At 39.8% G+C, this 208835-nt stretch overlaps 29 protein-coding genes and 2 long non-coding RNA genes across 38 annotated transcripts; 19 read left to right on the plus strand and 12 right to left on the minus strand.

Moving 5' to 3' along the window:
- The first annotated feature begins 4237 nt into the window (after nt 1-4237).
- Nucleotides 4238-5643, plus strand: LOC135436420 (lactosylceramide 4-alpha-galactosyltransferase-like). The gene is made up of 2 exons (XM_064694017.1): nt 4238-4881; nt 4940-5643. Exons 1-2 carry the CDS (start codon nt 4391-4393, stop codon nt 5523-5525), a joined length of 1077 nt encoding a protein of 358 aa, XP_064550087.1. The 5' UTR covers nt 4238-4390; the 3' UTR covers nt 5526-5643.
- Nucleotides 5644-6985: 1342 nt separating this feature from the next.
- LOC135436808 (zinc finger protein 267-like) lies at nt 6986-8702 on the plus strand. The gene is made up of 3 exons (XM_064694528.1): nt 6986-7645; nt 7711-8295; nt 8358-8702. The coding sequence occupies exons 1-3, from the start codon at nt 7098-7100 to the stop codon at nt 8665-8667; spliced, it is 1443 nt and encodes a 480-aa protein (XP_064550598.1). The 5' UTR covers nt 6986-7097; the 3' UTR covers nt 8668-8702.
- A 619-nt stretch (nt 8703-9321) lies between these two features.
- On the plus strand, nt 9322-10442 carry mRpL19 (mitochondrial ribosomal protein L19). Its single transcript, XM_064694166.1, has 2 exons — nt 9322-9473; nt 9530-10442. The coding sequence occupies exons 1-2, from the start codon at nt 9410-9412 to the stop codon at nt 10369-10371; spliced, it is 906 nt and encodes a 301-aa protein (XP_064550236.1). The 5' UTR covers nt 9322-9409; the 3' UTR covers nt 10372-10442.
- Unc50 (Unc50 RNA binding protein) lies at nt 10431-11602 on the minus strand. Its single transcript, XM_064694167.1, has 3 exons — nt 11190-11602; nt 10772-11131; nt 10431-10706 (listed from the first exon to the last, which is right to left on the minus strand). Exons 1-3 carry the CDS (start codon nt 11518-11520, stop codon nt 10570-10572), a joined length of 828 nt encoding a protein of 275 aa, XP_064550237.1. The 5' UTR covers nt 11521-11602; the 3' UTR covers nt 10431-10569.
- Nucleotides 11603-28838: 17236 nt separating this feature from the next.
- Nucleotides 28839-36737, minus strand: hb (hunchback). Its single transcript, XM_064693778.1, has 2 exons — nt 36123-36737; nt 28839-31787 (listed from the first exon to the last, which is right to left on the minus strand). Exon 2 carries the CDS (start codon nt 31773-31775, stop codon nt 29319-29321), a length of 2457 nt encoding a protein of 818 aa, XP_064549848.1. The 5' UTR covers nt 31776-31787; nt 36123-36737; the 3' UTR covers nt 28839-29318.
- A 10039-nt stretch (nt 36738-46776) lies between these two features.
- Nucleotides 46777-48789, plus strand: LOC135436628 (fatty acyl-CoA reductase wat-like). Its single transcript, XM_064694288.1, has 5 exons — nt 46777-46930; nt 47055-47167; nt 47228-47738; nt 47801-48524; nt 48595-48789. Exons 1-5 carry the CDS (start codon nt 46855-46857, stop codon nt 48677-48679), a joined length of 1509 nt encoding a protein of 502 aa, XP_064550358.1. The 5' UTR covers nt 46777-46854; the 3' UTR covers nt 48680-48789.
- Nucleotides 48790-57680: 8891 nt separating this feature from the next.
- LOC135435957 (sterol O-acyltransferase 1) lies at nt 57681-59704 on the plus strand. Its single transcript, XM_064693249.1, has 2 exons — nt 57681-58530; nt 58593-59704. The coding sequence occupies exons 1-2, from the start codon at nt 57828-57830 to the stop codon at nt 59609-59611; spliced, it is 1722 nt and encodes a 573-aa protein (XP_064549319.1). The 5' UTR covers nt 57681-57827; the 3' UTR covers nt 59612-59704.
- Nucleotides 59641-60415, minus strand: Cks85A (Cyclin-dependent kinase subunit 85A). The gene is made up of 2 exons (XM_064693252.1): nt 60209-60415; nt 59641-60148 (listed from the first exon to the last, which is right to left on the minus strand). The coding sequence occupies exons 1-2, from the start codon at nt 60265-60267 to the stop codon at nt 59926-59928; spliced, it is 282 nt and encodes a 93-aa protein (XP_064549322.1). The 5' UTR covers nt 60268-60415; the 3' UTR covers nt 59641-59925.
- Nucleotides 60416-60867: 452 nt separating this feature from the next.
- On the plus strand, nt 60868-63794 carry TMEM216 (Transmembrane protein 216). The gene is made up of 2 exons (XM_064693251.1): nt 60868-61892; nt 63544-63794. Exons 1-2 carry the CDS (start codon nt 61676-61678, stop codon nt 63735-63737), a joined length of 411 nt encoding a protein of 136 aa, XP_064549321.1. The 5' UTR covers nt 60868-61675; the 3' UTR covers nt 63738-63794.
- Nucleotides 63795-65213: 1419 nt separating this feature from the next.
- On the plus strand, nt 65214-66108 carry LOC135435958 (uncharacterized). Its single transcript, XM_064693250.1, has 2 exons — nt 65214-65691; nt 65817-66108. The coding sequence occupies exons 1-2, from the start codon at nt 65436-65438 to the stop codon at nt 66008-66010; spliced, it is 450 nt and encodes a 149-aa protein (XP_064549320.1). The 5' UTR covers nt 65214-65435; the 3' UTR covers nt 66011-66108.
- A 1195-nt stretch (nt 66109-67303) lies between these two features.
- On the plus strand, nt 67304-68736 carry LOC135436024 (uncharacterized). Its single transcript, XM_064693395.1, has 2 exons — nt 67304-67466; nt 67528-68736. Exons 1-2 carry the CDS (start codon nt 67445-67447, stop codon nt 68610-68612), a joined length of 1107 nt encoding a protein of 368 aa, XP_064549465.1. The 5' UTR covers nt 67304-67444; the 3' UTR covers nt 68613-68736.
- Nucleotides 68737-68786: 50 nt separating this feature from the next.
- LOC135436025 (transcription factor Ouib-like) lies at nt 68787-70362 on the plus strand. 2 transcript variants are annotated; one of them, XM_064693396.1, is made up of 4 exons: nt 68916-69124; nt 69182-69774; nt 69845-70090; nt 70152-70362. In XM_064693396.1, exons 1-4 carry the CDS (start codon nt 68996-68998, stop codon nt 70276-70278), a joined length of 1095 nt encoding a protein of 364 aa, XP_064549466.1. In that variant the 5' UTR covers nt 68916-68995; the 3' UTR covers nt 70279-70362. The 2 variants fall into 2 exon arrangements, with proteins under 2 accessions (XP_064549467.1, XP_064549466.1); XM_064693397.1 differs by lacking the exon at nt 70152-70362 and having other exon boundaries at nt 68787-69124; nt 69825-70084.
- Nucleotides 70363-70444: 82 nt separating this feature from the next.
- Nucleotides 70445-75157, plus strand: LOC135436023 (transcription factor Ouib). The gene is made up of 4 exons (XM_064693394.1): nt 70445-70631; nt 70696-71258; nt 71323-71568; nt 74848-75157. The coding sequence occupies exons 1-4, from the start codon at nt 70512-70514 to the stop codon at nt 75056-75058; spliced, it is 1140 nt and encodes a 379-aa protein (XP_064549464.1). The 5' UTR covers nt 70445-70511; the 3' UTR covers nt 75059-75157.
- LOC135436026 (uncharacterized) lies at nt 71560-74020 on the minus strand. 4 transcript variants are annotated; one of them, XR_010437468.1, is made up of 5 exons: nt 73979-74014; nt 73220-73421; nt 73011-73134; nt 72391-72537; nt 71560-71813 (listed from the first exon to the last, which is right to left on the minus strand). XR_010437468.1 is itself a non-coding variant. In XM_064693398.1 (4 exons), exons 2-4 carry the CDS (start codon nt 73405-73407, stop codon nt 71727-71729), a joined length of 399 nt encoding a protein of 132 aa, XP_064549468.1. In that variant the 5' UTR covers nt 73408-73421; nt 73979-74020; the 3' UTR covers nt 71560-71726. The 4 variants fall into 4 exon arrangements, 3 of the variants coding, with proteins under 3 accessions (XP_064549468.1, XP_064549469.1, XP_064549470.1); XM_064693398.1 differs by lacking the exon at nt 72391-72537 and having other exon boundaries at nt 73979-74020; XM_064693400.1 differs by lacking the exon at nt 71560-71813 and having other exon boundaries at nt 72217-72537; nt 73979-74015.
- A 112-nt stretch (nt 75158-75269) lies between the features above and the next one.
- On the minus strand, nt 75270-78850 carry LOC135437053 (gastrula zinc finger protein xFG20-1-like). Its single transcript, XM_064694877.1, has 8 exons — nt 78674-78850; nt 77890-78599; nt 77585-77830; nt 77413-77525; nt 76703-76905; nt 75955-76637; nt 75641-75886; nt 75270-75580 (listed from the first exon to the last, which is right to left on the minus strand). The coding sequence occupies exons 1-8, from the start codon at nt 78785-78787 to the stop codon at nt 75463-75465; spliced, it is 2433 nt and encodes an 810-aa protein (XP_064550947.1). The 5' UTR covers nt 78788-78850; the 3' UTR covers nt 75270-75462.
- A 52-nt stretch (nt 78851-78902) lies between these two features.
- LOC135437079 (uncharacterized) lies at nt 78903-79426 on the plus strand. The gene is made up of 2 exons (XR_010437641.1): nt 78903-78969; nt 79029-79426. It is a non-coding gene; the product is annotated as an uncharacterized LOC135437079 (long non-coding RNA).
- Nucleotides 79121-80783, minus strand: LOC135437077 (transcription factor Ouib-like). Its single transcript, XM_064694912.1, has 4 exons — nt 80564-80783; nt 79754-80502; nt 79442-79687; nt 79121-79378 (listed from the first exon to the last, which is right to left on the minus strand). The coding sequence occupies exons 1-4, from the start codon at nt 80702-80704 to the stop codon at nt 79204-79206; spliced, it is 1311 nt and encodes a 436-aa protein (XP_064550982.1). The 5' UTR covers nt 80705-80783; the 3' UTR covers nt 79121-79203.
- Nucleotides 80784-80822: 39 nt separating this feature from the next.
- Nucleotides 80823-84648, plus strand: LOC135437074 (VPS35 endosomal protein sorting factor-like). The gene is made up of 12 exons (XM_064694909.1): nt 80823-80897; nt 80956-81052; nt 81109-81228; nt 81291-81453; nt 81516-82171; nt 82230-82396; nt 82455-82737; nt 82801-83111; nt 83176-83519; nt 83580-83888; nt 83945-84213; nt 84275-84648. Exons 1-12 carry the CDS (start codon nt 80881-80883, stop codon nt 84380-84382), a joined length of 2844 nt encoding a protein of 947 aa, XP_064550979.1. The 5' UTR covers nt 80823-80880; the 3' UTR covers nt 84383-84648.
- Nucleotides 84649-84819: 171 nt separating this feature from the next.
- On the minus strand, nt 84820-105829 carry LOC135437075 (PP2C-like domain-containing protein CG9801). The gene is made up of 4 exons (XM_064694910.1): nt 105346-105829; nt 91237-91531; nt 90339-91174; nt 84820-86359 (listed from the first exon to the last, which is right to left on the minus strand). The coding sequence occupies exons 2-4, from the start codon at nt 91371-91373 to the stop codon at nt 85089-85091; spliced, it is 2244 nt and encodes a 747-aa protein (XP_064550980.1). The 5' UTR covers nt 91374-91531; nt 105346-105829; the 3' UTR covers nt 84820-85088.
- On the plus strand, nt 87127-90153 carry LOC135437078 (uncharacterized). Its single transcript, XM_064694913.1, has 2 exons — nt 87127-87215; nt 88557-90153. Exon 2 carries the CDS (start codon nt 88557-88559, stop codon nt 89784-89786), a length of 1230 nt encoding a protein of 409 aa, XP_064550983.1. The 5' UTR covers nt 87127-87215; the 3' UTR covers nt 89787-90153.
- Nucleotides 105830-105964: 135 nt separating the features above from the next.
- Nasp (Nuclear autoantigenic sperm protein) lies at nt 105965-113501 on the plus strand. Its single transcript, XM_064694911.1, has 5 exons — nt 105965-106122; nt 111467-111791; nt 111854-112470; nt 112528-112805; nt 112869-113501. The coding sequence occupies exons 2-5, from the start codon at nt 111490-111492 to the stop codon at nt 113166-113168; spliced, it is 1497 nt and encodes a 498-aa protein (XP_064550981.1). The 5' UTR covers nt 105965-106122; nt 111467-111489; the 3' UTR covers nt 113169-113501.
- On the minus strand, nt 107069-115839 carry LOC135437058 (uncharacterized; the record flags this gene model as incomplete). Its single annotated transcript, XM_064694884.1, has 4 exons — nt 107069-108252; nt 108324-108461; nt 113594-113836; nt 114507-115839. Coding segments are annotated over 4 exons (1995 nt in total), but the record flags the coding sequence as incomplete, so codon positions are not given.
- Nucleotides 115840-140900: 25061 nt separating this feature from the next.
- Nucleotides 140901-142327, minus strand: LOC135436311 (phenoloxidase-activating factor 2). The gene is made up of 4 exons (XM_064693883.1): nt 142160-142327; nt 141896-142098; nt 141577-141833; nt 140901-141526 (listed from the first exon to the last, which is right to left on the minus strand). Exons 1-4 carry the CDS (start codon nt 142299-142301, stop codon nt 140938-140940), a joined length of 1191 nt encoding a protein of 396 aa, XP_064549953.1. The 5' UTR covers nt 142302-142327; the 3' UTR covers nt 140901-140937.
- Nucleotides 142328-145499: 3172 nt separating this feature from the next.
- LOC135436414 (uncharacterized) lies at nt 145500-145851 on the plus strand. The gene is made up of 2 exons (XM_064694010.1): nt 145500-145663; nt 145729-145851. Exons 1-2 carry the CDS (start codon nt 145520-145522, stop codon nt 145849-145851), a joined length of 267 nt encoding a protein of 88 aa, XP_064550080.1. The 5' UTR covers nt 145500-145519.
- Nucleotides 145852-146122: 271 nt separating this feature from the next.
- On the plus strand, nt 146123-147027 carry LOC135436413 (uncharacterized). Its single transcript, XM_064694009.1, has 4 exons — nt 146123-146139; nt 146353-146581; nt 146643-146780; nt 146846-147027. The coding sequence occupies exons 2-3, from the start codon at nt 146414-146416 to the stop codon at nt 146766-146768; spliced, it is 294 nt and encodes a 97-aa protein (XP_064550079.1). The 5' UTR covers nt 146123-146139; nt 146353-146413; the 3' UTR covers nt 146769-146780; nt 146846-147027.
- Nucleotides 147028-147515: 488 nt separating this feature from the next.
- On the plus strand, nt 147516-190355 carry LOC135436190 (uncharacterized). 3 transcript variants are annotated; one of them, XM_064693698.1, is made up of 5 exons: nt 147516-148485; nt 169662-169695; nt 187021-187966; nt 188030-188334; nt 188401-190355. In XM_064693698.1, exons 3-5 carry the CDS (start codon nt 187090-187092, stop codon nt 189853-189855), a joined length of 2637 nt encoding a protein of 878 aa, XP_064549768.1. In that variant the 5' UTR covers nt 147516-148485; nt 169662-169695; nt 187021-187089; the 3' UTR covers nt 189856-190355. The 3 variants fall into 3 exon arrangements, with proteins under 3 accessions (XP_064549768.1, XP_064549771.1, XP_064549769.1); XM_064693701.1 differs by having other exon boundaries at nt 188033-188334; XM_064693699.1 differs by lacking the exon at nt 169662-169695.
- LOC135436746 (uncharacterized) lies at nt 154206-154807 on the plus strand. The gene is made up of 2 exons (XR_010437585.1): nt 154206-154343; nt 154545-154807. It is a non-coding gene; the product is annotated as an uncharacterized LOC135436746 (long non-coding RNA).
- A 1726-nt stretch (nt 190356-192081) lies between the features above and the next one.
- LOC135436315 (GILT-like protein 1) lies at nt 192082-193188 on the minus strand. The gene is made up of 5 exons (XM_064693887.1): nt 192950-193188; nt 192761-192889; nt 192537-192698; nt 192319-192456; nt 192082-192253 (listed from the first exon to the last, which is right to left on the minus strand). The coding sequence occupies exons 1-5, from the start codon at nt 193040-193042 to the stop codon at nt 192149-192151; spliced, it is 627 nt and encodes a 208-aa protein (XP_064549957.1). The 5' UTR covers nt 193043-193188; the 3' UTR covers nt 192082-192148.
- A 986-nt stretch (nt 193189-194174) lies between these two features.
- On the minus strand, nt 194175-195138 carry LOC135436314 (GILT-like protein F37H8.5). The gene is made up of 4 exons (XM_064693886.1): nt 194978-195138; nt 194795-194926; nt 194442-194744; nt 194175-194385 (listed from the first exon to the last, which is right to left on the minus strand). Exons 1-4 carry the CDS (start codon nt 195089-195091, stop codon nt 194284-194286), a joined length of 651 nt encoding a protein of 216 aa, XP_064549956.1. The 5' UTR covers nt 195092-195138; the 3' UTR covers nt 194175-194283.
- Nucleotides 195139-195257: 119 nt separating this feature from the next.
- On the plus strand, nt 195258-196845 carry RagA-B (Ras-related GTP binding A/B). The gene is made up of 4 exons (XM_064693884.1): nt 195258-195412; nt 195483-195582; nt 195639-196023; nt 196091-196845. The coding sequence occupies exons 1-4, from the start codon at nt 195401-195403 to the stop codon at nt 196527-196529; spliced, it is 936 nt and encodes a 311-aa protein (XP_064549954.1). The 5' UTR covers nt 195258-195400; the 3' UTR covers nt 196530-196845.
- CAHbeta (carbonic anhydrase beta) lies at nt 196782-206679 on the minus strand. 2 transcript variants are annotated; one of them, XM_064693885.1, is made up of 5 exons: nt 206519-206678; nt 198670-199053; nt 197703-197787; nt 197443-197630; nt 196782-197389 (listed from the first exon to the last, which is right to left on the minus strand). In XM_064693885.1, exons 2-5 carry the CDS (start codon nt 198760-198762, stop codon nt 196988-196990), a joined length of 768 nt encoding a protein of 255 aa, XP_064549955.1. In that variant the 5' UTR covers nt 198763-199053; nt 206519-206678; the 3' UTR covers nt 196782-196987. The 2 variants fall into 2 exon arrangements, 1 of the variants encoding a protein (XP_064549955.1); XR_010437502.1 differs by having other exon boundaries at nt 197249-197389; nt 197699-197787; nt 206519-206679.
- Nucleotides 206680-208835: the final 2156 nt, after the last annotated feature.

Raw genomic sequence — 208835 nt, forward strand, 5'->3', positions numbered from 1 at the left:
AGCGGGTATAACCCGGCCTTGCCCGTGGCACGTATGCTATAAAATAAATGTTCTCAAAAAGGTTTGAAAATGATTTTGAAACTGATCGGACGGTAAACAAACAACTTTCATACAAATGTTTTCCGCGCATTTACCACTGTTGCGGGTGGAAATTCCCAAATCGCTTAAACACGTATTCATTAGGTTATTATGCAGAGCTTTGAAAATAAGTTGGAAGCAAATCGCACAAAACTTAAAAACACAAAAAAAAAAAATAAAGATGTGAAACACGCCTCAAATGATTTTTTATGGAGATCCTTGGAAATGAATTTGAGGGCAAAGCGTCAGCCATCAAATCTTTGACCACCATTTCCACAAAGGAGGAATGGATTTTCAAAAAAGTGCGAAACATTTATCAGATGAATTTTGACAAAGATCGGATGTTAAACAAAAAACGTTCATATAGCCGTTGTTCGCCAATTTACCACTGTTGCGGGTGGAATTTTCCAAACTGTGGTTATTTACCATCTGATCGCCGTCAAACTCATATTCGAAAATCTGTGTTCAAATTAATTTGAGGGGTGTTTCATACTTTTCGAAAAATACATTCCTCATTGGTGGAAATGGGGGTTAAAGATTAGGTGGGTGACATTTCGTGCTCAAATTTATTTACAAAGATCTATAAGAAGAATCGCTTGAGACGCTTTTCGCAGAATCCAAGCATGCTCGGTAGAAATTCGATTCGATTTTATACATATATAAAGCTTATTAGCTGGTTCGAGGCCCGGGCAGTACCTGGGCAACCTCGGTAACGTAAGTTTATGTGTTAATTTTATTTCTTGTTTGTTTTATCAGTCTGAGCTCGTGACACGTTCTGATAGTCGTGGTACATATGTTAGAGTTTTGCACATTATCTAAGGTTCTGTTGCCTTTTCTGCTCTGATTTTTTTTATTTCCTGCCTAATTTCTTTGTGGTATATTGTGCTCGGTATGTTATCATTCAGCTGAATGCTGCATTTATAATCATACTAATTGAGTTGCTTGAGATAAAGTTAAGTATTCATCTAGAGACATGGGTGTCCTATACCACTTAATTTTTAGTATGTTGTCAAGTCTGCTTACTTAAGAGAGTAAAAATAGAAATTTACCGTCATTTTTTAACTTAATTACGGCACGATAACCTAAATATTTCGTGTGTTGGATTAATTGTGAATTTATCAGTAATGTCGAAAAGTTCTTCCAATTTTATTTCTGCGATTACTGAGGAGGAATGTGACCTCATTGGCATTCCTTTCAATTGTGAATATAATTTGTCTTCGTATTTAAAATACCTATTGTCCTGAATACGAAATTTAACTATGTCCATAATTAATTGTTTGGGCATAGTTATGTGTTCTTCTAATTAGGTCCAATTTCGTCTAATTGGGTCCACTGCCAATCCCATTGGTATACTGGGAAACATGGGATACTTATGTTTCGCCTTTACTAATTAGGGAATTGTTGAGTCTGTCTATAACATTTATTTACTTATTTATTTATTTATTAAATGGTCGACAAAAACAAGTGCCTTACTAATTATTCAATATATCAAATTATAAAAATTAAGTGCTAAAGGCTTATGTTTATTTGCCCGTCCGGCCAGCTTTGCCCCTTTTCACAGATATATTTGTCAGTGACGCTATAAGAGCCTACGACTAAGAAGAAGGGTGTTAGTAGAGAAAATAATATTAATTAACTATATTATTTATGAAAATACAATAAATAGGAAAGAAGAAAGAAAGGAGTAGTTAATAAAGTAAAGAAAAGTATACTATATATTTAGAGTGTTACGTAGAAAGGGTTCGGAGATAGTAATGGATCATCACCGAGGGAAAATTTATAGCCTCTCCGGCAAGCTACGCACCAGCTCATAGCTGGGAATAGTCAGTGAGTTCCCGAATGTGCACGTAGGTAGGAATAAGGGGAGATAATTCCTAGTAGGTCTAGGCGGAACAGAGACTTGAAGCCGCCCTAACAGAAAAGGAGAATCTATTTCGCCAACAATTAACCTATGTAGGAAGACAACACCGAGAACTGAGAACCGAGAAGAAGCAGCCTGCTGGAGAAGGATGGCAACCGAAGATTGGGGTCCCAATTTAAACCTCGTAAGGCAAAAATCAGCAATTGCTTCTGAACAGATTCAACACGATCCTGGCTATTGTTATACTGCGGAGACCAGATGCCAGAGCAGTATTCAGAGGAGCAAGAGAGATGTACAGAAGTTTCGTTATAAAAGGATCGTTAAACTCTTTAGACCATCGTAAAATGAATCCAAGTACACCTTTTGCCTCATTAACGATGGAATCTATGTGAGGACTGAAGTAGAGTTTAGAATCAAAAAGAACGCCTCGATCCTTAACTGTTAGTAGACGTTGCAATGGAGTATTGCCAATTGTATAACTAACAAGATAGGTAGTAGAAGTAGTACGTAGTAGTAGTATTCGTACACAAACAAATTTTTTGGAGCCATTGAGTAATAAACAGATACAAAGATGAAAAGTCACTCCGAGCTTTTATTGCCGTTTTAAAACTGACGTAAGGTCGATAAGGTTGGTCTGCAAACGCAAGATCAAATACAAACAAGTAACAAGGTTCTAGTCGGGAGCTCCCGACTAGGAGATACCCTGAACCCTCTTATTTCAACCCCAAATGCAGCTCGCGCTACGCGATCGTTTGCTCAAGTAGTAATTAAAAACAAAAATAAGTTCCCTTGGCCGGGTTCAAACTCGTAACTGACCGCATTACTTAATGCCGCCTCTAATCAACAGTCACACCTGCCAAAAAAAACAAAAAAATAGTTTCCTCGATAGGGTTCGAAATCGCAACAGACCGCACTATTTACCGCCGCCTCTACTCTTCAACCACACCAATAATTGAGTCTTCATTAGAAAAGAACGAATTAAAATAGCAGCACAGAAAACAATACAATCGCAATTGCAATGCTGTTGATAGAATTCAATGATTGTGTGTGTGTACATGTATACAGAAATTCTTGGAATTTGCGCTAGCTGCTGCTAACACGTGCGCACATTACCTTTGTGTTTCTTAAGCGATCTTAATGAAATTTTCGACAGTACATCTTATTGTGCCATATAATATTTGTGTATTCTCAAAAAGTCAATTGCATATAAATTGATGTGCTATACAAGTTGGATTATTGACTTGATTTATAGCTTTTCAGTGGTAGCGGGGAGGTGGCGATAGGCATAAAACGAAAGATACTTGATATATCTGTACTATTCTAGAAGATACATGTCAAGTTTGGTGACTCCAGCTCTTATTATTTACCAAAATTGCTCAAAAAACAGGATTTCGATATCGATTTTTATCGATTACTTGGAAAAGGGGCAAGTTATCGAATGTCGGAAAGAAACTTGATCTGCGCGGGCATTAGGAGGACCTACAGCTAAAATTTCGAAAAAATATAGGTTCTGAGATCCTTGCGTTCATACATACGGACGGACGGACAGACAGGCGGACAGACAGACGGACATGGCTAGATCGACTCGGCTGTTGATGCTGATCAAGAATATATATACTTCATGGGGTCGGAGATGCATCCTCCTGCCTGTTACATACATTTGCACAAATACATAATACCCTTTTTACCCATTTTCAATGGGTTCACTGTATAAAAAGCAGGATTAAAGCGCAAAAATATATAAAAATCCTGGAGCACAAGTAAAACACGTCAATCACTCTAAACTGAGAACTCTCTCTGTTATTGGTTGTAGCAAAGACAATATAAACACAAATAAAGCATGCATTTCATGGATAAAGCAAAAGTACTTTGCGTCGATGAACTAACGAGTTCAAAACTTTTTTGCTCAATGTAGTTCGAAAACGGAGCGACGCAAACCATCATCGACCAGCTTTGCTGAAGGCAGGCTGGCGACTAACTTCGTTGCTCGTGTCAGCACGAGCGTTCGTCTGAACGAAAAGCCGTCGGCTTGTATGTCGTGAAGTGGGAAAAGCCAAATAAAAAGCCAGGCTAGAAATTTCGCGTCGCATTCAAATGTATGGGCGTGACTCATCTTAGAGTTTATATTGTCTTTGGTTGTACCGTATCTTTGCTGTAACGTATTTTAATTAGCGAGATAACCGATTTCGGCTAGGCCATTGTTGCTTTTAAACAACCTAAACTACCTTTCTTTATAACATTTCAGCTAAGTAAATGTAACGACCACGATAGTTCCCAAAAGACAGTTAGTATACACACACGTATCTTGGATCTTTAAGGTGTCTTGTTTGAAAGACTTTATAGGCCCATTCTGTTATGATGAATAACGCAGCTGTCGTATTGAAGAAAAAAGCCGTAAAAGAAGAATAATTTATTTAGAGTGTCGAACATACTCAGACGAGACTGAACATTATGTTGGTAATTCTGAAAAAATACGGACAATCGCGGAGTCTAATATTTCTGGCAGCTCTTTTGTCAGTGCTACTTATAACATACACATCACGGAACGTATCAAGTTTGTTTTATCAAAGTTACAATATCGCCAACCGATTCAGTTTAAATAATAATATTGTGGAGGATGTCTTACTGTCGAGCTCCAAGCCTCCGCCAGGACGCACTATATTCTTTATCGAGACAAGTTGTCATCGTTCAGATTCCCAGTACAATTTGAGTAATATAAAGGCGCATCAGGCCTGTCCTATTGAATCTGCCGCCTTGCATAATCCAAATATGCAAGTTTTTCTTCTGATTGCCTGCCCCACCCATCGTACCAAATCAATGCCCATCGTCGATGCCCTTCTAAGCTACAAGAATGTCCAGTTTCGGGAATTAAATCTAGAGCGGTATGCACAGGACACGCCTGTCGCAGACTGGATCACGAACGGCAAGCTATTTAGCTCAAGGTTAGAAATTCTTTTATCGTAATTCAGATGCTTTGGCTAACTTATATATACTACTTAGATTTCTGATGTATCACCTATCCGACCTACTACGTTTAATAACCCTTTATCGCTTTGGCGGCGTCTACCTGGACATGGACGTACTGAGTTTGCGAACCTTGGAGGATGTGCCACTAAATTATGCGGGTCGCGAGTCAATAAATAGCATTGGCAATAGTGTTATAAGTTTGGAGCCCAATGGCTTTGGCCATCAGCTTGGCGAGTTATTTCTGCAGAACTTCCAGGAGAACTATAACAGCGGCGCGTGGGCCCATAATGGGCCAATGGTCATAGTGCGTGTCCTGAGGGAGTTGTGTGGAACTCAAAATATTACCCTCATGGTGAATAATCGCGAACGCTGTCACGGCTTTCAGGTGTTCAATGTAAGCGATATTTACGAGATTCCATGGACGCAGTGGACTCTGTTTTTCGAGCCGAAGCACGCGAATCTAACGCTGGAACGCACCAAGGACTCGCGTATGGTGCATGTTTGGAATCACTTAGTAACAAAATGGCCCCTTAAGATTGATTCAAAGGCAGCTTATATGCATTGGGCGGCGCAGCATTGTCCCAGAGTCTTTGCGGCTACAGGAGAGCTATTTTATTAATTCAGAAAATATTGCTCACGTTTTGAGAATATTTATTATGTATACATTATTAGCTGATTCGAGGTCCGGGCTTAATTAATTAAAATAAAAAGGTGAAAATAAATTTGTTGTAATATATATTCTCCGATATATTTCGGCTGCACCTGGGCAACCTCGGTAACGTATTCGTAGATTTATGTGTTAATTTTATTTCTTGTTTGTTTTATCAGACTGAGCTCGTGAGACGTTCTGATAGTCGTGGCAGAGTTTTGCAAATTTTCATAGGTTCTGTTGGCTTTTCTGCTCTGATTTGTTTTTTATTTCGTGCCCAATTTCTTTGTGGCTTGATATGTTATTAATTTTCTCCGGCCGATGATCCCATTGGCCTCCCTTTCAATTGTGAATATAATTTGTCTTCCTATTTAAAATACCTACTGTCCTGAATACGTAATTAAACTATGTACATACATAATTAACTGTAATGTGTTTTTCTAATTTGGTCAAATTTCGTCTTATTGGGTCTAGTTGTATGCTGGGAAACAGGGATAGGACGTCAAACGATACTTATGTTTCGTCTTCTCTAATGGGGGAATTGTTGTTGAGTATGTCTATAAAATGTAACGCATTTTAAATATTATATTTAGAGTCCATTGTTAAATTTTTTCATATTTCTATAATTTGTTTGGCTTGTCCGTATGATGGGGATCTGATAGATCCTTTTCCTTTTATTTTGGGCCATTATTAAATACAATTATAGGTACAAATATTTGCATAATCAGCAAATTCTCTGTTAAATAGCGAGCTAATATTTAAATCCACTCCTGTCTCATTTAAGAGCTTATATATTAATAAATAAATTAATAATTTGATTTGAAATTTGATTTTGCCTTAGTGCGCCAATTATTTAAAAGTCTGTTAATTGCTTTAATATATGCAAACCTCCTTCCCAGTGCTTTATAAAATTGTTCAACACTGAATGCAACCGGCGGTTCATTTGTCGTGTAAACTAACATTTCGATAGACCTTTATAATGAGCTACATGAGTTTGGTTGACAATTAATTATTATTCTAAAAAAAATCTGCTTAAAATTAATGCTTGCATTGTGGGCCATTATCCTTGCGATTTTATATGTTTAAATCGTGTATATATATCCACTATAATGGAACTAAACATCTAAATTTTTGAAATTTTTTAAATAACAAATTTTTTATTTTCTTAGAATTCAATTTTAGACTAGGATGGATTATGTGCTTAAAAGCATTAATAAAAACATCGCTAATTTGAGAAAACAAGTTCCAAGAATTGACGCTAATTGACCAACTCTAACTTGATGCACTCTAATTAAAGTAAAAGTCCCCATTCTACAATTAAGCATAATTATCGGCGCGTATTATAATTACAAAATCTCAAAAATACTAGATTACTTAATTTATAAGCAAAACAATCAGGGAAAATCAGCTTGAAATCGAAATCGGTTATCGGAATCGGATAGAAGTTCCGTGCTTACGCTAATATGTATATACATAATTTTTCGTCAATGGGGATTTGAATTTTTTTGGTAATGCTTTTAATGTAAAGCCTTCAATTCAGAGATGGACAAACTTTGCCGTGTTTGCATGGACAGTTCCGTTACGTTGGTCGACATATTCGCCGAGCGGCAACAACAATCGAATAAGGACCCCAGCCTGGCTGAAATGCTAAATGAATTCTGCGAGGTGAAACAGCAAGACATGCTGCCCCAGCACATATGCCTGTCCTGCGTGCTTGCTGCGCAAAATGCATATAAATTCAAACGCACCTGCGAGGAGAGCAACCGGAAACTGATCCAGCTGCTACATATTAAGGACAGGGAAAAGGCCAAATGCGCATTGCCCTTCGTGGAGGCAGTCTATCATAAGGAACTGCTGGGGGTCAACTTGAACTGCATTAAGGTAGAGCCGCAGTATCAAGACGAAGCCGTTGCCAACGAAAATAAGCTCTCCTTGATGGATGAGAAATCTGCAGAGCGGGTGCCCCAAAAGAGATACATGTCAAAAAGCCCGACCAGGCGCAGACCACAGAGCCATGGAGAAAGGCCCTACAAGTGCAAATTCTGCGAGAAAGGATTCGGACGATTGTACCTGTTGGGCCTGCACGAGAAGTGAGTGATGTGCAGCATACCATTTGTAGACAAAGTTAACCTTCAGTTTTTTATATGCCAACCAGGCGCCACACTGGTGAGAAAACGCATTTCTGTGGCACTTGTGGCAAGGGCTTTCTACGCGGTCACGATCTGACCATTCACACTCGTATTCACACTGGCGAACGTCCGTTCAAGTGTCCGCATTGCCCGCGATCTTTTATACAGAACCACATCCTTACGGCTCATATGCGACACCACCCTAGTAAGGACTTTCGCTGTGATCACTGTCCCGCTGTTTTTAAACTGCATTCTCAGCTAAGCCTGCACCAATCAGTGCCGCACGGTAAACCTAATAAATTGGCTAGGAAGCCTGCCGCAAAGCGAGTAGCGCCCAAGATCAAGAAACAGAATACAAAGTCTAGCGAGGGGCAAAAAAAACCAAGACCATTAAATATTCTCGAACGTGGATTACGAAATGGGTTAGCGCCAGTCTGCTACGAAGAGCTGGACATAGAATGTGAATTGGCAGCCATGGAGGCAAAGCCGACCATCGATCAGGCGCCGCTCAAGCTGAATTACAATCCAAAAACGTCCAAGAATCGTTCAGTACTTATCCAAGGGCGGCAGAAACACAGCAAGACCAAGAGCGGTAAAGCCGGCAGCGAAAAGTTAGTATTGTCTAATAACAATGTCTATGCACGAATAACAGTTCATTTTCTATGCTCTGCAGATCCCACCGAGGTGCCAAGACTCATTTCTGCGAGACCTGTGGCAAGGGATTCCCGCGGCGATATGGATTAATAACACACATTCGGGTTCATACTGGCGAACGTCCGTACAAATGCCAATCCTGCGGTTTCGCGTTTACTCAAGGGCAGGCTCTCAAGAGGCACATACGCAGAGTTCACAGCAGTGGCGTTCATAAGGAGTTGCGCAACGATTCCAAAGATTTGCTGGTGCCAGCATTAAAACGGGCGATCGTACGTGTGGCGCGAATTCAATTACCACCACACCTATTGACTGTTAAATGTGATGACTGATTAAAGCGCTGTTAAGAGGCGTTATTCCAACTGTATTCTTTATTGTTGCCTTTTTAATTATATATTATATCTATTATTTATTATTACTGGTATTTTTTAATCTGAATTTAAATGCAATATTTAGTTGTAAAGATCTAATATTGAAGTGGTGCAATTTATATATTACATTTTTTTAAACAGATTTTACAAAAATTATTGTTTAATTAACATTTTATGAAATTCATCAAGCACACGATTTAACTAATTTACATTGAACAAACTGGAAGCATTATCGAAATGTAAAGATCTGTAAAAAAAAACATTTTAATTGATAAAACTTATTTGTTTTGTACAAATCGTAGTGCATTGTAATATTAATAAAAGTTTTAAGCAGTTTGCAAGCAAAAAAGGGGTTTTTTCAATATTTGTTTTTTAAATGAGTCGATTTAGCCAGTTTGGTTAAGAAAGATGACTGTCACAAATTTTAATATTCCATTACTTATATATTATATAGGGTCTCAGTGAAGACTGCTTCATTTTGTAAATAAATCTAGTTTAAAATTATTGATTTTTATACGAATCGATAACATAAACATCCAACAGGTGTTCGTTTGAGCTGCGTATATCGATATAGTCACGCAACTGGGTATCGGTCACGCTTTAAATCACGAAGTTTTTCGATAGTCGATATTCAAAAAATTGTGTGAGTCGAAGTCTTTAGCCATCCCTAGGCCTGATTATCTAAACATTTTTTTATGTTAAAATGAACGTTAACGCTAGAATTTTAACTCGTAGATTGGCGCAGCAATGCACCTTCAAACGGATTGGTGAGTATACATGATAATTTGGTTAAAAATAAGCATTGATCAAGCAACAATTTCAGTCACATTTTCCACTAAGCCGACACAGCAGGCTGCAGCTGTCGCAGTGCCGCAACAGCAGGAAGCGTCTGGTCCGTCAGTTCGAAAACCCATTGTGCCTGCACACTATCGCTTTGTCTATCCTGAGTTTCTGCCCGATCCCAAAGTGGAATGGCGAAACTCAGTGCGCGAAAAGCTGGAACGTCTGGATATGCTAGACCGTCGGCGCCAAATCGAACTACCCGAGTTCTATGTGGGCTCCATTCTGGCCGTGACCAGCTCCGATCCCCATGCGGCTGGTAAGACCAGTCGATTCGTGGGCATTTGTATACACCGTGAACGCTGTGGACTTCGCGCACGGTTTATCCTTCGCAATGTCATCGATCACCAGGGCATAGAGGTAGTCTACGAGCTGTACGATCCCACCATACAAAAAGTCGAGGTATTGCGTCTAGAGAAGCGTCTAGATGATAGTCTATTCTATTTGCGCGATGCACTGCCGGAATATAGCACATTTGATGAGCATATGGAAGCGGAAACGTTGGAGGAAGGAACTCCAGTGCCTGTCAACGATATAAAAGTAGTGTTGCGTCCACGACCCTGGTTGGAGCGCTGGGAACGGCAGAACTTACTTGGCGTGGCAAACATTAATCAGTATCTGAAGGACAAGCATCGCAAGTCTGCCGAAAAAGTGCAAAAGCCGTGGGAAAAATACGACCTGATGAAGCAATATCGCTCCACCATTCCCGAAGAGGAGCAAAAGGAGATCTTCGCGGAAGTACACACTGAATTGCATACTTTGGAGCTGCAGCGTAAGCGCAACAAACGGAAACGAACCTTTGTGAAACCCAAGCAGCTGGCATAGATGCTCCAAGGCCCTGCATTTGTTATTCTAACTTGTAGTTAAATAAAACCAAAAACCAATTTACATTGAAAGTTGAACTTTTATGCATATATATATTAACATGGATTATGCTAGAGTAGTTAGTATTATAAGTCATTATTGTAGGGAGCGCCTAGCAGCTAAGAAGCAAAATAATTTACATTCCACGTCACTTAATCATCAATACACGCGATATTTATAGAAGTTTACAAACGAAATTGTTGCATTCCAGCCTATGATAGTAACGACAAGATACAAGAGAAAGATAATGGGCAGCGCAATGAGTATGAGGCGCGTATTCTTCAAATGTGGAATACCTGCAGTGGGAGTTGTACGGAGAAACAGATTAGTTTGGTCTCCGTTATTTATAGCTTCTACTCACAGTTGTAGCCCAGGAAAGTGATGTACACATAGTAGCCCATGCCCATCAGCCAAAAGGAGTTGCCCAGGAATCGTGATATGAACCAAGTCTGGCTTATAAGCCAATTGTAAAAGAACAACTGTATGAAATGCAATAACATCAGCGGCGGAAAGAAAGCGTTCAAATGGACATCAAATGCATAGCCCCACTCAATGTCCGGCTCCAGATTATTTGTGCGCAAGTAGCGGTTCGAAACCACCCAAAAGAACGATGCGATTATGATGCCAGCAAATATGCAATCGACAAAAACCACATAAAATATAAAGGAAATGCTTTGCCAAATGGACAGGCCCAGTACATATGCAAAGCCCAGAGAGGTAACTGAAATCATATTGGGAATATTACTCTTTGAAAATACGACTTGCTTCCAACAACTTACCACATAGACAAATGACTAGCAGCACCAGAAATGCGGGATCGTCGCGGGCAAATTGAGATTTGGTTTGCTTCCTGTAATTAAAATTTCTATACACCTTCTGTGGCGCTATAAACAAGTAGATCATTTGCCAGAATGCAAATTCAAAGTCCATTTGATTAAATTTGAGCAACCGCCGCAGATATTTGTAGCTCTTTGATGTTGCCGAGAGGCAATCCTTGCGATATCCAATAGGCGGCGGCAAAGGCGAATGCAGACGCGATGCGCTCGAATAGCCAGACACCACGGATGGCGTTGGCGATGTCGTGTACTTAATGTTACTGTATTGGCTCATTTTTTGTGTTTTTAAAAACTAAATATGTAAACGTAAACGTCTTGCATTTTTGTCTGCAAGAACAGCTGGTTTGAGGTCGGATAGGGATGAGATAAAAAAATTATCAAAATGAGATACTATCGCATTGTATTCACAATTAAAAATATCGATGATGAGATCGATACGATTATTGAAACAACCAGTGTGACCGAATTTATTGAAAAATAAGTGCGCCAAAATATTTATTTTAAATAATTTTATGAAAAAAACAAAACACTCCAAATAAATAATTTAAATTAATCATATATATTATTTGTTCGGCGTTTCTAATGCTCCTGGCCGAGACTGTTGGGACTGGCTGATGCACAAGGTAAGGATGAAGTTGGAGGCTGGAGACCAGCTTGTTTGCTCCACTTTTCGTCCTGTTTACTGTGGCCAAAGTTTTGGGGTAACAATCAACGACACGGCAATCCCGAGTCGTTAATAATCTCCCCTAGGAACTACTACTATATGCAATTGGTGTATTTGTTTAAAAAGTCTACAATGCAAACAATTCATGTTTACACTAAGGAAAAATAACGTTTATTTTCCAAAAGCCGATTATCTTGTTTTCTAAAAATACACATCGACATGCGATTTACTTGGCGTAAGAATCTCAAAAGTAAGAAAATGCAATTCAAACGAAACGTGAGTAGTTTACAAAGGGTCATTAACACGTGATCCAAGTTCGGAATTCTTTTGAACCATTTAAAAACTAATTTGGACATACTGCTTAGGCTTAGAGAGCAACGCCAGCAGCAGGAATATAGAAATCAAACGTAAGGACGAAAAACAAATTATATACGTCTATAAGATAGTTTTCGATTAAGAATTTAAAAGCTTGTGAGTCTCAAGTGGAAAATATTGAACATACCAAGCACAATTAAATGCCCCTTCTGGAAAACACACGCTAAACTCCCACAATTGCTGAGATAGTTCTATGGAAATGGAAAGTTTCAGCTGCCGTTGATGCGACTGTGCCACAATTAAGGCATCATTGAATGCATTTTTCAACGCTATGCGACACCAACGGAGCGGTCAACGGTCAACGGTCACCGATCAGCCGGCTACGGGCAATTTATGGCACAAACTCTGGGCGAAAAAAGAAAAAAAACAATAAGCAATCTTTATCACATTTAATGCAATGCCCTTTGGCATTGACAACGGGCCAGGATCAAAACGCAAGCATAAGACAAAGGCAAGCGGGTGCCAAGGGAAATCAAGGGAGAAGGAGAATCAGAAAAGGTCAAACAATGCACAAAAGGAGCAGCAAGCGAGCGAGCGCGCGCGCTCAGACAGAACACATCTTGAGGTCGTCTTAGAGGTCAACTTTGGACCTACTTAGGCATGTCGCAGCCACATTAACGCAGGAGAGAGGGATGCGATCTTGAGCTGAAACTGCAATCAGCTCTCGGCTGCTGCATTTAATGAGTTTTCACTCCAAATAGGGGTTGAGATTTGAACACATGTATGCATTTTCCGTCTCTCTCTCTCTCTCGCTCTCTCTTTGAGTTGAGTTTCTCCGCTTCCCACTTGGGCGATCTATCTTGTCCGCGCAGCACAGGACATTTCCGGATTGCATTCAATTGTCCTGTTGCAACAATTGCGCTTTTTATTCCTGCTGTTTGTTTGTCACCTTTTCTTTTGCGAATGGTTATTGGTTTTTTAGATCATGTTACGTTTTTTGTTTGCTCAATATCAATACAAGGATCCATGTCAGGCGGATCCTGGCAACAAGACAAATGGCCAAATTTGCCAGACAACGAACGATTGCTCCCAATATACTTAAACAGCAGCCGTCTCTGCGCTTGGCGCCCATAAAAATTAAATGAAAATTAAGCGTAAACACGAGAATTCTGTCACATAAATCCCCCGGGGCAGATCACCACAGCCTCGCCCGGCACCTTGCCAGCAACTATTTTTAGTCCTTGGGAATGGGAGCCGCAGCTGTTTACTCGTTCGCTTCCTTACTTGCATACTGTACATCTGCAGTCTGCAGTTGAGTTATGCGCCGCTGAGCCTGCTACTTGATTAACACATGTCCTGCCGGGTAGCCAATGTCGCCGCCACGCCATGCAGGCGTATCCCCGACACGTAGTCCGCCAAGCGTCACAAGAGCTGCTGGGCTGCAGGCGCAGAAGTCGCCCGATATGTTAATGTTTAGTTTGTTGATGCTCTTAACTCATTCATTATGAATTGGAGGTGTTAAGTGTGCCACATGTGTGGCAGCAGCAGGACCAGCACAATCCTTGCCACAACCAACCGCAGCAGCAGTCGCTCAACTTTGTCGCTGCAATATTTTTGTGCGAATGGATTCTTGTACTTTTTCACAAACTGAAAGGAGTATGGTTTTTTTTGCGGAGTATATTATTTAATCGCGTCGGATAAAGATGCTTGGTAAATAAGAAAATATATATCTTGAAGATTGATAATCTCATTTAAAGATATATCGGAAGAATCAATATCTCTTAATTAAATTAGCTATTATCTTGTTTAGAGCTGTTCTGGGAATGCCAAAATGGTTAAAAAGGGTATACTGCGTCGGTGTAAATGTATGCTCCAGGCAGAAGGAAGCACCTCCGACCCCATAAGGTATCGATATAGCCATGTACGTCAATTTTTCCGTCTGTCCGTATGAACGCGTCTAACTTTGAACCTACAAGAGCTAGGGACTAGAAATTTTGAACATAAGTGCCCGCGTAGTATTAGCTACTTTCAAATTATCGATAACTTGCCCCGATTCCCAGCAATCGATAAAAATCGATATCGATATTTCGTTTTTTAGCATATCTCTAGAGCGTATATGAATCTAGAGTATATATGGGTCAAGTACAATCGATGAACATCAAAATCGATATTTGGGTTTCAAGTATATATCTAGAGCGTATATGGATGAAGTACAATCGATAAGAATCGGTATCGATATTTGGGGTTTAAGCATATTTCTAGAGCGTATATAAATCTAGAGTATATATGGATCAAGTACAATTGATAAACATCAATATCGATATTTGGTTTTTAAGCATATCTCTAGAGGGGATCTATAGTATATATGGATCAATTACATATCTTCGCTAAAGCTTCAGGAAGCGAGAGCATAGCGCGAGCTGATTTTTGTAGAAGAAGTTTCAGGATACTTGCTAGTCGGGCAGTCCTGAGACTTACCTGCTTTCTTTTATAATAATAATTGAATCCTTGGGCTTTCTTTTATGTGCGAAACAAAACAACAAAACACAATATATGCAAAACTTTATATATACATATGCAATAACAAATACAATAGAAAGAAAGTAAAAATTAAACATCAAAGTAAACACATAATTTTTGTAAGGATATTTTAAATAAAGATTCTTACCAGTTAAACGAACTGTACAAAATTAATTCTACGAATACGAACTGAATTCGAATGTCTTCAATCAGTTTTGCATTATGTATAAACACGAACTTTTTATTTCTAAATAACTATCAACCGCAAATCTGTTATTTCTCTGCTCCCTCTCTAAGTACTTTTCATGCTCTATAGAGAATGCCACAAGATTATGATCATGAATATGAAAAATCGTCAAAATACAATAAATACAAAAACTACATAGACTCGAGAATAAAGCATTCAATCAATCATAAGACGCAAATCCAGAAGGAAATCAAACAATGACGCCACGAGCTCGAGGGAGGATCGCGCCGAGGCTAAGACCCGAGGTTCGGGGTGAGGCAATGTTGCGCGTGCGCAGCGCACGCTCCCATTAAATGTTTACGCTATTACGCTCGCCAAGGAGCAGGCAGCCAGTCAGCCAAGGAATTTAAAGGACCCAGGCAGCGACCCCGACTCCGTCTTCGACTCGCTCCGGAAACACACAAATCTTGCGCGCCAATGTCGCGACCCTTGATGGCATTTGGCTGCTGCTGCTGCCCTCAGCACACGCTCAAGATCCATAGATCCATGACCCTGGGTTGAAGTTCAAATATGCATTCACTTTTGGCTTGCCTTACAAATGATATTCTTATGCCCGGTCCCTTGGGGATTTGTTTGTGTTTCTGCAGAAGTGACATTTAAATGAGCGCGGGGGTTAAGTCAAATCCTGGCACGCCGCCTGCGATCCCGCTTGCCATCTGTCCAAACTGGAGTTATGAAGTTATGCACTAATTTCTGGTAGTTTTTTGTAATTTCTCAGCCATGTCAATTGGTTGCCCCATCTCTTAAGAGATGTGTTTTAAAATGTGCGAGTATGTGTGTGTTCCTCAGTTCTGATTTAACACTCAGCATAATGCTTAAGTGTTTCTTATTCCAATCATTAGATAGATATTCTGCTGATATTGGTAAATAATCAAAATTGTATCAGAGTTTGAAACACCAAAAAAGACTATTTTTAGCCCCTATATGAGCTATATAACATATTAATCGGATTGAGTATGGGTTTTCAGATTTGGTAATGCGATGTTGATCAAATTCTGCTTATAAGTAAGAAGAACGACAAAACTCTTAAATCCTAACTTTCATCAAGGTATCTTTAACAATAAAAAACTTATTTATATCTTTAATATCGATAATCGATCCTATGGCAGCTATATTAAATAGTGTACCGATCCGGTCGATTTCGTCATATGTTCTGCCTGCAAAAGGGCAAAAGACAGAGAGAAAGAGAAGTTTGAATAGAAATAGACGGGCGGACATTATACATACGGATCCATATAATTTACGGGTTCGAGAACTTCTCTTTCTATGCCTTTCACATTTCATAACAAAATTTAAATACACTTAACGAGGGCTATAACCGAAGAAGATTTGATAGCAACGAAAAAGAAAGACTTATTTTAGACATATAAATCGTATTTGTATCCACTAGACAACACCTTTTCTTATCTCCCAGTTAAACCAGCTTTCGTTAGCCAATTGATATGTTTTTCTATATTTCTAAGTTGAAACGTTTCATATCATTCCTTATGAATAACATAATATAATATGATCTACATTACTTTTTAGATTCCAGAAGAATATGCTTCGGTTCACGATTCGAGCCAAATCTCTGCCCTTAGTTTCGGCTCGTGAACTACATTCAAGAGCTTAAGTTTTGGTTAAATCCTTGAGGTTTTCAACATAGCAATAATTTTCCGATAAGTAGAAGGAATTAAAAGGGACCCATTGATCGTGTTCTTAGCTTCCCCCCTAAAAGATCCACAAAAAAAAAAAATGAATGCATTTTCAAAATAGTTGCATTTTTTGTTAGACATATTAACGACTCGATGTCAGCTCAAATTTAACGGCAATTGCACGCTAATAAAAACTAAAGATTATGGATATATCTAAGGATATCGCAACTGCCCCATCGAGAGCGGATTCCAATTTCACGGCCATCCGCTTGCATTTTGATAGAATAGATCGGACCTATGTGACGATCGGCCCAATTAGCGCAGGACAATCGATGGCTCGCAAAAAAGAAAGAAAGAGAGATAAAAAACTTCACTTCAACTAATCCCGTCAGTGTGTGATTGGCGTGCTGCGGCTCAGCTAGGATCTTCCTGGGAGATTTCAATCGTCGGCAGTTGCATGAATGGAACTCGAATTCAGATCGCCAACAATATGAAAATGTCACGCTTATCGGTGCAAACTGGGGACTGGGAACGGAGACGGGGAAAAGGAGGAAGGAGATCGGGCAGCAGGCCGGCAGTTGCCTTTGGCTTATGTTGTGGTTTTAACTCAAAAGGAAGTCGAGACCGCTGGCTCACCCAGGGGCCCAGTTTGAGTGTCCTTTGCTCTATTTGTTTTTGTAGCCGCCGCCTGCTGCCTGCTGCCTGCCAGCCGAAAGGAACGGAACGCCAACGCACATGAAACCGGATGAAACATGAAAATAATAACAATATTCGTTCGTATCCTGTGCCAGGATATTGGCGCGCTGTCACATTGAAATCGTATTCACAGATTTGCGCCGAAATGAGATGCAGGCGTTCCTGCTGCTGCTGCTGCTGCTGCTGCTGCTGCCTGTGTCCTGTGTCCCGTGGCTTCTATTCTCGTAGTTCGGGCCGGCTCTGGCCGCGTGCCCGTCCATTTAGCAGCGTCATTGTGCTGGCGGCCGTTATTTGAATGACATTTGAATTTGTGCACGGACCTGAACAGCCATTCAGGCTTCATTGTTAGCTCCTGCATGGGCGGCAATTTGTTTGCACGACCCAGCGAGGATCTATTCGATCAGCGTTTTATACGATGAGTTCATTATGCACTCCGAGCCAAAGTAGATGCAGATGTTGCTGCACGAACACGCCTAACGAACCATAATTAAAACTTGAGAATTTAGCGGAACGATTCACGAATTCATTCGATGATCAGCTTTTATTCAAGCTAACTTCACGTTTTCAGTGCTGCAAAGCCCACAAAAAATTTGTCTGCGGTTCGGTTCACATTGCGAACCAGTTAACCAGCCATTTGCTTTTAGGTTCGCTTCGTGAACCACAAATATGAACTAATGTTTAATTGTTGAACTGGTTTCTCATTAGATTTCTTTCAAATTTTGATTGAAATAATTCTATCAATATTTTCAAAATTTTTTTTTTTATCAAAAATTGATATCTAGCATATATAGTTGAATTAATGCAACGTTGGATAAGTCCAAATTATTAATGCTTTAGAGCTAGGTCTGCCAGTAAAAAAAATAATATGGTACGTTTCGGCTTTTGCTTTGGTTTCGGCTTCGGCTTCGGCTTCTTGGCCAAGAGTAAAATACATTGGAATATCAGTTTCAGCCGGCTTACAAAAAATGCTTTTTATAGCCTAATTTTATTTTATTTAATTAATATTAATCTAATTTCAATATTCTCGTAGTTGCATAAGCTTGTGAATAGGGCAAAATACATGCTTGTTAAACGGATCGTTGCCTATACTCAAATTCTATTATAATCATTTTGCGTCAATCAAAAGATTTGCGTAATATTCGCAAACGAAGCCACCGTAAAAAATCACAAAAACTAAACCACGCCCAGCTCAAGCACCCTTAAAAAAGATATTGTACACTCCGCAACAAAGGTTAACAGCATAATGAGTACTCGCAGAGAACATGATATCTACAGCAATTACCATGTCAATTTTTGTTAACCCCCCAAAAAAAAAAACCAAAAAAAAGAAAAAGTACAACAAAAAACACCCTATAAATAATAAAAAGTGCGCGATAAGTGGCGCTAAAAATCACATTAGGGATGATTACGTGACTCCTCGATTACAACATCATTTAAAAAACAACATGGAAGCGGCAAGGGGAGGAAGCAACAAGCAACAGGCAACAGGCATTGCACAAAGGATCAAAAAACGGAAAAAAAGAGAAGCGGAAGTCCTTTTTTTTATGAAGTGCCTTTTTATTGGTGGTTAATTTGAGTGTGCACTCGATATGATGAGGGTAACTCGATGTCGATGAGGATTGAGCATTGAGCATGCTGATGATGCAACAAGTTAGGTGCTGGGGCAGGGGCAGGGGCAGGGCTCGAGAAAAGATCAAGGAAGGGTTCCCATGCGGCTTTGGCTATTTATAAAGACGTGCGACAGTCGGAAGGGTTGCTCGCAGCACGATTTCTTGATTGCCCAACGTGTTGAAAGGGTAAGCTGCTGCTGTTGTAGTTGTTGCCTCTCTATTGTTGTTGTTGTTGGGCACGTTTCGGGCCGTTTTTCAAGTTCAATGCCGGGGATCTTGCGGTGCCACGCGCCCAAAGACGCCGCCTGATGCTCTGCGTAATCCCCGCGCGTTGATTGGCCCGCCATTAAATCTACTTAGGTGCTGTTAAACAATGCGAGGGGCTGTCTAAAAATAAAAGCAAATAATTTCAACTCTTTTCGGGGGCAAGACATATTAATGTTGTTTTTCCTTGTGCGCGCCCTTAATATGGAGTTCTTTGTACCCTTCGATGGCGGCATTAAATCTATTCTCAGGGATAAAAGGGGAACGGGGCGGGGCGGTGAGAAGTGGTTTCGACACTTTTAAAAATATAAAACTTTTATTATGTGTGGGTGAAAAAAATGGGCACATGCATCGTTGAGAGGGTTGGCTCTACGCTGACAAAAATGGCGGCTTGGTAAATATATATGAAAATATTATTACAATAATATTTCGTTTGGATTATCAAAGATGTATTTCCAATTTTCTGAAGCAATTGCCACTTTTTTAATGTAATAAGTGCATTTTTTATTAATCAAGCAATTGTGCAGCCGAAATATATCTGAAAAATATATATTTGTTATTCATTACAATTTTTAATTATTTTTAACAGATACAAATTTAAATTATCTTTAAATTTTAATTAAATAAAATAGATAATTTTCTTGTCGAATATAAACTAATTCGATTCCCCAAATTCTTGACGAAATTAAATGTATTATATTTAACAAATTCTTGCTGAAATTAAGTCTTTTGGAATTATATTTTTAAGTCTCTTTCTCTTTAAGTTTCTAGCTGAAATTTTTAACCTTTTTTTCAAAATTTTTATATAGATTAAACTAAATTATTTTTTTGAATTATTAGTATAATTTAAATACCTTTTGATGTCAGTAAAAAAATAATTTGGCAAAACAATGTAAAGCTTTCAATTTTTAAGATTTAAATTTCAATATCAAAGAAGAAGCTAAATTTATTATTACGATTTTCACGCTTTTCCTGTGCGTTTTTTTAAATTCTAGAAAAATATGTAAATTTTTAGAGAATTAATTAAAAAAGTTACCTTTTTATTAATGTCCTATTGTGATCAGATTTAATTATAAGCGTGCTATAGCTTTTTTATAATATTGAATAAAATGTGTTATTGAAAGCCAAAAAGAGAGCTTTAAGTATTCTACTATCATCCCAAATATATCAAAAGTGTGCCTAGATTAAATAAAAAATATGTGCTGATAATTTAACTTGATTTTTAATTTGACTAAATCACTTGCCAGCTTAAAAAGCCTCAGCATTTCTCTACTCGGGAATGACTTTAATTAAAGTATGTACGCAATTCGTATGACTAATTGATCTCGACGTGAGATGATTGTCAGCCGAAACGGCCTTTTAGCCAAAACGTAAGCAGCTGTTTCGGTTGACAGCATTTGGCAACAAGAAGCCACCACCGAAAATGTTTGTGATTTTTACAAAATGTTGTGAGAAGAGAGAGGAGAGAAAAAAAAGGGGTTAAAATGCCTCAAAATAACACCTTATTGGAAGGGTACGCAAAATGTTCGGCTTTGCGGATGAAGGGCAAACAAAATGATTTTTCGTTGCGCTGCGCTGATATGGCAAAAATAAATGCCACATGGAAATGTGGCAATGGCAATGGCAATGTGGCAAGCCGAGCTGTTGCCCCCTTTTCGACCAGCCACAATTCAATCGAATTAGTGACCAGCTGGAAAATGTGCTGAGACCCGGACAATTGAATGGATGCAAGCAAAATATGGGCAGCATAATGGATGCACTTCACATAGAACAAATATGCGCGCAGGCGACAGTTCTGATGGATGCGGTCGCAGTTGGAATAGCACCTGGCTGGGCGTAGAGTAAAAGGCTTGATTTCCCTGCTCAAAGCCGTGGAGGGAAGTGGAGGGGAGGGGAGGGGCTACACGTTCTCCGACTTCAGCTAGGCAGTAACCGAAAACCGACATCCGCCCATCAAATGCCTAACGTCTTGATATGTGAGTTGCAGTGACAAGATGCCAGGATTTGTGGGTCCTGCGAGGAGACAGTATCATTTAACACCTGTAAGTTGTTCTCGGCCCGATAATGATAGCTCGACAGGGCATATCCAATTGCTCACATTACAGAACTCCAGCTGACATTTGCACTTCTCGGCGCACAAAGACCAATAAGTCGATTTCGGGACTAGGCCAAAGACTGCAGATACCGCATCTATTCAGACACAGCGCACACAGCACATGTTGCTCAAGCAAAAAGTATCTGTTACTGAAAGATACAAAAAACAACAGCAACAACAATGCCAACTACCTGTTTTTTATTCACATGCCACAAAACAAAAAAAGAGACGAAAAAAAACTAGCAAAAAAAAATATCGATCTATTCGACATTCGGCATTGTCGAATGGTTTCTATGGATTTTGCAACCCTCCCCGAGGGGTGGTTTCCCTTACCCACCCTATTTGCGGCATTTGCAGTTTTTCGGGCACATTTCGTACCATTTTTTGACTGCGTTTTGGGTTGCTTTTTGGGTACTTTTTTGCTGGGTTTGTGTCGTTTTTTTTTTCTTTCTATATTTTTATTGGTCGTAATCGCGTTTTTTATGTGCAAAGCGTGAAACTGTTCGCTTTTGATTGTGTAATAGGCGTTTTTTGACTTTGCGGCTTGAGCTGCAAACATTTTGATTGGTTATTCCGGGGCTGACAAAGGGGATGAGGTATACGAAAAAACGGATGTACATAGGTAAAGTTAAAGTTGGAATATTTATCCACTGCAAGGATTGGCAGAAATATGACATAATGATATAATATGTACATATAATGTGTATATAGATAGATGAATATATCAGCTTTTTAGCTGTCAAGTGGGATGAGGCTTACGAAGAAAACGGAAGTGCAAAGGTAACATTAAAGTTGGTATATTAAGTAGAATAGAGGGATTAAGTATTCTTCTTCTTCAGGGGCCTCGAAGGGTATGAGGTATACGAAATACAGAAGTATATAGGTAACATTAAAGCTGGATTATTTGAAGACCTGAAGATATGAAATAATGATATTTTATGTACATATACATATATAACGCGTATATAGTTCCTTAAGTATTCTTCTTGCTCTTCAGGGACTCTCTAAGGGGACGAGGTATACAAAAAAAGAAAGTATTTAAGTAAAAATAATTAGTAGACTATTGGGAAAGGCAGATATCTTATATACTCTATACTCAAGTATAATGCCATAGGTAAGCATATCAGCTTTAAAAGTATTCTTCCAGTTTTTTATGGGCTATCTAAGGGGATGAGGTATACAATAATAATAAAGTGCATAAGTAAATATAGAGTTACAACAATTAGTAGTTTCGTGAATATCCAGATATAATGTATATATAGCAACAAATATCTCTAAATAAATGGCAGAACATGTGCATACATATACATGCTATCTTTATAAGTTTATCAACTTTTTATGTACTCTTCTTAGTGCAGACTCCAACCATGGATGCCCTCTCCCAGGCATCTACGATTACTCTGTTGACTCGCCGACATCTGCGTCGCCGGCCTAGCGCAAATAGTGTCTAAGGAAAGGCTACAAAAAAAAAACACATTTATACACATACCGTATATATGTATGTATATATTTATAGAAAAAGAGAGAATCGAACTCAATCGAGTAACCCACACAAATTTTTATTGTTTGTGCGCGGCAAATGTAGCGAACTGTCCAAACGAAGGAAGCCAACGGCTGTCCCAGTCCGCAGGACTCGCCACCGACTGACCGTCCGTCTGTCTGTCCAGTGCAAACAGTTGAGGCGGACAACGCCACAGCGGGCCGAGCAGGACGCGTGTGCAACCCCCACAAACGCACAGCACACACACAAACACACATATAAGTACACATATACACGCACAGACTGAGGCACACGCTGTCGTCGTTTATTTCAACTTCCTCTTTCTCCATAACGGATGCTGGACATTATCGATGGCACAGCCAGTCAACAACAACAACAACAACAACAACAACAATGCGATTTTTTTTTGTCGTTTCCATGCCGCATGCATACGCACATATGCATACCTATATGTATATGTGTATATGCCTATGTATATTTTTAACCATTGTTATTTTTCGTTAACTAAAGTGCCATCAGGGGCAGATGTTTTTTTTCTATCTCTCAAAATGTTCAGCATGTAGGCGATTCTTCCTTTCTATCCCACTTATACCCAAAAAAAAAAAATAGAAGAAAATATATACATTCGCAGCATTCCAATTTACATGCAAAGTGTGGACATTGTGGAACAGTTTTTTTTGCGTTTACTTTCTTTTTTTGCCAGCCTTATTTGATTTAATGGGTATCTTTGAGTGGTGCTACCCCTTAGCATATATTATACAAAATGTTAATCGTGTAGGCGATTCTTCCTTTCCATCCTTATCACTTATTCAAAAAAGTAAAAATACATGTATACATTCCCAGGATTCCAATTAACATGCAAAGTGTGGATATTTTGGAACTATAAACGGTTTTTTTGCATTTCCTTTTTTTTTAATGGGTATCTTTGAGTGTTGCTAGCCCTTAGCATATATTATGCACATATTTATCATACATGCACATTATTCTGCACCCGCCTGCGTTTTGTGTGCAGTTTTGCATATTTAACATCAAATGTGTTGCAATTAGTTTTGGCTTTGCACTTGAATTGATTTGGAATTTGGAATTTGAATGGCGCACGCATAGACGATACAGGACACAGGACACAGGACACGGGACATGGAGGTAGAAAGGTTTGAACTACAATGCAGACACTTTCTGCACCCTCGAAATGATTGAAAATTCGGATTCAAGCGACTGAAAAAATTAGTCTAATGATTTTAGCTGATTATCTACGTATGTATATATCTCGTCTGCGCATACAACCCGTAGAAAAAAAACTTTTATTTTTTGCAGTCGAAACAGCTTTAATTCTATGAATTCTATAAATGATATATGTTCTTAATCAGCATGAACAGTCGACCCGATCTGCCGTCTGTCTGTTTTTGGCATTCGAATAAGTAAATATTGTATGTACTCTTCTTTTTTCCGCAATAAGTAGATATTTCATAATAGATTGATTAAATTTAAATATACTAGCTAAAATAGCTCCTCAGCATCCGCAGCAGACTTTCCTCGTTACTTTACTTACACTTACAGATCTGAGGCTTGGCTGCTCCATCCAATCGAAGAGTCCAATTTCTATAAAATCACGACTCTGTTAGGTTGGCAGGAGCTCCATACTACAGCGTTCCTCACAAAGACCTAAAGATCCCCTGGATCTCATCAGGAGACTAAGGAGAACAATTTTGGCCCAGATACCCAAATATCCCCAATACTAAGAACCATGCCCAGCCGCCTAACTGATGCATAAACTACACAAAATACGTAAGCCGAATAAAACCGAATAATATCTAATTTAATGATATTTTCTAGTAAACATGATGATATATGGTATTTAATAGTCTGCCTAAAAAATGTGTCTTTATGATGAACATAAGTTAGCTCATGCCAAAACACTCACCTGGCTGCCGTGTGGTCATCGCGAGCGTGGCTTGTTAACAGCGGCTACTTAAAGATTCGTTCCACCTACCGCAAAGGAATAGTCGACGGACCTTGGTCAGCTGTTGGACTGGGGACTAGGGACTAGGGTTGAAGAAAGGCAAAGTTGTTGGCGAAGCGAGCGCAATTCCAGTGAAAATTGTTTACAGAAATAAATTATCGGCCATTCAGCCAAATCCTTGCATGAATAGGGATATTATTGTTAGGTGCCGATAGCCAGGGCAGCACGCTCAAAGGATCGGGCCCAGAGACCATAATTGGCTACAGATGCTGGTCGATGGCAATTCTGTGATGATAATGCGTAAACCTGAACAAAATGTGGGCGCCGTCTCTGCGAAATGGCAATCAACAGCTCAACGGCAACGGCTGTTTGATAAGGGCCGAAGGACTCAAAGGACTCGCAGCACACGCAGCGTGTGTTGCCCATGATCCATGGCCCATGGTTTGTGTATCGCTTGCATTTAACGGCACCCTCGCGTGTGTTAATCAACTAAACACCCACACAACATGTACACACACCGAACCTTCTCCCCCCTCCCCCTTCCCCCTTCCCGCCAAGCATTAACCCCCGCGCAGCCCGGTTTTGGCATAGTGAAAAACCTTGTAACACTTTTCGACCCAACTTCGGAACTCCCTCGAATTATTTTGGAATTGTTATTTGGCTTATTTTTAGCTGTTGAGCGTCAGACGCGTCTAAAAATGGCTACCCACGCCCAGTCCGGGCACCAGCCCAACCCCAAATCCCAGTCCCAATCCCAGTCCCAACCGACTCAACCGACTATATTCAATATGGCGTGGATTTTTTTGTAGCCTTTATTGTTGCTGTTGTTAGTTCCGGGGGTGGTTCTGCTGTAAATACCTAGTTTATGTTTGGCCCTGTGGGAGATTTTTTCTTTTTTCGTGGCATTAATAATACTTTCGTGTTTAGCATTGTGTGCTGGCTGCGGTTCTTATGTAGATTGTAGGATAAGCCAGACGAAATATGGAGGGCCGCAACAAAATGGATGCATTCAATTGAAAATTGGGAGTTGGGGCAAGTGCGCAGAGACTTTAATGCTGAATTTCAGTAATTACGTCTTTCAATCTCGAAACTCATGCTTAGTTTAGATAAAAGCATTATGCTTTAATTATTTTAACTACGGTTAGTAAGAACTCTTCTTCTGAGTGAGTTTTATGATCCATTATAACTATCTTCAGCTAGTTCTATGGTTTAATCAACAGCTTAAATTTAACTTAAACGAAGTAAATAATAATAATTTATTCTGACAAATAGTCTTACAAATAGAATAAACAAAAATATGTTGTTTATATGAACCAATCTGAGAGATTGATTGGATGAAACCTTCGTAATCTATTCCGCAATCAGACTCCTCTAATTCTAAGTATCTTCAAGTCGATTGGGATGATTTCCAATCCGCGTGATATAATTCGCAGCCTGTATGTTTTTTACGTCCCCGACTTTGCCTAGACTTTTCCTAATCGGACATTCGCATGTACCAGCAAGACCCTGATCTTCGCAAGTCGAGATTTGGTAGGAATCCCGGACACTTGGATTTCATTTTCATTTGTCCGCCTTTCAGTCTCTTGTTTCATGCAGCCTGGGCATTTACTTTGCACTTGATACCTAAATATATCTTTCTTTTTATTTCAATGTGAGCTCAGTTTCTGATACTAGCTAAAGTATATTCCTTTCTATTTATTCCAATGTAATGACTTAGCACTTTTTTATCGCGTAATTTAAAAATAAGCTAAACTCAAATTCAAAAATTAGAATGCTTGAACAGGGTTGAAGGAGAAAGTCTCTTTTTTTCAGCTTTTTCAGGATCTTTTTTTGGATAAGATCGTTGAGGATTAGACTTTTCAACCATGTCGTTAGCTCGACGAAAGAAGCTGGATCCGAGCTGAATGGCAGATCTCTTTTTACATAATGAATCTTTGAAAGACAATAAGGCGTTGTAAAATGACAAGACTCTGAAGAAAAATATCCTTTGCTAAAAACATACTACATACATACAAACTATCCTAAAAAAAATCTTTGAGATGCTAAGCAAAAGATTTATATATATTAGATGCCAAATAATTAAAAAATTAATTAAAAAATGAAGTTATTCCTAAAAACAGAACTTCAAATAATATTATTGAAATAATTGCAGTATTGAAACCTTTTTTTACTCACTAAACAGTGTAAAAATCGTGAAGCCTATTCCTCTAGTAGAAATAACCTGGAATACGAAACCTTACGTTAGGTCAAAGAAAAATCGCAGAAAGAATTTTTATAGCAAAAGGTGCAAAATGAGCAACAGCTGCCAGCAGAGGGAGCAAAAGAATCCGAATGGAAACCGGAAAAATGGCGCATGCGCAACATCAAGAACCAAAATTACACCTTTCAAATGGTCAGTCGGTCAACTACTATTTGAGGCCGTAGGATATCCTAAGTGACCCCGGCTAGTTTCGCTTAGCGGAGATTCCTTTTGTGTTGAGTTGTGTTTTTTGTCTGTGAGCTGAACAAAGGTCGCAGGGCTGCAACAATACCACAAGCCGAGATAAGAGCTGGCAAACACGACCAGAGCGAGGATCGACGGGCAGCACAATGTGGCTAGGGTCCTGTGCGGAAGATAAACATCTTTGAACTGGCTTGCGACTGCCACAAGCCAAGGCTGTAGGTCCATTGGGTTATTGGCAACTCAAGTGCGCTCAAATGGACAAGAATCTGGCCGACTAAAGGGATATGCAAAATCTTATTTCAGATTAGATCTATGGATTTTGACTAAGTCTCGGTCGGAGGACCACCATCAAATATTTACATCAATTGCCAAACAACATTTCATTTCATTTCCATCCACTCACATAAATATCAATTATGGCTTTGGGTGCACAAGTTTAATGAGGAAAAACGGAAAATAGAAAATTAAAAATATTGTAAAATGCTTAATGAACGAATATTCAAAGTATGTCGCCTCAAATAGTATTCAACCAATCAGAAGAGGGCTGGAAATACTATTTATAGAAGGTCCAAAGAAAAACACAAATTTCCACTCGAGAGCACGCGACATTTGTGTGTGAAAAGCGTGCTCGGCGCCTGCGCGCCGATCCGAGTGAACCTTCCCGAAGCGATCCTCACGATCGATGCAAGAAGATCCCCTTCCTGCTGCGTCATGTGAAAGGCGTTGCCCAAAGCGCGTGCTCATGAGTTTTTCATTATTATACAATTTCTCCCCCCCCCCACCTCGCCGCCTCTAATATGTGTGTTTTCACGCAAAATATTCCGACGATGATGGATCAAGGGAAATTCTAAGACGATCCTCGGAATTATTGTTATTATTTTGGTGTTTGGGCCAATTTGCTTGGGTCGCCCGCACAGTTTTTTCACTTAATGCGCGGCCATTTAGCACATGATGGAGCAGTTTTTCAATTAACAATTGCAGCACATTGTGTGGTTCTTATGTAGGCGAAATTATCATAAATCATTTTCCGAATAGAGCGCTGACATCTGGCACCGATCACAGAGAGAGGGAGAGAGGGAGAGGAACTCTAGGGAATCAGGAATTTAGTCGGATCATTTCTTTACATCATATATTGTTCCTTTTATTACATATTACATAAAAACATTTGGGAAACTTTTTTGTCTACTTTAATATACAATTGTTGCTTGAAAACAAGTTTTTTCGCACTGGGCTAGTAATAAGTCTCGAGTTCGATTTGACTTTGGTTTACATTTCACAACTAGAAGCTAGGTAAACTATAATTTTGATCCATTTGCTCAGTTGGCAATCAATATTTTGTAAATATTCGTTTATACAATACTTATGGCTAATTATTTTGTAATTTGTATTATTATTATTAAATTTAAAAATGTTGTGGGCTTTTACATTTATTTGAGGATTCGTTATAAAATCTCTAGATTTGTACTTCTTTTTGATCGATATCAAAAATATTGTCATTATGCCGAAAGAGTTTCAGAAGAAATAAGGCAAAGCAGAAATAAATCAAAATCTTCTTGATTATAGTTCATTTATTCACTCGATATCGAGGCTTAACTTAAAACAAAATACTGAAATATTTAAAAGAAAATTATATTCGCATGTTGTTGTTGTTTTTTTGTTTTTTGTTTTATATTAAAAACTAAACATTTATTTTGATGAAAAAATAAAAGAATACACTAATTGCTGCTGTGTAATTTGACTTTGGACTCTTTGCTGGCTAGGCTTACAAATTATTTTAAGTTAATGTCGACTTAAAGTAAGAATTTTTTAAACCTTTTTCAGGGTTTTTGTTCGGTTAGCGACGCTCTTGTGCGTTCCCATTCGCTGGAAACCAAAAAGATACAGAAAAGGAAAGCTGATAGAAAGTGGGGAAAGTTTCTACATAGAGCTACAGTTAGAGTTAGACACGGATCTATTGGCTGTGGGCCTAGGCTTAGGTCTAGAGTTAGTTGGTAGCGTTTTTTGTGCGTTTTTGGCTTATGTACAATTCTCGACAACAAAATCAAACTTAAACTACGAGTATTTACAATTCTGGACAACGAAATATGTTAATAATAATTAAAAAAATAATATCTAATAACAAATTAGGAGTGCGCATTGCGGGCCATGTGCACGAAGAGGCCGACAGGTCCGTCGCACTTCTCGCCGCACATGTTGCACTTGAAGACGTCGTCGCAGCTGTGGTAGCCCATGTGGATGGTGTACAGCACGGCGTCCTTGAAGTAAATATCACAATACTTGCACTCGTAGATCGCCGGCGCGCTGCTGTTGCTTGTCGTCGTCGTCGTCGTTGAGGCTGAGGATGAGCTGGACACGGTGCCAGGGGTGGCAACGGTGGCAGCCGCAGTCGGATTGCTGCTGGTGCTGCTGCTGGCATTCGAACTGTTGCCGGAACTGGAGGCCGTGGAGCTGGCGCTGATGTTGACCTGTGGCACACGACCCGTTTCCATGGACTCATCCGCCGAGCTGGCGCCCGAGCAGGGATCATCCGCCAGCTGCTTGTTGGCGCTGCTGCCGGCAATCGGCGACGAGGCAGTCGGCAGCACACTGGACGGCAGCTTGAGCTGTTGTTCCGGCGACGACATGGCGGCCGATTTCAGCTGCAGCAGCGTGTCCAGCTTGAGGACACGACCCTTGCGTCGGGAGGCGCTGCTGCTGCTTATCAACGGCGTGTCCTCGTCCTTGAGCTTCAGGTTCATGGCCATGTTGTTGCTGTGCGGCAACTGTTGCTGCTGTTGCTGCGGCTCCTCCTTGACGGGCGTGCCCTGTGAGAGATCCATGGCCGAGTCCACGGACTTGCGCTCAAAGTCATCTTCCTGCTCCTCCTCCTCCTCCTCATCCTCCTCGTTTTCGCTGTGAGCTGGCAGCTGCTGCTGCTGTTGTTGCTGTTGCTGATGTTTCTGTTGCTGCTGTTGTTGCTGTTGCTGCAACTGGTCACGCATGCGCGGCGACAACTGGGCAAGGACTGCCGCCTGCTGCTGGGCTGCGAGCATTTGCAGATTGAGATTCCAGTAGGGGAAGAAGGCCATGTTGCGGTTCTGTTGCAGCAGGCTGGCCAACGGCGGCAGCAGGGCGCTGGGCAGGCTTGGCGCCTGCTCCACGCTGGCCACACTCTTCGCCGGCGATGGCGGGGAAACGGGCGCCACAGCTGCTGGTGCTGCGGCTGCTGCTCCGGCTGCTGCTGTTGGCATGGGAAATCCTTGGAGTGCTGCTGATAACTGCGATGTTGCGACTGGCTGCAGTACAGGCTGCTGTTGCTGCTGGGAGGCAGCAGCGGATGCGTTGCTGCGCTTGCTGGTGGAGCTGCAGCTGGAGCCGCTGCCGGAGAAGGACTTGCTCTTGGGTCCACGCCGCGTGCCATAGACATCGATGACCAGCGAGGGATTGGGCGTGCCATCCTCGTCCAGCACCATGCCGGGCTTGTGGCCATATTTGCGCAGATGCAGCTTGAAGCTGTGGCAGTATTTGGTGGCATAGTCGCAGTCGGCGCAGCGATACTGATAGACGGAGCTGTGCGACTTGCGGTGCGAGTTCAACATGGACTTGTTGACGCAGGTGTAGCTGCACTTGTCGCACTGGAAGGGCTTCTGGTTCTTGTGCTTGCGTATGTGGTACTCGAGATGGTGCTTGAACTCGGTGACAAACGGACACTTGGCGCACTGCAGTATCTTGTCGGGCTTCATGTGGGTGCGCGTGTGTGCCCAGAAGTCCACCTTGGTGATGGCCACGACGCCACACGTCTTGCACTTGTAGTTCTTCATCTTGCCGTGCGAATTATAGATGGGCATGCGTATGTTGCTGTCGTCGTCCTCGGACTCGGCCATGTACTTCATGTCCTCGCTCGAGTTCGACATGAGATCGTGCTCCTTCTCTGGCTCCGCGCTCGACTGCTGCGACTTGGCCGGCGACTTTGGCGGCGTCACATCCATTGGCGGCGTCAGCGCTTGCAGCTTGTCGCCGGTCTGTATGGCCGCTGCCACCGCAGCTGGCGCTGCTGTCGGCGTCGGCTGCGGGCTGGGGCGCATGTTGCCGCCGTAATAGTGCTGCATGGGATTGGGCAGACCCGGCGGCGTCAGCGGATTGAAGCCGCCCAGTGCCAGGTGATGATGCTGCTGCTGCTGCTGCTGCTGTTGATGCTGCGCAGCCTGAAAGTGTTGCTGGTATTGCTGCTGCTGCAACAGTTGCTGCTGCAGCGTGGCATCAAAGTGCTGCAGGCTGTTCTGATCGTTGTTGCTCGGCGACGGCGTCATCGCAGCCGCGCACAGTGTATCCATGGGCTGCTGCTGCTGCTGTTGTTGCTGTTGCTTGAGATACTGCTCCAGCTGGGTGCTGGGCGGATTCGGTGACGGCAGCGGGGATTGCCGCGGACTGCTCGCCCCACTGTTGCTGTTGCTGTGGTTATCGTGATGCTGCTGGGCATGATGATGATGATGATGATGCGACATGGGCTCCTGCTTGATGTTGGCTGCAAACATGCTGCTGTACCAGGCATTGTGCTGCTCATAGCTGGGCGCCGCTGTGCTCGTCTCCCAGTTCGGCATGTTGCTGGTGTGCTGTAATTGTTGAGAACAAAAAAAAGAGAGAAGACGGTTGCGATTGTTAGTTGAATGTTTGCTCAATGCGCCTGCGTCGAGTTTTTTATGCTTTTTGCCTCATTTTTTGTTTCTTTTTCGTTCTATTTTTATTTTTGCCACCCCTAAGCGTGCCACCCCAACCTCAGGAGTCGAGAGGGGTGGCCAGCTTGAGTGAGTTTCGCTTTGTACAAAATGGCTGGCGAGGGGTGGGCAGCGGAGGGGAGGGAGTACGGGCTATCCTTGTTTACACGGGGTCTCACCTAGCGCTGCTCGTGCTGCTTAATATATTCGTCAAATGTATTCCAATAATTGTGTGCTGCGAGTGTTCGCTGGAGTGGATGCTGTGCGTCTGCTCGCTGGATAAACAAACGTGTGACTGACTGGCGAATTGCAAATGGTTGTGGCTTATATATGGGCCAGGTAGACGTTGCACGCGTCAAGGGATTAGATGTGGAAAAGGTGACCGAAAGTCAGGTATCGGGTCGCGAAGTCGCGAGTTGCGAGTTGCGAGTCGCGAGTCGCGCGCTCACCCAGCTTCTTGATCCATTCAAACTGGATTAGAGCAACAACGAGGACAACAGCAACAACAACAACAAAAAGAATAAAAATTACGCGCATTGGATTTGGATGATCCGGGCCACGAAGCTTAAGCTATGCAGATTAGAACACAACGCAAACGCGTCGAGTTTTCCCCTCGCAAAATGGTCTCGCAGTGGATTAAAGTTAATCAGCGAGCAGCCAGGAGCGAATATGGATTTGGTCTTAGAAGGCGCAGCCTGCAACACTCGCAAATTTCGCGTTTAATAATAAAAAGCAAAAGGATTTAACTTAATTGTCGACACTACATGGAACTGGCCAGCAAGTGTGAGCGAGATAGCCGCATGCCTAGCTACATATATCTAGATAAGTAGACAGATTTATCCTGCGAACCATCCACAGCTGAAGCATTTGTCACAACAGTTGATTATCTCGAATTTGTTATCACTCGAAGCGCATAAATTAGTTGAAATTATTGTTTTTATAAATATATTTTAATGCGCTGTGCGCTGCATTTCTATTAAAAGTCGGAAAAGGCGATCATAGAACGCAAATAGATGTGCCGAAGGCAATGAAAAACTTGCAAACAAAAAAATGTGCACAATGCTTTTATATAGGTTAAGGGCATTCCACTCAATAACGGTACTCCTTTTTAAAATGTAATTTTTTAAGATCAATATTAAAGAAAAACAACATTTACAATATTCATAAAAAACTAGTAAAGTATTTCTTAAAAATAAAAAATACTTCTAAATATGTACATATTTCTACTAGAAGGCAAAAATAATTGATCTCTAAAAAATGGCCCATAACCATAACACCGTTTACTAAAAATTGATCAATTAAAAAAAAATTAACAAGATATATATATATATTTGTAATAAAATGTTTGCTAATAATATTAAAAATTTCGTATCCAGAAAACCATTTTGGCTAACATGATATATTAAATTTGATTTAATGGACTAACAACTTTTTATAAAAGTATCTAATCTTTTATATATTTGTTATTTAGAAACCAAGTTGAATTGTGTGCTCCACGAATAAATGGTATATAGAATATATATATATATATATATATACCTATACAACACTGATGTACACATATTTCCTAGCTGCTGCTGCTGTACTTTTTGCAGTGCCTTGTTAAGAGTTCTCTGCTTACTGCATTTTTTTTCTGCCCTCACTTTGATTTGCGTAGTTTTCAAATGTATTCATTAATTTTTCGATATTTTTTTCGTTTTTCCTATTGCAATTTCAGTGCAGTTGCCGCATTTTTGGCCAATTGTTTGTGCTTTTAAGTAAATATTATTAAAAACGCAAAACGTCAGCAACAGTCGGTCTTTGGGGAATGGGAACAGGGGAGAGGGGGTGACGATATGGTAATTGGGATTGGGGTTGGGGTTGGGGTAGGGGTTGGGGTTGGAGGTAAAGCGACGACTGGTAGCAGAAAATACTCGCAATACTTATGCATAATTGATGGTACAGGAAATTTTTGGCGCTGCAAAAGTTTTCTAACAAAACAACAACAACGAGAACAAGAACAAGAACAACAATAAAATTTGTTCGTTGCAGAATGTGCTTAGCATATTTATTTAATTTAGCTAGTGATATTTTTAAGAACCCAAATTAATTGGCTTGTCAGTGCAACAACAAAGAGAGCGAAAAGCTTGCGGGTTGTCTACTTTTTTGCGCACCCAACAACAGCAAGAAGAAGAAGAAGAGAACGAGCAACAATAGCAACAACATTAACAAAGGCAAAAACTAAAGGCCAAGTGTAAAATGAATATTACGCCAGCCACATATGTATGCCAGGATGAGGATGAACGGGCGGCAGGAGGTGCCTTCTGGCCAGAAGGGGATCGGGGCGGAGAAACGAGTGCGAATGCAACGCAACCGAAACTGCAAAGTAAACTAAACATGTGCTAGTCGTTTGGCCGACCCCCCCCCCCCCCTTTAACACAGTGCCGCTTCCCGCAACCCGCACCCCGCCTCCGCATACACAGACCACAACCACAGCTGCCACCGCCCCCTTGTAAAAATAAAACGGCAAAAATGGAAAATTCAGACGCAGAAAATGCGCCACAAAAAATGTTTTTGTTGTAAAATTGCAAACGGCATCAGAGAGGTTGGCAGGAGGAGGGGGGGGGGGTCAGGGGAGAGGGGCGCTGCAGCGTACATATGTGGATGAATGTGCATTATAAAAAATTATTTATATTTAGTTGTTGAAAACGTTGTTTTTTTTTTGTTTTGCTATTTTTTTTTCATTTCATTTTTTTTGTTTACTTTTTTTCTTTTATTTTTGTATTTTTTTTTTATGGATCGCGCGTGTTTTGGGTAAGAAACTGCATGGAATTCGATAGGAATTGGGTTTTCAATGCCAAAAAGATATTCATCTATTTGCTTATATTGTCGGAAAACATTAAAAATATCCTAAAACAGCTGACAATCATTTTAGCAACAGTTGCCAAAACATACAATAGTTAATAAGAAAAAAGGAAAGAAAACGAATGCAAGCAACAAAAAGAATTTAATTTCTGTGATTATTTCGAAATGCACTTTTGACAGTCGCCAACGAAATAGACATAAAAAATTGCAGCGTTGACTTTGAATTATAGTCGGGTGTCTAAAATTAAATATTAAAAAAAAAGAAAAAAACAGAAGCAAATCAAAAGAAATTGCTAAAAAGCCAGAGGACGGCGAGAAAGAAAGGCGGGCAAAAAATACAACATGCAGTCGGACATGTAAACAAATAAAATTAGCTGCCAGGCAACGAGCGAGCGAACAGGAGGGGGGGGGGGGGGGGGCGAGCGGCTTGTTAAACGGAGGGGCAGAGGCGGCGAATGCCGGGGGTCGCTGTGGGGCGGCGGGGTCTGGCAAACTGCACGGGCAAAAAACAAGTTCGCTAGATCGGCTAAAAGCCAGACAGATTTTGAAATATTGTTTTAGAATTTTTGCTCTTGCATTTTTAGCAAATGATATGTATGAGTGTGTGTGAGTGTGCATGTGTGTGTGTGTGTGTGTGTTTGTCTTTAAGGTTAGACACAAAAAGAAGCACTCGATAACAACAACAGGGAAGGGGGAAGAAAAGAATGGATGGGTGATTCCGATACTGTGAAGATCCAACGTAATATAGAAAATTCGAAAACTGAAGAGAACCAAATAAAAAATCAAGTTTCTAAGATATTCAGTGTGGCAAAATAAGTAAAAGTTGGGCAAATGTATCTTCAGCAACGCAGCTGAGAGTACTTTGGTATTAGTTATTTTTAGAATCTAAAACTAGAAAATATTTAAATATAATTGAGATCTATTAAGCAAAAATATGGTAGACAAAAAGTAAAATAAACAACCAAAAATACAAAGCTAAAACCTAGTTGACTATTGGCCATAGTATTTGTTTATTTTCGGACTTTACCAAATACTGTTATACAATGGATCTATAATTGTTTTTATTATTTTCCCCAAAATATTCCCTAACGTTTTTCAACACCCACCACAACTATTAAATCGCGATTTATGTTTATCGGCATGCCTCAACATTTTGTTATTTGCGCTGTTCCACCGAAATTTGAATCAAAACGTTCGGTTGTTGTTTCGTTTGTTTGTTTATGTGCTGCACCACGGTTGCTGTCAGCCCCAGAAATATGGAGTGCACTTTCCTCTAACTGTAAATCTATTACTATTACTTTTTGTTTGTGTGCCGCCCAGAGAGCTCCCAACATGCTGAAGGTTAAATGCACCATAAAGCTGTTGTTAAATAAAGTGATGTTTACGTACCTGAAGCGACTCTGAGCAAATCTCAAAAAGTTTTGTTCCGAAACGGAAAACGGGAAACGGGAATCGGGAACAGGAGCGGCAGCTGCTGCAATGAAAGCTCTCGCGCTCTCTACACTTGACCGCGGCACCGTTAAATTAAACAAAACTGCGATAAACGTGCGTGCGAAACTAAAAACGCGCACAACGTACAAGCACACACACTCGAACACACGCACACGTATTCTCGTAGGTGCGTTGGTGTGTGGTGGCTGCTCCTTTTTGGTCGTTTTTATCAATTTTTTTTGCCTTTGCTTTTTCGTTTTTTTGTGCGGAGTTCGCGCATGTGCAAAAAAACTCTTTTTGAAGGCTGCTCAATAATTTGTAAATCGTTTTCTAATGTTTAATACTTTTTTGTAGCAAGATTTAACACATTCACTGGCAGTTAGTTTGTTATGTAGTTTTTTAATGTGTGTGTGTGTGTTATTTGTTTTTTGTTAGAGCTACTGTGTTTTTGGTTTCGCTTTCGTTTTGCTTGAAGAACTCGTCGTCCTTTCTGAGATTGCTGATGGTTGCTCCTGAACGACGTTCGGCTTATGCGAGGCACTGAGCACGACTGACGCGAATTCGTGCTCAACTAACACTAGTCATAGCTGAAAAATCTCCGCATAGTGCAGAGCTCTGGTCCAAAATCAACTCAAATGCAAAGAAACAAATGTCAAAAATGCATGAACAAAAGCAAAAACACAAAAATACTCACGCACACACACACACACAAAACGCACGCACAGCAGCCGTGCCGAGAGCCAGAGAGCAGAATATGCTCATTTCGCACAGTTACAACGTCAAAAACATTGCACTCAAATCGGCTGCTTGCTGTAACTGACTCAAAAGCAATGAGTGGAATGCACCCCATCCCCAAAAATCGGCGCGCAGTGACTGGTCGCTGCCTCCCCAAGCTCTCTCGCTCACTCTATCTCTCACTCACCCACTCCCTCTCTCTTTGTTTCTCCACAGAGCACATTCTCTTCGTCCTGGTGTGTGCGTCTAATATGCATCCTTTGGCTACGCGCTGCATTTGCTGCACTTCACAATTGCAGCTGTCGTTATTTTTGTTTTTTTGCCAAAATTTGCTTCATTATTGATTATTGATTTTTGGTCCACTTCGTCTGCCTTTGGCCTCTGCCCACTGCCGGCTCCATGGAGTCCTTCTCTTGGTTGTGTTGGGGCGTGGTAGGCTGCTGCATTCGGTAATTATTTTCTGTGCTGCAACTTAAAGCCCGCAATTTGGGGCAATGCTTGAATCGCACAGGACAATTTTGATAGAGCGTAACTTGGAATAATGAACGAAGAGATTGATGCACCATGTTTCTGGGGCAGTTGCATGTTCATAACGGCTTTGTGCTTCGCCTTTCAAATGATATGTTTATGCAATTAACAGAGAATGTTGTGACATTGAGGTTATGATTGAATGCATATTAAGAGACTAAAAACTTTTTGGTGTATATATTTTTTAGTAAGGGCTCTAGACCGAACATAACATGGACATAAACAAAACCTTAAGCCGGATTAGTTAGATAAAAGATAAAATAACCTAAAACAGATATTTAAAAATAATAATTTTTCGTCTAAAACCGATTTCTTTATAAATTTAAAAAACGTTATGATTAATAGGAAAATCAACCAGTGATAATTTCAGTATGCCGCATATGCAAAATTAAAATAATCAATTTAATTGTTTTATTTGAAATTTTGAACAAACGTAAGATTGGAACCAAAGCCTTGGTTCATGTTGGTTCCAACTAAACCAATAAAAACATTTGATCCGTTTAAATCAATGATTTATAGTTATATTTGTAACTGGCTATATGCGAATTTGCAAGTCAATTTTTACGTAATTTTGTAAAAAACAGTTAGTTTAATACGATAAAAACAATTAAATAGCAGTTAATTAATTTATTTATTTATTTTTAATATATACTTTGCTTCAGGTATGTACAATTCTTATGCATATATCAATTTTATAAAGATTCTAAAAAATACATGATTAACATTTGTCAAATTCGCATTTAAAGATACATTTTTCTTAGCACACTTATTTTTAAATGTTTTGAAAATTTAATAATGGTAGTTTAATATTTAACAAGGAGAAAATCAGAGCCAAAAAGTGGATATATTTTTATGTCAAAGATACGATTTAAAAGATATTTCAATAATTTTGAATGACGTTAATAACAAAGTAAACTTTTTGAAAATAAATTAAAAAAACTGTATTCTTTATGGATACGTAATCAGATTTAATGTGGAATGTACTTAGTAATATATTTATATTTTAATTATTATATTTTTTAGATAATGGAATCATCGTCCGGTTTATATTTTGGGTTTCTGCCGTTTTTTTCCCATGCTTTTAATGCATAATGATTTTAGCTAAATTTTAATGAACATAAACAAGCAAAACGCGAAATTTTAAGGCAAATATTTGCAAAACAACCGTTGGCCCAAAACGCAAACAAAACTCCGACAATATGCAAATACACGCAAAGGACACTCGCTGCGAAGCTGGCTGAACAGGTAGCCGGACAGGAGCCAAAGGCAGAGCCGTAGCCGGAGCCGGAGAATTGCAGGCAGGCGCGCATCATTGACGTCGTCAACCGGATTAGAAGAAGTGCAACCGGACTTTGCAGCGGATTTGCGAGTGCTGAAGAAAGGATTAAAGAGACGACTACCTGGCAGTGGGCGGACTTGCGACGGCGTTCATTAATCCCGCATCCGCGAACAAAACCGCCGACGTAGCCGCGGCTGCCGGGAAACTAGAGCAGCAGCAGGGAGTGCCAGAGCCAGAGCCAGAGACAGAGATTTAAAAGTGATTTAAATTTTGGCTAGGCGACTGCATAATCCAACATTACGCGGCATGCTGGAGGATCAAGGATCAGCGACTCTGATCCTGATCCAGTGTTGATCATGTGATTAGCGCTGCTTAAGGCGGGCGCGGGCGTGCGTGGAGCCGCCCAAGTTATGTAAAGTTGTCGCAAAGCCAAAACAAATGTTCCTTAAGCCGCGCAGCCGCTGTCCGCTCGCTGGCTCAAATCCACCAGTCCGCCAGTCCGCAAGTTCGCACATGTCCAGGCGCGTCTCGCTTGACCTTTTAATTGCTGATCGTGATAACAACTGTCATCTAATTTGCTCCGAGTACAGAGTTCAAGTGTTGTATGGAAATGATATGCTGGCTTTGCATCAGCCTTTGTTCGGGCAATGTCAACAGAGATCCTCAAGATCTAGAGTCCTTAGCCTTAGTCCTTGTTGTGAACGGCACGCTTTGTCCTCCGGTGGTGTTTTTTTTTTCTTTTCGAGATCAAGATCTCATATGCAAATGCGAATCTTGCGGTTGACCGAATTTCAATTGATGAGCCCATATCCAAATCCGCACCCCAAACATTTTTCGATCTCAATTAGTTTTGTTTGTATTTGGCGCACTTTTCTGCTGACCTCTCTCCCTTGAATATCACCTTGAGTTTTTAAGCTGATTTCATGCTAAGGATGATGTGGCATTTTCTTTGGGTTTTCTTTTTTGAGTGTGCGTGTATGTGGTTTTTTTTCTCTCTCTTTGATCTTAATTAGTTTTCCAGCTTGTTTTTTAAAGGCTACTGTGCAGCCTAATTGAGATCTGATTCTGCGGTAAATTGAATTGTGTTGTACAGCAGAAAAGCCTATCTAAGGAAATGTCTTTCAATATTTGCCTCTAATATATGCCAGACCCTTGCAGAAAGTTATATGTCCAAAATTTGCATCTTAATAAATCAAATGGCATGTTGTTCGCTGAGATACGCCCACTCGGGCAAGAGATGCGGGCATAGTTTCGCAGAAATATTATGCTAAACAGCGAGCAGGACACATCCGTAAATCCTTTTTTAGCATGAAAAACCGAAGGATTAAAAAAGGAAACTAGAGCAACAACGCGACCCAGACACAAGCCCAACAACAGCGACAACAGATACAGATACAGATACAGATACATGAGCCTGGCAAAATAGTTGCTCTAATTTTGATTGTTTTGCTTAATGGTTACGCCGTAAAACTGGCTGAAAAGCAACAAAAGCGTGAAGGACAACGCGCATTACGGCAGGACAATTGCCCGTTTCGGTGGCTTCGCGGCCTGGCCGTACGGTATTTATGATCTACGTGTATGTATAGATAGATAGATATTTTGCATGTCCAGGTAATGAGTTCTGGCCCGTTGGCCCAACAATGAAAATTACTGGAAAATCACGAGAAACTTCCTTAACACGAGCAGACGTCAACGCCTCAAATGCTTAGCTACAACTCGAGCAGCTCGTCAATGCTCATTAGACTGCTCTAGTTACGATTGTCCAAGGACTCGACTGCGACAGGCTGAGCCACAGCCACAGCCACAGCTATAGCCAAGAGGCCAAAAACTCACTTCCGCGTAATATGCCGTTTTTTAGAGCTGCCCAAAAACCATAAAACATTCAGTTTTTTATGGCCCAGGCGACGCAGGTAGGACTCTGGCTGAGGCGGATGCGGCTGCTGTTTTTTGTACCTTAACCCTTTCACCATTAAGAAAAAAAAAGAAGAAACACCGCCTCGTCCTGTTGCTTTCTCTTTCTCGTTGTCCTTGCCGAATTCCGGCGAAACTGGCTTACGCTCCGTGTGTGTGTTTTTTTTTGTTTCCAGCTAATGTCGCAGGCTTTGTGTTCTTTATGATCTATCGGTTGTGTTTTTTATGACGCCCATTGTTCCTCACCTTGCACGGCGAATAGTTGCACTTCCTTAACCCTTTGGCGAAAGTTCTTGGCCCGTTTGCCCGAACGGGTTAAATGCTGGCCTGTGCATTCTTTATGAGGGCTTTCAAACATTCTTGAACTCGAACTCGCTTCCAGGAATTGAGTATCTGCTCATTAGCCATGCCAAAGGGTTAAGTTTTGTTGGGTTTGCTTTTATGGATGCCGTTAAAACGATCGGAAAAATGGGTTAAGTTGCAATGAAAAAATTAAAAAATATGAATTTATGTTTGAGTATGCATATATTGGAGGAATACTAGAAAGAATCGTTTGCAGAAAACTAAACTAGGGAAAAGGATTACAAATTATTTAAAATATTTATTTAAGAATTATTAAAATGGTAAATTATTTAAATGCGTGCTAAAAAATGATCTTTTTTTATATTGTATATTGTCATGTTCTTCATATTGTCCAAATTCATTACCCTGGTTTTTGGTGCGAGGCTTGGCTTATTTATAATATCCGTTTGTTAAATATCTCTCCAATATACTTACATATAGTTAGCCTTTTGGACTTGTACTGAAACTTATTTTCAAAGATCTTTGCTCAAATTTGCTCAAATATATTTGAGGAGTTCTCGCACTTTTCGGGATATCCATTCCTTCTTGGTGGAAACGGTTCTCTAAGATTTGTGGGTGATGCTTCGGGTTCAAGTTCAAATCCAAGATAGAAAAAACGTATCAACGATGTTTTTGAATTAAGCTTCTAAGATCTTAATATGAAGTAAATAATACAAAGGTTTAATAAACTAAAGTTTATTTTGCGCCCTCAAGATTCTGTCCACAACTTTTGGTTTTTAATTTGATTGACTTTTGACTTTAAATGTATTTTCAAATATATCGAAATGAACCTGCTATGTATGTACACATGCACACATGTATGTAAGTATATAAGTACAAATGTATGCATGTTTGTATGTATGTATATATGTATGCATGTATGCATGCATATATGTATGTTGGTATATATATATGTCCGTATTTATGAATGTGTGTATATATGTATATACATATGTATGTATGTATGTATATATGTATGTGCAATATTAGTACGCTTGCATATAAATGTATGCGTGTGTATGAATGCGTGTATGTATATATCAGTGAAGGTATATATTTTTGTAGGCATGCATAAATGTTTGTATGCAGTACGCATGTACGAGATGTATATATGTATGTATGCAGATATGTATGAATGTATGTTTGTGTGTATGTACATATGTATGTGTGTATGCATGTGTATATGTATTGATGTGGGTACGTTTGTTTGTGCTATGTAGTATGAATGCATATATGTATGTACTTAAGTGCGTACGCATGTACATGTATGCGTGTATATGTATGTGTTTAATGCTTGTATATCTATCTCTATAAAAAAATGTTGCATGCAACTTTTTTGTTTACCAACTGAACGGCGAGAAACTCATATTCGAAATTATTTGTTCAAATCCATTTGAGGTGTGTCTTTCACTTTTTGGCTAATCCATTCTTCCTTTGTATAAATGGAGGTCAAAGATTCGGTTGGTGATATGAAAATTCATTTGATACGTGTTTCAAGTTTAAAGTTCCGATTGGGCTCAAACTCATTTTCAAAGCCCTTCATACATTTGTCAACGATTTTGGATATTCAATTCGCAACTGTGGTAAATTGGCGGATATTGGTTGATGAAAGTTATTTTCAAAGATCTGTGTACAAATTCATCTAATATGTGTTTCACACTTTTCGTAAAATCAACCGCTCTTGAATACAAAATGCGGGCCCAAGGTGAAACCAACGACTTTAAACTTTTAACTAAGTAAAATATAACTTTAGATATACATTTTCTACGGTCGGAATATGGGTGAAAAAGTTTATTCTAAAATTTGAAACTCAAAACTTGACACGGTCAACTTCATTAATAATAATGTCCCTAAGATTTCTATAATCAATACTTTAGATAGACACCAGGGTCAATGGATAAAATGTCAACAAAAAACCGGGAGACATTTTGTGATTATTCCGACACAATGTACTTACATATATATATTTAGACGCTTATACTATTCTCTGTTATAACCGCAAGTAGAAGTATTTTCAAGAAATAACTAGACAAGAGTTGAGGCTTCGTAAACCTTAGCATAGAATCTACTTCTTAGACTCGCATACGGCCATATGCATTATTATTATTTGGACACAAATCATTTGCGTTGCCTGTACCCCATTGGGTTACATTTGTAATGCGCCTGAAATGAATCCCACTAAGTCGCCGTTTTGGGTCGTTGTCGGCGCATTAAAATCGAAACGCATTTCCACAATGGCCAACACAATTGTTGACTGAATATGAATCCCAAATACGAATACGAATACGAATACGAATGCGAGTTCGAGTTCATTGTATAATGAGCATCGTCTGTGGCTGCGGCTGTTTCTGTACCAAATCCCAAGCTTAGGCAATTGGCAATTCGGAATAAGCGCCAAAAATGCCCAACGGTCTCACCCCGAGCATACTCGAGCACGGACCATCTAATCAGTCCGGCTGGCAGTTATACATTTTCACACTTTCGTGACCCCTGCGGTGCCGTGGCCGGGGCCGGGGTCGGGGGTTGGCCAATGGTCATTGGTTAAACAACGAGAGCGCACGTCGCCGGCGCTGACCCCTTGTCAGCGTCAGCAGAGGTTAAAATTAATGCGAATACTGTGAATGTGTCACAGGAATTGCGTGAATTCGGGGTCACGCATAAGACGCAGCGTCAAGGAGGCAGCATGCTGGCCCCGGGGTTCATAGGGGTGGCCACGGCCAGGGGCAGGGGCTGCAATTTTCAAATTTATTGCTGCACAAACAGAAATGCTCTAAATTGTAACAATTTCGATTCGCACACACACACACACACAGAGAATGGAAAACTAAAAAAGGATTTTTGCTTGTCGCATTTCCCATTGTTTTGCATGTTGAGAAATCGTTTCGAGGATCACAATCGGAATGGGTCCTGGGACGACCAATCGACCAATGGACGAATGGACGGCTGCGGCTGACCCCTCGCCCCTAGCTTGACCTTTTTTCGTCTTGATTCAAAATAGTTGGCACATTTAAATAATTATTCATTGCCCATGGCATTGAGTCCACAATGCTCATCGCCGATCTCAGTGTTGCCATCGCAAATGGCATTTAATTGTTGACCCCTGGATTAGAACAGACGAGTTTTATGACCAAAATGTAACGGATTTCGGCAACAGCAAACTCAAAACTGTAGCGAAAAACGCAGCTGCCCCTGGAAAATGTTGCCACATGCATTTCTATATAATATCTGCAGTTATGGATTTTAAATTCATTTTTACATCATTTTCTGCATAAAAAACAGCCTAACCCAAAACCCGAACCGATTCATATATTTGTGCTAAGAAACTTTCTGAGGCCCTGAAAAACTTGAGCCCCATCTGTTGTATTTATTTTATCATATTTAGTATACGACAATTTTGGGTAGATATTAAATGTAAATAAAAAGGTTAATATTAAATTAAAAAAAAAAACAAGAGAATATAATAGAGCATATTTAACATTTCGAATTTTGGAAATAGATAATAAAAGAGAAAGTCAGGATATTTCCGGCACGCGAAGATTTAATGCCCCTGTAGACATTTGCCTCACGGTTTTGTCGATAAATATGTGAGAATAGTAAAGCTGGTAAATTCTGAGTTTAATGAAAATATTTTGTCTAACTAAAACTAATTTTCCAACTCATTTTCCTTCCTATAGGGCTACATAATATATTGGTGCGATCTTGATAAGTTTTAGCTTATATGTATAAGAAGCATAGTTAATCTAGTAAGAACTGGGGTTAGTCAAGATATCTCGATAAACAAAAAAGTTCTTCATACAAGAGCCCACTTTTCGATCGATCTTTCTCCTATGAAAAGTATGTTATATATACGTCCGATCCGGCCGGGTCCGACATATGAACTGTTTCTAATATAAAGACTCACCTAAGCAAAGTATCACAACTTTAAAACTGGGACATAAGTTCGCATAGAAACAGACAGATGGATAGACGCACGGAACTGCTTATATCAATTTCGCTATTAATGCCGATATCATATAGAATATATATACCTTATGGGGTCAGAGATGTCTCCTTCTATGTGTTACACATTTCATAACAAAATTGTTATTTCAATATTATATAAGCCCCCTTCAACCTGGCAGAAGCGCCAAGTATCTTTGAATTGTACTGGATAAGAGGCATAGTTTTCAGGCGCACATCGACGGCCTTCTTAAGCAGTGCCGCTATAAGATGGCCAAGGCCAACTGGCTACTAAACCCCAACAGCCCATTGCCACTTCGCTGCAGAAATTCTACCTTGCACAGAGACCTCAAAATGGAGACCATAGACAGCCAAGTCGGAGCATTCGCCAACCGGTACAACGAACGCTTGCAGCGACACTGCAGCCGGGTAGCAAGAGACCTCGCTGGGAGGTGTGCAGTCAGGAGGCTCAAGAGAAGATCGTTCAAGGACCTCCTCCGACCACGACATAGGAGACGCAAATGGCAAAACGTATTTTGATACGTCATCTAGAAATAAAGATATGCATGCCCAAAAAACTCTTAGGATGGGAATATTGGGTGTACATACTTACTTTATCTCTAATTTAGATATATAAATATATATCTATATATACAACAGGCGATTGATTTGGTCTGCCTTAACTGAAGCAGAGCCGTTTTTTAGGACAGATAAATCCGCCATCTGCAGCATCAAGCTAAGTTTTTTAGAGATTTAATATTTGAGTTAATTATTCAGGAGTCGGGATGAAGGAGTAACCGTCTAAGCCGTCGAGAAACGCCCTTATCTGACTTTGCTGTTGCTGGGAAAGCCTTCTCAATAAAGTTTTCTTCTGTACGGCCGACTACAATTAGTCGCCCATGCCAAGGGTCAGCTTGCAGCCGTATTAATCGCATTACCAGACGGTGCAAATGCAATTGCACTGCACAGCTGGGTTTAGAATGCAAAGTATCAATTAATTATTTATATATAATTGTTTTGCTATGACCGCTCGGGCTGAACTCGATTAGAAACGTGACTGACGTTAAAGTATTTAAATAAATCGGAAATAAGTACGTAACATAAGCTTATATGCAGATTTATCGGTTACGTTGTTATACTCTTCTAGAGGTTATTGGAATTATTTTTATGAAGTGTGTTACGCATGGTGGGTTCCCTATAAAGTATATATATTCTAGATCAGCACGAACAACCTAGTTGATATAGCCGTAACCAAAAATGGCCTTGAAGCTATCCAATTATCCGTCTTCCTGTTACAGGCAGTACATATGATTACTATATCATAGTGCTGCGACCCCGACATTTATTAGTTAAGCTATGGTGCTTATATGTAAGCCAAATCCTCCTCCCCGCTACTTCTTCATAGCTATAAATCAAGTAAATAAATCTATTTATACTGCCCACCAATTAAAGCCACAATTTAAATGCAGTTGACTTTTTGAGAGCATACAAATATTCTATAGTACAATGAGATCTACTGTTGAAAATTTCATTAAGATCGGTTAAGAAACACAAAAGTTATTAAGGAAAGCGTGTTTTGGCTGGCCTTGTATCAGCGGCAGTTAGCGCAAATTGCAAGAATTTCTGTATACATGTACACAAACACATTCAACCGTGTCTTCGTTGAATTCTATCAACAGCATTGCACTTACGATTGTATTGTTTTCTGTATACTCACATATGTATCTGCAAAATCGTAAAGCAAATATCTACAAGGGTATTAAATCATCGGCGTGTCGAAGATATCCGCACCTTGTTTTAAGTTTATACAGTTTTAGTCGAAAGTACATTTTTCTATAAAAGGCATGAGCACGAAAAATGCACTTGAGTATTCGAGCTATTGCCTCGATTAGAAAGCTTCGGCTACAACTTGAGCGGATTATTAAGAGTTTATCCTTAGCGATATCTAAGCATAAAATGGATTCAAATATTACTGAATTTTATAAAAATAAGACCATTTTCTTAACCGGTGGCAGCGGATTCCTGGGAAAATGTAGGTAAACCTTTATATTACAAGGAATATGCCGGACACAGTTTATCGAGTGCAACACGATTACGTTTAGTGTGTGATACCTAATTAAGTTACAAACTGTGATTTGTTTTCTTATTCAATTTAGTGATCATTGAAAAACTGTTGCGGACAACGGAGGTGGAACGTATCTATATGCTAATACGGCCCAAACGTGGCGAGCAAATCCAGAGTCGCATGGCTGCTTTTCGCAGCAATTTTGTAAGTAAGCCCATGATCCGAAGAAATAATTGAACTCTCACGCAATGCTCCTGGAAATAGATGTTCAGCGAACTGCTTAAATTGAAGGCCAACTCCCTGGAGAGGGTATTACCCATAGCTGGGGACTGTGCACTGCCGGACTTGGGATTGAGCGAGGCAGACAGGCAGGTGCTCATCAAGGAGGTGCAAGTGGTGGTGCACGGTGCAGCCACGGTGAACTTTGTGGAGCCGCTTAGCATCGCGTTGAGAATCAACACGCGTGCAACTCGTCTACTTGTGCAGCTAGCCAAGCAGATGGGCCGCCTGGAGGCATATGTCCATGTGTCGACGGCGTTCTCGAATTGCCCGGTCGAGCACATCGGCGAGTGCTTCTATCCCGAGCTATTGAGCTGCACGGCTGACAAGGTTTTGGCGCTGCAGGATCAGCTGAGCGACGATCTGATTGACCAAATGACACCGGCCCTGCTTGGCAAGTTTCCCAATACCTACACCTACACAAAGGCGCTGGCGGAGCAGGTGGTGCAAAGGGAGGCTGCCGATCTACCGATATGCATATTTCGGCCAGCCATGAGTATGTGAGGATCGATAGCCAAGCTTCATTTTGATAGTATTTTTGTCTCTCTTCGGTTTAAGTTCTTCCCAGCTTAAAGGAGCCCTTCCAAGGATGCATTGACAACCTCTATGGACCCATTGCCCTGTCATATGGCTGTGCCGCTGGCGTTGTACGCGTCGTGACCTTAAAGAAAGAATCCCGATCCAATGTTGTGCCAGTCGACTATTGTGTCAATTTAGTCCTGTCCTGCGCCTGGCAAACAGCTGTGGCAACCCAGCTCAACGCCCAGCGCCGAATACCTGCACCAGATCCAACTATTTACAACTTTGCTCCTGCCGCTCGAAACCCGATAACATGGGGGCAATACGCGGTAACGTACGAAAAGAATAGGCATATTTATCCAGTAAATCAAATGATATGGTTCCCGTTCGCCATTTTAACCAACAATTTGTGGCTCTTCAAGCTGTTGACAGTGCTCTATCACCATCTGCCCGGCTTTCTCATCGATATGGGTTTGCGTCTAAAGGGCCAGAAGCCGCGAATGAAAAGAATCTATAGTAAAGTACACGAGGGCCTCAAAATATTACTCCCATTTGCTTTCCCTAATTGGACGTTCGAGATGGGCAATTCTGATCGGCTCTTACAGTGCATGTCACCACAGGATCGGTTAAAATTTGACTTCGATATGAATATTCTAGATTGGAAGCAATATATGGTCGTTGCCCTCATGGGAATGCGTGCATATCTGTTCAAAGAAGAGTTAACCAAGGAATCCCTTCAATCCGCAAAGAAGCTATATAAACGGTAGGTTGAGAGTGTCAATCTTTGTTTTAGACCAAGACTTAACACATTTACCGTTCGTTGTCTCTTATAGATTTTTAATACTCAATTATGTTGTACATTTTATTGCCTGCTGCATTCCTGCTGCCCTTTTGTGGTGGGTCTATATGAAGTTCTAAGGTGGAATCTCAGTCTTATAGATATATAATTTCGCTTACAATAAAGGGTAAATTGTTTTTATTTTACATTGTTTGCCCACTAAATAAATCAAACGCAAAGTTCACTATAATTCACTTATTGTATTCTAATTGGAACCGATTAATATTCCATTCCATTAAGTCCACGTGCTGCTTGGAAATCTTAATTGCGGACACAATTATTCAAATGCGATTCTTTTGCCAGTATCTGATGGATTAGGTATAGATATAGGTTGGTTTTTTACACCGTGTACCCAATCAAAATTGCGAAAAAAGTTGTGGATTTGGATTTGTAAAAGTACGTTACAAGCGGACCTCATAAAGTATATACATATATGCTTGATCAAGACGACGATCTGAGTCAACCATGTCTGCCTAGAGCTTGAGCTATGAAGATATAGAGAAATATTAGATATATATTCCCATATACCCTACGCAAAAGAACCTATTCATTTTTCGTCGATATCACATTCACTTTCCATTTCGTTTTTTAGCTATAACTCAAAAACTATTAGATCCAAATGCACAAATTTGGTATTAGTAGACACAAATGATAAATATTTCAATTTTTAGATACCTCCTCATATTCCCCACAAAACTACAAAAAAATTAGATCGTAATTGTCGTTGCTTTATTTTGATTATCTTTATATATAAAGTTCTTTGTTCTGACTGACTGACGGATAGATGCTCAATGTACAGCTCAAACCGCAATAGCTATAATATTCTCTATAATATACTTAAACGAGATACCCCTTGGTTTTCATTACTTTGCTGTTGCGGGACGGACTGCAACCGGATGATCATAAAGATTAGCTAAATGGCCAGCCAGCTGCTTCAGCTCCTTCTCCTCCAAAGGCTTTAACAATATGTCGCTAATGGGCAGCCATTTTGTACCGAAGACTAAGCCGGAACAGACAGCCCGAGCGAGAATAAAAAATTGAACTGCTTACGAAAAGTAGACGAGCCTATTAGACGCAGTCCAAGGCACGGTTACTGGGGTAGGAGAAAAAGCCTATGCCAAAAGTTGAATTAGATATATTCCTCCCTAGTTCGCTAGGGGAATAGAACAAAGGTATAAAACGTAGGCAAAACAAAGACAGCATATTTTATTTTCTAATGTAAGCCATGACAGATATAAAACACTTGCCAGCCAATGGGCAGCACAGACAGTTGGATACCCTACATGAGTGAAAAGTAACTTAAATAAATTTAATTTACTTTTACTTTTAACTTTATTTGGTGTAAATTTTTCTCTATATATAAAACTGTTTATTGTGGACTGACTGAGTGACTGACTGCCTGATTGACTGACTGACTGATTGACTAATTAACCGGTTGACTGACTGAATGATTGACAGACTGATTGACAGACTGATTGTCTGACTGATTGACTGACTGACTGATTGACTGACTGCTAGAGTGAGTGACTGACTGACTGATTAACAGACTGATTGACAGACTGATTGTCTGACTGATTGACAGACTGATTGACAGACTGAATGACCGACTTTTTAACCCCAAGCAGTTATTCAAAAACTGTTTATTGTTAGCTCTTTTTTTACCATTCTATCAACCTCAAAGTTTTTTTCAAGGGTTTCTGTAAGCGTTTATTTGAGATGTATTTTCCAAAGATGAAAATACATTTAAAACGTGTTTCACGTTTTTCCACCTGCTGTGGGTTTAATTTTCAGTTTGAAGCTTATTTTCGAATATTGATATATTTTATTTATTTACTTACAGAACCTGACATTTTCCCATTTTTGGCTTGTCAATCTTGATGTATTTCCTTTGATTATTTTGAAGGACATTGCTTTGCTTCAAATACCCTATCTATTAGGCAATATGCACACAGACACTCTCGCATTTGGAATTAACCCAGCGCCATATTTAGCTTGCCCTTCCTCTTGCCCCCCGCTTGGAGTCGGAACTGCCCGTAATACTATGAGTATAAACACCACTGTCATTTATTTTCGTATTATCATAATGAGTACTCGTATATTTTTATGTGAATTTCTTGCTTTTTGCACCAAGCACAAGCCCTCCTTCGTGTGTGTCACAGCAAGTGTGTGTGTGTAAAAAAGAAGAGAGACGAAAATAAGCGACAAAAATAAAAGTAAAATACAAAAACAGCATTCGCATTCGTATTCGCATTCGTTTGTTGTTAAATTATCACCCAAGACAGCAGCCACCCTCTCAGCCCGCGTCTGGCTATTTATGCGGCCAGCAACCACCCCCACACACGCACACACTCGCACACACACACACACACTCGCACACACAAACAGGGAATCTTACATAGAACATTTGAATCGTTGGCAGCACATTAATTTTTTTCTCTCCAATAGTCCATTATGGGTTTTCTTTGTGGATGTCAAAACAGGGTAGAAAAGTCTACTAAAAATTGCCTTCTCTCTGACCTCAAACTTTGCACAAAGCTGAGCTTTTGCCCAGCATCAGCTATAGCTTACTTGGAAAATATATAGTACAACAGTTTTTCCATACTCTTGAGCACAATTATCTGTGGCATCCCCCGACCCTAGAGCATAGCTTATCTGGGCTTATTTTTAAAATTCTCCTATTGACATCAAACTATTCAAATAGAGTCCAGTTTGCCAATGCTTATGCTAAGTAAATAAGTCGTGATGACATTTATTAAAAAATATTTGAATTGTGGAAATGTTTTGTTTGACTCACTGATAAAAACTTTGTCTTTTGTATTCGATCACGTTGCGGTCATTGTACTTTTTGTAAATTTGGAACCAATGGAAATTTTTTTGGGTAAATACAAAAAAGAAAGTCAACACACATGAGTTGAGATTGTGGTTTGTTTTATAACTAATTACAGCAGCTAGAGATAGAGAATATATGCCGGTTATACGTGTATAAATATTAATATGTACCTTTGCTCTGCAAGCAGAATTATACTTGATACCTGAATATTACCCGGCTTTGATCGGATCAAGTGTGTTTCTCTCAAGTAGAAAAACTAAAATAGACCCGTGCTAGCTTGACCCCCATTTCCAACAGTTTTCAATACGAAATTGACGAAAAACAAATTATTAAACAATTTAAATAAACAATCTTTGAAATTATATTGAAATAATTTGTTATACCCTTGTAGATGGTATTATAATTTTGTCATGAGATGTGACACGCGTAAAAGGAGACATCAACGAACCACCATATCGTATAGCTCGTATAGTATTCATAGGAACGATCAATTCAAAAGTAGGTTCTTAAAAATTTTTGTTATATATACCCCCTATATGTATGCCAAATCATTTCAATATCAGACTACTATACAAAATTGATTCTGATTTTAAAACCTTTTTTGTTTTATTTGGATAGCTTGACCAAATAAGGGATTTTTTAATACCATCCTTAAAATGCCTTACTTTCTCGTTTAAATATTTAATTTAATTAAGGTAACATTGATTAACACTTCAAATAAAGAAGTTCTATCAGAATAAAATATCATAGTTAGTGCAGTAATCATGGTAATAATAAATTAAATATAACAAAAACTGAAGCAATTCGAAGACATAATAGTTCACTAAAATATAAATATATAAATACATCAAGTATTAACTGCTTTTAGAGTGCTGCCTTTTTGTACATATTTACTAAATGTTTTACCTTTTGGATTAAAATTAATTTATTTAAGTAAATATAAATTCTTTTATTCCTTTTAAGTCTTAGCTTCAAGCACAGTAAACTAATTGCTTTACATTTTTTATCTAATTTATTGTTAATTTATGTTTAATAACTATTATTATTTCGGTTAAGAGTACTGCCTTATAAACTGGTTGCTCTCCTTTATTTTCTATAATATGGATAATACTTGGCCACATCAAAGCCCATCAACCATTCCTCACATTCACATTTACTAACAGCAGCCAATAACATTTTATGGCGCACGCCATTGCTATGTGCCACACACTCAAACACACACACACACACACACACAAGCTCACACACACAGACGGGCAAAGCGATCAACGAGTGCAAAAAGAGAAAATCCAGCAGAAAAACTAATTCCACATAATGGCCAATCTACATAAAAAAAGCGCTCGACATGAAAACCGAAAATCGATGAGCGGAATGGAAGTGGAGTAGCAACAACAACAAGAGCAACAACAAACGACTGAGTCACAAAAATGCCACCCCGCATAAATTTGCAAATAATGAAATGGTAAAAAAAAATCCACATACAAACAAAAACACATGCACACAAACACACAGAGACACACACACAGAGACACACACACGTTTACGGCTTGGCAAGGGGCGACTGGCGAATAAAGTTCCAAATCATGAAGCATACAAAATGAAAATCCACCCTCGAAAAAAGTTGCCACGTTTTTTCCTCTTTTTCATTTTGGGGCAAAAAACAAGAAGAAAAAGAAAGCAAAAAGTATTGCGTGTGTGTGTGTGGGTGTGTCTGTGAGTGGGTGGTTGGTTACTTGGTCGCTTGTTTCGCTTTCGCTTTGTTTGCAAAACAATCAAAAGCGAACGATTCGTCTGCGACAGCCGCAGTCGCAGCCGCAGCCACTCTGCTCTAGCTGCTCGCTTGCGCCGTTCCAGCTTTTGGCTGTACTCCTGTTCGGTGGAGCGTGGTCCTTGGAGCACATGGCCTGCGCCTGCCGCGACATTTGCCGTTGCTGTTGTCGTTGGCGACATTAAATGTAACTAAGAGTTTTTGTGTTGTATACCCTGTAATATGTTAACTAGAAGTGTCCCATTGACAGAACTTCAATTTTGTTAAGCTCGAAATGTCATCAGCCTTACAATTAGTCATGGCTTTTAGTAAATTAGACTAGAATAATTAGAATACATGTTAATTAATATATAGTCACATGTGCGTCTACTCGGCAGGGTAGCGCACATTCGCCCATGCCTAAACACATTTGAAGCGTATTTTTTCGGGCTTTTCGTTTGTTTTCCTCGCATGGCAAACCAATTTCAAGCATATTTTTATGAGCACACTGTGCAGCATTGCGACGTTGCCGACAAGGACGACGATGAGGGCGAGGACGAAGTCGCTTGGCAGGCGCAGCAGCTTTATTTTATTTTTTAAACGTGCCCCAAGACCCGCCTCCGCACATACCCACGCCCCCTTTAATGGCACTGACTTGGCCATGTGCTAGACGCTAATAACGTTTGCCAAAATGGAGAAGCAGCGCGTCCTGCCAAACCTTCCAATTTCTGCTTAGAATGTGTGCGTATTGTGGTAGCTCACGCTGAGAAAAATTTTCGCATTCGTGCACTTAGAATTTGATAGACTTTGCTTCCCATTACTTTAGTTGAGAAAGCTTGACAGTTATCTTGCATAGATAACTCAATTAATGGATATAGTTATCGATATCGATAAGGATATGAATATTTTTCCGGCCAATCTCTATGTTTTATTTTAAGACTGGTTCCCAAGCTGAAACTTTTGAAATTTTGAATATATATTCCTGCATATACGGGTCAAAGTGTTAAAAAGATTTGGAGCCACGCCCATCAAGAGTCGGGTAAACAGCGAAAATTTTGAGTCAAGCTTTAAGCTATTATTGGACTGAGAACGTGTATTACGCAGTTGGTTGCACCTGACGGCAACATTCTTACTAGTTGTCAGTTTTATTTACTTATTATTTATTTATTTTTTAACGATTTCACAGCTAAGTTTGTGACTTTTTTAGAATCTATATCTAAAAAGGAATATGTTAGTCGAAAGTGGATATTGTTAAGTAAAAATTAAAAATAATCATTATGTGCTTTAATAATGTAGAAAATATAATGAATTTAACGAAAGAGTAAAAGTTATTATAAGGAGTGAAGAAATAGGATATAGAATATCAAGCAGATTGGGTAAAGAGATATTTATCGATATCCGGTGGGAACCCGATGGACTACATTTTTAGCCTGTCTCTGGCAAGTTAGGCCCTACTCACAGCTACTTTTAAAAACCTTTTATTTCTCCATTGCTTAGCTCTTAAAAGATCTAAATAGAAACAAATATGTTGCGCTGTTTTTAGAACGACTTGGGAAGAGCTGAGTATCACATTTCAGTAATTGCAATAATTAAATAACGCACATGAATTCCGATTGAAATACAAAAAAAAAAAGCAGAAGAGACCTGATATAACATAACTTAAAGCTTTTGAGCACCTATTGATTATACTTTCCATAAAACTCATATAAATACTGTCGTATATATATGACTTAATAGTCTATCAGGCCAAAGTTAAAGGCAAAACAATTTTTTTGGAATATGCTTAAGTAATGTATGGATACGTTAGCGAATTAATTTTATATTAAATTCCCATTAAATGCATAGTTATAGCTCTTTGTGTGATTGTATAAATAGAGCGACTTTTCTTTCTCCAACTAACGCTGTTGCTGTTTTTTCTAAATAATAGCATAGCTTTCTCACCGTGCAGTGTCTCGTTATATGCGCATTATTTGTGGCTCACATTGCGCTGGCATTTCGACTGCCAGTACGACTGCTTTTTATGTGCCTTTTTAGCAAATTACAAAACTGCGCCATTTTTTCTTACATTCTCCAAACACACGGGACACAAAGCTGTGCGCCTATAAAGCAACAACACAGCGAAAATGGCGCACACACAAGCACACAGTAAGAGAAAGAGAGAGAGAGAGCAATGGGACAATTTTCAACGCTGCCTCCTGAAAATATGCAACATTTTTTATATGTTTCTGCTTCACAAAGTTTGCGTCATAAAATTTTTTCTGCTGTGGCTGTCACTTTTGTTGTTGTAGTTGTTGCTGTTGTTGCTGCTGTTCGACTGTGGTCAGGCTTTTATTTCGCTCCAAGTGTGTGTGCGTGTGTGAGTGTGTGTGTGTGTGTGTGTGTGTGTGTGTGGTGTGTGTGTGTGTGTGTGTGTGTGTGTGTGTGTGTGCATGCTTTTTATGACCCAATATGGCCGCCAAGCGCGGCGTACGTGTTTGCTTCAGTCTCTGTGTGTCTGTGTGTGTTTATGAATTATATAGATTTTTATACGGTCGCATATTATTTTTGTTGCTATTTTTGTTTTTTTTTTTTTGCTTTTTTTTTGTGTCTTTCTCTTATTATCCTTGCCAGCATGCCGTTCTTTTTTGGAGCAATAAAATGGTCTTTTTATATGTATTGCTATCTGGCGGATCTGCCTGCATAATGTAATCCCGTTTTTGCTGCTCTTTATGAATATTTGTTGGGCCTGAGTTTGACTTTTATGTTTTACTGGGCAGCCGGCATTCATTATTTCTATACTAGCGCACTTTGTGGATTTCGACTATTCTGCTTTTGCGCGCTGCTTTTGTCATTTTTGCATTAATTTCATATTTTGTTTGGGCATACGTGTGTGTGTGTGTGTGTGTGTGTTGTTGTTGTTGCCACTGCTGTTTATTCCGCATAAATAATAAATATTTTTGGTTATTGCGTCTGCACAGCATTAATATTATTTTCCATACAAGTACATGCACACGCACACGTCCACACACACACAAACACACACACACACACACACACACACACACACACACACATGCACATTAACATGTATCCTGCTCGGCATGGCCGTGAGCTTTAATTTTGGCTCATTTTTCGTTATCAAAACATGGGGCATATGCGCGTGTATTTGTTGTTTTAGTTTTTATTTTACTCATACATAAATATTTGCAATTAAATATGCCAAGCACAAACACACACACAAACAAGCACACATATACATATATAAAACGAAAGCTTCATACAGCACCAAAGTTGGCCTATTTTGGGCGCCGAAAAATATCAAAATTGCCAACACTTTTTTTAAAAAATGTTAATTAAAAATAGAAAAGTGTTTAACAAATTTGTGAACATTCATTAGAGATTTGTATACGTAATTAAAATAAAATAGTTCCCTGCGTTGGGAGTTATGAATTGAAAAATTCCTTTTTAAATGTTTAAACTGATTGCTTTCAGCCTTAAACCAATGGAATAGGCTAAGCATATGCCAATATATATTAATATATTTGAGTTAAACGTTTCAATACTTAGCAAATCGATTTATATTATTTGTATTTCAATTTATAACAACAAATAGTTAATTAAACTAGTCCTTAATCGCCTTTCAATAATGTTCAAAATAATTAAGTATCTTTTGGTTATCAAAAGGCACTCTCAGCAGTATTTTTTTATAAAAACTCATAAACTAATTTCTTTTCAAAAACCAAGAACGTAAATTGTTTAACCGAACCAAATATTTGAAGGGACATTTTTCCATTGATACTTGATTTCAAAATATCCCTCTTGGGAAATTCGTTACATGTCCTAGTTAAGACAACAACCTTCTTATCAGATGCGCAAATATGGTGCATTGGCAAATAAGGCATTGAAAACATTCACAATATATCTTATCTTAATAAACGTATGAATTAATTTTTTCCTTATGTGTAAATACCTGCACTGCAATGACCTTGCAATATTAAGCAATCCGGTATGAAAATCTCAGTGCAAAGATACAGATATTGAGTAGTGACCAAATATGTATGAGCATGCATGTTAAAATAATCAAGTATGTACATATGTATACATATGTATAAGTATATATATATTTTTGTTTGGTTGGGCGTGCGATGGCGAGTGCAAGTGTACTGGGGTACATCAGGCCAATGAACATTGGCCTTATCAGTAACATAGACCCACATATGTTTCTCGTAAGACGGCCGATTGATTAAGATTCAAGTGCCGCTGACAGCTAATCGGATCGTTAAGCCGCGAGCAATCTAATTTGTTCCTCAATTGTATTGTACTTAGCTAAACTATTAGAGCAGCAACAACACCAACGACGCACTTTGTACAACGCGAAAGAGAGAAAGAGACAAAGAGAGCGCGCGTGTGACTTGATTTGTTTGAGGGCAGAGGCGTAGCAAATGAGTTGCGTGTCGCCCAGAGCAGTAGAGCCCCCTACAACTGCGCCGCTGACTTTGAGCAAAAGCGCCGTTATCACTTCGTGGATTTGACAACAGCCAGAAGCAAATAAGACGCAGACCTCTCGATACATTGTTAAAATAGACGTCCAAGCGAATGGTCTGCCTTAAAATTGATCAACGCGATTATAAACTGATAAGCTGCAAGGTGCTAAATAATAAAAGATTTTGCCATGGCCGAGGAGTCCAGGACAGTTGGGGCAGAGTCCTGCAACGCACCTGCAGTTGAGCAAATGCAATTCTTGCGCGACAAGCTGCAAAAGTTTCAGAGCAAAATGCTGTGCGACTTCGAGCAGCGACTATCCTGCATGATAGAGGATGTGCTGCAGGACTTGCGACAGCAGGAGCTGCGTGCGCACGAGTTCCGCCAGTTCGAAGGTTCCAGGGGCAGGGTGACCAACCCCGGCGCCACTTGGCACAATCGTCGGCAGCAAACTTCTCCGAAATTGACGGAACGTGACGTCAGCGACAGTCCAAATTGGCGGGCAGATGCCCAAAATGAGGCGACGCCAAAACAACAGCAGCAACAGCAGCAGCGACGAGAACAACAGGAACCGCAACAAAGAACGCGACGTCAACTGCCCGACAAGGTGTTTTTAACGCGCGAATCGTACCTGACGGCGCTGCTGCAGGTGGAGCACATGCGCACCATCTATCACATATTCTCAATAATTCTGGTCATGTTTTTGCTGAACGCCATTTGCTATGACTACTTTGTGGAGGGCCATATCAATCTAGGACTGAGCACGTTTCGTGGCGGCCTCAGGCGCCTACACTGGGTGCTGGGCGTTTGGCTGCTGGAGCATGTCTTCGTCCTGGCGTTGTACTTTGCATTCCAGGGCTGGGCGCTGGTACGTGCCAAGCTGCAATCTCACCGTAAGTCCAATAATAACAAAAACTATTCTGTATCTGACGCTGTTTCTTCTCTCCGACTGCAGGATCGCTTCAGAGGTTTTGGTCGCACAGCTGCCTGATCATGTACATAAGCGCCCAGCTGGTCTTTGGCTATGTATCCACCTCGCTGTGCCTCAAGTTCCAGCTGCCCTTTGTCAGTGCCTGCATATTGCTGCTGGAGAGCACTCGTTTGCTGATGAAAATGCACGCGTTTGTGCGTTACAATGCGGCAAGGGTGTTGCAGGGCAAGCAGAAGGCGGATGACGATGTCGCATTTGCCCGTCCCTATGTACCGCCCCTGCATTGCTATGTCTATTTTCTGTTTGCACCCACCTTAATCTACCGAGACAGCTACCCACGCACGGCGCACATTCGCTGGAAGTTTGCGCTCTGTCGCCTAATGGAAATGGTCGCCGTTGCCTTCCTCTATGCCTTCATACACGAGCGTCATATAAGAGAGAATTTTGGCAACTTTGGCAAGGAGGCTCTGGGGGCATCCCAGATAATTGTTAAGCTCTTTGGCATGATGCTGCCGAGTGCTGTGATATTTTTATGTGGCTTTTATATGATCCTCCACTCGTGGCTGAACTTTACGTCGGAGATGCTGCGCTTCGGGGATCGCATGTTCTACAAGGACTGGTGGACATCGCACACCTACGATAGCTACTATCGCAACTGGAATGTGGTCGTGCACGATTGGCTGTACGAGTACGTCTATAGGGATGTGTATAAGTACATTTTTAAGGGCTCTAAGCTGGCCGCGTCGCTGTTGGTGTTTATGATATCGGCGCTAGTGCATGAACAGGTGCTGGGATTTGCGCTTCAAGTATTTTTCCCCGTCATGTTTGTGTTCTTTGGTGTTGTGGGCGTGTCATTGGTGTTCCTAATGCGTAGCGCGCCCAAAACGCTAGGCAACATATTCCTTTGGTTCTCGCTCATCTTCGGCAATGGCATGCTGATCTCATTATATGCCATGGAGTATTATGCGAAACGCAACTGTGAGCTGACCTACGAGCGCTGGGCGGACTATTTAACGCCTGCGGTTTGGCGTTGCTATCATTAGCAGAATATTGAATCGAATTTTAGTCTTACTACTTGTAACTTGTACACATGGCGTACGTTTTGTATTTTAGGTAAATAAACTTAATGAAAAATTCGTTGAAATGTTTCGAAATGCAAATGGGTGTACACCCACAGGGGACTTAATGGCTATAATTGTATCAATGTATCAAAGTGTGTCCTTAAGCTACTGCAAACTTATTTTACATCAAGGTGACTGATGATAAGCTCCAATCTTATTGAATACTGTCTAACATAAAAACTGTCCGCTGCCATCTCTACTAGCCTCTTGCCAGCGTCTTGAACCATGTTGTCAAACTATGCGCAAATATTAACGTTGTTGGTGGCCGCTGGTTGCGATGCAGAAGTTTCCTCCTCCACATGCTTGCGACGAAATAGAATAACATGCGGCTCCGGCGCATGCATCATGTAGTGCACCCAACCCGGACTCTGCTGAACGCCAAGGTTACGCCATTCCGTCTCAGTCATTAAGTGTGATTTGGGGACATGCTTCGCCAAGTCGGCCGGCAGAATAACGTGCCTGCAAGCATAAACGAAAAGGTAAATAAGTGTTCATGCTTTCGAGATAAGAGATAATTACCTGTATTCAAATTTGTCATCAAAATACTTCTCGGAGTATTGAATTTGATCAGCGGGCATAGTTATTGTTATTTATTTATTATTTGCGACTGTAGATTTCTTTGGTTGTGGCGGTCGGACGATAAGTTTTGTACGATAGCTAAAGTTTTGGAAATTGAAATTTCACATTTAAAAAGAACCGCTCCTCTCTTAACAGCTATCGATCTCATTCAACATTGCTTTAACATCCCTGTAAATAGTGAAAAGTATCCTTTTTGAAAATATACATTGCTTATTCCTTGTTAAATTAAATAGGACATTAACGTTTGTTTACATATTTTATGCTAAGCGATTTTCCAATATGTACTCATTCATGTACAATTCAGAATCAATATACCGCCAAACTGTAATATATTCTTCAAATTCGTAGCTGATACAAAAATCGACATCTCTATTAAAACAAATAATGATTAAAATGCGATTGTGTTTGCGTTTTTTTTTCTTAATATTTTATTTGTTGTCAAATTTATGAAACACACTTAAATATCCAAACATTCCTTATAGAAACTTGTTTGACAGAGCACAGGAACGAATGAGTAAAGGAACTACTGTGAAATAGAACTGTTAAAAAGAACAAGCTCATTAACCCAGTTCAGTGAACAACTCTTATGTTCACTCATGAACAATCCAAATATACTCCACATGTGCAGCCAAAGTACAACAGCACCATAAAAGCCAAAAATTTGTAATTTATTTACGTGAAAAGCCAAAAAGGCCTGCAAAAGAAAGCCACTTTGTTTGTATGGCGTGTCAAACCTTTGGCAGTGGGCTGTATTCGTATGCGTGTCAGAAAGTTACGCGGCATTGTTGTTGTGTGCGTGTGCAAGAGCGGAGCAGCAATTGCTAAATTGGTTTTTATATAAGCGCCGTCGTTGTTTTTTAACAATTTTCACGCATATACTAAATAGTAACACACACACCCACATGTACAAACGTACTTCACGTTACTGTGTTACCAGCGCAACGAGGAGATTTCCATGACAACGACAAACAACAACAGCAGCAGCAGTAACAACAACAAGAAAAGCAAACGATAAGGCGATAAAATAAATATGCATATGGGCAGACACAATTAAAAATACACCAAGAGCGGAGCGCCGTCAAGTCAAGGCAAAACAGTTCCAGTTCCCCGCCCAGTGCCACGCACACACACGCACTTCCACACAATTACATATATGTCAGCATGTGTGTGTGCGTATGAGCCACCTGCTGCTGCTGCTGCTGCCTGGACCACTTGTCTACATAAACTACAAAAACAACTTTAAATCGAACATCTCTTCATACATCAGCAGCGCTGCTGCTGCTTCAAGCTGCCCCGGTGACAGCGGGCAACGAAGGGCAGTGTCTGCCCTAGGTTGACGGCAACAAGAACAACAACAGCAACAATAGAAGCGGCAGCGGCAGCAGCAACAGCCACAACAACAGCAAGATGAACGCCAGCCTCATATATGAGATACTCATGTATTTGAACTCGTTCTATTTTGGCATGTATGCCGCCTTCGAGGTGGGCGTGGGCGTGCTAAAGGCAATCAATCTGAATTATGGCGAAAACGTTCTGTCACGTGAGGCGACCATTCTTCTCTCGCTGTGCATCATCGAAACGCTGCGCATTGTCTTTGGCCGCAAGAGTAGCCTCAGCGATCGTGGTGAGTAATCCAAAGAAGGGCGAAGTCGAATACGCCTCCTCTTCGACACACATAAACACACACACACACACACGCACATACGGTACATACGTGTATACTTAAATACATGGGTAGCGCTCCTTTTATGTTTACCACTCGTATTTGTTTACTTAATGAGCTGTGCGGTGCGGACAACTCAACAGTTGACTGACGAGCTGGAGCTGGAGGCTGTTGGGGGTGGTGGATGTGGCTGCTATGATGACATGTTCGAATTATTTGTTGCGGTCTTCATGGCGCGACAAGCGTCATCATTGCTTTGTATTCCCACCCCCTCCTTACTCCCGTTCCCGGGGCCTCACCCCTCTCCACTACTCAGAAACGTGTTCACACGCAACATGGCGTATGCGTAATTTTGCTCATATCTTTAGATGAAGCTAAGGGATGCGAACCGGCTTTCAATCGAACTGAAAAATTTTTTATTGTCTGAAAATTGTGAACGAAACTCTACAAACCGGTTGGATTTAAGAAATTATATTTCTGTTTTTATTTGGAGTCCTCCTCCCCTTAGTCCTAAAATGGGCAAACCTTCTGTATCTAGTCTTAACAGTTAAACATTGGGAACCTTACCCACCTATTTCCTAAGGAATACATTTTCGAAAACCAGTTATAATCCAGATAAAATTAAAAAAATGTTATAAAGAGATGTAATTAAATAGTAAAGCTATATGTAAAATGCAGAAGAAGACATTTATGATCCCATAATGAACTGGACCAGGAATATAGTAAATGTTATAGTCAAATATATCGACTACCGTAGCTTAACGCCGTTCTATTAAATTTATATTAACCCAAAACAGTTTACCTTTCAGGCATTTGAAGAGCTAGAAACTTTAAGTTTGTGCGTGTGCGTGTACAAAAGATTTAATTGCAAATCATCTATATTTCGCCCCGTTCCTGCTTTTAAGCAATATTTTAGAGTATATGAGAGCTAGAGACGAGATCCAGACTATTTCAGTTTGGGATATCTCCTACCGTTTCCTCTTAACATATTTGGTTCTATTGTCTTTTGTATTTAAACATAGTCGGATGTCAGTAAGCTTCATATAGATCCGACGTTAAACAGCGAACATATTTAAGAAAGCATTTCCTACAGAGTTGATCTGAAAGATAAGGAAGCTCAGTCACTTCAGGGTATTCCCTAGTCGGGCATTGCTAAACAGAACCCTCTTGCTTGTTTTGTTTACAAACAAAGCAGAGCTGATCGAATTCAGATACAGAAATAAGGCTTAGTATAATTGCTTATCAATTTAGCTACGTCTATTATTGGTAAGCTAATTAATTGATTAATGTTTGTCGTGGAGGCAGCTTAATTTGTATATCAAAACCTTCAGGATAACTTCTTTCGATAATGAGTTTTTCCAGTTTTTATCTTCACAAACCAAGCTCAATTGAGGTTTTCCAATGAGCTTGTCTTCATAATAAGTAACTCTTAGTTTTTGTACAAAATACTAAAACTCAACTATCATTGAATAGAACGCACTTTTTTGCTTCGTCTATAATTATTTTTAAGAACCCTTGATATTATAGGGCATCTATTTAATTACTTGCCTGTCTAAAGGCATTTCAACAGTTTTACTAATTGCTCTCATTTCTTATTTTTGTGATCCCACAGGCTGGCAAGCGACCGCATCCGTAATATTAACACTGCCCAGTCTTGCTATTGTTATCTATTTGTGTTGTTTTCAAACTTATGTTCTCAAACTCGAAATTATTCTGAGTGCCTTAATGATCACCCTACAAGGTGCTGAACTAGTCTATGCCAGCATATTCATTTGTACAATGTGTCGACCCGTTACATACACCTAGCAGTTGGTCAACGTTGCCACGTCGATGTCCATGGCCAAGCCAACGGCAGCATTGCTTGACCCAGGTGCGGGACTAGCACCTGCAGCTGGAGCTGGAGCTGGAGATGGAACAGAACGACGACGACAACGCATCATTTGGTATAATTATGTGAAGCAGTTTACGTTTACGTTGAGCGATTTGGATGTAGGATGTAAGCCACTAAAGCACACACGCACACACACCAACGACTTTAAGGATCAACACTTCATATAGAAGAGGTCTATGGAAGACAAGATATTATAATTGAACAAACCACAAATACGCTGGCGTATTCCTGCAGTCAGTTCTCGCAGCACCAAGAACCGAACAAAGAAACAATGCCAACCACATAATACCGATAAGGAACCGAGCAAACGCTTTACTAACGAGGTTTGTATAAAAAACATATATATCTTATATAAGGTTTATTACGTGTTGGGCAACATATCGCGACGCAACGCAACGCGACTCGACTCGTCCGTTTCGATCAAAAGCGGCATTTGATTTGAATTCGGAGCGCATTCTTTTGTCCGGCCTTTGTCGCCTGGCGCATTGACTCGGACTCGCTCGTTGTTGGTGTATTTTTATACGCTTATAATGATCTAAAATTATATACTTATACGAGTGCACTCTCCACATAAGTAGTCGTCTCTGGCACAGTCGCAGCGCCGGCTGGCATCGTTGTCGCTGCTCATTATAGGTGCAATACACACTTCTAATTCAAGTGTAATAGTATATACGAAGCCAACCGGGAGACGGCTACTTAGATTAGGCCAGCTAGACTCGATAGATGCGATCAATCTCCAAAAGAACTTTCTACAGAAATATTTACATTTCATTTCATTAATTATAACATGTAATAACACAAATGGAAAGTATAGAGTGAATGTAGACTTAAACGAATTAAATGCAGAATTATAGAATATGTTTTAATTCATCGAATTCCCAAACAGAGATTTGAAAATTATATTACAGAAGATGCATTAACTACAAGTTACTAAAAGTTATATTTAGACACGAACTTATTTCGCTAAAAGAATGCCATTTACAATATTCAGTATAATTATCTTTAAATCTGTTAATTAGAATTTCATTATGTACATATATGAACAATATCTATAATGTAGCCAGTATTTTACCAACAACAAGAGTTAAGAGAGAGAGAGGACTACTTAAAGTCGAGTATAAAATAGAATTTAATAAGAATTTCTCCACAGCCAAATTGGCGACCTAATATCTGTTTTCTTATTTGAAGAATATTAATTGTAATTAATTGTTTTTTAAGCTTTAAGTTACTTTTTACATTTGATTTGTTTTAGTTTGCTATTTGTGTCATCTGGGGGCAGGTCATTCATTGGGCAGCCCTGGCCAAAATGCAGCTAAACACAACTAAGAAACAGATTTTAAGTGCCCAAAGGCGACAACGACCAACACATAATAATTCAAATAAATAACAACAAAATGAGCGGCGACAACAGCAGCAAACGGCAACAACTGAGCCAATGGCCGACACATCAGGTCTACATTATTATTATGTTCAGTCTAAAAATATAGCGCCCAACGTGAGCAACGTAGAGCGCGTCGACGCGATCGCTGCCGGGATCACAGCGAAACAGTGAATTCAGTGGATACGTGGTAGCGCGTGGGAGGGCGAGGGTCAGCGTAAGCTAGTTAGTTAAAATGCCGCCAAAGCGACCGCCGCCGCTGGTGCCAAAGAAGCCGAATCCCAGCATGAACTACGAGGTGCTAATCTACTTGAACAGCTTCTACTTTGGCATGTTCGCCTGCTGCGAAATGGCCATGGGATTGCTGAAGGCAATCAATCTGAGCTATACGGGTCACACGCTAGCTCAGGACTCGGCGGTGATGATAAGCTTTATAGTTGTGGAGACGTTTCGTTTAATAATGGGGCGCAAGGGGACGCTGGCCGAGCGAGGTAGGCGTCATTGGCGGCCGTTCAGATTGGCATAGTTTTTTTTTTTCAATTTGGCACATTGTCTATTTATAGTTGTTATCAATGTTGTTTTTGTTTGGACTAATGTTTTGCTTTTTTATCTGCAGGCTGGTCTGCCATACTGTCGGTCTTTCTGACCGCCCCCTGCTTTCTGGGCGTCTCGTATCTGCTGCTGCTGCAGACCTACAGGCTGCGTCTGGAATACTGCCTTTGTACGCTGCAGATCGCACTCTACCTGACCGAGGTGTGGTACGCCATAGTCTTCGTATTTTCAATGTGTCGTCCAGTAACTTATGATTAGTAACATAAAAGCAACAGCCGCAAGACGAGACATTTACACTGTACTGCATATATATGTATATATACGTATGTACTCAAAAAAAAAAAACAAAATAATAACAGAGATTAGCAATATACAAACAGATGAATTGAATAATGAGACATGAGAAATGAGATGGTCCGCAAGCCAACATATATACATATACATATATAACATATAGCATATAGTATATACATCTCTACTTGTGTATTGTAAGGTTGATGATAGCATACATACATATATGTGTATATATATACATATACATTTACTTAAAACGGTTTTATATACGAGAATAATTGTTAACATTTAAGCATCAATTGGAACCAATACAACAAGACAGCCAAAAAGCTCGAACTTGATTCATTTTCACATTTGTAAGACAAACAATTTTTTGTACACATAAGAAATGTGCAACCCACGCCCAGGAGAATTCAAACTTAATATGTAAAAATAACATAAATTAACAAACTCGAGCCCTTAGGCATATTAGTACATAATTAAAACAACCAAAATACCAATGGAAAACATGTTATTGCCTAGTCAAGAAAATAAAATAAGAAAACCCAACAATAATGCAAAGAATAGTTAATACTTAAAGTAAAACCGTAACAAATACAATTAAAATAGAAAATTTCAAAACTGGCCGACGACAAGTTCAAAAGGCAATGTGTGTACTTTAAAGAACTACTTTATATAAATCTAGTGAAAACCATTGTAAATCAATGTATAAGTAGATGCGAATTGAAACATAGATGAGACACTTAACACATTTACAAAATGTTTCCCCACCCTCGAAATCCATTTCAACTCATTGCATCTCATAAAAGTCTGCACACCAAATGCTAGTCAATCTGTTTCTTAAGATCGTTGGGTCAACTTTGTGGTTGCTTCTCGATGAACTTCTTCTAGTCAGACCAAAATCTCATGCTATTTATTGGTGCAACGCGAACCCATTAAATCAAAAACATTTAAAAGAAGTAAGACACACCTAAACTAATCCTATGTTGGCAACTTAAATTGTATAATACTTATATATATATAATTTCTGTTAAAATGCAAAATGTTAACACAATTTTTAAAATGCGATAATCGAACAACCAATGGATATAACAAAATTTAGTTATAACGAATGAAAATTAAAAAAAAAACACACATTTTATGACAAATTATATACACTTGATAAAAAATACCAATTAAAGAACAAGAAAACAAATGTTTATGGTTTTTAGTTAATCCCAAATGCATGGATGTATAGTAGGCTCTGTTAATGTAATACTTGTTTTTTTTTTGGCGAATATTGAGTTTACTCAATCAAGACTTAATTCAGTTTTCTAAAAAAAACACTATACACATACATTTGTTTCAGATTTTCAGGGGCTCTCATTTCAACCCAACATCAAGTAGCACAAGTTCGCTATGGATAAAAATCAGAAGTCTGGTAAGCGCTGAGTTCTGTAGATTTTTCTCAGATGAGCAATTTTCGTTTAAACACCGTCTAGTGGAGAATGTTGGGCCAACGCAGTCCCAGTCGAGCAGCAGCCGTCGCGTGATGTGGAAGGTATGCGACGGAGAGGAGGAAGTCTACGATTCCGTTGTAAACTATAGAAGCTTGTCACCGGCCCATCAGTCTAAGAACCCGTCTAGCTCTAATTCCGAGCACGACCTGCCGAGTACTAGCAAGTCACAAACCTTGGCTTCTTCCGATGGTAAATATCTGCTCATAATAAACGACCAAAAAACTTTGAAGGAGGCGGCAACCAGATCATCAACTAGTCTGGCCTTGCGCTACAAGCCTTCGCACGAATCAATCCAGGAGCTGGCCAGCACAAAGAGAGCTCGCGCAATTGGATGCTGGCATCATCTGTTTGATCGGATACGTAACAGGAAGCTCGACATCGAGGCATCAGCTTCCCTGGCGATGCGCTACAAGCCATCGCACGAATCTCTAAAGAATCGACGCAGCAAGGATCTAATCGTGGACTCGCGGTCGACACCTAGATCGACAAACTCGCCTAAGCCCAAGCTCGCTACTGCAGACCTGAAATTGGAGACGTGCTTCTTTCCGCCCTATCAGACGGCTGTAGTGCGCGAGGTTGCGCCCAAGTTTGCCAACCGCATGTGTGTACCCGATGACAGCGACTCGTGTTGCTCTGGCTCCATAGAGTTGCGGATTCCTCTGCTGAAATCGTCGAAATCCTGCAAAATAGCCACTTCTATGCACATGGCAGCTCTGCCCGCAAGCACGTCATTTTTCAGTCATACCGACACCAATAACTGCAACTTAAAGACCAAGCGTCGTACCAAAACAGCAGCGACTTCTGGTGGAGGCAATACGAAGGGAAATGGGAGCAAGACCACATCCAGTGGAAGCACCAACAGCACTTTGCCAACATTACGACAGAGACAACTAGAGCTGCATCGTGTTCGTGTGCAGATCGAGAAACGCCGTTTGGAGTTGTTAGATTTAAAGATTGTGCGTGAACGGGCGGATGCTTTGCGCCATGAGATACTATTCCACAAGGACTTACAGTTGAAACATAATCAAATCAAATCGTACGAGGACAACAACAGCTCCCAGGCATAAGTGAACCACAATCTGTTCCCCAACCAAATTTCTAGTCATATTTCCCAAAATTTAAATTGTCTTTCAAGCAGTGCATTAAAAACAAACTCAAATATACACACGATACCGGTGTTCTATGCAGTCAGTAAGACTCTTTTTCTTTATATTATTTTATTTACATACAATTTTTAGTGTTTTTGATTTTTAAACTTTCTCACACAAGCAACCAACTATACAAAATATTGGCGGTAAAAATTTGAATTCAAAAGAATAACCGTTATAAACGTTAGGGACCAACTGTTTGTGTGTGGGAGTGTCGGCGCTTATGTGTGACTGTCAACGCAGCTGACATTTTTATATGCAAATGCATTTCTTTAAATTCACATTACAACAAAGTGTAATGCATGCTCAGCATGTTGGTGAAAATGTGCCGCGTCTGCGGAAAAAGCAATTCAAGCGAAAAAAGCTTGAATCTTTTCGAAACAAAAAACCGAAAGTTAGTGCGGCATATTCAAATGCTAACTGGATTATGGGTAAGTCAATTTGAAGGGATGAACTTTATTTAAATAATCCTCGGCAATCAAATGTAGCTACGGGATTCGCAAGATGCTCCGGTGTCAATATGTTTTTGCTGTCAATCGGATCTCAAGCAGGCCATGTCGTTTCGGCGGCTTTGCATTAAGACCCAAAAGAAATGGCAGCCGCATGTCGAAGTCAGCGATAACTCCAACCTAAGTGAGCCCTTAGAAAGCCCAAGTCCTGGGCCACCGATTCGCCAGAGCGACTGTACGGTCGTCAGTACATATATAGATAGCGAATCGGAGGAAGAGCCACAGCAAACAGTACAAGTTATGCTTAAAGAATGTAAATCTACCAACAATTTGGGCTCCACAGATGTAGCTGAGGAGCATGATCATTTGGACCTTAACTTCATCATGAAGGCCAGCACAGACATCGATACTGACGACAGTGAGCATATCAGAAGTGAAGTAAATGACATTAGCGATAAATACGAACTTCCCAAGCCATCAATAAATTTCACAAATGGCTGTAAAAAACTTTTAAAAGCCAAGCAAGAAGTTGCCATCTACATCTGCGAGCTATGTGGAACGCATGTAAATAGCAAGGTATCATTTGATCGCCACATACGGAAGCATACGGGGGAGCGTCCCTTTGGCTGCGAGTAAGATTTCGAATTTGTGAATATCTGCATATCATTGCATAAATTTCAAGTATTCAATTACATTTTGTAGAGAGTGCTCGGCGCGATTTTTATCTGCTGCTGAGCTACGCGCCCATGGCCTCACACACACAGGAGAGCGACCGTTTCCATGCCGATACTGTGATCGCCGATATGTGAGTTATACGGGGAGGCTTAAGCATGAGCGTATACATACCAATGATCGGCCGTTTGTATGCGCGGAGTGCGGCAAGGCGTTTACCAATGCTTATATACTAAAGAACCATATGCTGGTACATACGGGCGAGCGCATGTTTAGGCAAGTAATTGAGTCCATTGTATCATAATGCTAAAATCTAATTTTCTAATTGAATCATCAGATGTGATATCTGTCAACGGTCATTTCAGCGTAAGACTCATCTTAGAACGCACTTCCGCTCAAATATGCATAAGCAGAACGTAGAGAAGCACGAAGACGCACAGGCAGAATCAGCTGAATACTTATAAACCGAATTTTCTGTATACTTTTATTCTGGGCTAGGGAAAGGCAAGAAAATATAATTACATATAGAATAGTGGGAATACCTACAATTTGAAGTTTTACTTTGGTGCCAGTGCTGTATTACGACAACAACCTGTTGACGCTTCCGGGTGAATGGCTAGCGGTATTGTGGGTGTGGGACAGCTGCTTTGTTTACATTTGCTATTGATTGAGGCACAATTAAAGTTTTCTGCGAGATATGCTGCAAAATATTTGCCGCATCTGTGCAGTCGACACTGATGCCACTAAGGCAATAAATCTATTTGAGAAGAGCGCACGTCAGCTTTTGCGACAAATAAAGCTACTTACCGGCGTTTTTGTAAGTCAATGCAAAGTCTAATCACTGATCAAATTATAAACAATTTGTTAAACCAACTGTGAAGTTGGAGGTCAAACCCGATTTGCCAGAGGTTATATGCAAAATCTGTCAGAATGATTTGGACTGTGCCATAGAGTTTCGCAAGCGTTGCCTGCGCAGCCAGAAGAGATGGACGCAAAAGTACAATGGAACCCCCGATCCTGAAACAACTGGTCCGCCGTCCACTCATGTCATTTGTGTACGTCGAAGTGCACGGACCCGTGTACGTTGTGCAACCGAAAACGAGGATGAGGAAGCGCCATTGAGTCCCATTGAAGTGCTCATAAAAGTGGAACAGCCAAATAATGAAGCTGATGAAGATGACGGTATCGATCATTTGGACACGGAAACCTGCAATGGCAACGATGACACAACAAATGTTTCCTCGCTGGAAGATGAGAACTATGTGTCACCAATGGAAACAAAACGTCGGCGAAAATTGGCCAAATGTACCGTTTCAAAGCAGCCGCGCGGAAAGCAAAAGCTACCGGTGTTCTTCTGTGATCAGTGCGGCAACAACGTCACGGGCAAGTCCGCCTTTGACCGACATCTGCGCAAACATAGTGGCATAAGGCCCTTCCAGTGCGAGTAAGATGGTCAAGTTAAGCGAAAATTACAGTCTTGCTTATGAGAAATCGTGTCTTGTTTGCAGGCAGTGCTCTGCGCGATTTCTGTCCGCCGGCGAGCTGAAGGGCCATCAAGTAATGCACACTGGAGACAGGAAATTTCCATGCCGCTTCTGTGAGCGAGCTTACGTCAACTACAGCGGTCGACTGCGTCACGAGCGGACCCACACCAATGAACGGCCCTTCGTCTGTTCGCACTGCGGCAAGGCGTTCACCAACTCCTATATATTAAAAAACCATAATCTGGTGCATACAGGCGAGCGTTTGTTTAGGCAAGTATATAAAAGCCAATCTTTATTATCTAACCGGTTCACTTAAATTATAATTATAATTTTCTTTCTGTTAGTTAATCGTTCGATATTTAAACCAGCTTAGAATCAGGTCCCAAAATGAATAGTGTTCTCTCACATATGCATATAATACCGTCGGTTTAGATGAGTTCCTTGTTATAAGTCATGAATCGCTTTAAACGGGCACCGTTGAACGGCTCTTCGCTGCCCGGGGGAAATTTACGCATCTGAATAGGCACATAAAATCGAAATGAAAACATTTAGATTATTCAAGTCAAATACGGTGCTTCTCTTTCTTGTTAGGTGCTTATAAAGGTGCTCAAAGGTTATTTACTTACACAATATATATTTGTAAAGCGAATAACTCAAATAGCCCAAACCAAGTTTCTATTTAAAATACCACGAAGACATGATAAAAATAAATAATATGGGTCTTATAACAATAGAAATATAAAGTTTTGTAAAACCAAATCAGATTTTTAGCATGTCGTTCCGTTCCGTTCTTACTTACTACTAAAATTAAATAAAATATATCGCCAGTCAAAAAATATTCAAAAACGTATCTACTATAGCTAATTTTATAGGTCGACATCAAGAATTATTTTTAATATATTAGTAATTTAGAAAAAAATTTCGCCGCGATTGTATTGAACTATAGGATTGATAAAGCAACTGACTAACAGTATTTAGATATTAACTCGCATTTGAATCATCGTTAAAGTTTTCTTATTTGTATGGGGCATGTGTTATTTCGCAAATGTGTTTATAAGTAGTGTATCTATAGGTATATATGCATGTAAGTACAGCAAAACAAAACTGTGATATTTAGCCGTGTTATCCAGTTACTCAAAGCTGCCAGCGTATGGTGCAATGATAATGTACAATAAGCTGTTAAAATTTGTTGTGTTGTTTGTGATTATTGTATTAGGGTTCGTCTTTGGCGAATCGTTTCTGTAATTAAACAAAACTCAGTATTAGAATGTCTTATTTGGTATAAATTAATCAACAATTAAATGTACAACTGCTACGTGAACAATACACATGATATTGGGATACATAGCATAAATATGAACACTTAAATTAAATATATTCGTAAATTATATAAACTAAATAAATGGGCATGGTGTAAAGTGCAAAATGTGAATAACTCTAGTTATAATTACAAACGAGTCACTTGTCAAATAATATGATTAAATATTAGGATTTTGTCCCAAATGTCAGCACATATAATCAAATTTAATATTAACAAATTTAAGCCTGGATGAGGTTACATTATAAAATCTTAAACATCAGCAAGGAACATAATGGTTGACCGTCCCGAATATCATGTTTCCTATTTATTTTTCTATTCATCCGCTGTTTGTTATATTTTGTAAGCATCGGGAATTCGATCATAGAGTCTACTTAATTGGATAACTGCTTACCATAATTCTATATTTCTCCTTGCATGCATAATCCGATTCATCAATATCCATGTAACAGTCAGATTTATATTCAGCTGGCAATGGGTTGCCTTCGTATTCGCACAATTTGTGTAGGGGCCGTGCTCTAATCATGTTAGAATTTATAATCGTAAATATATATTTATATTAGTAAATCCGATTGGCCAAGTAGGAATATCAATGCTATTTACGTGACAATAATTTTGTTCATCGAAGACGGCTTCTGCATTGGACAATAAAACACATCTGGTGTCTTTTTGTCAAATACAATTTTTCTCATCATATCCTTTTCCTTGAGAACTGCCTTCCCACCAAGCGTAGCCCACGTGCTACACACGAGTGTGGCAAGAACAAAGATGGCAAGTAAATTGCTCTTCATTATAAAAGCAGAATCTGTAGGAAAAAAGATTTATTAAAATTAAAGTTAAAGAAATACAACATATTAACTTTTTTGTGCCCTAAACCCTGCCTTTAGTTGTAGAATAGCCGTGATATATGTAAGTAGGTCTTTCACCTACAGCTGCTCACAAATTTGTAATGATATCATCGATATGGAAACCTGACTAAGCACTTTGAGTATCGCCCACACAAAAAATGTCAGCTTTGCATGTTATTCCCTATTAGGAATCAAAAGTACTCTATTATACCCAATTAGGATTTGAACTTTAAATAAAGAGTCACACAATTCATTGTTGCGAGGTGAACTATTCGAAAAGTACGCCTGCAACCTTGAATGGATTCAGTGTCTCTATACCATGAGCAACAAGTATTAACGTCGCGCGATTAAGTCGTGTATTTACGCACAATTAGAAAACTCTCTAGTTTAAATACAAGTTTTTCTTGTATGTATAACTGTATCTTTTAACACACTTGGTTTTGCTTAAATATAGCAAATATTTGTCGCAGATTTAAAATGTGCATTAAAACAAAAAGAAATCGTGCCGCCTCACCTGAAAGCTAACTCAAACTGTTGCTTTTTGAAACTCGTACAAGTCGAACAGACTCAGACTAAACTCTAGGCACTGAAAAAGCTCTTTTCGGCTTGTCGAGAGTCTACACATACATTCATAAATACATATGCATGTTGTTGTTAAGAACCGGTTTCTTCGCCATTCAAAAGAAATAAGTACATACCTTACCCACATACATATCTATCTATGTATGAAGAAAGGTAATATGTTGTGTGTGACCAACCGAGCGAGCAGGCATGGCTGCCTCTAATTTAAACTCTAAAGTTATTGCCTGCATTTCGAAAACTTATTTTAGTAATGAGCAGAAAATCGGTGTTGATTGTATTTAATAGTTAATCTAACGAGCTGTCGCAAAAATATACATATTTTCTTAAGTATAAACCAATTCATAAAGTCGGCTCAGCTTGTGTTTAAAAACATTTCAAAGCCCGCATATGTAATCTCTGTCAGTTCAGTTTAAATATCAGATCCTGCATTATATGATGATTGGCGACCTTTTTAATTTTTTATAGTATTTTCTAAGTATACTACAACTCATAAAGTCGGATGAGCTTGTTTTTAAAAACATTTCAAATCCCGCATATGTAATCTCTGTCAATTCAGTATAATTTTCAGAGCCAGCATTATATGATGATTGGCGAACTTTTTAATTTTAAGTTGAACGCTTAGCCGGTTCGAGATCTGGGTTTTGGAGTCAATAAACCGAACAAGCTCCTTTTGTCAATATATTAAATTGTTATCTTCAGAGCATACTACAAATTAATTAATTCTCTCAATTCATATGTATATTAATTTTTTATTGTTTATTAATGTGACCTTGTTTCAAGTCATATGCTTATTTTTCACAGGTGCGATTTGTGCGAACGCTCTTTTTCAAGGCCAACTCATCTAAAGACTCACTATCGCTCCAATACTCACAAACAGAATGTGGAAAAGTCATGTGTGGCACAACAGAAGGCGAATGAGTTACACCCGGTGGATGCAATCATCTTGCCCCAATCTACCAGCGGGTCGCAGGGCGTGGTATTAGTTACAGTTGAACTGCCTTTGGAGCATTAGCTGCTGTTAAATCATTCACAATACTTTCAACAATTGTTGGAATACTGAACAAATAATAAGTGCAAATTCAAATTTAATTAAATAAATAGTTAACTTGCATCACCAAACAGAACATTAATGGAACAGAATGGTGGATTCTGCAGAAAGGCCCCAAAATTGCTAACGACAAGGATAAGATGCGGTCGCAACGAATTAAGCAAAGCCAACTTCGTTTATATACTCAAAAAATATCATATATTTTATTGTTGTTTTCCTAAAAAACATGCAATGCAATGAGTCGTATGTCTGCTCAGCTTCTGGTATGCTGTTTTAGCAATGAACAGTTTCCTTGTTCTTTTGGCTTAAATTTAGTGTCAATCGAATTTTCTTAATTAATTTACGTACTTAAAACATCATATTATTAATTAAGTTGTATTCTTTATTTCCTTGTTTTGACGCTCTCGTTTACGCTTGTGGGCGCTGGACCGAAAATGTGTAACTAGATGAGTATGTCTTCTAAAGGTTTTGTTGCAAGGCTCGCAGCTGTAATTGGAGGGCAAATAATTAAGCTGCTACGTGACATACAGTTAATCGAAGCCTCACCTGAAGGCACGCTCGCCGGAATGAATGAGCATGTGATTCTTGAGTATGTAGGGAGCGGTAAAGGCTTTACCACAGATTGTGCACGCATACGGGCGTTCATTGGTATGTGTACGCTGATGCTTTATCCGGGAACTGTTGTCCGCGAAGCAGCGCTCACAGTATTGACAGGCAAAGGGACGTTCACCGGTGTGCCTCCGCATGTGACTCTTCAACTCGGAGCTTGTGCAAAAGCGATCCTGGCAAATTCTGGCAGAAAGGCAAAACGTTTTACATCAATTTTCTATTCGCTGCTTATTCGTATTTTGTATACTTACTCGCAAGGGAACTGCTTGTCTCCACGATGCCGTCTGCAGTGTAGTTCAAAGGACATGCGTCCAGATATGTGAATGCCACATTCCTCACAAACGAATATTATATTTCCGAGGCCTTTTCGTGCTCGTTTTTTCTTGACTTCAACTTTTGGTGCTGCAATCTCTTCGTGCGACTCCCTGCTCAATACCACACACTCTCCATTCCACTCCTTATCAGTCAGGATATAATCTTCGTTAGTTGCAATATCACCGGCTTCGTTGGCAATTGCACATTGGGGCTCATCGGTGAGATTTTCTATGGCCTCCAAAGCTCGGACCTCTTGTGCTTCAGCCTCCTGGATGACTGCCTCATCATCTATTATAATATCGTACTCCAATAACTCATCCTGTCTGCGATGTTCCTCTATATTCACTTCGTCTGCTTCTGGTTGCGGTTTTAACTCCTTCTCTGACTCTGATTGTGTTCCCGAGTTGCTTATGTTGATTGATTTTTCGCAACTGTTGCTAGCTAGTTCCATCACGGCTATCCTATACTCCTCGGATACATTCTTCAGCTCATCCTCGGCTAACGCTGTCAGAAGTTGCTGCTGTGCTGCAATTACCCTATCGCTGAAGCCAATCGCTTCGCGCAATTCAGTCTGGCAGCAAATACATATTAGGTCCGGCAAACATTTAGCATTTTCCAACTGCGTTGCCGTAAATGATATATAATAAACAATGTCTGCTGATAAACATTTAGTATATTACTTACAGTCAAGCCCGTAAGGACTTGAATGCTCCAAAGCACATCTTTATTATCAAAAATTCTTAACGATTCTTTGAAAGCGGCATATCTGCCACAAACTCTGCACATGTTTTTAAGCATTGTGCGCTTGTATAAATACAATTCAAACAAAACAACAAATTGGTTGAGCGCCACAAATAATAAGTAAACAATTTTGTTTGAAGCAACAGCTGTTTATATTGAGTTTACCATTCACATGTGTGCGGAATGCAATAGCTGCAACCTTTTTATGATTAGTGCTGTAAAACGAATTATTGGCTTTTTAAAAAGATCGCACAAAAATTTGAACAATATGTTTTAGCATATAAATCTATCTATACTATTCCTCTTACTTATAATGAAGCTGCGAATGTTTTGTTTTGACACCAGTTAACTCACATTTCAGGACTTTAATGAAACTTTTTAGTAAATGTAGTCATATAGTATAGTAATAAGTACTGGATAAACTTCAGATTTTACCACACGATCATATGATATCCGAAATGTTAGTTGCAAGTGTTACACTTAGATGCAAAGACGTTTAATACTTGAGAAACCTTTTTCACTGTTAAGCTTGTATTGTATAATAATTTAAAAGTTTAATTTATTGTTTAATTATACCCTACACATACAAAAGCAGATACATGTTAAAAAGTTTGGGCTTATTATATTTGAATACAACTGTGAAATCAATTAACTTGTAACTTTTATTCCCTGGTTTTGCTGCTCTAGATTACGCCTGTGGGCGCTGGACCGAAAATGAGTTGCCAAATGTGTTTGGCGTATAAACGTTTTATTGCACAGCTCGCAACTGTAAGCGAAAAATATAATATAAGCGATTGCAAGTTTCATAATAAAAGGGAACCCCACCTGAAAGCTCGCTCGCCGGAATGAATGAGCATGTGATTCTTGAGTATGTAGGCGGTGGTGAAGGCCTTTCCACAGCTTGTGCACACATACGGGCGCTCATTGGTATGTGTCCTCTCGTGTTTCAGCCGCGTGCTATAGTCCGTGAAGCAGCGTCCACAGTATTGGCATGCAAAGGGACGTTCCCCGGTGTGCCTCCGCATATGTCGTTTAAGTTCGGAGCTGGTGCAAAAACGATCCTGGCATATGCTGACAGAAATAAGACGTGCATTACGTCAATGTAATATATTTTTTTTTGGCATGCTTACTCGCATTGGAATTGCTTGTCTCCACGATGTCGCCTGCAGTGCAGTTCAAAGGCCATGCGTCCAGATATATGATTGCCACATTCATCACAAACAAATATGAGACTTCCCACGCGCTTTCGTCCTCGTTTTTTCCTTCCTACACTTTGCATGGCAATCTCGTCGTTTAACACTCTGTCCAAAACTGCACACTCCTCATCTGAATCCTTATCAGGCAGGATATAGTCTTCGGTAGCTGAGTTTTCTTCGTTGGCATCGCTGACTAATGCACTTGGGTGCTCAAGTGGATTTTCTATTGTTTCCAAGGCGCCGGCATTCTGTGCTTCATCCTCCTGTCTAATTAAACCATCATCAAGGTTTATGTCGTACTCTATGAGGTCTCCATGCTGGCTGTGTTCCTCTATAATTATCTCGTCATCTTCCTGTTGCACTTTAATTATCAACTCTTCATCTGGCTCAGGCTCACTTATAGCCGCGGCATCTGATTGTGACTCAAGGTTCCTTGCATTGATTAATTTTTGGCTACTGTTGCCAGCATATTCCATTACGGCTACCCTGTACTCCTCGGATACATCTTTCAGCTCTTCCTCGCTTAAAGCAGTCAGGAGCTGCTGCTGTGCTGCAACGACTCTATCGCAAAATCTGATTGCCTCGCGTAATTCTGTCTGGCAGCAAATGCATATTAGGTTCGGCAAGCATTTTGCATTTTCTAACTGCATAACAATATTGTTAATTTCATTTACATATTTGTGTCAGCTGACAACTCAAAAACAAATAATATACTTACAATTAAACCCGTAAGGACTTGAATGCGCCAAAGTATGTTTTGATCCTCAAAGATTCTTATCGAATTCTTGTAGGCTGCATATCTGCCACACACTCTGCACATATTCTTGAGCATTGCGTGTACTAATAAAAACAAATATTTTTTGAGCTCAATAAATATATATGTATGTAAACAGCGTCGTTTGATGGTACAGCTGTTTTTGTTATTTTTTGCCATTCGCGTGTGTGCGGAATATCGCTTGCACTGTGTTGACTGTGGCTAGGCGTTTGATTAATAGCTGTTAACCAATTATATTCGTAAATAAAGAACAATTTCCAGTTTATATTCCTGAATTAGTTATTTGCTTTATTTATAGATAAATTCAATACAATTTACATAAGCTATCGCTATGGTTTCGAAAAGGATGGGTTGCAAGCAAATATTCTTAAAGTATATAAAATGTAGGCATTAATTATATTCTTTTATTTTATCTAATATAGAATAGGTTTTTTGTGATCTTATTTGACGGTGATAATTAAACAAGTATTTTATTAATCCTGCATATGCAAACTCTCCTCATCCATTTCCAATTTGAGCTGAAGGGCGGGGTCGTGCTGCATTTGCTGCTTCAACTGATACTTTTCCAAAGTACGCTTGTGTACCCCGGTTCGCCTATGTGTGCTGAGATGAGTGGGAAGCATGAAAGATTTATCGCAGAGCTCGCATCTGAAAGCAGAAGAAATTTCTTTTAAATAAAGTCTTTTATGCGATTTAGCTGCTGCGTTTTACCTATAAGAGCGCAAGCCGGAATGTGTTAACATATGGTTTTTCAGAATGTAGCCCGTGGTGAAAGCCTTGCCGCAGGTGCCACACACGTAGGGGCGCTCGTTGGTGTGGGTGCGTTCGTGCTTGACGCGCGTCGTGTAGTCGGAGAAGCAGCGTCCACAGTACTGGCAGGCAAAGGGGCGCTCTCCGGTGTGCTTACGCATGTGGCGCTTAAGCTCTGAAGTGGTGCAAAAGCATTTGTCACAGATTCTAAAAAAAAAAATTTAATTTATTTATATTTGTTTGTGTGAGACATGATTTAGTAGAGCCACTCACTCGCACTGGAAATCCTTCTCGCCGCGATGCCGACGGCAATGCAACTCGAATGCCATGCGTCCCTTTATGTGATTGCCGCATTGCTCGCAAATGTAAACACCGCCTGCCCCCCTGCGACGAGGATCTTCGGGTTTAATCTTTGGCTTTGGCGGCAGGCTGCTCTTTTTCACAGCATTCTCATGCTCATATTCATCATCGAGTACATTGTCCAGAACGGCCACCTCGTCGTCAGAGTCATACAGATAGACCTCCGTGGGATCGGGCACAATGAGTTGATTCGACATGTTCTCAATTTTCACTATATTCCCATCATCGTCTGCCATGAGGCATTCGTATTGCGTCTCCTCCACCAACGACTCATTGTCATCCTCGTCAGCCTCAATAAAATCCGTCATGTCAGGGCCAATTTCATATTTTACTTTCGTAACAGTTCCACTACTTTCCGGTAGCAATTTGACCAGGTCATCATCGTCCGCATGCTGGTAATCAGGCTCGATTTCTCGCTCCATTTCGGTTTCAGGTTCTGAGTCACCTTCGGTTTCTTGATCATCTGCTGACGGCGTTAATGTTTCATTTCCCATTATAAGTGCCTTGTATTTCTCGGGTATGCCCTCCTGCTGCTGTTTGGTGAGTCCCGCTAGTAATTCACGCTGTGCGCTGATGCAGCGGTCCCGGAACCTGACGGCACTTGTTAATTCAATGTTGCAGCACTCACACATCAGCTCGGGCAAGCATAGATAGCTTTCCAGCTGCAAATAAACAAATGAGATGCATAAGTTAATTGCCAAAGCAGAGTCTTATCCCGCTTACCCGTAGGCCCGTGAGCGTTTCTATATTGCCTAGCAGCTTTTTATTGGCTTTATCAAATATTTTGAAAGATTTCTTGAAACTGGCGTATTTGCCGCACACTCGGCATGTGTTCTTTAGCCATTTGTTCGGTACTTTTGCCATATTTTTCTAAGCAAAACAATTTTTTTATGGATAAATGGTGGAAAAAGATGCGCGGATGTGTCTCGCGTTGCCAACTAATTTTCATATATATTGTTTTGCCATTCACTGGGAATGTCAACAATCGAATGTTACATTAACAGAGTTACACCGCACTTAACAGAGTCGAAAAGCACGACATGGCGACTTTGGAATGGTAAGTTTATCTCGAAAATAAACAATTATTTGTTTATAATAAACACGTTTGCATACAGGTCTTGCGCACCACGCTGCTATCATGTTGTTAAAAACCATTTACATAGAAAAGTTACGGAGGAACATCCGCTTAAGCAGCAGACAGTCAATGTCACGGTAAGACAGCTGCAAAACTCCGCCCCTTGTAAACATAAAACAAATTTACTTATCAGGTCGCGGACACGAATCCTCTCAGCTTGGCGTTGGCACTGGAAGGCACCGATCCGCTTTCAAAATTTGCGCGCCAGGAGCAGGAACTAAATGATCCGTTGACGCAGATGGCGAGCGAATTTGTAAGTAAACTGCGATGACTTCATCTAATAACAAAATATGATTCAACATTTCCCTATCGCAGACGCTCAAATCTAAGCGTGGACATACAAGCGAACTGGAGGATAACGCGCTTAATTGGAGCACACGCCGCCTGGGCATATTGAATCGCTTTACGACCAATGAAAAGCTGTCGCTATCCACCAGCTTTCTATGCACCAGCAGCACGGAAAGTGGGGGTGAAAACTGTAAGACTTGCTTCCAGGAGTAAACTAAGGTGTTGTATTTACTAATAATGCTATCATTATAGTCAAGGCCCAGACTGTGGTGGCCGACAAGGTGAAGTATCGGCTAGAGCAGCTGGATAATTTCGATGCTTGTAGCATGCGTCACATGATGGACCTAACACAGCAGGAGTACATACAGCGGTTCGATCAGCTAAAACAGGAACTGATCCAGTCCTGGCACAACGATCAGCGCGTCAAGGCTCTGAAGATAGCCATACAGTGCGCCAAGATGCTGTCGGACACTAGAGTGTTGCAGTTCTATCCCAGCCAGTATGTTCTTATCACGGACATTTTGGACGTCTTTGGCAAGCTAGTTTACGAGCGCTTGCGTGCCAAGGCAGCGGGTGCACCAGGCGCATCGGCTGTGGTTCTACAAAGAGAGCGCGAAGCTGCACGCGATACCTGTCAGAATTGGTTCTATAAAGTCGCCTCTATCCGTGAGCTGCTGCCACGTCTTTATCTGGAAATGGCTATATTTAAGTGTTACGGGTTTCTGACCACCTCGCAGCAAGAAACGGAGCAATCGCTGTTACGACTCACAAGTCAGCTACGTGGCATTGCTGATCCGCTGGTGTCCAGCTATGCGCGCTGTTACCTGGTGCGCGTTGGAGTTCCGGTTACGTCCAGCAAGGTCTACATACGCGACAACTTTACAGATTTTTTCATAATTTATCCGCAGGTTAGTGAATCATGTTCGAATTTGACCTCAATTTAATTTTCTTTTATACTGTATACAGATCTTTCGCCTGGTGGCCCGCTACAACTTGCATCCGGAGATAATCACGGCCAGCGCATATTTACAGCTGTATGCACCAGCTCTGGATTTTATGCTGCAGTGTCTGATGCATAAAAGTGAAGTTTCCGCACAGGAAATGCTTAACGAGTGTAAGCAGCTAAAAAACAAGTAAGTTGTCTGTAATTCTGCCAATAACTCCGTCCGTATTCACCAAATTTTTCTCTAGCGGGGCAGTACTTTTGTCTATTCTTAACTCCTCGAAGGGAGAGTTCATAGCGGCACATGCTCAGGAGTTTTTGGAACTGATTAATAACTGCGACACACCTGGCATTTCGAAGTCTCAATTACTGCGACCACTGGGCAGCTGTGTCAGCAGTTGCGCACCGTTGCAGGAGCAGCGCGTGCCCTTTCTGAACGCTGCCTTTCAAACTATTAACACGCTCACGGATCCGAACGAATACATTAACTGTGTGGAAACCTGGGCGCCTTTCGTGGCACAATACTTTACGGTTAGTTCGATAAATCATTGAATAAACAGTTATTTAATTTATCATACTAATTTTCTCTTCCAGATACACGAGGTGAATCGTCTGCTGGGTGAACTGAATTCTCGAATGTGTCTAGGCAAGGCCTATGAGAAGCATTACGGCCAGCTGCAAAGCATTCTAACTAGGATAATGCAAAACTATCGAAGCATTGAGCTGCTGCTTATTCAACCGCATTTTCTGCCCTATTTGGATCTGTTCCATAAAGAGTCTGTGCGTGTGGAGATGTGCAAGTCCATTCTGAGCCACTACAGGCAAAACAGCGAGGAACGAACCTACGATGCTGTAGTTACCAATGCACTAATGTATCTCGGCAAGATACTTAACGACTCGGTCAAGTAAGTGAACGCAGTATCCATTTAAATAAGTCATATACTACATATATATAATATATTTTTGCAGTGCACTTACTGTGGAGGACGAACGCCGTCAGATTTCGCAGCTCATCAATGGTTTCATAAATAAAGTTCACTTTGGAAAAGATCTGGAGCAGCAACTCAGCTTCTATGTGGAGGCACGCGGTACTTTTAGCAACCTGGATGCAGTGTATGTAACCCTTGTGTACGCCGCCTGCAAGCTTACGATGCGGTCATCCAATCGACAAGGCGCCAAGTCGTCGGGTTTTGTTAAGGCCTGCATTGCCTATTGTTTTATAACCATTCCCAGTATTAGTTCTGTTCAGCAAAAAATGGATTTATATCTACTGTGCGGACAACTGGCCCTGAGACATCTATGTCTTGGGCAAGGTATGGCTTATTTCCAACAATTTTAAACTAAGTGCACACTAAACCTTACGTTTCTATTAGCGGACGCTTGCTTTGAGGCTGCGCTGCAGCTGGTTAACGAACTGCCCGCTGCCACCGTTGACTTTGAAGGCAAGCCGCGTTGCCTGGAGCGCTATCTCGTCGCGTATCTATGCAATATGCTGGCCGCACTAATCGTAGTCCCAGATAGCCCCGAACAGGGAGTTTTATACTTTCTGCGACTGTTGCTTGACATCGTGGGCAGGCGATCATTTAAGACGTATAGTACTGCGCCAGCTATCATCTATCTGCATGTCTTGGACATGCTCTACGTGCAAAGCCTGGACCAATTTCCCTATCACATCGAAGGCGGTAAAAAGCGCAGGCACAACTTAACTCAATATTTTACATAATTGACTTTCTTATAGTTGTTTCTAATGATGCGCTCTATGGTCACGATCCCAAATTCCTAGTAGAGGTGAATAATCTGTGTGCACAGGTTGTGGATTGCATTCTGTTGCAGTTGAAGTCTCTGGGCGCGGCCCATCAGCAGCGCACCCAAGCACAGCTAGCCATGGAGCTTTTTATGCGCATAGTGCGCTATGCAGATCTAGAAAGGGAACCGCTCTGTCAGCTGGCAGTAAAGCTGTGGCTACTCGCTAACAAAGCACAGGCGCAGCTGGACAGCGAAACTATTGTGCGTATACAACCTATCCATATCAAAGTATCCGTAATCATATTTGTATCTTGTCTTGCAGCCACAAATGCTGTGCAGCGTGGAGCATTTCTATAAATTAGTCAAGGATTCGTCACCGTCGCGAGCCCAAACAATTGCCAAGCTACTGATACGCATGCGCGACAGTTGAAATAGCTGCCAGCGATAGCCACTCATTGAGATTATCTATTCATATGCGGAGTGCATAAGGCGAAAATTGGTGATTTGTCGCTTAAAACGACATCAAATTTGTTGTGCAATCAAATGGCTGAATTAAGACTTAAATATTTATATAGGTTGTAGGTTGTCTCTACTTGTGAATTGCTTTTGACTGAGTTATTGCCTTAAGAATTTAAATGAAACTTAGTTTGTGCTGGCTTTCAATAATCAGACAGTTTTGTATGCAGGCAAAACAAACATATTTGTTTTTTTATTGCGTTTATTGAATTTACGATTGCTTCAGGCCCGTTTTTTGCACAGCCCCTATTGCATTCAAGCTGTGCGTCACGATCTTTATACGCAGCGGCCTATCTTTTTTTTTTAATCTACAAATTGCATATTTTAATGTATGAAGGTGTAAAAATATGATTTACATTGCTGCATTTGTGTATTTTTTTTTTTTTTTTTAGATAGTTTAAAACATTTGAGGCAATTTGTCGTTTTGCGTTTGCATTACACGTGTGCATTTCAAAAATGGCTAGATCCTATGGCTGACAAACTCGAAAAAATAAATCAACAACTTAAACGAAAGCTTCATGAATACCAAGTAAATAATATATGTTTGCATAAGACTACGTTTTTAATGGGTTATGTATATTTATATATGCTGAATACGTGTTTGTGTGAGTGTGGGCAGCTCAGAAAGTTGTCTCCTTAAACTCCTTGGATTGCAACACTGGCGCCGCGTTCCCATTGCCGCCACCGCCGCCGCCCCCATCCCCGTCACCACTATCAGCTTCATCAGCATCAGATGGATCTGAAGCTGCACCACCAACGGTGTAGGCGAGTACAGTGGCATGATCCAGTTTTCCGGGCAACGCACCAAAGGCACTGCTGTCGACGACACGTTTGCGGGCAGCTCTGTGTTGCATGCGATTCAGCTGCACCTCTCGCTTGACCCCATCTGGGCCTGTGGACAGCTTGTAGAAGAGCTCACGCTGCTCGAGGGTCTTGCGACGTGCCGAGGTGATCATTCGCACAAAGTCTATCAACAGATGGCACAGTCGCCGCGCCGAGGCGCACGGTGAGAAAGTTCCGTTGATGCCGTAACTAAGTAGATCCTCCAGACGATAGAGCGTCAGCGCATGACGCTGTGGTCCAGTGACAAGCGGAAGGCCCAACACCGATTTGGGAATGCGCTGGATTGGTGGCGTTGGTGCAACTGGTGTGCCGGCGCCGGCGCCAACGCCATGACGCGCTTCGATCAGCGTCTGGGAGCGCATATATTTGGGACGACTGGGCATATTGCTAGGTGGGCTGCCTGCTTTCGGCTGGCGTGTTCGACTGGGGGGCGTGGCCGACGGCGGATGCAGGCGGGCGTAGATCGCTGATGCGCTCTTGTTCTGGCGCTTGGGCGCCAGTTTCGCTGACTGCAAATGCTGGAGCTTTACGTCCGGGGTCCAGGCCTCGGCGAACTTGCCAACGACCGGATCAAAGTTGTCGCTGATGCCGTCGGAGGTGAGAAATACAATGTCGCCGCGCTCGATACAGCTCATGGAGAATGTGAGATTGCTTAGTTCTGGCTTGTTGCCATCGGCGGGTCCCAGAGCTCCCAACGCGTCACGCATGTCTCGCATGGAGCTGATGTCATGAGAGGCCTGCGTCAATTCGCGCACGCCGTGCTTCTTGGAGTACACATAGCCCAAAGAATCACCCACGTTGCAGGCGCACACCACATATTTGCCAGGTGCACCGTCCAGCGGCAGCACCACAGCAATCGTCAGCGTCGACAGCGCCCCACCCACCTCCAATATGCAGCCGTGTCCTTCCCACAGGCTGCGCAACAGGCTCACAAACAGCTCCTGTGTGGTGGTCGCCCGGCACTCGTGCGCTTGCCCAAACACCGCACGGTCCAGATAGTCCAGGCAGCCGTGCACAGCGGATCTCGCGGCCAAGCGAGCTCCATCACCTGCGCATACAAAGAAAGGCAGAGTATTCAACAGTCAGTAATTGAAAAGTCGTCATTGATATTAATAAAAGAGACTTCAGTTGGGATGCATCCAATGATGTCTTAAGATCATAAATGCAAATAGATTAATGAGGTCGCTAGGTTAAGTGATCAAGGAGGAGGGGGAACTCTCGTCTCGGAAATATGCATTTTTTATGACTTTTTGTTACTGAAATGAAACTGAAGTGGATGAGAGCTGAGGTTAATTGGTATGAAAATTAAGAGTTTTTCCTATTAAATTATTTTGATTCAAGAAAGAAAGAAATGCTAAGCGGAACGGTTTCCGCAGATTACCCCTACAGACATATGGTATTCTAGGTATAACACGGCTTTGTTCGTTATCAACTCCTCACACATTTACTTATATTTCAAATTAAATTTACGCCTTTTATTCTTAGTCCCCACGACCCCACAGACATTTTACATATATCTTGGGAAATAGGTTTTAAGTCACAACAGCCATTAGATTTATATGTCTGATTATTATTAGTCTGCAAGCATAGAATATAAGCATTATTGTATAACTAATAAGAATAGGTAAGGCAAGGAGCCGAATAATTAAAAATAATCAAGGGCAAGAATCCACAGGCACAATTTAAGTTTGAATGTAACCGCCAGCCGCCGCTGCAACCGTGCGTAGCTGATCGGTTGCTCAACAACGTCCTCGAGAGCGAAACTTCACCTCGACAACGAAGTTGCGAAAGCTTGCGGCGAAGTTGCGAGAGCTCGCTGCGAAGTTGAGCGGCCGCCACTTTTTGGCGAGCGATCGAAACGAACAGACGTGCTGTTCAGAGGCAAAGAGGAAGCGTGGATAATCGTAAGTGTGCAGCGGAGCGCTAGGGCTCCAGGCAGTGCGGCAGGGCCTTTGTAGTGAATAACGTAACTAGAGTAACGTTTTATAATAATAGTAAACTCGAAGTCTAAAGTGAAGACAACCTATTTTATTTCCCATTAATACTTATCTCGGACATCGACGCAAGCCGACGTTCAACATAATCTTCTAACTAACCTAAAGTGGGGTGTCTAATTGTACGAGGCTTAGTCCCGTCGCTGTGAGAACAATCCCGGCATTTACCACATTTTAAACAGTGTGAAACATCCCCTCCCCCCCTTCCTCACCGCCCTGGTGAAACTAAGATCTGTACCCTGGTCGGTAGCTGCTTTACAATTAACGCCCGAGCAGGGACCTGGGGGCGTGGCATGTATGTGGCTTAAAGCTCCGAAGGTATGCCCAATTAAGTGTTTCAAAAAAATATATATATACATATGTTAGCCTAGGATATTTATAGTAAAATAGAAACTTGGGGTATTAGGCAGTCGGGCATACCCAAGGCTAATATATTCCATGCCCCGTGCAAGTTGTCAAGAAGTGAACACCTGCAAGATTTAGGCAACGAAAATGTGTGCGGAATCGAACGCCCAAAACGGGCTAGAGGAGAAGTAACGGTCGGTCGAAAAGTACAGCGCGTGCGTCACACGGGCGACGAACGAGATCACGCTAGCATGCGGTTGCACAGATGCGCGCCGCAGTCGACGTCGGCGTGCTTTTAAGGCGTCGTGGCAGCAGCTGTACAGTGGGACGAATTCAGCTCGCGTGCGGTGAAAAGTTAAATCGTCAGGACAGTGTTTAAAAACTGTGACAACGGATTTTTTTTTTGGGTTGAGAGACAAATGAACAACGAAGTGAACAATGATACAACAAACAATAGAAAACAAACAAATAAGGGAATAAATAATAATAAAAAAAGGAAAATGAACGAGTAATAATAAAAAACGAATAAAAATAAAAATAATAATATAAAATAATAAAATGAAGTAATAAAATAATTTATATCCCCCAACATAGTGCGTCCTGTGTAGCACAGCGAACGCAAGAAAAGGGTGGCAAATATCGCGCAGTTAAAGCCTTTCTTTTAGGAGACGATCGGCGATGACGAGGGAAGGCAAGGACTGCCCAAGAGTAGGCGAAGAGTAAGAGCGACGTTCGTCGCAAGCCATAACCACCTAACACCTTATCGTAATTTTCATGTAGTAATCGCATATTAAGCTAATCTAAGTAGAATAGAACGAGTACATTTCATGATTGTTAACCGCACTGCGAGAACTTGGTATTTTTGGTTAAGTAACGGATATGTTAACAAATAAGTTGAATCCACAGATGGACCCCGAAGTAATCGTTATTTTATCTGACGAAGATGCCAGTGGAAACCCCCATAATGTACGCGCTTATTATAGACGACGACAGGAGGAGGAGCCGGAGTACGCACCGCCGGAGGGAGTGGTCACCGACGCTGTATCCGCCGCCGAGGATTGTCGGCGCTACTATGACCCTGACCCATTCGAGGAAGGGGACCAGCCAGCATCGAAACACACGGCGATATATGAGCCAGTGACAGACGACGAAGGCGAAGGACCTCTATTCCGCCGCCGCTTTCCTACCCACAGGCCGGCGGTCGACCCGGACAGCCAATTCCAACGGGTGAGCCTCCGATACTTGCCAAAGATCCCCGAGGAGGGTAGTGGAATCCACTCCGGCCCACCGAAATGTGGGTGGACAGATGCAGGGGAAGGCCCCGACGGCAAACGCCGGAGGAAACGCCGCAGAAACCGCCACCGGGGTGGTTGTCAACAGAATTCCAGCATCGAAGGGACGGCGGTGAATCCGAAAAAAATTCGTCCGGAGTGTACGATACCGGGAGGACAGCAGCTTAACGTGCCGAGTTTGCCGCGCGAACGCCTAAAGGGTCCTTTCCAGTTCAGGAAGGATAACCGCAACTGCGGATCGATAGCAACTGCCCGAGGAGGATGCTACGAGGCAGTTGTTGTGGAAGAAGCGCGGACCGAGGAGGAAGATGTAATGCCGCCGCTGGTGCCGGCTACGCCAAGCGAGACTCTCGAAACGCCCTTGGAAGGTGCCACCGCCACAGATAGCGAGCTGTGGGAGAATATATTGGATCTATACGACGGAATCGATGGGTGGGACACCAATCTGGAGTCGGTGCTCAATGAGAAGGCAGACCTTAACCCAGTAGCAGCCTCGCGGGATTCCGTCCCGGAAGCAGCACCGAGGAACCCCTCTTCAGCAACGATCTCGAGGAACCCCGCTTCTGCAATAATCTCGGGGAATCCCGTCCCGGAAGCAGCACCGAGGAACCCCACTTCAGCAATGATCTCGAGTAACCCCGTCCCGTACTGTACTCCCAGGGCATGGAGGGTGTTCCTCCACGGAGCGCCCCTTTCATCGGGCGTAGTAGAACTCATCGAGGCCGAGATGAGGTTCCGCCGTGGCCGATCTCGGCGATTTCGGTTCCATGTAACCGAAGGCGATAAAGTATACGGCGTCACTTTGAACGCCAAAGGCAGCGTCACCGTCACCTCTTCAAAGTAAGGGGGAGGGGGGGTTTGTGTGTGTGTGTGTGTGAGGCGGCTACCTGGAGCAGCAAGGAGCCATTCGATTTATATTTTTGATTATTATTATTAGTCTGTAAGCATAGAGTATAAGCATTATTGTAGGGCATTATTAATCACGGGCAAGTATCCACAGTCACAATTCAAGTTTAAATTTAACGGCCAGCCGCCGCTGTAACCGTGCGTAGCTGATGATCGGTTGGTCAACACCGTCCTCGAATGAGACTCTTGAATGAATTCTGTATTGTAGCACAGTTTAACCCGTTTGAAATAATCCCCTCCCGTTCCCCATCCCTTCAACGTCCTAGCAAAATGACAAATGTCTTGTAATTTGCTGGCCCTGGTAAGACTGAGATCTGTACGCCGGCCAGTAGCTCATTTACACTAGATCGACTTTATCCAAATATTATATAGAAATAAATGAAGAATTTTAAATGTCGGAGTCTAGCTCTTCACGCAAAGAATGTTCAAACGTTGATCAATTTGCAGGATTTACTCTATTTGTTTCTGTTAGCCTCATTGGCAGACTCACCCCAGTTGACGCCATCGGCCATGGCCATGGCGGCGGCATCGCCACGCACAACGCAGCCATAGCAGTCGGCAATGGGATTGCCCATGGGCTCCTTGGTCAGCATGTTGTTCTCGTAGAGCGACACTGAGATGCCGTAGGCAAAGTCGCAATCCATTTGCCAGTTTTGGACGCCGGCCACCGGCGTTGCGTGTGCGATGGGGTTGGGTGCGACGTTCTGATTGCTGACCGCTTCGCGGAGCAGCCGTTCGCGCTCCGAGTTGCCGTGTCCGGCAGCCGTGGCGGCCTCAGTCTTAGCATTTAGAAGATTCTTGTTGTTCTGATCCTGGGCGGGACAATTGCTGCTGCTGACCATGCTGACCACTATGGTGGTGGCCTTGCCGCCGCTCTCGCTAGCTGCAGCCGACACGGCGGATAAGCTGCTCTTGGAATTTTTCCTGGATCGCATGCCTGCGGCAGCTGTTGCTCCTGTAGCTGCCGTTCCTGTTGTGGCCTGGTCCGCATTGCTCTGGCGCCTGGAGCCCGTGGGCCGTGCAAACTTGTTGCTCAGCCGCGTCGACGGGCCAAGCGCCGGCGCAGCTGGCGTACTCTTGCGCACACCATACGCATCCTCGTTCTCCTGCTGTGTGTCGATGAAGTCAATGTCATCCGCATAGCTGGCACTTAAATGCAACTTGGAGCGTTTGATGCCTGTTAGGCCCTCGTCTGGACCAGTGCAGGCGGCAGTGATGGTTTCCGGGCCGGTGGCGTAGCAGCCCAGCTTCAGCACGGGCATATCTGTGGGATTCAGGCCATTGTAGATCTCCGGTCCGCCGGGCATAAACTCACGTTCCATGCGACTGTAAAATAGATTAAAAAAACTGTTAGTTGCTTTACTTAATTAAGGTCAAAGGTCACTTACCCCTCTAGATATTTGGTTATAAAGCTACCATCGTCCTCCTCCGCGTTGCCGTTGACGCGCCTCCGGCCATCGCGCGGCTCCGCTATGAAACTCAATTGTCGAAAGTACGTGGTGACCTTTTGCCGCAGCGACGGCATCTTGTCGAGATGCTGCTGGCGCTGGCCCTGGCTCTGGCTCTGCCTCTGAACTCTCCAATTAGAGCTGTGTCTTAATTGCAATTGCGGTGCGGGGAATTTACCGCCTCCAGTTGCAGTGCATTCACCTCATCGGCGTCAATTGTTGTGGGAGTGCCTGCCTGAAGCGGACCAGAAAGACAGATGGAAAGAATTTCAAATTTAATTATCAATAAATTATGCCATGAAATGAGGCGTCGTCTAGAGTGCGGCTCCTGCTAATGGCAGGATGTGCATTTGGCGGCCGCGGGGCATGCACACAAGCACAGGGAAGGATTGCCACCAGACAACAGCTGCCCAGATGCTGAGCATAATACAGGGGCATCTGCCCCTTGTGGAGTAGGTAAAACTTGAATGGGCTTTCAACTCGCGCTCATTTCGAATGCACAGAGTTGGGCAGATGGGACGAGGGAGAGAAGAGCGTTTGTGGCTTCCAGTTTCAAATGACGCAGCTTCTGGGAGCTTCATATGATTAATGAACTGACAGTTGCTGCTACAGTTGCCAAATGCCAGACATAAAATGCCATTTTCTAAATTTATTATGCCCTCACAGTGGATCTCATAACTTAATCAAGAAAAATGTAACCCATAAAGAACACATCACCTAAAGCAAGTTGTGTGTATAATCTAGAACTGAGATGTTATAGTCGTGGCTCGCCTCTCGGTTTGTCTTTTTAATTGATGAATTTTGGAAAAGGTATTTTATCTTACAGACAGTATTGTATCCCGGACAAACTAAAAATTTGTATCTAACCAATTACAAGCTGCATTATATTGATAGTTGAATAATATGCATAATGTATTTACCATAATACATATGGAAACAAGTAAGAGGTTCTAGTCGGGAGCTCCCGACTAGGGGATACCCTGAACTCTCTTATTCCAACAGGCGATAGGTATAAAATGAAAGATACTTGATATATACATATATACTATTCTAGAAGCTACATGTCAAGTTTGGTGGCTCTAGCTCATATTATTTGCCGAAATTGCTCAAAAAACAGGATTTCGATATCGATTTTTATCGATTACTTGGAAACGGGGCAAGTTATCGAATATCGGAAATAAACTCGATCTGCGCGGGGACTAGGAGGACCTACAGCTAAAATTTCTCTAGCTCTTATAGGTTCTGATATCCTTGCGTTCATACATACGGACGGACGGACAGACAGACAGACGGACATGGCTATTGATGCTGATCAAGAATATATATACTTAATGGGGTCGGAGATGCTTCTTCTTCTGCCTGTTACATACCCATTTTTAATGGGTTCAGGGTATAAAAAACGAATGTTGCTAAGTTTTTTCTTACATATATCTTGATCATGCCAACTAAAATGTTATCGATATGGAAATTCTATACCATAAAGCTAGCTACTATATAGCAATGCACGATCAGGGGAGAATAAATATAGTTTGTACATTTGTCGACCGATCGGTAGAGATATTAAATCATCAGCAACCCGATATTAATTGTTCTTTGTTAGGTTTTTAGTGGAAGTATCAAATAGCAGTCAAGTCTGTCATTTCTGCATCTGTTAAATTGAAATTAAAGCTTGCTGCATTACAAGCTTTCCTTGTGCCCCACTCGCTGCATCGCAATTATGAGATTCCTACAAATTTGTCTGTCTTTTGAATGATGATCATGAGCTGTGACTGCGACTGTGCTTTTTTAAGCGCTTAACTAAAAAGTTCTCTGCTTGACAGCCAGTTGCATAAGCAGAATGGTTGCTTTTCACGACAACATAAGCCACAAACACAAGATTGTTTTGGTCAGAAGTGACGGCTAGTAGATACCCTGTATGCACGCTATTCTCCGATTTTAGTGTGCCTTTAGCTAGTACAAGGCTTTAACTTCTTTTCGATCTCAGAGATAATAAGAGCAAGATACATGAAACTTTGAACATAGGTTCTCATATGGCATCAAATCGAAATCGAAAACTTTTCCTTTGCGGAGGTACGTTGCAAAATTCAAGCCTAGCAGACAGACGAACATGGTTAGTTCTACTTTTCAATCATTTCACGTATATATAAATATATCCATAATTTGGGTTAAGCCTCCTTCAGACTGTAACACACAAATGTATAAGACAATTAGACCCCTTTTACCCATCTTCAAAGAGTACAGGGTATACCAGAAAAGTTAAGATCAACTACTGAAACTAGCGCTTATCTTAAGTAAGCAATAGGGGAAACAGACTGCAAAGATGCTCTGCTGTGAACGATGCGCTCGGGCCGATTTATATAATAGATCAACAAAGAACAATAAAAATAATTGCTGCCAGCTTGTGTTCATCAAAAGGCAATTGTTTACGTTTGTTGTTGTTTTTAACGATCAAGCGCTTTAATTAATGACACTTCACTGAACACTTCAACTGACAAATGAATTATTCATATATTGGCAATTTGCGCCTCTCTCGGAGATTCTCAAAAGTTGTAGGTGAACAAATCATGATATTTAAGGAAATCAACTTAGTTTGGCTTAAAGGTTTAAGGTTTTAAAAGTAAGTTTTTAAAAAAAAAATCTTGATAATAAAGTAATTAAAACCGACTGTGTGGCATGACTCTACCTAACCCAGATCTATTTCCATTTGACTAGGCAATCAAATCGGTACAAAGACCCACTGATGTGTGGCTTACATCAGAGCCAATGTGGTTACTCAATACTTGTTGTCCATTAGGCACGTGTCACAGCTTGGACAATGGGTCAAATATTATACATATGGCATCCACGTGACGAATTGTAGAGAGCTGAGATTTTATGAACCCACAATGATCATCGTCAGCAGCATGAATAAATTTAAACAAGTCAGATTCAGCTGCCACATGCAGCACTTCAAGCGCCTTTTGTGTGTCAAGTGAACAAGATGATGCTTCTGATTGACATAGAAAATGTGGGAGGAGAAGGCATGAAGCATGCCACCTGGTAGCTTTATACCCACACAAGCAAATGCAAAATGGAGCACAGCGAACGAGAGAATTGCAAATTGCTTGGCTTCGAGGCGGATGCTGCTCTGTGGGTATTGAGTTGGGCGCGGTCAGCTTTTGTGGTCTGTAATCTCTTTGACGGCACATTTAATCGCAGATTATTGTTGCTGCTAAATTGAATTGTTTGCAACACTGGAGTGCTGCATTTCAATCAGTCTGATTGATTCCGCACGCGGAGGAGCTGGTGGAGACGTAAACGTGTGCTGCCAATGCGCTTGGATGCACTTCAATGCATCGCTTGAAACAGCTCCAAGGGGGACACGCACATCCATCTGGGCATGTGTGAATGCTTCAAAATGCTAACCGAATGTGGGTTAATTTGATTTCAACAAAAACAAAAGAAACACTTGGAATGTGGGCGTGGCGCCGCCTGGCATGCAAACTACGCAGTAGACTCTTCCCCACTGTAGCCCCTAGAGATTGCGTTTGTGGCCGCACAGCCCTGAGAATATAATTGAATTACTCTTCCCGCTGATATATTTTGCCATGATTGATGCGCGATCTGTCGCGAAGTTCAAGTCAATTGCCTTCAGCCGACCAAGGTTGCCCTGGCCTCGTCTAAGCACACACTACACTGTTATTATTTAAAGCAGCGATTGCAAGATCAATGCGTGGATCGAAAAAATAGTCAAGGTATATTTTACTTGTAGAAATTCGATATTTAGCGCAAAAATATCTTCAAATAAAAATTTAAATATCTAGTAATTACAATTCCTTTAAAGTTAAAAAAATCATTTAAAAAATTTAAATTTGATTTATTTTAACATAAACTGTTCCCTATTTGTATAGAAAAACATAAATATAGAATGGAACATTGTCAATTTGGAATTAGTCGTGAAATATGCCTCTAGAATTAAGAGTTCTTTCCACTTTATTTTTGTGTATTGTGCAACAGTTCCTCCCATCAATGTCAGAAAATAGACATTAATGTAATACGCTTTAATAAACATACCCTGGCTATTTCTTTTATTTTCCCCCATCGATCAAGTCTTACCTAACACAGTCCTAAATTTCATTCAAGTTACAGATAAAGAAGGGAATTTACGACACACCCTTAAGCTAAGAAGAAAATAATAAAGAACGAAGATTAAATACGCTTGTATGTGGCTCATGGTTTTGCGAATATGTGAGGAAAATTGTAAAGCTCAAATTTGCGGGGTAAAAAAAGATATCTGAACAAAAACATAAAACTTTCCATATAACAAATCATTTTTTAACCAATTATTACTATGGAGCTTTATATAGTCATACTTTAATAAGATTTGGTTAATGTGTGAAGAGCTTGGTACTCGTAAATGAGAGTTTGGCTAAGATATATTGAAAAGCAAAAAAAAGTATAAATTAGAAAAGTCTTTTTCAACGATCCTACCTATGGCAGCTATAAGATATGGTGGCCTGATCCGGTCGATTCTGATAGAAGAACTGCCTGCAACAGAAAGTTGAACTTCTGATACTTTCATGGCGATAGAAACTTTATATAAACAGAAAGACGGGTATTTTGTGTTGATACTGATCACGAATATATATACTTTATACTGCGTTACACATTTCATGAAAAAAGTTGTATACACTCAACAAGAGTGTAATGATCAACAAGCGACTGTTGACACGCCTCACCGAATTCCCTCACCCTGCATTCAACAGTCACCAAAACGAAAAATAAAAGATTTCCAAGGCGTGTGCCACATAATCAATCGACACTTTCGGAGCAGTTCGGGGCATATGCAAGCCATCAACATTTTCAACACCCGCAGCTAATCAGGCGTGAAAATGGGGAAATTGTGCAAGAATCATATGGGGGGGGGAAGCGTGTTGAAATAAATGTACATAAATATTATACAATGTGGTATGGTAAAAATAAAAGAGTTCTAAGATTGGAATATTAAATGCGATTTATGTGATTATTTTTTTGGTTCACTTTTACAAATCCATTGCATCCTCTCCGCGGCTGCACGAGCTATAAATATTCATATGATTTTTTTTCATTTATCTTTTCGTATTTATAGCAGCATATGGCACAAATGAAAGTTCATTTAGAATCGTGCCGGGCGGGCCGCAAACTTCCATATGTCTGTCTGTGATTTGTTTTGAATTTTAAGATTCGCAAATACGATTGAAAGATTTATTTGGTTTATATTTGGTTTTGTTATTGTATTAACCGCATTTCCTCGCGCGATTATAAATAATTGATTGAGTAAGCCCAAAGAAAGATTTACACTAGCCTCGTTAATTGTTTGCCTCTCAACTAATTAGACGAGGCCATAGAGCAACGACTGGTGCACTGTGGGCAGATCGGATAAAGGGGCACTGAGTAAGCTGCAACTAGTTGCACCGCCAGAGGCAGCTGCTCATATATCATTTCTAAAGAGACGACAGCCTTGTGGCAGGCAGCAGGCAGCAGGTTCCTTTATGTGCGCTGCCGTTGCTGCTGCTGTTGCATATTCAAAAGGTGTTGATTTAATGCCGCCCAGCGAGAGACGTGCTAAAGAAGAGTAAACACAGATACCACGAGGGGTTGGCTGGGCGGTGGGTGGGTCACATTCATACGTATGACAGTTAATAGCTGGCGGCTTGAAGCATTTCTCCACAAAAACAAATGCGACGACAACTTGCTGAAAGATTATGATGTTGTGTGTGGCATCTCAAGGTGGCAGTTGCATTCATTTGGGGGTCTTGCCATAAGTCAAGTGCAGCTCGCTGCGAATTGTTTTTGCGAATTTGTTGCTAGACAAAAGCTGTAAGCAAACATACAAGAAAGTGAAATTTGTGACTTTTTGTCTGTTTTGATCAACTTGAGTTTTGTCTGCTCCAAGCGAAAGCTGAAGGCCGCAAATGCTGCGAGAATTGCAACATGTAAATAGATACTGTGCATATGTGTACTAAAGATATTACCCGGCGTCGCTCGGCTCAAATAAATAATTATAACTTTACTTTTTTAAATTGAACACAAAAATGTTTGACTTTCCTTCTTCAAAGGGGTTCGATCTCTCAGCTAGGTGCGAAGTTTGGGCCTTCGAAATATATTTGTATATAACAGAACTATTCAAATTTTAAATGGTTTTATTCACATCAACTAATCTTCGATTTCTTTGGTTTTGTTTAGCAGTTGAACCGGTGATCTCCCTTTTGTTGGTTCGACGCTCACACACTCAGTTGATGTAACGTTTGCAAAGCACACAGATATGGCTCCTTTATTTACTCATTATTTATTTTTTATTTCAGTCTAGACCATGAATATATACACGTATCATATATTTTGGAATAAGAATTAATAACCGACAATACTCAAGCTGAGCACATTCGACCATGTTTCAGGCCATTATATTCTGGCTTATTTCCTTAATATACATAAGCTTATAAAAAATTATATTTTTGTTTTCCAGACCTTGCACAATCATACAAATGCCTGATCTGCATACTAAGTAAGTTCTCGCTAGCGCTGACGCCCATTGATATTGGCGTCCAGTTCGACCACAATTAACATTTATCTGCAACACAAACAACTTTATATTTCTATCGTACATAAACTAGAGATTTGTATAATCGTATAAAATGGCACATAAGCTGTCACTTCCTATTGCAAAACTAAGTCTAGTATATGCGGAGAGTAATCATAAAGTATATTTAATATATTAACTTCTGATGTAAATTGCTATTTTATTGACATTAGTTAGCCTATATTTATGGGTTTTTTAATGTGACACCCGAGTAGAGACCCGACCCTTCATACGCTAATAGACCTTCAGGCTATATTTAAGGCTGCTGGTCAAAGCATAGGTAAATATTTAATCAGGTGCTAGGACTCCAAAATTGACCACAAAAGCCGTCGGCTGCATAAATTAATCCTTGAGGCCACATATTCCGGCAGGCCGTTGGCTTTGTTGGTTCTATTTGTAGAGTCCAGTCGGGGCCGAAAAGCGCTTAGGGTCGCATTAAAATCGGTCTAATTAAAATTGCATGTGATGAAAAGCACACACTTAGGAGCACACCATAACACACACACACACAGACTGGGCTACATATGCAATGGAGTTCCTTCACCTCGTTGGCGTGTCTGCTGGGGAGCAGCCCCGCCTCCCCTTTGGGACCCCTCACTTTGGGGCATGGTACCAGTCTCGGGCGTTGCTTAAATTGCCAGCTAATTGGCTTTTGAGTGTTTGTTGCGTGGTGCGTTCATTTCCTGTTGCAGCTGCACGCAGAAAACAATTTGCATTAATGTAAACGGAGGCAAGCCTCCCCCCCCCCACATATGCTACCCCAACCGGCATCATCCATGCTCCGTCCATTAATCTCAACACTTGCCACAACTGCAGTCGCAGTTCATGAATTGTACGTGCCGAAACCGAAAGTGCAACACAAATCCATAAAACAAAAGGCGCTTCGGATTTTCTAAATGTGTTTTCTACATGTGCAATGCCCCGTCTCAGGGTTGCTTCTGGGGCTCTTGTGGGCTCCATGGAAGGGGAGGGGGTGTTCCCTGCGATGCCATCTCACTGTGTCAAAAGTGCACTTTCACATGCAATGGGCGCCACAAAGACGTCGATGCCATTGTTTCATCGCATGCAATAATGACGCATACATTCCCCTCTGCAGCCCCCAAACTAGGGGTGTTGCCACCCCTAAAAGTCCTAGTTGAGCCTTGTGTGTTTGCGAGTCTCTTATCGCTCATTTCCGTTTGCATGTTTCTGTTATGTGCTTTTGGGGTCGCCTCTCTTGGCCCTGTTTCTTAAGGGAGCCCCCAAAAATCTTGCGAGTACTTGTTAGGCATAGTAAATACTCGAAAGAAAAATTCTAGATATGGGGCAAGGCGGCATTGGGTTAAGCTAAAAAGTGTATATTTACTTTTTGTTGGACTTCAATTGTGTTTTTGGGTATCGTGTTTTGGGGTATAGTAAATGAGGTAAACATTAGCTATAAATCGCAAATAAAGTTATCGAATGGACGAAGTAAACGAAACAAGCCAGATCTCCTACATTTACAATAATATCAATTAGGCGTTTCAAGTTTTTTTCTGATTTGGCAAGATACTTTATAAACATTCGAACTTTCTTCTAAACATATATATGTTTTAACAAAAACACAATTACTAACAAGCACGCATATGCTTCTTTTCCTTTTCTTAGCCTCACAAATGCATTACTTTATAACTTCGGTGTTTATAGTCCGATCGTTTCTGCGCTCGAATATAGCCTATTAAAATTAGTACATACTGTCAAAGCGCGACATTATAATTATTAATCTTTATTCATGTTTTTTTTTTTAGTTTTGGGGAAACCTACACACAAAGTTTTACGAGCTGCAAGATATGTTCTAAAAATATAATCTGAAAAATAATTTTTATAGATTTCGTGGAAACAAGATAGGTTATGGAATATTAGAAAAGTTTTCAATTTGTTGCGGGCAAACGTCTTCGAGTCTTCGAGATCGATTATACAGACGGACAGATAGATAGATGGACATGATTCGTTCGACTCGATCATTGTTGCTGAACATATATAAGGGATATATAAAGTCAAAGGTAACTTCTTCTGCCTATAAACCATTTAAAATGGATTCAATGTCACTTATTTACTGTTTTGTGTTTTAGAAGAAAAACAAAACGTGAAGTAAAACTATCATCTTAATTCGAATAGTTTTTTATTGCGCCACCTTTTGTTTCAGCTTAAGCATTTTTTTGACAGATCGATTGGATAACTTTCTCAGTATCCGATTTTACCAAAACATTTGAAAAGGTATTCTGACTCATAAGATTTTGTATCTCACAAAAACGAACATAAAGGTAAATAAATATGATTCAACCAGGTAACGTAATTGCAAGTAATAAACAAAAATTTGGTATTTAATGTGCTTATTATTTATAATTATTTAATTCTGCACATGTAATTGCATGTATTTTAAATTTTCTGCCTTGTTTTAAATTCAATTTATGTACATTAAAAGCAAACAGCTTTATTAACGAACTTTTAAATAAATGTTGTATATACAATTTAATGAAAACAAATGCAAGGTAAAATAGTAAAGACCTAACTTTAAACATAATTTCTGTTTTATGGGTTTCAGCAACAATTTAATAATTGTTTTTGTTCTGTAAAATCAACTGAAGCAATTTTCCTGTTCATCGTATCAAATTTGTAGTCGAGTGCGAGCTCGATAGGCAGGTAAATAGCCGCAGCTGTCGCGGATATGCGAGCCGTGTAGGACTTATAAACGAACCACAATCTTCACATGAATAAATTAGTCATGGGTTCGGCTAGGGGCTTGTCAGGCATACAAATAAGTCTAATAAGTGGCCTCATGCAAATCAGAAAGCCCGTCGGTCGAGTGGGTGTCCGTATAAAAAACGGAGCGCCAAGCCGGTGTCAAACGGCCGAGTAAAATATGAAATTAAATCTTAATGGCAGCGTATCAAATGCAAAGAAGTCAAGGCCCGGCCAAAGAACCTCGACAAACAAAGCCAATGCAAATGCAATTGAGTAATCCTCGCTCCCTGCCCCTCTGCAGCTCCAAGTCGCTCTACACTGTCCACTGTCGTCTGGCGCTGGTGTCAAATGGCTGCCCACAGACGTTGGCCGGACAGTTCAGTGCCAGGTGCTGTGGTCTGCAGGCGGGTTAACTGACCGCTGTGCCCACACTTCCAGCTCACCTGCCCTCCTTACGCCTTCTCCGGCCCTGTCTAGCTCTAATTTGAGCTTCATTGGCGGGCTTAGTCATCGTATTACTTGGCTGACTAATCATTGGAGACGGCGCGTGCTTAGAGAACGAGATAGAGAGAGAGAATTGGCGAATTGGGCAGCTGGAGAAACCTCGAGTTCCTTCCTCCCCCGATTTAACCGCACGAATTTAATGAACTTTTTACTGAGCTCTGCAACAGTTTTCTTTTTCTTTTTGTTTGCTGTTCATTCAATTTAAAATTGGCAAAATATTTATTTGGTCGAGGCTCTGTTTGTGCTGCTTTGAGTCGTGCGTTGCTCCATGGAAACTTTTAAAACTTATTTCCTTCTATTTTATACCGATGCGGAGGGTATTATGGAAGGAGACATATCCTATTTAAATATAAATACTCTTGATCAAATCTCAGCTTTGAAGATAACCTCAGTATTTGCAATTTATACGTCGGAACCAAATCGTATTGTATTGTATCATATAGCTTCTATGCCTCGCACATGATTAATATCTTATCAAAATCCGACTACATTATCATACAGCTTTAAAGAAACACACATTAGGAAATTAAGTTTCTCTATTGGAGTCTTCTACAAGGGTATTTCATCTTCGTCTTATGGTTTTTTCTATGTTTGAATTGGCTTTAAAGATCAAGAACATATGCGCAGCTGTGTGAAATTAATTGGGATTCGGCTTGAAAGCTAGCTAAATGTTGAATGGGCTGTAATTAAAATAACAACTCGGTTCGCCAATATTGTGGGAGAATCTAAGCAGAGCGAAAATAAAAGGTTATTGCCAGATGCTTTTGTTACAATTCTTTGAAACAAACGAACATAACAATTATTTATGACAGCAACAATTCCGTTACTAAGCCTGTTCTCTTACGATAAAATATGCGGAAAATTGTAAAATTAAACAAATAAATCAAGTAACTTAAACAAATTAATCAGGTAAACTTAGACAAATAAATCATGTTAAATTAAATAAGATTAATTTCATAACTGGCAATGTAAAACAAATTTGTTTTTTAAAACTGGAATGATAAGCAATTATTAGGCGATAAGAATGCATACAAATATTACCATATACAAAACTCTAATTATATATTTGTAAAAAGTATTAGAAATTTCATTATTGCTGTAGGTGCATAAGTTTTGGTTCTAAGATATTACAAAGCAGTAAAATGTTCATTAGGCGATTTTTCTAAGCTCCCAAAAGTTATTTCAACTTTGCCACGGAATTGTTAAAAGGCATCTCCGATCCCACAAGGTATATATATTTTTGATAATTATTAACAGCAGAGTGGATTTAGACATGTTCGTCTATGCAAAAAAAGTCTGTCAATTTTAAGGAGAGTCGAAATCGGCAGGATTAAATTGATAAAAATTAAAATGGATGTACTAGTTTTGGTAAAAGCAGTTTGTGAAAGAAACTTTCTGGTTACTTAAAACACCTTAAGTAAACCCACAAATTGTGAGTGTTGTTCTTATGGAAAAACTTGAAAAAAATATATATATATATATATCTTTAATTGTTTATCTCCTATATCATATATAGCTAGCATCCATATGAACTATCGGTCGAAAAGCAAGTGTTTTTACAATGCTTTTTACAGTTAAATACTAAGCATTATTTATGGCTTCGAATTACTATATCATTAGGAACAATCTGATTACAATTAGTATATGATAACCCGTCGCTTTTATGTGTCCTCACAAATAGCGAATAATGCTTTCAATATTTCTTAACTTAAAAAAGCAACTCCCAAAGAGGCATAAGTACATGCTAACTTTAACTTAGACTATCTGCTTTCTGAGAACAGTCCAGTAGAGGGCCATCTACTAGTTAACTCAGTTACTTAAACTCACTTAAGCACTTATTGAAATAGATAGCCCTACTCGCTAACTCAGTTCCCACTCACTGGCAATAAAATGTAGCAAATACAGAAATTTAATATCGCAACTGTCGTCGTTAAATTATGAGACATGGAAACTCTATATAAAAAGTTGGAGCGCAGCGCTAATGCATTACGAATGAACTTCTGGGCAACGGGCAAATAAAGCCAAGCCAAGCAAACGAAGCCCAGGAGGAGCAGAGCAAACTATGTGTATCATAAAATGCCATCGAGACAACAAAGAAGAAAGGAGCGACAGCTGGGCATGAGAACGCGCCAGTTGTGGATGGAGTCAGACAAACGGAGAACAGCATTATGCGGCATCCCCCGTCTGGGCCAACAGCAGCAGCCGGGCCAGATGACGCCGTGTGTCGACCGGGCGGGCAACCACCGACTCCCCAAATAAGCCATCGCATCGACCAAGGGGTGAGTGCATAGCAGAGTGCAAAAAAACCAGCAAAATTCTTGGCCAGCAAGCGAAAGTGATTGAATTCCAACAAGATTCGTGGCGCCACTCGAACTGCCGTGTCGGAAACGTTCTAAAAATTCTAGATGATGTGAAATACTTTCTCGTGCAGTTATGCAGCGCATAAACTTGGCTGATAAAGCTTTTGGATTACGCATTCAAAAGGTAAGTGTAAATTAAATGTGTAGAATAGAGTATTGAAATGGGTGAATAAAAAGTCTATCTAAAGATAAAACTGATAAATAATATGCATTTAAAACGTTAATTATATGTTGAATATAATATAATATAATATACATATCCAATTGTCTCGAGAATATGATTCAACTTTATACTTATTTGTACGTATCTCACCAATTTTGTAAATGGGTGAAAAGTTTTTCTCGCCCATTATTTCTGTTCTATCGGATTCATAATCATATTTTAAGATATATCTCTGAAATGATTCTTAAATTATACATGCCGATTCATATAGACAGACCCCATGGACATGCAGACATTTTTCATTTCAAGTGTTTTCCCATTTCTTTTTGGTGACGCATCCGTAAATGTTAAACTGTCCAGAACTTAAACTTAAAAAGACTTTAAAATTTCTTAAATAGTTGTAATTGGAATACGTTAGTTTTGTGCTTAACATATAAGATATCTTCATCTTAGATATATATCAACCAGTTCCCGTATCTTAAACTCTAGGTCTGAAAAATATGGGCAATCTTTAGCTTAAGGATAAGGCTTTTTGCAATTCGGTGCAAGCCACGCCCTCCAGCTTTCCTGAAGCTATTTGGCCACAGAGCGGCCACCATGTTGTGGCAGCACTGGGGACACTTTATTTACAATTCATTTCCTGTTGTTTTCCGCTTGACATTTGCCGCAGTTTACACCAGCCAGGTGCCCAGAAATCGGTGCTAGTACGGCGAGACAGGTCTGCCGCCCACACAAGCTATTCCCCCCTCCCATCGATTCGTAGCATGTCGCGCATTCACAAGTCCTTGGAGTGTTCAGGTCCCCCGTATCATCGTCCTAGTCTAGAAATGTCCGTGTGCCTGTCGTGTGGCCATCATGTGTCCCGGTGGTTGCAAAAAATGAATTGCCTGCCGCATATTGAAGTTGCCAAAAGTTCCGTTTTGCGCAGGAAACCAATCTAGGTGGGGGCGGGGGGGCTTGGAATGGGCTGGCAATGCAGTAGAATTCAGGAGGAAAGGGTGTAGAAGGGGAGCTTCAAAGTGCATGGCGGGCGAGGCCTTCGTTTGAAACGCCAAGTTTTCTTTTATTGGAAAAGGGCTAAAAATAATAATTCGAGTTCGAAAATAATAATACGAAAAAGTTAAACAACAACAAGAAGCATGAGAAGAAGCCGGACAAAAGGGAAACTGCCAAAAAATATGAAATAATTTGCAGCCCGCGGAGAAAATTGAATGCAATTAAAACTATTTGGCACTGGGGCCTCAATAAATTAGACGCAGTTAACGCCATGTGCAGTTGGACAATAATAAAAGTTAGCACAGTTTTCATAATGAAATCGGAAACCGGTTATTGCAACAACAATAAAAGCTTTGTCTTTGCTGTTGTTGTTGTTGCTGTGTGACGGCAGCAGCAGCAGCTGAGATTTTGCAGCTGCCCGTGGAGCAAAACAGCAGGTGAATCAGTTGGATGAAGAGAAGAGAAGAGAGAAAAGGCACATGAGACAGAAAACAACAGTAACAACAATGAAGGCATCGGCCAAGTTTAAAGACAAAAGCAACCAAAACACACACGCACACACCCCGCACACGACGCAAAGTGGAGCAAGACACAAAACAAAACACGACAAAAACAAAGGGCAAAAGTTGAGGGCCAAGCGAGAGCTACTAAAAATCAATAGAAATAGGAAGCGCACGCACAAAGGACAACATTACAAAAGCAACAGCATAAAAAAATATACTTACAATAATCGTTGTAGTTGCTGCTGCTGCTGTTCTTATCGTGCGCAGCGTTGAATGTTTTTACATACAGTTGGCGCCACACACACAATCGGTTCAAGGAAGGGGGCGCTGGTGGTGTGTATAAATATTCAACAAACAGAGGGTGGCCTATTTGGTATATCGCTGTGTCTTTGAGTAAATTGCACAATTGGAATTTGGTTCAACACACGTATGTTATTTACGTTGATTGCCGGTTTGTTTATTCAAATGTCAATTAACACTAACGTTTTTAATAAATTTAGGACAACGCACCGCATACATCTCCTCACGTTAAGCTCTGAAATGTAACTGCAATCTTCAACAAGACGGGCCGATAAACTGTAGTCTACAATTGAATGGCTGCCAACTTAATTTTTTTTAAATATGTGTGCATACACTGGCTGGTCGACTGCTTAACGTGCTGGCAGGTCTGCTCATATCGATACGCGAGTTTTTTCAATTTAAATTTAAATTTAATGTATAGGGACACATACACCTATACTTCCTAATTTGAGCGTATATTTTGTCACATTTGTTAGGGCTATTTTTTTTGTGCTATCGATAAGTGTGCAAGCGACTTGTTTGTTTCGGCAATATGACCATAAACATTGCCATACCTATCGATAGACAACCGATAGTTCCTCTGTCTTCTTTAGCATTTCGCGGTGCTAGCTCGTATATTTTTTGCAAATAAACGAAATTAAACTGCTAAAAAGTGTGCAGACCTTACAAATTATCAAAACAACGACACTCAACACACAGGTAAGTGTCAGTTAAATGCCAAAATACCTATGCAGCCACTTGAAATAGGAACACACGGATTCACGCATACATTTACATTCGGGCATGCGAATTTGCGAATCTCGTGTACAAAACGCCATTAATTGTCGCAATACCATTTACTCTCCGAATATGCGAATGGTTTTGTAGTTCTTGTGTTAAATAAATGTCCGTTAGCGTTACCGGTGTGTGTCTTTTTGCGCGGTTGCAGTGGCTGGCGGCGAATGGCGGGCTCACACACAAACGCACAGGCGCGTTGAGACGCGCGCACAAAAACACACAGACACGCACGCACTCACACAGGTGAATGAACTTTTTTGCGTTGTTTTGTAATCTCGATCTTTTTGCCGAACACACACATACCTATAGGAATGTATGTACACCATTCCGCATGCATGTACGTACATGCATACATATTTAATTGTTTACAGTGCGTGTTAATTAAACAACTCCAACCATTTTGTCTTTTGGGCTCATGCAACTCCTCTCCCCCGGCCTAAATCCAATGAAGATCCTCGAGCCGAGCGCCCGCTCACCCCCGCAGCTGCAATTCGCACTTTTATTGATCTTGGCGTTCTCTTTGTCGAAATTGTCGCACATGTTTTCTTCAATGTTTTGTAATTTTTTTTGCGAGTTCATTTGCATATTTGTTTAATTTGTTTCCACAGCAGCGGCTGCAGCAGCAGCAACTGCCAGGCACAGTGTTAATGAACCTGCGTTCGCGTTTTCCCTGATATTTTAACAATTTAATACATTTTTTCGCCCAACTCAGCAGATGTGTCGTCTGCAGGCGGTAAATGGTTATTAATAGATCGAACGCCCACGCGTTCCATTTTCCAAGCCCGAAAAAATAGAACAATTTATGGTTTTAAAAGAAACTGCATTTTTTTTTGTATTTAAATAATTTTAAATAATATAATTTGGTAAGTTTTTTTTGTTAAGGCGAAGCGTTTGCATAAAAATACACTTGTTGGTTTTATAAGAACATATTTCAGTTGATGCTCTTAATACACAAATACAATAAGTTTAGTAAACCATAGTTTATAGCACTCTATGAATAGTTTTGATAGTTGTATTGGTTTAACCCATTCTTTTTTGTATTATTTTGTTATTTTTTTAAGCAACAGTACCGCAGAACTACATTATTTTTCGGCCCATTAACTTGTGATAAGCTAGAAATTGCTATGCAAGCGATATTGTTACTAGATAAGAGCTTCGAAGCAAAAGCCGTGTTTGGGTATTTGTAAATAGATCCCGAACATTTTCAATTCTATATAACAAATGTTTTTATGGCCTGTATAATGTGTGGTGTGTAGAGTTCTTTCGTGTAAGAGTTGCTCAGTATTTAAATATAATGTATACAAAATTTGCATAGATACGGAGAGAGAGAGAGAGACAGAGAGAGTATCGTAAATTTGATTTACAATAAGTGTAAGATATAGTTTTATAAGTATAAGTTAATGTATAAGTATAAGTATACGGTATAATATAAGAACAAGGCAATTGATTCTGTTGCGGTTTCATATTTTTGGTACATTTTCCAACACTGATAACTGAGTAGAGGGCGCGCATTCAAAGTAATCGAAATCAACCGTTTAATATGCAGTGTGGAATTTCGAGAGAGACAGATCAGGGATTAGTTTTTAGTGGGAGAAGTGGAGATTCAAAGTATGTATTTGCCTTTGCCCCTATGCTCCGCTTGCCGCGTCGACGATGTGGCGCCCGCCAGCAGGAAACTGGCGCTGCCGCTGCTGCTGTTACTGTTGGTGCTGCCGTAGCTGCCATAGTAGCCGTCATAGCTGCCATAGCCGCTGAGCGGCAGGGCGTTTAGCTAAATCATGAGCGCCGAGAAGGGGTTATACCGCATGATCTTTGACAGCAGAATCCATAGCACCGACGTAATGGCGCACAACACAACGCCGCCCCAGCCCAGATCCAGACTCCACGAAGTTAAGAATACGCGAGCGCCCAGCAGCGGTTTGGCCATAATAGCGACTCCGCCCGGTCGCGCCACAATCCCATCGACGGTGCCATCGTAGTCGCTGTCCAACATCGGGCGTCCCTGCTGCCGCTTAAAGTGTATTATCATCAGCGTGAACAGCGCAAACAGAGCTGCGAACAGAGAGAACAGTAAGTTAGGATCAATTTATTTGATTGCGGGTTGGGCTTCCCCGGTTGCTTACCCGCCAGTAGATACATGACGCCCGTAATAAGGATGGCGCTTATTTGGCGCTGACAGACGCCAAAGGCGCCCACCAAAGCGGCGCTGCCCAGTATGATGAGGCAGACGAGTGAGCAGGATATGGACAGGTTTTGCATTCCTGTTCGATCAAAATCAAATTTTAATTCATTGCACATCATATTCGATATAAAGTTTAAACACAATATCCGCTTGGGGGCATTATTTACAAAGATTGAGGAAACATAAATGATGGAATGTCATGCAGAGCAAAAGCCAATAGCTGCTGTTGTGGATAAAAGCTCAGGGTTATATACAGATATGTGTCGATGGTGGTAGATGTTGTGCTTTGAAGCATGTTCCCTGAAGTAGATGAACAAGCCCGACCTTAGAGGGGATACTCTACTTATGTCATGAAATATGTAACGCATATAAGGAGGCATCTCCGAACCTAGAATGTATATTTATTTATTCTTGATCAGTATCAACCACCGAGTACCAGGTAGTACATACATACGTAGAACACGTTCGGATCGAACCACTGTCGGTCGAAATTTAGGCTTTTGTTTAAAATTCTTCTATCAATATAGATATCCTAACCAAACTTTATTAATTTTCCTGACTTGCTTACATTTGAGTATAATATTAATAAAATCCGACAACTATATCATATAGCTGCCATAAGAAGGATTGGTCACAAATTAAGTTATCTCTTTTTATTTTTTTTTAAAGATATATTATTCAAACTTTGCATTGACGTTTTCTGCCATACTGTACACATATGAGACAAATCCTTCTGACTATTTCTAGTTATATCATATAGCACTATAGAAATAATCTTTCGAAAATGTTCTGCTTTTCAAGATTGCTTTACCAAATTAGGCAATTACGTGAGCCGTATCATTTTCTGGACTAAATTCATAATTTTTTAGTCAACATTTATTCGATATTAAAGTTAAGCTTTACAGTTTAAATATTGCATGCAAAATTCTTCTAATGGGCATTCCTATTAGGCGAACATTTTCTCATATTATATGAACAATTTATAAAGCGGACTACCCCAATTAAAGAGGCACGCCTCTGAAGGTCTGCATTTGTTTCGGAATTACTCTAGTGAGCATTGAGCCAAGTGTTATCTGATGAATTTCATTCGATGTTCGCTTTTTTTTTGTATCTAACTTTTCTCCCGTATCGATGTTCATTTTTCTTTTACGTTGCTCATGGGCTTTTGAGACCTAAACCTCTCTATGCGCGTTTTATTTCAACTGTCGCATAATAGCCACAATCATGGCACTAGTAAAACCAATTACCCAATGCAATACACAGACTGTGCCAATTAAAATCCTACCACGCTGGGGGACAAAACAAACTCGCCTAAAAACCAAAGTGGCAATTGCGATTTACAGAGCTTCGTGGTTTACGGGGCGAGCAGCCGCTAGCCAAACCACATGATGACCTATTTTTTTGGATTTTTTATATTTTTTTTTTTTTGGGCTTTCTGCTGTCCGCTCGCACGAGCGAAGGGCGCCTGACATCGAGCTGGGAAGGGGCACACGTGTGCGCTTCGATATCGACTGTGGTTTGGCGCTTAACTTAGTTACCAACTGCTGGTAATTACTGTATGCATGTATTTGATGTCATTGTCTGAATGGTTACAAAGGTTTCACGGACGCTTTTTGTGTTGCACTTTTGGATGCTTTCCAATACCCTCTACCCGTTGCATGTGGGCTAAAGAAGGTTGTATGATTTTGTGTGCTTGTATGTTACAGGCAGAGAAACAGAAAAACAAGTAAATTTGACTCCATCTGTCTATCTAGAGACTAGAATTTTGGAAAGTAGGTCCTTCTTTTGCCCATGCAGATCTAATTTTTCAAATGATGCTCATGCCTTTTTCATAATTGATAAATTGATCGATTTTCAATTAGGAATGTTTTCAGAGAGACCACGAAATTTAAGAATATATATATAATATGACATCTCGGTGCTGGGTAATTGGGTGTCTTCTAGTCGAGCACGCCCGACTAAAGTACTTTTGCTTTTTTTCTGCTTAATGTACTCAAAGGATTTGGGGCAGATTCGGAATCTTTCCATTGGGGATTTGCGTTAATGACTTGTGAAATGTGCGGGCAGCGCGAGAGCAGGCGAACTTTTTAAGCCACTATGGATGAGGTGAATCAGTGAGCCAGATAAATGAATATATGGTATATGCTGTGAAAGTTGTGTCTGGGCAGTAAGCTGAGTGCGTTACGAATGCGAGAAATACGAATAAAGTGTATTATTTATTAGCGTTCTCGCCGGTCTCTCTACATACATCGAAGGTGACGTCTAGGGCACAATCTCTACATACGTTGTTAGGTTGTGTTGGGAGCAGGGAATTTATGTGTGGAATCAAAAGATTAAGCGCAAATCTATCATGTGTTAAGCTAATTAAACTTAATTGAGGTAGTCAAAAGTTAAAATAGGTATTTAAAAAATTGAAAAATGTAATTAACTCCTTATTTACACCTAAATACTATAAAAAGAAATAGTGCTCTAGATGGAAGTGTCTGACTACGGAATATCCTGCATCTGGTTGCCTCTATAGATACAAAAACGCAAATACAGACACACACTCTTTTGCTTCATATTGTAAGGCGTTTAAGTTGAGGGGAAAAAATCCTAGAGTGTGTGCGCAGATAGAAAGTACAATTTCCACAATTTGTCCCGACAACACAGACATTACGCACATTGATTTCTAGAAAGGGAATTGATTCTAACCATTTTCTGGCAAACATCCAAAATTGCAACAGCTGCTTCCAAAGTCATTCAGAACAAACATTCTCTGATATACATAAAGATAGTATGAAGTTTCTTATCCAGCATTTACTTAGTTGGCTGAATGGGCCGCAACATGAAAAATGGGGCCGTTGTACGTGTTGAGACACCTCGATGTGAAGAACGTAGATAAGTTATAGGTTGTATGACCGTTTTTGTAGTGGGAATCGATTGCATAGACGTATGAAGTCAGTTGTTGTGGCTTCCCATCTGTCCGCAGTTGGCGCGAACTACAGAAACAATTTGGGAGCCACTTGCATTCGCAATGTTATTAATTTGATCCCAGCAAATATATAGTAATATGCATAAATTAAGCATTCTCCCTCTTTACAGTTTACTTCGCAAGGAACGCCGAAATGTCCGCCGAAGCTGAAGCAATTGTCACAACGGCTGCTGCCGATGCAGCGCCAGAGAAGGCAGCCATCGAGCCCGTCGCTGCGGACACCACGCCCGACAAGGTGCCTTCAGATGTTGCTGTCAACCCGGAGCAAGTGCGTGCCGAGAAGATACTTAAGGGCAAGGAGCTGTTTAGTCAGGGATCACGCAACTTTCTGGTAAAGAGCTATGACGAGGCGGCCGATGAGCTGAGCCAGGTGTGCCAGCTATACGAGGAGGTGTATGGCGAGCTGGCCGATGAGCTGGGACAGCCACTATTGCTGTGAGTGGGTCGAGAATTCAGGGTTGTGACCGAAATAACTTGAAATTTGTTTCCCTTTGCAGCTATGCCAAATCGTTGATTGCGATGGCGCTGGATGAGAACAAAGTGATCGATGTACCCGACGAGGCAGCCGATGACGATGAAGAGGATGTGGACGAGGAAGACGATGAAGAGGGCGAGGGTGAGGGCGGGGCGAATGGAGATAAGCCAGTTGTGCCCAAAGCAAACGGAGCCACAAATGGTAAAAAGCTGGAAAGCATCAAGGAAGGTGATGCCGACGAGGCCGATTCCACGGGCGATGCCGGTCAGTCTAAGCCAGACGAGGCAGCCGGTAGCTCTAAGCCTCCCACGGGAGTGGATGAAGTGAGCAGCAGCAATGGGAACGCTGCCGCTTCAAACAACGAGGATGAGCGTCCCAGCACTTCTAATGGCGAGGTGACAGCCAGCACCAGCAACGGTGCACCAGCGGCAATGGATGTGGACCAGGCCGAGGAAGAAAACGAAGAGGGAGAAGGTGTTAGCGGCAGTCTTCAATTGGCCTGGGAGATACTCGAGGCGGCGGCCAAGATTTTTTCGCGCCAGGGTCTCAGCGGCTTGCCTTATCTGGCTGATGTGCAAACGGAGCTGGCCAACATCGAGTTCGAGAATGGTATTCTGGATGCGGCACGCGAGGATTACGGTAACAGATCAAAGCAATTGTAAATTAGAAGTCCATTCATTATTTAATTACTTGCAGAGAAAGCTTTGAAGATACATGCGGAGCTGCCCAATAAGAATCGTCGTGCGCTGGCCGAGCTGCACTACAAGATCGGGCTTACCTATCTGATGCAGCAGCTTAACAAGGAGGGCGCCGCAGCTCTGCGCAACTCTAGCGTGCTTATTGAAGAAGAAATTTCCGAGATCAAGAATAAGGAGAACCCAACCGAGCGGGAGAAGAACAATATGCTGGACTTGGAGGAGACCAGGCAAGAGATTCTGGTCAAGATTCAAGAGATCGAAGAAACACAAGCACAGGTAAGTGGCAAAGAAACTTGAATTGAAATGATGTTAATTTTAATGCATATCTAATCGTTGCAGACAATAGCAGAGGTGCGCGCTGCTTTGGACAGCTACATCAAGCCCATGAGCAGCAGCAGCAACAACGGTGGGGATGCAGCTGCCTCCTCATCGACAGCCCGTGCTGGTGATACTGTTGCCTCCAATGGAGCTGCGTCCAGTTCTTCATCGGCCACAGCGTCTGCTGCTTCCTCGTCGGCCATCAGCAGCAGTTCGAACAAACCCACAGACATCACGCATCTGATTAAACGTAAGAAGCCCGAAGAGCCCAGCTCGGAGGCCGAAGCTGTCTGTTCGCCTGCCAAGCGTGCTGCTGTTTAGGAGTCGCTCGAAGACTGCACATTCCAGTTAAATACACACAAAACACACACTCACACATGCACACCAACAACACCAATACATCAGCTACTTAAAACTCACACAAACATACTTATACACATGCTTATCCTTCCCCAATCTTCCTATTTAAGATTATGCTATTTGTTTTTGCTGTTTACTACAATCATTTTCTATAAGTCTGTAAAATTACAATCACAACTAGTGCTAAGTGCTTACATAAAATAATGTTTTTATACTATTTAAAAGAGAAAACGGTATCGAGAGCAATACGAATGAATCAATAATAATAAAAGCAAAATTGCCTCAAAACGAAAATTGTTAAACAAAGTGTGTCCAAACGAATATGTTGTGACTCAAGAGCTGGATTATAGATTTGGTTCGGGCAGGATTGCGCCCATAATACGTACTCAGATGCGGCTGCAGTGTGATGACCTGTGACTCACTGTGCTGCCAATCGTTGCGCTGCTCCTCGCCGCGCGCGTTCTCCATGGACCCGGCTAAGTAGTTGACACACGGCGGTGCACCGCGTGGAAACTTTGGATTGCGGCGCAGCTCCTGCAGCTGCTGAATGGGCAGATCGATGCACAGCGTCCAGATGCCGCCGTGCATTGGCACCAGAAAAACGGAATCGCGTCGAAAGCGATGATCAGCTATAAAGTAAAAAGTATAAAATGATATCAATGCAAATTTTAACAATGTCGAGTATTATGCAATCTTAAATTATAAAATTAATTCATTGAAACATCTTTAAATCCTTTCAGGGAATTCTAGTTTCTACAGCGAAATGTCGTAACACATTTAGGGAGACTTTGATCTTTGTTCAAATTAATTTGAGGGGTGTTTCCCAATATTCGCAAAATTCATTCTTCCTTGGTGGAAATGTGGGTCAAAGATTTGGTGGGTAATGTTTCGAGCTTAAATTTCTACCCATGGATAAAAATTAATTTAAGACGTGTTTCACATTTTCTGCGAATTCTGGAAGCTTGAACTTTATTGGGGAAGTCTTAAGTTTTGTCCGATTGGCTCAAAGCTCGAAAGTTTTTCGGATTTAAGATTTACGACCCAAGACTAACATTGTTAAAACCCGTTGATTCCGACTTTTGTTTCTTTGTTTTAAGGACCTTAAGACTTTATTTTTGAACTATCCATGTAAAATTTAGCTTTAGGCGTAGAGTTAAAGATAGTATAATGGGTGAAAAAGTTTAATCTAAAATTTGAAGTACACAATTTTGCACGGACCAGGCCGGGAAATACCCGCTAGTATATATAAATCACAATGAAAGTCGAGTAAAAAAATCGATAGATAAGCTGAGAACTTACCCCTTTTATCTGACTTAAGCATAGCCACCTGGTCATTCAGAAGCCATTCCAGATGCAGACCCGATCGATTCGAGTAACGATCCAGACTGTTGCGATCCCATGTTACGTGCTCCCAGTGATCAGTCATGATGGCGGCACATAACATGGCCGTGGCGCTGGTGGTCATTAGCAGCGTGACGAAGAGGAACAGGACGGGCGGTGGGCCCATGCAGCAGCTGGAGCAGCAGGCGCTACCACCAGTTCCACTGCCCATGCCCATGCCGTCCATTTGTGAGCTGAGCGATGTGGATGTCTCCAAGGCGACGGCGCCGGCGCTGCCGCTGCCCCTGCGCTGTATAACCTTGGCGCAGCTGTTCTGCCTGAGCAGGATGCTGTTGCTCCTTCTCAGACTCTCGACGGCGGCAGCTGCTGCCGCTGTGGTCGCTGCGTTGCCGGCCGCGTCAAACTGCAAGGAGCCGCCCACCACGGACGAGGGATGCTCATAAATGCTGTTGCGCCGACTGGGCGCAAAATAGTAACATGTGGTTTGTCGGGGCGTGACCTCCGTTAGCTCTGGTCCGCCCGGTAGCTCCTCATTGCTGCTGGAGTAGACAATCGATTGCTTGAACTGATTGGAATAACAGTTCTGCTTGAACGGCTGCGATAACGGCTGTGCCGGTGGCTGTTGCACGTAGAGCGCCTCGTAGTCACAGTGATGCGGATTCCGATAGATAACTGGCCAGGAGCGCGTCGTCTTCGAGTTGTGGCTGTAGCTATTGGTCGTCGGGTTGTGTATTGCGCCCGTTATTGTGGCAGCGGCGCAGCGCTCCTCCACCAGCGGTGTCAGCTCGTTGGGCGGCTCAATGTCGCCCAAAGACTGTTGCTGTTGCTGCTGCTGCTGCTGCTCCTGATCCTGCTCGTGCAGCTGCTGGCGCTGCTGCTCTTGCTCCTCTAGCTGCGTGGTTGTCGCCAGCTGACGCTGCAGCACATTCTTGTTGGCGCCGCTGCCACTGGCCGACCAAGTGACTGGCTCCGTTGACAGCAAGCTGAAGTCCTCCTCCTCGACCAGAGTGGCGCTGCCCGCGGCCAAGCCTAAGCCTGGCGAGAAAATGCTGTTAGCAGATGGCTGTGACCGGCTGCGCAGCAGCGTTATGTGTTTGTTCGGTGCTTCATGTTGTTCTTGTTGCAGTTGTAGTTGCTGCTGCTGTTGGCTGACGCTGGTGGGCGATGTGATGCTCACTTCTGGCACACAGCGAGCGGTCACCTTGTAGCGACTGCCGCTGCCAACGCTGACGCCGACACCGACGCCGAGGCCGACGCCAGCGCCGGAGCCGGCGCCCTTGGCCCGCACCAGTCATAAATCAGAGCTGTCGCGTTTCTTGATCTTGTTCAAGCTCATGTTGTTGTTCGTGGTGGTTGTGGCTTTTTGTGGCTTTTGGTGGCTTTTGGTGGCGTTTGGTGGTTGCTTGCTTGCTTGGGATGTTCTGATGATTGCTATTGAAGGTGTTGCTGTTGTTGTTGTCTGTTGTTTGTTGTTGTTGTTGCGTTTACTAAATTGTGTGCGGCGCCTAAAAGTCTACTATGCAAAATGTAACTTTGCTTGTGCCACAAAAGAAAACTACGAGCGGCGTTTGTTCTTGTTGTTCTTAGTTTCTTTGTTGTTTGTTGTTGCTTTTGTTTAACGCTAGTATATGTACCAATTTACAGTTATGTTTTTGATTTTTGAGTTTGATTTTGTTTATGTTATTTTGTTATAACTATTTTTGTTTTGTTTTCAGATGATTTCTCTTTTTACTACGTTTTGCAAATTGCTTGTCTTAGCTTGAAGCTATAAAAAAAAGAAAAGAAGTAGAGAAAACAAATGTACAACATGAGTTTTGAAAGAGTTGAGAGAGTTGAGTCTAATACAAATTTACACATAGATCAGCGATATAATCGCAGATAGAGAGATATATTAAGGTGGATGCTAAAATCAAAGCGCCTAAAATGCGTGCGAGGGAGATAGCGCTAATGAACATGCAACATGCAACATTGACTACATTGACTACATATATTCACACATAGAAATTATGATATACATATTGACGTATGAAATACAAATTATATTATAGTTACATATTAGACGAGGCTTAATTTCTATCAAATCTAATAAGATTCCAGTCTGTGGTCTTGTCGGTGGAAATGCTTTATAAAAGGAGATAAAGTATAAATAATAAAATGAAAAAAACAAGCGAAATTGCTGTTGTCAGGAATTCTCTTCTAGGTTTTACCTAGTACATCCAGATGTCGTTACAGGCATTCCAACTCCTTCTTATACAAACATCCGCTCTTCTTTCTCTTCTCTCATTTATTCCATATTATGGTTAATGCATATCTGAAGAAGTTTGTGTTTATTTGCCGATCTATATCAAATTTCCAGGGCTTAAAATACGAGCATCCAAGTGTGTTTGTATAACAAAGCCTTTAAGATGGGAGATTAGGAGGACGTGTCCAGTAAAATATTCCTAATCAATATAAATTATACCAGGACATTCATACAATATGGCGTTTGTAGCCATTTTATTAAATGAAAGAGGAAAGAGGAATTTCTGGGAACGGGAAGTCTTTAATTCTAATAGTCTCTAAGAATAGACATAGGTTAACGACTAGATCAACTTTATGGAGTCGTAAATGCCTCCTGCTGTCTGTCGCATACATTATTATTAAACCATTTTTACCAATTATACCAAATACCAAGTCTTATTCCTTTATATGTGATACATCCCCTTATTTTGTAGGGCATGACCCATTGTTACCCTTATAACAAATATATATATTTTATTCCTTAATATATGTTATATTCCCGTATTCTTATGTAATGCAGATTTAATAAGCATTCACCAAAAACATTTAAGAATCAATTCTGATATAAGGATGAAGCAGAGGGCAGAGGAAACTCAATTTTCGCAAAAGTTCTTGTTTACCAGCTTAAAAGCAAATCAATTTCATGTATTAAGGAATCACGTGAATCACAAGTGAATCATAAATCCCATCGTGCTTACATCAAAAATGCAGTTTTATTACATGCAAATTGGATTATCTTTTGGTTTTCTGAAGTGTCTACGCGAAGTGTAATAAGGAACTTAATTGCATTTGCAATTCCAAGCACAATGACCCGAAACTAATTCAATTTGATGGTGCCAAAAACTTTATTCGCGAAACTCGCGTAATTCAGAATTTCAATTATGTGCTCGGGCCCCAACAGACCGGGAGCCACCGTGTCCCGAATCCGGGGAATGTTTGTGTGCTGCATTTTGCCCGGGAGCCGCAGAACCTCAACGCTGTGCGGACATCCGGACTGCCTATGAGGTGGCCTTCCTTTCACCTTCCACCGAGGCCGCAGACCCCGGTTGCAATTTACATTTTGCCCAGATAAATGGATCAGGCTATATATATGTTATATTCGCTGGCTACTTAGCCACGTACCTTGATGGAGCAGGTGTAGAAGCATGTTTTGGGCCCCAACCATCTGTCATAGTTATATATGCCAGCAGTATCTGTATCTGTATCCGGAAGGCCATTCCCGTGCATTCCCGTATGTGTATGTTGGTCAACAACTGGAATCGCAATTGCGAGCGGAATGCCGCATATGTGGTTCGCCTTGCGTTTTTCGTTTAATGTAATAAAAGTATTTGCGGCAGCTCTGGTAAAACCAAATAGTTCTCGGTTTAATATATATTTTTTATTTGTCTTATAAATTTATTAACGCTTAAAACTTTTTCCACTTTAATATTCTCTGGTAGGGTTTTTTACGGCACAGCCCGGTGCTATACGGTCGAGAATAGAGAAATTTTAAGTTATTCGATTCTTTCCTAAATTAAGGATGTTTGGAATTTCTGAATCAGCTTTTAATGCATTACATTTTTCTACCAAAATATCTCTCTTAGTTTTTTTGGTTTTTTTAATAGTTATCGTCTGAATATCTAATAGCATTTTTTTAACTTGCTCTCTGTGTGCGAAATAAAGTTTTGCAGTACGGGGCTTTCATGCCACGGCCATGTCCATCTCTTTTGCCTGCCATAGAAGTTAAGCCGGGAATTAAAATATTATGGTAATACTTCCATGACAGCCAGATGGACGCATTTTAGATACTCAATTATACATTTAAATTCTGCCTTTAATATTTATTTCTTAAATAATTGTATAGGAAGTGAATGGTGAAATTTCGTTATCCTAATTATAGATCTTATTATACCCTGAGCTCATCGAAAGTGGGTAAACAGGGTATGCAACTTTGTTCAAGTAAAATCCAACCCATAAAGTATATACATTCGTAATCAGGACGACGAAGTGAGTCGATCTAGCCATGTTCGCCTGTTGGTCTCTTCATCTCTCTCCGCGTCCATCTGCACCGATTCAAAAATACATTCTCATATATTCTTGTATAATAAACTAAAAATATTTTTTCGATATGGTTTCCCATTTGTAAAATGTCGATAGATATCGATTTTGGATACGGCTATCGAAGCATAATTCGAAAATTATAATAGTTAAATACATTTAGGTCTAGGTTTTTGTATAGTATACATAGATTAAATTTATTAATCTTTTTGGATCAGCTCGCCATAATTAACCAAATTTAAAAAAAGGCGTAGCCTTGCGTTTTTGAATATACGCCATTTCTGTCCTTAATGCCATAAGGATCAGACTTTAAGCACCGAAGCTATTCATTGTATTGTATTTCCAATATTGCGGGAATGTGGATAGAAGAAGCACAGCCTCTGCGCATCAAGCAGCGTATGTGTGTGTGTGCATTTGTATTTGTGTGTGTGAGTCTATAAGAAAGCTAAAATGTTCGTAAAGGAAGCTCGTCACGGGGTTCAGGCTATCTTCTAGTAGGGCACTCCTGACTAGAGAACTCTAGTTCTTGGCCCAAGATTGATAGATTGTGTGGAAAACACGGCTCAGTTTTTCTTTATTATTTAGTTGGCAAGAAGTTGGATGCCTGTCGAGATATAACATTAACGGCAACCTGTAGGTAACAACTAATTAAAAAGTGGTTAATATACCACTGCTAATTGCTAGTTGCTGGTGGGGTCAATGTGGGGTCAATGCGACTGACATGCTGACATGCTAAAGGTTGCATCGCCCGCTGCACTGTCAGTTATCAAACGTGTTGCACTGCCTTGTAATCCGCACCGACGTTCGAGGTATTTGGTGGCAAGGGCTGCAAAGTTCTTCATTTTAGTTGGCTTAACATTTATGACACGGCTTCCTGTGGCAGCCGCATCTCAAAAGTTGCATGTGTCAGCTACGTAGCGGTAAAATTACTCCTCATCAATGGGCAGTAAAGTATCTCTCGGTAATTAACCAGTAAAGCGACTTTGGTTCAACTTTTATGTTGGCACCTTGATGGGATCTCAAAAGAAACAACTTGGTATATAAAGAGAAACAACCGGGCGTATGCACGTTATTGTTAAATAAAAATTAACTGTTATTTACACTAAAAAAGTTTGTAACTAGCAGAAGATAGCATTTTGAGACCTAAGAAGGTATACATATTCTTGATCAGGAAGAGGAACTAAGAAGTCTGCCACCGGCTAGAAAATTAAAATATTTATTATTTTATATGCTTTGCAAAATTAGCTTCTAATTTTTTTGTTAATACCTCAACCCATTTAAAAAATATCGATAAATATCGATTTTGATATAATTTATAAAGATCTAGATATACAAAATTTGGTAACATATGTATAAAGAGTTGGCTTATTTAACTTTTTGATACTTGCTCCCCTTCCAATAAAATTGTAAAGTTTTTAAGTGTACTTTAATTTTTAATTTTATATATTACCTGATCCATTTATATGGTCGTGTGTCAAAAAAGTAAAAAGTGTAAATGGCCAAAACATTTGTATAAGGATCGGTCTATAAACACCGAACTTATTCAAGATTTCATTTCCCAAAGCATGGGCCAAAGGAAAGATTTCAGTATGTGTAGTTTTGAGTGTGTAGGGATAGGGTATCACTCAGTCGGGCACTCCCACCTAAAGCACTTTCTTTTGTTTTGTCTGCTTATCGGCCAATCTGTCTGTCAAATGTAGCTAATCTTCCTGTTATATACATGATTAGATTATATTTATTTTCGCAATTATCCTCTCTGATTCCATAATCTTTTATAACTCGCGGCTGAAAGTATTCGAATGCAATATTCAAACTCGTATTTCCCGCATTTCTATCAATAATTTCAGTGTGCAGCAGCCCGAAAATGTGCTTTAAAGTATTATTTGCATCTCACGTGAGGGACATAGGTCCTGGCCTGTTAGCTGCCGAGTACGTGAGGTTGTCTCAAAGTGCCACAGCTCGTTCCAGGACACATCGCAACGAGCTATTCGCTCGTTCGCAGTTTGCTAAATTTTTAATGAAAACAATATAAAATGGCAGGCAAATCTGTTGCCTGTTTCCATAATTGATGGGCGAGTCACCTGTGCGTGACTCTGGTTGGCCAACAGGTAAGCCAGCCTTTGTCAGCATCATCATCATGCTCGAGGGCAGCTGGAATCTTGACGCAAATTAATTAACACGTGTGCACGCAGTTGCTCAAGGTTGCATGCTCTATGCACTTGGCTCCTGCTCTGCCGACAATAACTCGATTATGTCGACATTAACATGCTATCTGTCACCTGGCAGCCAAGTGAACCAACCAAGTCAGCAGCAGCAGCAGAGAAACTGCTCAAAGTCACAGAATTACGCAATGCAATTTGGAGCCACACACACACACACTCACACACACACATGCATACACAATAGCTGTGAGTGAGTTGCAAAAGTTTGCAGTTGCCTGGATACTCAAAAGAGGGCGAGAGAACTTTGTCCTGTTTCTGCTCCTGCTCCTGCTCCTGTTGCAGGAGTCGAGAACAATTTACAGTGTTTACGCTTCTAATGAGAAAACGGCATAGAAAGTTTTGGCGTAAACGAACCCGTAGATGCCCTCAACAAAAGCCTTTTCTGCTGTAAGCCGTAATGCGGATTAAAAGTTATATAACTGCGTTTCCAAATTTCCAATTTTCGACTATAAATTAAAGCCCCAACGCAACGAGCTGCAACAGCAAAAGAATGAATGGCCTAGAAGTGCTTTTATAAGTATTTAATTCCAGCTGATTGGCAGCTATATAATACAGTACTCCGATTGGATACAACAGAATGACGGACCAACGTTAAGTTTTCCGACTTCAAAGCATAGAAACAGACAGACGTTTATGACTATATCGAGTCTAGAGTTGATAATGTTCAAGAATTGCTGCTCTTAAAAGGGGTCGGAAAAATCTCTACAATAAAGCTAGCTGAACTGGAAAAAGAGATTCAGTAAACAATTTTTATTGAAATTTAAAAAAATACTTTTTCAATTAATTAGTTTAATTAATTTTCAAATTAAGCGAATGCTAATTGAAGTAACTTTGATGCTAAAATATATATTGTCTCATCTAATGATGATGATTGGCTAGAAGATATCCCAGGTATTTATTTAAAAGAAATTATGCATTTCTTCGGCACACGGAAGACTTAATAGCCTTATAGACATTTCCCTTGCGGGTAATAGAAATAAAAAATAAAAATATTTTACCATACAAAAACTAATTTTTCGAACGATTGTTTCTTTATAATATAGCTTTATAATAAAGTAGTGCAATCTTGATTAGATTTGGCTCGTATAAAAGCAAAATATATTAATATCAAGAGATCAAGATATCTCTATACATGAAACTGCTTTTCGATCTTTCGTTCCTATGGCAACTTTGTGATATAGAAGTTCGATCCGACCTGCCTCCAACACAAAGACGGGCCTGAGACTGGGATGCTTATCTAGAAAATTTATGTGTGGTCGAAGATGTCTCATTCTATGCGTTACAAATTTCATGACAACATTATAACACACGCTACAAGGGTATAAAAGGAGTACTTTAGTCGAGACGGCTCTCAACCCAGACACACCTTCTTATTTCCTTCTGTATATACATATACAAAAAGGAACACACACACACACACACACTCAAGCATGCAAGCTGCGCCTTATGTGGAGAGGCTGTGCTTATTCTTCCCTCAGTCTTACACTATGAGAAATGAATTCTTGTTTAACTTCGATGTTTCAAGTTCGATGCATTTTTGAAGAGCTTAAATATGCCAGTTAAGAAATATATGTCTATATATGCCAGCGATATTTTCAATTTTCTGTTGGAGGGAGACATTTAATTTAAGTGGAGTAATCTGAAATATCTGCAAATACCTATCTGATCAATGTACTTTGTCAGAACAAATAATAGAAGGACTTTCATTTAAAACTTCAAGTGTCTGGCTCTCTATACTTACAATCATACATATCGACAGAAAGACGACCATGGACCAGATCGACTCGGCTTCTGATGATTAACATATATATGTATGCCCTAGTCTGTTTGTTACAAACATAATGTTTTTAACTTATCCATATTCAATAGGTTCAGGCTATATATATAGACACAATTTGTAGTTTTTTTTTAGCACGTGCAGGGTTTTAACTAGACCAACTTTGTACAACATGTGCAACAATTGCTGGTAGACTTGTGGAAAAGTCAGTTTTCTCTTTTCGAGTACTGCGGCATTTTATGCATGTAATTAAAGTGGCACTTTATTACGCAAACACACACACAGACACACACACATGCTCACATACTATATGCACACTCATGCAAGTGACAGGCGAGCTGATTGCGCATTTGTTGTGTGTTGTTGTTGTTCTCGTTGTTGTCACTGTCGTGTTGTTGTTTTTGTTGTTGTTGCCTTGGCAACGCTTTATTCGCTGCTGTTGCCTTGACAATTAACGGCGGCCCAACATTTTTTTCTTTTGGTTCAGCTACCCTCCCTTCCCCCTCAAAAGGGGTCACCCCATGAATTAGCCGAGGCAGACAAAGTCACTAGTTAAGGGTCCCCATGTCACGTCGCCCCTCCCCTCCCCGCCCGCAGTCAACGTGCAGATGACGCAATGCAAATGGGAAATAATACGCGTACATACTTCAAGCGAAAATTCGTTGCCTACTTTCGGGCGTCGCCATGAAAAGTTGCTTTATAAGTTTTATTTATGCGGCCCCGCAGGCTCCTTGCACTTTCAATTTAAGCAAACTAGAGAGGAGATTTCGCAGCTGATTTTAGTTGGGAACGTGCTCTAGCCCAGGTTCCCGGGCCATTGCAATATTGTTGCCAAGTTATTTATTTGGTGTCTTGGCCGTATCCCAAGCATAAAACTGCACGCCTGCGAATTGCCAAGCTAATTAAAACTTATTTCGAGGAATTTGTAGTTAAGTATGAGCATAAGTCCGCCTGGGGGAGCTCTTATGGAAATGATACTGGAAATTTGTGGAAATAGTGCAAATAAATCTTTAAGAAATATAATAATACTCTTAATGTGTTTGTGTTCAGCTGCTTCAAGAGTTCTAACAAACCTACGAAACAAAGAAAACTTTTTTAAAGAAAGAATTCAAGAAACCAAAGACTGTTTATATTAAAATCGCCCTTTATGCAGCAGCTGGGCTTCTTCTTTCCGCAGGCCCGTGCTATGGGTAAAACATTCTTGGTTAACTTCCATGTTTATAGTGCGATTCTTTTTAATTTTTCAGGGCGTCAAAACGATGCACAACTGTGTGTATATTCCAGCGCCAATCTCTATCTTTAGAAATAATTTCTTTTCGATTGTGTGGGAATGAGATGTCTATCAAGGGAGTAAAATATTCCTAATTTGTGAATACTATACGAGAACCTACAAAACACATTTTGGCTATCTAGTTTTTATCATTTTTGAATTATGCCATGTCTCAAAATCGAAATATAAAACTGTTCTGGTCATGGTCTATTAGAATATATATAGAAAGTTTCAAGTATGACGGCCCAGATCGACTCAGTTCTCCGTGCTGATCAAGAATATCTACACTCTGGGGGATCAAACAAGTTTCCTTCTGCCTGTTGAACACATTTGCTCAAATCAATATCCATTTCGTATCTAAATTTCATATCCACATATATCTAAATGACTGCAGGGTTAATAATTACATTATCAGATGTGCTCCATAATCTAGCGAGGCGTATTATCATTAAGTAAATGGGATTTGCAGCAAATGCGCAATTTGGTGAAATTACACTAAGGCACATACTAAATCTAATGCTCTTGGCCTAAATAAATAGTTTGTCTCTTGAGCGATATGGCAAATACACACACACACGCACACACACACACACATTCATATGGAGAGTGTTTTCATGGCAATGGAAAAAGTAAACAGCGACAATAACTAGATAAAAGCAGTTAATTCTACGAACGCACGCACACACAGAGATAGATATTTCCCTTCGACAGTCTTGCACAGGCATTGGATTATAATTTCATTGGTGTGTGTTGCTTTGTGTGTGCCTGTGTGTGTGTGCGTGTGTGGGCGGTAAACTGTGTCAGAGTGCTGCAAAAGGCTGCCATTAAATTTAAGTGGCCAGTGGGAGCCACTGGAGCTTGGCTCGTGGTCCGCAACGAGATGTGACAACGCAAATTGCGAACTAATTGCAGGCTTAGAGAGCAACGGGATCTGACCGTATCCGGCCCGAGCAATTCTCGATTTGTTGCACACAAAACTTTCGCTCACATTGGCCCAGTTGCCGGACAGCTGCAAGCCCGGCTGCCTTGGCTGCCTTGGCCGCTTGCCCGGCATTGGATCACACTCGTGCAGTTGTTGGACCCAGTTCCGCCGACGAATTGTCGGGCAACGCGTCGTATGAGCAACGTGAAGTGAAATGAAATGAAATGAAAGTTACTTGCGTTCGCCAAAAATAAACGCATTCAAGGCCGCCATTTATGCACTTATTTCGGTTATTTATAACTAACTGGCGCCCCACATAAGAATTTATGCGATTTTTAACTATGGGCGCCTAGTTTTCCGATTCTCGTCTGCTTCCGCATCCGCAGAAGCCACCAAGTATCCCGCTTCAAGGCCAAAGCCAAAGCGAAAGTCGTTAAGTTTGCCAGAGTTTTGCTTAATGCGCAGCCAGCATGAACATTTCTTTTTTATGACGCCAAGTGCCCGAATTTTGAAGGAAAGGGGCGTGGCCGGCAACAGCCCTTGATAATCTCAGAGTACTTGAGGCCTTTAAATAGCGAATGCGGCGAATGACAGACAATGAAGCCGGAGACTGAAAAATTCATAAGCCTGCAGCACATACACACGTTACACTGTACAACATATTCCTTGCCTCCATAAAGTATTTAAGTGGAAAATAATTTGCAATTTTACAATTTTGGGAACACATTTAAGTGGTTTCCAAGACTGAATAAAAAGGTTTATCACTTGTGGGATCTCAGGCTTCGGTTTGATCCACATTTTTAAAATTTAACAATAGAGAATTTAGTTTAATGTTCATATTACTTGGTATATCTGTTTTTTTGTATACTCATTAATAAAGTTGAAGAGTATATTTTTGTTTAAAATAATTATTTTTATTTATATTCTTGTATATTTACGCGTCGGAGATAGCTCAAAATTTCCCACCCCCATATATCGGCCAAATCTCATCCGATTTTCACAAGGCTTGGCTCTTTGTTCATGGTTTGGTCGCTAGATCAATTTGGTATCTAAATCTGGCAACATTATTTTCGGTCTAAATTCATGTGAAAATTGTATCCTCAAATAGCCTATGCATAGGAAGAGACATTGTAGAGAAACATGTTTTTATTCAAATAAATAAATAATCTATCTTTTTGAGTTATTTTAATAAAATTTGTTTGAATATAACTTTTAAACTGTTTCCCTTTCAAGCTTATGGCATGACCTAACTTTTGATGTATTTTAATTAAACTTGATTGCAAATGAATATTAATGAATTTTTTTAAATTTTTAAACTGAGTGAAATTGCAATTCAAGAGGTTGCTAATTAACTGACCGGCATCGATAAGCGTACGAGAGCTAAGTGTGAAAATTTGAGAGCGTGTCAGACAGAGTATGTCAAGTGCAGAGCCAGGATTTAAAATCGGAATGCAGCTTGCTCTGTGCGGAAAACATGTTTGCCGGCAGCTGCCAACTTTGGTAGTGAATCACATACGTACTCTATAGCTTATAAAGTTATGTGGGCGGGCGGGTCTGGCGCTGATGTCAAAGCAACTGCTATGCGGGTCAATTTCAAAAATGTATATGGCCATCGCCAAGAGATGCCAAAGCACAAGCAATTTCCACAATTTCCAAGACCCGCCACTGACGGCATTGTCAGCAAATCCCCCAGGCAGCTGGCTGGCCAGCCAGCCCCAACCCCACAAACTCTTTGTCTTGTTTGGCAACACGAATCTTCACTCTGTGCGGGATTAGACGCTGCCATCCAGCTGGCTGCTTGGCTGCTTAGCCTGCACTCGCAATTTAAGAGCTCGAGGCCACTAAATGTCAAATTGAATATAAATATTTAAGCTTGTCGCCAAATGATGCAGCAAAATTTTTGACCTTCGCAAAAAGCTGTTGTTGTTGCAGTTTTAGTTGTTTTGGCTACTTTGTCGAGCAATCGATGGCAAAGCCAATTTCGCAGTTGACTTAGGACCTAATGCTAAGTATAAAATATGAATCATATTGTAAGCCACACACACACACGCAAACATAAGTATGCCGTCGCTCGCGAGTATGCAACAATTTTTGTTGCGCATATTGCGCATACGACACGTTGCCAGCCATCGAATTTTGTTATTTAAAGCGTAACTTTTCTATATGCAAATCGTCATGTGTATATATATATACATGAGTGTATGTGTGTGTGTCTGAGTAAATCGCACTGCATTTCATTGAACGAGCAACACATTAATATTTATATTCATGCGTGTATCGATGCATGTAAGCAGAAAATGATTTGTTTTCAGTTTTATTGTTTTCAGCAATTTTCACAATTTGCTAGAGTGGCAAACCGTTTTTATGTGCATTCAAGCTGAACTGATTGGCAGCGCATTTGGCTGTTATTTATGGGATTATTAAATTAAACAATATATCAAAAAAATTTGCATATTATTATGTAATTTTTTGTGCAATTTAAATAGAACTTTAACTTAATTTAATTAAACCAAATTGATGGATTTTTATTAAATGGTTTTAAAATGTTATAGATTAACAAGCATTTCGCAAAAGTTCTTTGCCTTTGCACAGCTGAACCCTCAACGGGTCACAGTTCAATTCGCCTGACGGTCCCATGCACAAATATCACGTATACGCTGTGTTGGCAAACCAAAAAGCCAATAACTTTAGCCTGCAACCAGCAGCAGAAGCTTAAATGGAGAACGTTTTTGTGCACCAAATGCCCGAGGGTTCGACTCTTGCAATCGATTATACGGAAACGCGATAAGCGACGCGACTGGAATTGGCTTTTGTTCCGATTGGAGACCCTGTTGGGGCTCATTGTCGGCCTTTGCATGCCGCACGCCCGTAAACCAAATTAAAGTTGCTACAGTGAGCTGCGAGCTGCAAGTGGCAGACAACAACAATCAGATTCGCCGGGCTGCATAATTATGCATAATTTCCGACTTTCTGGTCTAGAAGTCGGCGACAAGTCAAGTCGCAGCCATATGCCACAGCTGCGGCAGTCTGAAATTTACGGGCCCTCGAATCAATTTGCGAAATTGCGAAATTTTTGTACAGGGAGCGTTGCCTGGTTTCAACTGCGGTCACATTCCCCGTGGCTTTTGTCATATTCTATTTACAGTTTTGTGGCATTAGCCTGGATTTCATGTGTATATCAGGCAGTATTTCCTCACATTGCGTGTTGAATTGCGTTGCTGCAAGTGTCTATGTCGGTGCGATAATGACGTCAATCCTTAATTATTTACCAGGCAACAGTCAAATAAACCAACGTGTGTGGGCGTGTGTGCTTGTTAGTGTGCGTCGGCGCCATAACTCAAATACATATAATAGGCCCTTTATGCACATATTCAAGTTATAATGGAATTTTTCAGGAATCCCGATCAATAGATGTTCTGTAGTTAAATAGTTAAAGAACTTTTGTGTATTTGGCTTAGGCCTTTGGCAAATAACTCACAAAGCTGCAAACGTTAGTAAATTATGTAAAAAACAAGTAAGAGGTTTTAGTCAGGAGCTGCCGTCTAGGGGATACCCTGAACCCTCTTCTTCCGACAGGCGATAGGTATAAAATGAAAAATACTTGATATATATACTATTCTCGAAGCTACATGTCAAGTTTGGTGACTCTAGCTCATATTATTTGCCGAAATTGCTCAAAAAACAGGATTTCGATATTTAATTTTTATCGATTACTTGGAAACGGGGCAAGTTGTCGAATATCGGAAACAAAATCGATCTGCGCGGGGACTAGGAGGACCTACAGCTAAAATTTCAAGTCTCTAGCTCTTATAGGTTCCGAGATCCTTGCGTTCATACATACGGAAGGACGGACGGACAGACAGACGGACATGGCTAGATCGACTCGGCTGTTGATGCTGATCAAGACTATATATACTTTATGGGGTCGGAGATGCTTCCTTCTGCCTGTTACCTACATTTGCACAAATACATTATACCCTTATTACCCATTTTTAATGGGTTCAGGGTATAATAAGCTTAAAGAATTCTTTCTAACTAATTAATTTTACATTTTCTTTAAGTTTCATATTTTCTGTTTAGTTTGTTAGTTATTTAAGATAATATTATTTAAGTTAAGATAACCTGAAAGCTACCAGCATTGGTTAATAAATAAATAATAAATTCATTGAGTGAATTGATACTATTTACGCGTACAACGGGGCGTATGAAGTGCGAGATAAAACAACATTTGTGCAATTCATCGATTTGCTTTACTTTGTTTGACCCTGCATTTGTTTGTTTGTTTGTTTGCATAATTCAGTGCATTCGCCCAGTGTTTGTCTGTCTGTCTGTCTGTCCGTTTGGCCAATGAGGCGTCAAGGGAACAGGTAACAGAACCCAAAGTCAATCAATTCGAACCGAGCATAAAACAATTCCAATCAGCTGGCCAAGCACTTGTAGCACTTTAGATAACGATCCGGCCAATGTCTGCGTTTGTTTATCTTAAGCTCAGCAGGCGCGGTGTCTCTTTCAGTGTGTGTGTGTGTGTGTGTGTGTGTGTGTGTGTGTGTATATGTCATTGTGTGTATGTGTGTACGCTTCGAGCCAAATAACGCCATTTATCAGGCCCTTGGGCTCGTCCTTTATTGCTTGCCTGCGCTCATTTTTCAAGCAGATTTCACTGCGCCTCTATATAAGCATTCGGCATAGTATATTTCCTGACAGATTTCGATATACATATATATATCTGGTATATTGAATTTCAAGGCACTTGTTCTGCCAATCTGCAAATGCGAATTTCGAATTGAGCGGTGCGCAAAAGTTTTTCACCCATCAGCTAAACCAAACAACGTTTACACAAAAGGACAAAGGAAAATTTCAACTTTGGCCAACAACTGAATGATGCCAGTTGTTCATGTTTTTGTTCCCTTCCCTATCGGGTGCAGTGTGGGGCGTTCAAATGAGGAGCTTGCCTAATGAGACCGGGTTCAAGAAGGTTCGCTGCAAAAACTCTTTGCACTTTTTTAGGGTTTGGCAAATGTCTGCGTTCCTTACTTTAAGGTCTTAAGGGTGTTTAAAAATAAAGCAACTTTTAAAATGTAGTGCTATAGACAGCACAAAGACACAAGAATATCTCAAAACCTTCGCTCGTCCAGCGTTTGTCGCCGAATATCCGTCCTAACTTTAACATTACAATGCGATCACAATTTTGTGAAAAAGTGTGAAATTCTCTCAAGCGAATATGAACAAAAATCGTAGAAAATGAGTTTTTTTCTTTTAGTTTTAATTTTAATAAGTTCCAATCAGAACTCAAGTTTTTTCTATAATGCTCTTAGAATCAAGTTTGTCGCCTGGTTTGTATAATAAACAGTATTAAGAATAAGAGAAAAAAAAAACGAAATAAATAAATAAAAACTTAGTTAAAGTCGCATCGAATTACGGAATGAGTTTAAAGCCGATCGGAAGGTAGGCAAATACGTTTCATACATCCATTTCCGCTTAATTTCCACGCGTGCGAGTGGAATTATCCAAAAACAACCTTATGAATTGGGTAACAAGTAAATTCAGATTTCCAGCGCCTACTGATTGGGCCTTATGTCGTCAGACATTCAGTCAGTCAGTCAGTCATTCAGTCAGTCAGTCATTCAGTCAGTGATTCAGCACAAACAGTTTTTTATATATAGATGTATGTAAATATTTGCTTGAGCATAATTATATTTTGGCTGAACATGCGACATTTCTGGCTTAATTTAAAAGCTTTTACGCAGTAATAATAACACAAAAGCCACATTAACAAAAACAACATTAAAAAAACAACAACAACAACACGGACGAAAAACAAGAAAAATTTGAACTTTGCCAAGTTTTCATTATGCAAATTGGGCAAAGGTGGCCGGTTTTTGGCTTTTTTTCTTCCTCTTAGACACCATTTATAATTCGGCAAGAGGCAGAGGCAAAAGTACTTGCATATATTTTGTGTAATATGCATAAATATGTGAAAATGTGCATGTTTGTGTGCTAAGCTAATTGAATAATAATCTACTTGGACGGATCCCTGGAGCTAAATTGTGTATTTATTTTTGTCAATCGCTATTTATAAAACTGTTTACCTGGACTGACTGACTGATTGATTAAGAAAGCCATTGTTAGATATATGAAGCGGAAATTTTGACTTTAGTTAAATGAAGTTAAATAAGTGCGCACTACGACAGGGTTATGTGAAATTCCATTCACAGGTGTGGAAAATGGGCGGAAACCGAAAACAATTTTTGTTAATCATCCGTTTGGCATCAAAATCAATTTCACAGAACTTTCTCCAAATTCACTTCAGACCTGTTCCGGTCTTTTCGTAAAAATTCGCTCGGCTGGGTAGAAAATGGAGCTCAAAAGTTGTCTAGACAAATGTTTTTCTTTTGTCAGATTTGCTTTCAATTTCAAGTGGTCCTCCTATTTTTCAGCTTTGTACATCTTTTTTGTGCTGTAAGTCAAGTGTATAAATGAATGCCACTCTATCTACGACAAATAGAGAACAATCAAATAATTCTGAGTGTTTATGAGAATATAATGGTAGGTACATATTTATATTTATATTGTATATTGTAAAAGAAAATATGTATATATATAAATATATTACACTGTTTGTCTTGACTTTCACTTAACGGACTACAATTTACAATATGCGTGAAATGGGTAGAAATAATGGTAAAGCACTTGGCCAGGGCAAAACCCAGTAATATCTGCCAGCAATTAGTATATGTTTGTTGAATAGTTATTGTGTAAAAAGTATTATCAATTAAAAGTAAAATAAAAAATATTATGCGGCTCACATTCTGTTCAGCACGGCAGCGTACCAGATGCCGCCCACACCTAAGCTAAGCTTTTGGTTGAAATTGTTGTCATGTCACGTGACAACATTGCGCAATAAATCACAGCTGGTCGACCTGATGTAAAATGCCTGCAAAGTCTATACAAATAAATTGCACGACAGTCGGATAAAGTTGTCCAAGAGGATTTTAATTAATTCGCAAAGCTTTTAATCGCCAAGCGCTTGGCCCCCAAAAGCAGGCAATATTTTTAATTCTTTTGTCATACAACTGATTTATGGCTGACTAAAGCAATCGCATTGTCAAGTGTGCTGCCAAGGCCTATATACATACTTGCATATGCATATAAATCGATGCATACATATCTGCATATAAGGGTACACTCAGAGAAAAATGCATTTTTTTATTCATTACTTATTTCAATCTCGCTTCTTTGAAAATATCCACAAAGCATTGCATTCAATTTTAATTTGGGACTTTTGGAAGACTATATTCAGATTGTGATAAAAACTTATTTCTTATTACAGATATTTGGTCTTTACTTCGGTTTTTTTGAAGAAAAGCGTCAATATCAGTTAAAGATTTGTTGTTACTTCAACTTAATATCTTATTCCGTTTAGATATTGTTTTTGATTTAAAAAATAATAATGTTCATATAATTTAGCAAACTGCATCACCTTCAAGAGCTTCAGGTGCAAACCTTCATCATTTAAGAATTTCATTCACGTCAAGAAATTTTCATCTGCATCCCGCATACTAAGTTCGTGATATTTCCCTGGCTGTAAGTTTGCACGGGCGAGTGAAATGAAGCACAAGGTCAACAACTCAAACAATGGGCAACAATAACAAGTACAAAGTCGCGGCAAGTCGCAATTCCAATAAAAACAACAAACATCAGAAAATGTGAGTTGCTATGATGTCAACGATGTGGCCGCACAAAGATACCCTGTAACTATACTAAGTGCTCAAATTTGATTTGCCATACAACTAAGGTAAAGAACTATAGAACCGCAAGAGCTAGGAAGCTAAAATGTTTATGATAGGAAAGTCGATGCGAAGTGTGGAAAAATCGTGGAAAACGATTGCATGCCACTTTGTTTTTCCATTAAATCGGCCTCAAACACATTTTCAAAAATCTTTGCTTAAATTCATCTGATACGTGTTTCACACTTTTCAGAAAATCCACCCCATTTTTGGTGTAAATGAGTATCAAAGATTTGGTTGGATAAACTTCGGGCTCAAACTTATTTCCAAGGATCTTTATGATAGAATGCGGGCCGAAGGTTGCATGAATCTAAGTTTAGTCGTCGACCTTAAACTTTTGGACATCACGATAGTAAAAAAAAATAACTAGCGACGTAAAGGGAAATTGATGTCTAAAATTGAGCGGAGCAAGGCGGGGAAATATCAGCTAGTATAAAATAATTGAATAGTTGCAATAAAGATAAAATGGACGGAATTGAAATATTTAGCTGATGGGTATATCAAAATCGTTAGACATACATGACTGAATACGAAACGCTGCTGACATATGTTAGATACGAGCCTAGAAACAGGAAATAGTGAGGCACGATTCAATGGAAGGCCGGATGTGTGGGTGAGTGAATGAACTGATGACTGCCTCTGCTGCTTGCTGTCTGCTCTGTCAATAACGAACGAGCACACACACACACACACACACACACACATACACACACACCTGCATACAAGCTTAAGTGTGTGTGTGTACAACTCCCTGACATGCCTGTCGCATGTCAAATGATTCGATTTTCATTGGGGAAAATAAGAACTTTTGCACCGTGGAAAAATATTGTGAATCGAGAAACGAACTAAGGAGAGGGAGGAGTGCAGTTAGCGCAGTGTTAGGATGTTAGTGCAATCCTGCAGATCAGATTGACACCTGAGCACAATGCGTCCCGCTAGCGTTGACATATCCAGTCATTGTCCAGTCAAGTTGTCAGGCTTGCAGATAAAAAGCTGCAATATAATATTTTGTTTGCCAGTCGGGTATGACACAAGAACAAGATTTTCCGATTTTCCATCTTTCCGATTTCCGAACTCTTACTAATATTTCACATATTGTGTTTCTCTAAATTAGCCAGATCCGTGTGAATTTAGGATATATCTTGCTTTGAGTTGAATTTAAGGTATTAGGATCCTATATTCTCTGAAATAGACGTGTTGCTTACAAATGGAATTATGCTCATGGACTGGACGACTTATTCGCCCAGATCAAGAATATATATTTATAATAATTGGATAAATGTGTTGCATGCTCCGTGAAAATATAATTTCATAGCATACATATAGAAAAACACCCAAATACACACGCACACACACACAACCACGCAGCCTGCCACTACTTTGGGATATACTTTCGAGATTAGCTTCGGTGTTTATTGTCCGATCTTTATGAAATTTTCAGGAGATAAGAATAAGTTCAAGTTATATTTGTTAACAATTTAAAGAGGAACGTTGGAGGTATCAAAAAAGTAAAATATTCTTTACATATAGATGAAACATGAAAGTGTACATACCCAATTGAGTATCTCCAGCTACGAGATATGCTCAAAAAATTAATTGAAAATGAAGCAAATTTTCTTAAAAATGGATTTCTGGATCAAGAATCTATAGATCTTATAGTGGAAGGGCAGGCATATGTACGGAGAGGCTCACTCGACTCCACTGTTGATGCTGCTCAAGAAAATATACATTTTATGGGGTCGGAGTTGCCTCCCTCTGCCTGTTATACGGATTTGCGAATACCATTTTCAATGGGTTCAGGGTATAAAAAACGGACTTCTTTTAAGCTTTATCCCTGTCTACTTGATTTCCTAATTGCGTAGCCTGGTGCTTGATGTGAAGTGATATCATCCATTGTGCTCTGGCACACACTCGTGTCTCGTCTCTAATTCAAATCCATTGCTCAGCGTCGGCGAGCGATGCAAATTAACATGCATGTCAGCATCGGGCTACCAAGCTGTATCCTCCTCTGGCCAGGATGCCAGTTGGAAGTGTGTGTGTGGATGCGCTTGACGCATTTGCTTATCTGATTTGCGGTACTTCTGCGAATACGGCCGTGAGTGGCATAACGAGCATGGCATGGTTACGAGTGTCTCTCTCTTTCGGTTGCATGCATCACGGCGACCAACTACGACGGATTAAGGCGGTTGACGTTTGCGGCAGGGCGAATTATGTTTTCACATCAAATCTGAAATGAGTTATCCTGCGCGCACACACACATGCACACATGCACACACCGGACTATAATCTTATATAATATGACATTCTCGTGCACATGGAAATGTCATCGTCTGCCCAAATGTCAAATTGTTGCCACCCACATGCACCATTCATGCATACTGTGCATTTATTTATAGCGTTAGTGAGAACAGCGGCAGCTAATGTCATTTGCATAGCGAGTGAGCTGTGAATTGACAGATGAAGCAGACAGGAAACGACAATTTTGATCGAGTTTGACAGCTTCCCAGGGAGTTGAAAGCAATATGTAAAATGAAAACTCTGCTAGATGAGCATATGATTTAAATTATTAAAATCCACTTCAATGAAATTGAGTCAACGGCAATCCGGAAAAATTAAACAAGAGTGCTTTAGTCGGGTGACTTTGCCGGCGGCAAGCTTGCATCACCTTCAACTCCGACCGAACTACTTGACTTTGATTCAAACCTTGCGGCCTTACTATGAAATCAATTTTAATGTGCTACCTACCTACGAGGCGATTTTCTCTTCATTGTAAATAACCCATCAAATATCGTATAAGTTATACTCTTGTAACTATACCTTTTCCTATACCAGAACATGCTAAAATAAAAAAAAATAATGTAAATCCTCGTTTACCTTGCTTAAATATATTTGATTTTGCTGATTAGGTTGCTATTAAAAAATTTATATTAAAAAATTATATAAATTAATCAAAAAATTAAATTTACTTTATCTGTATATACTATAAGAAGAGATACGTGTCAAGTTTGGTAAGTTTGGTAAGTTAAAACCTTTAATCCTAGGGAGATATGCTCAAAAAATCAAGATCGATTTTTTATCGATATACATTTGCAGTCTCCAGCTCTTATAAATCTCAAGAGATCGATACGTTCATACATACGGACAGACGGACAGACAGATAGGCACGGCTAGATCGACTCGTGTGTTGATGCTGGCCAAGAATTGATTCTTTTTAGATTTCGTAGGATAGTAAGATTGTTCACAGCTTACAGATTATGTATATGGTTAATATTAACTATTTAACTTTTATAAACACTTTCTTTCTTAAGAGAATAATACCAAACGAATGAAAATCAAAAGAATAATCGCGTGTAAAACCGGATGCTAGGCGGTTACTCTTAAAAAACAGTGGAATTATAAATAAATAAAGTATACACAGGCTGTAATTCCATTAACATTTAAAGTTGTGTAGAGTTCATTTGGGCTTTCAAGTGAATTGTTTACAAAAGAAACTAACTGAGAAGGGACCTTCAGCTATGTATATTTACTAAGATATGTGATATTATTAACAATTCTGTAAACATTTAAATATAATCAGTTATGTGAGAGTATATATAAATTTCTTAATATAATTTAAGAAGTCGTTTGCTGCTCGAACAATTAACAATTAAATAAGCTTTTTAGACTTGCAGGTAATTATCAATAAAAATGTGAATAAAAAATACGATTTAAAGCGATTTTTCGAAGCATACGTGTTGAGAGTGTCTTGATTTGTTTATTTGTTTCAATTATAATGTCTTGGACATGATTATGAACATTTATAATATACAAGGGCAAGCATTTGCAATTGGATATAGATGAACGCATTCACATATATGTATGTTATGTATGTATATAATGGCAACAAATGGAATTCAACACTTACGTAAATTTGTACAAATAGCTCAGCGAGTTGGCTTATTAGAGGAAATGGAAAGTGCAGCTTGTTGAATTTGCATTGGGCAAACAGTTTGCACAGCTTGGAACGCTTGGACAGTTTGTACAGTTCACAGATATACGCTCGTAACTGTGTAAATATTATATGGTAATTGGCATGCATCTATGGAGCAGCTGCCTTCTAAAATTTGATATCGCCGGATGGGTCCGCGTGTCGGGCAACTGGCGTGAGACGTGCTGAACAGAGCGCTAAACGAGCACCAATACAAAGGCAACTTCAAATACAAATACAAGCCCAAACACACACAGAGACAGAGACACCGACACAGGCGCATATACGGAACAGACTTGAACACAATATATATAAAACAGTTGGCATATAAACGTTTCTAAGCGTAGACAAACATGACGTAAACCCCCAAAATGTATGCTAGCTTATTTTTCCACAATTCCGCAGTTGTTGTACTCGAAGAAGAAACTTTCCACAATGCGTTCGTGATACTTTGCGTATAATTATTTTGTGCGATTGTGTTCACTGGAAAAAGCCACAATAGATTTGATTTAAAAAAGTCGATTTGGTGTTTTTTAAGGCGACGCGGGGGCGTGGCAGTCAGACACAGCGACGACATCAAGGACATTTAATAAGGCGCAGCGCACACAAAGAGCAACAACAATAGCAACAACAACAAACACGTCAACAAAGTGTGTCACACAGAAAGCACATATGGGCACGCACACACACACACACACACACACCCACAAGCTGGCCAGAAGGAAATGCCATTAAAGTAACGGGTCACGATCAAAATGCCAACGGCAACCGAAAGCCGATGTCGATTGCTAATTAATCGACTCAATCAACGGAACTGTGGCCAAAGGCGATTACACAACACTGCAAAATGCAAAAGTGCAGCTGCGTCGCCAAATTCACTTTCACTTCCACACGTGCCGAAACTGACACGAATCTGCTTTGTTGGTTCTTAACTTGGCTAATACTAACATTCTAGCCGACACTTCTGGCATTGTTGTTGTTGTTGCTGTTGCTATTACTATCTTTTGCTGTTGTTGTTGCCCTTTTTATTTAAATATTATTATTAAGTATTTTTACATGCGCCTACAAAAAGCGACGTCTGTTGCGCACGAGAGCCGAGGACGGACTAAGCACGAGCTGTCCAAATGACTCGAACGTGAGTCGAAGGATTCGCGACTCGCGACTCGTTTCGGCTTCGCTTCGTTGAGCCAAAATGCGTTTGAGTGAGTTTAAATACCCTACATATTTCTGTAAAAATACTTTTGTGCAGCACACAGACAGTGTACCTAGTATAATAAAATTATGAAATATTGACTGATTTATTGATTTAATAAACTATTACAATATTTCATTTTAATTAGACAGAGAGTAGACATTCATACTCAAAATACTCTATACTTAAATGGAAGCTGTTTTATATTAAAAAAAAAATTATTGAGTAAAAATATAAATATAATATCTTAAGTATAGTGGCATAAAAGCAAACTTTGACGGATTTTGCTTACAATTACAATGTATATAAAAGGGCATTTAACTTATCGAATGGCACTTGAAATCTAGTGTAGGGTATTCTCATGTTAAGAGTCCTGTTTGCTCTCAAAAGTGTTGCTGTTGTTGTTCTTTTCTTTCGTTTTTGGTGTTCCATATTTTTTCTAGTCTCCTGCTGTTTGCCGCTTGCAGTTTTCGGTCTTCTCAGTTTTTGTTGCGGCCAGTGCGACAAGTCACATTTCCTGTTTCCGGTTTGCATTAATGTCGACGAGCTATCAAGGACTCTGTGGCAGCCAATTGCTGAGTCGCAAAGGCAATAGAAATTTTGTGCAATTGCCAAAACTCATTTAATTTGCATACAATCTTCGGCATGTAACTGAGCGCTCCACGGAGGCTGCCAGGTGCCAAGGCGGGGCAGGTGATGGGACAGGGGATGGGTTAGCACACCCGAGGGCATTGGGTGCAAATGAGCAAAGTTGAGCGTCCTCATTGTTTATGAGTCAGACGCTGTTAACTGGCTATGGAAAGCGTACAAAAAAGAAAAACGACAACAACAAGAAAACACATGTCTCGATGCTGGGAGCAACCTGTTGGCAATGCGTTGTATATAAATATATATCCGAGCGTGTTTCTAACTTATGCTGCCACTAAATCGAGGCCGAATGCTGTTTCCCCCCCCCCCCCCCCTGGTTCATGTGCGTAATTATTATCACTGCCGGCAATTTATATTTATCAATAATTACTGCGCACACACTAATTAAATATCTGTCAACAATATAAACTATTTTCTGCATACAAATGACTTTTTAATCATTTAAACCAATTCCGTCAGCAATATATAATTAAAGCGATTATTTTCATCAAATTACAGACAAAATAGTAAAGTTCATGAATAAAGTAATTTAAAGCTCAAAAATACTACGTGATGCAAGTGAGAAAGTGTGAAATTTTTTTTATGGAAATCTCGTATTATACGATACATGAAATATATTCGTGCTCAGCCTTAATATCCAACGAGTTGATCTCTCCATATATCTCTGCATATATCAGATTTCCTTAGAGCTAGAATAGCTTAGCACAAAGAAGGAACATATAGACGCTGTATATACTCAAATCCAGCATATTATATTTATTGGATGCCTCGCTGCTTCCCTTTTATTTGTCAAAAACTCATTTTTGGTGAAATAGCTTGATTTTTTTTATTTTTTTTTATAAATGTATTATATGTATTATATTTAAGCAGAATCACAGAATGTTTGTAACGACAGGTGAGCGCTAGATTCCGGATTTCTCAAAGTCGGACACTCTCTCTCTCGAAGCTAAAATTTTGACAAGAATACAATCCTATATCCAAAACTCGATACTTTTAGGTAAAGTTTGATTAGAAATCGTGCTACAATTAGAACATTCCACGAACCGTAACTATGGAGTTTTTATATATAAATGAAATTTTTCTTTAAGTCATACTTCTTCTTCCCACTGCTCTACTCCATGCAAAACTCCATCTTCAATAACTTCTATATTTATTGTCTGATCTTTCTTTAATTTTCAGCTCTTAAAAAGAAATTATTTGCATGATATAGAAAATATGTTAATATATTTTGCGTCTAACTTTAATAGCTTTAAGACTAGCGACAATATTGTTAAAACAACATTTTTTCAATATAGATAAATTATCAATCTGCTGTGTTCGAATTTAAAGTCTTATATATTCAATTTCGTATCGAGCCTTTGCTCAGTTGAAAGGTCAACTTCGATCAGAGACACAACTCTGGATAGCTTGTGAACGATATTTGATTACACTTTAGATTTCTAAATGAGCTCAACTAAGCACAATTGTAAAAGTTCAAATGAAGCAATTAATTTTATACAAGGTAAAGGGGTTTTTTTTTTGTAACACATCTGAATACGATCAGCTGCATAAAAAAGCATTTAACTCAATTTGTTTGGATTGTAAATTATTCTGTTTAACGAGTTCGTTTCAATTTATCGCATCATAAAAATTGCCAATGTGAAGCATTTTGAATAATGCCTTTGTAAATGCTCAGGTGGTTTTTCAGGGCAATAAACATGAGATCTCTATATCTGACTGACTGAGAGACTGACAGACTGATTGACTGATTGAATGACTGACTGATGATGTACACATAAAGCTGAAAGCTTGGAGACTGTACTTTTCATTCTTAGAGGGCGTTTGGGAAAACTACTTTTTCGTTTTTCCTCCGATCAGAAATGTGGGCCAAAGATTGTTGGGGTAAAAGTACTTATTCGCAAAATTAAACTTCTTCTTGTATCTGAAGTATGTCAAACTCATTTTCGAAAGTCTACGTAAAATCCTTTCAGTCGTGCTTAACTTTGGGGAATTCCACTTCTCATGCGGGATTTGAATTTGCAAAAATCTTTAGGCAACTTTAAATTTATCTGCGGGAAAGGTGATCAAATTTGAAATAAAACACTTGGCATACACGGGCAAAGCCTGGTGCACTTGCTTACAAATATGCAACATTTCTTCGAGTTTTCGCTTGATTTTGTTTAAGTTTTCTAGATAAATAAAGTATTTAATTTCTAATAAATTGTGCTTACTGCTAATCAGCCGAGTGTTAGTTGGCTTTTTGGACATTTTGTAGGAATTATTTCCGCCGCCATGTAGCCTCAATTGTTTAAAGCGTGAGTGTCGTCTGGATCCAGGGCAAATAGGTGCCCACATTGACATAGACGCCGGGCACATTTGCCTGGCCGCAGCCAATGCCCCAGGCCACGAGTCCGACCACATACCAGACGCCGTTGCTGGTGCAGACGAGCGGCGAGCCGCCATCCCCAGTGCATGCATCCTTGCCAGCCTCGCCGCCGGCGCAGATGAAGCTCGTGGGGCTTAGCGCAAAGGAGGCGCCCAGGCGAGTGGCTTGCAGCGCCGTTTGGCAGTTGGCATTGGGAATTAGTGGCACGTCCACCTGACGCATAATGGCCTGGTAGGCGCCGGTGGGTCCAAAGTCATTCTTGCCCCAGCCGGCCACCCAGCAGCGTTGGCCCACAAAGTTGGTGGCGGGCAGACAAACGGTGCCAATTGTAGAGCGACTCGTGAGGGAGACGGGCGTCGAGAGCTTCAAGATGGCCACATCGTTTTGAAGATTGTTGGGATTGAAGGCAGGATTCACGTACACATTGGAGACGAACACATCCTGCGCAGGTATCGGCTCGCTGATACTGGCCGCATCCCATTCGCCCAAGCGCACCTTAAACGATGTCAAACTGGCAAGGATTAGCTCAAATCTGTGCCGAGTGAAGCCAGCTGCACTTACGCCAAATTGTAGACCTTGTGGGCGGCAGTCAAGACATGCTGTGCTGTGATAAGTGCTCCACCGCCCAGATACACATCCGCCGTGGTCAGCAGCGCTGCCTGCCAAGGATACGCACCGAAGCTGGCCTGGCCAGGATTGGCCAGTGCCGAGCCCGCCGGCGGCGGGAATCGCAGTCCGCACTGATAGCTGCCAGCCTGGCAGCATGCTACAAGTCCGTAGCTGCAGGTCAGCGGCGTCGACGTCGTGGGATTCGTGGCCTAGAAACGCAGTGAGAATTAGGCCGGAGTACGTTTTGGGCTCGCCCCGTCAAATGGCTCACCAGTCCGCCATTGTTCACTATGCGTATGTCCAGCTGGCCGCTGCCATCGTTTGGCAGCGAGGGCAGCGGATTGGGGCAGGATCCCGACGGCACGCAACGGCAATTACTGCTGCCGGGCGCCACAATGGAGGGCGCGGAGGGCCAGCCAGCCGGGGGCACCTGCGGCGGCACCAGCGTGCCCACAATCAGCTGTCGCGTGAGCACTGCAAGATGCACTCGCAGTCGAATAAGTGTGCGCAAATAGCTGTCAGCACTTTCACTTACGCGTGTGATTATCCGGATTGGCCGCATCGCTGGGCTGCGGTGCGCTCTGCTCCGACAGCGAGCTGATGGCGCCGAAGCTCCAGCAGCGAACACCGACTGCGAGCAACTGCAGCAACAGGCTTAATATTGGTAATGCATTCATCGCCTACACAGTGGCAACTAACGCGGCCAAGTGACGTGCCGCTTGGCTATATAGGGCGCCCCAAGCGGACGTCCACCGATAAATTAACTGCGAAATGACCTCAGTTTAAAGCTCGCCCCGACTCAGGGATTTTCCGAGCTGCATAACACAAAAACGCTTTCAGTAATAAAAGACTACAACAAGTTAACAACGAAATTTCAATGCTCTCACATGTCGATTTTTAGCAGGTTTTTCAAAGATTTTGCTTGAAGCTTTTGACGGAGATTAATTAACAAACAATGCAAATTGTTCAATATTTTTATGAGCACATAACCGATTATTAATTCTGAGAGTTTCCCAATGATAAATTCATATTTATTTATGTTTGCATATCGTTTTGGTTCCAAGAACTCTGACTAATGAAAATATCAAATTATGAAAAGTCGAAATATGATTGTGTTAATATTTTATACTATTTCGACTTTCGTTAACAAATTTTATAATCTTTGTACTTCCTTGTTCCAGAAATACTCTAAAATTTTGAACAGCGCGATGAGAACAATTATAGTCAAGAAGAAGAGACGATGAGCGAAATGTAATGAGGTATATAAAGTTATCTGATCTGTCAAATGTGTATATTGTAATATATTTCTATTATTATATTAAATTATTTTTTATTATTATTATTGCTATTATTTTTTTAATTGTTATTTATTATTATTATTATTGCTATTTATTATTATTATTATTATTGTTATTATTATATTCTCATTATCATTATTACAATAATATATATTATTATTATAATTATTATTTTTATTATTATTATCATTTTTATTATTATTATTATTATTGTTATTTTTATTATTATTGTTTTTATTATTATTATTGTTTTTATTATTATTATTGTTTTTATTATTATTATTATAATTATTATTATTATAATTATAATTGTTGTTATACTTTTTATTATTGTTATCAATTTTATGAAACTACCGAAATTTGTTCTTAATTTTTATACTTTCCCAATTTCGTTTTTCTTTGTAAAATGTAATCTAATATTACAGATTTTTCTTTCCGCTTACATTAATTTATTATTAAATATATTTAAAAAATTATTAAATTATTATTTATAGACTTATTTCATATTATACTTTTTAATTACGACTTCATTTATTTATTATTGAATACATTTATTTATAATGAAATATATTTAAAATAATGTGCTGTGGAATTATGTGTTACGAACCTTGCAGCTTAGTGCATATATCGAAGGGTACAAAAAGTGTCATCAATGCGTCCAATTTATGTGCAAATAAATAATACGAGTGTGTGTGTGTTTGTGTTTGTGTGTGTAAAATTAAACAAACTAACGACCACCCACAACAATGAATACACTCACATCAATTCTGTAGATGAATACACTCAGTGTTAAATGTGTTGTGTGTTCCGTGTGAGGTCTTTGGGCATTAAATAAATTGCGCTGACAAATTTGTGGCGATTATTTTTGTTTGGTTTTCATTTGCATTGTGTTGGCTGTGATAATTTTCGCCCCAATTTCGATTCGATTTTTAATAATTTAATGGTTTAATTGTACAGATATGCACGAGTCTGAATGCTTTAATAATAGTTGTTGCTGCTCAACGCTTAACACTTTCCGCTTGCCCTCCAAACATTCGTGTGCACCCAACTAAAACCCAACTTTTGAACTGTAAAGCCCCAGGAAATTTTCAGATAAGGTAGTCAAAGCTTTAAATACGACTCTTTTGCTTTATCAGCGAGAACGAGCGATATCTATTTTAAAAATTGATATTATCAACCGAAACTTTGACGTTCAATTCAAATGCTCTTTCGAACATAACTGAAATACTATAAATTCAAATAAAGAACCCTTTCTCTTTCGACCTCTCGAATAAAGCATTTTGGTAAAAAATTAAATTATCATAGTCTCTTGTCGATGAAGTCAACTATGCATACGGCATTTAATTTTTGGCTACTGCGATTAATATAGCAGATATTTTCTTTAAAATATAATAACGAAATGGATTTCCTAATATTTTCCTTATGCACAGGTTTTTTTTTTAATTTTTTTAAATTTTGGAAATTTATTTAGTATTTTCAAATAAAATCGGCCAACTTAGCATTATTAATAAGCATTCAATATAATATCTATGAAAGTATTCAAACAGTCAAAAATATTAAAACGTGAACAACAATATTTTTCGTGAAAACTCTATCATGGCCAGCTAAGTGACGCTTTACGCTGCTTTCTATTATTTATTAGACTATCTATTATATTATAGACTATCGAATGACCTAAATCTGCCTGCAGACACATAGAACTGTCCACATAGGCCGACTCAACAAATTATCAACCTTCTCGAATGTTTGTTGTTGTGATTTATTAAAAGTAGAATAATAATATTATCATTATTAACTATACAGCAAGTCATAAAATAAAAATAAAATATCAGGGATTACAGCTTTCTTATAACTATGGCTTATTAAAAATATGTAAAGAGAATTGTGAATTGTTGCGTAGGTAAAGACTGTTTCTTTCTGAAGACCTATATGATATAGCAATCCGATATTATGGCTTACAATGAGCTTCAAAAACACAAGATCCTTCATACAAAATCTCATTTTTCGACCGATTCTTCCTATAGAGATATATGAATTAGTGATATCCAGTCTTTAAAAAAATATATGTCGGGTTTTGTCAAGATATCTTGAAAAATAAAAATTCTTTATTTTTGACCGATTCGTTCTTATAGAATGCATATCAAATAGTGTTGGCTTGTGTATAAGGAATACAGACAAGATATATTAATATACAAAAAAGTTTTTATCTAATTTTCAATCAGTCTTGTGCCATATAAATGATATAGTCTCCATCTCCAGAGAGATTGGACCTATATTGGGTTATATTTCTTTAATTTTAAGGTCAACTTTAAGATCATTAAGAGATTGGCGATTTCACATTGAGGTTATAACACTATAGAGAAAACTTGATTCAAGTATAAAATTCTTAATTTTTCTGTCTGTGTATTAATTGTTGCTAAACGCTTAACACTTTTCACCTGCTCGATAAACATTTGTATGTATCTAAAACTCTGTTGGGCTGTAAGGCACCTGAAATGTTAAGCCAAGATAGTCAAAGTTCTAAATGCGAAGCTTTTGATTTATCGACTAGCCCGAACGTTGACTAACTAGAAATTTAGGTGATATTACTAATCGAAATGTTCAGCGGTGCGGGTCACGTTCAATTGGACTTCTCGGCGATACCAAAGTTGTACGGTCCGGAGAATTTCTGGCACTGGCGAATGCTTTTGCGCGCCTACCTGGAATCAGCGGACCTGTGGCGGGAAGATCACCCAAAGGAGGTGGGCTTAAGTCGAACTAAAAAATGAAAAGAAAAACAAAATTGTTTTATTTATTTTTTTTATAGAGCCCACATGCAAAGTTTATACTTTTGGCCACTGTGCAGGCTGACAAGATTGAGCCAGGATATGATGACGAGTCACCCAAGCAAATATTTAAGAGTCTAGAGGAACGATTCCGTCCATATTAGCGAGAAGAACAACTTTTGTCTCTCCATAGCTTTGCTTTTAATGTATTTCATGTTTCGCATTGTCAAAGCTTAGCCAGTTCCTGTCAGATGAAATAAAATACAAATATAAATCAACAAACTTCCATATTCAATTGCCCAAGATTCCGAAGCTCTGATCGCTGTGGGACTGTGGTCTGGCAGGTTTCTCAACAATTTACTTATTCAAATATATTTTGGCTTTAATTTTTCTGTTTTTCCGACATGTTGGGTAGTTCATCATGGGGAGTACATTGGAAATGCTATATCGAGGTACTATGAAACAAAAAAAACGATTGCCTTTTTCTTATATTTTCAGTCAGTTTTTTAAGTTTAATCTTAACTATTTTTTCTAAGGAAATGTGAATTGAAAACGAAACCAATATTTAAAAGTCTAGAATAACGTTTTCGTTCATAGTGTTGAAAACAATCGTTTGATTCTCCATAACTTTGCTTTTAATGTATTCAAATTTTTTGCATTTTAAGGGCTGTTTCAAAGCAAAACAAAATATTAAATAACATAAATATGGGTAAATAAATAGTGCAAATGCGTTTTCTTGGTAGAAGTTCCAGCAAATTTTATCCAGTTGAATCAAGAGTTCAGGTCCCCAATATTCCAAAGCTCGCTGATAATAATAACTACTGGCCATGGCGGATCCTCTTGCGTTCTTATTTGGATGCTGTGGGACTGTGGTCTAACAACCATCCAGATGATGTATACTACATTAATTCACTCATTGATATATACAAGTATTTATCTTTTCTGTATGCATTAGTGCCCCAGGAGCAAGTTCATTCTGTTGAGTACATTGGAAACGTGGCTTATATTGCGAGAATATGAAACCAAAACAGCGGTTGATATATTCAACGATTTAGAAACCCGTTATGGAACAAGAAAATGAAATGGAAAATGGGTATTTTGGCTTTAATAAGTAATCTCTGAAAAAAGAAACATAGTAATATATTTATATGTTTTAAGGTTGAATCAAATACCAAGTGAATTAGTATTTGATTCATGGATTTGGAATTATTAGGACCTACTTGTAAGATCTGTTCTAACCTTACATCCGTTTTAAGCCATAACTTCATCATTGGCTTTCGAAAAATGCATTAAAATGAAAATAAAATAAAAAATAATTTCTTTGACAGCCATAAAAGAAACCAATTTTTCGTAAATAACGACTTGCTTTCTATTCAAAATAAATGAAATGGATTTTAAAGGAGTTGAATGCACTGAAAATATTTTGAATTTATGTTCGCGCCAATATCAATTTTGCATGAAGGTGGATGCGCGCAAAATTTTAACTCTCGTGAAGTGGGCTGCACGCATTTTTGCGTCCACTTGAAGTTGGCTGTGGAACTTGACTCATTTGCGCTGCGGAACTGGCTCATGAGCAGATCAAATCAGGTCAAAACATAAATAAAAGTAAATTAGACAAAAAACAGGTTAACAGGTAAAACATAAAGAGTGTGCAATGATAAAATTCTTTTGGCAAGCGTCGTCACTGCGAAGAATTTTACTGCACCTGTTACCCAGAATAACAGATTAGCAGCCCTGGCAAAATGGTCACACTCGAATAAATACGATTGAAACCTATCGGTGTATGCTTATCGCTTTATCGACACAGTCATTCGGCTGCTTTTAATAACAGTTGCATATCAGAAGTCAAAGCGAAGAGTAGAGCGGAGCGCGTGTGCTCACATTTGTTTTCAAACCAAACGTTAGTGTTAAAGTACACATTTATCAATGACGCTAGATACAAACAAGCAAAAGTTATTTAATACTAACAACGAAATGACCGCGTACCTAAGGGCTTAAAAACGACTTACACCAAACAAAACAAAAACAGCGCGAAAAGCAAAAGCAAAAAGTCCAAGCAGGCCAAGAAGAAGAAGCCAAAACAACGCGACATCGACACCTGTTTGCCTGCATTCCTGAACCTGTGCAACACTGGCTACTTGTGTGTATGTGTTGTAGTGCATGTGATCGCGTGTAGTTACAGAATAAGGACATGCAAACGAATTCTATTCTTTAAACAGTGTTTAAATAATTAACAATTTGTTTGGCCACCGCTGCAATTGCAACATTTAGCAGCCAATCGTTGCCCGCCGCCGCGCCTGCGCAAAAGAAACAGCTAACGGCAGCAGCAACAACAAGATAAACACAAACACACACGAAAACCGGTTAGAGCGAGACACACAGAGACCGCACGAACACAGTTACAAACTGCTCACTCGCATAGTTTGTATTCGTTTTTGTTTAGTTTTGCTTGGAAAACAGAAATAGAAGGAAACACACAAAGCAAAACACACACAAGAAGAAACGAAGAAATACAAGAAGAAAAAATCAATTGCAAGTGGTGAAAAGTGCGAACGTTACAAAGAAAACAAAACGGCAATTCACACGAAATACGAAATTAGAAATAATTTGTGCCGTACGCGGAAATTGGGCAGCCAAAAAGTGTTTACATAAGGGTTAATGCCCAAGTGCCCTCTTATCGCCAAAGAAAGTGAATTAAAGCCACAAAAAAATACAAATTGTAACACTAATTGCCCAACCAGTTTCTAGAGTCCCGCCCTTATCACAAACAAACGCGCAACCACTTGTTGACCAAATTGGTGAGTAAGCCATTGTTTTTATTGCTTTTATTGGTTTATTAAAATGTTTACTGCGCTTTTTACCTGCTTTATTGTCTCGGCGGAATTTTATCTGCGTAAGATATCCGCTCTGCACTTGCTATCGGATCATTGATCAAAATTTGAACAAGTTCAACTTTCACTGAATTGCGCGCCAAAATTGGCAGCACACACACACACACACAAATTTGTTGCAAATGCCAAAAACTGAAATGCAATCGCGTTGCTTTGTAAATCAAATTTGTTTCATCTATGCTGCTCTTTTTTTTATGGCTTTTTATATTTGTTGCTGCTGATGTAACCAAAAGTTGATTTCCGAGCCGATTTGCAGCTTCATTAAACCCAGCTCGCCTCAAATTGAGTGTAAGGCGAGGCGAAGCTGATTATGAGATAATCAGCAAATTGCTCAACACAATTGCGGAACACGCTGCAAGTCATGAGAGCAGAGAAAGAGTTTTAACTGTTCACAATTTCCTCTGATCATAAGCAAGACAAGGAAAAATAAATTTGAACTTAAATAGGAGTAATTTACGGCCCGACAAAAGATTCAAAAAGTCTGTGTAACAATCGAAAAAAATGCACGTAAACCAATTCTTAATTGCATCTTTAACTTTACTCAAACAAAATTAAATTTCTTTCCTTTGAAAATGTTTAGAAATAATGTTGTGTGTTTAAGGCAAGTTTTTGATTCATTGTCAAACTCTTTATTGAAATAATCTGATATTATACCCTGTAATCGAAACCCTGTAGTAGACAAGAAATATTTATATTTTGGCAGTGCGAAAGAATATCTTCGACAAAAGGAGGCATCTTCGCCTCAAATAGGGTTTATACTGGATCAGAAGGGTATTTTGGTCATGTCTGTCTATATTTTTACAAAACAATTGCAATTTCTCGAAAAAATCTATAATATCTGTATCTTTATATCATACATACATATATATGTTGAAGATAGAAAAATTCAAATGTATCCTTATATAAGACATATTTATATTGAAGATCTTAAATTTAAAATTTATCCATATATCAGACATATTTATTTTGAAGATTACAAAATTAAAATTAATCCTTATACCATACATAGATTAGGAATTTTGGATATATGGCTTTAATGTTGGTTTAGATTAGCAGACTTAAGGGTCGCTGATATTTATATAGCTTAATAACGGGTACTTTATGAGTTTTCATTCGAATGTTATACTAAACGAAAACAAATTTGTTTTGCTAGAAATCGAATTCCAGGCATGAGTCACAGCAGTTGGCGACTGCAGTTGCCCCATTCATTCATTCAATCGTTTTGCATACTGAATAAACGAACACAATCTCGACAACAAAATTCCAACTTCAACAGCAGCAACAACAACTGCCAAATATTCCCACCAAAAATGCAGAAATAAACAAATAGCAGCAGCAGCAGCAGCAACAGAAACAACAACAACTAAAATTTCAGACCAAGCTGCCAGACAACAACAGCAAGTTTTTTTTAATGAAAAGCAACAACAACAAGAGTTAAACTATGCGCATACAAAAAGTTATATAAAAAACACGTTGAAACACGTTGAGCGAACGAAAGGGGTGGGCGAGGGGGGTAGGGGGTAGCGGGGTGGCAGGCAACGCTCACTTTGAGCCACGCTTCAATTGCAAATGCGGCAGCGAGCAAAAAACATTGTTGTTGTTGTTGTTGACGTTGTTGTAATTGTAAATTCTACAGGTTTCTGTCGCTGTCTGTGCAGCAGTTGTTGCCTTAATGGCGCACAACAGCAACGACTACAACAACAACAACAACAACAACAACAGCAGCAACAATGCTCCACAATTTTACGCCAAAGCTAAAAAGGCGACCGATCGAATCGAAGCAATCGGCGATCAAAGTTCCTACAATCGTAGGCAAACCGGGCCAAGAGCCCGGCCAGAACCGCACTGTGGCTATTGGCAGCAGCAGCATGAAAAGGCAGATCCTTTAGGGTATCCAAGCATTTATACAATATCTGGTTTCTAAGATCTTCAGCTTTTAGATTCCTTACTTAAACATAATAATAATATTCTATATATGTATGTATATTTATAAATCAAAAGTTTTTCTGCATGTTTTTTCGAGTTATCAAATTCTTAAACAGATGTTAGTTCCATGAGTTTCAAAAGATACCAACATTATTCATGTTGTTTTTATTATAGTTCCCCGGTTTTCGACATCCCGAATCCTTTGTTTTCTACTACTTAAATTGGCATATTTTATGAGCTCACAAAAACTTATGGCTACGACTTGACATACTATTAAATAATTTGGTAATAAGGGAAAATAAAACGGAAATAAGTTTTACGATGTGTAGAAACAGGTCTGAATGGGGAGAATGTCTGGGGGGTGAAGCCTATGAAGTCTGGGAATTTCCCGACGCTTGTCCACAAGTTTTATCGCCAGTTGAGACCTTTTTGTTTTTTTTTTTTTTTTATAAATGTTTATTGTATTGGATAAAAATAGCATACATTTTTATTAAAACACAGTTAGCTTAGAAACCTAATTGTGAAAAGTTGCTCAAATTTTAGATTCTGTATTAAAATTAGCTTTTCGCATTGGAAATTTAATTTTTATTTGAGAATCCATTTGCTTTCCATCTTTTACATTTTTAATCGTACTTATTATCAAGACACCTTGAAAATAATAATTTCAATTTATTTATTGTTTTGCAATCGAGCTTAATTTGATATGCAAAGTTATAAGGACAATTTTAAGATATAACCAGTTGTAATTATATGAAAGTCACATTTATGGCATGGAAATATCTAGAGGTTTTTGATGGGCAGACAAAGTGACCTTTATTTCTAATCAACCACTCAGGAGTGATAACAAAAAGTCTTAAATAAGTACAAAAAGTATATGCTATTTCAAGTGTTTATTATTTACAAACTGTCATATTAAAGATATAAAATATAAAAACAACTTAACTCTTCAAGAACAGATGCAACTTAAATGAATGCAAATTGAATGTGGGATTACAATTGGATATGGTCTTGTTGCCCACTGTGCGCCGCAGCCAGTGCTGCCAATTCAGCCATTTTCTAGCTAAATTCAGTTGCTTTTAGAGGCCGTCAGCTGGAAGCAACAGCTGGTATTTGCAGGTGTCTGCCACTGTGTCTGTTTTCAAACGGATTTAAACACTTGAAAAATAAAAGGATAAGATGCTTATATTTTTTTTTTTAATTATGTGGTTCCTTCATGACAAGAAGTAGCAAAAAGTATAAAAGTATTGGCTAAATTAGGTCGTGTGCTAATTAAATCTGTGTAATTAGTGTAAACATAATACAAATATAAGCTTCGTAATGCTTGTATAGAGTGGCCCTAGACTTCAAGCACTGCACTGAAAAAGGTGTGTCTGGCTCTGCAAAAGTATTTCGCACCCATTAAAAACTACTATAAACGCAAAATTATGTGTCCACAAAAAAAAAAAACCACAAGGTTAACGTTGGATGCATTGAGGTAGCAACTGTGCAAAAGGAGGCAGCTCTTTGCCAATTTATAAATCTAATTTAGCTGATTTTTCTAGCTATTTTTAACATAGGTTTTGGCTGCTTTTCTGAAGCGACAGTTGGCAGCACTGCACTCAAAAATGTTGCATTGTTGCTGCGCTGTGGCCCCCGGGCCTTCCGCCGGTTTGCGGCCGAGTTGCCCAAGTTGGCCAACTGCTTGTTGGCCACTTGGTGTTCGATTCGAATTGACTTCACATTGTTGGCAGCCGGCGGCTCAGCTCGAATCGATGTGCTTTGGCTTTGGTTTGGTTTTTGTTTTTGGTCTTGGACTGCGACTGCGATTGGAACTCGTAATTGTTTCATAAAACGCAAAACTGGCCGGACAGGCAACTGCCAAGTGGGGTGAGGTTGAGGGAGAGAGAGGGAGGTTGGGAGGGGGGGCTAGCTCTGTAAACAGGTGCGCAATGCGCAAGCGCGCGTTTTCTGGTTTTCGAATTGCGACTTGGTACCTGGCTTTTGGGGCAACACTTTTCGATTTTAATTATGGTTTATGTGTCGTTTTCGGTTCGCACGCGATATATATCGCATATATGTATGTAAGTGTACGTCGAGCGGCACAAGGTTATATTGCGGCCGGACTCTGGGGCGGTCTCCTGGTAATGGAAGTGCCTGCAAATGGGGACGACAGCGGTTCGCTGAGGCTGTCCATGCGTACTCGCGTATATACTTATAAGCCCATTTGGGTGGCTAGGCAATCGACTGGCTGCGCTTATTGGAGCGAAACCCACTGGGCAGCAACTAGGCAGAGTGCCCACTTGAAACGTAGAACTCGTGTTCTACATTTGATTTGTGTTTCATTTGATCTGATCCACATTGACATTGCTTTCCTTTAATCGCAGCTTAGTTGTACTTCAAGCATGGCGAATCTTATACTGATTAAAGTACTTGTCGTATCTAGATGCGTGACTGTAACTATACAGTTATTTATTTCACGATTATCGTGACGCACATGCAAAATACAGTAGTTGCGGCACATATTTAAATGACTCGAACCTAGAATTTTCCAGAAATTAAAAGGGTCTCTCTCAATCTGAATGATTATTATTGAGTTTTTTAAAAATTTGTTCTCCGAACAGAAATCGATATGTCTATAGAATTTCTATAATATAATATCTATCAATTTTTATAGTTTAATAATAATAATATTTGAAATATGCAACTTTTCGCTTTTTAAATTGATATGGAACAATCAATAAAAATATATATGTCAGTCAAAGAAATATATATTTTGAAATTGATTTATCTGAGTACGTATAAATGTGACCCTATATTTGTTTGAGCTTCTGCGAACTGTGCAAATGCCTTTTTGCGCTGTCATCTCTAATTTGTTGTAAGCGAATTATTAGGGGCAAGGTCACAAAACTGTGAATCATTGGCCCATATAAAGGTGAATGTAGAATACTCGGTTCAGGTCTATCGCAATTGATTAAACAATTGAGTCACACAAAGAATTACCCACTTGTAAATGTCAACCTTAAGTATCAGAATAATAATTGCCTTACACCTGTCTTATCTCGAAAAGTGCGCTACTGTATATTGTGTGTCTAGGGATTGAGCTCTTTGGATGATATTCAACACAGCGTTTCAGGGTGACTGATAAAGCGTACAATAACTCCACGAAAGTATCTCAAAGTTAGAATGCCATCTAATGCCAAGGCACATTTACAACAAGCTCAGGCTCCGTCATAAGTCACACGCAAGCTCTCAGATACATTTGTGGAATTGCTAGTTCTCTTGTCTCTGCTGTCGTGCTGATCAAAGCTCAAGTCCTAAAAACTGCACACACACACACACAGAGTGTAGACAGTAAGATTGTATCTCAAGTTACGCGCACACGCGCCGCGCCGTCTTTTGTCGGCGCATTTGTGTTTACACTTGATTGCAATTTGTATCTAGCAGATACAAGTGTGCTTTGCATACAACGAATGCCGTTAAAATGATACACATCCGCACAGAGCTTTTAGCCGTAACTGTAACCGACTCGGATGAGACTCTCTGTGTGCCACATGTATCTGGCTTATACACAGGTATGTATCTGGGTATCTCTGCATGCAGCGAGGCGAGCAGATAAAAATACACGTTTTTTGCCTCGTTGTGTTTTTTGTTTTTGGCCTTATTAATATTTATCAATTTGTTATTTAACTTGTTTTGATTTCTTTGTCTGGTCAAAAAATGAAAAATTAAAAAAGAAACAAACTCTTCGTAAACAAATCGAAAGAAATGAAAAAAAAAAAAAAAAAAGAAAAATTAAAAGCAGCAACAAATTTCAATAGCATTTGCATAATTTGGCCAGTTTAAATGGGGTTTTTTTTTTGGTGTAGCAGAAGAAGAAGCAGCAGCTGCTCGAAGCGAAAACGCATCAGCAAAAATTGAAACGTTAAATACGCTTATTGTTTTTATTGTTTTCAATTTTTGTTGCTGCGTATTCAAGGCATTTTTAAATTGCCAACTCGACCTTATTATCGAGTATTTGTCTTACTTTTAATTATAATTAACTGCTCGAACCGCATTAACAGGTGCCTCTGCGTGTTGGCTTAATTAATTGGCTTTTTGTGTGGCTCAACTATTTACTGAATATTGAATATGGAATATGGAATACTGGACAGAATGCCCCATGGCATTCGCTGGAATGCCAGCTGCTGAGCCGGCAGCCCATAAATATTTAACACATTGGCTCTGTCTTTAATCGTAGAACCGTGTCAAAGCATTTAAAATCAATTTGGGAACGCAATTAAAACACGTGTTAAACTTTAACTGGAAATAAATACTATCTAAATGATACGGTCAGGTGAAACCTTAACCGGGGGCTACTCAAATCCGCGTGCGCAGCAGAGAAATGCGATATAAAACTGTTTGCCAGTCAAACTGTTGTTTTTATGTTTTACAGCTTTCAGCTGTCAGCTGAGTATTACAACGGGCATTTGGCCCGTGGGCATCACCCTCGATAAGTATATTAACATTTCGGGGCGTACGAGGCGCCGATAAATGCCTTAATGCAAGCCGCAGCGACTGCCACAGCTGGCTTAGACCCGAACCATGCGTAGTTTCTATCTCTAAAGCTGCGGCCCAAAGCAAAAACAGCACGAGTTCTAAAAAGTGTGCACCGAAATGTATCTGCAACTAAATTGTAGAATTCCGCATTCAGTTAGTTTTTGTGCTGTAGCTGGCAGTTCTGGTTAACATATTAATAATCGCGAGTGCTCTTCGAGCCGAGCTTATGAAAATACTTAGTACGAGCACTTAATCGCAGTCTAAGCGCTGATAAATACATACATTGCAGTGCCATTGTGTGTGTGTGTGTGTGTGTGTGTGTGTGTGTGTGTGTGTGTGTGTGTGTGTGTGTGTGTGTGCTTGGGGAATAGATGTTATAGCTTTAGAGATGTTAGAGCTTCAGGTCACGTGGTGTATAATACGCAGGTACGTAACCCCCTGTTACCAGCCTAGTTATTTAGTTAATTTGTTGACTAAAATCATAAATCAATTGCTGTATTATCAGAGCTGCAGTAAATTGGATGCTTATTAGATAATCAATTGTTATAGCCAGAGACAGACACTTAATAAGGGTATAAATAGCTATGTATATATATATATTTACTAACTATAGACTGGTTAAATACAGCAATAATTAAACTAGTTATATCTGCACCGATAATTTTGTATAAGTACATTTATTCAGCAGCGGCAATTCAAACGAATTCTGCAGTTTATATTATATATATATTTATATATAACTAACTAAAAAAAATTAAAATTAAAATTATAATTCCCACATAGATGGTATTATAATTTTGTCATCAAATGTGTTACGCATAGAAGGAAACATTTACGATCTTATTAGGTATTTATTCTTAATCGGTGTCAACAGCCGTCTAATTCTACACAGCGAGAAAAATGTCTGTCTAAAATTAAGTTCGAATGACCTCGCATTAAGTATTTGCGATTCTCAAAATCCAAGCACAAGTACGCTTTACTAAAAATAGGTATAAAATTCTTGAGACAAGTCCAACAAATCTTAATAAAAGTAAAAAGAATTTTTAAGTAAAACTCTCAGTTTACTAAAAATGAGTAAAATATTGATGTAGGCTAAGAACTCGGGTTCGAATCCGACCGAGAAATTTATGTAAAAACAAAATCTTCATAGTTTTTGTTGCAATGCTATTGCGAAACGTTATTTCACAGTGAACACTCCGAACAAGTTTGTGAAATCTTGAATTAAGATTTTTAAAGTTTGTATCCAAGATCTAAATTTTATACTGGGTAACTGCCAAACAAACAACAACGTCCAGATGAACGCACACTAATGTTAACTTTGTTTTTTGAGTTTCTTGTATTTTAAGAAAGAAAGCCTGAGACGCACTTTGCACATGCAACATGGACTATAATTTGGCGAAACTAGTTTCCTCTAGCACTGAAATTATTCCGGTGAAAAGAGCCAACCCTAACCCGTCGAAGACTGTCATTGTTTTTGATGCACTCCCACCCCGTGCACAAATCTCAGTGTCATGTGCTTGTCTTGTGATATTTCCTGCCTGATTATAGGCAATTAAAGTGCAACAAATTTCGAGCTGGGAAGGCGGACTGCTGCAGTTGCTTTTGTTGTTTTTGTTGTTGCATGATTACATTTAATCGCCGATGGCAAACAAAATCATTTCGATTAAATAATCAGCTCCAGTTGAAACAATCTTCGCACATTTGCACAGTGTCTGCAAAAAGTTGAATGCCTGCTGCTGTTGTAATTATGAAAGTTTTTCATTTTGTTGTTGTTTTGCACCACCAGTTGAGTTAAATGAACGGTATGAACTCATTTTGAGAAGTCAAGTTTATGCTGCATTGAGTCACTCCATTTCATTCATCCAGCGCCAGAGCAGCTCTCGGAAGTGTAGTGAAAAGTTGGCAGTGACGACGGCGACCACAAATGTGGCTCTGACGCCGCCTCTGCGGCTTGTGGATTGCTGCGGAATCTGAACCTGAAACCAACAACGACAACGGCAACGGCAACTGCAACAGCAACTGCAACTGCAAAGCCTTGCAATGTGATACAAAATGCTATTGGCTTTATGCAACAACAGCAGCAACAACAACAACAACCATAATGGGAGCAACTGTGTGTAGACTCCGCTCCACTCCGCTCCGCTCCGCTCCGAACCGATCCCATTCCGGGCAGGGAGCGAGTGCCGTTGGCGTTGGCATCGCGCGTCGCCTTCAAAGACAAGTTTTACACCAATTTCCGCTGACTTTTTCTTGTTTTTCATTTTTTTTTTTTTAACATTATACTATATATATATTTTTTTATCTTGCTTTCCATGTTATTATCTAAAGGTTAAAGACTTATGATGCGCTTGTGGAATTTTCTATCATCTTTTTCTATGCTCGTTTTAATGGGGCTTTAATGTGCCAATTGTCGGCTGGCAAAGTGTGCGCCGTGTGTTTGTCTAATTGAAAAAGGAAAATCAAGTGGAAAATTGTGCAATTGATATTTAGCCAACCATTTAAAATGCTTCCACACATAGTTTATTGCCTAGGTGTTGCAGGAGCTAACTTGTTGCACATTCAACTCGTTACCCGATGGCCAATGAACTGTGCATCCAGATCAGCATTGCAGCTGCTATTGGGGATGAGGAGGAAGATGAGGATGAGGATGAGACACTAGTCAAAATCCTTGAATATTCATGAGTGCGTTCTTGAAAGCCAGTTATAGTCTGCATACATAAACAGAACGTTGTTGCAAATTGTACAATTTGTTTACTGCAACAGCTAATATTGTAATAAAATGTAATTGATGAAATACATTTCTGAAAAATTTCAAGTGCAGTTCGAATTTAATTTAGATTAACTGGAATTTCTGAAATTGATTTAGTTAACATTTCGAGTCAAGTATCGATTGTGCATCAGCTGTCTCAGACAAAGTCACAGAAAAATTTAGAAAAGTCACGAAATAGATTCCGTCAGTTATGACTAATCGATCTTTGGATTTTCCATTTTTCCATTAATGCGGGAATTTGTTAAGTTGGGAACAACCACATGAGCAATTTTCGAATCTTTCAATCCTTTCGCTTTCGGTGCCCTTCCTTAAACAATTGCAATTGTTTATTAAGTATCGAATTTATGGTGCTCGAAGAGTTCTTATCTTCATTCCGATTCTCAATTGCGTCAATTCCGTGCAGCACACTTCCATTCGGTTGTCTCAATTTCGAGCACTTGCCACGTTCTCAATTAGCGTCGTTGTTCATTTGAGCTAAACATATTTCGCATGTTTTTGTTTTTGTTTTTATTATTTATTTATTATTTATTATTTGTTCTTTTTGTGTGTGTGTTTTTGTTTAAACAAGTAGTTCGTATGTGGACAACCAACTCCAAAGCAATAACAATGCATTGGCCAAACAAAACGCTAACTTTTTATTTGTATTTTTTTCAAGTATTTCCGTTTGTGTATTTTTGGCATGATTTTTTACATTTTTTTTTGCTTTTTTTGCTGGTTTTTTTTATGCTGTTCTGTTTATTTTTTACGTTGAGCATTTTGTGGGTTAGCAATGTGAAACCTTGAATTTGCCAGTCAGCTTTTAACTCTAGCTTTTTTTCTTCTTTTTTTCTATTTTTTTATTTATTAGATATTCTCGCTCACGTTGGTGACTGCCATAAATTTTCACTCCGACTTTTTTGTTGTGTTTTTCCCTCATGTATTTTGCTCAATATTTACTTAAAATTTATTTGTGCCAATTCATTTGTGTGCATTATTTACACGGTTTATTTTTTTGCTCGTGCCACAAGAGCTAATGATTTGTTTTTCTTGATTTTAGCTTTTTACTTTTAGTTTGTAAACAATGTGAAAGGTTTACGAGCTGCTAAATATAAAAATTTACTTTACTTTTGTTTTCTACCCCAAATATAAGTAAAGTTTTGGCAAAGGCAAAATAATATATCTTATTTGTATTACTTGCTTGTCTTATAAATCTGTTGTGTGATATTTCAATCAATTTTTGCGATCCATAAATCCATATTGAATAAACTTTTTTTTTGGGCTCACAAAAATTCCATTTACTGTTGCAAATTTGGCCGCAATAAATTTCCCGTCATAAAATAGTTACCATATATTTTTGGCAGCTTTTTACCGAACCACTAATTTGGCCAAAACGTTGTGGTTAATATTTAAATAACTAACTGATTTGCTTGTGCGTGTGTGTAACTAACAAGCCGGGCAATTTAGAGTTATGCATTTAGCCAAAGTTTCGTTGTGCAATTCGTTAAAGCCCAGCGAAACACCGAAGTTTGGTTACACTTCCATTTGGATAAGAAACAAGTTGCATGACATTTCTTGTAAGCCCCGCCCCGCCCCGCCCCGCCCAACAATTTAAGAGTATCGTTAACAAACATTTACATGCAGCGCTTTCAGCAATTTGTGAGGACAACCTGTTCGGATTGCAAGTCGATTTTGGTTTTGCTTAGTTTTTGGGTGCGCGACACTTGATTGATTTGATTTGAGCTGCTTCGAGCTGTCAAGTTGCCTCGTTGTCCACTTTTTGAGACGGCTGCGAAGACGCGACTTTTTTGCCAAACTTGCTGTTGCTATAGTTGTTAACTTGTTGCTGTTGTTGTTGTTGTTGCTGTTATTTTTACGGGCCGTAATGATTGCGCTGATTACGTGACGCTTTCAATTGATTTGCGCGCAAAAGCCAAAATGAGCTGCCGCCTGGCTAGCGGCCAAACCAATTGTTGTTAACGTTAACGCATTTGCTGGCCAAATGAATGAAATGCTGCCCAAAAACAGCAGCAGCAGCAACAACAACAATAGCAACAACTACAACAACACATTTCGTGTAAGTTCGTGCGCTGCGGCGGCTTAACAACTTTTTTTTTACGTCGTGGATAATTTTTCACGAAGGTTTTTCAGTTGTTTTGCTGTTTCTTAGCCGGACAAAGGCCTCATTTCGACTGTTTTTGTTGGCGATTGTCTGTGCATTGTTGTTGTTGTTGCTGCTGTTTTACCAGCTGAAATGTGCATTGAATATTAATTTGTTTTGTTCCAGAGGCCATTTTGGAATTTGTGTATAATTATTGTATTAGTTACATATAAGCAAAAGAAAGACTACAATTTAATAGAGAGAGAAACATTCAATATAATTGGAATAAAAATATGGGAGCTTATTGAAACACTATAAAGAATTAGAATTTTGGGCTTGCAAATATCCTCGCAGTTGTTGATTTTTAGCAATATTTTATTTGTTATACATGAACTCAAAGTGGTTCAAATAGGTTCACATAGAAACAGAAAGAAGATTGCGATGAAGAATTTATGCTTTATGGAGATGCGAATATATTTTTGGATGCAAATTTTGGTGATAAAATTTGTTAATTTTTTGGCAGTTAGAGTACTATAAAAGAACGTTTGTAATTTTATTACATCGAGTATATTTTAATCTAGTTATGATAATATGTTGTATTTATCTAAACTTTGACATTTTGCAGACTATAAATAGTTTTTGGCATCACTTAAAATATCTTCGTTAACTATTGACAGCGAAACTTCTTCTTTTACTATTCGAATATTCAAAATATTTCAATGCTGGTGCCTAAGACAGTCATAAATAAAAGTCTGTCTAGTATGGTTGGCTGGCAGTTATGTGTTTCTGGTCTTATCAGGCGACTTATGGCATTTGAAAAGAACCTGAAACCGCAGCGATGCATACTAAATGTGATGGCAAACGAGCAAAAAAACAAATTCGCATATATTAGAAATTTATTACATCAGACAGATACCTTAGACCCGATCTATTGCGCAATATTAAATCGATGGGTATTGCAGCGCTTAAATAAAATCGCTTTAATTAATTACCTTAAGCGCAATGAGCTCGTCCACTAAACTTGTGCAACTACTAATTTACCGCTATCTGAAAGGCCCTCGTTAGATAGCCGCTAATCGCATATAATCGTACGCACGCGACTGATTACTACTGAAAAAAAAACACGACTCAAAATTAGGGTTATTATTGCCAAAGGGAGAGTCCCTTAAGTTATTTATAAATAATTGACATGGCGGTACCGATAAGCCCCTGTTTGAGGTTTTATTATATAATACGAATTACTTTAGGGAAATTTTTAAGAAATCAATGGATAAAGTTGTTTCTTAAGCTAAGTTTTGTTGGCTCATATTAGAACCAAAATTACTACATTATCTACTACATCTACATTAGGCGTATGCCATCTTTTATATTTAAGAAATTACAAATAAAAGATAAATTTCTTTTAAATTTATAGGCCTTACAAAAGAGTGTGAATAATGACTTCAAAAACGCCTCATTTCGATATAGAAATCTTGCTATTCAAATTGAATTATAAGATTTACAATATATATAGATCAAAGGCGAACTTTTAGATATATTAGATGTTATTTATGGTAAAATAACAAAACCATCCAGATTTATTTCGTTTTACATTGCTAAGCCTTACTTAAAGGTATGGAAAACTTGCCTACTTATATATTATATTATATTTTGTTGTTTCATTTAAATTATTCATTTGGAATGTGTGCCATAAACCGTCAATTACTTGAACTATTGCAACCCTTCCATTACAAAAAAAAAATAATAATAAATAAATAGAATTTATTTTTCTAGAAATTTCTAATTTCCAGAGTTTTCAATTACTGAAATATGAAACTATACTCAGGTATGCAATGTCGCCTTGGCTGCCAGATTAGAAAATTCCACTTGCTAATGATCGACCCTTGCATTAGAAAGTATATCTGATAAAAACGCAACTGTATCGTGGACAGCATGTGATTACATTTTGTGTCGTCCCAGGCAATTAGAGTCTCGTTGAAGTATTTTTAGCCGCATGAAAATCTCGGCTCGTCTTTAGCCGGAATTGGTTATTTTTAGAGTTTTTATTTTGAATGACAAGGCTCGTGAAGAGCTTTGAGTGGAGCGTCTCCGCCAAACGCAGTGGGACGGGGCTGATCAAAGCAATTGATCTTAATTAACACCCCCACGAACATGTGTGTATGTCTTGTCAATGGGATGTGTGTCGTCTGGTGGGCGTGGCACTTTCGTATGCACACATCAAGTTTTAATTGCCACTTGCTCTCGGTCAAGGTTCGCTGACTCAAAGAGCCAGCTGAGTCTGAGTCCAAGCTGGGGGTCCTAACCCCCGGGAGACAACTTTTGTTGTGCACTCAGCGTCACAATTTAATGAATGAATCAATGTACGACTCGTTGGATACACTCACAGACACGCACAAAAAAACACGCAGCGCTATGTAATTTACTGATTACAGTTATGAATTGAACGACGGCGAAATATTTGGGTGTACCCTAAGCCCATTAAAAGTGGTTAAAAGGGTGTAATGGTTCTTGGAAAATGAATGTAACAGGCACATGGAATCATCACCGACCCCATAAAGTATACATCCGAGTTGATCTAGTCATAACTGTCTATCTAACACTCCGCCTCTTGGTATGTTTAACGAGTATGTCTCGGGATTTATAAGAGCTAAATACTTGAAATTTATAGGTCCTCTCTTAATCTACTCAAGTTAGATACAATTAACTTAGCACTCGTAAAGTATATTTTTCATAATAGATAGATAGATAATAAATAGATCCAGGATATTCTACTTTTTGGGTACCTCTTCCCTTGGTCGTGGTGTTTGATAAGTAAACACAATCGGATGACATATTTATGCATTAAACATTTAATAAAGATCGAATCTTAATGCAAACGTTTTATTTTTTTTTGGCAGAGAAGGAACCTAGTAGCTTGCTGCAGGGTATCCCCTAGGCAGGCACACTCGACTAGAGCACTAGTAATTGTTGTTGTTGGAGTTAGCCATGGCAATCGTAAATGATATTAATGAGGGCTGATTTGGTATTATAAGAGCTGCCAGTTGCCTGCTTATGAGCTCTATGCCTAATTGTGAATAAATAGTATAGAAGATAACAAGCTATTCAAATATATTAAATGTGACATATGTACTCGTATGCAGGAATATAATTAGTATCGATAAGCATGCTTATGTTATTTGATGTAATACCTGAAATTCTTGGGGCATCAATAATTGGCCCAATTTGTATTTATTTGGTTTGTTAACATGTTGTTTTTTTTTTTTTTTTGATCCGAATCGTTGCGCAGTTTACACTTAAGAGCATTTGCGTGTGGACTTAACTTGTTTTTCTCGATGGATGTAGCCCACATACGATTTACAGGCAGCATCTGTATTTGTATAAGAGTTGTCGGCTTGCAACACCCACACAATGTTTGAGCATACGTAATATTAATTTTTCAGTTGCCCTCTCTCTTTCTATTTGTGTATCTGTATCTGTATCTCTATCTCAATCGGCATATCTATCTCTATCTCTATCTATCTCTTGTCGTCATCATCGTCACTTAAACTTGACCTTTATATTCGTTTATTGCTTATTACTGCATATTCCGTATATTGTTTTGTTATTGTTATTATTATTGCCATCGTTCTTCTTGTTCTCATTGTTATATTTGTGAATGAAGGCGAACTTGGAGCCAATGCTGCCCACTTGCAGCGATCATTTCCATTTCCATTTTCATTTGCTTTGCTCTGCGCTGTATTCGTGTGGGCGCTTGCCTCATGCTCAGATACATTTGTATCTGTATTTCGACGAGTATCTACATGTGTGTTCAGCTCAGCTAATTTCCTCGTAATTGTTGCGCAAATACAATAGCATCGTCTGCTATTAGTGAATGCAAGTTAGTATTTGCATGCAAACATAGATACATTTGAATGCAGTTGGTACTCGAGGGGCTCTGCAGTTATTACTCATTAAATATGCAGTAGAAAAAATAGCGCATAAATCACTGAGAATGTCTTAAAAGGCGTTGCTCGCTAGATTGGCCCGAACTCGCCTGGCCTGGCCTGATCCGGGCTGGCCAGTGTCTTGGCTTGTCGTAATTTCAGCTGTGGCTTTGTCTGTGCATTGCTTGATATATGATCACGGCCTGATATATGAGCCAGCTATTAGCTTTGGCTTTAATGATTCTGCCTGGCACCGCTGCCATTTGCATTTGCGCCTATTGCTGCCATTTAACTAACGCCCCATTGATGCGTGTGGTGTCTCTTTATACTCTGCTGACTGGCAATCTATTAGGCTTAGAATAAGGCAGGGCCCCTAACGAAATTCCATCAAAGATTCCATGAATGCCACAAAACAAAAAGATGGTAGATACTGAAAATAAATTAAAATTTTCCAACAACGCGTTAGAATAACATCTTAAATACCAAAATGGCCGCTAATTCTTTCGGTCTAGACAGCCAAACAATTCTAAGCCCTTCCCAGACCTGTTTGAGAGTCAAATTAACACATGGCCAGCAAACACAGCCAAAGGGGCGATCCATGTAAGGAATTAGAAGAACCTGCAGGGCGAACAAAAACTGAAATCGAAATTGGATTGCATTCGGAATGAATTCGGATTGAAGTTGGATTAAAGTTGAAGTTGGACTGGTTTCAAATTCACTCGTTGAGTGCGGTGTTTTTGACCTTTGATGTCGGGCTTGTGTGCGACGCCTAGACAAGTCGACAGTCGACAGTAGAAAGAGACAGTAGACAGAGACAGTAGACAGAGAGCCACCTTTATGAAAAGCTGATTTTATAATAAAATTCATGGAATTTTTGACTTTAGGCGCGGCATACAGCCAATGATCAATCAAGTGCAGCAGTAGGGGAATCAAAAACGAAAATGAATACAAATACGAATACGAATACGAATACGAATACGATTATGAGTATGGGTTGACTCACACACACATACACACAGCATCAGGTTTAATTGATTCAAATGAAGACGAAGTTGTTGCTTCTGCTGATGAAGATGATGATGACGATGATCGTAATGATGCCACTGAATGAATGACTCTTGTCTAGCCATCTATCAGTTTGAGCTTGTGTCGAACTGCTGTTTTCTGTATATGTAAATCGATGCATAACAATCAACTCCCAGTAGCTGATCTCTTCATGCCAATGCGCGCCCTGGGCAATATCGTGAGTCAAACGTCAGCGGAATTATCAAAAAAAGAAAATAATAATACTAAAAAAAAAAATCTGAAAAAAATAAACTGCAAACATGCAACTGGCAACTGGCAATTGTTGTTGCTGCTGTCTTGTCATGCAACGATTTGTGGCTCTGTTGTTTTGTTTGTGCTTATAATTGTGTATGGCATGGCAATCCCAGCCTATGCCCCACACCACCCCACCCCTCGCCATACCACAATTGGGCACTTGTCAGTCAGGGGCGTTCATGCGCATCACGTTGAACCCAACAATTGTACTCCGTATTTTGCATTTGCTGCGGTCAAAGTTGACTGACAGTCGCTGAATGTCAATGCGACTATGAGAGTCCACAAATATGCATATATTTAATTCCTATATACATATACATATGTGCATTTAAGTTAAAATATAGCGCAGTTCTATAGACCTTTCAACTTGTAGACTTTTCCAGTGCATTCAATTATTGAAATTAGCTCAAGTCTCGCAAGTCGCTGCTAATTGCCAATATGCAGTCGCTGTGGATGCACAGCTTTTAATTACTGAACTCAATTTGCCGCTTAGGTCAGAGGTCTTCAATTGAGGCGGCAAGCAGACTTATCTGGAGATATGCCGTGGAAATTCAGCAGAGAATTTAATGTATTGAATTTCCAACTACCTGCGGCAGAAGTTACAAATATGTAGACATGTCAGATTGTCAGACATATCGATGAAGTCATAAGTCTGCGAATAGTTAATCTGTTTGCCGTCATGAACTGCTTTGTTTACGTACCAGCAATCGTGCTGGTGCAGTGCTCTGCACTTATGCGTATTCTTATCTGACGAATACTTTGCATAAATACCAAATAGTCATCGATGGATGACTCGCACTCACTAATTGCCCCCGGCTGCTGATGCACAAGCTGAGGTGCCTACCAACTACACCTAAGTACTTCCCTTCTTGTTTGCTATCCATTAAAAAACGAAAACCAAAAGAAAAACCCACCACATGCTGAGCCGAGCATCTGGATAAACCGCTGGCAACTAAAATACGTGCTCGTGCGTGCAAATGTCGGCCTGTCCTGGGAAAACTATTCAAAACAGGCAAGGAACCTACAGCAGGTAGCTGCAGTTGGAAGTTGGCAGTTAGCAGTGGGCAGTTGGTTGAGGCTCGTTGGGCTCGCACTGAGGAGGCTCCTTAAATAAAATCATTAAAAATAATGAACGCACTTCCGCTGCGCTCATCGTCGGGGTCTTAGAACTTTACACACAACATTAAAATAAGGCACTGACTGTAGGTGCGGGAAGTCGGGGCAGAATGCCGCACAAATTAAAAGGTGCGCGACTTGAAGTCGCGTCGTGAGTCGCTCGGCAATTGCAATTACATATGTAAGATTGTGAGATGTGCCTGCAAAGCCCAGATACAGACACGGGTCCGGGCCTAAACAGACCCAACTGAACTGAGCTGAACTGAACCAAAAATCAAAAGATGTGGGCAACCTGAACGGAAATAAAGCGCAATGCGGTGCCCCCCCGCCTCATTCTGTGCCCTCTCCCCCTCTCTCTCCGCTCTTTGGTGGTGTTCCCGGTTCCCAGTTCCCAGTTTATCTATAAAATGCGCGTAGAAACAAAGGCGAGTTGGTAACTTGATTGTGGGGGCCGGACGACACATATAAATTATCAACGAACCATTTGTTGGAGCAGACAGCCAACCAGCTCGGCTCGGCTCAGCTAGCAGTTATGCATAGATACAGATACAGGTACAGATACAGATACAAATACATGTAAGTAGCAATACAGGTACAGCCTACGCTAAATGCCCAGCGTGAATGAAATTCTTTATGCATGTTTCTTATACCCATGCCGAGGGTATTTTATTTGTGTAACTTCTCCAATGACTTAAAAGTTTTTATATATTTCTTATAGCTCGTTGAATGGTGAAAATATTCTTTAGAATCTTTCGCACTTTGTGCTTTTAATGCAGCAATTCAATTACAGATACTTGATTTTCGGCGCACCCAACCTGCAGCTCTTGTTGTTTTAATGCATTTTTTACAAGGTATGCTAATCATCTTGATTGAGCTCTTACAATAATATGTATTTATGTGGGTGAATGTCGTAAATCAATGCACTCACGAGTATTCTGAAATTATGCATAAATACTGATGATTCGTTTGCTGCCTTCAGCTCTATAATCGTAAAGCGTCCGCACCCATCTGTTTTAACAAAAGCCAGCCCCACACTCAAATTGAATAATATTTATTTTTATGTTCATTTTCATTTTTGTGTGTTTGTGGCACACTTCAAAGAAAGAACATCATTTGGATTTAAAAATCAAAAGCAAATTGAAAACCTGTTGCCTTATTTTTTTTTTTACAGAGAAAATAATAGATTTTTGCTAATATCTGTTTTTTTTTTATTTTCAATTTTTGGCATGTTGGCTTTAAAGTGTATAACTCAGTCGTTTAGCCGTAGGTTTTACCATCTTATTCGTCGCCCATTTAATGTATCTTTATGAATCAAGTGCGATTCTGAATACCGCTTTTTTTTTACTCTTCTAAAAGGTTTGGTTTAATAAGTTCAAGAGGTGCGCCAGTTTTGGTAAAAAAAAACAGCTTAGTAAAAATGTAAACAACAAAAAAATTCAATAAAAAAATATAATTGTTTTTACGAAAAAGATTGTAGCTAAACCGCAGAAAAAAAGCTAGATTTTTGAAAAGTTGTTATAAATTTTCTCTCTTAACTATTTTTTAATTCTATAATGCTGCTTATATTTGAATGAAATGAAATATGAAATACCAATATTTAATTTAATATAATATTTCGCGAGTTTTAAGATATAAATTTTTCACACATTTCCCACCCGAAGAAAATTTAAATCTACCCTATCTTCGAACTACGCCTCTAGTTATATTTTACATATATATTTAAAAATGAGTTTCAAGTTCATCGAAATTTTAACTAAAAGTTGTAATCGAAATATTGTTGTCATTTTTTATTCCACACATTTTCGAAAATTTTCCATAGTTGAAGATGGAACTTCACCGAAGGGCAAATAAACAACACAAAACTGTCGTGAGCGCAAGATAAAAAAGTTAAAAGTTTTGCAAAAATATATTCTAGATGCAAATGAGTTTTGTTTTTTTTTTTTTAAATATGGTTCGATTCAGGCTTTGGTTCTTAAACGTTTTTTATCCAACTTATTCGATCCAGGGTTTGATTCATGGTTAACAAATATTGGCTAACTGATTCGACTAACTGAATCAAACAATCTTAATTTTTTGCCGCTTGTGAAATGGTTCTTTATAACAGTGCCATACTTGACGATAAAGTGATAATACTCTACGCAGAGGATAGTGTATAAAAACATATGCATATTAACCTGGCTATTATGGCGCATTCTGAGGCTGAATTCATGACAGACTGACTGACTAAAAGTACCTTTGGGATGTTTTATTTTTTTTTTTAGTTGCTGTTCTTTTGTTGTTTACACAATTGTTGAAAGAGTGGCAAAGTGCGGTATCATGTTGTTGTTGTTGCTGTTGTTGTTGCTGCTGTTGTTGCTTTATTGCGAGTTCTGTGTTTTGGTGCCTTATTAGCCACGCTTTGCTTTATTTATATTTACCGAGCAGAGTCATCGTCGCCCTCGTCCGCGTCTCCGAGTGGCGCTTAAAGTACGCTGGGCGTTGTGCTGGGAAATAAGGTCAGGCCCAGAACTTTCCAAAATGACTTTTAGTGCTTGTCGTCCGGCTGGCTGGCTGCCCGGCCCGGCTATCTGGCTTTCTGGCTGTCTGGCGTGTTGCGTGTAAACATATTGGCCAAAAATGCGGCAGCAACAGCGACACGGCCGTGGCACAAACAATTAGTCAAGTTTACTGGGGCCCATTTATATCTGACAGATATGCGCTTTGCATGAGAGGCGGCAGCTTAAGCGCAGCCATTGACACTCGGGACTACTAACCCGTTTTGCTGTTGGCCCAGCCAATTACCAAGCCCACAACATAAAAATACTTGCGAGAATGTATCTCGAGCGCGGTACGAATTTGTATCTCTTGTGTGCAGCAATAAAAGCGCCAACAATTGCTTGATTCATGCGACGCGTCGATGGTCAGCCAGAAGAATAAAAACATAAACAAATAAAATTAAAAATCAACAAAAAACGAAAAGCGCAAAGAGGCTGAGAAACAACCTACATATCGTGTATCTGTGCGGTTCGTTTCTGTGCTCGACGCTGTGACGCATCTGCCTGCCGAGCAATTGAATTCCTCGCGCTGATTGCTTTTGATTGAGTTTTAGTTGCAATGTGAGACTTGCTCTCAGCTCTCACTCGCATATCGGACAATATTTGATATCTGATTATTAACTTCAAGCTGTGCCTGTGTTCATTTTCAACAAATCTTCTTCACATAATTGCAGATTTTGTGGGGATTACAAATCAGCTGAAAGTGTTTTCATTTTCCATTTCGAGAAAGCGGCCCGCAGCATAAATACGAGCATATACCATATATATTTAAGACGCGTGCGAAGCATTTTTATTGCCATGTAAATGCAAATGTTTATCGATTTTAAATAGCTTTTTTCAAAAACACAAAACACAAAATACAAATATTTTAATGCTCTTTTTCTCGTTTGTTTACTTTGCAGACACGCAACAACAGCCGCAACAACAATTTGCTCGGTAATTATATTTTATTATATTTTTATAAATATACATATACACATATATATTGTTTTTCGCTTATGGTTAGTATACGCAGTGCTTAAGGTGCCGGGCAATGCCTAATCTTTCAGCTACTTGGGCAAATTCAGCGTAACGGCTTCCACACACTCAGGTGCTATTCGCGTTAGAGGCACGCAAAGCTGGGCAGCGTTTAGAATATTAAATATGGGTCAGCCAGGTACAGATATATATATATATATATATATATATATGTATATATAATCGCCATTCCCATAGGGCACCATTAGGGTTTTTCCACCTGTTCAACAATACAACTGTTCACCTGGGGCAATATGAGACTAGTTAAACGCGCAGTTTACACTGTTGAGCGGCATTTAAATGTTAATTTGCCTCCTCTGCTGACGTTGACGTTGACTTTTCAGCACATTTGCTGAGTTTGTGCGTTTTAATTGCGGTCAGCGATTCCGTTGGATCCATGCAGCTAATTGCTGCACTCAGGCTGGCTAAAAGTGTTGGCCTACTCCGCGCTGTGGATGTGTTGGCCCTAAACTTGTAACTGGTTTTGTTTTTTTTTTCGTATTTTCTTCGGCTTTTTTGCGACGATGATATGGCTAAATCGCAGCCAGCATCGAACCGCAATTCCATGGCAAATGGGGTCGAAAGCCAAACAACAACACACAGGTTTTTTAAGTGGCGCTTGTCGCTTTTCAGCTCGAAGTTATGCAAATCGTTATCATTAGCCGGGCCAGCCACCGTATATATATATAGATATATATATAATTTGTTGTAATTTGTGGCTCCGACTTGATATTAGTTCATATATTTTTTTTTAGCATTTGAGGTCAGCCCCAGCATTCGAGTATTAATGGAATTATTTGACTGGTTATGCGCTCCATTGACTCCCATTGGGAAGACTTTAGCCATTAAAGTACCCAGAAATCATTACACAAGCGAAGCAGGCGTCATCATTAGCGAAATACTTGTGTCAACAAGCGGAAATTGAACAATAGCTCAAATTTGCACATGCATTGCAAATAATTGCTTTTGTTTTCAGCACATGCGAAAATTTTGAATCTAATCCAGAGTGTTTGTCATAATTATTGTACTCTCTTTAATAAGTGCAACGGTGTATATTGGCTCTGCTTTGCTCGATGCTTTTAGATACTTCTTTCCTTGGCTATAAATTCGATTGAGTTAAAGTATTTAGTCTTAGGGTACTGACGATCTCTTTTAAGGATCAAGCAAAAGATAACTAATAATAACTAATGACTATTAATCAATCTCATGCTTAAAAATGTTCCTTTTGAACTGTCTTATTAAAGTTTTTGTTTAATTAAACAAAATAAAACTTAATTGCGTGTTAACAATTCGATTTCAATTATCTTAGAATCTATAACAATTATCTTAGAATCTATAACAATTAATACGACTTTGGAAATGTTGAGTAAAATGACATTCGTGTCTTACACAATATTTGATGTTTATGGATGTTGCCGGCTTGCTACGTGAACTTTGAACTTGGCCCGAACAAAAGAATCGGCAAATTGACAAACAAGCTCATAATTTAACCAAAAAAACAAAAAATGTCAACGAAATCGAGTTGACAAAAGCTTTCCATAACTTTTCGGGCGCGTAAATTACAAAATGTCGTCATCGGTTTGAGCTATAGTAAAAATTATAATAATACAACTGGTTGACAAGCATTTGGCTAGGTTTTTTTTTTATGACGTAAAGTTTACTTTTATTAACATATAAATATTTATAGGTAAACAAAACTATATGCACAAATATGTTACTTTTTTGACATTTCATGTCAATATGTTTGCCAAGCTCAATGTGAGGCAGGGGATTTTGAGTTTTTACTAAAAGGCAATGAGGGAGTGTTATTATATTTTATTTATTTGTTATTTATTTAATTATGCTTAGGAATTAGTTTTGTACAGACAATTAGAGGAATTAGTTTTCAATTCGATAAATGTGGTTTGTGGGTCAACGAATGAGAAATGGAATTAAACTGTTATTTTGATAACCATAATAAAACTGTCTATAAAAATAAGAGTTCTTGTTGCGCTCTTAATTTCACTTGTCTTTACGCGGCACAGCATGTCATTCGAAATTGTCTCAGTTTCACCTGGCTGTGGCACGTAGCCAGCGCAGCGTAGTTGAGTCCACATGACATGTCATTTTGGGCACAGTGAGAGTTATTGTCCAACGTTTTAAGCACAATATAAATTCTTGCAGTAAAAGTGATATGGCGCTGGCCGCTGACCACACGGAAACGGGCTCAAGTTCAGATTCGAGCACCAGCTGAGGCAAATCTGCAAATTTTTTTGGCACAAGCCAAGCCCCAAACCAGACCCAGACCTGTCTAGTTGGCCAAAGAAAAAGTTGGCCAAAAACTGGCGCCGCTGAGGAACAATTATTAATTTGCTAAGCTGTTCGCCAGCTGCGGTAGCTGAAATCTTTGATAATTATCCGTCGGTCGCCGCGGGGGGTGGCGGCGGGCAGCAGCAAATTCTTCTGAAAGGCCACGACATTTACGTCAAATGTGCGTCAGCAGAAAATGTTGCCAACCTGCCTGTGGCCTGTGGCTGTATCTATGTCTGTGCCAGTATCTTTATCTGTATCTACGGCTGGCGCGTTTCGTTTGATTGGCCAAAAGCCGAACAACAGCTTCAGGTGCTAAGTTTTGTGGATTTCGTTGTTGTTGCCGGTATTGTTGTCTATCTTGTTTTTTTGTTATTGTGCTGATTGTTTTTTTTGTTTTTAATGTTTATTCACTGGACGCGTGCGGCAGGTTTTTGCGTTAATTTGTAATAATTAATTTGAGTTCTTTACTCAGGAGCCAATGAATTATTTATTGAATATAATTATATTTATAATCAGCGGAATTTACGCCGTTCTTTCCACAAATCACTTAGCATATTGAAATATCTTGGAAAACTACCCGCAAAATATTAGTCAAATTAACAACTATAAGCAACCATATACTAGACAATATTGGTATATAAATCAATTGTGATTTTCTTATAACTGCACTGCATGCACAAGTGCTTGGCTTAACGAGCAAATTGCATACCAGAGAGTCATATAACCAATACGGGAAACAGACCACCTCCCCCACCCTCCACCGCCCCCTCCGCCCACTCAAGAGCTGCTCCTGACTTATATGGCTAAATTTAGTCATAACTTTCATTGCGTGTGGCATTCCTGGCCCAAAATAAAGTCACAATAGTAGCTGGGGGAAAACAACGCAGTAACTGGCTATGCAGAGCTATGGCCACTGGCTCTGTGTGTCCCAAATGAGAATGCATTCAATGCACGGGCAGCAAATTGCCTCTCGTGTGAGGCATTTAGGCTGTGCAATGTGTGGAACGAACGTAAGAAATCTGACAACGAAATCTGACAACAAAAATCTAACAACAATTTTTAGCAATTTGAGCTGCAATTGTTTTTGGCCTATTATTGTTTCTCATAATAGCAACGAGCGGGCATCAATCTGGTCTTCAATTTGAATGGCCTCCACTTTGCGAGCCTGCACACATGTCATTTATATTAATTTTGATATTTAATTTTAACTTGATATAATTGGAGGGCTGTGCTATAGCTTTTTATTGTTTCTGATTGCGAATTGCGCATTTTTGCAAACTTGATCGTTGCCACGCTTTATTACGTTTGACATGCATGACACCCATTTGTCTGTGGAGCTGTTTATCGAAACATATATATGAACAAACATGCATATTTATATTATATATTATATATTATTAAGTCATTCTAATTGGCTGAGGAGAAGGGAGTCAGAGTAACTTACAGCACGCTGAAAATATTTATTTCATTAAACATTAGTTCTGCATATAGATAGGGTATCACGCAGTCGTACAATATCACTTGTTATTCAATTTGGGCATGGGTCAAAACTTCGACTATACTCGTGGAGCATGAATCAGCTGGCGAATCCTCCGCAGAGAATTTCAGCGAATTTATTGCAACAATTTGAGGAACTTGAAGAAATCAAAAATATTCAACTTGAATACATGTTAATCTAAACGAGTTCCCACAAAGGCGTAAAAATAATATTAAATAAAAACCATCAACAGCTCGGAAAACACACACACAGCCACATCCACATTTTCTCAGGCTGCGTGTTCGGGCACTTGGCTTTATTTGCCCAATTTGTTAGAACGAGTTAAAAAAAAAAAATTTATGAATTAACTTAATGCGACTCACACGTTTTACAAAAACAAAATTAGCATTGCGCAAAAAGATATATGAAAACCTAAATCATACGTTTGGCATTTGGATCATGTTTTTTTTTATTTTTTTTTGTTTATTGCAAAATATTTACCAGAGCGAATTGTTATTTGTGCGATTTTTAGTGCGAGTATTTGGCAATGTTTCCTTCAAATTAATTTCATGCGCACTGTTTGCATTGAGGCTTTTTGTGTGAGTGTGAGTCTCTTATTGATTTCACATACACTTTTCGGTATTGAAATTGGAATTGCAATTGAAATTCGTAAGCAATTTGTCCGCTAATTGAAATTCAATGGACTGCGGCTAACTCAATGGATTCGCCTGGGGCCCAAGCGGCAATTACAAGCAAAAAAATTACAATAAAAATTAAAAAAAAAAAAAAAAAATATTTACGTTTGTGAGCGCAATACAAACATAAAAATGTCCATTATTGTATTACATTTGGATTATAAATTATTTACAAAACACTTTTTACTGTCTATGTTACTTTGATCGAGCGAGAAAAATTATATAGAACAAGGGCAAGCTGTAAATAAATGTGCTGAGGTAGAATAAAATGGAGACATATCCCTTTTGCAGATATGTAAGATATATGTTTCTGAGAAAATTCGGAGTTTGTTGAAATATCTTTAACAGTAAAATATTTTGCCGTATAAGGTCCTACTACTCCACCGATCTTTCCTATAGCAGCTATATTATATAGTGGCTCGATGTTGATAAGATTTGGCATATATATATGAGAATCATAATGGAACTAATAAATCCCGAGTTTGATCAAGTTATCTTAATATTATTAAAGTCACTGCCTGCAACAGAAAGACAGACCTATGAAAAGTTTCCAGACAATTAGACTGAGAGACTATATCAACTCGGCTGATGATGCTGATATAGAATATATATATTTTATGGCGTCGAAGATGTCTCCTTCTATGCGTTACACATTTCATGACAAAATCATAATGCCCCCTACAATTATCTAAAAAAGAATAGATCTAAACATTTCCGGGTTGATAGTAATTATTTCTTTCTTTCTAAACATGAACCAGAATTATAGTCAGGTGTGAAAGCTGTGTACAAAATAAATCTGTTTTCAGTTATTTATCAAAATATATTGCGGTAAATTTAGAATAAATAAACCAAAAAGAATATAGACACATTGATAACGATTCGGGTTCGTATCTTATGGATGTTGCTATATATCTTATCAATAAATATATCTTATATCTTATGTTGTTGTTATAATTTTGTTTATTCTTTCTTAAATACAAATTTAAAAGAGTAAATTGAAATGCGAACAAATGATTAGTTATTGGAACTATTGAAAGGCCCGAATTAGTAATTATTTACATTTGATTCGATATGGACAATTGTCTCTAGAAGCTATTGTTTGGACGAGACACTCTATGCGGAAGTCTCGGCCACACTTCCCATAGCCAATGGTCCAAATAATCAAGAGCACCCTTCGCCAGAGCCACACCAAGGTTTTCACCTGGTTCGGCCACATGGTCACAGTGCGGTCTCTGGTCTTATGTTTGGCTCTGTTTGCCCGGCGAATGCAAGTGCCAGACTACAGAGACCATATTGCGACCGCGGCCGTTGAATAGGTGGCCAACAAAGCCATAAAATTGCAACAAAAACAAAAAAAAAAACGGTTAGCAGTTTCACATTTTTGGCAGCTGGCCCGCACAGGCAACAGATAGCTAAGCAAAATCCAAACTTTTCAAAAATTTTCTCACGTAACAAGTACACAAAACACAAAAAGTAGCAAAGGAAAAACACAACCGGGCTGGGCCCCAACAATTTACTTGGCGTCACTTTGTTGCCGTTGTTGTTGTTGTTGTTGTTGTGTTTCATAGCTTAGTTAGTATAGACTCGTATGTGGCTATGTGATTTTGTTGGCAACATGTTTGCCAATTTTTTGGCGTCTGCGCAATCCATAAGAGGGCATTAAAGCTGCTCGCTGATCGCTGCGGAGTCGCAGCTCGGCGCGATTCTAAATATCAGGCGATTGCAAGTAGCCGCGGCTACCACTCAACAACCTTGGCTAATGGCCAGCGGACTGACATGGCGATATCAACACACAGCTGGAAATTGCAATAGTGGAGCTAGTCGATGCTTTTTTGTTTTTTGTTTTTTGGCTCTTGGCATGTTGCAAGCGCACTTCGTAACTTAATGGCTGGCTGGCTTCCAGTTGCTCAGCTTCAGCTCGAGCTTCAGTCGATTCGATTCGATTCAATTCGACTCGCTTCGCCTCGCCTCGCCCCGCTGCACCTCATGTCCGACTCATGTGTGTGAGTGTGTGCTGTGTGTTGGCCAATTTGCTGGCTGTGACTAAGCAGGCGGGCCGACTGTCTGCTGCCTGTTTATCTTGGCCAAGAATTTGACTCTTGATCTTTGCCTGGCTCTGGCTGCCCAGCCAAACTGTCCCTACGCTCAGCCTGGCAGTAAGTGGAAAATTTTCACACGAAATTCGACAAATGCGCGTTAATTGTTTGACAAAATACAAGTATCGCTACATTTTGAGCCTCCGCTCGAATTGAATAACTCTCGTTTAATATAGATCCCCAAAATATTCCCAAAAGCCGCCACAAACTTTTACTGAAGATTGATAGAGCAAATAATCTATATTGCGTACCTTAACACTTTTGACTTAATTAACAATATTGGCGCAATCTAAATAATTACTGGTCAGATATCACTTTTAAACATTCTAATGAAATATTTCTATTGGCGGCTAGAAATTGGAAGGTATTAAATATTAAATATCTTATATTTAGATTATTATCTGATCTTCATTTTAAATGCTTGAAATATGTAAATAATACACTATGCTACACAACGCATGACGCAAACAGACAAGGACAGATTGATTCTAATTAATTCTAATAATTCAACATTCATATTAACTTGTCCAAATCTTTCATACCCTACCAATGGTTAATATGGTTGCAGGATAAAATTGTTATAATATTCCAACAATGTTCAAAAAAGTATTTTAAACTGAAAATGTAAATGGTTCTATACTGTTAATATAAAAGTTATATAAATATAGTCCAATATAAATCAGTTTTTATCCTAAGATAATATTTTTTTTACACTCTAATTGAATTGCTGCCTGGGTTAATCTTAGCAAACGACCGATCGGCTCTGTGTCAAATATAAATCAGTTTTTATTATAATATAATAATTATAATATAATTCTTTTAACACTCTAATTGAATTGCTGCCTGGGGTAATATTAGCAAACGAGCGATCGGGTCTGTGTGTTCTTTCCATGTTGGGACCCTGGAAATTACGTTTTAAAATTACGTTTATAATTTTGTTGAATATATGTATGCACAATAGTATAATGTGTTATTCACACTGATGACGGTTTTTACTTGTTGCTCAGCCAAGAATTTACATCTTTAGCGCGCAAAAACAAAAGCTTACTGAAGTGCTTAACATGATGTCTAAAAATAATAATGATGGCAACCCTATTTGCAAGCACCCTCTAATGATATCATCAATTTATATTAGCCACACCTCACGCAGTATTGGGTGGCAGTGTAATCCATTCTTTGGCCATTGCCATAACCAACTGGCAAGCTAATTACGTGATAGCTTAATTAGTTAAGCAATTAATTAAAGCAAATGTTGTCACATGCAGCTAATTTAATTAGTTATAAATAAAAGAACATGCGACAAACAATAAATTTGCGTGCTACCCACTAATTTGCAATAGAATAAACCCATCTCTTGATAGATACACACAATATATACTATGTGGCTTAAATCATTTGTGTAAATCATATAAATGTGTGTATAATGTCTCGTTTCCTGGAGAACGTGGTGTGCTGTTCAATCGGCCATTAGAGCCGTAAAGAATATTAATTTATATATTGTGTATATGGCATCCATATAACTAAATCCGCAATTTACCAGTTAGCTGCCCTGTCGAGTATATGGCGCATTATTCCGGCTCATCTGTTGATTATATGTGATTTGAGTATTTAATTAACGTTTCTACGCTTCGTAAAAGCGAACGTTATTTATAACCTTTTTTCCTGTTTTAGTTTTTCCCATTTCTTCGAAGCGCGCTTTGTGCCAATTTTAAGCATTTAATTAGTTTACTTTTTAGCATTTGTGCACTAAATAATTAAACACTTGCCACGAAAAGCCGCAAAAAATATGGCCTTAGGCTAGCAGGTATTAGGTATCAGGTATCGGGTATCAGGTATCAGGTATCGTTGGCGTCGCCCGTCTAACTCTCGGTCTTGGTCTTTTTATTTATGGCATTTATCATTAGACAATCACATGATTTGAATGCCAAAACAGCAATGGACGTGTCCATGTGCAGGCCAAGTGATTTGGCCAATGCGTAATTGACCGAATGCTTAACACGCATACGCCCCGTATGCCTCAGTGTGTGTTAGAGCTTTTGTCTTGAAATCAATCGCAAAAGTTTTGGTAAGCCAAGCACGACTTCTGTAGCTGATCGTATAGAGCGGGGGGCTTTTCCGTGGAGAAGACCAGTATTAATATTGAGAAATCGACAAGGATTTCGCAAAATACATTTATAAATATATATATGTTAGGATTGCCTGACTATATATACTTTTAGTTTAATTGATAAATTCACAATCATATGGTTTTTGGTTGAACGATTTGCCTGCAGATTGAAAGCGAGATTAGTGAAGAGGAAAACTCTTTCTCGCCACACTCCCATTTAAATATAAGCCAATAATTGTATCTTAGGGAGGCTGAGTACTAACTTTTACTTGATTTGATTTAAAAATTAAATTAAAAACTAGTGAAAAGCAAAATGTCATTGGTCATCCGGCAACAGTTGTTGCAGGCAACTGTCAGGTGATTGCGGTAGCATGAACCGCATGAATCTCAAATAATATAAAACACAAACAGTTGTTTGCTGCTTCCCATTTGTTGTCTTTAATGTTGTTGTTGTTGCTGCTGCAACTGCAACTGCAATTGTTGCTGCTGTTGCTGCAATACAAAACACACATTTAGTTGCCGTCTGTAGTCGCATGCTTTGCATTTTGTTATTGCTCAATTAACCCCCTTAGAAGCGTTTTTCGCTAATAAATTTTACCCATGCAATTTGCAACAAACCCTTTCAGGCCGATGACAAACAATTCGCCATCTTATTTGCTATACTCTGTATAAAATGTCCATAAAAAAAAGGGTATAACATAGTTAATATGTACATCTGACATATATTCTTGATCAGTTTTGGTTTTTACTTTATTTAGAGTATTATTTATTTATCATTTTTGCTTTCTGAAAATTTGTTAAAATCTTTTCAAAGATCTTTAATTATTGTAGTAAGTTCTCCAGAATACATGTGCTTATTTAAATGTGTATGTGTTTGTGTTTGTAAAAGCTGAGTACAGGGCATTTGCTAGTCGAGCACTCTCTAATGGCGCATTCTTAGCTGTTTGAGCTGGTGAAACTCGTCATTCGATATACCTGCAAGTGCTCCATTGTTGTAGTTGTAGTTGAGAAATGATTTGTACAATAAGACAGTCGAAATTTATATGCGAATCTTTTGCCTATGATAAAAGCGACAACGTCAAGATAACAGACAGACAGATAACTGAAAATGTCAAATAATTAGCCAAAACGGCAAACATTTCAGCTTAACTTTCCCCCCTATACAAACAGACATATATACATATATATATAAATATATATGTAAGGCATATACTCTGTTTTTTTTGTCTGGCTTGTTTGCTTTTTTTATTGGATTGTTTGCCGTGCCTGGAGGCACTTTAATTAAATAATTTTTTATGCATAAATATTTACATTTATTTTGGCTCGTTTGCCTTTTAAAAAGGCAAAGTACTTTTATAATATGAATACCTTTACGGCATGTCGTATATACATACCTATGCCTGAGCGGAGAGTAGGGTAGATTAGCTCCGTCTTGAATAATGTAACAAATGCAATATCTATCAATACTTTGCTTTGTCTGTCTGTTGTAGGGTATCCCAAAATCCAACAAATTGTTAAACGATTTCTATAGATATAAATTCTTTGCAGATGCTGCTTAGAATTTCAATCAGGTGGCTGGCAAACAAATTCCAACCAATTGAAATGCCACATATAAGGCAGCCAATCCATTTAGAAATATGCAATGCAAAAAGATAGCCATATAAATGTAAATTAAAATACGACTTCAGTCAGTCAAAATGATGTCAAGGCATTTACTTTCAAAAACCAATTTCAAAATTAAAAAAAAAGAAAAGGTTTTTACTCCGACAGCAAGAAATTTTATAAGCAACAAAATTACGCAGACATCAAAAAGTAAAAAAAAAAAACGAAATATAATTCAAAAACCTGCTGCTGCCTCAATTAACTAAAAACATAAAAGCAGAAGCAAAAAAAAAAAAAACTGAACTTCATGTCAGTTCAACTGGGCCCCCATTAAACCGACGCCGACAATAATACAGACGCCTCCTCTGACCCGTCTGGACCCAGTCGGAAGATAAATAAACATAAATCTGTTTACTTATGATTGCGCCTTTTCGCATTGTTCTCTTCAGACTCTGAAACACTTTAGTTCTGGGCGTCGGACTCTTAACCAACTCGCCGCATAATTGCTGTGAATTTGCCGTAGTTAAAACTCACTTTTATTATGTCTTCACTCCTGTCAATAAACACGACGCTCGTTTTTTTTTATTATTTTCTTGTTTTTTTTTTTAATGGTTGCCTGGAATTTGTGAAATTAATTGCCAGTTAAGTCACACGCGTTTCAGCCGTTCATGCCAATTGTGCAGGTGAGATAAACGTTGATTTTATCAACGAGATATTAACTAATAAGCATTCGTACAAATTGGTTCTTTATCTATGAGGAAATGCAATTATAATGCGAGCTTTGGCCTACCATCAGATACCAACATGTATGGGAACAGCATACATCTAATTTAGAATTTTATCTTTTGATATTGTATAATTATAATAATCTATGATTAAATGTCTGATTTTGATGAGGATGCGCCCAGCGTAAACCAAGCAAATTATTTCTAATTATACAACATATTTAAACCCTCTTCAAGCAGATATTTGAATTAAGATAAACATTAACATTTTGTCATTAAATGAAAGGATATATCTGACCCTACAAAGTATACTATATATGCACATATATTCTTAACCAGTATCAACAGTCTAAGTCTTAAATCTTTGCCTAGTAGAGAGTATTTCTGTTGCATGCATATACCCTGTCGAGATCGGACCACTATATCATATAGTTGTCATATGAATGATTAGTCAAAAAACAAGTTCTGGTATGACTAATTTTCTTGTTTTTTCAGATAAAAACAAGACCCTTTATATATCTCTGGTAAGGCCTATTCTAAAGTATGACTCATTTGTTTCGTCGTCACAATATTCTATTCACCAAGACCGAATTGAATCTGTACAAAAACAATTCTTGTTGTTTGCCCTTCGTGGCTTCAACTGGAATCCTCAGTTGCGGTTACCGTCACACTCCAGTAGATTTTTGATGATTAATCTTCCTGCTTTAATTAATCGTAGATCTGTGCTTGGTGTAATATTTATTCATAGGCTAATTACGGGTGAAATCGACACTTCTGTGTTGACTAGCCTATAAAACTTCTTTGTGCCCATTAATCCTTTAATTTTGTTCAACTAACTATGCCTCTGTGATGATTATAACAAGCGTTATAATGTTATATGCTCGCAGTCTTCTCTTCCTCTTATAAAGTCATCAATTCTCAACTTTTTAGCAAGTAGATTGTCTCAGTTTGTATTCGCTTCTGTACTACGCGACTCGTGTCGTATGTTACTCTCTGTATCAAAGAGTATTTAATCTTCGGCATGCCAAAGATAGCCGTTATTTAATAGATGGTTAGAATTGAAATTCTATCAGTTATTGTGCAACCGTATTCCACTCATTCTCTATGGCTATCGGCTTTAAGATCCAGCTCAATCTACATAAAGTGCCAGTATTTCATTTGACATGGCCCGCAATGTTTATTCAATTAAATGCATTCCGATGCGTTCGCACGTTTAAAACGGGCAAACTTCCTTTCCTTTTTTTTGTGTTTTTTTTTTTTATTTTATTTATTTGCACTTGCTTGTCTTAAGTTGCCTTAAGTTGTTACTCGCTTTCGTATTGGGATTTGTGTTTGAGTTTGAGTTTATTGTTTTTTATTTTTTGTCAGGCACCTCGCCTCGCATTTTTGTAGGCGACAACGCCGCGTGACACACATGACCAAAAAATGAATTGCGAAACTGTTTAATTTAGTTGCAAGTCGAATTTTTTCCTTTTTTTATTTACATTGAAGTTATTTATTTTGAGACATTCTTTGAGTCTGAGCTCCCTCGACATGTCTTGGTCAGCGATTCGCTGTTTACGATTTATTTAACCTGACATCTCGCACACACGCACACACGCACACACGCACACACACACACACGTACACTTCGACTTGAAGCCACACGCGGAGCCGTGGCTAAATTCAATTTGGCCTATAGCAAGTAAACATTATGTATTTTGTTTTTTCTTTATTGTAAATCAACTTTTCAATTTGCTGCTGACACAGTTTCCGAGCCAGGGCCCCAACCCCAGCCCCAGCCTCGGAGCCAGAGCCAGAGCCAGAGCCTCGGCTCCGCTGCACCTGAGCAGATCTTTGGTGTATAATAATAAATTGCATTTTTGTTGTACCCACAGTGGCTTGTTACCTATTGAGAGCGCCGTGTCTCGAGTGTTTGCCTTTGCAGCTTGACTTTAGACAAATATGTAGCTAGAAGTTGCCCAGCTGCTGTTCTTCTTCGTTGTTGTTGTTGTTGTTGTTGTTGTTGTTGTTGTTGTTGTATTGCGGTTTTGCATCTTAAGCTGCCTGGGAAACACTTGAGAGCCAGCGGCGAACGCAAATTTAGCTGTTAAAATTGTTCAAAAATACATTTTGATAAATGACTTGACGCTTTTTAAAGAAAAAAGAAAAACACAAAATGTATACAACATTTTTTGTTGTTGTTGTTGTTGTTGTTGTTGTTGTTGTGGGGTAGTTTGTTGATGAACTGCTGGAGCTGTCCCATTGTCTGATGCGCTGTGATACGTTTAGACTCAAAGTCAAATAAATAAATTCAAAACGCTTACGCTTACAAATTATATGATACGATGATCAATCATTTTTTGGCTAGTGGCTGCCAGTTTTCAACAAAAAAAAAGAGGAATTGGTGGCTAAAATAGCTGGCAACCTTTATGCAATTCATAGCTGGCAGCCGTTCTATAAATTCTGTTCTCAAAGCTCATTGTTTAACAGACGATGAAGTGAGCAAATGATTTATTGGCATGCCTACAAATGGTTCACGTTGAATTTTAATTGGACTATTTTCAACAAGTATGCCAGCTGAAGGTCAACTCGAATATACACTTAAACATATTTGAACGGTTTTCCCATTGAAAATGGATGGGAAGGGTATAAATGTTTTTGTGGAAATGTGTGTAAGACGAAAAAGGAGGGTATCCTTTAAGCTCGTATTAAGCTCAATCAATAGCTAGTTTTATATCCATGAAAATGATAAGAATCTATATTTGACCATATCTCGGACCATATTATAGGAGCTAGAGAAACCCAATTAAATGCAGCATCTCGTATAATATATGTATGTGTATATTCACAGATTCCAACTTTAATCTATTTGTATGCCTCGCCCGTTCTTCCCGAGACTTCTAGTCGAGCACACCCGAGTATCTCACTTCTCCTTAGTTAAAGCTCGTCATAGCTTTATTTTGAGCCCCTCTTTTGGGCGCCTAACCCTACGTATCTGCAGCGCTCCTGTTGTTGTCTGCCCCCAAATTAAAATTACGAACACCAACTGTTTAAACGGCAACACTTCCTGATTACGCTTTTTGCATTTCTTATAGAGTAAATAATACAAAGTATCGCTTATTTACTTTTATTTTTTTTTACTTATTTGTTTGCTTCTTTAATTTAATGTCACTTGGTGCTTTTCAAAATGCGCACACACGTACAAAATAAATAAATAATTAAATAAAAGGTGGCGCAATTATGGACTTGGGAGGAAGCAACAGGAAACAGAGCAACACAAAAGCAACACAGCCCAGCCGCATAAATGATAATGGTCAAGGGGCGTCTCTCGGCGTCTCAGGCAAAACAATTACTTACTTTTGTTTAAACTTTCTGGCAAATTCAGCGCGCTTTCTTTGCTTTTCTTCGGTGTCTCTTCTTTTTACATACACACATACACAGATTACGAATATATTGTAATTTTTTCCTGTAGAGTGAAAACTGCGCATCGATGTCATTGGCCTGAGTGAGGGCTGGGCTTGGGCTTGAGTTCGGGTTCGGGTTCGTTAGCTCGACAACTGGGCTTTCTCGAAGATGTCTATGAATGAGTGGGCCGCCCGCACAATTGCCCGTTGACAATTGCCGGCATGAGACGGGCCAACTGGTCAGGCTTGCGGCAAAAAGTGAAAGCAGCCAACCTTTGGGCAAATATCGTAAAACTTTATCGACGTGGCCAGCCGAAACACCTGCACAACTTCAAGGTCGTTGCATTGCCATAGACACCTTTGCTGCATGACAATTGTTCTTGTCTGCCTCAGCCGCTGGCAATTTCCTGCTATTAAATCAGACATGGCTTGAGTCGGGTCGCAGCCGAGTGCATGGAAGTTAAGAATAAATAAATAATCAAATAGTTTTGACCATGTGCTGCTTCCTAAGGGGGAATTTTGTAAATCAGATTGGCCAATTGACAGCTTATCATTTACTTATTACCATTCGATTTGTTGAATGTTAAACTCAAACATTTGCACTTTAAGCTTAACCTACTTCCGATTAACATTTGCTCTGCAACAAAAAATAAAACAAGTAAGAGGTTCTAGTCAGGAGCTGCCGTCTAGCGGATACCCTGAACCCTCTTCTTCCGACAGGCGATAGGTATAAAATGAAAAATACTTGATATATATATACTATTCTCGAAGCTACATGTCAAGTTTGGTGACTCTAGCTCATATTATTTGCCGAAATTGTTCAAAAAACAGGATTTCGATATTTAATTTTTATCGATTACTTGGAAACGGGTCAAGTTATCGAATACCGGAAACAAACTCGATCTGCGCGGGCACTAGGAGGACCCACAGCCCACAGTCTCTAGCTCTTATAGGTTCTGAGATCCTTGCGTTCATACATACGGACGGGCGGACGGACAGACAGACGGACATGGCTAAATCGACTCGGCTGTTGATGCTGATCAAGAATCTATATACTTTATAGGGTCGGTCTGCCTGTTACATACATTTGCACAAATACATAATACCCTTTTTACCCATTTTCAATGGATGCACGGTATAAAAAGGTTTTTCCCGAGACATCTTGAAATATGTGGAATTTGTATATGTTATAAATGTTGAGAAATCAGTGCTACAGCACAATTAAAAATTAAAGATTAGATAATGTATAACACGCAGTTAAGATTTGGGTGGCATGTCGCGATTGGGAGATGACCACGCCAATAATGAACAGGCTCGAGTGCTGATACTGCAAGGACTGATTGTAGTCACATGATGAGCTCACAGACTATAAATAACTTTACTACTTGTTTTGGCTTATTATCTGAGCCAGCTAATATGCCCGCACCTAATCTACAAGCATACAGAATTAGCTAAGCAGACATGTGGTCTTTTGGTCGCTTTGGCGGCGAAATATGAACGCAATAAATGCAAAATTTGTGGTATTTATGAGCACACGGGAAATTAAATTTTCAAAAGGCGATTATCTAGATTGCAATATTAAATCCGTTCAATTAAAACAAAATAGACGCTTACCAGCCCTTGCCTCGGACAATTAACTCAAATATATATATACGAAAAAATTGTTATAAACATCATCAGCTGGGAACTACGTCATCTGTATTAGCTCTATAATTAGGCATTTAATACTCGTAGCTAATGGCTTTGATAGTTTCGCCTTTAAATGCTTTTAAACTGCAATTATTATCCAAATAATGTGAAAAAAACACACACACACGAAACAAAACAGAAAACACACCAAAATAAACACTCACACACACCTGCCCGTGCAGCAATACCGCAAATATTTGCACATTGTAGCCTCATAACAATCTGTTACATCCCAACTCGTTCAGTTACACAAAGAAAAAAAAAAGTAAGCAAGACAATGGAGTAAAAATACATCTACAATTATTTTACAGCCGGTTGAGGTGTTAATTATGCGGCAATTAAACGATTTATTAAAGTTGACACTCTTCACTCTTCACTTGCAGGAGCAAGAAAAATACACTTTTAAATTAATTAAAGTTAGTTTTGGATGTGTTCACAGAGCCAAATTAATCAGCGAAAGTGGTCATTTGTCAAGGGCCATAACGACTTTGTCGTGTACAAGCTGAGCTGCCTCTGTTGGTATTAAATATCTGAGGTAAAAAGTTATTAAAATTGCGATAGCCACATTTATATTCTTAGATGAATATATTCTACTAACTACTTATATTATGCCAAAATAAGTTTCTTCCTAGAGAAGTTAGTTTCAGGAGAACTACACGTATTCAAAAATACAAAATAAAATAAATTAAAATAAATAAAATAGAATAAAAAGTACAATAGTACAATATTACCCCAAATAAATCATTAGAAAATACTTTAATTATACTTTATTATCTATATATATTTTTGGAAGGCAAAAAGTTGCCTGGCAATGTGAAAAAGTATAATATTTGATGAACTTGGTACTCCATTAAATTTCAGGCTATAATGTTTTTTTTATTTTTATTAATACCAAGTTTGGGTAAATACGATTTTATAAAGCCTTAAAAAAATGTTCGACATTTAAAATACATATTAAGATACTCTTTTTAATACTGTTATTATTATATTATTTCTTTGAAAAAGTTAGCGATATTAAATCGATTATTTATACCTCCATTTAGTTGCCTAACGATTCCTGACAACGATTTGCTTAGCGTTTCGCAAGTCGTTTGACAGCCAGAGTTAATGCTCTCTCTTTGAATCCTGTTTGCTCAATACAAATCGTGTCTAACCGCTGTCTTTCTCAATTACAGCTCTGTAACATGTCACAATCGAACGGATATTGAGCAGCAGCAGCTACCACAGCAACATCGGCTCACATAATGGCAACCAACAACAACAGCAGCAGCAACAGCAACAGCAAAGCGATGACGACTCCCGCCGAGTCGCTGGAAAGTCGCGATGAGGTTGACTTCATCGCCGCCAGGCACAACAACAACAACGACTACGAGGATTTCCGCAGCGCCAATGGCGCGGTAATCAGCGCCAAAGGATCAAACACAACAGCAACAGCAACAGTCACACCAAACAATCAACCAAATGTCACCAACAACAACAGCAACAACAACAGTAACACCTTGAAGAAGTCCAAGGAACGCCGCACACTCTTCAGCTTTGGCAGCAAAAAGCCGAGTTCGGGCACAATATCGAATCCCGTCAACGCCTCCGCTGCCACGCCCATACCGGTTAGCAACAGTCTGCTGTTGCCGCCAACGCCAGCAGTGCCGATTGGAACGCCGCCGAGGCAGCACAAGTTTGTGAAGAGCAGCAGCATCGCCCGGCTGTTGGGCAACACGTACAACGCGCGCAAGTTCGAGCGAGAGGAGCAGAAGCGTCTGGCCAACGAGGCCAGCGGCAAGTTTCATACGTTTAGCGGTCGTCGTCGCGGCCCGGAACGCCCGTATCTGGAACGCTTCAAGCGCATGTCCAAGGAGGATGGCGACATTGCCGGCGGCGACGAGACGGTGCAGGTGACCAATGTGGTCAGCCTGACCACAGATTCGCGCGACCTGCAGTACGGCAGTCGGCGGGAGCATGTGGGTCGAGCCGAGGATCAGCTGAGCGCCAAGGCTATGCGCACACTGACCCGAGGACTCGGCAAGCTCTGGTGGAAGCGCACGCACAGCGTGGACATCAGCACACCGGATCCGGAGTACAAGGTGTCCTATCTGGGCAACGTGCTCACCGGCTGGGCCAAGGGTAAGTGCATGAGAATAACCCTGATCTGCGTCCGATTTGGCTCATACTCATTCGCTTTTCCAGCAGGCGAGGGCTGCGTCGAGAAGCAACTAAATACGCTGTGGCGCAACTACACACAGCACACCAAGCCGGATGTCATCATGCGGGTGAAGGTGTGCGCCTCCGGTCTGAAGGCCACAACACGGCAGCACGGCCTGACCGAGTATTGGTCGAATCGCATCACCTACTGCTGTGCGCCCAAGAACTATCCGCGCGTCTTCTGCTGGATCTACAGGCACGAGGGCCGCAAGCTGAAGCACGAGCTGCGCTGCCATGCGGTCCTCTGCAGCAAGGAGAAGATTGCCCAGGACATATGCGAAACACTGCGGGTGAGTGGAATAACTCTCATTGTATTTACTTTTTACTCATCCATGCTGTTGTTATCCCTTTTGCAGGACAATCTGGAGAGCGCATTGCGGGAATTTAAGCGTGAGAAAATTCTGAAACAAAATGCGCGTCTCAGCCTGGCAAATGCCGTGTACGACAATCCGAGCTTGCCCAGGCGCAAGATCATGCTTAGCGTGGGCGGCAACAATTACAGGCCGCCGCTGGAGCGCTCCAAGTCGGCGCCCAAGCTGATGGCCATTGAGGAGGCCATCGGCGAGGAGGAGGGCGACGAGATCGAGGACACCAACGAGCCCGAAATGATGCCCTGCTGCCAGCGTGATTCACTGTATCCGGCCATGACGCTGGGCAGGCGGCGCTGTCGACGCGGTCATTCCATACGCCGCACGGGCAAGATTCAGGCGGCGGTCACCTGCTGCTCACATCAATTGGAGCCGATGCCGGAGCCTGAGCTGCCGGCAAGCAGCATCAACAGCTTGGCCGCCACAGCTGTTGCCTCTGGCAACGACGGCTCCGACTCGGACGAGTTCGAAAAGCTGCTCAAGTTCGACACGACGCTGAGCAACGAGCTGCTGCCCTACTTTGACATGCAGCTGCACAAGAACAGCAGCCAGAGCTTGGGCAGCCTGGCCGAGCTGCCGGTGGATCCAACGGAACTCGATGAAGGGGACGAGGCGGAACCGCTCAGCCTGCTGCCCACCATCAACAGCGATCCCAGTGCCGATCCGCAGGCTGACTTCGACAGCGAGGACGTTGTCCATCTGCGCCGCAGCGGCGTCTGCAGCGACGGGGAGGAGGACTTCCTAGATGACGCGGACGACCATTACTTTCGCCAGGCGGCCATGCTCACGATGCTTCACCGCAGCTCCATGCGCAAGCGGAACAGCGAGCAGGCCAGCCGGCAGTATCGCCACCAGCCGCAGTCCTCTATCTCGTCCAATGCTTCCAGTTCGACGACTGCCAGCGGCATAGCGCAGGTGGGCGCAGCTGGTGCCCAGCAGTGCCTGGCCAGCCCGGACAGCGACGAGGGCTCCATTTCCAGTGGCTGCGAGACGGCCAGCACCGTGACCAATGCCAACCAGGAGGAGTACAACAAGTCTCAAAGCAGCAATGTGCAGCAGCAGGTGCTCGAACAGATGTTGATCTACCAAAGACTGGAGGAGTCAAAGCGACGCCAGCAGCTGCGCCACAACAGCGACGCTACCAACTACAGCAGCTCCAGCAGCATTACCCTAAAGCTAAACTCCTCGTCTCCCGCTGAGTCCGTCAGCTGCCTTGAGGTGTCCGATCCCAAGCAGCCGGCGGATGCCGCCAGCGTTTCGGATGACGATTCCGAGTGCAGCGATGAGAGCGGCTATGTCGAGTTCCAGGAGAAGGAGCGCGTCCAGGCGAATGCTGGCGTTGTGGGCGTGCCGGCACCTGTCAAGCCCCAGCTGCCACCCAAGCCGGCGCCGCGTCGCTCGCTCAGCCTAGGCGCCACAGCGGGCACAGGGACGCCGGTCTGAAAGTCCCATCCGCCCGAAAGTATGCTTTAATAAATAGATGTTTCCCCCCTTATTGTTATTTCTGCGCACGCGTCAGCAACAGAAAGTGCAAGAAATTGAATTACCTATTGTAGTCGTAGCCCTAGGTTTACCTTTAAGCTGTTTAGCGCATAAGTCATTTGTTGTTGGCTCATCATACAAAGAAATAACCTAACGATATTATTGTGTAAATGTTTCTTTATTGCACAAAACCATTATACTTATATACATTGATTTTTGTTTATATTTTTATTATTATTATTATTTTTTTTTTGTTTAATATGTCCCCAATTTCACAATTGATTTGTTTGTTCTTATCGGTCTTCCCCGCACTCTTCCTGAAAAGATACTGTTTGATTTGCTCTGTAAATAAACTAGGCGCCCTAAGCACTGCATGTACTATATGTAATCCATGAATTGTATCTTACCTACCTATATAAATTATTATTATGAAATATATGCAACTAAAGTAGCGAACAATATGCGATCTCTATAATTTATGGGAGAGTCTAAAAACATTTTGAGATACCAGATTGGCTCTGTAAATAAGAAAGGAATATCTAATACTGTCCTACTAAAACACAAATTTACATGCTTTATTTAAAGTGTGTCATATTAAAAAGTTAGGTGGCAATATGATCAATTTTGGCCACTCTCTCTTCATATTTCTCACATTCGATTTGCTTTTTTTGTTATTTGTATAGATACAAGTCGTGTCTGCTTTCTATTAATAATAGATTGCAATGAAATAATCGTACATTTTGATATATCAGCGCTTAGGAGCATTCAAATTTTAATGCCAACTAGTAATTTAATGCTCTGCAAATAACAAATTTGTATTAGCGCCGTACTATGCGATTCTCATGTATTCAAGTAACAACCATTTTTGCTTACTTCAATTATAGATGTCTATTGGCAAGTTGAGTTGGCAATCTAATACATTTTCTTCACTCTTACTTCATATTTCTCTCTCCCAAGAGACGGGGATGGAGATCTCACTTTATTTTACTTTCCTGTTTTATACATATAAAAGTTTGTCTTCCTCCTACAAATAATAGATAGCCAGGAAATAATCATACTCGTTCGTTAGTTAGTCAATTAGTACATAAGTATGTACATGCATTTATGAATATGCATCTATATATATTATACTATTCAGATCTGAGCTCTTTGTCCATTCCATCTTATGCTAAAATTTTTTGATTTGCCTTCTTATTCCTCTTGCGACTCACCAGCTGAAAAGGTCCCCATACGCCGCTGAACAATTCTCTAGATTCTGCTCTAGCCCCGAACGTTTGCCGGTATTTCTTGATTTTTTTCCCCTAAATTGCCTCAGCAAAGTTTTGATAATTTGGATTCACTTAATTTAATTAGATAGTATTAATGCGGCATCTCAAAGTCAAACCAATTATATTTTTATGCGGACTCTAAATAATTTATACTAATTTTGGCCAGCACTCAACGACCAAACCAGACGCAGGTATCCCAGCTGTATATAAAATAAATGTACATGTCGAGTCAATCCAGCAATGTCAGCAATTTCTGTCTAAACATCAACCTTTCCGTCGGACGATACAATTAAAAAGACCATAATACTAAAAAGAGCCCAACGTAAGCATGTAGATTTACGTATGCGCAATGGAATATATAGTATATATATATATTTGCCAGCTTTTTACTCCAGGCGAATGTATAATGGCTCTAAGGTAGTTAAGTACCCTAACACAGGGTATTACCGAATTTATATTTTTATATATATGTAGAAGACAAATTAAGTGTATGTATATATATTAAATTTAATTGTTGCACGAGCTGGATCTTATCTGTTTTGTAAAAATGTTTTTATTTTGATACCCGTTCATGCGAAAGGAAAAGAGTATGTTGGATTTTTGCAATGCTCGACTGCCTGTCGATCCGTTCGATTGTCTGTCTGCTTGGGGATATTAAAGCTAAGGTATTAAAGCCGCGAAAATCGTTATCCTCCACAGATTTAAAGATAAAGGGCAAATAATTTCAGAGGAGAGCCAACAATGAGATGTTTTAACCTGCTCATTGCACCCTGAATGAGTATTGGGCAGTCGGTTACATCCGACTGCATCATTGCAACTTGTTTGAATTGAAGTAAAAAAAAAATTAAAACGTGTTGCACATTTTTTAAACTGGGCAATTTGCTCGCATGTGTGCACATGGTTGGAGTTTCAAAAGCAGTTTGCTTGGTTCTTCACAATTTTTATTTGCACAACTAATCTGGCAATTATACATGGTATGAGCACATTTATTGACAAACTGTGGCGGGCAGCGCGCTTTGTTGGCGCAGCAAATAGCAAACGGTGGCTCGGAAATCGCGCAGCGACTGGTCCTGCAGCTGCTGATCGAATACCTGTTGGGGCCAGAGCGCGTAATCCGGAGTGAAACCAGTTAACAATTGGGCAGGCGATTACTTACCCGATTGTAGACAATGGTGGGCACAAAGCTGGGCCGATAGCGCTTGGTGATGAGCTCCGCGTCCAGCTGGAGCTTGGTGCCCGTCGGGGTCTTCATGCAGTACTCCACGTCCGTCAAGAGCCCGGCCTGGCTGGCGCACTGAATGTGGCGAATATTGAAGGTATTTGCTAACTGGTTAAGCAAATGCTGGGCTTTCGATAAACAATCAGCGTACGCACCTTGTCGGCATTTGCATAATTCGAGGCAAACATTTGGCAAACCACGAATTTCACCTGCGCCGCCTGATTTTGGGTGCTGCTTATGACGCAGCTCTGCAGACGATTGCCCTCGCACTCGGCGGGTCCGTGCTGGCAGTGGAATAGGGCGCCGTTCTGCTCGGACTGCAAATGGGAAGATTACCTGAGTTGCCATTTCCCCCTGTTCACCAGCTCATTATAGTTACCGCTGATTTTCCAAATGGCACCAGCTCAATGTCAATGTATGGCTCCAGCTCTTGGTGAACGGGCCCCAGTTGGCGCATAAAGTTTTTGCTGTCCGGGCACAGCGACTCGTACAGCAGCGTTATGTGCAGCTTAAGACAATGGGATATATCAATTAAAATCTTAAATATACATATTTCGCAGCTATTCACCTTTGCAGCCTGACGCTTGTCACGCGGGCTCTCATCGGCCAGGATGCAGCCGAGCACGGCCAAAATGCAAAAGGCAGTGATTAGTTTACACATTTTCACCCTGAATACGAGTTTTCCAATACACTTGTTCAGTATATGCCCAATCGATGGAAACCGACCTTCGATGCACTTTCGCTCAGAATCGAACAGCGCCAGTTTATGCGACCGTTCAATTCGATTTCAGTTCAGCGACTGAATGTTTTGTCGCTTTTTTTGGGCTGAATTTTTTTTGGACCGAGCGCCAAGCGTTGGATGGGACTCAATGAGCTTGGCCATTCTCTCATGTAAGCCGGTTTTTAATTTTGTTGTATTTTTAACCAAACTCCCAATAAAAGCTATTCTGCTCACACATTCACAAATTGTGAGCTAACTGTAATCATGCAAGGTTTAAAATTTTCTTCTTCGTTTCTCACGATTTGATTTCATTTCTCAGCTTGAAATTTTAATTTACGCGGGTGCCGTTAGACTTTTTAAGTAGCCAAAACAATTCAATGAGAGCGCGTTAATATGAACTAGTTCTTTTGAGTGATTATTTCAGTTTAAATTAATATTGCAATCGTTTCTTGTCTTGGGCTTCGAAAATTCCACCCGCAAGTGTGGAAAATAAGCGAAAACGGCTGACATTTATTTTGTTTATCATCCGATCAGCTTCAAAAACTTAATTTAAACTTGTTTCAGCAATTTTGAATGTGTGATAGATCCACTAGAATGAAATGTTTACGGGCAACGCCGGGTAATACACGCTATATTTATTGTTTAAGTTAAATTATAATATAAAGTTAACTGATTTTGCGAAATGGGTAGAGAACTGTTGATTGCAACTTTTTCTTGTTCTTCCAATTTATGAGGCATATTATTTGAAAAGTGATTCACCGACTCCGGTAAAAACCGACTGATGGTAGAACGAGTATATTTAGATTTTCCATGGGCAGCAAATGGGTGGAATATTTGTTTTTTATAAGACCGATGGCCCAGGTAAAGCCGGGCAATACCCACGCTCGTTGCATACATAAGCTTTAACAAAGCCACCTACACTGGGAATTTTGAATAATTTAGCCGAATAGGAGATACCCTATATCCCGCTCCGAACAGCCGAAACGTTCATTCATACTCAACTATTACTTATAGGACCCATTTATAGCGGGTACATAGGATAAATATGGCTTCCATTACAGATAATTTTTAATATCTAAAAATATTCTCTTTATTGGAATAATGCTTCGAGCCAAGCTCGAGCTAGCTGTAGGGTATCGAAGCTAGGTGTAAAATTGCAATTTAACGGCCAGCTAATAGGTCTAACAATCATGAGGTAATAAATGTTTAGTTTTTACCATAATTTCGCAAAGAGTTTGACGTAAATTGTTGTTGGAAGCCGCCTGCAGGTCGTCATCAAGTACCTAAAGATTTTGACAAAATATATGCTTATCCTGAGAGATTCATGAAAAATACTTACTCCATTGTAGATAATTGCAGGTATTTCGTTAAATGCATATTGACTCGTTATTCTCGAGGCCTCGGCCTGAAGATCATTACCTTGGCCGTTCGGTTTCATGCATTGCCTTACGCTCTTAACGATATTCAAGGATTTGGCGCACTTGAAATTCCTTCTTCTCACCAGCTGGAGGTCTTGCATCTGACAAGTGATAAATTGCATTTGCTTTAACTGATTTAAATTGGAGTGTAGAGCACAGTCCTGCATCCGATTGCCCCAACACTCTGGTCGGCCGTGTTGGCATGCATGTCCCCTTCCTGCCGGCTGTTGATAATAATATTAATTTTGAATTCGGATTCTCAGCATAAACTTACTCTGGCCTTTCCGTACGGGACCAAGGTTAGATTAATGCAGTTATGGTAATCCCGAAAAACTGGCCAGAATCTTGTTAGGAATTCTTGGCTGTCGGGACATAGGGACTCATACAACACAGTCATTCCCAGAGGCTGTTTGAAAAGTCTTAGTTAGCGATTGATTTACCAGGTTTGGGCAGTCACCTTTATTGAACGCCTACAGCGTGAGGTACCACATTCCAAAGAAGGTAACAAACACAGAATAATATACAATCCTTTCATGTTAGCCGGCCTGACAGCAGCTAGAAACTGACACATAAATTAAATTTGTTTTAGTATTTGACTGTCTGAAGTGCGTATCGAATGGAATTAATTCCGCACATTCAAAATTGGCGGAACAAATTCGTAGCAAAGAGCTTTTGCTTGAGTGTAGTAAGTGCTGGGCAACAGGCAAATTAAATTACATATTCTGAATCAAGGGCTTCAGCCTTGCTTTAATGAATTACCGACCGACCGCCACAGTCTATCGACGGTCTATCGGCAAGTGACCGATAATTTACATTAACATTTTATTCCGATTAGACCCAGCCTTTTTATTAACAAAACAAACTGAAAACAGCAATAAAAATGAAGAAAAAGGTAAATGAATGGCAAAAACGGTTGGAATAACTCTCGAGCTTAAGTTTTAATTATTTTGTTCTACCCATAGGTACTGCTTATGGGCAAGAGCGGCTCCGGAAAGACGAGTATGCGGTCTATTATATTCGCCAACTATATAGCCCGAGATACGACACGTCTGGGCGCAACAAGTAAATAGGTTTTTGACAGTGTTCCAATGTAAGGTTTAACAATTGTTCACTTGCAGTCGATGTGGAGCACTCGCACGTGCGTTTTCTAGGCAACCTGGTGCTTAATCTGTGGGATTGCGGCGGTCAGGAGAGCTTCATGCAGCAGTACTGTACGCAGCAGCCCGACAACATATTTCGAAATGTGGAGGTGCTTATCTATGTGTTTGATGTGGAGAGCCAGGAAATGGAACGGGATGTGCACTATTATCAAAGTTGCCTGGAGGCTTTGCTGCACAACTCACCCGAAGCCAAGATCTTTTGTTTGGTACACAAAATGGATCTGCTCGCCGAGGATCAACGCGACCGTGTTTTCAAGGAGCGCGAAGGCGATCTCATACGCTTATCCATGCCTGGCAATGTTACATGTTTCCGTACCAGCATTTGGGATGAGACATTGTACAAGTGAGTATTCGCACTGCTCACGCTTTATAAACTGGGTATGAAATTTAATTAACCTTTGCTCTCACAGAGCTTGGTCGTCTATTGTTACCATGCTAATTCCAAATGTGGCGGCACTGGAGAACTCATTGACGCATTTTGCTAATGTAATTGAGGCAGACGAGGTGCTCTTGTTCGAAAAAGCCACGTTTTTGGTCATCTCGCACTGCCAGAGCAAAAAGAATCGTGACTCGCATCGCTTCGAAAAGGTCTCGAACATCATAAAACAGTTTAAACTGAGTTGCTCCAAGCTGGGCGCAAAGTTCCAATCTATGGAGGTGCGCAACAATGCGTTTGCCGCTTTCATCGATACCTTCACAAGCAATACGTACGTCATGGTGGTCATGTCAGATCCCACTCTGCCCTCAGAGTCGACGCTGGTGAACATACGGAATGCCCGCAAGTACTTTGAAGAGCTGGAGAATCAAAGTAACATTGCCATGAACCATCACAACCACAAGTACCACTGATGGGCTGTGACTGTCGTTAAGTTTAATGTTTTTCCGTTTATGTTATTGTTTGTTTTCCGTTACGCGGAACAAACAGTTTATTGTTGCACATCGAAGCGGCGATCGAGCCGAAAATTCTTATTGCTTCCCATAACATATAACCAACATCTCCATGTGTATCGAACGAGTATGAGCGTTGATTTTTCCTACATTTATAAGAATGCTTTACAATTTAAACCTCTAGGTCTTAAGTTTATATACAAAAAACACACATTACATGTAAAAACAAACATTTATAAATACAAAATGCTAACAATAGGACATATTTATATATAAATGCCACTTCTGATACGAGTAACAAGTAACAGTAGGGGAGAACTATTTATAAGCACACTGTAGAAGACCCAACATTGTGTTGCACATATCACAGACACATAAATCCAAGGCACTGCTGGCTGAGTTGGCCGCAGGGTACAGAACTAGGAGTAGAACCGTCTCACCTCCGCGGACAACTGCTCTACGCTGGACTCGTCCACGGCAATGAATCGCTTGGATCCGCGACTAAAGTAGTAAATGTCACCTGTGTATATGTCAAACCAAAGCGCATGCACGTGCAAATTGTGCGTTTCGAGGCGTGTTTTAAGAAAACCGTATGACGCAATATTGGACATTTGTTGCAGAGTATTGATCTGAGACAGTTTGTCTTCAATTGCAAACTTATGCTCTTCATCAATATAGGCCACAAAGCGGCGCAGCGGCGTCTCAGAGGAGAATATCAACGGATCCTTCATGCCCGCATCGCGCCACTCTTGAAACATTTCCAAACTGGTGTTGGCATGTGTGCACAGCCAGGAGCGCAGCGGCGACAGCCGACGGTTAAGCTGAAAGGGCAAGAGTTCATTTAATGACTCCAGACCATACTGAACAAGCTCACCTTGGAGGCAAAGTCGGGATCCCGCAACTGATACAGAAGATTCATAGCCTTGCAATCGCTGTGTCCACAGACAATTATATGCCTTATGTCATTCACCACACAGCCCAGCTCCAATGCCGCCGGCTCGCAGCTAAAGTACTCGTCCTGAAAGTGCTGGGCGTGCGGTATCAGATTTCCTGCATTTCGCACTAATCATGTGAAAAAGTACAGGTGTTAGAATATATATTTAATTTGTTATATATTGATGTGCTCGTACCCACCCACAAACATATCGCCAACGTGTGTGTCCGTGTATCTCGTGGGAATCATGCGACTGTCCATGCAGGTGAAAAACACGGCCTTCGGCTGATAAGGTATTAGTTAAATATTAGAACATATATTTGGGTTCAAGATAAAATAAGTATTAAAATATATAGTAGTATAGAGTTTCTGGTCAGGCTGAGGCATACTTGGACGACAGCCAAAGTACTCGCTGGGATCTGTTTGGGTTCAATATCATGACAAACATGCAGCTCACATAGGGTATCTATAAACTGATATGTTTAACTTCAACTTCATTACACGTCTACATGGAGATACATGCATACAGACGTATATATTATTGTTATTATATATTAAGTTAAACATTTTTATTTAGCTCAAAGTTAATTAGCAAAAGATTGTTGAAAAGTAAAAGCAACCACATTAAGTGTAACAAAATAAAACAAAAATTAATATTTCGCACTTTAGTAAACTCAACCGGTTTGCCTTTACTTTTTGTTTACCAAAAACGCAAGCCAAGCCGGAGAGCCGTTGAGTATTTAAGTTCGCAATTTTTGAGAGCGGAGTGGATTTGCAGCTCTCTAAGATCTTAGCTCTAGAAAACCCTCAAGCGTTCGATGGGTGCATTTTTGAAATACCTTTAATGACACATTTTAAAGAGCACGAGAGAGAGAGAGTGTGAGAGGGAGAGAGTGTGAGGATGAGTACACTGAGAGCGTCTATCGAATTGTCTGGGTTTCAGTCTGGTTTGAAAAGGCATTATAAAGTGTGATAATGGCCCGACACCGACAACAATAAAAACATGAACAAAATAATTCGAAATGTCGCTCAAGGCAATTGGCATGCTTCAGTGCATCGATGTTTTAGCTCATATTATTTAGCAATCAGTTCTGTCAATGACAAATTAACAATTAATGAATGCACGTGATTCAACCAGCTTGACCTCTCCAAGGTGCAGTTACTCACCTCCGGATTGTCGCGAACTTTTTGAAATTCCTTGACCATTTGCTCTCGGGTCGTGTTGCGATAACGCATAATTCCTCTCAAAATTCGCTCCATGACTGGCGACTTATGTTAATTCCGACGACGACCGGGAGATAAGTAATCTTAATTTTGGCACTTTTATTGATCCCACTTCGAATTGATTTGTCTTTTTGTGTGTTCAAATTATGTAGTCCGAATGGAATTGCGTGAACGCGCCGCGCAGCACCAACCAAAACTGTCGGCGGAGCATTTGAAATTAAATTGTTGCTTCCAAAACACGCGACGGCTATGCCGCGAGAGCGTCTGTTGGCATTGTTGACAGTCCGCTTTTACTCTCAGAGAACGTCGAAGTGGCGAGTGGAAAATCTGCTCAAGAGTCGAATAGGTTCGCAATAAAGATTTCATACTGTTGAAAATGTATGGTATATGATATATGTGTATTGTATATATATTGTGTTATTTATTGGGTTTTCCTTAGTTACGTTTTCTTATACTAATTATAATAAACATTTTTTCTTAGAAAATGTATAGCTACTAACTTTCTAACAAATATCCTAAATATGCGATAGTGAAAATAAATTGTGTTTTTTGATCTATTAACTATAACTATATCTTTATCTACAACAACTTTCAGTCGTAGGTGGCTTGCCAAATCTGTCTGATCTAGTCATTCAAGCAACTGAACAACTAGGTTAAGGGGTTAAAGTTCAGACTTGTATATGAGTTAAAATGTCATAAAATTATTTAGCAAAAGTTAGATGGAAAGTAAGGCTAACAAAAATAATAACAATAACAATAATAATAATAACAATAATAACAATAAAAATAATAATAATAATAATAATAATAATAATAATAATAATAATAATAATAATAATAATAATAATAATAATAATAATAATAATAATAATAATAATAATAATAATAATTTTAATAATAATAATAATAATAATAATAATAATAATAATAATAATAATATTAATAATAATAATAATAATAATAATAATAATAATAATAATAATAATAATAATAATAAGATTAATAATAATAATAATAATAATAATAATAATAATAATAATAATAATAAAAATAAAAAAATTTAGATAATATTTATATTGATATTGATATTAATAATTATTTGTACATATTGATACCTTTTGGCTAATCTCTTCTAGTGAATACGCCTACGTGAGCGTATTATCTTCTCTGTGCGTCACACTATTCGCTCAGAGAGCGACATTTGCACGTTTTTCAATCAGAGAATCGAGGGGGCTCGCATGTGGTTGATGACGTCGCCAGCGATAAATTGCGTCTGCAGAAACTAGAACTAGAACACACCTTAACTAGGCCAGTGTCGAGGCGCCTGGGAGGCCCTCTCTATTTTCAATATGCTGTAATATTTGCTTTGTAACTTTGTAGCTTGCGGCAAAAATGAGCGAATCAATTGCATAATTGAACCGGGATGGAAACAGCTGGCAATTGCCAGACAGACTACACCCAGAAACACGACACTGACCAGTCTGTACTTATCAGCGGATCTGGAGGAGGCAATATAGTACAGTAGCTGATACGACTGGAACTTTTTCTTTTTGCTCTATGGCTTCCTTGTGCTGGACACTGTAGTTGTGCGTGTAATTATCATTAATGGAATTTTCGATGGCCTGATTTGTCTATTTACCATAAATTGAATATGTCTATACAAGGTCATGGGGCACTCACACAAAGGCACAAGAGCCTGATTGATGGCTGCCAGACTAGAATACACCCTGTACAAAAAAAAATTTAACACTTCAAAAGCTCTATAAAATAAGGGTTGCAAACGGTTTTCAACGACACCACAATGGTTCATACCATGAGATAGAATATAACAAAATGGAATAAACATAAAAAACAACTTGAGTAAAATATTTTATTTGTCTGATCTCATATCGCTTAAACAGTTTATTAGACTCATATGTAAATGCATCTGTCTATGCTTAAATAATAATTGCGCATTGGCAATTCACTTTTTAGGGCTTCCATAGCACATACAAAATATATTATTATCTTAATTGAACTTGAAGCGATTGCATTGCCTACTTTTAGGCGTCAGAAAAGCTTGTTAAAGCTTTGGTCTGTTTATAAATGCCGCCGACTGTCTTTTCTGGTAATGGACCCTTTAAGCGAATGGGCATTACGTTGGGCCGAGGTAAGCATGTAACTAAACGAAACGATGCCGTTTCCAGGAAGCGTGCAGCGCATCATTCATTAACCATTTAAGAATTTTTCTCAGACCTTTTTGGCGGGTAAAAGTGGGTTACACACCTGTAAGTGAAAGAGACGCACACTGCAAATATTATGAAATCCCCCATAACAGAATGAAAGCCAACACAGTTCCGAGTCGGTGCCTGTGCCCGTGGGGTGCCCACAAAATACTGGAGAGCCGAGTTGCCGAGCAGGCCGGAGTACAACAACAGCAAGCATTTCACCAGCTTGAAGGCGAGTCGATGCCCAAGCAGATTCACTCTTGATGATTATAAAGTATTGTTGTTTTGGGGGCACTCGACTCGACTCGTCTGTTGTTTTGCTTTCCTTTCATTATCGAGCGGCAAAATATTGGTTAAACAAGCAAAAACAATGAAAACGAAAGAAAGAAAGAAGACAAAAAGTAAGTTTTTACCGTGGAGTGGGGGGGAGGGGAAACCGCAGCGTGACCAACAAATGATGACGATGGTGCCAGCATCTGCATCTCTTGAGAAAATCACGATTATGATGATGATCAGGCGGGCAGAACGCCAACATTCAACTTAAAGCTCATTACAATTGCTATCTAGTGGAATCATCATTATCATCAGAAAATGACGAAGAAGAAGAAGAAGCAAATAGAAGAGCCAAAAGAAACCAAGGCAGAAGCGTGGGTACAAAATAATGCACAGAATCGCCAGCATGACAATGATTACCCTACCAACACAACTGAAAGCTAAACGATAAAGAAGAAGAACCGCAGCATTTTTCTTCGCACTCGCACAGCGGGATTACGAATGGGAATGGAACTGGAACTGTCCGCCACCCCCTCTGTCTCTCGCACTCTATGTGTGTGCGTGTGTGTGTGTGTGTGTTGCTGTCAGCTTTCAAGAATTTGGGCCAAAGCAGCGAACATAAACAAAACTCGGATGATGATGGTTACTTAACAGTGTTGAACAACAAATGAGGTAGACACATACATGCATATGTACATATACAATTACATATAGCATATGCATAAGGGTGCGTGATGGGTGCGTTAGTGTTAGTTTGGTGTGGGTGTTGTGAAATACTGATCGTGATTATTACCAAGTTAAAGGCAGACGCCAGAGTGAGAGAAAGAGGGAGAGAGAGAGAGAGATAGACAATTTGGATGCAGGTGCGTTGGGATTTACAGATTGATTCATCAAGTGCAGAATTTAAACTGCAGCAACTAAATGGGTTTAATAAAAATGTCCAAACATAATTATTAATACAGTAAAAGCTGTTCTTTGAAAATGTGTGGCGTTATGTCTGTAGTATACAGCTTCCATTTAACCAAAAATTTAAAATAAATTTATCATTTTACGAGATTTCTCAAAATTTATTTCAAGTAACCTGCATTTACTTTTCTATTCAACTTTGTTGGTTGCGCAAAATGCGGATCTATTGCAAATATAATTACATGATTATTTACATAGCATACATTGTATCAGCTCTTTCAGCATTTTTGTCGATCTTACATTCCCAGCTAACTAACCCACTAACTAAACTGATAAAATGATGTCATTTAATTTTTTGGCCAACTTTTTTGGGGTTTCCTAAGCATAATTAATATGGGTGTTACCTCTTCGCTGCTGCATGCCCTTTCACCAATGCCTTACACTCTTTCCACATCTCTCGTTCTCGCCGCCGTCTTCCACTCAGCTTGTGTGCATATTTATCTCTCGCTCGCACAGCCACAATTTGCAAATAAGTCGGTTGATTCTTTCGGCTGACTTTTGGTTGAGTTAATTAGTGAGTATCTTTCCTCGGCACGCACGCCAAACCAACACCAACAACAATAATATGTGTGTGTATGTTTGTGTGTGTGTGAGGGTATTTGTATTCGTAATGGCGGCATTGCTGTTCTTATTAGCGTCGAATGGCTCTCTGCAGTCAGCTTTAAAGCTGCCTCTGCTCAAAAAGTGGGTCAGCAGCGTCGTTAAAGCTGCGAGAGTATGTGTAAGTGTGTGTGTGTGTGTGCGTGTGTGCAAATTAAATATTCACAGCGTTGGTTAAGCAAATAAAATCTCATTCTCAGCTTTGTTGTAATTGTTGTTGCATTTCATTCTGTCCGCGTGTGCGTCTGTGCGTGTGCCTGTGCACTTGTGTGTGTGTGTGTGTTTGTTGTATGTATGTGTGTTTGTCGTGGCTTTTATTTGTATAAGCGTCTTTCGGTTTTAGCCGCTTAGCTCACAATCACAATCGGAATCGACGATCGCGCTGCGCATGAAAGTGAATCAGAATGCTAACAGTTGTTGTTGTTGTTGTTGTTGTTTTTGTCGTTGTTTCTTTAGGTGTTGGTGTTGTTGCCGCTCTTTGCAAAGCAAATGAGATCAAAAGTGGGCTTAAGTCGCATCTCTTTAACCTGAATATGTCAATGTTGTTGGCCAAAATGCGCATTATTCGCCTAACTGTGAGCTGCGGTTGCGTTTAAATACCCCACACCTAAAAGGCGAATTGTTAATGGGCCATCAATTCATGAAATGCTTTTAGACCAAACGGAGTTACAGACGAGCTTAAATTATTCAGTTCTTTATATTGTTAAGCTTAATTAATAATGTTAAAAAACAAAAAGATATATATATATTATATATATATATATATATTTCGAGCGAGCCCAGAACTCACATTAAGGAAATTCCATAATATTGACCATCAATATAATATATTATATATAATAATATAATATAATATATAATAAATTTTGTCAAAAATTTGTTTTATAATAAATGCACATACATATAATAAAGCAAAAATCGAATAATCCCTACGGTCTTTTTAAAATGTAATGCCTAAAAGACGATATTTCTAAGACTATAAAGTATATAATTTCTTAATCAATATCTATCTGTTTTCATTATATTCATAAAGCTCATACGTGTAACTGCTAGAGTTTTGATATAAAAAGAAACCCATTTTCATTTACATGTATATTTTCATCAAATTGGAGATTACGAGCTTCGCTATGATTTACATTCGAGCAAAATTTCATCAATATCGACCTGATACTGTATATAGATATACACGCGTAGATCTTATAGCAGTTATAATAGCTTGAAAACAAAATTTTTTTTTTAATAATTGCGAATCCTTAACCCAAACAATGTTAACATTGCCAGACTTCAAGTGTTTTAATATTTGTAAAGCATTTCTTCTTTTATAACTCTTAGTGTGGACTCGTTAAAAAGCTGTGAAGCGCGTCAGTTCGCTCAAGATATTGTGTTTATATGGTTTGTGGGCGTTGCTTATTATGAGTTATGTGAGATGTAGATTTGTCTGTGCTATGCCGCCTGGCAGTCAGCTCGATCTGTCAATGAGCCGGGAGCTATAAAGAGGTGTGCCCTGACCCAATTTTCAACGCGTCTGTTATTTACTTACGCATGATCTCAGCGACTGTTGCCGCTGCTGCTGCTGCTGATGCCTGGTGGCAACCTGGTTCGAGAACTGATATGCATTGAGTATATTAACGAATTGTTTTACGCCTAAATAAGTGGTAAAAGTATTTTGAATTCGGTTCACTGATGATGCAAAAGTGTTGCAGGCCAGTAGGGCCATAAAGTTGGGACAACAAAACGCCCACAAATGGAAAAATGAGCTGAAAACCCTTTCGACCCCGGGCACAGGGTCCGAAAAGCAATGGAAAGGTCATTAAGTAAAATGCGCTTTTGCATCATTTGCCAGACCATGGCAAAAGAAAGGTTGCTCCGCTGCTAGGTGGCCAGCCAGCCAGCCAGCCAGGTAGGTAGGTAGGCAGGCGTGTCAAAGGACAGCAAACAGTGAAATGCGCGATTTTACGACAACAACGAACTTAAGTGGAAACAGTCAGCGAGCACGCCTTAGAGCACAACACGCTAAAAACGACATTTTATGGCCATGACAAAAGATGACAGCGTCGCCTATCTTCCTCTCTGTTCCCGTTCCCGTCTGCGTCTTGGTCGTTGTCAGCGCATCCGCAATCGCATCTTGTTTGCAGTGGCATTTGCAGTTGCAGTTGCTGTCCGTTTCTTGGCAGTCGTAAATCATACGGCGATGTTTTGCATGTGACACAAAATTGACCCAGTTTCAGTTTTCGAGTAACCCGCAGCGCGTTCAATTCTCCAGACTCGAAACTTATGCAAAACTCAAAAGCCTTAACCCGTTAGAATGTCTGCCTTATAGATGACAGATGATGTGGAACTGTCATGACCTTGAGTTTATTTTTGACCAACTATATTTTGTAATCTATTACATAATATCCAAATGACACGCGTCGTGACTCCGCCAGCCCTTGGTATCCTTTTCAGGACACACGCTTCGCACACGTGTGAGCAATTTACCAGCCTTGACGAGAATTGCAATAGATTACAATTACGTAAGCATATGGTATGTCTATGTTGTCAATGGGCTGAAAATCGGAAGAAATGCTTGATAAAGTGTTACAGAAAATAGTTTAATATTGAATTTAAATAAGCTGGATAATAAATTGCATATTGGGTAGGCATTGTACGAATATGGTTTCCTATCAAAAGCTATCTTTATGAATGAGGAACACCCGGAACACCAAACCTGCAGGCGAGTCAGAGAAAGAATTTACTAATGCCTGCAGCCAGTATTATATTACTTTTAGTAATATTTATTATTGCATTTAAATAAATGTCAATAATTTTAGCCATTCCATCGCTTGAATAAATATTACAACACACACTGCAAGTTTGTTTCCTGAGTCTTTTGATATGTTTAGCCAAAAAGAAAAATCATATAGTAAAATTGCCTTATTTCTGGTAAAACAGAGTTAGTTCATGCAAAATTGAATAAACGAAACTCTCGACAATTCTACTAAAATTTTTGCAAGCATTTCCCACACAATTTCCCGCTAACATTGCAAAACTGTTAGCTGTCCTGTGGTCATAATAAGAGAAGCCCAACTTATAAGTACATTAGGTTAAAATGTTTGCTGTGGCCAGAAATTGACAAAAACTGTTACTTTCACATTGGCGCAGAGTCAAGATTAGGGCAAAAGCAACAACAATAGCAGGCAGAACAACAAAAGAAGTGTAATAGATGCTCATTTGCTGGCACAAAGACGACAATCATAATGGCAACCAGAAACAACAACAACAACAAATAGGGCTAATTATGCGCACACTTTCAGGCATGAGCTTTTTTCTTTCTTTCTAGTATTTTTTTGCAATTCTGCCCGTGCCAAAAAAGTTTATATATGTATATATATATAAATTGAGATGCCCGACAATGCAAAAGAATCACGTCGCTATAATATTTTTTGACTGGCTGCTGCTGAGCATTGTAATGGGATTTTCTGTTGTTGTTGTTGTTATTGTTTTTCTTAACAAGAGGGCGCACTTAAATGAAAGTTGTTTAAGCCTGTTGGAGTTGCTCTTAAAGCGTTCAGGCAGCACATATCAGATGTTGGGCCACAGATCTAAAAGTAGCTCGTTTGGGCAACTGAACAGGAATCATATGCAGTTAGGTTCGAAAGAAAAGCTAGCTGGCGTTTAAACAATAATCGAAAATCAAGCTCGTTAAGATGTAATTAAAGGATGTGCTATCTTTAGTGCATTTAAGATTAAACAAGTATTATACTTACTGCCACTTTGTTTCCTGAGTCTTTTGATATGCTCAGCCAAATTACTTGAAGTCTTGTTAATCGAACACACCGGAAATACTGCCCTTAATTAAATAAGGGTTCTCCATAAGGCCTTAACAATTTGCCACCGACTTTTAAGCAATAAAGCTGACTGTCAGAGTGAAACACGTGCAATCAAAAATGTATAGTACGAAAAAAATTGTCCTCAGCAGTCATTTAGATTTTGTTTTAACTTTTAAAATAACAAATTTTCATTCTAGTATTAAATGAAATTTGTTAAATAAAACATATTTGAGCACTTCAGTCAGGAATACTTGACTAGAAATTACTCTAAATTCGAGCTGGCTCTAGAGTCGCTTAGTCGGCCTTCTTCTCGCACTCACAAAAGCACGTTCTTCTTCCTTCCTTTATCTAACAGCATCACTTGCTTCCTTGAATGTCATCCTTTACGTTATAAGACTTTCAACGGCTAAATATGGTACCCAAATGCCTGGAAATATCAAAGTCCAAGGCTTTGCTCCCAAAAATGAGTGCCTTTCTACTAGGAATGGGTTGGGTTTTGAAACATTTCTAAACTTTATATACGAGCTTCGAAAATCAAGTTTGGTGATCATGAAACTATAATTTTTATTTTATGCCCATGTTTTGGATTGGGAGAGGTATATATACGTATATACGTATACAAGAATTTATATTTTTTAGCTTCTGAGGCCGATATAAATTAATAATTATACCTTTCAGTGTAGGATATGTCTTACATCTGTGTATTACGTCTATGTGTTACATGTATTTTCATCGAACCAATATACCGTTTGTACAGAAAATAAAACTAAATCAAATATTAAATTAAATTCAGCCATCGGCTAGAAGGCTGTGCTACGAATTCGGATGCCTAATTTTTAGCTCATATATGGGAATAAAAAAATGTATCTAAATACATTTTACAAAATTTAAAAGTAGGCAGAGTCCGGTTAAGTAGATCTTATTTTCATTCATATCATAGTTATTGAGGCCTTTTGAATCATTTCTTTTTCGGTGACTCGTGCTTTGCTCGAGTGGTTGGCAGTATATATATATACATATATATATATATATATATATGTTACTGTGGTTGGAACCAGGCACCGAGGTACTTAGTAGGCAATGTGGCCCTTGTGGCTTCCTAGGTCATGCTTGTTAAACTTTTGGTTCTGTTCCAAAAAGTATATTGGGCGGGTGTACAGATTGATAATTAAAATTTAGCTCTGTTTTGGGCTGGCAAAAAAGTTACGCTCGGCTCGCTTGGCTCAGATTCAGATGGTGTGTGCGTGCGTGTGTGTGTGTGTGTGTGTGTGTGCTACGAGTGTGCTCGTGCTTATTTGTGGCAAAGACTAAAACACCCCAAAACATGACACATGGCCACATGACACCAAATTGTTGCACTACATTTGCTGTGGCTCCTGCACCCGGACTTCAAAGTAAACAGAAACCGGAGTCGCCTTAAAAGTTGGAGTTGTTAAACTTGTTGCACATGTTGGCTGGCAACTATAATAACATTCGCACTCGCTGCCAAAGCAGTTCCTAGTTTTTTAATCAAAACACTTAACAACTTGTAAAATTCTCCGTCTGCAGTTGACACACATCTGTCAGGCGAGCCAAGTGGGTCAGGCGGCAGCAGAAGGGGATGTGCCGCAGCAGCTCGAGCTGGACCTCGAGTCGCAGCCGCAGTCGCAGTTGCAGTCGCGATCTTGTTAATCGTTTTTGATTGCCGCGTTGATGTGCGCACCAGCAGCAGCTAAATAAATATGATGATCATAATGATGACTGCCGTTTAGCAGCAGTTAGCTCCTAGTCTCAGTACTGCTTCTTCTTCCTCTCTGCTGCTGTTGCTCAACAATTATTCCAGCAGCTGGTTAGGCCGTGCCGCATTTAGCACGCTGCGGCTATTATATGCATTACTAGACGTACTTAATTGTTTTGCATTGAAACGGTTTGCAGAGCCAAAGGAGGCGACTTTTCTGTGATCTGAACTTTCAGCTTAAACTGTTGTGCAAGTATTGATAGAGCATCGCTTGGAACTAAGTCCTTGGGACTGATTGTGGCCTAGAATCCTTTTATACCAAAGCTTTCTTCCAGACCGATTGTTCCTGTGATAAATTTATACCCCTATTCTATATGGTTTTGCATCGAATAGCGAAGCCCGATCAGAACCATACAAATACATAAATTTCGACTGGAAGCTATCTGATGATCCACTTCTGCCGATTACGGCTGCCTGCAACAGAAAGACGGACAAATTTATTGACTGGGATGCTTTTTGCCGATACTAATCAAGAAT

The sequence above is a fragment of the Drosophila montana genome, unplaced genomic scaffold (assembly GCF_035044405.1).
Source record: "Drosophila montana isolate Dmon_TW-CO22-7 unplaced genomic scaffold, ASM3504440v1 contig_3733_1, whole genome shotgun sequence".
Classification (NCBI taxonomy): Eukaryota; Metazoa; Arthropoda; class Insecta; order Diptera; family Drosophilidae; genus Drosophila; species Drosophila montana.

Bases quoted from the DNA above. Each gene is read 5' to 3' on its own strand.
- LOC135435958 (XM_064693250.1), top strand. From the start codon at position 65,436: ATGCCGCCAAAGCGACCGCCGCCGCTGGTGCCAAAGAAGCCGAATCCC. The intron at 65,692-65,816 runs GTAGGCGTCATT...TTTTATCTGCAG, and splicing joins GGGGACGCTGGCCGAGCGAG to GCTGGTCTGCCATACTGTCG.
- Unc50 (XM_064694167.1), bottom strand. From the start codon at position 11,520: ATGAGCCAATACAGTAACATTAAGTACACGACATCGCCAACGCCATCC. The intron at 11,132-11,189 runs GTAAGTTGTTGG...ATATGATTTCAG, and splicing joins GCTAGTCATTTGTCTATGTG to TTACCTCTCTGGGCTTTGCA. The intron at 10,707-10,771 runs GTGAGTAGAAGC...CTCCCACTGCAG, and splicing joins CACTTTCCTGGGCTACAACT to GTATTCCACATTTGAAGAAT.
- Nasp (XM_064694911.1), top strand. From the start codon at position 111,490: ATGTCCGCCGAAGCTGAAGCAATTGTCACAACGGCTGCTGCCGATGCA. The intron at 111,792-111,853 runs GTGAGTGGGTCG...TTCCCTTTGCAG, and splicing joins CTGGGACAGCCACTATTGCT to CTATGCCAAATCGTTGATTG. The intron at 112,806-112,868 runs GTAAGTGGCAAA...TAATCGTTGCAG, and splicing joins TCGAAGAAACACAAGCACAG to ACAATAGCAGAGGTGCGCGC.
- mRpL19 (XM_064694166.1), top strand. From the start codon at position 9,410: ATGAACGTTAACGCTAGAATTTTAACTCGTAGATTGGCGCAGCAATGC. The intron at 9,474-9,529 runs GTGAGTATACAT...CAACAATTTCAG, and splicing joins ATGCACCTTCAAACGGATTG to TCACATTTTCCACTAAGCCG.
- RagA-B (XM_064693884.1), top strand. The intron at 195,583-195,638 runs GTAAATAGGTTT...GTTCACTTGCAG, and splicing joins GACACGTCTGGGCGCAACAA to TCGATGTGGAGCACTCGCAC. The intron at 196,024-196,090 runs GTGAGTATTCGC...TTGCTCTCACAG, and splicing joins TGGGATGAGACATTGTACAA to AGCTTGGTCGTCTATTGTTA.
- Cks85A (XM_064693252.1), bottom strand. From the start codon at position 60,267: ATGCCCGCTGATCAAATTCAATACTCCGAGAAGTATTTTGATGACAAA. The intron at 60,149-60,208 runs GTAATTATCTCT...TTATGCTTGCAG, and splicing joins GATGACAAATTTGAATACAG to GCACGTTATTCTGCCGGCCG.
- CAHbeta (XM_064693885.1), bottom strand. From the start codon at position 198,762: ATGGAGCGAATTTTGAGAGGAATTATGCGTTATCGCAACACGACCCGA. The intron at 197,631-197,702 runs GTGGGTACGAGC...TCACATGATTAG, and splicing joins CGTTGGCGATATGTTTGTGG to TGCGAAATGCAGGAAATCTG. The intron at 197,390-197,442 runs GTGAGCTTGTTC...TTGCCCTTTCAG, and splicing joins ATCCCGACTTTGCCTCCAAG to CTTAACCGTCGGCTGTCGCC.
- LOC135437074 (XM_064694909.1), top strand. The intron at 83,520-83,579 runs GTATGGCTTATT...CGTTTCTATTAG, and splicing joins ACATCTATGTCTTGGGCAAG to CGGACGCTTGCTTTGAGGCT. The intron at 84,214-84,274 runs GTGCGTATACAA...CTTGTCTTGCAG, and splicing joins AGCTGGACAGCGAAACTATT to CCACAAATGCTGTGCAGCGT.
- TMEM216 (XM_064693251.1), top strand. From the start codon at position 61,676: ATGAACGCCAGCCTCATATATGAGATACTCATGTATTTGAACTCGTTC. The intron at 61,893-63,543 runs GTGAGTAATCCA...GTGATCCCACAG, and splicing joins GAGTAGCCTCAGCGATCGTG to GCTGGCAAGCGACCGCATCC.
- LOC135436025 (XM_064693396.1), top strand. From the start codon at position 68,996: ATGCTCAGCATGTTGGTGAAAATGTGCCGCGTCTGCGGAAAAAGCAAT. The intron at 69,775-69,844 runs GTAAGATTTCGA...TACATTTTGTAG, and splicing joins GAGCGTCCCTTTGGCTGCGA to AGAGTGCTCGGCGCGATTTT. The intron at 70,091-70,151 runs GCAAGTAATTGA...TTGAATCATCAG, and splicing joins ACGGGCGAGCGCATGTTTAG to ATGTGATATCTGTCAACGGT.
- LOC135437053 (XM_064694877.1), bottom strand. From the start codon at position 78,787: ATGCTCAAGAATATGTGCAGAGTGTGTGGCAGATATGCAGCCTACAAG. The intron at 77,831-77,889 runs GTAAGCATGCCA...TATTTCTGTCAG, and splicing joins GACAAGCAATTCCAATGCGA to CATATGCCAGGATCGTTTTT. The intron at 77,526-77,584 runs GTGGGGTTCCCT...TTTCGCTTACAG, and splicing joins TCCGGCGAGCGAGCTTTCAG to TTGCGAGCTGTGCAATAAAA.
- LOC135436628 (XM_064694288.1), top strand. From the start codon at position 46,855: ATGGATTCAAATATTACTGAATTTTATAAAAATAAGACCATTTTCTTA. The intron at 46,931-47,054 runs GTAGGTAAACCT...TATTCAATTTAG, and splicing joins CAGCGGATTCCTGGGAAAAT to TGATCATTGAAAAACTGTTG. The intron at 47,168-47,227 runs GTAAGTAAGCCC...TCCTGGAAATAG, and splicing joins CTGCTTTTCGCAGCAATTTT to ATGTTCAGCGAACTGCTTAA.
- LOC135436026 (XM_064693398.1), bottom strand. From the start codon at position 73,407: ATGAAGAGCAATTTACTTGCCATCTTTGTTCTTGCCACACTCGTGTGT. The intron at 73,135-73,219 runs GTAAATAGCATT...TAACATGATTAG, and splicing joins ATGAACAAAATTATTGTCAC to AGCACGGCCCCTACACAAAT. The intron at 71,814-73,010 runs GTAAGCAGTTAT...GTGCCTATTCAG, and splicing joins AGGAGAAATATAGAATTATG to ATGCGTAAATTTCCCCCGGG.
- LOC135436420 (XM_064694017.1), top strand. From the start codon at position 4,391: ATGTTGGTAATTCTGAAAAAATACGGACAATCGCGGAGTCTAATATTT. The intron at 4,882-4,939 runs GTTAGAAATTCT...TATACTACTTAG, and splicing joins GGCAAGCTATTTAGCTCAAG to ATTTCTGATGTATCACCTAT.
- LOC135436314 (XM_064693886.1), bottom strand. From the start codon at position 195,091: ATGTGTCAGTTTCTAGCTGCTGTCAGGCCGGCTAACATGAAAGGATTG. The intron at 194,745-194,794 runs GTAAGTTTATGC...TATTATCAACAG, and splicing joins TCCCGTACGGAAAGGCCAGA to CCGGCAGGAAGGGGACATGC. The intron at 194,386-194,441 runs GTAAGTATTTTT...CAAAATCTTTAG, and splicing joins CTGCAATTATCTACAATGGA to GTACTTGATGACGACCTGCA.
- LOC135436024 (XM_064693395.1), top strand. From the start codon at position 67,445: ATGGATAAAAATCAGAAGTCTG. The intron at 67,467-67,527 runs GTAAGCGCTGAG...AACACCGTCTAG, and splicing joins GGATAAAAATCAGAAGTCTG to TGGAGAATGTTGGGCCAACG.
- LOC135437075 (XM_064694910.1), bottom strand. From the start codon at position 91,373: ATGCCGTCGCTGCGGCAAAAGGTCACCACGTACTTTCGACAATTGAGT. The intron at 91,175-91,236 runs GTAAGTGACCTT...TCTATTTTACAG, and splicing joins ATAACCAAATATCTAGAGGG to TCGCATGGAACGTGAGTTTA. The intron at 86,360-90,338 runs GTGAGTCTGCCA...TTGTATGCGCAG, and splicing joins GGCCGATGGCGTCAACTGGG to GTGATGGAGCTCGCTTGGCC.
- LOC135436808 (XM_064694528.1), top strand. From the start codon at position 7,098: ATGGACAAACTTTGCCGTGTTTGCATGGACAGTTCCGTTACGTTGGTC. The intron at 7,646-7,710 runs GTGAGTGATGTG...TATGCCAACCAG, and splicing joins CTGTTGGGCCTGCACGAGAA to GCGCCACACTGGTGAGAAAA. The intron at 8,296-8,357 runs GTTAGTATTGTC...TATGCTCTGCAG, and splicing joins GGTAAAGCCGGCAGCGAAAA to ATCCCACCGAGGTGCCAAGA.
- LOC135435957 (XM_064693249.1), top strand. From the start codon at position 57,828: ATGGCCGAGGAGTCCAGGACAGTTGGGGCAGAGTCCTGCAACGCACCT. The intron at 58,531-58,592 runs GTAAGTCCAATA...CTCCGACTGCAG, and splicing joins TGCCAAGCTGCAATCTCACC to GATCGCTTCAGAGGTTTTGG.
- hb (XM_064693778.1), bottom strand. From the start codon at position 31,775: ATGCCGAACTGGGAGACGAGCACAGCGGCGCCCAGCTATGAGCAGCAC.
- LOC135436315 (XM_064693887.1), bottom strand. From the start codon at position 193,042: ATGTGTAAACTAATCACTGCCTTTTGCATTTTGGCCGTGCTCGGCTGC. The intron at 192,699-192,760 runs GTAACTATAATG...TCCCATTTGCAG, and splicing joins TGCCATTTGGAAAATCAGCG to TCCGAGCAGAACGGCGCCCT. The intron at 192,254-192,318 runs GTAAGTAATCGC...TGGCCCCAACAG, and splicing joins CCACCATTGTCTACAATCGG to GTATTCGATCAGCAGCTGCA.
- LOC135436414 (XM_064694010.1), top strand. From the start codon at position 145,520: ATGTTCAGCGGTGCGGGTCACGTTCAATTGGACTTCTCGGCGATACCA. The intron at 145,664-145,728 runs GTGGGCTTAAGT...TTTTTTTTATAG, and splicing joins GGGAAGATCACCCAAAGGAG to AGCCCACATGCAAAGTTTAT.
- LOC135436311 (XM_064693883.1), bottom strand. From the start codon at position 142,301: ATGAATGCATTACCAATATTAAGCCTGTTGCTGCAGTTGCTCGCAGTC. The intron at 141,834-141,895 runs GTGAGCCATTTG...CTGCGTTTCTAG, and splicing joins TAGTGAACAATGGCGGACTG to GCCACGAATCCCACGACGTC. The intron at 141,527-141,576 runs GTAAGTGCAGCT...AATCCTTGCCAG, and splicing joins CACAAGGTCTACAATTTGGC to TTTGACATCGTTTAAGGTGC.
- LOC135436023 (XM_064693394.1), top strand. From the start codon at position 70,512: ATGCTGCAAAATATTTGCCGCATCTGTGCAGTCGACACTGATGCCACT. The intron at 70,632-70,695 runs GTAAGTCAATGC...CCAACTGTGAAG, and splicing joins AGCTACTTACCGGCGTTTTT to TTGGAGGTCAAACCCGATTT. The intron at 71,569-74,847 runs GCAAGTATATAA...TATTTTTCACAG, and splicing joins ACAGGCGAGCGTTTGTTTAG to GTGCGATTTGTGCGAACGCT.
- LOC135436413 (XM_064694009.1), top strand. From the start codon at position 146,414: ATGCGTTTTCTTGGTAGAAGTTCCAGCAAATTTTATCCAGTTGAATCA. The intron at 146,582-146,642 runs GTATACTACATT...TGTATGCATTAG, and splicing joins CTAACAACCATCCAGATGAT to TGCCCCAGGAGCAAGTTCAT.
- LOC135436190 (XM_064693698.1), top strand. From the start codon at position 187,090: ATGGCAACCAACAACAACAGCAGCAGCAACAGCAACAGCAAAGCGATG. The intron at 187,967-188,029 runs GTAAGTGCATGA...TCGCTTTTCCAG, and splicing joins GCTCACCGGCTGGGCCAAGG to CAGGCGAGGGCTGCGTCGAG. The intron at 188,335-188,400 runs GTGAGTGGAATA...TCCCTTTTGCAG, and splicing joins ACATATGCGAAACACTGCGG to GACAATCTGGAGAGCGCATT.
- LOC135437077 (XM_064694912.1), bottom strand. From the start codon at position 80,704: ATGGCAAAAGTACCGAACAAATGGCTAAAGAACACATGCCGAGTGTGC. The intron at 80,503-80,563 runs GTAAGCGGGATA...GTTTATTTGCAG, and splicing joins AAACGCTCACGGGCCTACGG to CTGGAAAGCTATCTATGCTT. The intron at 79,688-79,753 runs GTGAGTGGCTCT...TTTTTTTTTTAG, and splicing joins GAGAAGGATTTCCAGTGCGA to AATCTGTGACAAATGCTTTT.
- LOC135437078 (XM_064694913.1), top strand. From the start codon at position 88,557: ATGGACCCCGAAGTAATCGTTATTTTATCTGACGAAGATGCCAGTGGA.